The sequence below is a fragment of the Lipophrys pholis genome (genome assembly GCF_963383615.2).
Source record: "Lipophrys pholis genome assembly, chromosome: 16".
NCBI lineage: Eukaryota > Metazoa > Chordata > Actinopteri > Blenniiformes > Blenniidae > Lipophrys > Lipophrys pholis.
Window position 1 is genome coordinate 26,448,851 of NC_137634.1, and position 281,894 is coordinate 26,730,744.

The 281,894-nt window shown below is 43.4% G+C and overlaps 9 protein-coding genes across 18 annotated transcripts; 5 read left to right on the top strand and 4 right to left on the bottom strand.

Moving 5' to 3' along the window:
* Positions 1 to 11,848: 11,848 nt before the first annotated feature.
* sim2 (SIM bHLH transcription factor 2) lies at positions 11,849 to 46,390 on the bottom strand (the record flags this gene model as incomplete). The annotated part of the gene is made up of 10 exons (XM_080483444.1): positions 11,849 to 11,977; positions 30,539 to 30,692; positions 30,764 to 30,911; positions 31,489 to 31,595; positions 31,742 to 31,941; positions 33,192 to 33,277; positions 34,294 to 34,402; positions 34,513 to 34,602; positions 44,263 to 44,345; positions 46,216 to 46,390. 10 exons carry the CDS (start codon positions 46,388 to 46,390, stop codon positions 11,849 to 11,851), a joined length of 1,281 nt encoding a protein of 426 aa, XP_080339570.1.
* Positions 46,391 to 48,143: 1,753 nt separating this feature from the next.
* Positions 48,144 to 71,379, top strand: riox2 (ribosomal oxygenase 2). Of its 2 annotated transcripts, none has more exons than XM_080483752.1 (11): positions 48,144 to 48,236; positions 56,560 to 56,997; positions 58,096 to 58,215; positions 61,428 to 61,556; positions 63,833 to 63,936; positions 64,794 to 64,896; positions 65,079 to 65,238; positions 65,476 to 65,564; positions 68,273 to 68,383; positions 70,339 to 70,518; positions 71,114 to 71,379. In XM_080483752.1, the coding sequence occupies exons 2-10, from the start codon at positions 56,566 to 56,568 to the stop codon at positions 70,489 to 70,491; spliced, it is 1,401 nt and encodes a 466-aa protein (XP_080339878.1). In that variant the 5' UTR covers positions 48,144 to 48,236; positions 56,560 to 56,565; the 3' UTR covers positions 70,492 to 70,518; positions 71,114 to 71,379. The 2 variants fall into 2 exon arrangements, with proteins under 2 accessions (XP_080339878.1, XP_080339877.1); XM_080483751.1 differs by having other exon boundaries at positions 48,175 to 48,280.
* A 5,231-nt stretch (positions 71,380 to 76,610) lies between these two features.
* On the top strand, positions 76,611 to 89,376 carry tiprl (TIP41, TOR signaling pathway regulator-like). The gene is made up of 8 exons (XM_080484073.1): positions 76,611 to 76,631; positions 77,785 to 77,912; positions 79,429 to 79,608; positions 81,884 to 81,983; positions 82,090 to 82,221; positions 84,457 to 84,552; positions 84,668 to 84,730; positions 88,658 to 89,376. The coding sequence occupies exons 2-8, from the start codon at positions 77,788 to 77,790 to the stop codon at positions 88,781 to 88,783; spliced, it is 822 nt and encodes a 273-aa protein (XP_080340199.1). The 5' UTR covers positions 76,611 to 76,631; positions 77,785 to 77,787; the 3' UTR covers positions 88,784 to 89,376.
* A 698-nt stretch (positions 89,377 to 90,074) lies between these two features.
* Positions 90,075 to 101,993, top strand: ska2 (spindle and kinetochore associated complex subunit 2). Its single transcript, XM_080482496.1, has 5 exons — positions 90,075 to 90,131; positions 96,103 to 96,195; positions 96,582 to 96,758; positions 99,086 to 99,160; positions 101,830 to 101,993. The coding sequence occupies exons 1-5, from the start codon at positions 90,099 to 90,101 to the stop codon at positions 101,869 to 101,871; spliced, it is 420 nt and encodes a 139-aa protein (XP_080338622.1). The 5' UTR covers positions 90,075 to 90,098; the 3' UTR covers positions 101,872 to 101,993.
* A 3,581-nt stretch (positions 101,994 to 105,574) lies between these two features.
* clmpa (CXADR like membrane protein a) lies at positions 105,575 to 168,656 on the top strand. Its single transcript, XM_080483791.1, has 7 exons — positions 105,575 to 106,031; positions 138,444 to 138,601; positions 148,381 to 148,579; positions 158,716 to 158,883; positions 165,756 to 165,878; positions 167,734 to 167,875; positions 168,117 to 168,656. The coding sequence occupies exons 1-7, from the start codon at positions 105,998 to 106,000 to the stop codon at positions 168,487 to 168,489; spliced, it is 1,197 nt and encodes a 398-aa protein (XP_080339917.1). The 5' UTR covers positions 105,575 to 105,997; the 3' UTR covers positions 168,490 to 168,656.
* A 14,955-nt stretch (positions 168,657 to 183,611) lies between these two features.
* LOC308121502 (uncharacterized protein) lies at positions 183,612 to 196,594 on the top strand. Its single transcript, XM_080482760.1, has 3 exons — positions 183,612 to 184,073; positions 192,429 to 192,546; positions 194,808 to 196,594. Exons 1-3 carry the CDS (start codon positions 183,831 to 183,833, stop codon positions 196,391 to 196,393), a joined length of 1,947 nt encoding a protein of 648 aa, XP_080338886.1. The 5' UTR covers positions 183,612 to 183,830; the 3' UTR covers positions 196,394 to 196,594.
* A 25,850-nt stretch (positions 196,595 to 222,444) lies between these two features.
* On the bottom strand, positions 222,445 to 229,801 carry LOC308122320 (uncharacterized protein). 2 transcript variants are annotated; one of them, XM_080484078.1, is made up of 4 exons: positions 229,569 to 229,801; positions 228,704 to 228,782; positions 225,019 to 225,260; positions 222,445 to 224,664 (listed from the first exon to the last, which is right to left on the bottom strand). In XM_080484078.1, exons 1-4 carry the CDS (start codon positions 229,592 to 229,594, stop codon positions 224,547 to 224,549), a joined length of 465 nt encoding a protein of 154 aa, XP_080340204.1. In that variant the 5' UTR covers positions 229,595 to 229,801; the 3' UTR covers positions 222,445 to 224,546. The 2 variants fall into 2 exon arrangements, with proteins under 2 accessions (XP_080340204.1, XP_080340203.1); XM_080484077.1 differs by having other exon boundaries at positions 223,530 to 224,664; positions 225,019 to 225,281; positions 229,569 to 229,746.
* Positions 229,802 to 240,724: 10,923 nt separating this feature from the next.
* On the bottom strand, positions 240,725 to 256,866 carry tmem248 (transmembrane protein 248). Of its 6 annotated transcripts, XM_080483716.1 has the most exons (8): positions 256,562 to 256,866; positions 254,146 to 254,304; positions 253,093 to 253,381; positions 250,085 to 250,235; positions 249,223 to 249,406; positions 245,238 to 245,381; positions 242,025 to 242,079; positions 240,725 to 241,486 (listed from the first exon to the last, which is right to left on the bottom strand). In XM_080483716.1, exons 1-7 carry the CDS (start codon positions 256,562 to 256,564, stop codon positions 242,068 to 242,070), a joined length of 942 nt encoding a protein of 313 aa, XP_080339842.1. In that variant the 5' UTR covers positions 256,565 to 256,866; the 3' UTR covers positions 240,725 to 241,486; positions 242,025 to 242,067. The 6 variants fall into 6 exon arrangements, with proteins under 6 accessions (XP_080339842.1, XP_080339841.1, XP_080339838.1 ...); XM_080483715.1 differs by lacking the exons at positions 240,725 to 241,486; positions 242,025 to 242,079 and adding an exon at positions 243,013 to 244,260 and having other exon boundaries at positions 256,562 to 256,864; XM_080483712.1 differs by lacking the exons at positions 240,725 to 241,486; positions 242,025 to 242,079 and adding an exon at positions 243,485 to 244,260 and having other exon boundaries at positions 245,200 to 245,381; positions 256,562 to 256,864.
* Positions 256,867 to 257,454: 588 nt separating this feature from the next.
* rcc1l (RCC1 like) lies at positions 257,455 to 280,170 on the bottom strand. Of its 3 annotated transcripts, none has more exons than XM_080483261.1 (12): positions 280,000 to 280,170; positions 278,934 to 279,216; positions 269,073 to 269,202; positions 268,758 to 268,886; positions 268,454 to 268,520; positions 267,535 to 267,589; positions 266,900 to 266,984; positions 264,826 to 265,007; positions 262,291 to 262,378; positions 258,275 to 258,448; positions 258,076 to 258,161; positions 257,455 to 257,870 (listed from the first exon to the last, which is right to left on the bottom strand). In XM_080483261.1, exons 2-12 carry the CDS (start codon positions 279,213 to 279,215, stop codon positions 257,793 to 257,795), a joined length of 1,356 nt encoding a protein of 451 aa, XP_080339387.1. In that variant the 5' UTR covers position 279,216; positions 280,000 to 280,170; the 3' UTR covers positions 257,455 to 257,792. The 3 variants fall into 3 exon arrangements, with proteins under 3 accessions (XP_080339387.1, XP_080339388.1, XP_080339389.1); XM_080483262.1 differs by having other exon boundaries at positions 278,934 to 279,239; positions 280,000 to 280,150; XM_080483263.1 differs by lacking the exon at positions 258,275 to 258,448 and having other exon boundaries at positions 280,000 to 280,150.
* Between the last annotated feature and the right edge of the window lie 1,724 nt (positions 280,171 to 281,894).

Below are 281,894 nucleotides of genomic sequence, written 5' to 3' on the forward strand. Positions count from 1 at the left end.
CAACGCTCTGAAAAAGATCTCCATTTACACAACATTCTGAAAAAGATCTCTGTTTACAAGAAGTTCTGAAAAAGTTCTCGTTTTACACAACGCTCTGAAAAAGATCTCTGTTCACACAATGTTCTGAAAAAGATCTCCATTTACATGACAACGTTCTGAAAAAGATCTCCGTTTAGACAACGTTATGAAAAAGATCTCCGTTTACATGACAACGTTCTGAAAAAGATCTCCGTTTACACGACAATGTTATGAAAAAGATCTCCGTTTACACAAGGTCCTGAAAAAGATCTCTTTTTACATTACGTTCTGAAAAAGATCTCTGTTTACACGACAACGTTCTGAAAAAGATCTCTGTTTACACAACTTTCTGAAAAAGATCTACGTTTACACAACGTTCTGAAAAAGATCTCTGTTTACACGACAACGTTCTGAAAAAGATATCCGTTTACACAACGTTCTGAAAAAGATCTCCGTTTACACAGCGTTCTGAAAAAGATCTCCGTTTACACAACGTTCTGAAAAAGATCTCTGTTTACACAACGTCCTGAAAAAGATCTCTGTTTACACGACAACGTTCTGAAAAAGATCTCTGTTTACACAACGTTCTGAAAAAGATTTCCATTTACATGACGTTCTGAAAAAGATCTCCGTTTACTCGAAAACGTTCTGAAAAAGATCTGCGTTTACACAACGTTCTGAAAAAGATCTCTGTTTACACAACTTTCTGAAAAAGATATCCGTTTACACAACGTTCTGAAAAAGATCTCCGTTTACACAGCGTTCTGAAAAAGATCTCCGTTTACACAACGTTCTGAAAAAGATCTCCGTTTACACAGCGTTCTGAAAAAGATCTCCGTTTACACAACGTTCTGAAAAAGATCTCTGTTTACACAACTTTCTGAAAAAGATATCCGTTTACACAACGTTCTGAAAAAGATCTCCGTTTACATAACATTCTGAAAAAGATCTCCGTTTACACGACAACGTTCTGAAAAAGATCTCCGTTTCCACGACAACGTTCTGAAAAAGATCTCCGTTTACACAACGTTCTGAAAAAGATCTCTGTTTACACGACAACGTTCTGAAAAAGATCTCCGTTTACACAACGTTCTAAAAAAGATCTCCGTTTACACAACTTTCTGAAAAAGATCTCTGTTTACAAGAAGTTCTGAAAAAGTTCTCGTTTTACACAACGCTCTGAAAAAGATCTCTGTTTACACAATGTTCTGAAAAAGATCTCCATTTACATGACAACGTTCTGAAAAAGATCTCCGTTTAGACAACATTCTGAAAAAGATCTCCGTTTACATGACAACGTTCTGAAAAAGATCTCCGTTTACACGACAATGTTTTGAAAAAGATCTCCGTTTACACAAGGTCCTGAAAAAGATCTCTTTTTACATTACGTTCTGAAAAAGATCTCTGTTTACACGACAACGTTCTGAAAAAGATCTCTGTTTACACAACTTTCTGAAAAAGATCTACGTTTACACAACGTTCTGAAAAAGATCTCTGTTTACACGACAACGTTCTGAAAAAGATATCCGTTTACACAACGTTCTGAAAAAGATCTCCGTTTACACAGCGTTCTGAAAAAGATCTCCGTTTACACAACGTTCTGAAAAAGATCTCCGTTTACACAACGTTCTGAAAAAGATCTCCGTTTACACAGCGTTCTGAAAAAGATCTCCGTTTACACAACGTTCTGAAAAAGATCTCCGTTTACACAACATTCTGAAAAAGATCTCCGTTTACACGACAACGTTCTGAAAAAGATCTCTGTTTCCACGACAACGTTCTGAAAAAGATCTCTGTTTACACGACAATGTTCTGAAAAAGATCTCCATTTACACAAGGTCCTGAAAAAGATCTCTTTTTACACGACAACGTTCTGAAAAAGATCTCTGTTTACACAACGTCCTGAAAAAGATCTCTGTTTACACGACAACGTTCTGAAAAAGATCTCTGTTTACACAACGTTCTGAAAAAGATTTCCATTTACATGACGTTCTGAAAAAGATCTCCGTTTACTCGAAAACGTTCTGAAAAAGATCTGCGTTTACACAACGTTCTGAAAAAGATCTCTGTTTACACAACTTTCTGAAAAAGATATCCGTTTACACAACGTTCTGAAAAAGATCTCCGTTTACACAGCGTTCTGAAAAAGATCTCCGTTTACACAACGTTCTGAAAAAGATCTCTGTTTACACAACTTTCTGAAAAAGATATCCGTTTACACAACGTTCTGAAAAAGATCTCCGTTTACATAACATTCTGAAAAAGATCTCCGTTTACACGACAACGTTCTGAAAAAGATCTCTGTTTCCACGACAACGTTCTGAAAAAGATCTCCGTTTACACAACGTTCTGAAAAAGATCTCTGTTTACACGACAACGTTCTGAAAAAGATCTCCGTTTACACAACGTTCTAAAAAAGATCTCCGTTTACACAACTTTCTGAAAAAGATCTCTGTTTACAAGAAGTTCTGAAAAAGTTCTCGTTTTACACAACGCTCTGAAAAAGATCTCTGTTTACACAATGTTCTGAAAAAGATCTCCATTTACATGACAACGTTCTGAAAAAGATCTCCGTTTAGACAACATTCTGAAAAAGATCTCCGTTTACATGACAACGTTCTGAAAAAGATCTCCGTTTACACGACAATGTTTTGAAAAAGATCTCCGTTTACACAAGGTCCTGAAAAAGATCTCTTTTTACATTACGTTCTGAAAAAGATCTCTGTTTACACGACAACGTTCTGAAAAAGATCTCTGTTTACACAACTTTCTGAAAAAGATCTACGTTTACACAACGTTCTGAAAAAGATCTCTGTTTACACGACAACGTTCTGAAAAAGATATCCGTTTACACAACGTTCTGAAAAAGATCTCCGTTTACACAGCGTTCTGAAAAAGATCTCCGTTTACACAACGTTCTGAAAAAGATCTCCGTTTACACAACGTTCTGAAAAAGAGCTTTGTTTACACAACATTCTGAAAAAGATCTCCGTTTACACGACAACGTTCTGAAAAAGATCTCTGTTTCCACGACAACGTTCTGAAAAAGATCTCTGTTTACACGACAATGTTCTGAAAAAGATCTCCATTTACACAAGGTCCTGAAAAAGATCTCTTTTTACACGACAACTTTCTGAAAAAGATCTACGTTTACACAACGTTCTGAAAAAGATCTCTGTTTACACGACAACGTTCTGAAAAAGATATCCGTTTACACAACGTTCTGAAAAAGATCTCCGTTTACACAGCGTTCTGAAAAAGATCTCCGTTTACACAACGTTCTGAAAAAGATCTCCGTTTACACAACGTTCTGAAAAAGATCTCCGTTTACACAGCGTTCTGAAAAAGATCTCCGTTTACACAACGTTCTGAAAAAGATCTCCGTTTACACAACATTCTGAAAAAGATCTCCGTTTACACGACAACGTTCTGAAAAAGATCTCTGTTTCCACGACAACGTTCTGAAAAAGATCTCTGTTTACACGACAATGTTCTGAAAAAGATCTCCATTTACACAAGGTCCTGAAAAAGATCTCTTTTTACACGACAACGTTCTGAAAAAGATCTCTGTTTACACAACGTCCTGAAAAAGATCTCTGTTTACACGACAACGTTCTGAAAAAGATCTCTGTTTACACAACGTTCTGAAAAAGATTTCCATTTACATGACGTTCTGAAAAAGATCTCCGTTTACTCGAAAACGTTCTGAAAAAGATCTGCGTTTACACAACGTTCTGAAAAAGATCTCTGTTTACACAACTTTCTGAAAAAGATATCCGTTTACACAACGTTCTGAAAAAGATCTCCGTTTACACAGCGTTCTGAAAAAGATCTCCGTTTACACAACGTTCTGAAAAAGATCTCTGTTTACACAACTTTCTGAAAAAGATATCCGTTTACACAACGTTCTGAAAAAGATCTCCGTTTACATAACATTCTGAAAAAGATCTCCGTTTACACGACAACGTTCTGAAAAAGATCTCTGTTTCCACGACAACGTTCTGAAAAAGATCTCCGTTTACACAACTTTCTGAAAAAGATCTCTGTTTACAAGAAGTTCTGAAAAAGTTCTCGTTTTACACAACGCTCTGAAAAAGATCTCTGTTTACACAATGTTCTGAAAAAGATCTCCATTTACATGACAACGTTCTGAAAAAGATCTCCGTTTAGACAACATTCTGAAAAAGATCTCCGTTTACATGACAACGTTCTGAAAAAGATCTCCGTTTACACGACAATGTTATGAAAAAGATCTCCGTTTACACAAGGTCCTGAAAAAGATCTCTTTTTACATTACGTTCTGAAAAAGATCTCTGTTTACACGACAACGTTCTGAAAAAGATCTCTGTTTACACAACTTTCTGAAAAAGATCTACGTTTACACAACGTTCTGAAAAAGATCTCTGTTTACACGACAACGTTCTGAAAAAGATATCCGTTTACACAACGTTCTGAAAAAGATCTCCGTTTACACAGCGTTCTGAAAAAGATCTCCGTTTACACAACGTTCTGAAAAAGATCTCCGTTTACACAACGTTCTGAAAAAGAGCTTTGTTTACACAACATTCTGAAAAAGATCTCCGTTTACACGACAACGTTCTGAAAAAGATCTCTGTTTCCACGACAACGTTCTGAAAAAGATCTCTGTTTACACGACAATGTTCTGAAAAAGATCTCCATTTACACAAGGTCCTGAAAAAGATCTCTTTTTACACGACAACGTTCTGAAAAAGATCTCTGTTTACACAACGTCCTGAAAAAGATCTCTGTTTACACGACAACGTTCTGAAAAAGATCTCTGTTTACACAACGTTCTGAAAAAGATTTCCATTTACATGACGTTCTGAAAAAGATCTCCGTTTACTCGAAAACGTTCTGAAAAAGATCTGCGTTTACACAACGTTCTGAAAAAGATCTCTGTTTACACAACTTTCTGAAAAAGATATCCGTTTACACAACGTTCTGAAAAAGATCTCCGTTTACACAGCGTTCTGAAAAAGATCTCCGTTTACACAACGTTCTGAAAAAGATCTCTGTTTACACAACTTTCTGAAAAAGATATCCGTTTACACAACGTTCTGAAAAAGATCTCCGTTTACATAACATTCTGAAAAAGATCTCCGTTTACACGACAACGTTCTGAAAAAGATCTCTGTTTCCACGACAACGTTCTGAAAAAGATCTCCGTTTACACAACGTTCTGAAAAAGATCTCTGTTTACACGACAACGTTCTGAAAAAGATCTCCGTTTACACAACGTTCTAAAAAAGATCTCCGTTTACACAACTTTCTGAAAAAGATCTCTGTTTACAAGAAGTTCTGAAAAAGTTCTCGTTTTACACAACGCTCTGAAAAAGATCTCTGTTTACACAATGTTCTGAAAAAGATCTCCATTTACATGACAACGTTCTGAAAAAGATCTCCGTTTAGACAACATTCTGAAAAAGATCTCCGTTTACATGACAACGTTCTGAAAAAGATCTCCGTTTACACGACAATGTTTTGAAAAAGATCTCCGTTTACACAAGGTCCTGAAAAAGATCTCTTTTTACATTACGTTCTGAAAAAGATCTCTGTTTACACGACAACGTTCTGAAAAAGATCTCTGTTTACACAACTTTCTGAAAAAGATCTACGTTTACACAACGTTCTGAAAAAGATCTCTGTTTACACGACAACGTTCTGAAAAAGATATCCGTTTACACAACGTTCTGAAAAAGATCTCCGTTTACACAGCGTTCTGAAAAAGATCTCCGTTTACACAACGTTCTGAAAAAGATCTCCGTTTACACAACGTTCTGAAAAAGAGCTTTGTTTACACAACATTCTGAAAAAGATCTCCGTTTACACGACAACGTTCTGAAAAAGATCTCTGTTTCCACGACAACGTTCTGAAAAAGATCTCTGTTTACACGACAATGTTCTGAAAAAGATCTCCATTTACACAAGGTCCTGAAAAAGATCTCTTTTTACACGACAACTTTCTGAAAAAGATCTACGTTTACACAACGTTCTGAAAAAGATCTCTGTTTACACGACAACGTTCTGAAAAAGATATCCGTTTACACAACGTTCTGAAAAAGATCTCCGTTTACACAGCGTTCTGAAAAAGATCTCCGTTTACACAACGTTCTGAAAAAGATCTCCGTTTACACAACGTTCTGAAAAAGATCTCCGTTTACACAGCGTTCTGAAAAAGATCTCCGTTTACACAACGTTCTGAAAAAGATCTCCGTTTACACAACATTCTGAAAAAGATCTCCGTTTACACGACAACGTTCTGAAAAAGATCTCTGTTTCCACGACAACGTTCTGAAAAAGATCTCTGTTTACACGACAATGTTCTGAAAAAGATCTCCATTTACACAAGGTCCTGAAAAAGATCTCTTTTTACACGACAACGTTCTGAAAAAGATCTCTGTTTACACAACGTCCTGAAAAAGATCTCTGTTTACACGACAACGTTCTGAAAAAGATCTCTGTTTACACAACGTTCTGAAAAAGATTTCCATTTACATGACGTTCTGAAAAAGATCTCCGTTTACTCGAAAACGTTCTGAAAAAGATCTGCGTTTACACAACGTTCTGAAAAAGATCTCTGTTTACACAACTTTCTGAAAAAGATATCCGTTTACACAACGTTCTGAAAAAGATCTCCGTTTACACAGCGTTCTGAAAAAGATCTCCGTTTACACAACGTTCTGAAAAAGATCTCTGTTTACACAACTTTCTGAAAAAGATATCCGTTTACACAACGTTCTGAAAAAGATCTCCGTTTACATAACATTCTGAAAAAGATCTCCGTTTACACGACAACGTTCTGAAAAAGATCTCTGTTTCCACGACAACGTTCTGAAAAAGATCTCCGTTTACACAACTTTCTGAAAAAGATCTCTGTTTACAAGAAGTTCTGAAAAAGTTCTCGTTTTACACAACGCTCTGAAAAAGATCTCTGTTTACACAATGTTCTGAAAAAGATCTCCATTTACATGACAACGTTCTGAAAAAGATCTCCGTTTAGACAACATTCTGAAAAAGATCTCCGTTTACATGACAACGTTCTGAAAAAGATCTCCGTTTACACGACAATGTTATGAAAAAGATCTCCGTTTACACAAGGTCCTGAAAAAGATCTCTTTTTACATTACGTTCTGAAAAAGATCTCTGTTTACACGACAACGTTCTGAAAAAGATCTCTGTTTACACAACTTTCTGAAAAAGATCTACGTTTACACAACGTTCTGAAAAAGATCTCTGTTTACACGACAACGTTCTGAAAAAGATATCCGTTTACACAACGTTCTGAAAAAGATCTCCGTTTACACAGCGTTCTGAAAAAGATCTCCGTTTACACAACGTTCTGAAAAAGATCTCCGTTTACACAACGTTCTGAAAAAGAGCTTTGTTTACACAACATTCTGAAAAAGATCTCCGTTTACACGACAACGTTCTGAAAAAGATCTCTGTTTCCACGACAACGTTCTGAAAAAGATCTCTGTTTACACGACAATGTTCTGAAAAAGATCTCCATTTACACAAGGTCCTGAAAAAGATCTCTTTTTACACGACAACGTTCTGAAAAAGATCTCTGTTTACACAACTTTCTGAAAAAGATATCCGTTTACACAACGTTCTGAAAAAGATCTCCGTTTACACAGCGTTCTGAAAAAGATCTCCGTTTACACAACGTTCTGAAAAAGATCTCTGTTTACACAACTTTCTGAAAAAGATATCCGTTTACACAACGTTCTGAAAAAGATCTCCGTTTACATAACATTCTGAAAAAGATCTCCGTTTACACGACAACGTTCTGAAAAAGATCTCTGTTTCCACGACAACGTTCTGAAAAAGATCTCCGTTTACACAACGTTCTGAAAAAGATCTCTGTTTACACAACGTTCTGAAAAAGATCTCCGTTTACACAGCGTTCTGAAAAAGATCTCCGTTTACACAACGTTCTGAAAAAGAGCTTTGTTTACACAACATTCTGAAAAAGATCTCCGTTTACACGACAACGTTCTGAAAAAGATCTCTGTTTCCACGACAACGTTCTGAAAAAGATCTCTGTTTACACAACATTCTGAAAAAGATCTCCGTTTACACGACAACGTTCTGAAAAAGATCTCTGTTTCCACGACAACGTTCTGAAAAAGATCTCTGTTTACACGACAATGTTCTGAAAAAGATCTCCATTTACACAAGGTCCTGAAAAAGATCTCTTTTTACACGACAACGTTCTGAAAAAGATCTCTGTTTACACAACGTCCTGAAAAAGATCTCTGTTTACACGACAACGTTCTGAAAAAGATCTCTGTTTACACAACGTTCTGAAAAAGATTTCCATTTACATGACGTTCTAAAAAAGATCTCCGTTTACTCGAAAACGTTCTGAAAAAGATCTGCGTTTACACAACGTTCTGAAAAAGATATCCGTTTACACAACGTTCTGAAAAAGATCTCCGTTTACATAACATTCTGAAAAAGATCTCCGTTTACACGACAACGTTCTGAAAAAGATCTCTGTTTACACGACAACGTTCTGAAAAAGATCTCTATTTACACAACGCTCTGAAAAAGATCTCTGTTTACATGACGTTCTGAAAAAGATCTCCGTTTACTCGACAACGTTCTGAAAAAGATCTTTGTTTACACAACATTCTGAAAAAGATCTCCGTTTAGACAACGTTTTGAAAAAGATTTCCATTTACATGACGTTCTGAAAAAGATGTCCGTTTACTCGACAACGTTCTGAAAAAGATCTGCGTTTACACAACGTTCTGAAAAAGATCTCTGTTTACACGACAACGTTCTGAAAAAGATCTCCGTTTACACAACGTTCTGAAAATGATCTCTGTTTACACGACAACGTTCTGAAAAAGATCTCAGTTTACACAACGTTCTGAAAAAGATCTCTGTTTACTCGACAACGTTCTGAAAAAGATCTTTGTTTACACAACATTCTGAAAAAGATCTCCGTTTACATGACAACGTTCTGAAAAAGATCTCTGTTTACACAACAACGTTCTGAAAAAGCTCTCCGTTTACACAACGTTCTGAAAAAGATCTCTGTTTCCACGACAACGTTCTGAAAAAGATCTCCGTTTACACAACGTTGTGAAAAAGATCTCTGTTTACACAACAACGTTCTGAAAAAGCTCTCCGTTTACACAACATTCTGAAAAAGATCTCCGTTTACACAACGTCTTGAAAAAGATCTCTGTTTACACAACGTTCTGAAAAAGATCTCCGTTTACACAACATTCTGAAAAAGATCTCCGTTTACATGACCACGTTCTGAAAAAGATCTCCGTTTACACAACGTTCTGAAAAAGATCTCTGTTTCCACGACAACATTCTTAAAAAGATCTCCGTTTACACAACGTTCTGAAAAAGATCTCTGTTTACACGACAATGTTCTGAAAAAGATCTCCATTTACACAACGTTCTGAAAAAGATCTCTGTTTACACGACAACGTTCTGAAAAAGATCTCTGTTTACTCGACAACGTTCTGAAAAAGATCTCTGTTTCCACGACAACGTTCTGAAAAAGATCTCCGTTTACACAAAGTTCTGAAAAAGATCTCTGTTTATACAACGTTCTGAAAAAGATCTTTGTTTACACAACGTTCTGAAAAAGATCTCCGTTTACACAACATTCTGAAAATGATCTCTGTTTACACGACAACGTTCTGAAAAAGATCTCCGTTTACACAACGTTCTGAAAAAGATCTCTGTTTACTCGACAACGTTCTGAAAAAGATCTCCGTTTATACAACGTTCTGAAAAAGATCTTTGTTTACACAACGTTCTGAAAAAGATCTCCATTTACAAGACGTTCTGAAAAAGATCTCCATTTACACAACGTTCTGAAAAAGATCTCTGTTTAAAAGGGAAATGTTCTGAAAAAAAACTCTGTTTAAACAACGCTCTGAAAAAGATCTCCGTTTACACAACGCTCTGAAAAAGATCTCTGTTTACATGACGTTCTGAAAAAGATCTCTGTTTACACGACAACGTTCTGAAAAAGATCTCTATTTACACAACGCTCTGAAAAAGATCTCTGTTTACACAACGTTCTGAAAAAGATCTCTGTTTACATGACGTTCTGAAAAAGATCTCTGTTTACACGACAACGTTCTGAAAAAGATCTCCGTTGACAAAACGCTCTGAAAAAGATCTCTGTTTACATGACGTTCTGAAAAAGATCTCTGTTTACTCGACAACGTTCTGAAAAAGATCTTTGTTTACACAACATTCTGAAAAAGATCTCCGTTTAGACAACGTTCTGAAAAAGATTTCCATTTACATGACGTTCTGAAAAAGATCTCCGTTTACTCGACAACGTTCTGAAAAAGATCTGCGTTTACACAACGTTCTGAAAAAGATCTCTGTTTACACGACAACGTTCTGAAAAAGATCTCCGTTTACATAACGTTCTGAAAATGATCTCTGTTTACACGACAACGTTCTGAAAAAGATCTCCGTTTACACAACGTTCTGAAAAAGATCTCTGTTTACTCGACAACGTTCTGAAAAAGATCTTTGTTTACACAACGTTCTGAAAATGATCTCCGCTTACATGACAACGTTCTGAAAAAGATCTCTGTTTACACAACAACGTTCTGAAAAAGATCTCCGTTTACACAACGTTCTGAAAAAGATCTCTATTTACATAACGTTCTGAAAAAGATCTCCGTTTACACGACAACGTTCTGAAAAAGATATCCGTTTACACAACGTTCTGAAAAAGATCTCCGTTTACACAACGTCTTGAAAAAGATCTCTGTTTACATAACGTTCTGAAAAAGATCTCCGTTTACACGACAACGTTCTGAAAAAGATCTCCGTTTACACAACGTTCTAAAAAATATCTCCGTTTACACAACTTTCTGAAAAAGATCTCTGTTTACATGACAACGTTCTGAAAAAGATCTCCGTTTTCACGACAACGTTCTGAAAAAGATCTCTGTTTACATGACAACGTTCTGATAAAGATCTCCGTTTACACAACGTTCTGAAAAAGATCTCTGTTTACACGACAACGTTCTGAAAAAGATCTCCGTTTACACAACGTTCTAAAAAAGATCTCCGTTTACACAACTTTCTGAAAAAGATCTCTGTTTACATGACAACGTTCTGAAAAAGATCTCCGTTTACACGACAACGTTCTGAAAAAGATCTCCGTTTACACAACTTTCTGAAAAAGATTTCTGTTTACACGACAACGTTCTGAAAAAGATCAAATAAATAATAAATATTTGAATAAAAACAAATTGAAAAAAAAAAACGATTTACTGTCGTTTTTGCATTTCTGCACCCACTGCAATAATCCTGTTTCATCAAGTGGTAAGGTGTGTTCTTTCTTTGCTCGCTCCACAGCTTTGAAAAAAGGGGGTGCTCTTCTATTGGGAACATTACGGTAGTTGTGGAGAAAACTCGACCTCTCCAATACATCAAGAAACTCATATATAACTCAACCAACTACCTGGCAACAAAACACAGACTCACCCAGACAGGAGGGCAGACACAAAAGATGGTTTATGAACTTATCTGACAGAGAAATGACCCTTCATTGAAGAGAGGTAACAGCAAAAGAACATGACAGTTTTAGTCTCAGCCTGCAGTCGAGCTCCTCACAGTGACTAGAAGGCCAGAAGGAACTTGAACTACTCACAGTCCTGGATACAACTAGGTAGTGAATTCTCTGAGTAAAGATGGTAACCACACAACCCTCCCAGCAGACAAAGTTAATGCACAATGGTTCTAAACACAAGTAACGACCAGAATAAGGATCCTTCTCAATGACACAAGCACCTATGAGCCTCAGAATTCAGAAAGAAGGGCCCTCTGGTCCTCTGGCCCTCTGGCCCTCTGGCCCTCTGGCCCTCTGGCCCTCTGGTCCTCTGGCCCTCTGGCCCTCTGGCCCTCTGGCCCTCTGGCCCTCTGGCCCTCTGGTCCTCTGTCAACACGGATAACTGTCACTTACAACATCGCCAACATCCTGGTTTCCTTGGTGGCTTCGGCCTCCCTCTACATCCGACGTTCAGTGGATGTTCCGTGACTCAGTAGATACAGATGATTACTTTGATGTGTCCTTAACAGAATCTAGCTCAGCCCAGATCAGCTCTGACAGCTACCTGAACCCTAAACTATCTAAATACCACACATTCCTGTTTGAAGAAGAGAGTTTACGGACAGAAGGCTGTGCTGTGACCTGTTGGTGTCTCCCGCTGTCCAACCTTTATGGAGGAGGTCGAGCAGAACCCTCGACATGTCGACAGAGACACAACTCCAGGTCGCTGGTACACATGTGAAGCAGATGTAGAGGACCAATGCTCTGCACCTCGGCTGCCACAAAGGAGCGCCGTTTCCTCGTTTTTTATTTTTCCCCCTTTTGCTTCTCCTGTCCCCTCCAGGTGGGCGTGGCCAGCCGTGACTGTGGGAGCAGAGTGCTGATTGGATGATGACCTGATTCCACTCACCTGAGGTGCAGGTGGAGCTCATTAACCTGATGACCACACTACTTCACCAGGCTTCAGCCTCCGCTCCATACTGGACCGTAGTACTCAATCAGTCAGTTTCTGGTCGACACATTTGCAGGGTTGTTGTGGTTGTTTGTGTACAAATTCTGCTTGTTTCTGGATTCAGTGTGAAGATCAGAGCTGCTCAGCTCAAATCAGCTTTCTGACCAGAGCTCCTGACTGAATCTTTCAAACCTTCACAGATTTAGAGCCACACGCTTGATCATCACAAAAGACATCTTCTGATGTGATGGAGAGACTCCGGAGCTCAACACACTGACTGATCAATAGTCCCAATCTGGCAAAGTCAAACGTGACTTCAGTGTAAAACACGACATGTACATGGAAACAAACATGTTTTCCACAAATCAACCTCGAGCCTATATCAGGACTTTTAGGACTCTATTCTCTCTAGGTAACTTCAGGATTAACTCTGGTTTTCTCTTATGGAGGTAACTTCAGGATTAACTCCGGTTTTCTTTTATGGAGGTAACTTCAGGATTAACTCTGGTTTTGTCTTGTGGAGGTAACTTCAGGATTAACTCTGGTTTTCTCTTATGGAGGTAACTTCAGGATTAACTCCGGTTTTCTTTTATGGAGGTAACTTCAGGATTAACTCTGGTTTTGTCTTACGGAGGTAACTTCAGGATTAACTCTGGCTTTGTCTTATAGAGGTAACTTCAGGATTAACTCTGGTTTGGTTTTATGGAGGTAACTTCAGGATTAACTCTGGTTTGGTTTTATGGAGGTAACTTCAGGATTAACTCTGGTTTTGTCTTATAGAGGTAACTTCAGGATTAACTCTGGTTTTCTTTTATTGAGGTAACTTCAGGATTAACTCTGGTTTTGTCTTATAGAGGTAACTTCAGCATTGTGAAGCGAGACCCATGTTTTTGATCGGACTACCGATGAGCTGTGTGGAAGCAATGAGCTTTCACACCTGCGCCTATGAAGCCGATTTACCAAGGAAGTGAACTTTAATGTGTTTGAAGTGCAACAAGCAAATCTAGAGTGAAGACTCCAGTGAAATAACTCAAGAAACTCTTATACGTCCACGTTTAGAACTGCGAAGACGGACGATTTGAGAAGTGAAACCTTCTTCTCTCCACCATTAGCATTGTTCTGTCTTATCTATCTCCAAAGAGGGATGGTCAATCACAGTGAAGGTAATGAAAACACAGTAGAGCCACATTTCTAATGTTTTGAGACTCACCACAGTCAGAATTAAACACCTGCACTCCACCGTTCAGTTAGACGAACCAACCCAATCAAAGAACCGTATGAACTGGTTGAACCTGACGCCACAGCAGAACAAGAACATCCAGCATCAGAACTGTCTGATGGACGTGTGTCTACTTTTCTGTTATTTCCTCCTTTTTTTTTCTTCCTTGAAGTCAGTTTCTGTCTTTTGTGTTGATTTTCTTATTGATAACTCATCACGAATGATTACGGTCTCCGCTGTGGAGGGTTATGAGACTACATGAGGGCCCAGACAGTTACAGACAGCTCTATCATGTTATTGATAAATGCATCGTCATTAGAATCTTTTCTTTATCCTTTGAACATCAGATGGTCGACTCATGCAGCTCCCGTTCTCCTATTCTCTGTAACAGAGGACGCCGTCAGCACACTGAGGAGAACTGGCACAACATTTTACACTACTTATCAAAGTTAAAACACATGTTGGATTTAGAGAACCCAGTCACTAGAACGTACAATCTGCACCTCAAGTTATCGATCTACCAAATGAAACATTTGTTCATTTACAAACACAGTCAATGTTGTGGCTTCATAACGGTTTTAAAAATCATCTCAGTGAACATGATGGTGTTCATTTGTACCACTTTTATGAAACGGGTATGTAGCAGAGAGGTGAGACAGGTGAGACAGGTGAGACAGGTGAGACAGACGGACGAATCACACATGAGCCTGAAAGAGGCAGCGTGTTGGTGATTTGAATTCAGTTAAATAGTGACTGAAGCCTCTGCTGGTGAACACAACCGCCACACTGGCTCCTCGTCAAACACCCAGAGGACGGAGCAACAGCAGAGACCAGCCCCGGGACGGAGAGGCGGCGCCAGAGAGCTGCAGCAGCTCCAGCCAAGGCGGAGACGAGGCAGAGGGCGGAGGAGCAGGCCGGGGCCACGTCATCGAAATTCAGCAGCAAGACCTGCAGTGTGAACGTAACCTTATTCAGCCACTGTTACCCTGAGGGGGAAGACGATGCATGAGAAGTGGTTCTTCTCAAAACTTCCACCTCAGTTACTTTGTGAAATACTAATCCTGCTCTTTTTGTTGTAAAAGTATAAAAGACATTTGATGACATGTCTTAGTTAAACCTTAAATATAGACTTGGAGGACAGATACTGCATCAGAGCCATACCTGTCTGTCCAGATGACTCATGTGCCAGGATGTAAGAAAGCATTTACACGGCAACGTTCCAGCATTTACTGAACCACCTTCTGAAAAAGATCTCCGTTTACACAACGTTCTGAAAAAGATCTCCATTGACACAACGTTCTGAAAAAGATCTATGTTTACACGACAACGTTCTGAAAAAGATCTCCATTTACAAGAAGTTCTGAAAAAGTTCTCCATTTACACAACATTCTGAAAAAGATCTCCATTTACACAACGCTCTGAAAAAGATCTCCATTTACACAACATTCTGAAAAAGATCTCTGTTTACAAGAAGTTCTGAAAAAGTTCTCGTTTTACACAACGCTCTGAAAAAGATCTCTGTTCACACAATGTTCTGAAAAAGATCTCCATTTACATGACAACGTTCTGAAAAAGATCTCCGTTTAGACAACGTTATGAAAAAGATCTCCGTTTACATGACAACGTTCTGAAAAAGATCTCCGTTTACACGACAATGTTATGAAAAAGATCTCCGTTTACACAAGGTCCTGAAAAAGATCTCTTTTTACATTACGTTCTGAAAAAGATCTCTGTTTACACGACAACGTTCTGAAAAAGATCTCTGTTTACACAACTTTCTGAAAAAGATCTACGTTTACACAACGTTCTGAAAAAGATCTCTGTTTACACGACAACGTTCTGAAAAAGATATCCGTTTACACAACGTTCTGAAAAAGATCTCCGTTTACACAGCGTTCTGAAAAAGATCTCCGTTTACACAACGTTCTGAAAAAGATCTCTGTTTACACAACGTCCTGAAAAAGATCTCTGTTTACACAGCGTTCTGAAAAAGATTTCCATTTACATGACGTTCTGAAAAAGATCTCCGTTTACTCGAAAACGTTCTGAAAAAGATCTGCGTTTACACAACGTTCTGAAAAAGATCTCTGTTTACACAACTTTCTGAAAAAGATATCCGTTTACACAACGTTCTGAAAAAGATCTCCGTTTACACAGCGTTCTGAAAAAGATCTCCGTTTACACAACGTTCTGAAAAAGATCTCCGTTTACACAGCGTTCTGAAAAAGATCTCCGTTTACACAACGTTCTGAAAAAGATCTCTGTTTACACAACTTTCTGAAAAAGATATCCGTTTACACAACGTTCTGAAAAAGATCTCCGTTTACATAACATTCTGAAAAAGATCTCCGTTTACACGACAACGTTCTGAAAAAGATCTCTGTTTCCACGACAACGTTCTGAAAAAGATCTCCGTTTACACAACGTTCTGAAAAAGATCTCTGTTTACACGACAACGTTCTGAAAAAGATCTCCGTTTACACAACGTTCTAAAAAAGATCTCCGTTTACACAACTTTCTGAAAAAGATCTCTGTTTACAAGAAGTTCTGAAAAAGTTCTCGTTTTACACAACGCTCTGAAAAAGATCTCTGTTTACACAATGTTCTGAAAAAGATCTCCATTTACATGACAACGTTCTGAAAAAGATCTCCGTTTAGACAACATTCTGAAAAAGATCTCCGTTTACATGACAACGTTCTGAAAAAGATCTCCGTTTACACGACAATGTTTTGAAAAAGATCTCCGTTTACACAAGGTCCTGAAAAAGATCTCTTTTTACATTACGTTCTGAAAAAGATCTCTGTTTACACGACAACGTTCTGAAAAAGATCTCTGTTTACACAACTTTCTGAAAAAGATCTACGTTTACACAACGTTCTGAAAAAGATCTCTGTTTACACGACAACGTTCTGAAAAAGATATCCGTTTACACAACGTTCTGAAAAAGATCTCCGTTTACACAGCGTTCTGAAAAAGATCTCCGTTTACACAACGTTCTGAAAAAGATCTCCGTTTACACAACGTTCTGAAAAAGATCTCCGTTTACACAGCGTTCTGAAAAAGATCTCCGTTTACACAACATTCTGAAAAAGATCTCCGTTTACACGACAACGTTCTGAAAAAGATCTCTGTTTCCACGACAACGTTCTGAAAAAGATCTCTGTTTACACGACAATGTTCTGAAAAAGATCTCCATTTACACAAGGTCCTGAAAAAGATCTCTTTTTACACGACAACGTTCTGAAAAAGATCTCTGTTTACACAACGTCCTGAAAAAGATCTCTGTTTACACGACAACGTTCTGAAAAAGATCTCTGTTTACACAACGTTCTGAAAAAGATTTCCATTTACATGACGTTCTGAAAAAGATCTCCGTTTACTCGAAAACGTTCTGAAAAAGATCTGCGTTTACACAACGTTCTGAAAAAGATCTCTGTTTACACAACTTTCTGAAAAAGATATCCGTTTACACAACGTTCTGAAAAAGATCTCCGTTTACACAGCGTTCTGAAAAAGATCTCCGTTTACACAACGTTCTGAAAAAGATCTCTGTTTACACAACTTTCTGAAAAAGATATCCGTTTACACAACGTTCTGAAAAAGATCTCCGTTTACATAACATTCTGAAAAAGATCTCCGTTTACACGACAACGTTCTGAAAAAGATCTCTGTTTCCACGACAACGTTCTGAAAAAGATCTCCGTTTACACAACGTTCTGAAAAAGATCTCTGTTTACACGACAACGTTCTGAAAAAGATCTCCGTTTACACAACGTTCTAAAAAAGATCTCCGTTTACACAACTTTCTGAAAAAGATCTCTGTTTACAAGAAGTTCTGAAAAAGTTCTCGTTTTACACAACGCTCTGAAAAAGATCTCTGTTTACACAATGTTCTGAAAAAGATCTCCATTTACATGACAACGTTCTGAAAAAGATCTCCGTTTAGACAACATTCTGAAAAAGATCTCCGTTTACATGACAACGTTCTGAAAAAGATCTCCGTTTACACGACAATGTTTTGAAAAAGATCTCCGTTTACACAAGGTCCTGAAAAAGATCTCTTTTTACATTACGTTCTGAAAAAGATCTCTGTTTACACGACAACGTTCTGAAAAAGATCTCTGTTTACACAACTTTCTGAAAAAGATCTACGTTTACACAACGTTCTGAAAAAGATCTCTGTTTACACGACAACGTTCTGAAAAAGATATCCGTTTACACAACGTTCTGAAAAAGATCTCCGTTTACACAGCGTTCTGAAAAAGATCTCCGTTTACACAACGTTCTGAAAAAGATCTCCGTTTACACAACGTTCTGAAAAAGAGCTTTGTTTACACAACATTCTGAAAAAGATCTCCGTTTACACGACAACGTTCTGAAAAAGATCTCTGTTTCCACGACAACGTTTTGAAAAAGATCTCTGTTTACACGACAATGTTCTGAAAAAGATCTCCATTTACACAAGGTCCTGAAAAAGATCTCTTTTTACACGACAACTTTCTGAAAAAGATCTACGTTTACACAACGTTCTGAAAAAGATCTCTGTTTACACGACAACGTTCTGAAAAAGATATCCGTTTACACAACGTTCTGAAAAAGATCTCCGTTTACACAGCGTTCTGAAAAAGATCTCCGTTTACACAACGTTCTGAAAAAGATCTCCGTTTACACAACGTTCTGAAAAAGATCTCCGTTTACACAGCGTTCTGAAAAAGATCTCCGTTTACACAACGTTCTGAAAAAGATCTCCGTTTACACAACATTCTGAAAAAGATCTCCGTTTACACGACAACGTTCTGAAAAAGATCTCTGTTTCCACGACAACGTTCTGAAAAAGATCTCTGTTTACACGACAATGTTCTGAAAAAGATCTCCATTTACACAAGGTCCTGAAAAAGATCTCTTTTTACACGACAACGTTCTGAAAAAGATCTCTGTTTACACAACGTCCTGAAAAAGATCTCTGTTTACACGACAACGTTCTGAAAAAGATCTCTGTTTACACAACGTTCTGAAAAAGATTTCCATTTACATGACGTTCTGAAAAAGATCTCCGTTTACTCGAAAACGTTCTGAAAAAGATCTGCGTTTACACAACGTTCTGAAAAAGATCTCTGTTTACACAACTTTCTGAAAAAGATATCCGTTTACACAACGTTCTGAAAAAGATCTCCGTTTACACAGCGTTCTGAAAAAGATCTCCGTTTACACAACGTTCTGAAAAAGATCTCTGTTTACACAACTTTCTGAAAAAGATATCCGTTTACACAACGTTCTGAAAAAGATCTCTGTTTACACAACTTTCTGAAAAAGATATCCGTTTACACAACGTTCTGAAAAAGATATCCGTTTACACAACGTTCTGAAAAAGATCTCTGTTTACACAACTTTCTGAAAAAGATATCCGTTTACACAACGTTCTGAAAAAGATCTCCGTTTACATAACGTTCTGAAAAAGATCTCTGTTTCCACGACAACGTTCTGAAAAAGATCTCCGTTTACACAACGTTCTGAAAAAGATCTCTGTTTACACGACAACGTTCTGAAAAAGATCTCCGTTTACACAACGTTCTAAAAAAGATCTCCGTTTACACAACTTTCTGAAAAAGATCTCTGTTTACAAGAAGTTCTGAAAAAGTTCTCGTTTTACACAACGCTCTGAAAAAGATCTCTGTTTACACAATGTTCTGAAAAAGATCTCCATTTACATGACAACGTTCTGAAAAAGATCTCCGTTTAGACAACATTCTGAAAAAGATCTCCGTTTACATGACAACGTTCTGAAAAAGATCTCCGTTTACACGACAATGTTTTGAAAAAGATCTCCGTTTACACAAGGTCCTGAAAAAGATCTCTTTTTACATTACGTTCTGAAAAAGATCTCTGTTTACACGACAACGTTCTGAAAAAGATCTCTGTTTACACAACTTTCTGAAAAAGATCTACGTTTACACAACGTTCTGAAAAAGATCTCTGTTTACACGACAACGTTCTGAAAAAGATATCCGTTTACACAACGTTCTGAAAAAGATCTCCGTTTACACAGCGTTCTGAAAAAGATCTCCGTTTACACAACGTTCTGAAAAAGATCTCCGTTTACACAACGTTCTGAAAAAGAGCTTTGTTTACACAACATTCTGAAAAAGATCTCCGTTTACACGACAACGTTCTGAAAAAGATCTCTGTTTCCACGACAACGTTTTGAAAAAGATCTCTGTTTACACGACAATGTTCTGAAAAAGATCTCCATTTACACAAGGTCCTGAAAAAGATCTCTTTTTACACGACAACTTTCTGAAAAAGATCTACGTTTACACAACGTTCTGAAAAAGATCTCTGTTTACACGACAACGTTCTGAAAAAGATATCCGTTTACACAACGTTCTGAAAAAGATCTCCGTTTACACAGCGTTCTGAAAAAGATCTCCGTTTACACAACGTTCTGAAAAAGATCTCCGTTTACACAACGTTCTGAAAAAGATCTCCGTTTACACAGCGTTCTGAAAAAGATCTCCGTTTACACAACGTTCTGAAAAAGATCTCCGTTTACACAACATTCTGAAAAAGATCTCCGTTTACACGACAACGTTCTGAAAAAGATCTCTGTTTCCACGACAACGTTCTGAAAAAGATCTCTGTTTACACGACAATGTTCTGAAAAAGATCTCCATTTACACAAGGTCCTGAAAAAGATCTCTTTTTACACGACAACGTTCTGAAAAAGATCTCTGTTTACACAACGTCCTGAAAAAGATCTCTGTTTACACGACAACGTTCTGAAAAAGATCTCTGTTTACACAACGTTCTGAAAAAGATTTCCATTTACATGACGTTCTGAAAAAGATCTCCGTTTACTCGAAAACGTTCTGAAAAAGATCTGCGTTTACACAACGTTCTGAAAAAGATCTCTGTTTACACAACTTTCTGAAAAAGATATCCGTTTACACAACGTTCTGAAAAAGATCTCCGTTTACACAGCGTTCTGAAAAAGATCTCCGTTTACACAACGTTCTGAAAAAGATCTCTGTTTACACAACTTTCTGAAAAAGATATCCGTTTACACAACGTTCTGAAAAAGATCTCCGTTTACATAACATTCTGAAAAAGATCTCCGTTTACACGACAACGTTCTGAAAAAGATCTCTGTTTCCACGACAACGTTCTGAAAAAGATCTCCGTTTACACAACTTTCTGAAAAAGATCTCTGTTTACAAGAAGTTCTGAAAAAGTTCTCGTTTTACACAACGCTCTGAAAAAGATCTCTGTTTACACAATGTTCTGAAAAAGATCTCCATTTACATGACAACGTTCTGAAAAAGATCTCCGTTTAGACAACATTCTGAAAAAGATCTCCGTTTACATGACAACGTTCTGAAAAAGATCTCCGTTTACACGACAATGTTATGAAAAAGATCTCCGTTTACACAAGGTCCTGAAAAAGATCTCTTTTTACATTACGTTCTGAAAAAGATCTCTGTTTACACGACAACGTTCTGAAAAAGATCTCTGTTTACACAACTTTCTGAAAAAGATCTACGTTTACACAACGTTCTGAAAAAGATCTCTGTTTACACGACAACGTTCTGAAAAAGATATCCGTTTACACAACGTTCTGAAAAAGATCTCCGTTTACACAGCGTTCTGAAAAAGATCTCCGTTTACACAACGTTCTGAAAAAGATCTCCGTTTACACAACGTTCTGAAAAAGAGCTTTGTTTACACAACATTCTGAAAAAGATCTCCGTTTACACGACAACGTTCTGAAAAAGATCTCTGTTTCCACGACAACGTTCTGAAAAAGATCTCTGTTTACACGACAATGTTCTGAAAAAGATCTCCATTTACACAAGGTCCTGAAAAAGATCTCTTTTTACACGACAACGTTCTGAAAAAGATCTCTGTTTACACAACTTTCTGAAAAAGATATCCGTTTACACAACGTTCTGAAAAAGATCTCCGTTTACACAGCGTTCTGAAAAAGATCTCCGTTTACACAACGTTCTGAAAAAGATCTCTGTTTACACAACTTTCTGAAAAAGATATCCGTTTACACAACGTTCTGAAAAAGATCTCCGTTTACATAACATTCTGAAAAAGATCTCCGTTTACACGACAACGTTCTGAAAAAGATCTCTGTTTCCACGACAACGTTCTGAAAAAGATCTCCGTTTACACAACGTTCTGAAAAAGATCTCTGTTTACACAACGTTCTGAAAAAGATCTCCGTTTACACAGCGTTCTGAAAAAGATCTCCGTTTACACAACGTTCTGAAAAAGAGCTTTGTTTACACAACATTCTGAAAAAGATCTCCGTTTACACGACAACGTTCTGAAAAAGATCTCTGTTTCCACGACAACGTTCTGAAAAAGATCTCTGTTTACACGACAATGTTCTGAAAAAGATCTCCATTTACACAAGGTCCTGAAAAAGATCTCTTTTTACACGACAACGTTCTGAAAAAGATCTCTGTTTACACAACGTCCTGAAAAAGATCTCTGTTTACACGACAACGTTCTGAAAAAGATCTCTGTTTACACAACGTTCTGAAAAAGATTTCCATTTACATGACGTTCTAAAAAAGATCTCCGTTTACTCGAAAACGTTCTGAAAAAGATCTGCGTTTACACAACGTTCTGAAAAAGATCTCTGTTTACACAACTTTCTGAAAAAGATATCCGTTTACACAACGTTCTGAAAAAGATCTCCGTTTACACAGCGTTCTGAAAAAGATCTCCGTTTACACAACGTTCTGAAAAAGATCTCTGTTTACACAACTTTCTGAAAAAGATATCCGTTTACACAACGTTCTGAAAAAGATCTCCGTTTACATAACATTCTGAAAAAGATCTCCGTTTACACGACAACGTTCTGAAAAAGATCTCTGTTTACACGACAACGTTCTGAAAAAGATCTCTATTTACACAACGCTCTGAAAAAGATCTCTGTTTACATGACGTTCTGAAAAAGATCTCCGTTTACTCGACAACGTTCTGAAAAAGATCTTTGTTTACACAACATTCTGAAAAAGATCTCCGTTCAGACAACGTTTTGAAAAAGATTTCCATTTACATGACGTTCTGAAAAAGATGTCCGTTTACTCGACAACGTTCTGAAAAAGATCTGCGTTTACACAACGTTCTGAAAAAGATCTCTGTTTACACGACAACGTTCTGAAAAAGATCTCCGTTTACACAACGTTCTGAAAATGATCTCTGTTTACACGACAACGTTCTGAAAAAGATCTCAGTTTACACAACGTTCTGAAAAAGATCTCTGTTTACTCGACAACGTTCTGAAAAAGATCTTTGTTTACACAACATTCTGAAAAAGATCTCCGTTTACATGACAACGTTCTGAAAAAGATCTCTGTTTACACAACAACGTTCTGAAAAAGCTCTCCGTTTACACAACGTTCTGAAAAAGATCTCTGTTTCCACGACAACGTTCTGAAAAAGATCTCCGTTTACACAACGTTGTGAAAAAGATCTCTGTTTACACAACAACGTTCTGAAAAAGCTCTCCGTTTACACAACATTCTGAAAAAGATCTCCGTTTACACAACGTCTTGAAAAAGATCTCTGTTTACACAACGTTCTGAAAAAGATCTCCGTTTACACAACATTCTGAAAAAGATCTCCGTTTACATGACCACGTTCTGAAAAAGATCTCCGTTTACACAACGTTCTGAAAAAGATCTCTGTTTCCACGACAACATTCTTAAAAAGATCTCCGTTTACACAACGTTCTGAAAAAGATCTCTGTTTACACGACAATGTTCTGAAAAAGATCTCCATTTACACAACGTTCTGAAAAAGATCTCTGTTTACACGACAACGTTCTGAAAAAGATCTCTGTTTACTCGACAACGTTCTGAAAAAGATCTCTGTTTCCACGACAACGTTCTGAAAAAGATCTCCGTTTACACAAAGTTCTGAAAAAGATCTCTGTTTATACAACGTTCTGAAAAAGATCTTTGTTTACACAACGTTCTGAAAAAGATCTCCGTTTACACAACATTCTGAAAATGATCTCTGTTTACACGACAACGTTCTGAAAAAGATCTCCGTTTACACAACGTTCTGAAAAAGATCTCTGTTTACTCGACAACGTTCTGAAAAAGATCTCCGTTTATACAACGTTCTGAAAAAGATCTTTGTTTACACAACGTTCTGAAAAAGATCTCCATTTACAAGACGTTCTGAAAAAGATCTCCATTTACACAACGTTCTGAAAAAGATCTCTGTTTACATGAAAATGTTCTGAAAAAGATCTCTGTTTACACAACGCTCTGAAAAAGATCTCCGTTTACACAACGCTCTGAAAAAGATCTCTGTTTACATGACGTTCTGAAAAAGATCTCTGTTTACACGACAACGTTCTGAAAAAGATCTCTATTTACACAACGCTCTGAAAAAGATCTCTGTTTACACAACGTTCTGAAAAAGATCTCTGTTTACATGACGTTCTGAAAAAGATCTCTGTTTACACGACAACGTTCTGAAAAAGATCTCCGTTGACAAAACGCTCTGAAAAAGATCTCTGTTTACATGACGTTCTGAAAAAGATCTCTGTTTACTCGACAACGTTCTGAAAAAGATCTTTGTTTACACAACATTCTGAAAAAGATCTCCGTTTAGACAACGTTCTGAAAAAGATTTCCATTTACATGACGTTCTGAAAAAGATCTCCGTTTACTCGACAACGTTCTGAAAAAGATCTGCGTTTACACAACGTTCTGAAAAAGATCTCTGTTTACACGACAACGTTCTGAAAAAGATCTCCGTTTACATAACGTTCTGAAAATGATCTCTGTTTACACGACAACGTTCTGAAAAAGATCTCCGTTTACACAACGTTCTGAAAAAGATCTCTGTTTACTCGACAACGTTCTGAAAAAGATCTTTGTTTACACAACGTTCTGAAAATGATCTCCGCTTACATGACAACGTTCTGAAAAAGATCTCTGTTTACACAACGTTCTGAAAAAGATCTCTGTTTCCACGACAACGTTCTGAAAAAGATCTCCGTTTACACAACGTTGTGAAAAAGATCTCTGTTTACACAACAACGTTCTGAAAAAGCTCTCCGTTTACACAACGTTCTGAAAAAGATCTCTGTTTACACGACAACGTTCTGAAAAAGATCTCCGTTTACATAACGTTCTGAAAATGATCTCTGTTTACACGACAACGTTCTGAAAAAGATCTCCGTTTACACAACGTTCTGAAAAAGATCTCTGTTTACTCGACAACGTTCTGAAAAAGATCTTTGTTTACACAACGTTCTGAAAATGATCTCCGCTTACATGACAACGTTCTGAAAAAGCTCTCCGTTTACACAACGTTCTGAAAAAGATCTCTGTTTCCACGACAACGTTCTGAAAAAGATCTCCGTTTACACAACGTTGTGAAAAAGATCTCTGTTTACACAACAACGTTCTGAAAAAGCTCTCCGTTTACACAACATTCTGAAAAAGATCTCCGTTTACACAACGTCTTGAAAAAGATCTCTGTTTACACAACGTTCTGAAAAAGATCTCCGTTTACACAACATTCTGAAAAAGATCTCCGTTTACATGACCACGTTCTGAAAAAGATCTCCGTTTACACAACGTTCTGAAAAAGATCTCTGTTTCCACGACAACATTCTTAAAAAGATCTCCGTTTACACAACGTTCTGAAAAAGATCTCTGTTTACACGACAATGTTCTGAAAAAGATCTCCATTTACACAACGTTCTGAAAAAGATCTCTGTTTACACGACAACGTTCTGAAAAAGATCTCTGTTTACTCGACAACGTTCTGAAAAAGATCTCTGTTTCCACGACAACGTTCTGAAAAAGATCTCCGTTTACACAAAGTTCTGAAAAAGATCTCTGTTTATACAACGTTCTGAAAAAGATCTTTGTTTACACAACGTTCTGAAAAAGATCTCCGTTTACACAACATTCTGAAAATGATCTCTGTTTACACGACAACGTTCTGAAAAAGATCTCCGTTTACACAACGTTCTGAAAAAGATCTCTGTTTACTCGACAACGTTCTGAAAAAGATCTCCGTTTATACAACGTTCTGAAAAAGATCTTTGTTTACACAACGTTCTGAAAAAGATCTCCATTTACAAGACGTTCTGAAAAAGATCTCCATTTACACAACGTTCTGAAAAAGATCTCTGTTTACATGAAAATGTTCTGAAAAAGATCTCTGTTTACACAACGCTCTGAAAAAGATCTCCGTTTACACAACGCTCTGAAAAAGATCTCTGTTTACATGACGTTCTGAAAAAGATCTCTGTTTACACGACAACGTTCTGAAAAAGATCTCTATTTACACAACGCTCTGAAAAAGATCTCTGTTTACACAACGTTCTGAAAAAGATCTCTGTTTACATGACGTTCTGAAAAAGATCTCTGTTTACACGACAACGTTCTGAAAAAGATCTCCGTTGACAAAACGCTCTGAAAAAGATCTCTGTTTACATGACGTTCTGAAAAAGATCTCTGTTTACTCGACAACGTTCTGAAAAAGATCTTTGTTTACACAACATTCTGAAAAAGATCTCCGTTTAGACAACGTTCTGAAAAAGATTTCCATTTACATGACGTTCTGAAAAAGATCTCCGTTTACTCGACAACGTTCTGAAAAAGATCTGCGTTTACACAACGTTCTGAAAAAGATCTCTGTTTACACGACAACGTTCTGAAAAAGATCTCCGTTTACATAACGTTCTGAAAATGATCTCTGTTTACACGACAACGTTCTGAAAAAGATCTCCGTTTACACAACGTTCTGAAAAAGATCTCTGTTTACTCGACAACGTTCTGAAAAAGATCTTTGTTTACACAACGTTCTGAAAATGATCTCCGCTTACATGACAACGTTCTGAAAAAGATCTCTGTTTACACAACAACGTTCTGAAAAAGATCTCCGTTTACACAACGTTCTGAAAAAGATCTCTATTTACATAACGTTCTGAAAAAGATCTCCGTTTACACGACAACGTTCTGAAAAAGATATCCGTTTACACAACGTTCTGAAAAAGATCTCCGTTTACACAACGTCTTGAAAAAGATCTCTGTTTACACAACGTTCTGAAAATGATCTCCGCTTACATGACAACGTTCTGAAAAAGATCTCTGTTTACACAACAACGTTCTGAAAAAGATCTCCGTTTACACAACGTTCTGAAAAAGATCTCTATTTACATAACGTTCTGAAAAAGATCTCCGTTTACACGACAACGTTCTGAAAAAGATATCCGTTTACACAACGTTCTGAAAAAGATCTCCGTTTACAAAACGTCTTGAAAAAGATCTCCGTTTACACGACAACGTTCTGAAAAAGATCTCCGTTTACACAACGTTCTAAAAAATATCTCCGTTTACACAACTTTCTGAAAAAGATCTCTGTTTACATGACAACGTTCTGAAAAAGATCTCCGTTTTCACGACAACGTTCTGAAAAAGATCTCTGTTTACATGACAACGTTCTGATAAAGATCTCCGTTTACACAACGTTCTGAAAAAGATCTCTGTTTACACGACAACGTTCTGAAAAAGATCTCCGTTTACACAACGTTCTAAAAAAGATCTCCGTTTACACAACTTTCTGAAAAAGATCTCTGTTTACATGACAACGTTCTGAAAAAGATCTCCGTTTACACGACAACGTTCTGAAAAAGATCTCCGTTTACACAACGTTCTGAAAAAGATCTCTGTTTACACGACAACGTTCTGAAAAAGATCTCCGTTTACACAACGTTCTAAAAAAGATCTCCGTTTACACAACTTTCTGAAAAAGATCTCTGTTTACATGACAACGTTCTGAAAAAGATCTCCGTTTACACAACGTTCTAAAAAAGATCTCCGTTTACACAACTTTCTGAAAAAGATCTCCGTTTACACGACAACTTTCTGAAAAAGATCTCTTTTTACAGCACAACGTTCTGAAAAAGATCTCCATTTACACAACGTTCTGAAAAAGATCTCCGTTTACACAACGTTCTGAAAAGGATCTCCTTTTACACAACTTTCTGAAAAAGATCTCTGTTTACATGACAACGTTCTGAAAAAGATCTCCGTTTACACGACAACTTTCTGAAAAAGATCTCTTTTTACAGCACAACGTTCTGAAAAAGATCTCCATTTACACAACGTTCTGAAAAAGATCTCCGTTTACACAACTTTCTGAAAAAGATCTCTGTTTACACGACAACGTTCTGAAAAAGATCTCCGTTTACACAGCGTTCTGAAAAAGATCTCCGTTTACACAACGTTCTGAAAAAGATCTCCGTTTATACAACAACGTTCTGAAAAAGATCTCCGTTTACACAACGTTCTGAAAAAGATCTCTGTTTACACGACAACGTTCTGAAAAAGATCTCCGTTTACACAACGTTCTAAAAAAGATCTCCGTTTACACAACTTTCTGAAAAAGATCTCTGTTTACATGACAACGTTCTGAAAAAGATCTCCGTTTACACGACAACTTTCTGAAAAAGATCTCTTTTTACAGCACAACGTTCTGAAAAAGATCTCCATTTACACAACGTTCTGAAAAAGATCTCCGTTTACACAACGTTCTGAAAAGGATCTCCTTTTACACAACGTTCTGAAAAGGAGCTCTGGAATTCAAATTTTGTACTGCAGAACTGTAACCGAAATAAACCATTCATTGGTTCATTCATTCAGTCATTCATTCATTCAGTCATTCATTCATTCAGTCATTCCATTGTTGTCAGCCTTGATGCCGAACAAGGTTCTTCCTGTCAGCTGGATATTCTTATAGTTCACGATGCAAATTTTTGGCTTCAATAATGAGCTATTGAGAACCTTCCACAACATGGTAGTATGACCTAAATTACTGTTATGTTTAAAAGCATTTGGCTACTACTCAGGTTATAAATGAAACATACACAAAACACAAATCAGTTCATTGAACTACACGCCCTCAGCACAACGACATCGTCTCTGTAATTTCAACTGTGATAATGACAGATGTCACCAAAATGTGTGCTACAAATTACTTATCAGTCACTGAAGAAATAAAGACGGACTTTACTTCCACCGGATCTACTTAACCCAACAGACGTAATTCAAATGAACATACTGCCACAATTACTCTTCATTTTTCAATCAATACCGATCGAAATACCCTCAAAACTATTTACTGCCTGGCAGAGAACGTTCTCTGGGTTTATAAGGAAAAGCTTCAACCCAAGAGTTGAACAAACCTTTCAACTGATCCAAGAAAAGGAAGAGTTTTCTCTGCCAAACATGGAGGTCTACTAATGTACTCCGTATTATCATGCCAAATGGAAAACTTTCTTCTTCTTTGTTTTTTACTTCCTTTTTTCTTTTTTTCTTTTCCCCTTGTCCTGTTCGGCAGCTTGACCAAACAATATGATGTGATCTAGAACCTTCTGGTGCCAGAACAGTTTTTACTCTTGAACAGGAAGAGACCTGGAGTCTCCTCCTGTTGCTGCTTTATTACAAGTTGGCATGGCTGCTGGACACGACCGGGGGGGAACACTCAAAGAGAGAGAGAAGAGAAGATTGGGGGGGGGGACATAGAATACCCTTGTTGTGCTACATATATTATTTGCAGTTATCACACTGATCCAAATACTTTCCAACTGTTATTAGATTAAACCAGCCTGACCAGCTCTATCTAGACAGTAACATGGTTTTCTAGATTAACCAGCCTGAGCAGCTCTATCTAGACAGTAACATGGTTTTCTAGATTAACCAGCCTGAGCAGCTCTATCTAGACAGTAACATGGTTTTCTAGATTAACCAGCCTGAGCAGCTCTATCTAGACAGTAACATGATTTTCTAGATTAGTTAGGTTAGGTTTGTCCACTGTGTGTGGTTGGAACGGTTGTGGGGGGTCCGTAGCGACACCCCGGGGCCCGAGGTCATCGGGCCCGGACACAGTCAAAACAGAGGCCGGCAGCCTCTCAGACCCGGGGAGGCCCCAGCGAACCACCCCAGAGAGCCACGCCCCCGCCCAGAAAGCACCAGATGGAGAATGCAGAGAGGACCCCCCCAGGCCAGAAGAGCCCACAAGGGAAGGATAAAGGGCACAGGGCACAGGGCACAGGGCCCCAGGCCCCGACCCAAGCCGCCAAGCCGAGACCGGCCGGAGCAGGGCCCCCGGGCCGAGCGGGAGGGCAGAGATGGCCCCAGCCACCGCGCCCCGGACCAGACCAGGAAGAGCGAAGGCTCGGCCGGGCCCGGTCGGAGGACAGTCAACTCTCCACCCCCAGATGATTCGTATCTCAAATGTAAAACTTTGGATTTAATCCAACTGAACCTTCCCCTCCAGACACTGACTGGTGACAAAGATCTCCACTTAAAGAAAATCTAAACTGCTGGATCAAAACACCCACAAGCATCTGGTTTGAAGAATAACGGAAATGAAAACCATTAAATCATTAAACTGCCATGATGGACGAAACATAACGACTTCACAACAGCTCAGATGGAAGGAAGATAAACTCTAAAGGCAGAACAACATATTGGCTCATTTCTGAAGAAGGTCCACTGGATTCTTTCCAAAAGATCGGAGACAATATTATTTGGAATAAAAATATTTCTTTCAATACTTTCATCACAGAACAAACTTCACCAAACATATCAAATCAAAGGAAGATTGTGACGCAGAGCTGACTGACGATATGATTGACCTATATAAATCCAAGCTCAGCAGATCTTCGATGATCACGAGTGAGAGAGAGAGTTTAGTTTTTTTCGGTGTGAGAAGAGTAAAAGTCACCTCAGGGTAGGGAGCTGCTCGGACTTTGTTCTTCATCTTGGTGGCTTTGGTTCTGAGAAGTTTCCTGTGATCCAGAGAAGGAGTGAGACTGACCACCGGCTTCGCGGCCTGAGTCTGGTCCTCCGAGAGCAGCAGCTCCTTACGTTCAGTGTCTCTGTGTGGGAAACTCAGGTTAGTGCCGCCGGACTGGGAGTCGAGGAGCTGCGAGAATCACTGCCGACCCACGTCAGGACGTAGTTCACACTGACGATACAGTGTGGTCTGGAGGAGCGGCTGTTGTGCACCACGGTGGCGTAGCTCTGGACCCACACCCAGCCTCCATGCTTGGACAGCAGGCGGTAGTACTTGGTGGTGACCTGGCCCTTCACCAGAACTACAAGCAGACAAAACACACGAGTGCAACACAAAACAAGTAAAGGGAGCTTCTTTCATCCACATCAGCGTTCCAACGTTCTCCATCAGCTGACGACGCTCAACGTTTCTCTACGGATGATCTGGGGTCCGCTCAGAGGAACCATGGAACATTGTTGTTTGTTCATTATCATGGTTACTGTACAGAGCAGGAGCTTTGGAACACACACACACACACACGCACGCACGCACGCACGCACGCACGCACGCACGCACGCACGCACGCACGCACGCACGCACGCACGCACGCACGCACGCACACACACACACACACACACACAAAGCAGGCTAATAGAGACAACAGTGTTCTTGGAATGCAGGTTAAGGATCAGAAGTTTTATATATTTTTAGAAAAATTTTTGCATTACTTTGTCGAATGTCATTTTCAAAACAGTTTCATGACCATCCTGCCTGTTCCACTGGAGGAACTGTTTGAGGTTAGGGTTACCAATCTGATATTTCAATCTTTTTGTTTAATCTTTTCTGCTTATTTAAGGACTGCCTGTCCTATAGTGTCACTGAAGAGCCAGAGTACTCACGTAAATGGTGAGCGTATCGTAGATGAAAGATGTCACAGGCGTGGACATGGTGGTACAGGGTCTTCTCTATCAAGTCTTGGGGCTCATAGCCTGTCAGCTCTGCCACCCTGTCTCCGCCACAACAGAGGTCACAAGTTCACACCTGACTCCACTCAGACTCTGGAGTGTGTATAATGAACATCACTTGAATATTCTTCACACACTCATGTGTGTTGTTATAAGTAGTATTTCTGTCAATCCAGCCAACTCTTACCTCATGTCTAGAAAGATGAGTTTGAAGTCCAGACTGGCCCGGAACATGAACATGTTGCTGTGCAGTTTGATCTCAGTGACGCCACTGGGGGGCAGCGAGTGACCAACTGCCACTAACCCCACAGTCTGGCAACAGGAGTCATAGAGCTGCATGTCCACCCGGTACTGGCGTACCTTCAGGTAGCCGCTGCAGTGGATGACCTGAGGAAGACAGCATGACACCAAGATCAGCGCTCTGGAAACTGCAACTCTGCAGCCATGTGTTGCTCTACCGGCCTTCTGTAATGGCTTTACATCCCCTCTATAGTCACTCTATATCCCCTCCATAGTGGCTCTACATCCTCTCTAAATGGGCTGTACAGCCCCTCCATAGTGATTCTACATCCCCTCCATAGTGGCTCCACACCCCCTCCATAGTAGCTCTACAGACCCTTCATAGTGGCTCTACAGCCATCCTGTAGTAGCTCTAAATCCTCTCCGTAGTGACTCTACATCCCCTACATATTGGCTCTACAGCCCCTCTAAATTTGGTTCCACAGCCCACCCTTAGTGACTCGATATCCCCTCCATAGTGGCTCTACATCTTATGTCATGGCTCTACTTCTCCTCCATAGTGGCTCTACGGCAACTCTGTAGTGGTTTTACAGCCACTCCAAATCCTCTGTAGTGGCTCTACATTCCCTCCATAGTGGCTTTACAGCCCCTGCATAGTGGTTCTACAGCCACTCTGTAGTGGCTCTACATCCCCTCCTTACTGGCTGTACAGCCATTCTGTAGTGGCTCTACATCCCCTCCTTACTGGCTGTACAGCCATTCTGTAGTGGCTCTACATCCCCTCCTTACTGGCTGTACAGTCATTCTGTAGTGGCTCTACATCCCCTCCATAGTGGCACTACAACACCTCTGTACTGTCTCTACAGCCCCTCCATAGTTGCTCTACAGCCATTCTATAGTGGCTCCACATCCCCTCCATAGTGGCTCTACAGCCACTCTGTAGTGGCTCTGTAGCCTCTCTCTCATGGGAACATGAAACCTTCCCTGAACTGTGGGAACCTGGACTTTGATGTGAGGCTTAATGTTGCTCTCATTTCAGTCTGAGTCAATAATAAATGTTTGTGGAGAATAAATCAGTCAAATGTGATGGACATGTCCCCAAACAGGAAGTCAGAGTGGACGAAGTGGACAAACAGCTGTCAAACATGATGCCATGTCAGCAGTGACCAGTCTGACGTTCTACATTTCATAAAAGCATCATAAACTGCAGCTTTGGCTTCAGCAACACTGAACAATATTAGTCTAGAAGCTTGATCTTCCTCGTTTTAAAAGTTAAGCATGTTTTCCTTAAAGAAATCAGAGCACTGAAAATGAAATCACAGTTAAAAGCTCGGCAATAGAATCTGTCGGGACAGAAATGGAGAAAGAAAAGGATGGGAATGGTATCGTGAACGTACCTTATAGCCGCCACATGTCAGTCCTGCGTTTCGTTTGGCCAGAACACACTTCATCCTCAAGAAGAAGGAGCGCTCTACTTCACACTCTGCCGGGGACATTTCAAACACACACGTGTCTTCATAGTGAGGTGTGAGCTTTAGTGTCCCGGCTCGTCCAGTCCTCACAAACACATTCATTCTCTCTCAATACTGGCTTGTTGTACAATAACAGAAATATACTTTCTGTGAAACAATGAGGCAGACAAATAATTACTGAATGAATTAAAAATTCACATGGAAATTAAAATTCACCCATTTCAAATGTGTACTTTTGTTTTAAAGCCATTATGTGTGTGATCAATAATATTTAATATCTTTTTTCATGAAATTTAAAAAAAAAAAGTTGAAGTTTGTAAAGAAAAACAAACTTTAACATCATAATGTTAAAATGTTTTTGATTTGCAGCTCCTCTTCTTGGGGGTTTTGGTTCTAATCTACAGCGTCGGTTCTTCCCAGAGGGAATCTGTGTTTCTCCTGCAACCGCCACCGAAGCGTACGATGAATCACAAACAAACTTCAGAGAACAAGTGGACTCATGTTTTTATTTTGGCTCTATGCATCGTCCTGGACGACAGGCTGGACCCCCTGCTGGGCCGCTGAGCTGGAGCTGTGAGATTATTTAGTATTTTGCTAAAATGAAGGAATATAATCTGCTTCATTAAAACCCAGAGAGGTAAAGACTTGTGGAGACCATGTGACCGCGGCTTTGTGTTTGTATCCTGTGATGATCGGATGGTGTTGACATTGAGCAGAACGGTTCTTATAGACCAGGGTTCCTCAACCCCGGTCCTGGAGCGCCGGTGTCCTGCAGGTTTCCTCCCAGGTGCAACACGCCTGAACACAATACGGGCCTGGTTACTTGGCTTGTTTTACAAGCCTGACGATGACATCATCATCAGATTGAGGTGTGCTGAAGCTGGGAGGAGCTGAAACCTGCAGGTCACCGGCCCTCCAGGACCGGAACTGGGGAACCCTGGACTAGACCCTTCATTACATTTCCACCAAGACACCATGAAGGAACCAGAGAGTCAGCAGGATGGTTTGGAGGGGAAGGCTTTCCTACCTGCAGAGGAGTGATGGTGTGTGGGCTGGCGCAGTCCCAGCACCGCTGTCATTTCGTCATGGTCTGATGGGTGGATGTACTCATAGATACTGTTTCCTGTTAACTCCACCTGCAGCACACATGTAGTAAACATGAAGAGAGCAGCTTCACTTCCCGCACACAGCGCCGGGGCCTCCTCCCAAACTCTGGGAGGAGGCGGAGGTGGGGGTGTGTTCTCACCTGGGACAGGCCGAGGTGAACTGACGCTGTTTCTGAGATGTACATGATCTTTCCATCAGAAGCCACAACAAACACAAAACCATCCAGAGTCTGAGAGCAGAGCAAAACACAGGAATGATTTCTATTCTGCTTCCTGTCAGCACACACACACACACACTCACACACACACACACACACACACACACACACACACACACACACGCACACACACACACACTCACACACACACACACACACACACACACACACACACACACACACACACACACACGCACACACACACACACACGCACACACACACACACACACACACACACACACACACACACACACACACACACACACACACACACACACACACACACACACGGAGGAGCCCAGCTGGATTCAAACCAGGGAGCTTCTCAGGGTGAGGTGGCAGTGCCAACCACTTCCGCCGGTGACCGGCCTGGGTTGATGTGTGAGAGAAGGACTGAACTAAACCCAGATTAAACAAACCCAGACTACAGACGTACGGATGTTTTCTCTTCTGGTGTATTTATTAAAGCAGTACGATGTCTTCAGGTCTTCACTCGGCTTCTTTTACAGAAACTAAACTCGTTAAATTCACTTTAACATTTCATTTTAATAGACGATTAATCTAATAATCTAAATTATAACTACATTTACCCTTCAAACTATCAACTTCCAAATGTTGACTGATGAAAATGTGACATGACGGTAAACACGTGAGGACGATGGATGTTGTGTGGCCTGCCGCTGTGTGGCCACGTGGCTCTCCGGGTTCTCTCTAGTGGCTCCGTCAGGTTAATCAAAGTACTGCAGGAGGACGTATCAGACTAACAAAACAAATAACAACAAAAGTCCCAGAGGAAACTACATTTCAATTAAATGAGGACAAACTCACGTTTTAGTTTCATCATTTCAAAATAGTTATTTTGATTTCCAACAGGGTTTTCGTTTTTATTTAACATTCTAATGTTTTACATGTTTTAATGTCTGTCCTCTAACAGGAGTGTATACCAGGGATCATACTTTTAAAGGTGTCTATTGTTTTCTTTATCAATATAAGATAAAATATTAGGTTTTTGTCACTGTAAAGGTGAAAAACTGTAAAAATGTTGTTAATTGTAGTTCTTTGATAGTACGATTGTATCACAAATGGTAGTTGTGGTACCACCTGTCTATATAAAAGCGTATCAAGTTTAGAGGGACAGAGTGAGACGTAGTGATGTCCAGTGATGTCCAGAGGTTTGCAGCTGTCTGGTCCCCAGCATACAATCATTTACCTCAGAGTTCACGTCCAGCACCTTCATCTCCAGGGTAAAGATCAGAATACACATCTTATTACATTTATTTTCTCTCATGAAACCACAGAACTCCACAACGTACTGGAGAAGACTCAACACGATGTGAGTTTTTAAGAAGTATTCCCTGGTAGTACAGTGGATTGTCACGACTTCCCCTTCATGTTGAAGTTTGATGCTTTGCTGACTGGAATCTCTCTTCTGCCTAGAAACGCTCGTTATCTTCTTTACCTTGGCCAACAAAAATCACTTTGTTTTTGTGAACGAAGGTATTTACTCCTTTGTCGACACGCTGGAGCTCGGCGGTGAGCCGCCAGTCGGGGCTGACGCTGCAGTTAAGCTTTGGAGCCACACCCTGGCCAAAAACTTGGTTCTCTTGAAAAAACAAATTTAAAATGTGACTGAAAAAACTGAATTTCAAAGTGAATGTTCAAGGTTTCAGCTTGAATTTTGAACATTTAAAACACTGTTTTCAAAATAAAAATAAGAGTCTGAAAAGTTTTTTTCAGTTTTGATTCAGCTCTAGAATTCTTTTGATTAAATCATTTATGTTGATTTTTCACTGATTAATGTGTTTTTTAAACTCGAGGTGTTATTGTTTCAGTTGCAGGTTTAATGTTTTCAGATTACAATCTTATTTTTTTCACATTGAAAACTTTGTCTGACTTTCAGATGGTAGTTTTTCAGGTTCAGACTTTTGGCGCCATCCTGGCGTGGGGGCGTGGCTTCCACCAGAACGGCGTGGATTGTGAGTGGCGGCGTCATAAAGCTCAGGACTTTCCCTGATTGTGTTGCCTTCAGGAAAAGTGGGTACTTTGGAAGATATAACTCAGTACTCTCTAAACACTGTATTCACCTGATGGCTGTAAGTAAAGGTAGGCAGAGGACACAGGTCACTTCCACAGGTTGCTTTGAACAAGTCTCACTAACTATCAACTTATAAAAACTGTAGAATATTCAAGGTTGTTAAGTTTAACACTCATACTTAAAGAAAGATGTTTCTCGTTTTCACATAAGACTGATCACAGCGCAGTATCACAGATTACAATGGCGTCCTTCTTTTTGGGCCAACCTGCAACCATGCAGGTAGGAAATACTACTTTTTGTAGAAAAGGTACAGTGGAAATCATCCGAAGTATCGTAATGCTGAGTAACACTCAGGAAGACGTTTTTAGCCGTCAATGCAGCGAGTGGAGCTTAACATGAACTAGTATTATGCTATTACCTGTTGTTAATGTTGTTGTTGCATTACGATACTAGGATACTTTACAGTACATTAGGATAATTTCCACTGTACCTTTTCTACAAAAAGTAGTATTTCTTACTGCAGGTTGGCCCGATGTGGACACCATTGTAATCCTTGTTGTGACACTGTGCAGTATGCTGCCTCTAACATTATTTCTTTGAGTACGGCTGTTAAACTTAACAATCTAGAATATTTCACTGTTTGTACGTGTTGGTAATTCCTGAGAATTTTCCAAAGCAGCCTGTCAAAGTGAACTGTGTCGAGAACTTCCTACCAGATGGCGGACGAGGAGGTCACCTAGTGTTCAGCCTGCCCGAGTCGGTAAAATCAAGCTCACTGGAGCAGAGTAAGACGACAAGAAAAGTTAGAACGTAGAAGATGAGTCAGCAGAGAAGCAGAAGAACTACGAAGAACACAGAAGATCAAACCGTTAGTACTGAAAATGATTACAATCTCAACATAAAGTCAATTTTATGAAAAATACAATGAAATGTAAACTAAACTAGTATAAATCCTCTATCAGCTCCTTGCTTGGTGGGACCAGACTGGACCTCTTGGTGGGTTCTGGTCCCCGGGCCTCATGTTCTCTGCTGGAAAGGGAAAGTCAAACTTTCGTGAGCTCAGAGGACGTGACGTTAAAATCATCATCCACCCTGTGTGCTAGGCTCCGCCCCTCTGAGGTGGACAGTGCGATCTCTACGCTCCGACTGCTCATGCTCTAGAGCTACTGGGTTCTTGTGTGAGGAGATCCTCCGTCTCCCGTCTGAACAATCACAATTTAAATAAAATAAAGAACCAGAGGCTCAGAACTCCTGAAGTGAAACAGAAACTACTTGAGGAAAGGTGGAGAACGCCGGGCAGCAGAAGTGGAGATAGTTTCAGGATCGTTACGTTACGGAACCTTATGGACCGTTACGTTACATTAAGGAGGTGAGCCCAGAGTGTAGTATGGATGTAATCATGTATCACCCGCCGCCCGGCACAGTCTGTGGACATGTAGTATGGAAATCCTGGAGGGGCTGACGGAGAGGAGCTTCACAGAGCAGCTCCCTGCTGCTGGAGGCGGCCATGATTCACATCTCTAAACTAACCTCCTGACACCACAACGTCTGAATATTCCAATAATCTGGTCCAGACCAGGTATTTTGGTCGTTTCAGTGTCGCTCAGCTTGAAATTTACCAGGAGAACCTGTTTGTTGTCCTCGTCAGCAGGTTGTCCTCATTCAGGTGAGTTAACAGGTAAATATGTGTCTGTGCACAGTGACGTGTCCAGTACAGGGTGGAGCTCTGACCTGGTCCTCACAGCTTCTACTGTACTTCATGGTGACGGGGAAAGTTAGAAAATTAAATTGTTACTTTGGTGATTGTATAACCCCCTATGACGTGTCACAGACATAGACATACGTACATAGACATTTTCAAGGCATTGAACTTGGTGATGAAACACAAGTTAGATACATCAAGAAAGAGGAAAAACAAAACACAATTTGCAAAATTTGCAAAGCTAACCCTCGAGGAGATGGGGATGAAACATATTTGGAGGAATATTAATCCTTCAAAAAAATTCTTTACTCATTACTCAGCAACTCATGGGGTTTACTCAATGATAGAATACTTCTTTATATATCAGACTGACAGATAGAGACTGCAGATTTATCTGACCATAATGCACTTTTCCTACATATTCACTTGAATACTGGGAAAAGGCAAACAATTCGGAGGCTTAATGTAGGAATATTCAACAATAAAGGACTGGTTGAAGATGTAAAAAAGGACATCAGACAAGATTTGGAAGAAAACAACAATGTTGAAGTCGACCCAACAGTTATTTGTTTTGCTCTTAAAGCATCGCGGAAAGCTTCCAGCAAAGACACCGTCACTAAAACAAGCGAGATCAACAGAGTACATGAAGTACGCTGAAAGGTTAAGAGAATTGGAGAAGCACATCAAATTACAAAGGAACAGAGCGTGTAACAGGAAACTGGGGATACCAAAACCGAAATGGACATACTATTAGGTGAAATGGAAAGAAGGTGTTTCGATCTCAAACAGAGCTCTTATAAAATACTACAAAACTACCAGCAAAACGTGTAAGAAAAGCAGTAGCAATGAATACTATACATAAACTTAGAGAACCAATCACAAATAAAATCACAGAAAATATAGAAAAGATGTTCTACAGATTCACACGACCACCAGCAGCTGATGACGATGAGATGGAAGCTTTTTTTAAACAACTGGATTTACCCTCAATCAGTGCTTCTCAAAATGATGTTCGAACTCCTGACATTCCCATAGAAGAGATAAAGGAAGCAATAAATCGGTTAAAAAACAAGAAATGCCCAAGTAGCCATGGCTATCCTGCAGAATGGTAGGATGGTACAGTATTTAAGGCGGAACTGATAACGGCGCTCCAGCTTCCTTCAATTGGACTCTCATCCCCCACATGGACAGAGGCAGTGATTTCAGTTGTCCCAGAAGCAGGCAGAAATGAAGAAGAAGGTGCAAACTATAGGCTGATTTTGATATTGAACATAGATTACAAAATGTACACATCTATTATATCTAAACCACTAAATACCTTTCTGTCAGATCTCATAGACGAGGACTAAACAGGGTTTCTAAAAGAACACTACCAACATTCCATATATTAGAGCGGGAACAGAAAGGGAACCAAAGTGCTGCTCTCGTGAGCAGAGATGCTGAAAAAACTTTCTTTAAAAAGTACTAGAAAGACTAGAATTTAACAAGAAATCAATACAGCTTGTAAAAACAATTTACAAAGAACCTACAGCGAGAAAAAAAATAAATGGACATTTGACGGATAAGATTCAGCTTCAGAGACCCCCCAGGCAGGGCTGCTGTCTATCAACACGACTCTTTGTCTTTATCAGCCCGTTTGGCAAAACAAGGAAGTAAAGGGGGTTACAATAAAAGGGACGGAGCACAAGATTGGACTTTTTGAAAATGATGTAATAGCTTTCCTCACACAACCAAACACAATGCTTCCTACATGGAACTTCTTGATTCATATGGCCGTATAGAGAATATACAGGTCAGACACAAATCCTTACAATTAATTAGATACCAACAAAAGAAAACCAGGAAAATCTCAAATTTAATTAGAATCTTCAAACTATTGAATATTTGGGTGTGACAGTCACACAAGACCTGTCTGAACTTTACAAAGAGAACTATGGAAGACTAAACCAAGACATAGAAAAAGAATAAGAGAGGTGTTCTACTGTGACATTTGAATTTTAATTCAAGAATCTAGATAATCATATTTTCACCCAAAACACCATTGAAACAGAATGAACTCATGTTTATGTCAGTGGATAATAAGATCCTGGAACTATGGCACCAGAAAGGGATTGGTCATTTGGAGGACTGCTATGAGGACGGATCCTTGAAGTCTTTGGAGGACCTCAGGAGGAAGTATGATCTGTCCAGCAGAAACGTTTCCTGTTACCTACAGTTAAGATCCTTTCTTAAATCTGTTTTGGGATCTGAAATGACTTCACCCATGCTTAATGATCCGGAAAGACTGCTTCATGAGGGGGACGCACCTTGTCTTATCTCAAAAAAAAATTCTGTCTTGATGGATGATGCTTCAGAACCAGTTTATATGAATCCAGGGAGAAATGAGAGTCTGACTAGGGAGTGACAATGGGGACATGTCAGGACACGCTATGGTCTGCATAGTGTCAAAAAGGTCTGACTGCCGCTATCAACTCCAGATACAGACCAACTTATTACAACTTTCTCCATCAAACCTATCTCACGCCACAGAAATTGATTAAATATAATCTTAAGATACCCAACTTGTGTTTTAGATGTGGTATAGAAGAGGCTCTTTCCTGCACTGCGCCTTGTTATAAACTAAACTTAATACATTCTGGCAGGATTGTTCTGATATCATGACAAAACCTCTAGGAGTGCACCTCCCATCAGATCCTCAAACCTGCTTATTAGGCGGTAACTCAAATATTGGTAGGAGTATTAAAAGAGACTTGTGTGTAGCCAGGAGGTGCATAGCCATCACATGGAGGTCTGACTCCCAACTTTCTATAGGAAGATGGTTTTCAGAAATGAATAGCTGTGTTCCACTTGAGAAAATTACATCTACACTCAGGAAAGACTATAATACTTTGACAGAGATGTGGCAGCCTTATTTGGCATATATGGACATATTGTCCACTTCTATGATTCTTTGCTGTCAGTGCTTATTGTTTGTATAAACAGTGTGTCGCCTCTCGACTGCTCTTATATGTGGATGCATTTCATTCTTATTACTATTACTATTATTTCTGCCCTCTTTCTCTCAGTTTGAGGGTGGGTGGGATGGGGGGAGGGGTCTGTTCATGTTCTCATATATATTTTGTAGAATTGAAAACTGAAAATAAAATATTCAAAAAAAAAAAAAACTGAATCGAGATGATGACTGAATCAGTTGACCACAGGACGCCACTCCCCGGTCTGGTCAACCTGAGGGCGGATTGTGATCAATGGCCGAAACACCCGATGATGCTGAGGTACAGAACTGACGATGTGTCCTGCGGTTTAAGCTTAAAACTGCCTGTTCCATCAATTCCCCATGGAATCAGGAGTGGTGCAGTACGAGGGACTGTAACATCCAGTCCTTTCCTCAGAACCTATCCCAATCACTACCTGTATATATATGTGTGTATATATATATATATATATATAGGTAGTGACACATATATATGTGTGTGTGTGTGTGTGTGTGTGTGTGTGTGTGTGTGTGTGTGTGTGTGTGTGTGTGTGTGTGTGTGTGTGTGTGTGTGTGTGTGTGTGTGTGTGTGTGTGTGTGTGTGTGCGTGCGTGCGTGAGTGCGTGTGTGTGTGTGTATATATATGTATATGTATATATATATATATATATAGGTAGTGATATTTTCTGAACTGGCTTTGAGGGACCTATATATATATATATAGATAGATAGATAGATAGATAGATAGATAGATAGATAGATAGATAGATAGATAGATAGATAGATAGATAGATAGATAGATAGATAGATAGATAGATAGATAGATAGATAGATAGATAGATAGATAGATAGATAGATAGATATATATATATATATAAATATAGATAGATATATATATATATATATAGGTCCCTCAAAGCCAGCTCAGAAGATGGGACACAAGTGTATCCAGGTTTATTTGGTATAGAATTATCCAGCTGTCCAAAGATAAAGGTGGAATGGCTTTACCAAAATGAAAGGAAAACTTCTATGTTGCCCAACTAAGACCGATCTATTGTTGTGAACTGATTATGGAGCGAAGTGGAAAGAAACTGAAAAAGAAGTACACCAACAACCGATTCAAAACACAATTGGAGCCATGGAGCTATAGAAGACAAAGACAAAGACATAGAACTAATGACATGTCACACGTTAGAACTATGGTTTAAAATTTTAAAAACATATAAATGTTTCAGTGAATCAAAACGAGTAAAATGATGTCACTAGTGATAGCTACTTCAAACCAGCCCAGTGTGATGGGTGGATTTAATCAGTGGGCAGTCTGGGGGTGACAGCTTGGTGCGTCTTGGAAAAGACGGACAGCTGGACATGTCTCCAGAATTTAATAATAAAAGATGATTTGGGGACACATGACTTTTATAGATATCTCCAATTAAGAGATTATTACAAAAAAGAAATCCAGATGGATCCTTCTGGAGACGTGAACGAGGTGATTCAAATCATAACAAAACCGAACAAAGAAAGCAACATCAGAATAATTTAAGCAGATTATCAAGAGCTAAACTTACAAGGGACACATTCATTGATATAAAAGAACATTGTGAGAAGGGGAGGAGCTTAATGTGGAAATGACAGAAGATGATTGGCTGAATATCTGTAAGACACACCAAACAACCACCAGCTCATGGATCTGGATCTGGAGCTCATGGATCAGGTTCTTCATCACACCAAAGTTTAAGAGTAAACAATTAAATCGAGAGAGAATGTGGACAACCTGATGTGGATCATTTATATATCTTCTGGAATTGTCAGAAAATAACTGTTTTGATAATAAGCTGATGAAATGATTTCTGAAAAGCTGCAAGAGAAACTGGGTTTTAAGATTCTAATGTGCTGCAAACAAAACGTGACCTGTGTCCTCTGCTTACCTTTACTTACAGCCACCAGGTGAATACAGTGTTTAGAGAGTACTGAGTTATATCTACCAAAGTACCCACAATCACACAATCAGGGAAAGTCCTGAGCTTTATGACGCGTCACTCACAATCCACGCCGTTCTGGTGGAGGCCACGCCCCCACGCCAGGACGGCGCCAAAAGTCTGAACCTGAAAAACTACCATCTGAAAGTCAGACAAAGTTTTCAATGTGAAAAAAAATAATCTATTACCCGAAAACGGGATTTGAATGTAAGACAAATAAGACCCTAATCTGTAAGCGTTAAACACGCACCTTAAAAAACAACTAAAATTAAAAATAAATAAATAAATTTACAAGTGAAAGAATAACATAATTGATTTAATCAAAATAATTCTAGAGCTGAATCAAAATTAGATTGAAGTTGAAAAAACTTTTCATACACTTATTTTTATTTTGAAAACAGTGTTTTTATTTATTATTTTTTCAAAATTCCAGCTGAAACCTCGAACATTCAGTTTCAAATTCAGTTTTTCAATCACGTTTTCTTTCTTTCAAATGAACCAAGATTTTACTTCAGCTTCACTTTACCATCTGCCAGCACGCGGCTCACTCTGCTCCCGCCCCCTCCTCCACTCTCAGCCAATCACAGGCCAACTCACTCTGATGGTGCGTTCAAGTAACACAAAAGAATGGGAACCAAGAGAACATCATTTAACCTTAACAGTGCAGCAACATGAAGCAACCCAAACGACCAATGGTGGAAGGAGTGGTGGGTCAAATAGCCTTCTACTCTATTGGGTTCCATGCTGGCAGATGTGGCGTTGGCGAAGGTCTGCACTCTACCGAGTGCCTTCTAGTTCAACTCGATATTTCCTTTGTCATCTTTACACTTTGGACCTCATCCTGTGTGACAGATTAGACCCTCCACAGGCCCAGATTTGGACAACGGGCCTAACGGGTTGAACAGGGTTTAGCACATATCATTATCACCCCCTGAACATTGTCTGAAGGTAAAGCACAGAGTGACGCTCCCTGGTGGTACTGACTTGTAGAAGGTGGGAGCCCAGTTCCTTTGCCATGCTGTCCAGAGGGTTGAACATCGCTGCCCGCTGCCACTCATCCCCCGTACCTGCAGAGACAGAGACCACCAAGTCCCCAACACAGGACAGAATCACCTCAGGCCTCTCACCTCAGAGTGGAAATGGTCCAGTGAAACTGAAGGGGGTTATTGAATTAAATACAGTAAACACCAATTCAAGAAATATTCAAGTTGCAAGCGACTATTTTTGTCACCCACTGACTCAATACATAGTATTTTACCTTTAAACTGTTTCCCTCTAGTCTGACCGGATCATGCTGCTTTCTTCTGACAGAGAAGATGAACTAATCTGTGAAATCACCATCTGTGTTCCTGTAACTCCCTCAACCACTGAGGATCAGTGAAGCTTCCCTTTTCCATAATGGTCAAACAATGTCAGACAATTTCAGTTTTGACTCGTTGATGATTCAGGAGAGTGAAAAGTTTGATCTGAGATGAAAACAGGTAGATTTCAGGGCAGGTCGGTGTGAATGTGGGTGTTGCAGTGGTGGACATGGCCCTTCTGTGTGTCTGTGTGATGAAGAGTTTCAGCTTTAATCAGCCTGAAAACGTTTCAAAACATCCCACTGCGAACGCCTGAATCCCGTTCACATCCTGGAATCACACACAGACGCCGCATCTCACAAGGACTTATATCTGTTTAACAAAAAAGAAACAAGCTGCAAAGATGAGCAGCAAAATAATCCCAATATTTAAATTCAAGTGTTATTCAATTATAAGTATTAATATTTTCTGTTTTTGTTTTACTCCTACAGCATTTTCTTGTTTTCTAAATTTGCACCGCGCCAAGAACGAAATGGAGCAGAGTTTGATTTTTATTTTATTTATCAGACTGCGTGCTATCGATCTTAATTTAGGGTTTTGTGGATGGATAGATTTGATAAAAACACCCGTTTTAAATGTGATCTCTTTATGAAAAGCCTACAATCGATTTATTTACTAATGTGGAGTTAAACTCGTTTGAATGTAGATTTTTTTTCCTCCACTTCTGGTTAAATTCCTATTGATGAAATAACAGCAATAATATTCTGCTGGATTTCTTTTTAATCTTTTCTTACATTTTAATTTTTCGGGAATTTCGGACTTTTTTCTTGTTTTCGTTTTTTTAACCTGTAATTCTAAATTGACTGCAGTCCTAAAAGAGAGGCTTTATGTGTGTGCACACTGAGAATGCTCTGAACGATGCGTGCTGGCCGAAAATGTTAATATGTTAATGAAAAACACTTAAATCAAGTATGTGACATTAATTTTGCATGTCCAATGCTTCTACTAATTTATTATTATTAATATCATTATCATTATTATTATTATTATTATTATTATTATTATTAAAAATGTAAGAAGCAAATATTTGAGGTAAATCCAGTGAGAAATGTATTAATTTTCGAGCGGTTTCAAGTTATTTGTGATTATGGTCAGCATAATTCTTCTGAATTGTTATATTTATATGTAAATTTGCTGGATTGGAGTATTATCCCTCAAAAATGTATATTTAAAGAAGAGTATTTAAATGCGATATACATTAAAGAGTATTTAAATGTGGTTCAAAATACAGAATGAAACTGTGTTTATTATAATAAACACAGTTTCATTCTGTATTACATAGGCCTGGCGTGTATTTTTCTTGTGAGAATTTGTGAAAATCGTGTTTCTCAAATATGTGCTATATATTTTTTGTATTGTGAAATCTCTTGCAGATCTGAGTTCTGAAAATAAAACAAAATAAAAAGGAAATGTTACTTCAACGGTAAAATAAAGCTTCTGTAATTCCTGCCGTAATGTTTGGGTTTAACGCAGTGAAGAGCGAGAACCCGGCCTCCCTCCGCCTGACTCCCGGACACGCTGCGCTCTAAGGCCGCGCGCTGAGCTGCGCTCCCGACCCGCCGTCACGCGCTCCTACCGTCGGGAAAGATGGTCCTCATGCGGAGGTAGCTGCTGGTCAGCCGGATGATGGAGGCCTTGTCCAGCTGAGAGGTGATGGCCGCGGGCAGCGGCAGCAGCTTGGCCAGCTCGTAAAACTCTCCGTTCTCCTTCTCCCTGCGCGTCTTGGCCGCGTTCTTACACTTCTCCTTCATGTCCGCAGCTCCCAGATGTCCCCAGATGTCCTCAGGTGTCCCCAGATCTCCTCAGGTGTCCCCAGATCTCCTCAGATCCCCTCAGATCCTCCTGGACACTCCCCAGACAACCTCTTGTGCAAACCTGCTCCACTCCTGGAGAAAATATCCACCATCCGAAAACTCCAAGGAGCCGCGGGGAGGAGAGCAGCTCATCAGGCGTGAGTCTGAAACATCTTCCCCAAAACTGTTTCTGCGCTGCAGCTTCTCTTGCGCCACCGGGACGAAGTGGGAGAAGCTCTGGATTGCGGTTCGTCCACTCTGCGTCCCCTCTGCGTCCCCTCTGCGTCCACTCTGCGCTGTCTTTGCGCTCATATCCTCTTTTGTCCCATCTGTCCTTCACACGCCCTCACACTGTTCGGCCGCCGCAGTCTTTGTTTCTCCTGAGAGGAAACTCAGATTCAGACTGACTGAAGTCAGAAGAATCTCAAGTCCTGTAATCCAGAGCTGTGACCTTCACCCCCCCCCCCCCGTCCAGACCCCCCCCCCCCCCTTCTGTTTCCACCTCAGACTGAATCATTTCATTATATTTTGAGCTGCAGCCTGTGAGGATTCAGTAGACGTGGTTCTCTATTTGACAGTATTTCACACAGAACTTCTTCATCAGTGAAAGTGAATAATCTGCTTTGTTCTCTAAACATTGTGTATTATTATTTTATTTTTTAATTAAACTGTATTTTATCCACCATTTGTGTGTTTACCTCAACAAAGTACATTTCTGCGACGCAAAAACTGAAAATGATGTAGTTTTTGATAATACATATAAAACATTTCTTAGTTGTGTTAATTCTTTAGCCTTATTATTTTTTTTGTCAAAAATACCTCTGCACTGTGTATTTTCTCCCTCGACCAATTAAAAAAAGTGCACTTGTAAATTTAAATCCACAAATCTCAACCAAAGCAGAGAGATCAGAAAATGCAGGATGCTCGTTTAGAAGTCTGATGTGTGGTAAATGTTGGTTTGAATGTCAGCGGTCTGTTTTAGTGAGTCTGACTTTTAGAGGTACTGCAAAAATTAAAAACTTTTAAAATCTCAGCAATAATATATTGTGAAAACGTGATATATAATAATACTACTACTACGACTACTACTACTACTACCACCACCACTACTACTACTACTACTACTACTACTACTACTACTAATAATAATAATAATAATAATTTTACATGTTAAAAACAAGTAAAAAAACATCAGTATCAGTATACCTTTGTATAGCATCCTAAGGTTAAACACTAAAATTCAGATAGGGAACCAACATTATTAATAAATTAAAAGTCCTACCCACCCTTCTAAAAATTAATGTAAACGTAGCTTTACTCACACAAAAGCATAGAAATGTGAAATATTGGTTGAGAAGGAATGTTCTGGGACCGTGTATATTCTGACACGGTACAACAGCAGAGGTCCAAATGTACATTTGTAAATTGTTCTGTGGTGACAGTTATTTTACTGACAGGGACAGCACACACACACACACACACACACACACACACACACACACACACACACACGCACACACACGCGCACGCACACACACGCGCACGCACGCACGCGCGCGCAGTGTTCGGTGTTGTTGTTATTGTTGTTGTTTTTTCTCTTCATAAATCGCACACTGCATACATTACTCATATTACTCATACCAATATAAACCGCCCGGTCCACTACGGCTTCTAGAATGACCAAAGCGGAAATGCAACAACACACAGCGAAAGTCTTTACGTCACTTCCTCCTCCGGTGCTCGAGCACGTTTTGTGTCGATTTCTAGAGGAACGCGTTGAGGCGCAGACTGCAGTGTGAGGAAGGTGATTGACTCTAAGGACTTTAAAATCACAACAAACACACTCAGGTCAGTCCCAACTCCCTCGATCTATCGCTAAATACTAACGACAAGAGCGGAAAACACGTGCCCAGTTTCACCTAGTTTACCTGGCTGCCGATGACTTTGAATCTCACAGATTATCAACATGTCCGATTATTGCGTTTCAAATTAAAAATCACAGAAACATGTCCTGTGGCTGGTGGCTCTGTGTGTATCCACATGTGGTCATTTTACTACGGATCCACAGACGTATAGAAACTGTAGACCGCGCACTCAGTGATACTGGCCATGCCAAGTAGGCACTGACTTCCGGTAGTGGCAGAAAGCCAGCAACGTTACAATGAGAGAAAGACTTCCGGTAGTGGCAGAAAGCCAGCAGCGTTACAATGAGAGAAAGTACAACTAAACTGAGTGTTTACATCTGGCTCTTGACAGCTCAGTTAATTCATCAGATATGAGCCATAAGCTCAGCTTAATGGTGTGAAATGCAATTAGCAGTTGCACCTCTTCTTCTTTGTTGTCATAGTAACTGCTAATTAACTTACTTTACAAATAAACATGTTTGTTGCCTTTATGACAATCAAAGGAGGTGGAATACATATAGGACACAAGGAAAATCTCTCATAAAATGAGATGTTAATTCAAATAAATATTTTTATTTCATGTGTTGAGTTTTTTATATAAAATATCAATTAATTAAACTTGAGTATTAACAATACCCATCCATCTTCTATATGCTATGTATACTGTGTGTGTATATATATATTTATATTTGTAGCAGTAGAGCATGCCACCGTCGGGTTCACCCACAGAGGCGCGGAATCAGGACTGAAGTTCACTATACTTTTAATAAATTAAAACAAAAACAAAACACCCACTCTCAGACACTACTGCCTCTTCAGGCTCGTTCGTGCGTGCGTGCGTGCGTGCGTGCGTGCGTGCGTGCGTGCGTGCGTGCGTGCGTGCGTGCGTGCGTGCGTGCTCACTCCCACCTGTCACACCTGTGTGTCCCGCGGCTCCTCCTTTATGGGCAGACAGGTGAGGCAGCACACCTGGTTCACATCCGGGCTTAATCACCTCCCTGCCACACTATTGTATTGTGTCAGTCTTTGAAATAGCAAAATATTATATTATTTCCAATTAAGGTTAAAACAAGTCAATATGTTATGTACTATCACTGTTAGGTGCAAAGGATAATTTTCATACACTGTATGAAACACACACACACACACACACACATATATATATATATATATGACAATAAAAAACATACATGTGTATAAATATTAGTGTGAAAAGAGACTTCACGATGAAGAAGAAGAATTTTAATGTTTTGCAGTTCTATGATCTCCAAGCATTACAGGACTAATTTCTGTCATCAGCAGCTCAGTGACGCTCTGCCCAACTTCCTCCGTCTCTTCAACATGTGCATGCTCATTAAATTAGATCACTAGTATCAATAGTAGAGTACTTTATGGGGCCCTCAAAGATGCTTTACATAAAGAAACACAAATGAAGCAAAAGTAAAATGAAGAGTTTGTGGAAAAGCAAAACTTTCTGACAACATGCTTCAGTATAAAACCCTGAAATGAACAAATGTTATCATGGATCCATACAGGAAAGTGCGACTGACTAAGTTTCATGTACTTTATGCATGAAATGTGATGGATGAATCTTTGAAAAGCAATTTGTTCGGCCAACTTCACTATCTTGTCCCGCTCCTCGATGTTGTTTTGCCACTACTGGAAGTCGGAGCTGATTGACGGCTCAAACAGCCACATGCTGTCTCCAGTTCTATACACGTCTATTGTCTGGATCCGTACTGCGCTCAAGACAACCCGCACTTTCACAAATGAAGTCAAGTGAGCCCGGAGGGCAGCTGTTGCCTGCTGTCAATTATCAAGTATGCAAGTCTGTTACCTGATTTCAAAATAAAAGCTCCAATCACATCGCCATGAATCCTTGAGAACTCTTCTAAACAATGTTTTATTCAAGCTAAAAAGTACTTTTTCCAATAATGTGTGGATGCAATTCAGCTGTTCTTTTCAATATGATATTAGGTCAATCTTATATTTTTACGATATGATGTTGCATTTCAAAATAAAATCCATGTAAAAATTAGAATATAACCAAACACTCTCCCTGACTTCAAGTTGGAACTCAGAAATGTGAAGTTGCTTTGGGGTCCTTCCATGTTACAGTGATGGAACGTCCCACTGGGAGTGAGGGGATCATCCCAGGATACCACTCACTTAATATTCAGGAATTCTGATGTCATTTCAACATGAAACGCATTTTAAAATTGGAATATGACCAAACATTACATCATTTCACCTGATTTCAAGTTGGAATAGCTTCAAAATCCAGCAGCTGACAGCCGCAATCTGAGCCCAGTTCACTTCATTTTTGGATCCGTGCGGGGCTGACACACACACACACGCACGCACGCACGCACGCACGCACGCACACACACACACACACACGGTTGTTTGACCTCTTTCCAGTGATACTAAGAACAATAAGAGGTTTTTGTTCTGTGTAGAATAGTTTTTTTGTTGTTTTTACCTTTTGTGAGGCGACCTTGAGTGTTTAGAAAAGCGCCTGTATATAAATGATCATAATTATTGGTCGTAGTAGCAGTAGCAGTTGTATAAAGTTTTAATTAGGGAACTTCTTCACTTCTAACAGTGCACGTGACAGGCCACATTGACGTTCTGTTGAACGTTACATTTCACATGTTTGTACTTTGTGGCTTCAAATCTTTTCTGATTTGTGTTCTGTGAGCTGAACTAGGGCGGGGCAACTAATCCATTTAATCAGTTTATCGAATTTGGAGCTAAAATCGATTTTCATTGTGCAAATTTGAGTGTTTCCCCCCGAGTTTATTTTCAGGTTCTGTTCTACCGATCCTTGTGGGTTTCCCTTGTTGCTGTTGCACTTTTTCTTCAACCTGGTTAAAGCTTCAATCTTTTATTAATCATTTTTTTAATTGACGCAAGTCTCCTCTTCACAACAGTCCTAGACTGGGTCCGGTACTCGCCAGCTCGTCCTCCGATAGGGTGGGGGTGGGGTTAACTATTAATGAGGGACAGCCTCCAGCAGGGGGCGCTGCTGTGAAGTTTACTTCAGTCAAACATCAAAACCGGCCGCAAAAAGCTCCAATCATTGTTATAGCAATATTTTACCAGTTCAGCCACTCGAGATGAAACTGGACTGTATGTGGCTTCTGAAGTAAAATTTTATTTAGTAATTATTTTGTATGCCTCTTTGTTGATATTATATTCATGTATATATATATATATATATATATATATATATATATATATATATATATATATATATATTGTCTACATCTTTATATTGGTTCAGTTATGTGCTTTTAAATAAAGGATGTTTCTTCCATTACATATTATTTGGTGTTTGGTTCGTTCAATATCAATTAGTCCTAAGATGTATCACGTCAGTAGTACACAATGTAGTATTTAGTAGTCCACAATAGGCCTGGGCGATAAACCTAAAGTTTACCGGTACCGAAATTTAAAAAAAAATTACAGACGCCATTTTGCCCATTTCGGTATATTTGGTGTTTAAAACCCCTTGTGGCACCACATACGTATGTTTCACATCCCTCGTTTACGATGACGTGGCGGGACGGTGCTTGGGCGCTGAGACTCAATCCCACCAGATCTGGTCAGAGCACACTCTAAGCTTCATTCCAGTATTATAAATAAATCGTGTTGACAGGCCAAGGAAAACCAGATTTATGATGAAAACCAAAGGTGATGTTGTCGGCTGCGCTCGGTGAGCGGTTGGAGCCGTTAAAAAGCATTTTTTTTTATTAATTTGTACAAAATGTATCATTAAACAGATGATCAATGCATTCTAAGGACGTACCTCTATCTCTCCTCTATAGCTCTACGCTCCCCCCTCCCTCGCCGAATCACATGGCGCCCACAACCGGCCAGTCTGAAAAAGAAAATGGCAGGCATATCAGGAAATAATGTTTTATTCACGGTCCGAGTATTTCAGACGATAAACATTATGAAGCAGATAACGACTTTACTCCTGTTTGATCGTCTGATTCGTCGTACTTGTACTTGGGCGGAGTCACAGAGCTGTGGTAAGCCTCGCCGGCAGAGCGACTCCCTGTCCTCGGGGCTCCACGTGAAAAACTCATTTTACACACAAATTGTCACTTTTTTCAGGAGAATTAGGTTAGAAAGGCCTTTTTTCGGGTCACTGTGGAGAAATCCAGTGTTTTCAGGTGCAGTACACACCTGAGCCCCGCTGCTCATTAGCTCATGCGCTGGTCTCTTCACCACTTCATTGTGGCCATTTTCCAGGAAGCTCTTTGTAATATCCATATTTAGAATTTGTTCATAAGAGATTGTATTTTTAATACTTTGTGTTTGCAGGAAAATTAAGTTATTTTGTACTTTTAAATGTGTTCAGTCGTTCTCATTTCAAGTAATTGTTGCTTATCAGCTCTTCAATAAATCTTAACAACTAAAAGTATTTTATTTGTATTTTCTTCATTTATTTTCAGGCAGTGTAGTTTTACGGTCCTTTAAAGTGGCAACAAATAGGTGCAGGGGAGTCATACTATCAATATAATGTAATGTCATGTACTTCTGCCACTCACAATTGATTCTTTTTTTCTCCACAAAATAAGAAATAAAATACAGAAAATCTAACAAACCTTGAAAATATTGGGAAAGATGGTCGGTTACCAAAAAGCAAATCGGTAGAGAAAGGTCTATCCAGGATGTTTTTCTTTAGATAAAGTATAAGTGGTACAAGACTAATTGTTAGGCCCCATATAATATCAAGCAATAAAATATAAGAACAACATTATACAGTCATTCAGTTGGTACTTCCGTTTGTAGGGAACTCACATACCGAACCCACTTGGTCCAAAGTTTAGTAAATACATGAATCTGAAGGCGAAGGGAGAAGGTAATCCTTTCCAGAAGATCCATGTCATCTACTATGTTTATCCAGTCCTGTGTTGTGGGAGTCAGGAAGCAACTAATGCCTTGGAATGGCTTTTTTACCAGCAGTTATCAGAATACGAAATAAATACCCATCAGCTCGTCTAACCTGTAAATGTAAATCTCCCAGAAATAATGTCATAAACTGCAGTGGGAGGTTAGTGTTAGATATCTCTCTTAATACTTGGTGGAGCTCTGTCCAGGAGGTTTTGATCACTGGACACTCCCAATAGATATGCCGGTGGTTGGCTTCACGATTTCCGCACTGTCTCCAGCACGTCGCTTCCCCTTCAGAGAAATTGAGCTTTTCTTTTGGAGTAATAAAGAAACGGATACATGAGAGTTGGTGCATTTCCATTGGGATTGGCAAATGTCAAGCCAATCCTCTTCAGATTAAAAGATTACCCTCCCTCTCCCACCTCTCCTTAACAGATACTTGCAGTAGGTCTTTTTAGACAGTAGGCCTCTGTAAATTTTAGAGATGACGCCCTTACTGGGTTTACTTTGGTAAGCGTCTGTAAAAATGATCAATATTGGTTCAGTAAGGTCTGTTTCCTTTCTGATGTTACTTTCAAAAGGATTACGTGTCTGGAGAAATCTATAAAAATCTGTTCTTTCAAGGTCTTAGTCTTCCCTTAACCTCTCAAAGTTTTTAAATTGTCCCTTTTCTGTGAGAGAGTAAAATGTTGTTATTCCTTTTAAAATCCATGATTTAAAACCCTTAAAATCGTGTGAGGCCTAAACTGATGGTCATAGGCACACCATTGAATTATCTGTAATTTATTTATTTTGTACTCTTCTCTCATCATATTCCAGGTTTTTAACTGTACTTTAATCCATGGCTTCTGTACCTTTTCTATGAATCTTCCCAAATGTTTGTGAGGTAGTACTGCTTGTATCGGGGGTCTATCAGAGTCGAGAGTTCGATATCTTTCCATCCGGCTTGAAAGGATGTGTTGCACAAATTAACTAGGGGTCTGTCTGGGCTGCATAATAATAATCTCTAAGATTAGGAAGTGCCATTCCCCCCTGTTCTTTTGGAAGTTGTAATGTTCTAAATCTGACCCTGGGTTTTTGCCCTGCCAAATAAATCTGGAAATAATCTTGTTCAATTCAGAAAATTGTTTATAGGGAATTTCTACAGGGAGTGCCTGAAATAAGAAAAGATATGAAGGGAGGATATTCATACTTACAGAATCAATTCTGTGGCTAAAACCAAGAAAAGGAACTGAATTCCATCTGTGGATGTCATCTTTCATTTCCTTTAAGACGGGTCAAAATTTACCTCAGCCAGTGTTTGAATTCTTTTAGGTAAGTATATTCCAAGATATTTCGATGAATTTTGATCCCAATTTATATGGAGTTTCTCCCTAAGTTGTTTTGTGGGTTGGTAGTTGAGAGCCAGTATTTGGGTTTTTTGTACATTTAATTTATATCCAGAGTAATTACCAAATTTTTCCAGAAGACCCATTAATTTAGGGAGTGAATTAGGATTACTGATGTAGACCAAGACATCATCGGCATATAGTGCCACCTTGTGGTCTTCTCCGTTAATGCAGATTCCTTTAAAAGTCTGGGTCTGTCTTATCTACTGCTGGGGGTTCTATATAGAGCGCAAATAGCAGGGGCAAAAAATCGGGCATCCCTGTCTGGAGCCACGTTCCAGTACAATAGTGTCTGAGAGGTATCATTTACTTTTATCTGGGCTGATGGCTTACTGTATAATGTTCAGATGCCTCGAATAAAAATGTTGTCTTTGCCAAATCTTTCTAAAACTTTGTAGAGAAAAGGCCAACTTACTGAGTCAAAGGCCTTCTCAGCATCTAAACGTTAACTTTAATACTTCAGAAGCCAGTCATGTCTGTGCCCTCTTTATCTTCGGGAATCCCATAAATCCTCAAGTTGTCTCTCCACGCTCGAGCCTCCTGGTCGATCAGCCTCGCTTCCAAGCTAGCCTGGCGCTGCGTTAGCTGCCTGACTAGCGTTGATGTTGCTTGAAGCACGGTCTCGGTTTCATCAATTGTCCCTTCCACTTCGTCCAGTCTGTCGTTTGCTCTCTTTAAGTCTTGCTTAATGTCGGAGAGTTGTGCCTTGTTGTCTCTTCTGAATTCCCAAATTTCGTTGAAGATACTTTGCAGGCTAACCTCGGAGCTAGCTTCCTCGCGTGGGTGCGAGTCCAGAGAGCTACTTCGGCTTCGGCTCTGCCTCGAGGCTGGGTCATCTTCAGTCAAACCCATACTTAATCCACTTCTAGTACTAACCCCTTTCCTCATACTTTTGTAAAATGTTCACCAGGATTGACAAGAACAATTTTTTTGGGATTCGTTGATAAAACCTTCGGGGAGCTGGAAAATTAGGCTGCATCCTCTTCGCCCTGGAACCCTGTTTTACTCTTCTATTGTAATTTTGATTTTTGTCTTCTATGTGAAGCACTTTGGCTTCAGCCACCGCTGTTTTAAAGTGTCTATAAATTAAAGTGACTTGACCCTCACAGGCTTGGGAGAGCCTGAAGCCGCTGCTGAATAAAATCTTAGAGGAAACATCAGACTGTTTATATGATTTTAACTCTGAGGACAATTACAGCAGTACAGTTGCACTTTTGACAGTATATATGATGTCTGCAGTCATTGAGTGCATTGAGAAGAAAATCTAATCGAAATTTCAATTTATTTTATTTTTTTTTTGAAATTGTAGATTTTTTTTCTAGTCCAAATCGTCCAGCACTAACAGTATTATAAAGAAAACTACAATTTCTCAAATAAAATGTAATGCTGTGCATAAAATGCGCTCTGATGTGAGGCAACGGGTCAAATCGGGAACAAATTTCCTCCACGGGAATTTATTACAGTGCAAAGAAAAAAAATCTCATCTGGGCCGGTGTGTGTGTGTGTGTGTGTGTGTGTGTGTGTGTGTGTGTGTGTGTGTGTGTGTGTGTGTGTGTGTGTGTGTGTGTGTGTGTGTGTGTGTGTGTGTGTGTGTGTGTGTGTGTGTGTGTGTGTGTGTGTGTGTGTGTGTGTGTGTGTGTGTGTGTGGTACAACAAGACCACAGAAATGTTGCGTGAGACCTGATCTTTAAGAAACAAGGGTGAAAAGTTTGACAATCCAAAATTAATTACAAAAATTAAAATACTATGGCAGGATGAAATTTGCCATTTCGAGGTACACAGAAATGTCTGCTTATCCTCTGGCCTTGTTCCAAACAGCGGTGGTACAGGAATCACTCGGCCAAGTGTGTATATCTTCATAAACTATAAATCACTTTCCTTATTTGAATTCAGGATGTCATTAATGTTTGTGTTGTTGTTTGTTTCTCAGGTCAAAATGCCAAAGAAAAGCGTGAAGGGGAGGGGAAGCTCCACTGAAGAGGCGTCGCCTTGTAAACAGAGCAGAGTTGTGAGCAGCGACGCTCCGTCTCCTCTGTGTTTCCAGAGTCCACAAAGCCTGTTTGAGAGCCTCATCCAGCCTGTCGGGACGGAGCAGTTCTTTGTGGAGTACTGGGAGAAGAAACCGCTGCTCCTGCAAAGGTCTGATCCCGCTGTGGCCTCCTACTACCAGTCTCTGTTCCAGCTGGCAGACCTGCGGAGTTTATGTTCTCAAGGTCTGCAGTTCTACAGGGACGTCAACATTGTTCGCTGCGTCAATGGCAAAAAAAAAGTTCTCAATAAAGAAGGCCTCGTCAAGAATGCGGCTCTAACTACGAACTTGAGTCGGAACAAGGCTTCCATCCAGTTTCACCAGCCACAGAGATTCCAGGTGGGTGCTCTATTCTCTGTTTACACCTGACGATCACAAGCTGCCTCTTCGGCTGGCATGTGAGGTGATCTACATCTTCCACTAACCCTAACCCTAGCAAGCCTCGTCTGGGACATGGGAGCGGACGTTCTGTCCTCAGGTGAGGTGGAGGGAGGACATCAACTGCTGAACCAGAGGGCCAGCGTCCTTCAAAGCTCTTTTAAAAAAGAGTAATCTGGATACTTGAGGAATCAGTAACTCCAGGCCCAGATCAAAGCTTTCTGAAGTCAGATTATTGAAAAGGTGGTTTTTACACAACTTCCTGCTTTTCCTCCTCAAAACAAGGAGCTGAATGTTTTCCAGTCTGGATTGAGGTCAGAGCACTGAAACACTCTGATTAAAGTGCTGGAGGACGTCTCCATGAGCAGGGACACGTCCACTGTCTCACTTTGACTCTGACTGGATCTTAGTGCTGCTTTGGACACAGTTGACCACAACATCCTGCTGGACCCACTGGAACAATGGTTGGAACTTCTGGCTCTGCACTCAGTGGCTTTAAATCCTCCTGGCAAGATGGCCGCTATTCTGTGTCAGTAGCTGATTGTGAATGTGAGCAAATCACTTGTGGGGTTCCTCAGGGCTCCATCCTTGGGCCCTTTTATTAAACATCTCCGTGCTCCCACTGGCTCAGATCATGGAACATTTCAACATCTCTTATCATCATTACCAGACGACACTCAGCTCTATATATCAGTGTCAGTGAATGACCACGCCCCCTGATACCGGCGGAGGAAATGTAGAAATGAAATGGAGTGATGAGTCAGCACTTTTTACAACTCAACCCAGAGAAAACTCATCTCATTGTTTTTGTCTGTGAGCTCCAGTAGGCAGGCTCATGCATAGTCCCTCCCCCCGAGTGTATAAACCCCCCATGAGGAGCAGGTAAGGGGGGAAACTCTCCAATTCAAGTGCTGCAGTGTGTAGAGGTCAGCAGGTCACCTCGTGGGGTAGCCCTGACCATTTCTGACTTCATCAGACACTTAAGCTTTTTCAAAATCTGAATCGGGAACAAACATTTGCAGTGAATGAGAGCTTCCATTCTCCCTCGTGTTTTTCCAGGATGAGCTGTGGAGGATCCAGGAGAAGCTGGAGAGTTACTTCGGAGCGTTGGTGGGCTCCAACATCTACATCACACCAGAGAAGTCTCAGGGTCTTCCAGCACACTATGATGATGTGGAGGTACAACCACACTCGGCTTCATTTCCACTTGTTGCACAGCCTCCGTTTGAATACATGAAGGTGAGGACAGTTTGAGACGTTCGCAATGTCCACGAAGCTCTGCAGCTGGACGAACCAGGTCAGGACTCAGGAGAAGCTTAAGAAGAAGTATTGTGAAGAATTGAATCAGACAACTGAATGATCATAAGGCTGAGTGATAACGATGAGGTTTTAAAGTAGCATCTCCACATTTCAATATATTTAATGGCATGATTCTTAAACTATGATAATAAAAGTCCAGGGGCCTCATTTATAAAACATTCCTAGGATTCCTACTAGAAGTGTTTCTGCGCCCAAAAGCTGAAAATGGCGTGAAACAAAAAAATTCAGATTGGTAAAACGGTACGTTCACACATCTACAGGTACTTTCCTTTTCTAGATCCAGTCCACCTGGAAGGTGACCGTTCAGGCTCCGCCCCCAACACGCCCACTTTCTACCATCAATGCTCAAAGCAAAGGGCCTCGTTATATTATTACATCTCAATCAGCCTGTTGATCTCCAGTATTTGATGCTAAATCCTGGAAGAAAAGATGAAGAAAAGGAATTTTACTGAGAGAGAAATAGTGATGGAGGAGGTGGAGGTCAGGAGATGGTGGAGGTCAGGAGATGGTGGAGGTCAGTAGATGGTGGAGGTCAGGAGATGGTGGAGGTCAGGAGATGGTGGAGGTCAGGAGATGATGGAGGTCAGGTGATGATCTTATCTGGTGTCACAGTAGTAGAATCACTAATAAAAGAAAAAACAAGTGATCAGCAGCTCGTCATCACTGATGGAAATAGTGAGAGTCTGAGAGAGATCAGTGACTGTAGAGGTGGAGGAGAAGAGTCTGATCTGAAGGTGCAGGTCAGAGGAGAGTGACATCATGGAGGAGAGTGACATCATGGAGGTCAGAGGAGAGTGGCATCATAGAGGAGAGTGACATCATGGAAGTCGGAGGAGAGTGACATTATGGAGGAGAGTGACATCATGCAGGAGAGTGACATCGTTCATGAGAGTGACATCATGGAGGTCAGAGGAGAGTGACATCATGGGGGAGAGTGACATCATGGAGGAGAGTGCTATCATGGAGGTCAGAGGAGAGTGAAATCATGGAGGAGAGTGACATCATGGATTAGAGTGACATCATAAAGGAGAGTGACATCATGGAGGAGAGTGACATCATGGGGGAGAGTGACATCATGGAGGAGTGTGACATCATGGAGGTCAGAGAAGAGTGACATCATGGATGAGAGTGACATCATTAGGAGAGTGACATCATACAGGAGAGTGACATCATGGATGAGAGTGACATCATGGTGGGGAGTGACATCATAGAGGAGAGTGACATCATAAAGGAGAGTGACATCATGGAGGAGAGTGACATCATAGAGGAGAGTGACATCATAGAGAAGAGTGACATCATAAAGGAGAGTGACATCATGGAGGAGAGTGACATCATAGAGGAGAGTGACATCATAAAGGAGAGTGACATCATAGAGGAGAGTGACATCATGGAGGAGAGTGACATCACAGATGAGAGTGGCTTCATGGGGGAGAGTGACATCACAGAGGAGAGTGACTTCATGGGGGAGAGTGACATCATGGTAGTGACTCCACCGTGTGTCAGAGTGTCGTAGAGGAAGGAGACATTTAGGTGGAGACCAGCAGACTGATAAAGTTCAGTTTGATCTGGTTATTAAATGTATAAATTAAATATTTGAACGGTGAAAAGGTTCAGTGGACTTTAGGTTTTATCCTCAGTCACTAGAGGTGGAGGAGGAGGGTGGAGGAGGTCGTCTGTCTCCAGAGCATCCAGAGTGCATGACCGTTCCTCGAGCGGCTTTTATCAGGATTAACAACCATAATGTAAAAATACACTAAACTGTATGACGTCTGTATAATAATAAAATAAACAATATAAAATCTATAATTTCTTTATTTTACATGTAAACTTTGGTAAATCATCTCAACTGCAGTTTGTTTTACATGAGACTTTCCCAGAGACTCACTTTGTTACCGTGTTCATACAGTTTAGTATATTTGTACCTTAAAGCTGTAAATCCTAATAAAAGCAGCTGGAACAGAACAGACGTCCCCAGAGACTGGAGACAGACAGTCAGTGTCCTCCTGAGGACGGAATCAGTTTTTACACTGGAACATCCAAACTGCAGCTTTACTCACTGTGACTGTCACCGTGCTGTTTATGTGTTTACTCTGGATTTACACTGATTGTTACTCACTTTGTCACAGTTGATAATCAATCAGTTCTATCCTCTGGATCATTGATAATCAATCAGTTCTATCCTCTATCATTGATAATCAATCAGTTCTATCCTCTGGATCATTAGAAGATGAAAGTTTAACATATGAACATGGTTCTGCTGATTCAGCAGTAACGTTCCACTAAAGAAACATCTAGAACTCTGCAGCTTGACTGTTTATGATCACGTGGATCAATAAATCTGATATTTAAAAACATTAAACATATGAGATGAATCTGGTTCAGTTCTCCACCTCACCATCAGCACCACCAGGTTCTCCGTCTCCAGAATGTGCTGCATGAAGCTGGACTCTCTGGTGACGGTGGCAGAGGCGAGAACAGTGAAGACACTGCTGGACATTCTGGACAACACCAGACACCCTCTGCACACCGTCATCAACAACCAGAGGAGCATGTCCAGAGAGACTCTGCTTCTCTTATGTAACTTATCTCTGTTGTGCTCTATGTGCTGCTCCTCTTTTTATTAAGCTGCTGGAACTTAAATGTCCCCGATGGAGTCGTCCCAAGGGACAAATAAAGTCTAAGTCTAAAGTCTAATCCCCCTGTGAGAGAAATTATTTCCCAAACTGACCCGTCGATGTGATGTGGAGATTCACTAATGAAAATATTTTATTTTTTAAAAGCTACAGCTCAGTAACAAGTATAAAATATATCATTTGTGTTTAACTATGAGATGTGACTGGGATGACACACATGTTAGAAAGGATTTCCAAGCCTCTATAAGTCTATTGGGGAACAAAAAGTTATGCTCTCGCATACTAAATGAAGTAGAAGCAGATTATTTAATGGCTTTTTTTTTTTCATAGAAAATAAAAAGCAAAGTTGAGAAAATCTTAAATTGGGTCATTTAACAATGAATTGCCTAAGTTTTATTATGGTAACAAGCAATGTCTCCGATGGTCCTTGTCTTGCAGGTATTCATTTTGCAGTTGGAGGGAGAGAAGCGCTGGCGTCTCTACAACCCGACGGTTCCTCTGGCAGCAGAGTACAGCGTTGAGCCGGAGGAGAATATTGGCAGCCCGACACATGACATTATTCTGAAGGTACAGCACATTGTCATTGGAGCTTAAACCTTCAAACACAACATTAGAGCTGCAAGCAGCCCTGAACGGGTCCTCGGATGTAGGACGTGGGACGTGGCCGAGGTGTTGTGTCAGAGTGTGATGGAAATGTGGGCAAACAACATGACCTGAAAGTGCCAAGAATGAGAATAAACTATATATAAATTTAATATGGGAAAGATTTAAAACTTTTTAAGTTTTTATGTGAATTGTGATCCTGCACTGAATATAGAACCTAGAAATGTCATTGTGCAATGTTGCATAATGAAGTCTGTCTGTCTGTCTGTCTGTCTGTCTGTCTGTCTGTCTGTCTGTCTGTCTGTCTGTCTGTCTGTCTGTCTGTCTGTCTGTCTGTACGTACGTACGTCCGTCCGTCCGTCCGTCCGTCCGTCCGTCTAGTTTACAAATTAACTCAACATTGGTCTTCACATATCAAGTTGAGGACATGACGTCCCACCAGCAGAGCAAAGCCATATGAGTTGGTGTCCAGGTCCCATGTTCACACCCTGACAGGACAACTGTCCACGGGGTGAAGCAATACTGGATAACAGACACCATCTCCTTGAGCCATTGTCGGAAACAGGGTTGCGAGGTAGATTTCCAAGCCAAAAGAATGAGTTTCTTAGCAACTGGCGTTGCCCAATGCAGAGCAGCTTGTAAGTCCTGTGACATGTCAAAGTCTCTGTTGAGCAACCGAAGATCAAAGCAAGTTATTGGATACAATGTCTCTGGAGACAACTTTTGAGAGCCACTTGAAGATCTCAGTCCAAAAGTGTTGTAGTGTAGGACAGAACCAGCAACGATGTGCCAGTGATGCTTCAGCTGGAGAACATCGGTCACAGGTCGAAGGCACAGATGGAAAGATGAGTAATGGAGTCTATGGATTACTTTGTAGGTTCAGGGTCCTGGTGGACTGGTCACTCTGGACTCCCAGACCAGGTTCAGGGTCCTGGTGGACTGGTCCTACTGGACTCCCAGACCAGGTTCAGGGTCCTGGTGGACTGGTCCTACTGGACTCTCAGACCAGGTTCAGGGTCCTGGTGGACTGGTCACTCTGGACTCCCAGACAAGGTTCAGGGTCCTGGTGGACTGGTCCTACTGGACTCTCAGACCAGGTTCATGTTTAGTCTCAGAATACTGTTTTACATTGACATGTTTGATAAATGAGATGTTCCCTGAAGCCCCCGTCCAGCTCAGTAGGTAGAGCATGAGACTCTCCATCTCAAGGTAGAGGGTTCATGTCCCCCGTCCAGCTCAGTAGGTAGAGCATGAGACTCTCCATCTCAAGGTTGAGGGTTCATGTCCCCCGTCCAGCTCAGTTGGTAGAGCATGAGACTCTCCATCTCAAGGTAGAGGGTTCAAGTCCCACGCCGGGCGCCACCTTCTCGTGGGCTCTCCACCTTCCTGTGGGCTCTCCACCTGCAGGAAGGTTTTTAATGGTGCAATGTGATCTGGGTGACGGTGCTCAGACTGACACCCCCACCACCCGGAAACTGATAAGAGGGAGAAGATGGATGGATGGATGGATGGATGGATGGATGTTCTCTGAACCAATGACACTGGTCCCTGTCTCTTTCTCACCTTGTCCGTTGGAAACTGCCTCCATTTTGCCCCTAAAACACACAGATTTGATTGGCTGCCGGTTCCACGTGTGACAGCTTGACACGCATGCCACTGGGCTGTGAGTTTCCTCCTCCAAACTATTACCTGAAAGACCGATTGGAGGATAAGTTTATCCAGGATCACCAATATTTCCAGGCTTAATCCCTTCTCCTGGTATTGTGTAATAACCCTCTGGAACTAACCCAATGGATTATATTGCTTTAAATCAGCCCACCCCTCCTGGATACTCGTTCATGGTCACGCCCAGGCTGGATAAACGAGGCAGAGGCATCGCAGTCATCCATTGAAGCCCCATTCCCCTCTGCCCCGTCTCCACTGTCTCCTCATTTGAACGTTGGCTTTCAGACTTCCGGTTCCCACTCATTGCTGTCGTTATCTACCGCCCTCCCTCAGCCCAGCAGGAACACCGACTCATTACAGAACTCCAAATCCCTCAAAACCACCTGTTCAAACATACTTTTCCTTAAATTCTTATTTTATTTTCATTGTCATTTCCTGTTAAAAAAGCACTATATAAGTTTGATGTATTATTCTCATTAGAAAACGAGCGTGTAACTGCAGCGGTGCAGTTTATTAATGAATGCTTGTGTTCTTTTCGACTTGCCTGCTGAGTGTGTGTGTTTTTGTCTGCGCAGACGGGCGACCTGCTTTACTTTCCCAGAGGAACCATTCATCAGGCAGAGACTCCTGCAGGAGTGTGTCACTCCACCCACCTGACTCTCAGCACCTACCAGAGGATGTACGACACCTTCTTTACCAGCTGCTTCCTCAACATCACTCCTTCTCATGCATACATAGGAGTGGTTGTTGGAGTTTTGTAGTTTAAAAAAAATGCATGGAAACCATATATTGAGTAAAATAAAAGCTGAGGGGAATTCTTTTTGCTTTCAACCATTGTAGAACAGATAATAGCTTGAGTCCTATTTACTCAAACTATATTGTGACACAGTAACTACACACAGTACACACTAGTCTGAAGTACCACAGTGGAGTGTCACTGCTCAAAAAAAGGTTTTGGAACTAAGGTTTGGCAGAAATTGTGACTACTTTGTTCTGTGTGCATGTGTGTGCAGGTTCTTTGTGGCCCTTATTTAAACGTTTAACGTTATTAAAAGCTTTGGAGCAAGATCCTTATTCAGAACACCGTTGAAACCTCAATTATTTCTGTACTCATGGCATCAATTTTAATAAAGTGTGAAGAATTATGTAAATGTTGATTTTAGATTTTACAATAGAATAGAATAAGGTGCACTTTATTGATCCTTTACAGGAAATTGTGTTTCAGCAGCATGCCAGTGCATCAATGTGCTGCAGGGCAGCAGCACTCGGTGAACAGTACGTGTATTAAGAAGTTGTGCAGGAGAGAAGAGCAGGGTGCTCAGTCACGGAGCTGTCGCTGAACATCATGAAGCGTGACTCACGTTGGTTGCTGCTGTGTATTTTCCTGGTTCTCTGTATGCCATAAACGCTAAACTTCAGCCAAACAAAGTGTTTCTACTGAACCTTCAAAGCAGTGTTTAGGATTTTATCTCTCTAAGTCTTTGCTATATTTGAGCAGGTGCTAATTTCCCACTTCTTTCTGTCCTTTCTCTTGAGGTCCTGGGGAGATGTGCTGTCCGACGCTTTACCCAGCATGCTGTTCGACAGGAGCAGGACTGAAGTGGGCCTGAGAGAGGGCGTGCCCAGAAGGCTTTTACTGGTCAGTGCCACAAGTGAGATCTCAGGCCGTCCTCACCGCTCACAACACAGCAATCCTAGCGATTCAACAGTACTTCTAAGTTCCACTGACCAGCGTGTTTCTAACAAACCCCAGGCTACAACATCATCAACATTTATGGCCTGTTGGCAACATTTATACGGGCGGTGTTTTTGGCTGTGCAGGCTGACAGCAGTGATGTGAAGACCAACAGACGGCTGGCTGCCATCCTCCGAACGCTGGCCGAAGATTTAGAAGCAGGACGGCAGGAAGTCACTTCCTCTCACATGAAGAAAGATTTCATCACCAACAGACTCCCACCGCCCTGCCTGCAGCAGCTCCCAGGTGTGTGTGTGTGTGTGTGTGTGTGTGTGTGTGTGTGTGTGTGTGTGTGTGTGTGTGTGTGTGTGTGTGTGTGTGTGTGTGTGTGTGTGTGTGTGTGTGTGTGTGTGTGTGTGTGTGTGTGTGTGTGTGTGTGTGTGTGTGTGTGTGTGTGTGTGTGGATCTCATCGTGTGTGTGTGTGTGTGGATCTCATCGTGTGTGTGTGTGTGTGTGTGGATCTCATCGTGTGTGTGTTCCAGCTGGAGGAGCCCCTGCGCTGGAGGACACAGTGTGTTTGAGGTTTAAAGACCACATGATGGTGACGGTGGAATCCAGCCAGCAGAGCACAGTGAGTCTCATTTAACTGGAGAAACGCTTCTTTCAAATGAATAAATAATGTGATGTTCAGGAAGTGCTGCCGCTGTCTGAAGTGTGGTGAGTTCAAACAGGATCACTGATCTTCATGCAGCTCAGCACCAGGCCTGCCCTGCTACACTAATGAGTCCTGAAGAAACAAAGAAGCAGCCTTGTCGGGACCTCGCACCCCGGCCTGTCAGGGTCAGCCCAATCATGGCCTCCAGCCCAAGTATGGCCCTGTTCCCAGCAGGTGGCGCTATGCCTGATCATTGTATCCATCTTATGGCTGTGATTAGATATGGACTCTCATGCTACGTGTAAAGTTTGAACCCGAGTGAACATCGTTGAGGGAATCTACAGTCTACTTCCTGTTTGACGGCCATACTGTTACGTGGACACAAAGGCAAATTGTGGAACTTCCTGTTGGATTTAACTCAAGAGTGTCGGGGGATTTTTTGGTCCTGATGAGACGAACAAGTTTTGGTTTGATCATCTCTCTACGACATTAGTACGGGCCGTGTTGTTTGGTTTTCCAATGTGTATGAACGAGAGCAGGCAGGCGGCGGGATTCATCGTTTGGAGCTTTGACAGCAAATAAAATCCAAACTGCCTGAGTTGAAAACCACAGAGTTGTACAGACGTGTTGAGCAGGAGCGTCTCCTCTGTTGATGTCCTCTTCCATTAATTCAAAATGAACAGAATTAGGGAGCTGTGTTATTACACCTCTTTTTCTACTCTTCTTACCTGAGCTGTAAAAAGAGTTCCCATCGCCCAGCCTTTTAAACTTTTCATGTTCTTTTGTTGATAAATGTGTTTCTTGCAGGACAGTACACTCGGTTTAGCCTTTCTCAGGTTTGCTCTAACTTTACTTGGCTTTATGGGACACCAAGGCTATTCACATGTAGAGATATTATATTATGTGTCACACTCATTTAATAAACAAAAACAGTGACAGTATCAGTGGAACGTCTGACTGGAACAAAACAGGAATACCTGGAACTCCAAAGGAGGAGGAGACTTCTCTCCTCCTCCATCGTTGGGTGGGTCCCCCGTTGGTCGAGGGTAAAACCTGTCGTAAGAAAGGCCCTATGAGGGGGCGTAGTAGTGAAACCCCTCCCAACCGATGTGTCCAACAGTCTCAGGCCTGTCCCTGGAGTCGCTCCCAACTCAAAGGCGTTAATCCAGAAATTCCATGTCCATCGTATCACTGCTCCCAAAGCCGACTTTCCTGTCACTCTGTGGGGCTCCTCTGGAACTCCCGGAGTCTGTCCTTCGCTCTCTCAGCTGCAGTAGGTGTTGTTCCCGGGTTCCAGCCCAGCAGCTCTTTCAGCCGGGTCACCCCGGGTCCTCCTCGTTCGTCGCAGCATGCACGTCCACCCTGGAGCCCCGTCTCTGCCGCTCTCGCCCCGCGTCTTGCACGCTTGTGTAGGTCCCAGTGGATTCTCATACTGGTGTAGGGGGTCTGGAACCGTATGCCCTTCACCTTCAGGCATTTCTTTATCTCCTTGTGTTCCCGACACGACTGTACGATCTCTGCGTCGTAGTTATGATCAAAGAGCAGCGGGCGGTTGCCAAGTGGGATCTTACCCCGTTTCCAGGCTTCTCTTAACACGGTTCCTTTAGTGGTGAATTCCTGGAAGTTAATGATGAGGGGTCTCGGGGGGCCTCTGGTCTTGGTTTCGGAGCGAGGGAGCGATGAGCCCTCTGTATCTTCAGGTCCATGTCTGGGTAGTGGCAGCTCTCGTTTGAGACGCTCTGAGACGAAGCGTGTCACAGAGCCTCCCTCTTCGCCCTCGCCAACTCCGAAGATGTGGATATTATTTCTTCTTGATCTGGACTCCAAATCTGTCCGTTTGTTTTCTGAGTTTTCTGGCACTTTATATCTGTTGTGAGAGCTTTGGTCGTTTCCACGGCCACGTCCTCCACTCGTCCCACTGGTGTCTCCAGCTCACCCACTCGCTCCTTCAGCCCCTGCAGTTCTATTTAGTTTCCTGCTCACTTCAGTGTGAAAGGAGGAAATGTCTGTTCTCAAGTTGTCGTCGTCCCTCTGCAGCTCAGAGTTTTGGTCTTTTATCTCCCGACGTTATGCTCGTTCCGGGGCGTCCTGTAGCTCCACATGGGTTGCCTTTAGCTTGTGATGCTACTTTCCTGTCTTTGCTGTTTTTATCTTGAGCTTTCGGCATCATGGCTTTTTTCTGTTGAGTCTTTTTGATTCGATTTCTTTCTGTTTATCTAGACGTTCACTTTCTGCTGGAGTAACAAGTCTTTTCACGAAGTTATTGAATCTACGCTGGGGAGCCTCTCTCCACACATCCTTCTACCCCATCAACAAGCAGAAGGTCCCGTCAGAACGGGATTCTTAGGTCTTGATGAGATGAACAAGTTTTGCTTTGATCTCCCTACAGGCCGTAGTGGTCATTGGTCATTTTTTATGATTCTAGGTGGCGCCAGCGAGTACATTTTGGCACTTAGGGAGTTATTTTTTATATTTTCTAATCGATTGCACCAGTCCTGATGAGCGTGCCAAATCAGGTGATTTTGGGAGCATGTTTAGGGGGTCAAATTTGGGTCCAGTGCCGCGTCAGAAGAAACAAAGAAAAAGAAACAAACACTAGAGGGTTCTTGCCTCCAGACAAGCTCTGCTTTGGAGGGCTTCCCGTCCGGGCTCGGTCCCTAATACAAGTGTCTGGTGTGTTTCAGGAGGAGGCCACAGAGCAGTTTGTCTTTGTCTTCCATTCTCTGAAGAACTCCAGGGAGAACCACATGATGGGGGACATCGGTGATGAAGAGGAAGAGTGGCACAGCTCCAAGGTAACAGCTGGTTGATTATTGAATCCCTCATGTGGAATCTGTCCACTAGCACTTTGTTCTTCACGCTACTGACGAGCAAAAACACTTAGATGTCCTCAATTTTATAAAAATCTGACTGAAAGCTGAACTTTACTGCACATTTTTAAGTATGTCAGGGCAGCTGTGGAACCTTCCATTGGGAATATTGCCGGTTCGATTCCCTACATATAAACTTAAGGCCAATTCATACTCCATAAGAACAAGACGAAAGTTCAGCAGTGCGGGGTCCGGCCGAACAAAATGACGTCATTTCCTTCATCCAGCTCCCTCTGGCCGAAGAAATTAACTTCTGCACTGCTCTGTGCTGCTCACGCGTGTTCCAGTTTGCTCATGACTATCAGTCATATTTTAATCATATTTAGCTCGTAACATCTCTACTGTACGAGCGCCGCAGCTCGTTAAAATCCCAGAGTGCAGGCTTACGTGATGCACCTGAACGCATCACGAACTGCTATCAGCTCCTGGAGTTAAAACCAGACCAACATGGCGCTCGGACAAAAACTCTCTTTTATTACTGAAACAGTTCAGAGAAATGTGTTTCTGAAAGCACTGGAGGCCAGAAATAACCTGTGCAGTTGAAAAGTTTGAACACCGCATCACAAACATGTGGCTGCTGTGAGGGGGCGTGGCCTGCTGTGGGGGGCGTGGCCGGAGTTCGGCAGCTTCTTATCAGAGTATGAACAGTCCTGCTGAAAAAGCTTTTTTTCAGTTGCTGGCTGACGTCACTGCCGAATTTTCTTCTTGTTCTTATGGGTTCAAAAAGGGAGGATGCAGGGGCCTCTAACCACAAACTGCTCCCAGTGGATGGACTGAGCTCTGCATGCCTCCTGGTGTGAGTGTGAGTGTGTGTGTGTGTGAATGGGTGAATGGGACTAATGCTGGAAAGCACTTTGGGGAGTGCTCACTCGGTGGAGCTTTCTTATTATTTTCACTTTCTCAGCATGCCAGAGTTTCACGTTGTTACTCACACTCACATCAAAAGGTATGCCTGCCCTCAGCCATATAGCCACATGCTAATGCTTAACCTATAGCCACATGCTAATGCTAACATGTAACCACCAGGTTGCGTGTAGACGAACGTGCCCCTGCCAGATTTAAACTTGACACAACAAACCAAACTGAATAAATAAACCTTATTTCCTGGTTCGTCTCTATTTATATATTCATCAACCAAAATCAGTCTGAACTAAACATGCTGAGTAAATAAATGGATCATTTGGGATTGAGGAGGGATACAGGGTCCCAATCTATCTCTCTATCTCTCTGTCTAGCCTATCCTATCCTCTCCTCTATCCCCCAATCGATCGCTCTGTCTATCCTTTACTCTATCCCTCCAATCTATCTCTCTGTCTATCCTATCCCTTCCTCTCCTCTATCCCTCCCTACCAGCCGCCACCTCTGACTCTGGTTTCTTCCTGTTCGAGGAGTTTTTCTTTCCACAGTCGCAAATAAATCTGCTGCTCATGTGGATTTGTGAGTTTTTTCTCCTTTCTCTGTTAAAAGCTCCTGGAAATGACTGTGTTATGTTTGGTGCTATATAAATAAAGTTGAGTTTTTTTATTACTACAAATATTAGTAATTAATTAGGGTCATTAGTTTATCCAAGTCCTATCACTCGTTATTTATACTTTTTGAACCGAAAGAGTTTTTGTATCTATTAAGTAAATGTATTAAAGACTAAGCTCATGATTTATTGTGATCATCATGATGTTTTGAAATGAAGCCAGTGAGAGAATCAACCACATATGTTGAGAGAAACATGGCTGATTCCTTTATGTGGGACCGAGGTAGTGAAGGTATTGAATCATGGTTTCTGCTCCTCACTGTGTGATTTCAGGTTGAGTTCATCTAATTACACAATACACTCATGCAAGTACAAAGTATGTGTAAACGGTGGTGTTGTTTGCACCATGCAGGGGCTCCGGTTCCCTCTGTCTCACCTCCCGGCCCTGCGACAGCTGCAGCAGGAGGAGCGGCTCCCGGTGCGACAGCTCCACCTAGCGGCAGACCAGGACAAGCTCAGCCTCACTCTGGCTTTGTGGAGTGAAAGTCTGCTGCATGTCCTCTGACTCGCCTCCATGTTCCTGCAATCTGAGGTAAATCTCCTTTCTTCTCTGTCTACACCTGCTCCTCTGGCTTTTTCTCTCATTTGGTTTCCCCCAGTTCAAGAATAGTCCAGGTTCTAAGAGTCATTCTCGATCAAACTGCATCTGATGAAGGGAAGAATGATGGTGGAATGTTGTTCCTGCCTCCCTGGAGCCCGGGTGTGGCCTGATCAAACCACCTTAACATTCAATTCAGTACCGTGGAGCTGATATTTAACCTGTGAAAATAGGAATAGTATTGTAGCACCGACGTGCACAAACAGGAAGGACGGAGTCGAATATCTTGTTCAAGAACTGGACTGTATTTTGACTCGCACACGAAACACTCAGCACAGAGGGAAGTGCTCAGCTGCAGCATTCCTTTAATCACAGTGCAGCACAGACATAAAATGATAACCAACACCGTAACACAGAATTATGACGCGTAACCATGGCAACAGCCCCACAAAGTCACGGGAAGCATTTCAGTCCATTGTGGTCACTGTCGTATTTTGCGGTTTCACAAACATGTACATGGCTAATCAAACTTCATTAATCCCCTTCGGGGGAAAATCTTTTTTTTTCTACATTGACTTATCCTCTCTAGGACGTGGAGGTGCTCCGGGGAGCTGATGGGGGTCAAAGGTCATGCTCAGGCGCCTGCAGTGGTGACCCATCACCTGTGGGATTCGAACATGCGAACGCCCAACTCCAAGCCCATTTCTGGAGCGACGAGGCAGACGTCAAAGAGCCAATTAACTCACTTCCTCTTTCTGTCATTTTCAGTTTTGCTGACTGAACTAAAACCTTCAGTAATAAGTGGAGTGTCGTTCTATGATGTGCAATAAACTCGACTCCATGTCACAAAGCCATAATCTCAATCTGGTTTCTTCAATGTAAAGACTTTGCAGTCCTCCTGCCGGAGCGCTACCGGTGTGTCACATGGACCCGACAACAACAACCTCCCACTGTAAGACGTCCTGACTGGTTGATTCATACAAATAAGTTTCTTAAAAGTGGTTCCAAGTGAAATGTTTTTCTGGACAATGATACCAAGTGGTGCTACTGTAAGAGTTGACTGGAGTCGCTGTTTTGATGACTTGGAAAAAAAACTTGAGACACGACTTGGAAGGTAAAGACTTGAGACACAATCACTGGAATGTTTGAGTTAATTTTACATTGTCAGTTTTAATATAAATATAAAAATATCAAATCTGACCGATATGAGAGCAGGCTGAGAATAGCCTACCCCTTTTCCAATATTCGATTGTTCTACTTTATAAATATCTTTGTTTAAAAAATAGATAGTATTATATATGTAAATATATGCAGTAGGAATAGTATGTATTTAGTGCTGTCAAAAATAATGCGTTAATTTAATTAATTGGTTTGAAACATTTAACTCATTAAAGAAAGTAACGTAATTACCGCTGTTTTGTTTACTTCCGGTTTTTATTTATTTACTTATTTTACTCCATTACAAGAGCAGCAGCATGAGCAGCGTCTCGGCGCAGCACCGTGACTACAGAGCAGCACCATGACTACAGAGCAGCACAACACCAACTGGAATAATATTAAGGCAGAAAGTTTCACTTTAAAAGTTCTCTGAGGCTGATTGAGATAGTGAAAGTCATTAGTTTTACTTTGAAAAGCCGAATTTAACGACCACAGAAGTAATTTGCAGCAAAACAGCAGGTTGCCATGTTGGCTGACCAGGAGCCACCAAACTGCTAAAGCTGGAGGAAATACTGGTAAAATAGTCATTTCTCCTCTTTCTCTCTTTCCCTGGCTCTCGTATACTCTGTGTGTGTGTGTGTGTGTGTGTGTGTGTGTGTGTGTGTGTGTGTGTGTGTGTGTGTGTGTGTGTGTGTGTGTGTGTGTGTTACAGTATATTATTGCCACTTAGTCCATGTAATAAGTTTACAACTTTGTTTCTAGAAATATTAAAATCCTCAAAGTGGTGGACCTGCACTCTAACAAAACACAGACTAATGTTAGATGTTTATTAAGTAATTAATTTATGTTTTTATTATATTGCTAATATTGAGAAGAAACAGTTTCACCCAAAGCTAAAATAACGTTATAAAAATAATCTTTGAATTTAAATATAGTTTGTGTGCTGAGTCGACATTAATTCTGTGGTTTTTCCTGAATAAATATTCATTACAAGCTTCAGTCTTCAGTAGAAAAACAATGTGATTAATCACAATTGGGTACAGAAAATTGTGCAATTAATTCGTAAAAAAATCTTTTAGTACATTTTTAATTCTTCCTCCTGCTGGGGCCGTTGGTGGTGTCACGTTGTAATTCTTCCTCCTGCAGAGCTCAACATGTTTCCTAAACAGAAAACTTTCCCCAATATCATAGTGGAGTTATTTGTGATGCCAAAGGAGGATTATTCATAGTTGAATTGTTCATTTTGTCCTTCTAAACATGTATATTATAGACTCTTTTTTAACGACAGGTAGAAGCAGGGAAGATTTACCTAGCCTGACCCAGAGGAGAAGAGGAACTCCTCCAGATGAGGAGTGAGGATTGTTTTTGATGCTTGAATTATTACATGTATATATTTTATTCATACATGAGTTAATAACTTACTGAATTGGTAGTGTGTCTTTCTTTTTGTTCTATGTTCTCCTCATAGACCTCATAATTGTTCAAATTCACCCGAGACAATTTCTTCTTTAAAGCAACATCACGTTGTTTATCAAATAAAACAGAGAAACGTTAAGTTCTATATTTTACAGTCATAAACAATCATTTACAGTCACATGGTGAAATTTGTCAAAGCGAGGAGAGCAGAGTTACAGAAGATGAAGAACATTTTACATCTCTCCGTCAATCTCTGTCTTTATCTATCCATCTCCATATATTTACACATGAGTAGAGAACATGACTGGAGAACGTGACTAGAGAACATGACTCGGGAACATGACTCGGGAACATGACTCAGGAACATTACGAGAGAACATGACTCGGGAACATGACGAGAGAACATGACTCGGGAACATGACTCAGGAACATGACTAGAGAACATGACTCCATGAGGAGAGCTTCCTGCCTAGATGTGGTTCTGCTCTCTGAGGCCTGCAGGTCGTTCTTCAGGAGCAGGGAGCTGGAGTCTCGCTCGCATCCTCAGTGTCACCTGGTTGTCTCCATCACCATCCCTGGACCTTCCTCCTCTTCCTCCACCCTGGACCTTCCTCCCCCTCTTCCCTGGACCTTCCTCCTCCTCCTCCTCCTCCTCCTCCTCCTCCCCCTCCCTGGATCTTTCTCCTCCTCCTCCCTGGACCTTCCTCCATCCCGTGGACCTTCCTCTTCCTCCTCCACCCTGGACCTTCCTCCTCCTCCCCCTGGACCTTCCTCTTCCTCCCTGGACCTTCCTCCTACTCCTCCCTGGACCTTCCTCCTCCTCCTTGGACCTTCCTCCTTCTACCTGGACATTTCTCTTCCTCCCTGGACCCTCCTCCTCCTCCCTGGACCCTGACCCTCCTCCTCCTCCTCCTCCCTGGACCTCCAGGAGGAAGACTACAGATGCAGCTGGAAAATGTCAGCAAGGTAGAATCCTCCCTGCATATACCTGTCATTAGAAAAGAGTCTGTAATATACATGTTTAGAATGACAAAATGAACAATTGAACTATCAATAAACCTCCTTTGGTATCACAAATATCTCCACTATGATAGAGGGGGAAATGTTTTCTGTTTAGGTAACGTGTGTTGGGCTCTGCAGGAGGAAGAATTAGAACATGACACCATCAACAGCCCCAGCAGGAGGAAGAATTTGAACGTGACACCATCAACCAGCAGTACAGCAGAATGCCTGATGACCAGCAGGAGGAAGAATTAGAAGGTGACACCATCAACCAGCAGTACAGCAGAATACCTGATGACCAGCAGGAGGAAGAATTAGAAGGTGACACCATCAACCAGCAGTACAGCAGAATACCTGATGACCAGCAGGAGCATCAGTATCAACATAACGATGCTCCTGGAAACCCTGAAGCTGGAGTCACGACACCTCCAGGAGAGAAAGGTTCCAGGGTAGGAACATTATTGACCTGTGTATCACTGCAGGAGGTTCTGGGAAATAAAAGAAAAAACTAGAATTTTTAAAAACTATGTAATTTTTCTATGTACATAATGTTTCTAACGTGTTTTTACTGTTGTAAGTTCTGCTGAAGTTTATTAAAGTTTCCTTTATCTTCTGCTTGATATCTTTCTTTGCTGGACAGTGTAAGACAGTGTATTTATGTATTTACGCTCACTCAGTATAATTTTTACATATATTCCTATTACATATTTATTTATTGTTACACATTTATCTATTATTACATATTATATGACATATTATTCTTACATATCAACCTCACATTATATATTTGTTGTTACATATTTACCTTTTATATTGCATTTATTCATTATATTTACCTATTTGTTGTTACATATTTATAGATTGATGACACCAACCACTCAAAATGATTTTGAGGTTGTTTCATTTCACAAATTCAGAAGCCTTGGAAAAGGACAGCCTCTTCTGTGAATTGCCAATTTGGAGTTTTAGTGTTTTCTCATTTTTGTAATGTGATGGAATCTTAGTTTGTCTCCACGGACCAACCGGTTGAGAGAGGACACACTCATGTTCTGCTCTGGTTCTGACTGGCAAATGAAACGCTCTGCTGAATTGACAACCTTCACTGTCCCCTCAGAAGGAATCATGAGCCCTCCCCTATTCCTGAGGGTCAGCGAGTGGGAGCTCTTATCAAAAGATGCAGGTGCAGCATCTGTCACCAGGCTACCACGGCACACACTACAAGACAGCGTCCTTAAAACGCGTCTCACAACAAACCCTGTATATAAGTCAGAGCATTGTCCACAAGGCCACCAAATCATGTGGGCAGATCATTGTGGTCACACACGAGAGCAGGGATGTTGGGGAACGGGGACGGGAGGTCTTCAGATTCTTCTTCTGCTGGAGCCGAGGACAGATCAACAGCAGACAGGGACACAGTGTCGTTCACTGCTGCCACGTTTCCAGACTTGCCAGGAGACACACCACAGTGGACCATGAGGCGGCGGAAAATAGCCTGGAATTGGCCTGTCGATGGATTGTTATTCCAGCCCCCATAGATAAACAACAAAAACCCATTAACATGTACACAAGTACTGTTTATGTTTATTGTAGAGATCCCCATGAGCGCAGCAGAGCTGTCGCTATTCTTCCTGGGGTCCAATAAAAACAATTCAACAATACTTTACATTACAAAGTTACATTACAACATCTAACATTACAACATAGAATTTTATTTATTCAGATATAAATATTTCCATGATTTTCCTCAAAACAGACGATATAGTAATTGGGCGACTGTTTACATCGGAGAATGGTTGTTTATCATTCTTTGGCAATTGGATCATTTTGGCTGTTTTGAACTTTTGTGGCACCGACCTCGTATATGTCTATGGGTTTGACGATCGGTCCAAGATGGCGGCTGTATTTCCTGCGCCGTGGCCATAGACATTATATACTCTTTATTATGTCTTTGGCAGCAGCAGCCTATGCGGCTTCTCTTCTTTAAAGTCCATGGCCCGGACAGATTTGGTGCCTATACCGGACAGAGCTAGACCTACACCGGACAGAACTTGTACTTTCACCCGCCAGATCTAGACCTACACTGGACAGATCTTGTACTTCACCAGACAGATCTAGACCTACACTGGACAGATCTAGACCTACACTGGACAGATCTTGTACTTCACCAGACAGATCTAGACCTACACTGGACAGATCTAGACCTACACCGGACAGATCTTGACCTACACTGGACAGATCTTGACCTACACTGGACCTAAGCACTACTGTAAAACTGTGTTTTCCCACTATGGTGGAGTGTGTGTCATGACTTTGGACGTCGTCTGATTTCGAGTGTCGACACACACGTTTCCTGTGTGTCTCTTCTCTTAAAGATTAAAGCTGTTTGCTTCTAGCATTAAATAATTATTTTCCCTATTTGTGAATATTCCGCTCCTCTTTACGTCACCGAGGAAGTGGAACCATAGTTTGATTGTAGACCAGCCGGACACTTTTCACCGACGCGCAGGAAACGGCGGACCCGCATCATCAGGGTATGTGTGGTTTATCTTTCAGTATTTTAGATTATCTGTGTATCCTTTAATGGTTCTGTGAGTCCGTGATGTTTTTCACCAGGAAGCGCCGCTGACACTCAGAGTGAAGTAGATTCATCATGTTGACACATTAAAGATCATTTTAATATATTCAATGTGCCTCTTCTTATACTTTGTCATCCTTCTGAAATCTCTCGTCCACAAAACATAACCACAGGAAATTATTAATAACAGGAATTTAGTCATAATAGAAGTAATGGCTCTTCTGTTGTAAACTCAAAATACAACAACAAAGTAAGAGCTCTGTTTTCAAGTCTTTTTGGACAAATTAATACAAATAATAAATGATGTTCTGAATAACTGGTTTAGGAGATCTCGCTTGGACACAATGTGTTGTGGACTAATAACCGAGTCTTTACTGTGAAACTCGTAAATGAGCTTGACGTCAACGTCTCAGTAAGACATGAAAACACTTCCAACAATATGCAAATCAAAAAATATTCTACTTTTCAAGCGCGTTTGTTTGTATTAGGTACTCAAATTCAAACTCAAAATGTGTGTTCAGTTTAAGGCTTTCCGACACATTTTATTCTGTACATATGGAACGAAAAGATGTTTCTTTTAATGTTTGCTTATTTAATTTTTATTCTGACTTGTTTGGTATTTTAACATTCTATTTTATTTATATCCTATTCTGTGTGGAGCAATGCTGGAAAAGAATTTCCCTCTGGGATCAAGTATCTTATATTATTTCCACTAACTTCAAGTTGTGAATACTTGTAACATTAATAATTAACATTGTGGATTGATGATTTGAATTTTGGAAAATTATAATATGTCCTATGTGGATCTTTAAACATTAAACTTCAATGTAAAACGTTCCTTTCCATTAATTCAATTGAAACTGTAAAGTATTTCAGAATTTAAAAAAACTAATCTGGAATATTTTGAGCCGTTTTTGTTTTCTTCTTTATGACTTTATCTCAAGTTAGAAAGATTTTATTAAAGTATTTCAGAATATTTAATAGGAAAACCTTAGTCATGGTTAGCATAATAACAGAAGCAGAAAACCTTCTGTGTTGAATTAACTGAAAAAACAAGTGATGATTCGGTGCTGGTGAGCTGTTTGAGATGCTGACGGTCTGTGTTGTAGTTGATGTTGGCCTCCTTGTCCACGATGATGTCCCATGGTTTCAAGAGCAGTAACCAAGACTTCACTTTTGGACCATGGAGAGTGACTGCAGCCAAAAACCACATCATGAAATCCAAAGACATTGAACGGTGAGAGATTTCTGTACGTTTATACCAGTTCATCTTGAAAAACGAGTTGGTTCATTTCTATCAAACTTACAAATAATTCAGCAGGGATCAAATAGTTCTCTTCCCCACTGTGCGTTATTTTAAGCAGCAGTCATTACAGTTTCAGAACCAGTCACTCCACTTGTGCAGTTAACTGCAGAAATATCCACGGTCATAGATAAATGACACTATTTTCTAAGTGTCTGTGTTGACCTTAAAGGCTTCAGTACAATTGATCACACCATACTGAACAAAGCAAGTATGGCATCAGAGGGGCGGCGCACCAGTGGCCTTCCAGTTAGACTATAGAAAACCGTGTGTATGGATAGATGATGTCGCATCATATAAAGTGTAGTGTACCTCAGGGGTCAGTACTTGGACCAAAACTATTTATCTGATGTATTAATGACCTTATTTCTGTATCTACGTTGCTCAAATGTATTCCCTTTCCAGATGATACCTCTTTATTTTATTCTGGGAAAATTAACACGATTGCTGGATGTGGTGAAAGAAAATTGGTTTAATCAATACCGATGGTGTTAAAATCATTAGAGAGGGAATCTTAAGTTTCTGGGTGACGTGATTGATGAGAATTTGAACGGGAAATCACACATCAATTATACCAAAGTAAAAATATCAAACTATTGCTGAATTATACAAAGTACAAGGATTGTTCGATGACAAAGCACTGTACATGTAATATAACTCTCTGTCCATTACTGACATACTGCGTGGAAGCTTGGGGGAATACCAACAAGTCACTTGGTCCTCCAGAATAGAACCATAAGAAGAATGAGTCCTGTACGTCCAATAAACTCTTTATTCGTCCAGTTAAAACCGCCAACATTTCAGTGTTCTGCAGATTATGTATGACGGTCCTCAAGAACTTTTACCCATAAATGTGCAAAATAAATTGGCAAAATAAGAAAGTAACTTTAACTTAAAAGGAACAGAAATCTTTAAAAAAATCTAATAGATTTAGGACCAAAGTACAAGAACGTTGTTTCGGTTAAGGGTCCAGTTATTAAACAAACTAGACAGAAGATTCTAAAACACACTAGATTTTAAAACGTGATTAAAACCGGGTTATTACTGAAATACAAAGAAATGATGAAGGAGAATCACAGTGGGGTTTTTGTTTTATTGAATAAAACTCTTCCATGGAAAATGACTGGTTGAGATAAAGACTATTAATGTCTTCAGACTAAGTTAATCTTTCTGCTTCTTTCATTCAGGAATTTGAAAACCTTTGTTCTGTTTTGTATTAAATTGTTTTCTTATTGTATTTTTGCTTTGAATGAAATAAACTAAACAAAGGGAAACGTTATGATTTGTCCAGAAATGAATGCGAATGTTCCACTATTACTAGTATATCCATCCAGTCTTCCCCACGAAGCTCCACTGGACACTGTCTTTGTTTCTCGGACGATGACTTTCAATGTTTTTCCCCACAAACTGTTTTGAGTTCATCCCGCCCATGTACTGTTTGCACTTCCAGGTTAGCAGAGGAGATAAACATGCCTGCTCTTCCAGAGATGTTATTTGGAGACAACGTGTTGCGCATCCAGCACACAGACGGCTACGGGATTGAGTTCAACGCCATCGACGCCCTCAAGAGGGTCGGTACCAACGAGGACGCTGTCAAAGTGGCCTGTGCTCAGGAGTGGCAGGAGAGCAGGTGAGAGGCCTGCTGCAGGGCTTTTCCACACCTTCCTCTGACGGGGGTGAGCTTTACATTACCTCAATTACTTAGTAGCTTCAAAGTGGAGCGGATGTTTCTGAGCCCCACCGTAGCGGCTCCATGAAGCTTCACTAAAACATGAGTAACGAAACGTTGTGCAGAAAACCAGCTTTCAATCATACACTTTGGCAGATGGGGATTGAACCTACAACCTTGTGATTTAGAAGATGAGCTACACTATCAACTGTTAATATAAATACTACAATACCTATGGTATTGTATGTAGTCAAACTATTTAACATGAAACTACCAATGAACTGTTTTATTGTTTTAATATCGAACAGTGGTGAGATTGAAACAGAAACAGTAATATAATATGATATAATATAATATAATATAATATGATATGATATGTATGAATGTATGAATGAATGAACGAATGAATGAATGAAGTGTCAGGCACACATGTGCCCTGCCCATATGGGCTTATATGACACTATATAGATTAATAGTAAGATAGCAGCCATGGTACATTTTCACTATAACACAAACATTTCATCAGTCTGAGTCTGGATACAAAGCTTTCAGTCTCATATCAGCTTTTTGCACATATCTTGCCAAACTAAAAATGTATTTTCTGAATAACCAACTCAGCATATCACCTTCTGCCAAACAAAAGAGATTATTTCGTTACATTTTCTCAACCAAAGTCATTCTTAAATCATTATACAATGGACAGTAGGACATGAAATGAAATTCTTCTTCCCCCAAACATAACATAGCCTGTTCTTCTGCAATTTATGTAAATATAACTCACATGCTCACACACACAGTAACACCGGGTTCCCGAACATAATACTCAGAAATATATTTGGAACTGAATACTTGAACATGGAGCCCTTTGCGTGGGTGGATTTAATCTCCACTCGTCTCTGTCCTTTGAGCCAGTGATGCTGTGCTGCCTGAGGTCGATGGTAAACATCTACTGGCTTCTCTTCACAATAAGACAAGACAGGATAGTTACACACAAGACAATCGACAGGATGTCAAAATAGATAATTAGATAAATATATATGCATAGATACACATGGGGGGGACTGGGTAGTAATATTATGTACAGTATTCACAGTGAAACAACCATTTAAACAGTTTATTTCTCAGTTCCTGCTGTTGAACAGAATCACAGTAGCAGGTATGAATCACCTGGCTGCTCTACAGTAGAGCAGGTTAATGCTCCTACAGTAGAGCGGTTAATGCTCCTACAGTAGAGCAGGTTAATGCTCCTACAGTAGAGCAGGTTAATGCTCCTACAGTAGAGCAGGTTAATGCTCCTACAGTAGAGCAGGTTAATGCTCCTACAGTAGAGCAGGTTAAGGCTCCTACAGTAGAGCAGGTTAATGCTCCTACGGTGTGGTGGAGGGGATGAGAGGCGTCCGTAATGGATTCCAGCTTTGCCAGGATTCTCCTCTCACCCTCCTCCATGATCTGAACCAGGTCTGCAGAACAGAACCAGGTCTGCAGAACAGAACCAGGTCTCTAGGACAGAACTTCATCCTCCTCAGCAGGTAGAGGTCCTGCAGACTGAAGAACCTCAGCCTCCTCAGCAGGTAGAGGTCCTGCAGACTGAAGAACCTCAGCCTCCTGAGGAGGTAGAGGTCTCTGGCTCTTCCTGTCCAGGGCCTCTGTGTTGGTGGTCCAGGTGACGTTATAGTTGAGGTGAACACTGAGGTATTAGGAAGAGTCCACTGTCTCTATGTCTAAACCCCGGATGTTCACTGGAGTGTGTGTTGGCGCCTTCCTATGGAAGTCTATCACCCTCTCCTGAGATGATCCTGACCACACCCGTCCACCAAGTTGGACATGACCTCCTTATAGTCCAGATCGTTCCCTCGATACACGGCCAACAGTGGCTGTATTATCAGAGAACTTGTGGAGGTGGCAGGAAGTGTAGAGGGAGAAGAAGCAGCGTGGTGCCCTGAGGGAATCCTGTACTGCAAACTATCACGTCAAAGATAAAGCCGTGAAGCCTCACATGAGTCTGAATGGGAATCATCGGTTCTGAATATATTCTCAGTTATGGACCCACATTATTGGTTTAACTCAAGATCCTCACATTGGAGTTCATCTGTTCTAAATCACAAGATACAAGGACTGACTCTTCAGTTGTATTCATCCACCTTCCTCGTACTTTCACAATGATGGAGGGGTCTTTATTTTTCACTTTGGTTGTAGTGTTATGTGGTGGCTCGTCAGTACAGGTTTCTTCTTTCAGGGCTGATTCTGAGCACTCCAAAGAGGTGGTGAGACCTTACGACTGGACGTACACTACAGACTACAGAGGCACGCTCATCGGGGAAGGTGTGGTGATTAAGGTGGGTCTTTCTACCGGGATACAAAACATAGCTTTCTCGTAATGAACCCTATAAAAATGATTGAGCGAGAGACTAATGTGTCCTGTGGTTTGACTTCCTTCTGAAGGTGACGGAGACGACGGAGCGTATTGACATGGAGAAGCTGAAGGCTCGGGAACACATCATGTTCTTTGACGATGTGCTGCTCTTTGAAGACGAGCTTCATGATCATGGAGTCTCTATGATCAGTGTGAAAATTGTAAGTTCTGCCTCTCTGCTTTCACAGTTCGTACGTGAGAGGTATTTCACTGATTTATACATGGATATTAAATTAGTTCAGTTTGTAGCTGGCCTGTGTGAGCGTTTGGAGCTTTTAGACTTTGTTTCAAAAGCATGCATGTCTGAAGAAAGACAGACGGGACAGACTGCTGCCATGATACATGTGTCTGTCAAAAGAAGCTTGAACGTTATGTGTTCTTACCTCTCTGTACCTGGGGACACTTGAATGTGCTTTAAAAAGTCGGTAGAAAGTCGACTTGCTTACGGTGCTGCAGCACCCCCTTTGGGATGGCTGACGAAATGCATATCTACAACTGGATTGAATAATACTGGAATAGATAGAGAGAGAGAGAGAGAGAGAGAGAGATAGATAGATAACTTTGTCATTCTGATCATTTACATCAGAGATGCACTGCAGAAGGAAATTTTGACGCAGGGTCAAAAAAAGACACAAAAAGTACCTGAGTTAAAATGCTTAAAAATTCCTGAGATGGAATAATGTGCCTAAATTGCACTGCAAGAATAAATAAGTGGAAATAAGCTAAAACAGAGAATAAATAAGTAAATGGGGGGGGGGGGGGATCCTCAGGAGGTGTGGAGAGACATGAAGAGGTTGATGGAGGAGGTGTAGAGAGACATGGAGAGGTTGATGGAGGAGGTGCGGAGAGACAGGAAAGTCTATTCCAGGGTAGTGGAGAGGAGGATCTGGCCGTTAGTAGAACCTCGGATCCAAGAGGAAGAATGTGGTTTTCGTCCTGTTCGTGGAACACTGGACCAGCTCTATACTCTCCACCGGGTGCTCGAGGGTTCATGGGAGTTCTGGACCTTAGCTCTGTCCTGGTGCTACTGGATCTTAGCTCCTGGTGCTACTGGATCTTAGCTCCTGGTGCTACTGCACCTTAGCTCCTGGTGCTACTGGATCTTAGCTCCTGGTGCTACTGCACCTTAGCTCCTGGTGCTACTGGATCTTAGCTCCTCGTGCTACTGCACCTTAGCTCCTGGTGCTACTGCACCTTAGCTCCTGGTGCTACTGGATCTTAGCTCCGTCCTGGTGCTACTGCACCTTAGCTCTGTCCTGGTGCTACTGGATCTTAGCTCCTGGTGCTACTGCACCTTAGCTCCGTCCTGGTGCTACTGCACCTTAGCTCCGTCCTGGTGCTACTGGATCTTAGCCTTTGATACGGTTGATCACCACATTTTGTTAAATAGCCTTCAAAACCTGGTAGGACTCTCTGGTACTGTTCTGAACTGGTTCGCCTCCTATCTCTCAAAAAGTCGACAGGCAGATTGGAGCATGCAGCACACAGTTACACATCACTTCCTGTTTCATAGCTTTGCATAAATGGACCTTTTGGTGAGCTCTATGTGCTACATATGCCTACAACATTCCTCGGGCGGAGGTGAAACATGCTTCCCATAGTAGATGTTACAAATGTGTAAAGAGATGGTAGAGGGCGGTATCCAGCCATTTGGCCTGACACAAGCGCAATGAGCATGAAATGTAATATTTGTTGCCACTTCTGATGTGTGTTCAAATTTTCATGAGTTTTTGAGCATGTTTAGCCCGTCAACATGGACCAGCTTCGGCCGTGGAAGAAGAAAATATATTGATAGTGATTCCTACATTCTAATAGGGTCTTCTCACACCTCTGCAGTGACAAACAATGAAACGGCTCTCACTTTCCTCCTCGTCAGTGGAAAAACAAGCGCTTCTTACGAGGAGCCAAATATGAACCAACTAAGCACTGGCACCTGCACCAAACCAGCACCTGGTTCTTCTGGGAGGAGAGGGAGTAACAGTGTGTTCCAGCACTGCTTTTATGCAGATAGAGGAAGTTGGGAGGAATCCAGAAAAGTTGGAACACATGTAGGAATTAGTAACACAAACTTCCAAGGCTCGATCAACCATTGCTCGCATTTGGAGTAAACTTACCTTTTTTTAACCTCTGGTGGCTCGTCACACACGTGTGTGTGTGTGTGTGTGTGTGTGTGTGTGTGTGTGTGTGTGTGTGTGTGTGTGTGTCTGTCTGTCTGTCTGTCTGTCTGTCTGTCTGTCTGTCTGTCTGTCTGTCTGTCTGTCTGTCTGTCTGTCTGTCTGTCTGTCTGTCTGTCTGTCTGTCTGTCTGTCTGTCTGTCTGTCTGTCTGTCTGTCTGTCTGTCTGTGATACTAATATATATTGTTGATTGCCTGTGATGTGTCTTCCTGTTGCTGCAGAGGGTGATGCCCACCAGTTTCTTCCTGTTACTGCGTTTCTTCCTCCGAGTGGACGGCGTGCTGATAAGAATAAATGACACTCGACTGTATCATGAGGCAAGTTACTTCACATAAACTCCCGTGTGAATTATCTGACCGAGCTCATGTTTATCCAGACTAACTCCACTGAAGCCTGGAGAGTGACGGAGGATGATTTTGCTTTTGATTCCAGGCTGGGAAGGATTTCATGCTCCGTGAATTCAGCACGAGGGAAAACAAAATAACTGAGCTGAAGGTGAGTGGGATGCATGTTCAGAGAACAAAGCAGTCTGCAGAGCTGACTCCATTTTTAAATTGTTCTGAAGGTACAATGTCGGCATCAAATCCATGTTCCTTCTGGCATCTGGCTGAACCGTTATGTTTAGTTTCTTTACTCTTTAGGTTGGAAAACAGTTCGGTGTTGATCATCTTGAAGGAAACAAATCTATTTATTTAATAAACAGACTAAAAACCCCGTCATGAATACTTGACAAAGTCAGTGAATCTTTATACCAACAGACACTCAACGCAGATGAAGCCACGATTTCTTTATTAAAATTTAACCAATGCAATAACTGTAATGATAATAATTATATGATAACTAACAAATGAGACTAATAAGAATAAGAATTCAGATGTTGGTGGGATCAAAAGCAGATCAGATTAATATTTGACTTAATGCAGGATTGTGGAAAACCAAATGTTCTGCAGGCAGACGGGTTGAAATGGAATGTCTGGTGATTAATGGTGACCAAGGTTCCTGTGAGCTTCTGTTTCCTACAGGAACATATCAGGGAGACATTCCCTTCAGTCAGGATGGTTGGAAGTAAATTGTTTTTCAAAAATGATGAAACATCAGAATTAGTTGTTGTTTTTTTTTAAGATATTTTTGAATCACCAGTTGAACATCTGATAGACGTGAACGTTGTTTCAAGTCACGCTGCTTTATGTTTCTGACACGGATAAAGAAGCAACAGTCCACAGTTAAGAGCTCAAAGCCTCTTCACCTTGTTTCTGCTATTACACACTACTCACCAAAAAGTTAGGCATGTCTGGTTTGGGGAGAAATGGAGGGGAAATGTAAACATTTCATGCTCCAGTGACAGAACGGAAGTCGGACGTTTACCTAGAAGCATGCGATAGTGATTCCCTCTTCTCAAACTATTCAATGAAACAAGTCGGTGTCTGAAGAGTGTCGATGGGAAGAGAGGAAGGAGCTGCTGGCTGAAGCTGAGCGGGGCAGGAAAGGCTCGTAGCTGGAACTTCAGGGTGGCGTAAGCTCCACCCCCACCAGCTCCCCTCAGCACTGCTCGCTGTGGCTGCTACCTCTCCTCCTCCTCTTCCTCCTCCTCCTCCTCCTCCTCCTCCTCCCATCAGCCAAACCCCGTAACTTTCATCTTAAAACCCATTTTTCTTCGTTGGCTTCAGATTATGCTTCCCTTTTTTTTTGTTGTTCGCACTTCATCTGTTTGGGTTTATATCCGTTAGTGTGCAGAGCTTTGGTTCAGCTGTGGTTGTTTTAAAGTGCGTATCGATGAAGAAGCAGAACTCAGGCCACATCCACATGAGCCAAAACAATCTTTTTCTCCCCTATAGAACATCAATATAACTCTAGGTTCTATAGCTCTATGCTCCTGCTCCTCCTCCGGTGAGCATCAGTAACTTCTGGAGCGCCACCTGGAGCATGGAGTCCAGGATTGTTGTGGTTATTCGGTGACATCACGGACCGTGGTGGGGGTGAGGGGGTGATGACATCATTGGTTTTGATGGTCTTTGCCGTCCACACCTCACAGACGAGCCAGGGTTTTAGAATTTCGTCACTCTGGGACCCGGGTTAAAAAAAACCAGTTTCCGGGCTTCTGAAGCTCCTAAAGCTCCTAAAGCTCCTAAAGCTCCGCCTCCTGCAGCTGATCGGCCTAAAAACATCTCGTTTACGTGAACTGGAGTTCTCGTGTGGAAGCAACCTCAGACTCGGCTGAAGTGTGCATGGGTTGTGCCTTTTCATTTCAGAAAAGTTTTGCGTTCAGACGGCAAACGATCTCCGCACACACAGAAGGAAACATGAAAACCGATGTAGTCTTCCTGCAGGAGCACTCCTGGGTGCTGCGTTCATGTACTAAAACCAAGGATGAATCCACTCAGAACAGTAAACATGCTGTAAACATGCAAGCTCCTTTAAACCGTCTTTCTCCGTGGTTTTGGTCCACTCAGTATCTGATTAGAAGAAAGAAAGTCTCCACACGTGAACCAGATGTTGAATAGTAAACGTACACTTTATTAGAGAAGCACTGTTTAGTTCTAAAAGACTGAAAAGTACAAACAGCCCCTGGATTCATTCATTGACATTGTCAATCTACTGATGCATATGCAGAACCATCCCTCCATCCCGCCATCCCTCCATCCCTCCATCCCTCCATCCATCTTCTCCCTCTTATCAGTTTCCGGGTGGTGGGGGTGTCAGTCTGAGCACCGTCACCCAGCTCACATTGCACCATTAAGAACCTTCCTGCAGGTGGAGAGCCCACAGGAAGGTGGCGCCCGGCGTGGGACATGAACCCTCTACCTTGAGACTGAGAGTCTCATGCTCTACCTACTAAGCTGGACGGGGATGCAGAACCGGCGTTTCAGAAAGGTTCTCTTAACGTTTCCCCCGTAGATGAAGCATTTTCAGCAAGTTCCAGTTTGGAAGTTGTGGCGGTCGAGCACGCCGCCAGCAGGTTCATCCACAGAGTCACAGAGTCACGGAGTCACATGTTCCAGAGACTTTATTGTATTAAAGTAAATCAAAACAAACACAAAAACTCAGACACTACTGCCTCTTCCAGGCTCGTGTGTGTGTGTGTGTGTGTGTGTGTGTGTGTGTGTGTGTGTGTGTGTGTGTGTGTGTGTGTGTGTGTGTGTGTGTGTGTGTGTGTGTGTGTGTGTGTGTGTGTGTGTGTGTGTGTGTGTGTGTGTGTGTGTGTGTGTGTGTGTGTGTGTGTGTGTGTGTGTGTGTGTGTGTGTGTGTGTGTGTGTGTTCATCTCCTCTCTCCCACAGAAGCCAGTTTCAATAAGTTTATTTTTCAGTGACCCCCGGCACCGTCCCTGTAAACCAACACCCAAACGCAACCAAGGTTTTCCATTCCCACTTGAAGGTGGTGGAGTCAACGCAGCCTCAGATCGAGTCAAGGCCAGAAGTTTGTTCAACCTGTTGAAGAAGAAGAAGTTCAGCTCTTTCACAGTTCTGCTGCACTTTGACCCCTGGAGATAATTTCATCATCTTTATCTGATTCAAACCTCTTCTCGGTTGCTCTGTCTTCTCGTGGTTTCTCTGGCCTTCCTCAGTTTCCTCTTCAGCTCCTTCTGAACATCCTCCATGAACATCCTCTTCTTCCTCTTCAGAAGACCTGTATTGTCCTAAATCCTCCATGACTGGATGTTCAAGAAGCAACTAACTCTTTAAACGTTGTCTCCAGCGACGCCTCGGCCGCCCCTGTCATTGGACGCTGACAGACCCTGTGCTGGTCACGTGATGCTCCACCTTTAGCTCCTCGGGGGTGTGAGGGTGTATCGGGTTGTGGTCTCACTCATTCACCAAGGTGACGGGGAGAGGCGTTCCATCCATTCTTCTCTGTTTAGCTCTGGTGGCAGAGAGAACGACTGTTGTCAGTCACCTGGAGCTCCAGATCACCAGTTAATCCGATATCACAGCCTGGATTAAACACAGAATACAACCGACCACCCAACACCAGGCGGCCTGTTGTCAAAGTGTGTTGCCACTCAACTGTGTGAAAAATGCAAACGCAATGATTAATTTTCTGATATCAACACAAACTTTTTCCTGTGTACCTGAATACTGTAAATCTCTGCCTCATTTTTAAATATCCTTATTTTTTATTTGCAATGTGCAGCTGAAAGATCGATTCTAAATCCAAGCTCCTCCTTGTTCAGTTTGTTTCCAGCCATAAAGCAGGCTTTGTGATGTGAGAATGTGTCTCTCTGTGTTGGTCCTGTGATGCACAGCTCACCTTCTACACTTTGGTCTTTATACAAGATTCCAGAAGAAAAGGTGTTCATGCTCTTATTCTTGGAACAAGATTGGTGTCTTGACCCTCTGAGGCAGAGACATGACAGAATAACCTTAACTTTTAATCGTGCCTGAGTCACTGTGTCATTTAACACAGATGTGGTTCTCTCCTTTCAGAATGTTCCACCTGCATTCTACACGGATCCTAATGAGATTGCTCAACATTTAACCCTGAAGCTGATCCAGTGCGAGAAGCTGGAGCTTCCTGTGGCAGAGTCTTCGTCTCCCAGTGAAGTCATTTAGTGAGCAGTGGAACTTTAACTTCACATTGATGTGTTGCATGACAGAGCAAGCAATGTCATTCTGAAACCACAATGTTCATCTCCTAATACGAGTCTCACTACTTTTCCTTTTTAGTTATTTGTGAACAAGTAGTTTCTGGAGGTGACCTCCATAGAGGTGTGCTCTTTGAAGCCTGCGTTGTCCTTCAGACAGTTTAGTGAACTCACAGAGCAGTTTGCACTGTTCACATTGGTCTGGCTTCTGGTATTCGAGGGAAAATTTCAATTTCAAAATCACAAATATTTCTGTTTATTTTATTTTATTTTTTAAGATGACATGTCTGTAAAATTACAGAAACAGTGATGTTTTATAACAAGTCAACATTCTTAAGAATTTCTGTAAATATAGCCATGTCTTTCTTACTTACCAAAGGCATAAAAGGTTGTTTTTCCATTTGCAAGAAACATGTATAAAGTGTTTGTGAATGTCTTAACATATGATCAATAAATTTGTTTTTGTAAATAGAATTGGAAAGTTTAATGAGTGAAATACCTTGTGTTTTTTTATTTGTACAAAATACTGAAATGATTAAAAAAATCCAGCATATTGCCATGAAAAACACGTTATTTAAACTAAAGTTTGATGATTTCACGTAGGAGTTATGGTGCTGGACAGTCAAACACAATGACAACGCGCTCCCAAGCAGAAGAGGGGTGTTCCATATCAAGTGGTGCCCATGTTAACTGGTGACCGTTCGTTGTTACTTCTGGTCACCGGTTGATTCCGCTTCAGGACAGATGTGACTGCCTGTCAGCACCGTAGTCAGGATGTGAAGTTGTGACCTGAGTTCTATCCTCGCCCCGATGTTACCTTCTCAGGAACTGTAATGTGAGCGCGTGCAGCAGCGGCTGAGTGACGGGCAGAGTCTCACATATCCACCAAACAAAGATAAACACTTTGAAACCTTTATATGAACGCTTTCAAACGGCATTCACTGGGACAGCAATGGCGTCTACCTGTATATGTCTATACAGTGTCTACCGGTATAAGTCAAGGAAGGCGGTATAAGTTCAAATGTGTATGTCTATGATGGGGTATATGTGAGTCTACCGGTATATGTCAAGGAAGGCGGTATAAGTTCAAATGTGTATGTCTAGGATGGGAAAATGTGTGAGTCTATCTATATATGTCTAGGATGGGGATGGCGGGCAAAGACGCGCAGTCATAAAGTACGCACTGAAAGCCCGCCCCCCACTTCGCAGCTGTCCAATCAGCTGTGTCTGTTCCTGACATGTGACCAATCACAGGCTGGCTCTAAGGCTGAGCTCGATTCAACATGGAGTCCACGGTGGAGAAGCTGGAGGCGATGGTAAGTAGAATGTTTTCATGTTCCGCTGGTTCTCCCGCTGTGGACACCGTCAGCGGCTCGTTAGTTATCGATGACTTCGACCGTGTGACCCGCAGCAGTGCTGTCCTGTTCCAACTTCTAAAACCGCTTTCCAACTCGCTGCTTCTCTCAGGCCCACCTGCTTGTTGCTTTGCAAGAAACTGTCCATCATCAACACAAAACTCTTCATCACTCTTCATCATCAACACAAAACTCTTCATCACTCTTCATCATCAACACAAACTCTTCATCACTCTTCATCAACAACACAAAACTCTTCATCAACACAAAACTCTTCATCACTCTTCATCAACAACACAAAACTCTTCATCACTCTTCATCACCACAAAACTCTTCATCAACAACACAAAACACTTCATCAACAACACAAAACACTTCATCATCAACACAAAACTTCATCAACAACACAAAACACTTCATCAACACAGAGCTCTTCATCCTCAACACAAAACTCTTCGTCAACACAAAGCTCTTCATCCTCAACACAAAACTTCATCAACAACACAAAACACTTCATCAACACAGAAATACTTCATCAACACAAAACTTCATCATCAACACAAAACACTTCATCAACACAGAAATACTTCATCAACACAAAACTTCATCATCAACACAAAACACTTCATCAACACAGAACTCTTCATCAACACAGAACTCTTCATCAACACAGAACTCTTCATCGACACAGACCTAGGGCTCCAACTAACGATTATTTTGATAATCAATTAATTGGTCGATTATTTTTTCGATGAATCGGATAAAAAAAACCAAAAGAACCAAACACCAGATATGTTATAGTTTTTCAAAAGCACATAACTGAACCAATACAAGATGTATACAATACATACATGTATACAAGATAATTATTGAATAAGATTTAATGTACTTCAGGGACCATATAGTCAGTTTCATCCTGAGTGAACCAGACTGGTAAAATATTGTTATAATAATCTTTAAATTGACACTTAAGTTTTTCTGTGTTGTGGTCACAGTGTACTTGATTAAATTGTCTATGGTTTTGTAAGATCAAACCTTTAGTACTGAAAATGATTACTATCTCAACATAAAGTCAATTTCAATGAAACATTCTGGTGAAAATACAATGAAATGTCTGTTTACTGATAAATGTTGTGTTTACTTTGGTTTGTGAACTCGGGCGGTGAGTTGATGGTCCTAGTTGGATCAGGTTTCTTGTTGATGTCCTGGAATACTTCAAGCTGTTGACAGGCGCTCTGACTTCATTGCACTACTGTATATCAGACAACTAGCAGTGCAATAGTATTGTCAAAGCATCTGAAAACTGCAAGGTGCAGCTCCACAAAGCACCTTAATCCCAGTAGACTGAGTCAGCTCAGTGGATTATTAAATCAGTCACATCCAGCTGAGATGTACTGATGTTTAGTAACTAGAATCTGGATGCAATCAAGGTTGATCACTACAATGAGTTTTTCTGGAGGCAGAAGACAACAGAGCTGGACGGAACAGACAAAATGCGCCTGTTGCAGAGGTTTCACTTTCAAAGTAAAAGCCTCCATCACCCCTCAGCATGTGTCATGTATTGTCTATGGTTCTAAGGCTCGGCTGTTGACGGCAACTTCTTTTATTGTGAAAACACAGTTCAGCATTAAAGGAAAGCTTCTACCTTTGGGAGATGCAGTTTTTCGCTGAGTCAGTGTTTCCTCTATGTTCATTGAGAAGTGACGGGCTGTCAAATATACGACCACCGCAAGTCTCCACCTTCACAGCAGAGTCCTGCACTCACTGGGTCTGGTTCTCGTGAGCACGTCCTCCGGCGGGGGGCTGAGGACGCACAGGCAGGACAGTGGCTGCGAAAGCAAATTTTACCAGCAGCTCCACTTCAGTTCAGTTTGAGGCAGCGAGCCTCCAGGGTCTGTGTACCTGTCAGACATTCGATTTTCCTTTTGTTGTCGGAAAACAGGAAACCGGAAACCATCCCATTTTAATTTGTCGATCTGATATTGGCAGACAAAGAACAGGAAACGTTTGGAAATTGAAAATCGAAAATGGGAAATCAGGTCGTTTCCCGTTTCCTGTAATGCCTTTCTTAAACAAAAATCAGGAAATAAAATACGACCGTAATTCTTTATTTCAAGTTTGATTTGCCAGAAAACCCGGAAGTCGGCCCTCTTCTTCGCTTGATGGGAGAGTAAACGGCGCATCGCGTTGCTGCCCCCTTCAGGCTGCCTGTGAACATTGATCTCACCCACAGTTGATTCAGATGTTTGTCCGGCTGCTGCCGTCTGAATTAAAAAAATAAGATTAAAAAATACACAGGGTGCAAATAGATTGAGAGGCGAGGATTTATTCAGCGTACCCTCTACTCCTTTTCACACACGTTCGCTTTTCTACTGCAATGAATGTTTATTCCCTTTATTTATGTTTGAAATGAAACAAATGACCAAATAAAATCTTACTTTTGTTATGTTATTTGAAATGACATGAAATAAATTCATTAGTTTGGTTAAATATGCTGTTTTTTATTCATTTAATTCATGAACAAACTTTGCCTTAATATTGAGCTGCAAAACAGAAAAAAAGGTTTAAATAAAAATAGAATTCCAACCTTTTCTCAACTCACTTTATTGGAAGAGCAAATTCTCTCATGGAGAGTGAATATTTAGTTCAAATCCCATGTTGCACTTATTACCTTTGCTCTGTGGTTCCCTGCTGAGCCTCATGAGGAGCTGCAGAGCCTCCAGAGCTGCAGAGCTCCAGAGCCTCCAGAAAGGACGGAGGGTCGCCACTCGCTGGCAGGAAGGACTCAACCTGGCTGATGATAACGCTGCTGACCTGGCAACAAGGTCTGAGACAGAGAACCTGGCAACCCCATCCTGCAGACTGAGGAACTCTTCATCCTGCTAATGTGTCAGGCAGACCTTTATTTTATACTTCACTCTGATATTTATCTTCAAAGTTGTCAGGAGTATTTTTTAGTAAAAACCTCAGGAGACAGAACACACAGGAAGTTTAAGACATTTTATGACATTATTCTTGAAAGAAGAGACAAAGTCAAAGTACAACCTTGGAAAGAAACAACAGAAGTCATGCATACGTGACAATTACATTTTGTTGGAGCTCATTTTAATATAATTCTAATTTTAGTTCAACAAACTTAACGGCTCACATTAAGAAAAACATACAAATCCTTCCCTAAATCCTTCAATATGACGCTTCTGAAAGTAAAGAAAAAGGATTTGCATTTCACAAATAACCTCTGAGTGCATGTAAACAACAACAAAACATTTAAATGAATCATTCAATTTTTAACAATACCATTCCTGCAAAGCAACATGGAAATTTTATCAGAATATTAATTATCAGAGCTCGTCAGTTTCACAAAGTTCCGCTCAGAAAAAGAAGAGTAACAAAGAAAAGCTGCCGATGATGACGGCGTCTGTAGAAAATGTGTTTTGTGGTGTTGAATCTCTTGTAAAGCTGCTCCTGTCCTTTCACTGGCACGTCCTCCTTTAGAAGACAATCCTGTCCTTTCACTGGCACGTCCTCCTTTAGAAGACAATCCTGTCCTTTCACTGGCACGTCCTCCTTTAGAAGACAATCCTGTCCTCCACAACACATAAATCAGTAAGATGATGACAAGGACACACGACTGCATACAGATACTTAATAGTAATACTATCATGAAGAACAACACTAATAATACATTTTCTATTATAGTACGAACCATTAACCAAAATACAAAATGGTATAATTTGTTTAATAGAATGTGTAAATATTATAGTGTAACTACAAATGAACTCTACTGAATCTCAGTACATTTGTAGCCTCACGTTTAAAATTATTTAGTTTTTAATTTGTATTTTTCTCTCCTGAAAAACGTTTAATTTACTGTGATGACTGAGCTCTGAGGACAATCTGTGCTGCTTCTGACAGTAGGGGGCGCTGTGAGAATCATGTACTGTATATCATAAACCAAGGTGGTACAATGCTGCTCACCTCAGCAGGTGAAGCAGCTTCAGCTTGGAGGTGATGCTCCGTCATGTAGGTGGAGAAGCCTCGCTCTGCTGGAGCTCCATGTAGGTGGAGAAGCCTCGCTCTGCTGGAGCTACATGTAGGTGGAGAAGGCTCGCTCTGCTGGAGCTACATGTAGGTGGAGAAGGCTCACTCTGCTGGAGCTCCATGTAGGTGGAGAAGCCTCACTCTGCTGGAGCTCCATGTAGGTGGAGAAGCCTCACTCTGCTGGAGCTCCAGCCAGACGAGTACTTACGGTGAAGCAGCAGCAGAAGAAGAAGAGACTCGACTTCCAGGTTTTCCAGCAAATCAAACTTGAAATAAAGAATTACGGTCGTATTTTATTTCCTGAATTTTGTTTAACAAACAGGAAACAGGAAATGGCCCAATTTCTGTTTTTCGATTTTCAATTTCAAAACGAGAAACGGGAGACTAATAAAGTTTTTTTTTGTTTCCCACTATCAAATCGGAAAACGAAAATCGGATGGTTTCCGGTTTCCTGTTTTCAGATATCTAAAGGAAAATCAAAAGGTCGAAAGGTACACGGACCCTCCAGCCGTCATTTGGACGGTCATTTTTTGAAAAAGACGACAAAAAAATAGTGCAAAGTTTCTTCAAAGCCTCTAAAATATGTGTGCAATGGAACCGGACGAGGGAACCCGAGAACATGACAAATGGTCATGCACCGAATGAGCAGACAGCCTCTAGCAGGGGGCGCTGCTGTGACTCCTCTAAGTTTCACTCTTTTACACCAGGGAGTCAAACATCAGGCCCGTGGGCCAGAACCGGCCACAGCAGGCTCCAATCCGGACAAACCACCAAGCAAGGAGGTTATATAGGATCTATAGGAGGCTTTCCTTTACAGTTCACTGTATTTTGCAGCAGAATGTTTCATTAAAATGTACTTTATGTTGCGATTGTAGTCTTTTTCACACAAAAATATAGAGAATTTCATTACATATACTGTGACCACCACGGCCAGCTCAGCTGGTAGAGCAGGAGACTCTCAATCTCAAGGTAGAGGGTTCATGTCCCACGCCGGGCACCACCTTCCTGTGGGCTCTCCACCTTCCTGTGGGCTCTCCACCTTCCTGTGGGCTCTCCACCTTCAGGAAGGTTCTTAATGGTGCAGTGTGATCTGGGTGACGGTGCTCAGACTGACACCCCCACCACCCGGAAACGGATAAGAGGGAGAAGATGGAGGGATGGATGGATACTGTGACCACAACAAGTGTAAATTTAAAGGTTATTATAGTAATATTTTTCCAGCGCCCTCAGGATCAAACTGTATGTCAAATTTCATTTCATTTTTATTTTGTATACCTCTTTGTATACATTATATACATGTGTATATATATTGTATACAATTTTATATTGGTTAGGTTACGTGCTTTTAAATAACAATGTTTCTTCCATAATAAATTATTTGGTGTTTGTTTTGTTCAATATTGTCATAATGTAGTATTTAGTCGTCCACAATGCATTAGAATGCATCGTTTAAGGTCTATTTGTCTTTCAAAATGTTCAGGTGTTTGCGTGAGGGGGAGGGGGAGGGGGGGTGAGCCTATTTTTTTGCACCATGTATTTATTTTAATTCTATATTCACTTGGGAGAGCCTGCCCCCGCTGCTGGAAAAACTCCTGGAGGAAACACTGGAGTCATTTTCAGTCCAACTTCTGAAAACGGTGAAATCAACACCACTGAGTATTTTAACACACCGACAGACTCAATTCCACCGTTTTCACTGGAATTCTGAACTCTGAACTTCCTGCTGCACTGCCACCAACAGGGGATACGGGTGGAGGTATTTAGTTTCAGTTTATCTCGCCATTGAGGATTAGACTGCAACAGAAAAACTAATTCCACAGGGTGGGGTCGGCTGTGGGAGTGTTTCTAGTTATTAGTTCTTATATAGTTATTACTTTGAGTTTCTTCACAGTTTCTGAAGTCGGAAGCAGACCTGGAATACATTGAGAAGCGTCTGAAGTTGGATTTCATCAACAGCACCACGGAAAGTCGATCCAGCTCTGAGGTGAACTCACAACGTTTGCAGCCTCCAACTCAATATAAAGCCAATTTAAATTTATTTTCAAGTCATATTCTAATTGATGAGCCTTCAGTATCAACAGAGGTGATTGAGTAGTAAATTGTTTTACAAAATGACAATGTATTAGTCAAAACATTGAAAAAAGAAATACCCATAGGACAGTAACTAAGGGAAAACTACACTATAAACTAACCCTAGTTACTGAACCTTAAGAGATTAACTTTATTACTAAAGTAACAAATAACAGGAGTTAATGAAATACCAGAAATATAAATGGTGAGCATTTATATTTCTCTTATTTTTGCGAGAGCAGTAAATAAGATTTGAGTGTGGAGAAGCGGTTCTGCCGGCTGATGGGCCTGTGTCTGCAGGTGAACCCCGCGCTGATGTTGGAGAAGCTGAAGGCCATCAAGGCCAAACATTCATCGCTGAGCTCTGAGGTCAAAGAGATTTTGGCGGCTCAAAAACACTCCATGGACTTCATCACAAACAACATTAATAGTGCCATGGCGCTGATCCACCACTGTCAAAGGACAACGGATGTGGAGGTACCGGTTCCAACATTATATCCACAGTTGGCATCTCTTGACATGAACTCAGACACGTGAGGAAGCAGTGTTCTCCTGTCAATTCCACTTGGTTGCTATTTTTAGCTTAAGGTGAATTTACACATCAGCACGATGAGTTACCAAAATAATTTTCCATCATTCCCGCCACATTCCTGATACTCTTAATGTGACGTAATGCATCTGAAGATGGTTCTTAAACGGGCGTACTGGTGCGGGGCCTTCCTGATATTCCAGGGGCTTGCTTTTGGCTGCCAAACAATCTTCCAAGAACAACAAGACTCGCCTCAATAGGTGAAGTTAGTAACTGAGCGTGTGGATTAGTAGTGATGTGTGTTGATGTGTTCTACAGAGTGTCAGCATTCGCTCCCTGCAGCATCCTCCTCTCTGATCAACTCCATGGAGTTTCTCTGAATGCTGAGCGCTCTGGAGTGTGTCCACTGTTCAGTAGCTGCTGGGAGAAGAACTGGGGGAGTGGAGTCATGGGGGGTGGAGTCATTGGGGGGGTGGAGTCATTGGGGGGGAGTATAGTGTTTTCACGATACCAACATTTTGGTATCGATACCGATACCACCATGTAGTTCGATACTTTCCCAAATAAAAAGAGAACACAAAAGATGTCATTAGATCCAGCCTGTCTTAAGTAGGATCAATGTCTTTAAATGGTACTATGCAGTAATCTTTATAACATTAAATGGCTAAAATAAAATATTTTCATGTTATAATCTTTTTTATATTATTTATTATATTTATGATACTAATATTTATAATAGCTTACTTTTTTTTCCCAGAGCTATGTTTCCATGGTATATAAGTTATTAGCTTTAACCTCCTTCTGCAGGTCTGGGTGTTTGTCCTTCAGGAGGTTAGCAGGTTAGTAGTGTAGCAGGTTAGTAGTGTAGCAGGTTAGTAGTATAGCAGGTTAGTAGTGTAGCAGGTTAGTGGTGTAGCAGGTTAGTAGTGTAGCAGGTTAGTAGTATAGCAGGTTAGTAGTGTAGCAGGTTAGTGGTGTAGCAGGTTTGTAGTGTAGCAGGTTTGTAGTATAGCAGGTTAGTAGTGTAGCAGGTTAGTGGTGTAGCAGGTTAGTAGTGTAGCAGGTTAGTAGTATAGCAGGTTAGTAGTGTAGCAGGTTAGTGGTGTAGCAGGTTTGTAGTGTAGCAGGTTTGTAGTGTAGCAGGTTAGTAATGTAGCAGGTTAGTGGTGTAGCAGGTTTGTAGTGTAGCAGGTTAGTAGTGTAGCAGGTTAGTAATGTAGCAGGTTAGTAGTGTAGCAGGTTAGTAGTGTAGCAGGTTAGTGGTGTAGCAGGTTAGTGGTGTAGCAGGTTAGTAGTGTAACAGGTTAGTAGTGTAGCAGGTTAGTGGTGTAGCAGGTTTGTAGTGTAGCAGGTTAGTAATGTAGCAGGTTAGTAGGTTAGCAGGTTAGTAGGTTAGCAGGTTAGTAGTGTTTCCACTCTGGACCAGACGTGTTCTCTAACACTGTTTACACAGTGGAGCTTCAGTGTTGATGGAGACATCGTGCTCTTTTGTTTTGAAGCCAAAGTACTTCATATAGTACTTCTAGTACCTGTTTTTTCTACAAGTTACGGCCTTGTGGCTGTATCAGTATTCTCTCTCTCTCTCTCTCTCTCTCTCTCTCTCTCTCTCTCTCTCTCTCTCTCTCTCTCTCTTTTATTCCTCTCTTTCAAGAGACTCTTGCTCTTTGCTGCTCCGTTAGTGATGAACTCTATTTCTTTTTACGGAGTTTCCACGGGTCATTTGATTCAGTTACGCATGCTCACTCTCACATGGATGCAAACACCATGACATTTACGTTATATATCAGATTGCTTTATTTTGCACTAAACAGGGTATTGGTTTTATCCATAAAAGAAATTACCAATTCAATTAATAATTTTCGTTTTATAAAATGATCTAGAATTTGAAGGTTGTCTCACCAGATAAAGGAATCCTCAATGGGAATTCCTTGGATTGGAGCAGTGATGACAGTTGGCTGTCAGACGGTCCTTTGTCTCAGAAATGTCCCAGGAGGTTTGGATCAGATGCACACAGCAGCACATGACAGAGTCTGAAGGTACAGAGAGTGAACCAGCTGAATGGGAGGTATACACAGATCATTCTCAAGGCCTGAGAAACTGAGAACAAAACCTATGAATCAGTTGTTAATCAAGTTCTAGAAGTATGACCCCCTCAGAGTACAAAAAAGTCCTATGACACATACTGTCCTTCACACTGAAGATGCCACTCAAGACGCCATGGCCTTCCAGCAGGACTGGTGGTTATATCTCTTTACTGTCTCCCTGTTGTCTTCAGATTGACCCCCTGACCGTCTCAGAGCAGGAGTTTGCAGCAGTACTGAGTTCAGTGTCCAGTCAAACCAAAGCAGAGGTAAGGTATCGTACAACTCCGTCCCTGTCTCCTTCCTCCAACCATGTGAGCTCCTATAAAATCAACATACTCGATGCAAAACACACAGATTCTTAGTTTGAATAGCCGGAGACAGTCAGGGAGTTTTATAGCTACTTGATGAAAGACTCAGAACTTCAAACTGGCATATGAAAATGGACTATATTGTCAGAATTCGAGATTTCTGTAATGCTGATTGCAGAACAACTAGGGGTGGGTACCAAATTCAGTACCTTTAAATGTACAACTCAATTTTTCTTTTGAATTCATTCATTTCAGGCATGTGACATTTCATACATTTTGGGGCAATCGCATACATAACCAATATCCCTATATCCAGAAATATATACACCATTTGATGATGATGAATAATTAAATCATAGCTTAAGAAAATATAGTTATACAAAATATATAATCTATGGTTAAGTATACCCTCACATATTTATCAACACACACACGGGCACATACCTCATATATCTGATTAACGTGCCTGAAAAGGGGCAGGAAGAAGTAAACTTATCAAGTCCTACCCCTTCTCCAATATTTAATAGTTACATTTTATAAATATCTTTCTGTATTAAGAATATTTAGTATTATATATGTGAATATAACAGTAAGAATGTTATCTATTATAGAAGACTTCTATATATACACTCGGGATGGGGCTCATCCAATCCAGTATCGCTATTGGGTTCTGATTCCAACGTTATATATTAGCGCTGTCAACAAGAACTCGTTAGTTTAATTAATTAATTTGAAACATTGAACTCGTTAAAAAACGTAATTAACGCAGTTTTGTTTACTGATGTTTTTTTTTTTAATTTATTCTTTTTCCTCCCTCACCGGAGCAGCACCGTGACTACAGAGCAGCACAGTAACGAGTGGAATAATATTAAGGCAGAAATTTCACTTTAAAAGTTTCCTGACGGCTGATTGAGATAGTAAAAGTCATCAGTTTTACTTTGAAAAGCTGAATTTAACGACCACAGAAGTAATTTGCAGCAAAACAGCAGGTTGCCATGTTGGCTGACCAGGAGCCACCAAACTGCTAAAACTGGAGGAAAGATTGGTAAAATACTAATTTCTCCTCTTTCTCTCTTTCCCTGGCTCTCCTCTATTGTGTGTGTGTGTGTGTGTGTGTGTGTGTGTGTGTGTGTGTGTGTGTGTGTGTGTGTGTGTGTGTGTGTGTGTGTGTGTGTGTGTGTGTGTGTGTGTGTGTGTGTGTGTGTGTGTGTGTGTGTGTGTGTGTGTGTGTGTGTGTGTGTGTGTGTGTGTGTGTGTGTGTGTGTGTGTGTGTGTGTGTGTGTGTGTGTGTGTGTGTGCGTGCGTGCGTGCGTGCGCGCGTGCGCTACAGTATATTATTGCCACTTAGTTCGTGTAACCTGCACTCCAACAAAACCCAGACTAATGTTAGATGTTTATTAAGTAATTAATTTGTTTCATTATAAAAATAGTCTTTGAATTTAGATATAGTTTGTTTGCTGAGTCGACATTAATTCTGTGGTTTTCCCTGAATAAATATTTATTATAAGTTTCAGTCTTCAGTAGAAAAACAATGTGATTAATCTCAATTAAGTACAGAAAATTGTGCAATTAATTCGTACAATTTTTTAATGGATTGACAGCACTAATATATATATAACATTTATTGCCACATAAGCACACTAAAAAGTATCACAAATTGGTAGTGTTGAGTACTGGTACTGATTCCCAGGTACTGAGTATCGGTACTGTACCGGCTCAAATGTGAAAGGTTCCCTTCCCTAAGAACAACTTATTAACATTTCAACCTCCTCGGTTAAAAGAGAAAAATGTTATCCTGGCCAGGTTTTTTGTCTCCAACACCTGGATTGTTAAATGAGTTCTGAAGCTTTTAACTGAATATAAGAAGATATTTGTTGACACAGTTTTGAGTTCATCCTGCAGCTTGTCAGGTGGTCAGGTGGGACTGCCACCGTAGAAGAACCACTTCTATTACCAGGGACACATGGTCACACTGACACGCCTCTACAACCGCCATTCACTGGTATTCTTGTGCCGTTCCTTTTTCCATACTCATCTCCTCACAACATTCTGGTACAGGTCAATCTGTATGTCACCTGTTCTTGCAAAGGAGTGGAGATTTGATGGTTTAGTTAACTAGTCTTGTTCTTCTGTGATAACCAGTCACCACAAGTTTGTACCTGGTAAGTTTGTCCAGTGGGTCCAGGACAGGTTGTCATGTTTTTTCAAAGCCTGTCATCGTTGTCATGTTCAGCTGTTCTTCACACTCAACATAGGTGTGTGAGTAGAGATGCCGTATACCAGAGAAGTCTTGTACTACGTAGTGGTATTAATATCACGATCATTCAGTCCTCTCACTGTTTACTTTACCTGTCAAAATACACGGAATTCCAGTTACTTCTAACTTTTACCAATTCATTTTAATCATCAGAACTGGTCTTTTATTTTGCTAAGTTACTGCCCATGTATTGATATCTTAGAACATTATTAAATAGCCTTTTCAGGTTATGAGGATTTTCTTCCACAAAGGTTTTGGGGCCATATGTTATTTGGTCAGTGGTGTCTTGTCTGTTGATGTGTAAAAAAGTGTGACCATAATCAGGAAAGTCTGTTTTCTAGCGTCCCAAACGTGATTGTTCCTCCCTCAGACACCGGAGCTGCCGGAGCGGAGATCCCAGGATGTGACATGAAGACAGAAGGAATGTGGATTTCTCCTCAGGGTCTGAAATGAGAAGTTACCAAGTTTCACACATTGCCGAGTACACAGCTTGAATCTAAATATTCAAAGTGTTCAAAACAATAAAGTTTCATGAAATAATAAAATGTTCCTTCTCTCTTTGAACTTTAGTTGGGGGAGGGGGGGGGGGGGTGGTATGGACACACAAACCAAACTATACCAGTTAGATGGTGACATACGACCTCTGGACTCTTTCTAGTGAGACATGGAGTCAGACTGGAATTCTGTCCCCGATGCTGTTTAATCTCTATATGGACAATCTCTCTCAGATTAGGACGCTGGAAGATGAGAGACCGTCTCCTAAACCGTCTTCTGTATGCAGATGATCCTGTCATCATGCCACCATGCTCGGCTGGGCTACAACAACTGCTCAGAGTCTGGTGAGCAATACGACATGAAGCTTAATGCTGAAGAGTGTGAGGACAAACGAGGACGTTAGACTGTCTTCCTGTCTGGAAGTGGACAAAGTCAAATAGCTCGGTCATGTGATCAGGAATGATCTGTGTAATGCGGAGGACTTTCAAAGATAATATTGTCAAAGAAATGCGCCAGCTGAGATGCTGGCACGTAAATTCAACATATACAGTATACTGACAAGGTAAGATATATGTAATGCCTCTACACTGCCCCCTTGTGGTGTGCAGCTGCAGGTTGATGCACTGCCTTTATTCAGTCAGCTGTTAGTGATCAGTAACATTCACTCTTAATGCTGCCATTAGAAATGTGGTGTTTACATTTCTGACCAGACTGGAGCTGTCTGACAATGACATCATAAAGGTTTTAATCAGATCAAAGGAAAGCAGGGTCAGCTCCACAGCTGGGCTTTGGAGGCAGTGCTTATGTGTGCTATAAGGTTCTACTTTATTGTTGTCTGTTGTTTTTAGTGCTCATTGTTTTTAAATAGACCGAGGAATCTGGAACACAGATGGACGATGGTACAGACGTGATGCTCGTGTGAAGCAGGACAGCCTGGTTACGCACCTTTTATTTACTCTATCAACTCAGCATGTTACTTATTACTCAGGTATTGTCTGAACATGAAGTTTGGGCCAGTTTCATTTCATCTTCTCGGCTTCACAATAGCTTATTTTCCACATGGAGGTCACTCCTGGATTCTCACACTTTTTACACTCTGTATTTGGAAACGCACAACTCCAATAAGAGGTTCTGCCCTGACATGCATGAAAACCACCGCAGGCCTTCAAAGTCCCCAGACCAGCAGCCAGACCGTCTTAAATGATTTTAATTTAGAAAAAGGTTCCGCAAAGGCTCCAGATAGTTTTTATAACTGTTCTAAATCCTCTGATTTTAATGATTTTAATGACATTTTGGATTTCAAGAAGGAACTGAAGGACACTGAGCTCTTTAACATTGAACTCAGCGACGTCAGAAAGGCCTTTTACACATTAAACATGAACAAAACTCCCCCTGGCTGTCCTCCTCCCACCTTCTCCTCTCCTGCCCTGGCTGTCCTCCTCCCACCTCCTCCTCTCCTGCCCTGGCTGTCCTCCTCCCACCTTCTCCTCTCCTGCCCTGGCTGTCCTCCTCCCACCTCCTCCTCTCCTGCCCTGACTGTCCTCCTCCCACCTCCTCCTCTCCTCCCTACCTGTCCTCCTCTTCATCTCCCCCTCTCCTCCTGCTGACTGTCCTCCTCCCTCCTCCTCTCCACCTGCTGACTTTCTTCCTACTCTCACCCTCTCGTCTCCTCACTGTCCTCCTCCTCTCCTCCCTACCTTCCCTGACTGTCCTCCTCCCACCTCCTCCTTTCTTCCTGCTGACTGTCATCCTCCCACCTCCTCCACTCCTCTTGCTGGCTGTCCTCTTCCCACATCATCGTCTCCTACTCTCCTTTCCTGACTGTCCTCCTCCCACCTCCCCCTCTCTCCCCCCGACTGTCCTCCTCCAACCTCCTCTCCTCACTACCTCCCCTGACTGTCCTTCTCCCACCTCCCTCTCCTCCTGCTGACTGTCATCCTAAAACCTCCTTCTCTCCTGCCCTGACTGTCCTACTCCCACCTCCTCCTCTTCTCCCTATGTTCCCTGAACTGGCTGCCCTCCTTATAGAAGCTCCTGCAGGGAAGGGAGGTGTGTGTGTGTGTGTGTGTGTGTGTGTGTGTGTGTGTGTGTGTGTGTGTGTGTGTGTGTGTGTGTGTGTGTGTGTGTGTGTGTGTGTGTGTGTGTGTGTGTGTGTGTGTGTGTGTGTGTGTGTGTGTGTGTGTGTGTGTGTGTGTTTACTTTTGATTTATCCACTGTTCTTGGGTCAGCCAGGTTTTTGGTTAAGTTAATAGGTGAGGGACAGTAAGTTCTGGTTTATTGTCCTTATAGTTTTGTTTGGCACCACCCCCAGTCCCAGCCTCCTCCACTATTGTATTGGATTAGTTTGGAATATTTTATAAATCTTTGTTCTTTTGTCACTCCACTTTGACTCCTTTCACTTTTTTGATTGTCATGTTTTGTCTCTTCACTATCCACGGTAGTGGACGTACCAGGTGGAGAGGAGCACAGTGAAAAAACTCAAAGCTATAATGGACAATCGCAGACAGCCTGTCCACAGGCTGTCCACAGGCTGTCCACAGGCTGTCCATAGGCTGTCCACAGGCTGTCCACAGGCTGTCCACAGGCTGTCCACAGCCTGCAGGAGCAACAGAAGCAGCACAACAGAGAGAATCAGGAAGTCTTTCCCTCCCACTGCAATAAGACAGTTCAACACATGAACTCACTCACACACATCATTTTCACATGTATCACCTCTGCTACCAAGGAACTTGTCAGGAGTGAGAAATCATATTCATAATTTTTTATCATATTTCAAATACACAGTTTCATTTTTATTTAAATTTTAACTGGAATCTTAACCTACTTTGCACTTTTTTAACTTATATTTCATGTCATGCAATAGTGGCGTATGTGGGGAAGTCTGGCTGATGTTTTTATGTTTTTTGATGACAGTGGAATTTCCCTTCGATGATTAATAAACATGTTATGTTATGTTATGTTATGGGACTGCAGAAGTTCAGCTTTGGGTTGGTTGCATTATGATTACTGCATCAGTAACATTTATCATCGAGCAGTACTGTTCATGCTTACAGTGCATGATTTTGTTTTGAAAACAACATACAGTATTTATCTCTGAATTTGTGTAAATGTAATAAATACATATTAAAATGATTAGATTAGGTTTTAGTGCTTAGTGTGTATGTGTATGGTTACATGTAAGTAACGACAGTTGCAGACTGTATATTCAGACCTGCCAGATTTTAAATGAAAAGCCTACAACTGGTACGAGAACAAGAGATAAACAACAGGTATTGTTTTCTTGAATATTTATATATAAATATTGAATATTATTCCATGTCATCTGCACTGTCATCATGTGTCACTGTCATCGACTCTTCACCGTGGCAGTTCTGCTTCGTGCGGAGACAAAATATTGGATCAAAGAAGGTGTTCTATACACCCTGAGACATGCTCTGGACATGACACTGTTATTGGGTAAACTTCCAGTGTCATTCAGTATCTGTTGTCTTCGTTCTGTGAATCATGCGGACTGTCTGGGCGGTTTGCAGATAGTTGGTATGTTTACCCTCATCACCTGCAGGGGTCGCTCTTCTACCAGCTGCAGTGCGCAGAGCGCACACACCTTGCCGCGCCTCAGTCTTACTTGCATGCAGAGAATCACAGGACAGGACCGGACAGGACCGGACAGGACGGGACGGGACGGGACGGGACGGGACAGGAGAGGACAGGACCGGGCGACACAAGACCGGACCGGATGGGACGGGACGGGGTCGAACAGGACCAGACCGGACGGGACAGGACAGGACAGGACAGGACAGGACAGGACAGGACAGGACAGGACAGGACAGGAGACGTGTGGAACAGTGTGGAGCTGAGCAGGAGCTGAAGGAGAGCTGCTGATCATCTCTGTGTATTGGAGGATACTGCGGACTGTGTAAGCTGTGGAGCGTCCTGGAGACATCTTCCTCCTCCTCCTCCTCCTCCTCCTCCTCCTCCTGTTCCGCGGGGACTCTGGAACCAGCCCCTTTGCTCCTCTGTGTTTTCCTCTGCTGAATGTCGGAATGTCGACTGCTGTTCTCACCGTGCTGCTGTCAGGTAGGCTCACTGTAGTGTGCGTGTGCGTGTGATTGTGTGCGCGTGTGTGTGTGAGATCTATCAGAGGGAAATAATGAGAAGGTCATTTGACATGGACAATATTTCACAACGAGTAAAAACTGAAAAAGTAAGGGAGTGTGTTTGTGTTTGTCTGTGAAGCTTCATAAAGAGCTTCAGCTTTAAGGGACAATTCCTGTGTTTCAGTATCAACATGCATCTCAGCAGTGATTCTCTGTTGAATGATTATTTCCTATGATGACATGTCATCATAGCAAAAAGGTTTCTTAAGCACGAAAGTCAATATTTTGTGAAGATCATGTGATCATCATGTGATATTAATTCAAGACATATGGCGCTGCTTGGCTTTTATGCTGAAATCCCTTGACAATGTATAACTTCCTACTTTCACTGTGAGCAAAAGTTGCACCTTTGCTCCTTTAATGTCGACAACATCTGGATTTGTTTCCCGCCAGTAAGAGGAAAAGAAAGTGGGAGTTGTGAAGGGAAGCTTTCCATGGTTGTGCTGGTTTTCTGGGCTTATTTCAAGGATTCCCATCAGGGTAGAGACCGAGGCCCTGTTTACACGACAATCAATATGTGTGTATCCGCAAAACTTTCTTCACTTTGGGGGGTCCGTTTACACGACACCAGTGTTCTGATCCACTGAATCCATGAAGTTTTTATCTCGGCTCCCGAAGTGGAAAGATTCTTTCATGGTCTCTGTTCCCTCCTGCAGAGATTGATGGAGGCTATGGAGCCTGTTACTGCTCATCTCTCCCCCTCCCTCCCCTTCCTTCTGCTCATCCACTTGTACACAAACATGGCCGACCCGTAGTGGTATTACTAGTGGTCTTATTCTAGTTTTATCCTCCAGATCAGTAGTTTAATAGTTGAGACTCTCCCTGATATCATCCGGTGTGTCATCAGTCCATACGGATGTCGGGTTCTCTCCATTTTCTTCACAATTATAGTGTTTTGTTCTCTGCACACGTCTGTGTGGTTTCATTACTAAATAAAGAACAGCGCCCTCCAGTGGCCCGGCAGACTAACTACATCGTTGTCTGTGTGTCTGCTGCTGCAGTGGAAACACAACACTCTTTAAGGGGTGAGGTGTCGTCATGTAAAACATTGTGGTGTAAACAGGGCCTCAGTCACATTCCTCTAATTATTCATGAAGGTTTAATTACACAGTGAGGTGACCACTGATATGATGGAGCTGCTGCTGGGAAGAACTCCACATGGTCTGCAGTATTTTAACACTTTTATTAGGTGGTATGTGTCAACGTGATGCAAACACTGAAGGACCAGGCGCTCCAGCAGGACATCGTGCTTGCAGAGGGTCACAGCTTTCCCACAGCATCATGGATCTTGTCTTAAAGGAAACAGGTTGCAGGACTGTGGTGGGACCATGGTAGAAACATGTGTTCTCCATTAGTGGTTAGAGCTGAACGTTTGACGTAATATCACCTTTCAGAACCGAGAAGAGATGACCCTGGCTCCCCGCTGCACCGCCCATGTTAACGCCACCTGCTCAGTTCTTCTGCTGTTTAACATACTCTGCACAGCACACCATGACACGGTCTGCAGTGTGGGAGGGCTCGGACTCGGTCTGGGACTTAATCACCATTTAGTCAAAGTTGCTGAGATTCTTCTTCCTGCGACTAACACACTGACATAAAGTTCATGTTGTTCACTCACACCAACCTGCAGCCTCTCTGTGGTGCTTCATTGTTTATCTTTCACAAGATTACATGTAAAGCTATAGTGCTCATTTTGAATTTTGGGACACATCAGAGAAATATTAAAATCTATACTCATTTTGTTCTGTTAGGAGGCGAATGTGACAAATAAAAGAAAGGCTCAATAGTTTTTACAATAAAAAATGAGTCACAGCCCAACATTAGACCTGCATGCCAATATCAGTTGATAAATATTTCAACTTCACCTTTCAGTCTGATGATTTCAAATTATGAAACGTCTCCAAGAAAACTTTAGAGTTTCGTTTCATGTGGGTGGTTTCATTTAACTTTACGGTCCATAATGCTGGTTCCCCTGTGTGGAGGGACGGAGCAAAACCAGCAGAAATATCTGGAAAATAAACAAAACACCTGAAAAAAAAAGCACACAATAGCATCAAATGGTGAGAACATCCAAAACAATTACAATGGTGGACAACAGTTCAACATTGTCAAGAAAACAAGATATCTGGAATTCACACATTATACTTATCCACTGATTACTACCACGTGTCGGGGCATGTGAGGATGGACTCGAGCGCCACCACAAACGAGGATTCTTGAAAACTCTGGCCACCGTGGAGATCTGGATAAACTCTGTGTCTCCAGTTGCATCTAATGGAGGGGAGGCGGAGATTTACGTCACAATTCGAAACAACATATTTTTATTCCAGGACTCTGATTGGCTATCATAGCTTCATGTGTTTCATTACACTGCCCCCTACAGGTTTAGCTGCTCATACCAAGTCTGAACCAGGGGCTTCATTAAAAATGTTGGTACCACCAAAAGCTGAAAATGGTGTGCAGCAAAACAATTCAGATTGGTAAAACGGTGCGTTCACACATCTACAGGTACTTTCCTTTTCTAGATCCAGTCCACCTGGAAGGTTGACCGTTCAGGCTCCGCCCCCAACACGCCCACTTTCTACCATCAATGCTCAATGCAAAGGGCCTCGTTATATTATTACATCTCAATCAGCCTGTTGATCTCCAGTATTTGATGCTAAATCCTGAAAGAAAAGATGAAGAAAAGGAATTTTACTGAGAGAGAAATAGTGATGGAGGAGGTGGAGGTCAGGTGATGATGGAGGTCAGGTGATGATCTTATCTGGTGTCACAGTAGTGGAATCACTACTAAAAGAAAAAACAAGTGATCAGCAGCTCGTCGTCACTGATGGAAATAGTGAGAGTCTGAGAGATCAGTGACTGTAGAGGTGGAGGAGAAGAGTCTGATCTGAAGGTGGAGGACAGAGGAGAGTGACATCATGGGGGAGAGTGACATCATGAAGGAGAGTGACATCATGGAGGAGAGTGACATCATGGGGGAGAGTGACATCATGGAGGTCAGAGGAGAGTGACATCATGGAGGAGAGTGACATCATGGAGGAGAGTGACATCATGGTGGAGAGTGACATCATGGTGGAGAGTGACATCATAGAGGAGAGTGACTTCATGGAGGAGAGTGACATCATGGAGGAGAGTGACATCATGGTGGAGAGTGACATCATAGAGGAGAGTGACTTCATGGGGAGAGTGACATCATGGAGGAGAGTGACATCATGGGGGAGAGTGACATCATGGTGGAGAGTGACATCATGGGGAGAGTGACATCATGGGGAGAGTGACATCATGGGGGAGAATGACATCATGGAGGTCAGAAGAGAGTGACATCATGGAGGAGAGTGACATCATGGGGGAGAGTGACATCATGGAGGTCAGAGGAGAGTGACATCATAGAGGAGAGTGACATCATAGAGGAGAGTGAGTTCATGGAGGAGAGTGACATCATGGTGGAGAGTGACATCATGGAGGAGAGTGACATCATAGAGGAGAGTGACATCATGGTAGTGACTCCACCGTGTGTCAGAGTGTCGTAGAGGAAGGAGACATTTAGGTGGAGACCAGCAGACTGATAAAGTTCAGTTTTATCTGGTTATTAAATGTATAAATTAAATATTTGAACGGTGAAAAGGTTCAGTGGACTTTAGGTTTTATCCTCAGTCACTAGAGGTGGAGGAGGAGGGTGGAGGAGGTCGTCTGTCTCCAGAGGTGGAGGAGGAGGGTGGAGGAGGTCGTCTGTCTCCAGACCGCATGACCGTACAGAGCACCCATAGTGCAGCTTTACTCACTGACTGTCACCGTGCTATTTCTGTGTTTCCTCTGAAATTAGACTGATTGTTACTCACTTTGTCACCATTAATAATCAATCAGTTCTATCCTCTATCATTAATAATCAATCAGTTCTATCCTCTGGATCATTGATAATCAATCAGTTCTATCCTCTATCATTGATAATCAATCAGTTCTATCCTCTATCATTGATAATCAATCAGTTCTATCCTCTATCATTGATAATCAATCAGTTCTATCCTCAGGATCATTGGAAGATGAAAGTTTAACATATGAACATGGTTCTGCTGATTCAGCAGTAACGTTCCACTAAAGGAACATCTAGAACTCTGCAGCTTGACTGTTTATGATCACGTGGATCAATAAATCTGATATTTGAAGAGATTACACGTATGAGATGAATCTGGTTCAGTTCTCCACCTCACCATCAGCACCACCAGGTTCTCCGTCTCCAGAATGTGTTGCTCAAGGTTCTAAGTTGTCGTACCGGTACCAACATTCTCCAGGCAAGTTTATTTTTCTAGATCACAAACTTCGAGTGGGAAGTGGCGTACGCATCTTTCAGGACCTTTTCAGCTTCAGCAGCCTTTATAACAGAGGCCCCTGGTGTATATGCTGGTCCGTATAAATAAAGATTTTTTTTGAATGTAGAAGAGGAAACATCCAGCTTTGTAAAAACCCGGGTACATGTGAACGTGGCCTGAGAGACGAGTCTGCCCACCAACTGAGGCACAAGCGTTCATGTGGTCAAACGCAGCAACTAAAGGATGAAAACACCTAAAAAGACTAAAACAGCAATGATATGACAGCAATTCTTAATTGTAGTTCTTAATTTGCACAAGTCGAGCACAAACCATTGTTCTGATCCACACAATTCATTTTGAAGGTTAAACTTGTTTTGATGGATTAATTTTATTTGGTGGAAAATAGTAAATCTGTTGTCTTTGTCTGGTTTAGTTTGGCCTTTGGTGTCGTGGCTGATTGATTACAAAATGTTGTGATATTTGATATTTTGTGATATTTGATATTTCTGGGTCAACCCTTCTTTAGAAAATGAAGCTTTGACAGAAATAAACAAGCCTTTAACTGGCAGCACGTCATCCACACTCATGAGTGGATCCGTGGTCTGGCTCAGCCTTCACACGGGGTCATGATATCACAATTAGTGTCCATGGAGGAGGGAGGTTTCATTACTTGCATTATGGGAATGAGTTCAACAGGCCGTGGCAGAAAGATGCTCTACCTCATGGCACTGCCTCCTCCTCGCTGCACTAATCAGACCCGGCTCAGCATCTCAGCAGCCACAGCTTCAGTGTGCATTGGATTTGATTGTGAGCTGTTGTGATCATTCAGGTCTGAAGTTATGCGGTTTGCCTGAAGGTCACTTTGAAGTTCACACTTTAATATTTCAGAGTCATGATGTGTTGGAAGCTGCAGTCGTCAAATGACTTTGGAATGAAAAGCAACACAGTTTTGTATCCATTCATGGTCGACAGTGGAAATAATTCCAGGATGGTCAGACTGAATGAAGGACTATTTCAGGATTTGTGAGCCGCATGCATGATTAGGAAACAAGGCTCTTTCCCTGTCTTACTCTTTATACATTCAGTTGAATATAAATCCGTCACTCGGCTGTTTTTCAGTGTTCAGTCTATTTATAGGATTCTCCTTGTGACCTTTATGATATTCTTTATTTCCCTGCTGCCATGCAGTCCGGCGCACGATCACATCTGAGACACTTCCTGTCACCTGACAGACTGTCAGGTGACTCCAGCAAGCTCAGATCACACAAACTATTAGTCGTCATGTTTTATATATAGAACATGTTACCAGAGGCAGGGAGGAGAATCTGTCAGATGTGCAGAGGATGAAAATCTCCATTGCCAGTGGTCACAGAGTGACACGTTGCAGCACTCTGACAGTCTCTGTCACGCTCTGCCCTCATAGCCTCCACTTCTCTCGGCAGTCATCTCAGAGGTGACAGTCAGGAGGAGACAGGTTGATGGCTCTGGATCTGTTATTGTTTCAGTGCTCTGTGGGACTACAGTTTGTGACTGCACTCCAACCCCCACGCTGAGTTTGTGATCTTCACGCCAGCTGGTCTTTGTATCATCTCAGGTTCACCTCAGGCCTGTCCGACCCGCCTGCCGGCATCTCGTCTCCAGTGCTCGTTTGACTGAATACGCTCAGCGAGTTGGTGTGCCGAGGAATTTCACATGACACATTGGGAATGATGAAGCAAGGCATCAAAAAACACATTTTTCTCTCCAACAGCATGAAGCGTCACACGGTGGCCACTCTGAGATTCTGACGCACGACGTGCACAGTGACCGGCCTGACGGCGACGCCCCCTCTGACACTTCTGACAGTTCCAGGCACAGTCAGGACTTTTCAGACAGGGACAAACGCCTCCGACCGTCTCTCTGTCTCCCACCACCAGGAGCGTTACAGCCCTGAGCCCAGAGCAAACCACAGACGCTCCAGAGCTCGCTCCTCATCGTCCATCCCTGGACTGACATTAACACAAGTGCTAATCCAACGTCGCCTCCTTGTTTCCTGCAGTCAGGCAGAGTGAGTCGTCATCGGCAGCAGAAACTCCGTCCCTGAACAGTCACAGCCAGACACCCAGCTTTAACCTGGTGAGCCTAACTTCTGAGTGGACTCAAAACACCACTGTCCAACTTAACAAGTACACTTGGATCAAATTTTGTGCTCAACCTTCTCAGACACATTGCTAGTTTGAAACACTAGTTAGGACTCATTATGACTTACACAAAGTCACATACAGGCTTTTCCATGCATCCCTCATCATAGGTGACCCCCCCCCCCCCCTCCAGCTCGCATAACTGAGTCACAAAGTCATTCACAAAGTCAACCATATGCGGGTGCCACCAATGTCTGAGCTGGGCCAAAACTGCTTTCTGGCCAACATGTGCCGGTGAGTGGGCTTCTTCAACTAATACCTTCAACAGAACCTGTGAAGGAATGGGACGTCTACCCTTACCTCTCCACAGCCCGTCCCCCCCTTTTATTGCCCCAGAAGAGATCCAGCTGGATTTCTCTTCAGGTGAAGCCTTACCTTGGTCATGGAGCAACATGTTCAGATCAATCTTTGGTCCCATGGGCTGTTTTGGTTCACTTCCCATTCGTTGTAGGGTCGGTTTTGTTCTTAGTCGAGTCATTTTTTCTGTGAGTAATAACTTTTGTCTGCATCGTTGCAGCCTGCGCTAAATGCAGACAGAAGCCCAGTCCGACTTGCAACACTTCCTTCTGCTTTCGTGCTTTTGTCTTAGTCAACAGTCGTCCTTTCTCAATGTCTCGGTCCAAATCTTTTATTCGTTTGAAAAAGCAATCAATTGTTTTAATGCGGCAACAACATCCATCCGAAGTTTATCATTTGGAAATGTTCCTTTTTTCTGCAGTCTGCCAATTCAATTTTTTGCCTCTGTCAAACTCTTCTCTTTCTCTCTGTCCGGGCCAATTACTGCACTCCTGTAAAATGGCCATATTCTCTGCAATTGCACTCCAACCGGTTGAACATCCTCATTACCATCACCATATATATCCAAATGATTCTCCTCAATTTCTCGTTCAAATTCACCTTCCATCTTCAGCGGTCTATCGCTGACCCACTTTTATCACTTAACACAATCCTTCAATAAACTTCCAAAAATCCTTTCTCAACACGCCACAATTATTTCAACACAACAGTTTTAACAAAATTATTTCAGCACAACAGTTTTAACGCAACAGTTTTAATAAATATACTAAGCCCGGGTCTCCCTGAGACCTCTATTTGGGCTAGTCTTCTGACCACTGGGCCGCCAATAGGCTCCTTAGTCGCAACCAGGAAATTATTTGCGAAACTATTTATCTCACATTGATATTTCTTCCTTACCGCACACAAAACACTTAATTAAGGACTTCCACAAACTCATTCCACCCTTAATTTAAATTCACATCCAAATCTGACATTTTTGTCTTATAGAAACAGGTAATGTCTCACAATTCGTCTTTCAGCCGGCTGGGGTGGAATTCAGTTGTGCAGAACGTCCCTCTGACTCAGTCCTTCAACTGACATCCTTTTCCTGTTGTGAACAATTCTTATTCCTCTTTTTATGCTTCACCCTAATGACTCACAACTGCGTTGCCAGGTCCCCCATCAACCACATCATAAAGTACGCAGATGATACTACAGTGGTGAGCCTAATCCAGAACCATGATGACTGGGCCTACAGAGAGGAGGTGCTGCATCTGGCTGACTGGTGCAGGAGGATCAATCTTCTCCTGAATGTGGACAAAACAAAAGAACTCATTGTTGACTTGAGGAGGAGCCCACCCTGCCACTCTCCACTGATTATTAAGTGGAGGTGGTGGAAAGCACCAAGTTCCTGGTGGGGCACATAACCATCAATCTATCTTGGTCCTTGAACACCTTGTCTCTGACAAAGCGAGCGCAGCAGCGTTTGTACTCATCTACCTGCCAGCATCCTCACCACTTTCTATCGAAGCACCATAGCGAGTGTACCGACCACTGACCTCTCTCTGTGGTGTGGAGCTGTTCAGCTGCAGACTGGAAGGGCCTCCAGAGAGTGGTGAGGACAGCAAACGCAGGTCCCAAATGCTGTCTGTCGCCAGCTCAAAACATTGTCAGAGACTGAACACACCCAGATCATGGACAGATCTCTCTGCTGGCTTCTGGGAGGAGGTACCACAGTCTCAAGTGCAGAACAACCAGGTTCTGCTACAGCATTAAGGCAGACTTGTTCATGGTGGACGCTGGACTCCGCCAGGGCTGTGCCTTGTCACTCCTTTTGTTCATGATCTTCATGGACAGGATGTCGAGGTGCAGCTGGGGTCAGGAGGGCATCCTGTGGGGGGGCCGGAGGGTGACGTCTCTGATCTTTGCGGATGACATCGTCCTTCTGGCGGTGTCACCTGAGGGCCTCCAGAGTTCACTGGAATGGTTTGGGGCGGTGGAGTGTGAAGCGGTTTCAGATGCGGATCAGCACCTCCAAATCTGTGTCCATGGTCCTCTCACGGAAAAGGATGGCAGGTCCTCTCCAGGTGTGGGGGGTGGGGGGGGGCTTCCCCAGGTGGAGGAGTTTAAGTATCTCAGGGTTTTATTCAAGAGTGATGGGAGGAGGGATGGTGAGGTCGGCCACAAGTTCAGACAGGCGGCTGCAGTAAAGCAGTCACTGTACCGGACCGTTGTGGTAAAGAGGAGCTGAGGTCTCTGTTTACTGGTCTCTCTACATCCCCACCCTCTCCTATGAACTTTGGATCTTGACCCAAAGAAGGAGGTCGCAGGTACAAGTGGCCAAGATGAGTTTTCTCTGCAAGGTGGTGGGCGTCACTCTTTGTGACAGAGTGAGAAGCTCAGCCATTCGGGAGAGACTCAAAGTCCAGCCGCTACTCTTCCGCATTGAGAGGAGCTAGTTGAGGTGGTTCATCTGATCAGGACGCCCCCTGGTGGGCTCCCTGTAGAGGTCCACCAAGCACGTCCAATTGGGAGGAGGCCCCGAGGTCAGCCCAGGACTCGCTGGAGAGATTAGATCTCTGGTTTGGTCTGGGAGCGTCTCGGGTTCACCTCAGAAGAGCTGAAGGAAGTTGCAGGGGACAGGAATGCCTGGGCTTCTCTGCTCTCTATACTGCCAACGCCACCGCAAACAGACTCAGCCAGAAAGAGGATGGATGGATCATTTTCCTCACTGGGAGCATTTTTAATAATATTGTTTAATACATTCCATATACCTTTAATATTATTTTCTATTAATTTATTATATTCTTTTTTACATGCCCTCATAATATCATAATATTTCTGAAATTCTTTTCTGCCTCCTTAGTTCTATATTTTATAAATTCTCTGTATAACGTGTTTTTCTTTTTACATCCATTTTTTTTTTTACCCCTTTGTCATCCATTGATTATCTTTATATTTTCCTTTCTCTCTACATTTTATAATAGGACTGTGTTTGTATTATTCAAGTTATATAATAACTTGAATAGTCTATCATAAGCATTGTCAACATGTTTTTCTTTAGAAATTGCTTCCCAGTTATATGATTGTAATTCATTTTTTAGTTTATTCAAGGATTCCTCAGTTCTGACTGTCTGTAGTGATGTTCATTGTCTATCTTAGTATTTCTGTGGTTTTTGTCATAAATTGTAAAACCTGGAAGGTGGTCACTGATATCATTTATTAATAGTCCACTCACTATGATATTATCTATGATGTTTGTAAATATATGATGAATTAATGTTGCCCTGTGTGGTAACCCTGCTGGTCTGGTGATTTTTGGAAATAAATTATAACAGCATATAAGTGTATTTAGGAATTCTTCTGTCTATTGGCGTCTGTTTGGATTAAGCAAATCAATATTGAAATCACCAGAAATTAATATAACTTATGTATTTGTTTTTCAGAGATAGTCCTCCATCCATTCTTTAAAGAACCTGGTGCTCTGTAAATGCAACTTACAACAGCATTTTTCTTTTTTTTCATATATATTTAAATGGTAATTGTAACCCTTATTACATTGTGTATGCTTGTTTTGATCTCCCGCACTTCTTTTGATAATGATTTTAACAGCCTTTAAGGTTCACTTGTTGCTGCTGAAGTAGTGGAGTGAACATCTCCTGCTGTTGGAGTAACTCGTTTACCTGAGTGAGCTGGACAGATTATTCCTCTGTTTTTGTCTGCAGAATTACACAGATGACAGAAAACACACAAAACGAACGCAGTCGTAACAAGAGTCCTTCAGCACTGACAGGACTCTTTCTCTCATCTCCCCCTCTTTGACTAACCCGGGTCTGCGCTTCCCCTGCGCTCGTCTTATCAGATCAAGATAAGCTCACACACACACACACAGCTACAGTTAGCGAATAACTGCTATCTGGTGCTGCAAGACCACATCCGTCTCGATCACCAGGGTTCTAACTGCATGTCCAGACATCCACTTAGAACTCCGGCGCTCAGAACCGGGCCAACGGAACCGTCCGTTCGTTTACAGTAGGTGAGACCACTTCGCTCCGAGACCGCCCTCGCGCATGCGTGTGCGACGGACGTCTTGTTTATCTGGCCGCTAAGCAACCGCTGCATCCCCCAGAAAGAGCGAGTCAAACGCCTCTAGTGGTCGCGTGGGTCATCGCATTCCCTCTTGACATCCACCTGGTGGACGCATCAAGTCATTGCGCTCTCCCTTTGTGCGCCGCCGCACGCCCTTAGTGGTCTTCACGGTCACCACACTGACCCACCAATGTCTGCCTCCATCTGGTGGACATTCGTGGTCATCACACCCACTCACCCTCATCACTCATCACTCATCACTCATCACTCATCACTCAACACTCATCACTCATCACTCAACACACACACACACACACACACACACACACACACACACACACACACACACACACACACACACACACACACACACACACTGAATTGAACGATTCTTGGTGATTATTGTGTATTTATTGTTGACATTCACTGGTTTGTAACAGTCTGTGCTCGGATCTCACACCTTCCCTTTTATTTAAGATTGTTATATTTTTACACAGAAATAATAACTAACTTAAATAAAACTTTTACAAACGAGACTGATATTTTGGTATTAGCTATTTCCAGTTTATCTGGTGGTGCCCCAATTTATTATTAATAAATAAATAAATTTATTCCAATTAATAATTTTTCATTAATAAATAATTTTTGATAATTTATTAACTTTTAAGTAATTACTTAATTACTTCAGGAGTTGTTAATGAGTAAATTACCATTTACATCTATTAATAATTTCTATTTTTCATAAATAACTTGCAGTGATTTATTACTTTCAGTAATCTATTACTTACAGTAATTTAATGCTAATAACCAACCATAAATCCCAACAATTCAAAGGAACTTGTATAGTCTAGTCTGCAGCGGCTGTTCGTACATGTGTCACATCACGGTGATTGATTGCATGAATAACTGTATTTGTGTGACTCTTTCAGCTGGGGGAACCTTACAAACTGATTTTTCCTCATGATGTATTTCCAGAAAGGCTTTAAATGATCTCAGTGTGAGATTGTGATCAAATTAAGGTCAATTATAATGAAAAGAAAAAGTCTTCTTTTCTTGATAACATGATGTGGGGCCGGCCTGGGGCAGAAAAGCTGAAGTGAACTGGAAAAGAATGATGAGTGTCATTCTTACAACGTGATGGTTTATTTTAATACACATTCAAGGTTGTGATTTTAAAAATATTGCTTTGAAGTGTTTTGTTTACTCTTCAGTGAAGCATATTTAATTAAAATGATGGGAGGAATGATTGTATTCCCAAATGATAAGAATAATTCAGACGGAGGGGTCCTTTGTGAGTGAATGTGTTATTTTATATGAATGTCTACCGTGAAGATGTACTGTGGCTTCACATGTTCACACAACACGTTTTGTGCAGTTGGCAAGATTAACTTGTGATAAATTACATATTTTAGGATATTTCAGGTTCATTAAAAAGATATTGTATAGAAAAAATACACGTTCAAGATATATTCAGGTTTTCAGGTTGCGTATAAGAAAACATACAACTGAAACGTCGTATTTTTGGGGCTTTTCTTATGCTTGTAATTTTAACAAATTCATTTCACTAGTAGTTTCTGAGTGTTGTTTGTTGACTTCTTAGCTGTACATTTCTTATATTGTGAATGTATACATGTGAATGACTGCATTAAAGCCTTAAAGACAAATTATACATTTATTTACGTCAGCCTTAATTCAGGATGGTCTTCAAACTGCGAGGATCAATAAAGAAACATCACATGTATATTGATATACTGTGCACCAGGAGTCTCTGTGGAATGTTGTTCTTTCTTAACACCCTCAGGAAATGTAGTCTTTGTGGGGTCTTTTTCAGCAGCCTAGTGGCGTTCAGGTCCAGGTCAGGTCCCCCTTGATGTGGACTCCCAGGAAATGGAAGTCAGCACTGGGATAGCACCGAGCTGCCGCAAGTGTACCATCGTCTTGGTATATTGATCAGCATGCAAAAACATATATTGTGATTAATATTCCTGCTTCCCCTTCAGACTATAGAGGTTTCTTCTGGACAGTCTGGCTTCTTTCAACAATACAAATGTAAAAAAGAACCTGTGATTCTAGGATTGTCTGGGATTCTTCTCAAATCAAAAAGCTGTTGGAAATCCAGAGTTAACTGTCATGGAGTCCTAAATTTGACATGCATTGTGGGACATGTCCTCCATCAGTACTCAGTGGCGTTTCTAGATGTAAATACTTGGTTGGGCAAGACTGTATTTCAGTTCTAGTGACGTCAATGAATGCAAAGTAAAGTAGGTGCACAACGTTTTAGCCACATTATAACAACCATACAGGTACTGCGCCCGTGAAAAGGTTGTGCACTGGAAATAGACGATAAAAACAAATAAAAAATCAATTGAGAAAAAAAAAAAAAAGGCAAATCTCAGGATCAAACCAGGGTTTGCTGGTCTGAAGATGAATGTTCCACCACTCAACCACCAGCAGAGTTTCTGAACCAAGAGATACTTAGAGACTCTTGATCACGTGTCACAGTTTACCACCAGTGTCCTCCACTTTCTCCACTAAAGACTTTCAAACTCCTCCAGTAAATAATCCACCTCATTCAGTTTGATTCTTAACTGTGTGTTTGCTGCTCACAAGATGGTATTTGTTCGAATTGCTCCGGTTCTGTGAAGCAGAGCCTCAATCAGCAACAGCCAATCAGCTCTGAGCTTCTAAATGACATTGTTAGTGGGCGGGGCTTCAAGACCCATGAAGAATGAACAGAGCCACAGCCTGAGCAGGAACACTTTACTGCAAGCAATACACACTGCATGGTGAGGGAGGGGCGAGCTACACTAATGCAATACACACTGCATGGTGAGGGAGGGGCGAGCTACACTAATGCAATACACACTGCATGGTGAGGGAGGGGCGAGCTACACTAATGCAATACACACTGCATGGTGAGAGAGGGGCGAGCTACACTAATGCAATACACACTGCATGGTGAGGGAGGGGCGAGCTACACTAATGCAATACACACTGCATGGTGAGAGAGGGGAGAGCTACACTAATGCAATACACACTGCGTGGTGAGAGAGGGGCGAGCACCAGGCACCAGGTGGCGCTCAGCCCCACCTGTCCCTAATGAACAGTTGCCCCGCCAATACTTCATGCGGTGACGCAGTGAATACTGTTGATTTGAGACAATCATGTGGATTTCAAGCCATAGGTCTCATAAAAGGTCTGCACTGGTGGCAAAATGAAACCGTCCTCCAGTTCTGAAGATGCACTGCCTTTTAAGCTCTTTGTGAATACCTTTGACACAACAGGACCTTGGGTGACCAAGATTTTTAATCTGTCGCTCTCTTCAGGCAGGTTTCCTAATTTGTTCAAACACGCTATTGTGGAACCGAAACTTTAAAAAAACAATCTGGACCAATCAGACCTCAGGAACTTTAGGCCCATTTCGAAACTTCCCTTTTTGTGCAAACTGCTGGACAAAGTGGTTTCATTGCAACTCTCATCATTTTTGGAGTCACGTAACATCTCTGATGTGTTTCAATCAGGGTTTGGTAAACACCGCTCTACAGAGAGTTTGGTAAACACCGCTCTACAGAGGGTTTGGTAAACACCGCTCTACAGAGGGTTTGGTAAACACCGCTCTACAAAGGGTTTGGTAAACACTGCTCTACAGAGGGTTTGGTAAACACCGCTCTACAGAGAGTTTGGTAAACACCGCTCTACAGAGGGTTTGGTAAACACCGCTCTACAGAGGGTTTGGTAAACACCGCTCTACAGAGGGTTTGGTAAACACCGCTCTACAGAGGGTTTGGTAAACACTGCTCTACAGAGGGTTTGGTAAACACCGCTCTACAGAGGGTTTGGTAAACACCGCTCTACAGAGACTGCTCTGTTGAAAGTGTCCAGTGACATCATGATGTCTGCAGACTCGGGGAGATGCTCGGTGCTGGTCCTATTGGACCTCTCCTCAGCCTTCGACACAGTCGACCACCTGATCCTGATAAACAGGTTACGTGACCGGATTGAAATGTCGGGTCCAGTGCGGTGTGCCCCAAGGCTCTGTTTTGGGACCTCTCCTGTTCTTGTTGTCTGTTCTTCCTCTCGGTCAGATAATCCAGTGACGTGTCCTACCACCAGGTGATCTTCAGTTGTACTGTTCATTTAAGACTTCTGAGGTCCACAAACTGAGCTCCTTAATCAGCTGTCTCACACAAGTGAAGCAGTGGTTCAGTGAAAATAGTCTCCAACTGAACTCTGCCAAAACTGAGACACTTATTATGGCCCCAGATAGTGGTACCCCCTCTATCAAACAGTACCTGGGTGAACTGAGCCTTTCAGCCAAAACAAAGCTGAAGAACTTAGGGCTGATCTTTGATGAGTCCACGTCACTGGAGCGTCACTGTAGACAGCTGGTAAAGAACTGCTTCTTTCAGTTGTGTAACATCACCAAGCTCAGGTCCATGATGTCCAGAGAAGAGCTCCAAATGATCATCCATGCATTTGTGTCCTCACGCCTGGACGACTGCAACAGCCTCTTCACATGACTCAACAAAGAAGAGCTGCTCGTTACAGTTAGTCCAGAACTCAGCCTCCAGACTTTAGACCAGCACCACCAGGAGGAACCATCTTCCCCTGTGTTAAGATCTCTTCACTGGCTCTCTGTTCAGCTCTCTGTTCAGCTCTCTGTTCAGCTCCATGTTCAGCTCTCTGTTCAGCTCTCTGTTCAGCTCTCTGTTCAGCTCCATGTTCAGCTCCATGTTCAGCTCTCTGTTCAGCTCCATGTTCAGCTCCATGTTCAGCTCTCTGTTCAGCTCCATGTTCAGCTCCATGTTCAGCTCTCTGTTCAGCTCCTACAGCTCGACTAGGAGCTTGAGAACGTCTGGGCAGAACCTGTTAAAGGTTCCACGTACCTGTTTTAAAACTCGGGGAGACGATCAGTCAAAGCTGCTGCGCCCCGACTTTGGAATGAACTCCCACTGGACCTGCGCTCTCTGGACTCAGCGGACGTCTTTAAAAAGCCTAAAAACACATTTCTTTGCTAAAACATTCTAGTCCAATCGACTCATTGACTGTCAGCATTTGTTGTGTTTTTAAGATGTTTCTTTTATCTGTTTTATCTGTTTCTACTGTGAAGCACTTTGTGACTCCGTGTCTGTGAAAAGCACTATAGAAATAAAATTTACTTACTTACGTAGTTAAAATGTCATGATGGGCTGGATTCAGTTCAACACACACGCTCTGTGATTTTTGTTTAGTTTGCATATATATAGAACGGTGTTTCGGTATACATTTCAGGTGAATGGCTTTAATATTTGTCAGAGGTATCACAGGTAATACGTTTTTTAAAAACATTTTCTTCCATCCATCCATCCATTTTCTTCCGCTTATCCGGGGGCGGGTCGCGGGGGCTCTTCCGGTGGGACCCCAAGGCGTTCCCAGGCCAGCCGAGACACATAGTCTCTCCAGCGTGTCCTAGGTCTGCCCCGAGGCATCCTACTGGAGGGACATGCCTGTCGATCTCACGCTCCATCCTCCCCCCACTCGTGAACAAGACCCCGAGATACTTGAACTCCTCCACTTGGGACAAGGGCTCTCCACCGACCTGAAGGGGGCAAGCTACCTTCTTCCGGTCGAGAACCATGGCCTCGGATTTAGAGGTGCTGAGGCTCATCCCAGTTGCGGTCCCACACGGCTGCGAACCGCGCCAGTGCACGCTGAAGGTCCAGGTTTGATGAAGCCACAAGGACCACATCGTCTGCAAAAAGCAGAGACGAGATCCTGTGGTCCCCAAACCGGACCCCCTCCGGTCCCTGGCTATGCGAACCAAACTCCTGCTCCGGGTGTCCAGGGATCGAACAGCCCTTAGCAAAGGGTCCTGGACTCCATACTCCCGGAGCACCCCCCCACAGGACGTCCAGAGGGACACGGTCGAACACCTTCTCCAGGTCCACAAAAAACATGTGGACTGATTAGGGTAACTCCCATGAACCCTCGGGCACCCGGTGGAGAGTATAGAGCTGGTCCAGTGTTCCGCGACCTGGACGAAAACTGCATCGTTCCTCTTGGATCCGAGGTTCGACTAACGGCCAGATCCTCCTCTCCAGTACCCTGGAATAGACTTTCCCGGGGAGGCTGAGGAGTGTGATCCCTCTGTAGTTGGAGCACACCCTCTGATCCCCCTTCTTAAAAAGAGGGACCACCACCAGTCCAGAGGCACTGGCCAACGACCGCCACGCAATGTTGCAGAGACGTGTCAGCCAGGACAGTCCCTGCACATCCAGAGACTTAAGGATCTCAGGGCGAATCTCATCCACTCCCGGTGCCTTGCCACCGAGGAGCTTAGCAACTACCTCGGTGACTTCAGCCTGGGTAGTGGACGAGTCTACCTGAGAACCCAGCCTCTGCTTCCTCAGCGGAAGACGTGATGGTGGGATTGAGGAGGTCCTCAAAGTATTCCTTCCACCGCCCGACGGCACCTCCAGTTGAGGTCAACAGCTCCCCACCTCCACTGTAAACGCTGTTGGTAAAAAACTGCTTCCCCCTCCTGAGGCGCCGGACGGCCAACACAAAACACAAGAGAAACTCCGCCTCAAAACAAGTGGATGAAAAATCTAAAGTAAAAGAAGATCAGTGAAGAAGTTCATCCCGACACGTTTCTGCCGGATTAAAGTGAAACTGAGTGGTCACAGTGTGTTTCTATTGTCCCATTAATTAATCTGCTCTAATATCACCAAGTCAGCATTAATAAGTCAGGAAGGTTCTGTTTTTGGCTGCAGCAGCAGTGTTGCTTTTAGCTGCTGGATGAGTTTTAATTCTTCATAATCTCAGAGAATAACTGCTCCTTCAGTAATCTGTAAACTGCTCTGCTGGGTTTCTCCCTGTATGTGATTGGTCAGATGCTGCAAACTCCGCCCTTTTCATGTAAACATGCACACGTAGGTCTGGGTTGAACTTGTGAGTTGATAACCTGCTTCGTAGTAACGGTGATCAGGATCAGTCAACCCAGGAAACACAGAGATCCTGGATATGTTGATCAGGGTTCGTAGTACAGGCTTCTGTTCAGTCTACATCAGAGGTAGGCACAGAGGTACTACGGAACGGAGTGTTTAAATATGGACAAAACCTGTCAGACAACTGCAGCTCATCCAGAGCTCATCCCCCCACCACACTAAGGTTGGAGCTCATCTCCCCTGCTCCACCCTCTCCACTGGCTGACTGTGTATCAAAGGACTTCAGAATGGTCCTTCTGCTCTAGAAAGCTTTGAAGGGTCTCGGCCTAAATCATCTCAGATTGACTTGTAGAAGATCAAAGCTCCAGACCTCTGAGGTCATCAGGAAGAGGTTGACTCACTGTTCCTACAGTCAGAAGAAACAAGGAGAAGCAGCTTTTAGTTCCTACCTCCTCACCTGTGGAACAAACTTCCTGAACACCTGAAGACTGCTGACACACTCACTTCTTTTAAATCAGGACTTAAAACATTCCTAGATGCACAGGATGTAGAATAAACAATAGACTCTACTTTCTTATTAAACTTATCTTAATAAAGCTCTTACCTTTTTATTATACTTTTCTTCATTTTTTGCTGTTCTAAAGCTTTTATGTATTTCTTTATTCTGTATTTCTTTAATTTCTTTGCAAAGCACTGTGAATTGCCTTGAGTTTGAATGGTGCTCCATAAATAAATTTGCCTTGCCTTGCCTTGCCATAGACCACTGAAAGCATAGCATTCCCATCAAAGCCAAACTATTAGGGGGATTAGTTAAAACTTAAATGCTGGCAGCTGCAGAACTTCAGTTTTGAGAATCAACTGGATTCTGAAGGACATGAGTCAACAGCTGAAGGTTCAGACCACACTACTGTTTTAGGATGGCCATGATATGTTTTGTAAAAAGTCCATTATATGTGACTATATGTGACCAGGATGTTTAAAGGTTTTTTACAATGGCTGTTGGTATTTCTCTGAGCTCCATTCAATCATTCCATAGCGATTCAGATGAAAATACACACAAAACAAACAATGCAATGTGTTTGTGTGCGATATCATTCATGGTATTTACAGTTGATTATCTCAAGAACTTGCTACAAACCGAAAGGGCAATCTGTCTGTGTGACATGAGATGAGGAACAGAGATAAAAACAGAGTTGCCTTTAAGAAATGACAGTTGGGGATGGTGACTGTGCTCAGGGCGGAAGCTTCTCCCGTTTGCCTTCCATACAGTGAATGCTCATGTAGAAGGTGTTTCCCAGGGTCTACCAGTCCTCACAGTCACAGACGGTTTCTTTCAAACTTCCATGAACGCTCTAATGCAGAGACAAGTATCAGTTTGTTTTTCCTTCCTTTTACAGTTACATGAACAGTGTTCAGTGTCTGTGTTCAGTGTTCAGTGTCAGTGTTCATTGTTCAGTGTCAGTGGTCGGTATCAGTGTCGAGTGTCTGTGTTCAGTGTCCATTGTCAGTGTCTGTGTCAGTGTTCAGTGTTCAAAGTAGGAGTCTGTGTCCAGTGTCTGTGTTCAGTGTCTGTGTTCAGTGTTCAGTGTCAGTGTTCATTGTTCAGTGTCAGTGGTCGGTATCAGTGTCGAGTGTCTGTGTTCAGTGTCCATTGTCAGTGTCTGTGTCAGTGTTCAGTGTTCAAAGTAGGAGTCTGTGTCCAGTGTCTGTGTTCAGTGTCTGTGTTGAGTGTCAGCGTTCAGTGTTAGTGTTCAGTGTCAGTGCCAGTGGTCGGTATCAGTGTTCTGTGTCCATTGTCCATTGTCAGTGTCTGTGTCAGTGATCAGTGTTCAATGTAGGAGTCTGTGTCCAGTGTCTGTGTTGAGTGTCTGTGTTGTGTGTCAGCATTCAGTGTTAGTGTTCAGTGTCAGTGTCAGTGCCAGTGGTCGGTATCAGTGTTCAGTGTCTGTGTCCATTGTAAGTGTCTGTGTCAGTGTTCAGTGTAGGAGTCTGTGTCCAGTGTCTGTGTCCAGTGTCTGTGTTGTCTGTGTTGAGTGTCAACGTTCAGTGTTAGTGTTCAGTGTCAGTGCCAGTATTCAGTGTCAGTGCCAGTGCCAGTGCCAGTGCCAGTGCCAGTGCCAGTGCCAGTGTTCAGGGTCTGTGTTCAGTGTCAGTGTTCAGTTTCAAATCAGTGAGACTGATAAAAGACTGCTGGCTTGTTTCTCTGAAGGCTTGTTGTAGGACTCTAATCTGATTGGATCTCTGGCGTTGTGCTCACAGCATCATGTAGCTGAGCTCGCAAAAAGTCAGATTGCTGTCAGTGTCACACATCGTCATGTGTCAGTGGACTGCACTGCGGGAGCTCCGTCTCAGGGACACAAACACACCAGCAGGTCTGGCTGAATCATTGTGGCTGAACTTTCTTGTTCACATCTTTTTCCTGGCCCTTCCCTTTGCTGTGCCTCGTCCTCCCACACTGCATTGCAGCATGAAGTGTGAATGTGCTTCAGTTTCAGCGCCGGGCTTGGCCAGCTACGGGCTGGGAGTGTATTTGAGCATGAGTGAGAGAGAGAGGGGGGTGGGGGGAGAAAGAGGGAGGGAGAGAGAGAGAGGAGAGAGAGAGAAACAGGGAGAGAGAGGGGGGAGAGGGGGAAGGGGGGGAGGGAGGGTGTGGAGAGAGGGAGGAGAGAGAGACAGGGAGAGAGAGCGGGAGAGAGAGAGGGAGGAGAGAGAGAGACAGGGAGAGAGAGAGGGACGGGGGAGGGAGAGAGAGACAGGTAGAGAGGGGGGAGAGAGGGGTGAGAGAGAGAGGGAGAGGGGGGAGAGAGAGACAGGGAGAGAGAGGTGGGAGAGGGGGAAGAGAGGGGGGGGGAGGGTGTGGAGAGAGGGAGGAGAGAGAGACAGGGAGAGACAGGGAGAGAGAGCGGGAGAGAGAGAGGGAGGAGAGAGAGAGAGGGAGGGGGGAGGGAGAGAGAGACAGGTAGAGAGGGGGGAGAGAGGGGGGAGAGAGAGAGGGAGGGGGGGAGAGAGACAGGGAGAGAGAGGTGGGAGAGACGGGGGAGGGGGGAGAGAGAGACAGGAAGAAAGGGTGTGGAGAGAGGGAGAGAGACAGGGAGAGAGAGGGGGAGAGAGGGGGAGAGAGAGGGAGGGAGAGAGAGGGAGAGAGAGAGAGAGAGAGAGAGAGAGAGAGAGAGGGAGAGGGGGGAGGGAGAGAGAGACAGGTAGAGAGGGGGGGGAGCCAGAGGGGGAGGGAGAGAGAGGGAGAGAGAGACAGGGAGAGAGAGGGGGGAGAGAGAGAGAGACAGGGGGAGGGAGAGAGAGACAGGAAGAAAGGGTGTGGAAAGACGGAGAGAGACAGGGGGAGAGAGGGGAGAGAGGGGGAGAGAGAGAGGGAGAGGGAGTGAGAGAGAGGGAGAGTGAGAGAGAGGGAGAGGGAGTGAGAGAGAGGGAGAGTGAGAGAGAGGGAGAGGGGGGGAGGGAGAGAGAGACAAGTAGAGAGGGGGGGGGGGGAGCCAGAGGGGGAGGGAGAGAGAGACAGGTAGAGAGGGGGGGGAGAGCCAGAGGGGGAGGGAGAGAGAGGGTGAGAGAGACAGGGAGAGAGCGGGGGGGAGAGAGAGAGACAGGTAGAGAGGGGGGAGAGAGGGGGTGAGAGAGGTGGGAAGGAGGAGAGAGAGAGGGAGAAAGAGGAGGGAGAGAGAGACATGGAGAGAGAGGGGTGAGAGAGGGGGGAGAGAGAGAGGGAGAGGGGGGAGGGAGAGAGAGGGGGACAGAGAGAGGGGGGAGGGAGAGAGAGAGGGAGAGAGAGAGACTATCTACTATCTAACGTCAGTGTTTCCTCCAAAATAAAGTGTTCAATGAATGAAAGCCTTTCCACTGGTTCCTGCTTGAGGAGAGAAACGATGAGCTGTGATGATGAGTTCATCAAAAACTCTGAGGAGAGTCACGGTGATGAAGAAGGGTCAGCGGGTCAAGCAATAAATGCCGAGTCATGGAAATGAGCCACTCACGGGCCTATAACTTAGCAACGGGCCAGAGAGGAGGAGCGGAGCAAGAAGGATGGGGGTGAGTGCAGGAAGGGAGCCGATAGGAGGTCAAACACAAGTGAGGAGGAGGAGAACAACTGGAAAATGGCCTCTGCTGTGAAGCTGGTGTTGAAAAAACGAGCTTTACACTGCCTGAGAACAGCAGACTGAAGCTCCACCCCTCGATTGTAGGTCATTTAAAATGTATTCACTGACCGCGGGCCACTCGGTGGCGGTCCAAATCAAAGTGTTCAATCGGGTCAATATGGACTGACGCGTTTTTAACAGGTGGAAATGTTTTTGTGGTGATTGAATGTTTGAATCTGTAAATAAAAGTGTATTTTAAGACATAAAAATAAAAAAGAGTGAGGCTGGCGGCACCCAGCTTGTAGTACAAACTTTTCCGTCCGACGGGAAGAAAAACAAAATAAAACAAAGACACAAAAGGGAAATGAAGATCACCCACAACGCTGGAAGAAGACACAATAGTAGGGCTTTTCCACCAAAAAGAACCAGGTTCTAGTTCAGGGCCGGTTCTTAAATGAGCACCACCAAAGAACCGGTTCTTTTTCCACCGTTAACGGAGCCAGTAGAGCCTCGTCACTGCGTCACTCCAAAACGTGATACGTCACTGATTTCACCAATTTGGCGCTGACAGCCTCATCCAGGAACCAGGAGACGGACTGTACCAGTGGTTTAGTCCGGGTCGCTCCATCTAGTCTGACATGAACCTCTGATGCACCAAAGAGCCAGAAAACATTGAGTCTCTTCTTGTCTCTATTGACTCTATCTCTATTCACTTTATTTCTGGACGTGTCTGAATCAAAAGCTTCAACATGGAGGAATGGAGGTGTAGAATGATAGAACGCTGCTCTACAGCCGTTTCCATGGCAACCTAGGTAAACACTCATGAAGCCATTAAAAGACTCATTTTCTGTCTAAAAACTCCAACTTTGATTTACAGTAGCATGTAGTTTGTTTTTTAGTTACTGATGAACAAAAGTATTAATTATAAAGAAGTTCTGTGGTTATAAAATAATATTGGAGCGTCTCTGAGTGGAGCAGAGCGCCCCCTGCAGCCTCAGACTGCCTTGCTCAGCGGCTGCAGCTCCTCAGCCGGCGGTCAGAACGCTAAACAAAGACCTGGACGTGACGTTAGTTAGAATAATGTCACCATGAAAAGTGTGGAAAATATGCAACAATGGAAAACTGCTTCTAAATTATATCTGACGTAGCAGACTGACAGGTGGAGCTCTGCAACATCTCGACTCCGCAAACGCGAATTAAATAATCCCGTTTCCTCGTATTATTAACTTCAGGGAACGACTTATTATATCGTTCCTACGCATATTTATTTATTTTGTTATCTCTATAATCACTCTGGGGCTCCGTGTTCGCTGTAGTTTTCAGAAAGCCGGTTCAGTCTTGCTTCACTACCAAAGCCCCGGCCTACCAGGGGCTAAACTGCTGCTACGCTGGCCCCACTTCGTTGCTGGACCAAAGAGGAGCTAGACTGGGGCCCGAGGCATCATCAGCTGGGGGCGGAGTTATCTCTGGAGGTATCTCTGGAGTTATCTCTGGAGTTATCTCTGGAGGTATCTCTGGAGGTATCTCTGGAGTTATCTCTGGAGGTATCTCTGGAGGTATCTCTGGAGTTATCTCTGGAGGTATCTCTGGAGTTATCTCTGGAGGTATCTCTGGAGGTATCTCTGGAGGTATCTCTGGAGTTATCTCTGGAGGTATCTCTGGAGTTATCTCTGGAGGTATCTCTGGAGGTATCTCTGGAGGTATCTCTGGAGGTATCTCTGGAGGTATCTCTACCTACAGGGCGGAAGCGAGGTTGAACCGGCTTTCTGAAAACTCCAGTGAACACGGAGCCCCAGAGTGGTTATAGAGAAAAATATTTTAAAAATACGCTTGGGAACGATATAATAAGTTGTTCCCTGAAGTTAATAATACGAGGGAACGGGATTATTTAATCCGCGTTCGCGGAGCCGTGGTTGTCAAGAGTGCTGCAGAGCTCCACCTGTCCGACTTCAGCTTGGGTAGTGGACGAGTCTACCTCTGAGAACGATAGTCCTCCTCCATGGCCTCCCCGAACTCCTCCCAGGCCTGAGTTTTTGCCTCCACCACGGCTCGGGCTGCGGCCCGCCTGGCCCGCCTGGCCCGCCTGGCCCGCCTGGCCCGCCTGGCCCGCCTGGCCCGCCTGGCCCGCCTGGCCCGCCAGTACCTGTCAGCTGCCTCAGGAGTCCTGTGAGCTAACAGCGCCCCAAAGGACTCCTTCTTCAGCTTGACGGCATCCCTTACTTCCGGTGTCCACCACCGGGTTCGGGGGTTGCCACCACGACAGGCACCAGAGACCCTGCGACCACAGCTCTGAGTAGCAGCTTCGACAATGGAGGTGGAGAACATAGTCCACTCGGACTCAATGTCTTCAGTTGACAGCTCTGCCCCTCTCTTCACCCGAGTGTCCAAGACACGTTGCCGGAGATCGGATGACAAACTGTGACTAGCACAGAAGTCCAATAACAGAACACCGCTCGGGTTCAAATGAACCGCTCTTCCCAATCACCCCCTTCCAAGTCTCACTGTCGTTGCCCACGTGGGCGTTGAAGTCCCCCAGTAGAACAATGGAGTCCCCAGTTGGAGCACCATCCAGCACCCCTCCCAGGGACTCCAAGAAGGTCGGATACTCTGTACTGCTGTTCGGTCCGTAGGCCGAGACAACAGTCAGAGACGTGTCCCCTACCCAAAGGCGTAGGGACGCGACCCTTTCTCTTAAATATAGTCTCTGTGTGTTTTAACTCTGTGGTTTTCCCTAAATATATATATATATATATATATATATATACATATATATAAATTTCAGGAGCAACAGTCAAGAAAAGAAAGTTTAACATGCTGAACAGTTTAATAGGTGACATATCATTGCCGTCCTCACTGTCACTGCTTTCTTAGCGTTCATGTGTTTTGGTTACTTGTTTTTCTGTCAGCACTGTTGGCTTTTGCATCCCTGTTCACGTTATTAGATTTGTTTTAGAATTGTCTTGGTTCCCATCAAAGCTGCTCCTCCACTGTTTCTGTGTTTTCTTACCTGTGCTTCGTTTTAGTCCGTCTCTGTTGCTCCTTTTCTGAAGAGCGCTGAGGTTCGTCTGCTGTTTCTTTCAATTCTGATTTATCTTCACACACTGTGTTCATTTCCTTGTTACCCGTCTCCATTGATCCCTCTGCAAGTACTCGGATTACTATCACCTCGGTCAATAATAGTGTTGCACAAGCTGCACAGTTCTCGACAGCAGAATATTGCTCCGCCTCCAGACCCGCCCCCTGATGAGGACACAGACTAGGACCAGAAGTTCAGTCTGGACCTGAGTCAGTCGGCTCTGCCACGGTGCTCAGCTCTGTGGCGGCAATGGACGCAGGCAGAGCAGCCAGCTCCACTCTGGTCCCGGCCCAGCCCCGCTCCCTGCCTCGGTTCCCATTCTCATCCCTGCTCCGGTCCCTGACCCGCCCCAGTTCTCAGATTTAGTCTGAGAAAGTCATGGTGAAATCCCTAAAGACAAAATCTAAAAATCAACAAAAGTCTATCAAACATGTTTTAGAGAAAGGAGGAAGGTAGTGATTATTTATAAGTTCCTGTACATTTTATTTCAGAAGGTATAATTGATGTATGTTACAGTATGACGTGATGAATTGGTCCGAATGCAGAGAGAGGCAGAAGAGGGAAGAGGTCGGACCATCTCATGGCCGCATCACAACGATGCTCTAAGATGAGAGTCTCTTCCTGTTTGTCATGTCAAGCTGCTTGTGAACACACTGCCTACTGCAATGTCAAATGACTCCCAGAGCAGCAGCGTGGTCATCTCACATTAACATTATTTATGCTGACAGGAAGCTGTGCTCAAGACTTGAGTTCTCCTCAGGTGGACCAGGATCAAATCAATTTGATTTGACTGCATGGAGAAATATATGGCTATATTCACATTTTGTTGTAGGTTTTGAAGGTTTCGACTGATTCAAGTGCAATTACATTGAGGAGTGAAGAATGAAGATCTGTCTGATGTCAAGGAGGATCATTTCCACATACATTAGAACTGGAAGAACATTCTGGTGGTTTGTGTCTGACACTGATAGCAATATTTAGAACTCCTGGAAAGAAAACCATTTCTTAATAAAAATCAAATCATAACCCTTTGAACTTTATATGTGAGTCTGTCTTTTAATACCCAGCAGTTCATATTAAGTGCTTTTGTCTATTAGATTAATATAATACAATCTATAGCTCTGTCTTTGGTCTCAAGCAGCTCATGTGAGAAATATCGGGTAAATATCTGGTACATGTCTGGTTAATATCTGGTAAACATCTGGTAAATAGCTGGTACATATCTGGTAAACATCTGATAAACATCTGATAAACATCTAGGTAAACATCTAGTAAATATCTGGTACATATCTGGTAAATATCTGGTAAATATCTGGTACATATCTGGTACATATCTGGTACATATCTGGTAAACATCTGGTAAACATCTGGTAAACATCTGGTAAATATCTGGTACATATCTGGTAAATATCTGGTACATATCTGGTACATATCTGGTAAATATCTGGTACATATCTGGTAAATATCTGGTACATATCTGGTACATATCTGGTAAATATCTGGTACATATCTGGTAAATATCTGGTAAATATCTGGTACATATCTGGTAAATATCTGGTACATGTCTGGTAAATATCTGGTAAACATCTGATAAATATCTGGTACATATCTGGTACATATCTGGTAAATATCTGGTAAATATCTGGTAAACATCTAGGTAAACATCTAGTAAATATCTGGTAAACATCTGATAAATATCTGGTACATATCTAGTAAATATCTGGTAAATATCTGGTACATAGCTGGTACATATCTGGTAAACATCTGGTAAACATCTGGTACATATCTGGTAAATATCTGGTAAATATCTGGTAAATATCTGGTAAACATCTGGTAAATATCTGGTAAACATCGAGGTAAACATCTGATAAACATCTGGTAAACATCTGGTAAATATCTGGTAAACATCTGGTAAACAGCCCTGTGAAGTCTGAAAGCTGTGTTCAGACCGTCCTTTGTCCTTCCCAGGCTGACTGTCCTCCCATGGTGAATCCCCTCAGAGATTTCTTTACCTTTGAGTGGACAGATAAAAATATTTTGCAGTCACATCAGAGACATCAGAGCTGCAGGCACTGCTATTTTCTCTGTCTCTCATTATCTGGAGGGCGCAGACATGGCAGATATGATTTCTTCTACCTATTGAGGCAAAAAGAGGATTAGTCAATGTTATCCTGAAATCCTCGGCTGGCCATCTTGTAAAGAAAATGAGCAGTGCTGCAGTTGTCTGCATTATTCCGTCTTCTGCTTTTAAATGTATATCCTGACCCAAAGTCACCGTCTTATTTCCATGCATGACTGTATATAGATGAAGCATGTTTAAAAGCATTACATATCCTGATCAAAAGTCTTATGTTCCATTAAACTGAAGATCCATCATTTTGTCCACTTTGACCGTGACGCTTGACCAAGGACAAGTTCACGTTTGGTTGCGTGACAAGTCAGTGACAAGGCTGTGACTCAGTCTGCAGCACCGATGGGGGGAAAGCAGTGGTGATGGTCACAGTGATGATGGTCATGTCAGAGCAGACATGTCACAGCTGTGCTCATTAACAGCTCCTCTATTCTGAACAGCTGCTCTCTGCTGCCAGAACACAGACTTTAGAACCGACAGGATCAGTTCGGTGGTGGAAGTGGACAAAAACAGCACATTTCTTTGCTATTTTAAACTAAATCCAAGCTGACTCAGTTTTAGTAGAATACTTTATGAACTGTGGCAGTAGTAATTGTGTGTTTTACTTGTCATTTAAATTGCTCCCGTATGAAAATATATTTTTCTTTCTTGGTCCCTAATAAATTCTTTGTAAGGTTCAATTTGTTTGTTTTCAAATGCCCATGCTGTTACTTGTACTGTAGGAAGATCAACAGAACTAAACAAATAATGAAAAAAAACCATGGTTTGATGTTATTAAGCTGTCTTAAAGTTTTATCAAGACTAAACTGATGTTGTTTGCATTGATGTAGGGGGGATTCAGTCATGCAGGTTCAGGTCAAATCATTAATAAGGTCCCCAATATATCATGGTGTATGCAAACATTTAATAGAAAACACTTCGTATCAACATATCTAAATGACATCGTCAGTCTGAGGTAACTGCAGAAGTTCCCTACGTCCACGTAGCGTTTAACAGAATTAAACAATACAAAGGGAAATTCTAACTTTAACATTCAGCATGAAAGTGTTTTTGAAGTGTGAATTGCAAAAGAGTTAAAATATTTTCCTTCATACATAAAGAAGAGTTTGACTTGAATGAGTTTATATGTCGTCTGTTTTATGTAGAATGATTAAAGAAAAATATGAATTAATTGCACAATTCTATACTTAATTGTGATTAATCACATTGTTTTTCTCCTGAAGACTGAAACTTGTATTGAATATTTATTCAGGGAAAACCACAGAATTAATGTCGACTTAACACACAGAGACTATATTTAAATTCAAAGACTATTTTTATAACGTCCTGTTAGCTTTTGGTGAAACTGTTTTATCTCCATGATCAGCAAAACAATAAAAACATAAATAAAATATTTAATAAACATCTAACATCAGTCTGGGTTTTGTTAGAGTGCAGGTCAACACTTTGAGGATTTGGAGGAGCAGGAACATAGTACCTTCCTGGCCTGTTTACACCCAGCCTTAACAGAACACAGTACCTTCCTGGCCTGTTTACACCCAGCCTTAACAGAACACAGTACCTTCCTGGCCTGTTTACACCCAGCCTTAACAGAACACAGTACCTTCCTGACCTGTTTACACCCAGCCTTAACAGAACACAGTACCTTCCTGGCCTGTTTACACCCAGCCTTAACAGAACACAGTACCTTCCTGGCCTGTTTACACCCAGCCTTAACAGAACACAGTACCTTCCTGGCCTGTTTACACCCAGCCTTAACAGAACACAGTACCTTCCTGACCTGTTTACACCCAGCCTTAACAGAACACAGTACCTTCCTGGCCTGTTTACACCCAGCCTTAACAGAACACAGTACCTTCCTGGCCTGTTTACACCCAGCCTTAACAGAACACAGTACCTTCCTGACCTGTTTACACCCAGCCTTAACAGAACATAGTACCTTCCTGACCTGTTTACACCCAGCCTTAACAGAACACAGTACCTTCCTGACCTGTTTACACCCAGCCTTAACAGGCGCTTCGGCTGATTTGACCATGAGGTCAATATGTGAAAAACCTGTAGTCAAAATAAAACACTCTTTTATTTGTTTCTTGCTGCGGTTGTCATCATGCAGTACAACAAAGACGTCTACTTGAATCAGACTGAACGCCACAGAGGATGTTGTTGGTTTGCAACACCTGAATCCAGTGAAGTGAAGTCCTGCCTGAAGCAGATTCCTACATTATCAAGTGTGACACCTAGAAATCAAATGTCAGCAAAGTGCAGCGAGCGAGCAGCGCTGCAGCCGTCGCCACACACACACACACACACACACACACACACACACACACACACACACACACACACACACACACACACACACACACACACACACACACACACACACACACACACACACACACACACACACACACACACACACACACACACACACACACAGTTTCCCCTCAGAATGGCCACAAAACCTGCAGAGAGCTTCCAGTTTCAAAGTGTTTCACATACATTGATTGAAAAGTAGTTTTTTTCAGTGAAACCAACTGGTATACATCCCATCCATCCATTTTCTCCAGCTTATCCGTTTCCATGTCACGGGGGTGTCAGTCTGAGCACCATCACCCAGATCACATTGCACCGAGAATAAGGACCCACAGGAAGGTGGCGCCCGGCGTGGGACATGAACCCTCTACCTTGAGATAGAGAGTCTCATGCTCTACCTACTGAGCTGGACGGGGGACATGAACCCTCTACCTTGAGATAGAGAGTCTCATGCTCTACCTACTGAGCTAGCCGGGGCGGTATATATCCCTTAGAATCCAAATTCAGTACAGAAAGTGTGTTGATATTACATTTTTTATGTATCTTTCCCTTTTAAAACTCTCTTCAATACAATAAATTACAGTAAAAGTGATAATCTTTGGATAATCTGGAATAATCTTTGCAGTTCTTCTTTGGAAGCTTTCCAGGAGCTGCATCAATGAAAACAATGCAATACACGTTTCATCCACTTTGCTCCACGGGGGTGATGTGTTAGCTTTGCAGTCAGAATGTGGTGTAGACTTTTCACCTGCTTTCCAGTGGCATCCCATAATCCTCACCTGGTCCGTGTACCTTCCGGCCATTCGATTTTCGTTTTGATGTCGGAGAACGAAAAACCGGAAACCATCCGATTTGATATTGGGAAACGAAAAAACAGGAGAGAAGCTGTCTCCCGTTTTTCATTTTAAAATACGAAAATCGAATGGCCGTAAGGTACGCGGACCCTTGGTGGTCTCACTGGTTTAGTTGGCTGCTGACTCAGCAGTTGGTTGGACCTTTATGAACATTTTGGGCCGATGTTCACACTAAGGGTTCGCTCCACATGCTGCACCCGGTGTTCTTCATTTCAGTAACTGAAAATGTTTTGGCCAATCAAGTCAGTCACTTTCACAACCAGATATTTTTCTTAATTGAGAGCTCTATCGTGGAGAAATATGCACTCTGGTTTAGACCGTCATGTCAGGTAACCTCCATTCTGAATGGAGCTGATTGTCCTCCAACACCTGGTGGAGACCGAGGACAGTCTTCCTGCTCTCTTCATGGTGAATGGACTCATTTATATAGCGTCTTTTCACTGAAAGCAGCTTCACATGGTTCATTACATTCCCACATTCACACGCACATTCACACACACACACATTCACACACACATTCACACCCCACGCAAGGTGCTGTCCCTCCAATGAGGGCAGTTTGGGGTTCAGTGTCTTGCCCAAGGACACTTTTGCATGTAGGCAGGCAGAGATGGGGATTAAACCTGCAACTTTCCGATTGGGAGACAACCGCTCTACCAACCGAGCTATACACACACACACACACACACACACACACACACACACACACACACACACACACACACACACACACACACACACACACACACACACACACACACACACACACACACACACACACACACACACACACACACCACTGCGAGAGCCCATTCTCCACTAATCCAACCGCGAATGGGGAGGGAGAACCGCACCTCAACCCCCCCCGGGAGCTCCATGCCTGAGCGAGCGCGCCCTGATGTAGTTATACCTAATAGCTTTGTATTTAGTTACTTTATCATCCTCTTATCATTCCTTTATTGTTCTCCCATCATTTTTATCTCGTTCAGGCAGGATTGGTGTTAAACTGTCTGACAACAATAGTGAGAGGAATGGTTCGGTCACGGTGCAGTGCGTTGAGTGATGCATTTGAGTACGACAAGAAAATCCGAACTCTGAGTTTCACATTAGAACTATTTAGAGCTGGAAGAGCTGCTGCAATGATTTCAGTTAATGGATCCAAGAGGGTTAGGGTACATTGACAGGCAAACTGCCACATGTGGCTTGCGAGCCGTGGGTTGGTCACCCCTCTTCTGGTCCACCAGCAGCTCTGGTCCATCCACAGCAGCTCTTGTCCACCAGCAGCTCTGGTCCATCCACAGCAGCTCTTGTCGAGCAGCAGCTCTGGTCCATCCACTAGCTGCTCTGGTCCACCAGTAGCTCTGGTCAATCCACTAGCTGCTCTGGTCCACCAGTAGCTCTGGTCAATCCAACCGCAGCTCTGGTCCACCAGCAACTCTGGTCCACCAGTAGCTATGGTCCATTCAGCAGCTCTGGTCTATCCACCAGCAGCTCTGGTCCATTCAGCAGCTCTGGTCCATCCAGCAGCTCTGGTCTATCCACCAGCAGCTCTGGTCCATTCAGCAGCTCTGGTCCATCCAGCAGCTCTGGTCTATCCACCAGCAGCTCTGGTCCATTCAGCAGCTCTGGTCCATCCAGCAGCTCTGGTCCATTCAGCAGCTCTTGTCCACTAGCAGCTCTGGTCCATCCACAGCAGCTCTTGTCCACCAGCAGCTCTAGTGCATCCACAGCAGCTCCTGTCCACCGGCAGCTCTGGTCCACCAGCACCTCTGGTCCAACAGCAGCTCTGGTCCACCGGCAGCTCTGGTCCAACAGCAGCTCTGGTCCACCAGCACCTCTGGTCCAACAGCAGCTCTGGTCCACCAGCAGCACTCAGAAACCCTGTCCTCCATACAGATGGACAAAGATGCACTTTAAGTCTTAAAACAATAAGAACTAGTCAATCGTCTCTTTCTGCACAAAGCAGCACAACATGTCCTCAAAATGTGTTCCAGTGAAAGAAAACTACTTTCACATGGCAACTTTCATTATTGTGATTTGGGTCTTTTAATTGGAAGCCCTGAATGTTATTTTTCTGTTTCCACAGTTCTTCTCTTTGTGCTGAAGATATGCGCTCAGACAGAAATGAAGAGAGTTGTTGGAGAAAATGCCACGCTGCCCTGCCACCATCAGTTCTGGGTGGGTGATGACCCCACTCTGGATATTGAATGGTTGTTTCTCAAACCCACCAACAGACAGCGAGTGGTGAGTGTTTCTCTACGAAAACCAGTCAATGTTCATTTATGATCCATAACAGCCTCCCTCATGGTAAACGGCTCCACTTTGGGAATTGATCGAATACTAAAATAAACAACATGAATCCCAGATGTCTTTGATAGATCACCCTCTCTCACACACACACACACACACACACACACACACACACACACACACACACACACACACACACACACACACACACACACACACACACACACACACACACACACACACACACACACACACACACACACACACACACAGAGTGTAAGGAGTTTTAGTTCTGTAAACATACTGTTCTTTATTAAACCCACTTTAAGAGTTAGCGCTGGTTAGGGTTTCTGCTCCCTCGCTGAGGCAGAGAGCTGCTGATGTTGCACACAGGTAAGCTTTTACCTACATTTGATTATATGCAGTTAAAGTGTTGATTTAATTTTGTTCAGAATGAAAGTGTCGTGTTATTTACTATGCAAGACATGTTCATGTGTTTATGGGTCAATCAGCCAGCAGGTAGTTTGATGCTTTAAGCTTGTACTTTGATGTAAAGTTAAAATAAAACTGACCAATCTTCTGGATGGTTGATTTAATCTTTATTAATCTGTGTTAATGGCACCCTGTCCCACATTGATTTGTGAAAATAACCACAGGAGTAGCTCTGGCCATACTTGTGTAGCTCATCTTGTGGAGGTAGTGTCAGGAGAATGATCTACTATAACTCTCAAGGAGAAAAGATATTCAGGAATTTCTACTGTGGCTACTCTTACATTCCAAAAATGTTAATTAAGAGTTGCCCTTTGAGAAAGAGATTTCCCAATCCTCCTTCCACATGCACAGCTGCACCTCCTCCTGATTATAAGGAGGTGGGCCTGACTAGGAGGAGCGATCCACACAGTAACCATTACCAATTAAACTACAAAAACAAGAATACTTCAAATAATATTTCTTATCGTTTCGTAAATGTATATCAATTTCACAAAGAAAACCTATAGTCACAATTGGCTCCAACACAGACTAAGAGTGATTTAAAAAGTTTAAGACAATTTTATTACATTATTCTTGCAGGAAGAGACAAAGTCCCAGTCCAACCTCTGCATGATTGTCCAGGAGTTTGTCTCACGATGAAGCCAGACTGCGCCTTTTAAAGGCCGAGTGTTTTGAGAAAGATCCATGTGTTTCCTGCACTGTAAACTCTAACTAAAGGTTACAGAAAGTAGCACAGAGGTTCCAAAAGTACTGACACAGGCCATCAGGGAACTCAGACTGTGAACTTGCACGTCATTTTTTATGAGTCAACAACATTCCCTAAATGTGGACTGCATCACTGGAGGCAGTGCCAGTCTAAATTAATAAGGAGCTCTAGGTGAACCTCAACAGCGGCGCCCCAATAAGAAAATGTGTAAAAATTACACTGATTTTTCCAGTCTTAAAGGATTTTAACAGTTTTGATGCTTTTTGACTAAAAGTCTCTCCAACAAAAACTAAAAAGGCTGTTGTCTCTGTGCGAGTAGACTAACCAGCTTCTTCTAGCTTTCTCACCGTCTTTCCAGTTCTGAAAAAGTATGAACAGCAATACGAAGTGTCTCAGCCGGCAACGGCACGTCCGCGTTAGCAACAGTTGCTAAGGGGGTCGTCAAAGGTCCATCCAAACTACGGATCTGGAATCTGGATCTGGATCCGAGCTGTCAAACAGATACTGATGGAACAGCTTGAGCTTTAAAATATGAATATAATCTCACACGTTGAACCATCAAAATATGAAATCAAATCACATATCAACAGAGATACTCAATTTGCTTTGTGAACGGCCAGATATTACATAAAACAGCTAATTCAACATGAGACACTGCATTATTTAGCAAACACAGCTGTTCTGTATCCACGTTCACATGCAGGGATACAGAGATCTTTTTGGGGTGAACAATACTACAATGCTTGAATACTTCTGTTCTGATTGCGCCCTTTCTCTTCCTCCTTTTGCCTTTCTCTGTACTGTGCACCCAACGGGTTATGTATCTTCATTGCGATGCTAATTAACGCCATCAATCGGGCGAAGCTGAGACTGTATGAACAACTGCTGGCTTTATGGTGAAGTGACCCCCGGCAGAGGGGAAAGACCGGCACTGACTTTACAGGTCTTCGCTTCACAAGTTTGTCTAATGTTTCAAAATTTTATTAACAACTTTTAGGGAAAACGAACAGGACAGGAATATGTCTACAGTTTGTTTTTGACAAGTGGATTTGGACATAGCGAACAGTATCATGGACTCAGTAAGGCAGGGGTGTCCAGGCTCGGTCCTGGAGGGCCGGTGTCCTGCAGGGTCTAGCTCTCTCCCAGTTGCAGAGCACCTGATTGCAATGAAGGACTCGTTATTGGGCTTTTTCACTACCTTGGTGATGACATCATCATTAGATTCAGGTATGCTGAAGCAAACATTCAGGACACCAGCCCTCCAGGACCAGTGTTGGACACCCTGCAGTAAGGCTTTGATTACTGTGACTGATTGCAGAGATAGCAGTGAGGTAAGGTAATATTAGGCTATGAAATGATCATTCTATGTTTGAAGATACACATATAGTTAAAACCTCAGTCAGAGAAAACTGCTTGGAGGAGTTGGAATGGAATGGATCTTCAGCCCAACATCTCCCCTTTGTTCCAAAGAGTGGGATGCTGGTCGCAGTCTTTGGAACAAACCTGGGCCATATAGTCCATATGATCGTGGAGTCCATGTGAACGTCCGAATGTCCTGGAAAACATCATGTCCACAACAGTCCAACAGTTCATACAGTTCATGTGCGAGGCTAATGTCTGGGCAGACAGAGAGACCAGTCTGGGCAGACTTTTAACTTCTTTTCTAACTATCTACAACCAAAATACTCAGTTTGTACAGTTTGCCAAACATGAATGAAAATGAAGTACCAGAGTTGAAGAAAGGAAAGGGGGACAGGTAGTTAGAAAATAGTTGTTAGGCTCCTCCCACACCTCCCGGAGGATAGGGATTAGCTCGCGACATGTTCGTGGACCAGTTTACAAAAGCGGAGGTAACGGATGCAGGGAATCGAGTCTGATCTATAAAATTTGGATGTGGTTGGACTTGGCGTGTGCAACGACATCGGCGATGGTTCACCAGTGAGCAAGCGCCCAAGAGCCACCAACCGTCTGGGGGGTCTTGGTGCTCCTGCTCCAGCTAGGAGTGAGAGAGTGAAGTGTGGTGTGTGGAGGTGTACGTATGTGTTCCCTTCCAAAACCCAACATTCACTACGGAGACTTCAAACTGTACACATTATTTCAATAATGGCTAAGTTCTGAAGAAATCACAACTCTTGGCTCTGTGGGTTCACAGAGGTTAAAATAGTACTGCAGAGACTACGTCAGATGTATCTGTGAAGGTTTATAACCGTGGTGGTGCTAGTCTTGAGAAATTGCTCAACCCAGGTTAGTGGATCTAAGTAAGGTGGTTCTACCTGTACTGAAGCTGCTAACGGAGGAGCTCATCTGCCTACGATCTCCTACCACACACAGGGGTTATTTATCCTAAACAATATTCGACAGAGTCTAAGGCATGCTAAGTGGTGTTAATAGAGCTGGATATGAGTTTACAGTGACTAGATTTCCTTGAACGGTTCAACTCAAGCTTTGTAACTGCTTAGGTTGTCTAAGGAGGCAGAGTTAGATTTCTGATGGTGGCAGGGTCAGTACATGCACCTGATAGGATCTGAGCATGCTGTCACTAAACCCTACTGATAAAAATCTCCTCTGCTCCTGGGGTGGAGGTTCTCCCCCCTTGCTAGGGGAGGAGTTAAACTTACTCTGAGGGAGTAAATGGATTGAGTGGCTCTGCTGTGCAGGCCGTGACAACACTGCCCTCTTCTGATTGGTCCAGGAAGTGCAGTGAAGGGTTGTTTCTCTACCAGTCATTGTTTTGATGGGAGTGAAACCTGTGGGGTGGTGCACGGTGGACCGAATGGTCACCAGCACCCGTTGGAGGTTCACCTCTTCATCTGTACCACTGCTGTTGTCATACCTGAGTATGTTGGTGGTGCTGTGGTTGACTTGGTCAACCTGAGAAGATGACTGGGAGTGGTTTGGTAAATGGAGGTTGGCCTCCATTACCAAAATGTCGTACAGAGCAGCCATGACACTGGGTGTGACATGTGCTTCTGTCTGAGTCGACGGAAGGTGGGAGGCTCCAGTGGCTGAACGCTTGGTTCAGAAGGAGGACAGCAGCCGTGGTGGCCGTGTCAGGGTGGAGCTGGACGTCGTCGACATAAATGATAAGCGGGCCCTGACAGACATTTTCATCATGATGACTGGATGGAACGGTCTGAGTCGTGGTGAAGGCTTTCTCATAGTGGGAGATCTGTATCTCCACACCGTCAGGCGGTCTGATAGCGTAAGCCACAGCTTTGTCTGTGTCATGTGACTGCGCTGGGGCAGCACTGAGACTATGAGTGGGAAAGTCTGTCTGGAGGAGGAACTCTGTGTCCTGGTCTAGGTGGGCCAGACAGGATGCTGAGCAGAGTTTCTCTTTTGTGAGACAGAAAGATGTTTCCGCAGGAGTTTCCCACTCCAAGGGCTTGTCTTCACTAAGGGGTTCTCTGGGGGTTCAGCACCCACTGCACAGTCCCTGGTAGACTGTGAGGAGTGGCTGCAGACCACATGGAGGCTCCTAAGTCCTGATACGTTAGTCGGGGCTCTGAGGTTTTGAATGGCGTGAACTCACCCTGCTCGGGGTTCAATCCCATCAGCGCCACCTATGAGCCCGATGTGGTCAACTCTGGTGCGGCACCCCTGAACTTTGCTGAGAGCAAGTTTGGTTCCAGCTCCCAGGAGTTAATAAAGGACGTGTCGTATTTCGGCTAAACGTTCCTCAAAGGTGCAGTGACGCATGAGGAAGTCGTCCACATAGATGAGATTGCCGTGAGTGGCAGTGTTGCTCATCGTTGTATGGAGAAGGATGGTAGACACCGATGGTGGGTCTAAGTAGCCGAACTGGCACCGGTTCCAGGCGAACTGGCGGTTGCCAAAGGAAGAAACTAGCTGGTACTGGTTAGCGGGGTCCACCTTCGTGGTCCTGAACCGCTTTACCACGTATGCAGCTAGAAAAGATATGTGCCTATGTACAAAAGATGGCTGTGCCTTTGGGTCCGTGGGGACGCGCACCAGGTGGAGGTCTGTGACCCCCCTTTCATGCGAGTCCCGCGCAAAGATCGTTTGATAATCATGGAAGACCTCAATGAATGCTTCTCCTCGTTTCTGCTGTGTTAAAGCGTTAGCTTTAGCAGAATGTGGCTCAGTCTTGGACTAGAAACCTGAATAAGATTCTTCTGGTCCAGACGTGGTCTGTTTACCTGAAGTGTCTATATTCTCTGGTTGAGTCATCGGAGAGTACACACCCATGTCACCTTTCGCGAGCGCTGGTGAGGGTTTTGGTTGTGAACATGAGGAAAGCGGTGTCATGCATGTCGTCACTGATGAGGGACGACGGCAGGTTGTCAATTACAGGCACCATCAGTTCAAGGTTGTGAAATGAACTGTCAGTTAACATCTCTCATGGTGGAAATGTGGTCACTTTAATCTGACCGTGTGTCAGATTCTGGACCCGCGGGTTGGCTGAACGATTGTTCGGCTCAAGAAGAGATGTGTCACAGATCGTCGGGTCTAGATCTGGACTATGAGGCGAGGAGGCGCGGGAACCAGGGACCTTGGTTAAGGTCTGAAGTGACTCTGCTGAAAGTGAGCGGTGGCTCAGAACTTTGAGTAGGTCGGCGTTGGTGACAGATTTCTCTGATCAGGGCGCCAAAGGTGCCTCAGGTACCGAGGTTCCATTCATGTGTGGAACTGGATCGGTGCGGGTCGGACTTTGGAAGAGACCCAAGTATTGGCAGGGAACCGCTGGACTGGATGGCAGCAACTCTGCTGTTGGAAGCTGGGTGGCCTGGTTCTGGGCCAAAGGGAGTCGGGCTGGTGACTTGGGACCAAAGGCACCGTTGGTGGCAGTCAATCAGCACAGCCAGTTGGTTCAGGAGGTCCTGACCAATAACCAGTTCCTCTGTGTTCAGAGCAGTGACGTAGATGGGATGCATGACTGACATGTCCTGGAAAGCGACGTCGACCAAGACACGTTTAGTGATGGGTGACTCGTCCTGAGTGAAGCTTCTGATGTTCATGCTCCACTCTTCCACCTGAAGTGGCTTTCCTAGGGCGCGCATGGCTCTCGCAACCTGTGTGAAGGTGGCTGAACACATGGCTGAACACATTGATGATGGGCAGGTGCAGCAGCCAGGTGGAGAGAGATCCGGAAGCCTTCCTCAGAACTGAGTCTATTGAGTAGTTCCAGTGAATGGAGTCACAGAGCTGTAGCTTGATACAGTAAGGGTAGGTCCAGAACTGAAGCAGAGGATAAGCAGGTTAATGCACGCCAGAGCAAATCAGAGCAGGATTAACTAACTTTTGGTAGCTTACGGTCTGGCGCCAGGTCTTGGACCACGTTGACGCATACCTGGATTTTTACAAAACGGACATTTCCCCCCCCCGACCTTTAAAAAAAAAAGAAAAATCATTACACAGACCCACATATCCACCTGGTTCAGCGCTACTATGAGCAGCCAAACCTGTAGGGTGCAGTGTAGTGAGAAGCATGAAGCCATGATAGCCAATCAGAATCCTGGAAAAAAAACACCATGTCACGAATTGTGACAGAAAGCTCCGCCTCCACCTTTAGATGCAACCGGAGACACAGATTTTATCCAGATCTCCACGGTGGCCAGAGTTTTCAGGAATCATCATTTGTGGTGAATCGTAGCTGGTTTATGTGTAAATGTGAGGCCCAAACGCAGAGAAATATCACAGTATTTTCAAATATTCAGGTACGTGTAAACGTAGCCTTGGTCTGAAGCCAGCTTTATGGAGTGAATTGTTTTTTGTAGACCATGCCCTGCCTCAGGTAATCAACTGATTAACTGCACCGCTCCACACCTCACTCACCAGCCAGCACTCGCCAACCTAGAAAAAAAGCAAAGGAGGGAGGGGGACGGGAAACAGTCCCCAGATCCATTAAAACACTGACTGGATTTAAATAGTGAAGTTTGGACTTTTGCAGTGGAAATCACTTCCAACTCTTTTTGTAAATTGACACATTTCCTGGATTGATGGCATAATTCTCAAGATTTTTATGCCTGTGTTACAACCCAGTGTATGGCTCGAGGTAAGGGAAGCAACATAAGGTGAATAAGGCACACACTCATTTATTTATACACAAAAATAATGAAACAATACTACCCAGGCTTTTGTCAAAAAGCAGCACAGAACAGAAAAACACGCTCTACTCAATCAATCTATGAGTGTGTGACCAAGCCAAACCCCAGAATTCAGGCTTCAAGAAGGGGAGGCTCGGCGGTAAATGACCTTTAAAGGATAACAATTTAGGGAAGGGCTGCGGGTGACGGCAATAAACCATAAAACTACTAAAAGAAATCTGCCTGTCTACTCTGACTTACCTGGCAAACAAAACATCACTCAAACCGCCACCCATATACTAGAGATTTACTCAATCAATCTATGAGTCTGTGACCCAGCCAAACCCTAGAACCCAAAGATTGTCACATACCACTCAGAAACCACCACGGCACGAGGCGGACTGCTCAGATTAAATCTCAGCCGCCTTTTGCTCTTGACTCTGGCAGCTTTTAAAGGGTTGAGACGAGGGTTGTCAAGTGGTGATTGGCAGGAAGCGATGATGACAGCGAGAGCGCCGGCCAACCAGCAAGCAGGGGAACACTGAGCAGCAGTAGAGGAGGGGGGGCTGGAGGCGGGGTCTGCTGGGGATTCCCTCCAGTAGAGCAGACAATTAACTGATTGACAAGTGCAGGTGGAATAACTCCCATACCGACACAGAACAGCACATTACACCCAGGAAATAACTGGAATAAGGTCCGGAGACCGAAACAGCCGGCAAAAAGTTTGGTTGTACAAGAGGTTGTCACTTTCTTTTTATTTGAAATAACAGAGATGAGTTGGCCCCCTACGTATACCGTGGAGGCCTCTCAGAAGATACTTCTGCTAACCTCTGGTGAATTCCTAAGATCAAAAATAATGTAATATAGGATGGTAAATATTGTTTGTAGCACTGTGCCACTGAAAGGGCTTAACTGACCCTTCTTATTTTAGGATGGCAAGATTGTGCGGCGGGTAAGGATAAATTGAGAGAGGTGGGGGCGTGATCCAATATAACTATGCTATGGTTATCAGTAGCAACAAATTTGGATAATTATCTAATGTCCAGGAGAAAAAATCAATGCGCGAATGGGAGTGGTGAACATGGGGAAAAAATGAGAATGACTTAGTCCCTAAGGATGTGTGCCTTCATGGGTCAATAAGGCCAAGATGTTATGTAAAAGTTAATAAAGTCTCAGCTGACTTGGTCAGCTGAATAGCTTTGTTAATGAGCAGCCTAGCACTGGGTCTTGGACAAAGTTAAAATCACCTCCGATAATGATGTAGTGGTTACACAGGTGTGGAAAATATGTTAACAGATTGGTTATAAAGAGGCTGTTTTTCCAGTTAGGACCATAGATGGAGACGAGCAAAGTAAGGTTACCTGGATTATTACAGAAATGATTATGTATCTTCCATTCAGGTCCAAAGATAATTTTTGGGAAATGAAAGGATCAGCCTTTTGGTTAATATTAGCAGTGCCCGTGGCTTTACTCTTAAATGAAGAGTGAAACACCTCACCAACTCAAATGGGCCATAATCTGCTCTAGCTTTGTGGCATACCCCCTTCACATTCCAGGATATCAGTCGAGATGCACTGTTGGTGGAAGTCTTACCTCTGCATCAGCAGAGGGCTGAGAGGGGTAGAAACCTGGAGGGATCTGGGGTAAGGGGGACGTACAGGGTAACTGGGATTGGAGATAAATAGTAAGAATTCACTACACACCAAGCAACCACAAAATAACTTAGGACAGGTAGTGTTGTGCTATCCCACTCAACAAAATATATTTATAAGCATTAAAGAAACATAAGATATTAACAATGAAACTAATGTGTCTTTCTTTGCAAAACAGCCAACATTTCCTATGTTTACACGTACAGAATCATTTCATTGTAGTGTTGGACATGTGACAGAGGAAACACACAGGATGCCAATAGGATTGGAACTGCTACCCTGGGGAATTGACTAATGCATGAATATACACTGGTGTGGACAGTTTGTTTGATCTACTACAGAGAAGTTAGAGTAAGTAAAATGGGTTTTCAGTCAGTCTGAGTTGTATCGAGCATCTATCTGTTTTCCTGTACAGGGAATGACAGGGAGAGATAAGAGTGATAAGAGTGACTTTACTACTACTACTTTACTGTTCTACTCAACTGACTTCCCCTGCATGCTAAAATCACAAAATTTAAAATGTATAAAGTCATAGATAAATGCACCTAATAAAACCGTCACACATCAGAACAAGTGTATTTGAAGTAGAAAGTGGAAAACCTGTTCAAGGTTACTGCATTTGTACCAGTGGGTAGATTATTTTACTGGTGATGTTGCATTTTGACCTCAAAGTCTTCACTTTTTTTTAATTTATTTTTTTTTATATCCAATTTAAAGGCACCTAATTAGATTTGTGAATCAATCTGTCATTTTGATTCCACATACACAACATTGGTTGTCACAGGTGTAAAAACAAGTGGATTTACTCATATCCAGCACAATGGATGTATTGTACATCACATCTGCTGTTTGTTTCACTTCCTTGATTCTCTCCAGGTGATCACCTTCTTTGCTGGACGAGTCTTCGACCCTAACGAGAAGGAGCGTGGCCGTGTAGCTTTTGCTGGAGAGTACCTAAAAGGCGACGCCTCTCTGTTGATCAGCGACTTGTTGCTGACTGACTCAGGAGAGTACAGCTGCAAAGTGAAGACTGGAGCCCGGTATCACTGGAGCACCATCAGCCTCATCGTGCTGGGTGAGTAGCCCTAAAGAAGGGAGCTGGAAAAAGGGATCTAAAATGATTACCATGAGGGACACACACCTTCCCTCAGCTCATGCCAGTGATGACAGAAGGGGCAACGCTGTGTGCCTTTCCTGTAACTCACCTACCAAATACGCCCTCTGCTGGGACACTCCAGTTACTACTGCTACATGAGACGAATGACAAACATATTGTGCTTCAAAAAAATCACTGCGCATTTTCAAATAGAACGCATTACTCGGAAATATCTCAGATACTAAAGCATCAAATGAACTGCTGATTATTATAACAATCACAGCAGGTGGCTTGCACTCACCTCACAAATGTCTATCTGATGGAGTTGAGGGTCGGTTCAGACAGAATGAACCTCAGGAACAGAGCGTCAGCATCACCTGCCCTCAAGCAGCAGCTCAAACTGAGGAAGCTGCCTTCAGTGACCAGCAGGTAATAAAACACTTCATCAGTCAGTGTGACAGTCTTTACACAACACAGCTGGATTTGTTGATGGGTTGGCTAAACTCTCAATACGCATCATGTCACTGTTCTTTTAGATTATTGACATCCTGATAGCTGAAGGATCAACCAGGCTGGGGTCAGAGGTCATCATGACCGGAGGGAGAACGTTTTCACACGCTGCCACAGGCTGACCCACCATACATCCTTATTTATGTGTAGAGTTATGCTTGTATGTAAAAAAAGTACACTGACATGATTCATGGGTGTTTTTCTTCTTTTAAAGTAGTCATGGGTAAATGTTGAAGGTTTGTCATGGACATTTACTCCTTCCTGCTGAAGAAACTACAGTTATTCTCCATTCTGGTCATTTGTTTTGCTTCATGCAGCCACACATTGTCACTGGAGGAATGAAGGAGGCAGATCAGTTTTGTAGCTGAACTCTTCACTGTGGCTACAGCTGACCTCTGACCTCTGACCCTGAGCTTCACTGTGGTTACAGCTGACCTCTGACCTCTAACCCTGAGCTTCACTGTGGTTACAGCTGACCTCTGACCTCTGACCCTGAGCTTCACTGTGGTTACAGCTGCAGTGTCTTGCTGAAATAACTTCCTTCTCATTCATGTACACAGAATGAACTTTTGTTCCACGGCTCAGCAACAGTTTGGGATATAAAATGAGAAAAAGGTGCAGTGATGTGAAATGAAAATATAGAACATAATATATACATTGGCTATATGTACAAGATAACCAGCCAAAATATACACAACTTTACCAGCAGTGATGTACAGTAACTCTGCAGAGAATGACAGTAGTCCTGAGAGGGTCTTCATTTCTTCATCTATTGCTTTGATTCTATCTTCATATTTCTTGACCAAGTCACCGTTCTTCATGTAATGGTGCTTATTTTTCCAAAGAAAGTTGAAGATGATTTTGTTTCCTCAGTAGTCTTGGTGGGTATTGCTAAGCAGCCTGCAGGATAGATAAGCTGAGATATAACTTCAATGTTCATCAGCAGTGTTGTTCCAAACAGTGTCGTGTCTTTTTGGAGCCAGGTATTCAACATTTTTTTTGCTGTTAAACAGTTTGATGAACATTATTTCTTTCACTCGTGTCTAAACATTTAGAGATCCATAATCTGAGGTATTACTTTTCTTTCTTAATTGGGATACTATGAAGAGAAAGGGGAGAACAGTCATGGACAGTGGCGGCTGGTGGTAAAAACATTTGGGAGGGGGCACACAGGAAGGTGGGTATTATAACATAACAATAAACTACTTAAACATACATTCTGCTCTCCTCTCCTTCAGGCCAGCACATCTTTCAATCACTTTCTGATTGAAATCTGTCATTTCCCAAACAAGAGTCTTTTCCACGGAGAGCATGGCCAGAGCATGAAGCCTCTCCTGGGTCATGGTGTTTCTGAGAAAAGCTTTTACTCTCTTCAAGGTTGAGAAGCACCTCTCAGCTTCTGCTGTGGTCATGGTGTGGTGGGGAGGATCTTTCAAAGAGTTCGAGTTTGTTAGACCTCTTCAACATTGTTCTCCATGAAGAGCTGGAAAAGGTCCACAGCACCACAACAGACTCTGGACTCTTCTTTGCTGTAGATGAGACCAAGTTCTGTCTTCAGCTTGCTTCCATTCAGCATTGGGTCGGCCTTCACAGAGCTCTGAGGAACAGCTTCAGGAAGTGACCTGTGGTGTTCCTCAAACCTGTCCCCCTGCAACAAGATGGTCTGTGAAGGAGAAGCGCTCCCTGGTGTCCCAGAATGGTGTTGCAGACCTACACAGAGAATAAACACAAAAACACATAGAGAACAAAATGTATATGTAATTCATTTAGGCAGTTTTGGTGACACTGTTACCCTCTGTTGCTGCATGATTTTGGAAAAAAAACCATCTTGCAGTTATTTTGACTACTGCAATTGTGATCTGATTTGATATAATTTTAAATAATTGTCATTGTCATTATAAAAGAAACCCAAAAAAATAGTGCTGATTGGGTGATAGACTGTAACATCTCTGCAAAATGACAAGGATATATTTAAAATGGTATTTCAAAGTACATTTCTCCTCTAACAAATATTACAACCTCCAATGAAACATGGACTATGACAGATTTCTCCGGGTGGAACCCCGGGTGGAACCCCGGGTGGAACCCCGGGTGGAACCCCGGGTGGAACCCCGGGTGGAACTCCGTCCACGGTCACCTGGCTGCTGGATCTTAAGTCTGGTTGGGCCGGTCCAAGCCGGTCCAAGCTCCTTTATCTGCTCCTTTTCCTCCAGCGAACACCGTGTAAAGGGTTTTTTATATATTACTGACTGAATTGTCTTTTTCTGCCGCCATCGTCTCGTGTCTGGTCGCCGTCCCATTCTTCAGTTTGCGTCCGTATGATTGAGTCGAGTGTGACACGCTGCCAGGGGCGTGACTTTGATTGACGAGAGTCATGATGAATTAATCCAATTGGATGAAGATTGACACTAAGCGTTGATTGGCCAGATTGACGAGAGCTGCGTCCCGAGGAGAATCTTTAAGTAGCCAATTAGAGACCAGCATTAAGTCACATGGAAGCCAAATGTTTAAGAACATACATACACACTCATTTGGCCGGCGCCCCGCCATTGAAACGTATTGAAACGTATGTCTTTAAGTCCACACAAATAAACAACCGCAAATAAACTCTGTATGAAACGGGAATGCTGAAAAATCAAAAGTCAGACACATCTTAGGAGTGAACAGATGTGACAACTACTTTTTACTACGTGTTTACTGGGTCTGTACATTTTTTCTGAAATTTTGATGAGGGCGGCACCCTAGCGCCCCCTATTGACAAGCTGCCACTGGTCATGGATGATTGTGTATCGATCTTCTTTTAAGAAACCCTGACTGAGTATATAACTAAGAAAATTGGTTGTACCTACTTTTAACCTTGTTGCCAATACAGAAGTAAGTATTTTATACTCTGTATTGTGGAAAGTGATAGGTTTTTGTTTGCTCAATAATTATTTGTCTTTTCCTTATTTGGGTATTAATTTAATTCTGCCTCATTTTCTTGTCAATAATTCCTTTCCATTAAAACATTATTGCCTCAAATAGCAACATTTTCATTTCTTTTCAGAAATGTTTGTAGATGTTTGCAGTGATTCCATCTGAGCCTGGAGATCAGTCAGAGGCTGTTTTTGATGATGCGTTGAATTCTTCAATTTTCAAATCCTCCTCACAAATATATCTGAAATTTTCATAATTTACAGGAATCAGATTCTTTATCTCAATAAAAAGTAATTCAGCATTTTTCTTAGAATAAGAAGATACATAAAGGTATCTAAAGAAATTCAAGGTCTTCTTGGCTATACCTTTTGGTTCTAAGCATTCTTCCCTGTTCATCATGAGATTGTGAATTGTATTTTCTTTCTTACCTATTTTTCTAACTTAGAGGAATATGATGGGGTTTTTCTCCCTCTTCCATCCACTTGGCTCTGGACCTTAGAAATGCTCTCTGAGCTTTATTCAGATAAAACTCATCTACCTGGATGTACCTTCCAGTGTACTTGTGCTTCATAGAACTGAACATGATCCATGAAGCCATGTCGTAACTTTAGCCACTGACATCATTTTGCCTTTTAAATATGGCGGCGACCATGTACAAGTATGCCGGCGCCCGTACACCACCATATTTTGATACCGCACTGGCGGGGTTTCAATTTTGAGAGTGGTATGGCGCTGACCGTGTGCATTTGTGGCAGCGACCAAATACAAGCATGTGTGCGCCCGTAACGCCGCCATCTTGATAATACATTGGCAATGTTTCAATTCTGGAGAAGTATGGTCGCACTGTAGATCATGTACTATTGCCTCCCACCATCAGTGGCGCTGTGGTGGTGATTTGGAACAAAATGGCGCTGATCACAGACTCCGCACTGGAATACACATTTCTCTGCTTTAGCGAACAACTTGTTTTCCAGTAGACGCTGCAGCACTAGACAGACGTGTTGGACTGGTTCCTCAGAATTCTGGGAAAAAATCGAAATGTCTCTACACCTCCATTCTTCCATGTTGAAGCATTTGATTCAGACACGTCCAGAAATAAAGTGAAAGGAGCAGAAATTCACAATGTAAAGCCCAAATGTTGAAGAATAAGCCCCAAAATCATACATGTGTTATTCTTTTCCCCTCTATGTCCACTCTGGGGCTCCGGACTAAAGCAAGACAGACGGGAAAAAACACCAATAGAGAGACGAAGAGACGTAATGTTTTCTTTCTCTTTGGTGCATCAGAGGTTCAGGTCAGAGTAGATGGAGCGACCCGGACTAAACCACTGGTACGGTCCGTCTCCTGGTTCCTGGATGAGGCTGTCAGCGCTACATTGGTGAAATCAGTGACGTATCACGTTTTGGAGTGACGCAGTGACGAGGCTCTACTGGCTCTGTTAACGGTGGAAAAAGAACCGGTTCTTTGGTGGTGCTCATTTAAGAACCGGCCCTGAACTAGAACCTGGTTCTTTTTGGTGGAAAAGCCCTATCAGTGACTGGATGTATCCATCATAGTCTTCTATTTCTGGGTTGTTGATGACTTAACTGAAAATACATCAATGGGAAGTCTTGGCACTCGTCCAAACAGAACCAGAAACAGCAAGTAGCCAGTCAATTGGTGAACTGTACAGTTGTACGCAAATGTGAGCAATTTCAAAGTGTCAGGCCACTTTTGCTTCAATCTCGGTGGCAGTGGCAGAAAACATCCAGTGTTTCCTGCAAACCTGCCAAAACTCCTGCCTGTAATCTCACCTTTCTGACCTTCCGTGATGCAAAATCATCAATTAGATCAACATGTGAAATGTTTGCTTTATGCTGATGATTGCAAAGCCAGTAAGACTTTCCTGTGACATGGTGGACCTCAGGTAAGTTTTAATAAGCTTCAGCTTTGAAAAACGTCTATCTGCCTCAGCTACAGTAACTCGCTCCGGGTCAGACCCATTCTGAGAGCAGATTTCTGAAAGTTGTTTTTCATTGATGAATGTCAGCCACTCAAGCTGACTCCTGGACTGTGATGGTAAGTCAGGCAAGTTCTTAGACTACTGCAAAAGCTCTCTGCCAATAAACAACCAAATCTGTTTCATTGCATACATAATCCTCATAGAGATGACAAGCAAGCATAATGCATACCTTTATCTTTTCTCCTTTTCTCTTCTTGCTCTCTCCCTTTTCTGAACTGGGAGCCTGATGGCTTCTTCAAGCTTCATTTCCCATCCTTCATGCAGCATGCAGCATCCTTCATGCAGCATGCTGCATGCAGCACACATCTGAAATGATGGCGCAGTCACTGAAGGTGACAGCTGACTGCAAACTGTGTTGCCAAGTTGGACTTGTTTGCCCCCAATTAAGCTTCTTTTGAACATGTTGGAACAGAAAAATAGAATTGGACCGGCTGACTTGTTGAATGTCTGGGTCAAATGACAGTTCTTCCCTGCACCCGCACAAGGGGGCCAAAATGTTCTATCTGACATGGTGGGGGTGGGCGGGGTTAATTATATCTATCTTATTCATTCATTCATTCATTCATTCGTTCAAAAGGCTTATATGCATATATGATATAATTGCACCACACTTTGATTTAAATTTTAATATTTAAATTGACGTCGACTATTAGATAGAAACAATATTCATTCAGTAGCTACTTCAAGTAGTAACTTAAACCAATAACAAGATGTTGTTTCAACTCATCCCCTCTGTTAATATCCCAGTAAGTAGAGTAACACAGTGGTTGCACTTTTTTATGAGCGTGGAGTCATTTAAGATATATGTGTTCATCAACACTCAATAAAATACTAAAATTACTACATATTGCTGCTTCGCCAATATTATCAAGAAAACTGCAATTTCACAAAAAAATGTAATGCTGTGCATAAAATGTGCTCTGGTGTGAGCGCACGAGTCAATGTGGGAAGGAAATTCTTCCACAGTGAATTAATAAAGTGCGAAAAATAAAACAAACTAAAAATCTCATCTGGACCGGAAGATTCTCTCACAACGCAAGTTATCTCAAATATTTTTTCCTTGATGTCGATCGGGTTTTAAAATAATAGATAATCCATTTCTGGTAGCGCTTAAGGTGGAAACAGGTAAAACCACTATGAAACCTGTCAGCAAGCAGGATATGTTCAGCCGTCTTTCTGGAACGGATAACTCACTTTCCCTCAGTTCAGGCTTGTAAAAACTCAGAGTATCTCAGAGTACCCACTTTCTGGAATACCTCCCAGACCTGACAATCACATTCATCAGTGAAGAATCCATCATCCCATTGCCCACTGTCCCACCCATCACAGGCCCCATTCCACAGCCTAAAGGCCTTCACATGCTCTCCGCCGTGCACCTTTGCGCAGTGAAGTCAAAATGATCATCCGCCCCTTTGCGCAGGGTCCGCTGCGGCCCCACTGTACGCACCGACTGCTCATGCTCCAGAGCTACTGGGTTCTTGTGTGAGGAGATCCTCCGTCTCCCGTCTGAACAATCACAAGTTAAATAAAATAAAGATTCAGAGGCTCAGAACTCCTGAAGTGAAACAGAAACTACTTGAGGAAAGGTGGAGAACGCCGGGCAGCAGAAGTGGAGATAGTTTCAGGATCGTTCCGTTCCGTTATGGAACGTTATGGAAGTGAGCCCAGAAGTGGAGCATGAATACAATCATGTGTGCGCCCACGACCTGCACACGGTCTGCAGACGGGCCTTGCAGAGAGCATGTGAAGGCCTTAAGAGAGACTCTATGCTCTCCCCTATGGAGAGCCCAATTTGTTACCAATACCATCATCTCTCACCAGGTTCGCATGACCCCCCGAACAAACCCTCAACTCACAGTTGCTATATAAATGACCCTGTGTCAGATTTCTAACTTCACTTCCTGTTTCATGGCGAACCAGCAGATCTTCATTGAAGCCCCGCCGTTTGAAATGATGGTTACATTTTGATATGTATTCATCGGGAAGGCCTGTTGTATATACTGGCCATATTTGAGGACTTACCCTCGAGGAGGATTGTGTTTCACATGTTTCATGCATAACGGGAAATGGTGGACTTCCTGTTGGGTGTAGAGTATGGCTGTCAGTGACGTTTCTGTGCTTCATGTTGCATGTCTATCAAATCTCTTGGACAAAGGTGAACACAATATAAAACGGTTCTACACGAAGGTTTGAGCACGTTTAGGCCATTTTCCAGGCATGTGACAATTCAAGAGCACATACATATATCCATACAGTATATAAACCCTTATTGATATACTGCTAATATAAATAAATACATTTGTATTTTATAAAAATATATTAACAGAAAATAGCTATATATATTTGATTGTACCAACACATACATACATACATACATACATACATACTATATCCAATATCTAATTGACATGCCTGATAAGGGGTAGGAAGAAAAAGTTATCTAATCCTACCCTTTCTTCAATATTCGATATTCATCTTATATAATTATCTTCCTGTAAGTTAGTGTTAGTTTCTCTGCTCTATTATTTTCTGTCACATTGTTTTAAGCTTGAAAAAACCTACACGATTCACAATATCTTCACAATCGGGCACCATTGATTCACAAAGACCGAACTCATTTTTAAAAGAAACTCCCCTCTATCAAACCCAGATTGTCTTTTGTGATTTTCCAACCAGTGTAGCAGCATGCAGCCCACTGCTAATATCACATCATCTATAATGCATGGAGCACTGTAAGGAGAGCAAACACCTACTATCCAAAACACCAGCGCTGTAAACAAACCTCTGCACATTTTACTTCCCCTCTTTATTAATTATTCATCGGTTTCACTTCCAATCGAGCGAAGCCACTTTATTTGGCCGAGGCGATTGGACGTTAGGAATTCATCTCAGAGCATATAGCGGGACTTTACCATCTCTGCTTCAGTACAGCAGAACACCACATGTCAAGACATGCTTCACACACACTTAGCCTAACTCACTTCCTGTCGAGGAAAGCGGAAAGACACTTCTTCAGCTCAGGGTCTGAGCTGTTTGTGAGAAAAGACTTGGACAAGTTGATGTGGTATTTCATGTTGGTGAGACTGCAGTCATTTGAGGGTCTGTCAAGAAAGCTCCATTCATCTCAGATATGGATGAAATGGATTTCACTTATACTACTACTGTTGAGAAGCCCCCAAATCTCTCTCTCTCTCTCTCTCTCTCTCTCTCTCTCTCTCTCTCTCTCTCTCTCTCTCTCTCTCTCTCTCTCTCTCTCTCTCTCTCTCTCTCTCACACACACACACCAATGGAAATGACTGCCATGCGAGGAGCTCAGTCCATCCACTGGAAGCAGTTTGGGGTTCAGTATCTTGCTCATGGGGAATCAAACCTGCAGACTTTGCATTAATATGCGTTTCGGGTGATGAGACCACATGAACAGGCACCAAAGCACCTCACTCAAACCCCTTCCCGAGGTGGTCAGAGAGCATCGGACCACAGAGGCTTTGTGCTGTGAACAGCATGTGTTGCTGATACGTCCCAGGACGGCGGCATTGCAGGAAAATACTTCATCATCAGTGCACGCTATGTTTTCATTTAAGAGAATGGGCCAGTCTGAATTAGTCAGTCTTTTTAATTTTCCAAAGAAACTATGTATTAGAACATGGATGTCCTACCTGGAGGTTTGGAGAGACACAGGCCCCGTTTACACGACAACGAATTTGAGTGTATCCGCAAAACTTCCTTCACTTTTGGGGGGTCCGTTTACATGGCACCAGTTTGCGGATGCACTGTATCTGCAAAGTTTTTAATCCGGCTCTCAAGGTGGAAAGATTCTTTCGCGGCACAAATCCCTCCTGGAGAGACTGATGGAGGCGACAGAGCCTGTTACTGCGCATCTCTCCCCCCTCCCTCCTGCTCATCCAGTTGTAAACAAACATGGCGGCCCGTAGTGGTACGACCCGTAGTGGTACGACCCGTAGTGGTACGACCCGTAGTGGTACGACCCGTAGTGGTACGACCCGTAGTGGTACGACCCGTAGTGGTACGACCCGTAGTGGTACGACCCGTAGTGGTACGACCCGTAGTGGTACGACCCGTAGTGGTACGACCCGTAGTGGTACGACCCGTAGTGGTACGACCCGTAGTGGTACGACCCGTAGTGGTACGACCCGCGGTCCATATTCTAGTTTTAGCCTCCAGATCAGTAGTTTAATAGTTGAGACTCTCCCTGATATCATCCGGTGTATCATCAGTCCATACGGATGTCAGGTTCTCTCCATTTTCTTCATGTTTATAGTGTTTTGTTCTCTGCACACGTCTGTGTAGTTTCATTACAAAATCAAGCAACAGCGCCCTCCAGTGGCCCGGCAGACTAACTACATTGTTGTCTCTGTGTCCGCTGCTGCAGTGGAAACGCACTCCTTTTATTTAGTGGATTAGGTGTTGTCACGTGAAACGTTGTTGTGTAAACAGGGCCTCAGTGTCTGATAGTGACCTGGACAGAAGATCCGTCCAGCACAGGCTGGAAGACTCATAACTGTGCCCCAGGCCATTAGTGGAAGTGACGTACAGGCAGCAGTAGTACAATCTTCCAAGTGGTCAGCCTGAAACGCATGATATGGACAAATGTAAACACTGCTCGTCACATGTGATAGATCATGTGATCAGTTGTACATGTAATTATGCATCTCTTTTTTTCCCGCAGTGAAGCCGTCCAAACCACGGTGCTGGATGGAGGGCAAACTTTTGGAAGGCGGAGATGTTAAAATGAGCTGCAAGTCTGCCGATGGATCTGATCCGATTCATTACAAATGGGAGAGAGTACTGGACAAGGGCAAGTACTTTGGAAAGCTGCCTCAGCTGGCCCTGATCGGTAAGCCTGATCAGATAGTGACGCATTTCCCTCTATGTCAGTGAGACCAAGATAATCCTTTGTGACAAAGCCTAAGGATGAAATATAATAATCTACATTACAAACATAATATCATGGCAATTCAAACAATTCTTTATATATCCTTGGGCCAGACCAGATTTCTGAAGGTTGAAAAACTTAACACAAATTATTTCAAATGTCTGTGGGTGATATTTTGGTGCAATGTCCTGCTTTGAGGGACTGCGTTTGTCAGCTCACGGCTGTGAGGTGTATCACAAACTTTGGATTGTTTGCTGGTTTCAGCTCATTGTGATGACATTTTTCAGTACTTTATAATATCAAGGGAGCTTCATTGAAGTCTGCTTTTATTTAGTCGGGAGAAACACATTGAGATTAATAATCTCTTTTACAAGTGTGTCCTGGAGAGCTGTGGGGGGGTTGGGAGGGTCTTGCTCTGGGACCCCCAGTGCAGGTTTTTTGGACTCTGGGGGAAACCAGAGTACCCGGAGGAAACCCACACACACATGGGAAGAACATGCAAACTCCACACAGGGACCTCCTCGACCTCAGCCCCCACCACGGGGGAGCCCCACCACAGGGACCGCCCCGAACTAGCTGGTCAGGAGCCCACGCCACGATCAGTGCTGAGCTGCACCGCCATGGCCAGAACGCTCCCCAGGACGACGCCCCCCACAGGCAGACCAGAGACAGCTCCTGGTGCGGAGCGCCCCCGTGAGGAGACACTGGGTTAAAATACTAAGAGCTTATAAAATGAATCGATGAATAAAATAAAATAAATTGACCTAAAACATTGGTCACATAAAAATTAAAATGTAAGTAAAATAGTCAACTAATTTAAAGCAAAATTAAAAAGGTTGGTCTTGAGCCTGCCTTTAAAAACACCAAGGGTCTCTGTGGCCCTGAGGCCCTCCGGCAGCCTGTTCCTCTAATGTGGGCCATGGTGACAGAACAAGGTCTCACCATAGGTCCTGGTCCTGACACTAGGAACCCTGAACAGGCCGGAGCCAGAGGACCTCAGGGACCCTGACCCAGCAGGTCCTGGTCCTGACACTAGGAACCCTTAACAGGCCGGAGCCAGAGGACCTCAGGGACCACGAGGGCTCATATCGTAAAAGCAGGTCAGAAAGATAAGAAGACCCAAGACCATTAAGACATTTAAAAACTAGTAATAAAACCTTAAAATCAATCCTGAAACCCAACGCAGTGGAGCCAATGTAGTGACTTTAAAAAAGGTGTAATGTGCTCTTCGTCACTGGTGCTGCTGAATTCTGGAGGTGCTGAAGGCTGCCGATAGTTTTCTGGGGAAGACCAGACAGCAGGGCTTTACAATAATCTTTTTTTTTTTCCAAATTTTCTTTATTGAGATTTGCACAGAACAGAACAACAGGATTGTTCGACAGTTAGAATAATGAGCAGTTCTGTCGCAAAGCTGTATTTTTTTTCACTAACCCACCCTCCCACCCTCCCACCCTCCCACCCTATACTATTCCCACACTCCCCAACTCATCACACATGCATTTCTTTCATTCATACCAACACACATCTTAGACAGTTAGACAAACGAGAAAAAAATAAAAAAATAAAAAATAAAAGATGTTTCTTAAGAAAAAGTAATGATAAAGTACAATGAATAAGAAGTAAACGGGGGGGGGGGGGGGGGGGGGGGGGGTCTCATTTACTTTCTGCAACGATTGTCAGAGAGTTGATGTGTGTTAAAAAGTACTGCTATGTCTTGTGGAAGTTGTCTCACGAGCCTTTTAAGGAGAACCTGATCCTCTCCACAGTAACACATCGGAGCATCTCCTGAATCCACATATCATGAGTACGTGGAGTGGAATGAGACCACTTCAGGAGAATCAGTCTTCGAGCAAGTAGAGTAGTAAAAGCAATGACAATCCAGGCTGGTTTAAGCACTCTGATTGAGATTGTGATTCCAAAGAAGGCAGTAATGGGTTCAAGTGCTATGGTTTGACCTACAAACTTGCTGAGTGTTTCAAAGATAGCAGTCCAAAATCCATACAGTTGGCAAGTGAAGAACATGTGGCCAAAGTCAGCAGGTGATTGTCTGCACCTACTGCAGGCGTCCGTCCTGTCAGGGTCGATTTTGGCCAGATTAGCATTAGTAAATTTTTACACTGTAAGAGATTATGTCTTGCCCAAATAGAAGATGTGTGAACACTATTTAATATCTCCTGCCAGATTTCATCAGATAAGGGGATCCTGAGGTCTTGACCCCAGGCGGACCTCAGAGAGCTCAGACGGTTTGGAGACAGACTGTAGATATAGCTGCATATGGTTCCTATAAGACCTTTCCCTCTAATATTGAGAGTCAAAAACTGTTTGAACAATGATTCCGGTGGTCTATTGGGAAATTGGGGGATGTAAGTTTTCACACAATGTCTAATCTGAAAGAAACAGAATAGGTGTAACGGGTGTGTTTGCGACCCAATTGCAGCACAGTCGGACACACAGATACCATTGGTGAGGGCTTTATTCAAGTAGAAGGTGATACCAGCAATTGCAACAGAAGAACCAGCAGGCGAAGATCCAGACAGGGGAGCCACCAGTGCGGCAAAACAAGAGTCTCGATTTCAAAAGGGAATTACCAGGAACTCGGGGTCAAGGACAGAAGGCTGAGGTTACAGGCAGGGTTCAGGCAAGGCCGGCTGGTCAAAAGCAGGCAGAGGAGGCAACAGGCTTTCAATCCGGGAAATATAGCTGGACGGTCTTGCGTGCGAGCAGGAGAACAATCTGGCAGTGGGTGAGTGGAGAGCAGGAGTCTTTATACTGACCCAGAGAAAGCCCAGGTTTTTAACACAGTGCCAGGTTTTCCAGTCCTGCAGTGACGGTAAAAGCCTCTCTCTTAGTTTTGTCCTTGTTGAGCTGGAGGAGGTTGTCTGCTATCCACCACTTTCAATGTGAAATAAAATAAAAAGCGCATCGAATGGCCCTGTGTCCTCAGGACACACATCAATGTACAGCTGCATATCATCAGCATAGCTGTTAAAGCTGATGCCATGTTTCCTAAAGACGTCCCCAAGCGGCAACATATAAAGATTAAAAAGTGTTGGACCTAAAATTGAACCTTGGGGAACTCCACACTTGATTCTATGGGTTCTTGAGGAGCAAGTATCCATACTTACATCGATTTTTTGAGAGATAGGAGTTAAGAACAGTGTTGGAGAGTCCTAACAGGTTTTGAAGGCTATTTAACAAAATGTGGTGATGAACCGTATCAAATGCTAAGATCCAGTAGCACCCGGACAGAGCTAAGATCCAGTAGCGCCAGGACAGAGCTAAGATCCAGTAGCAGCGGGATGGAGCTAAGCTCCAGTAGCACCAGGAGCTAAGATCCAGTAGCACCCCGAGCTAAGGTCCAGTAGCACCCGGACAGAGCTAAGCTCCAGTAACACCAGGAGCTAATTCCAGTAGCGCCAGGACAGAGCTAAGATCCAGTAGAAGCGGGATGGAGCTAAGCTCCTGTAGCACCAGGAGCTAAGATCCAGTAGCACCAGGAGCTAAGATCCAGTAGCACCAGGAGCTAAGATCCAGTAGCATCAGGAGCTAAGATCCAGTAGCAACAGGATGGAGCTAAGGTCCAGTAGCACCAGGAGCTAAGATCCAGTAGCACCAGGACCGACCTAAGATCCAGCAGCACCAGTAGCTACGATCCAGTAGCAACAGGATGGAGCTAAGGTCCAGTAGCACCAGGAGCTAAGATCCAGTAGCACCAGGACCGAGCTAAGATCCAGTAGCACCAGGAGCTAAAGTCCAGTAGCACCAGGAGCTAAGATCCAGTAGCACCAGGACCGACCTAAGATCCAGCAGCACCAGTAGCTACGATCCAGTAGCACCAGGACCAACCTAAGATCCAGTAGCACCAGGAGCTACGATCCAGTAGCAGCGGGATGGAGCTAAGATCCAGTAGCACCAGGAGCTACGATCCAGTAACAGCGGGATGGAGCTAAGATCCAGTAGCAACAGGAGCTATGGTCCAGTAGCAGCGGGAAAGAGATAGAGTTTCTGAGTCTCCATATTACATCTGACGTCATTAACAATGTTTAATAGGGCTGTCTCAGTATTGTGGTTCGTACTAAAATTATCCAGAGAGTTAGGGTCTAAATTGCTCTTCTTCAGAATTGGCTTCACCACCGCCATTTTAAAGTCAGCATGGAAAACACCCGTCTGTAGACAGTAATTCATGATGTTAAGAAGCTCAAACTCAAAGAACCCATAGAATGTTTTATAAAAAAGGTGAGGGAATCGGGTCTAAAAGACAAGTTGTGGGGTAACTTGGGAGAAAACTCCACTAAGTGTCCGCCGTAGATTTACTAGATTCCCCACGGCCTATCAGCGCCTGTTGATGTAACATGGCTGCAGCGCCGCCATCTTGGGGAGGTCTCCCGCTTGTGCGAAACATATGATCAATATGGCTAAGAAATCCACCAAAGAATGTGTTGCTCCCTAATCTGATTTTCCTGAAATGACACAGATCAAGCCCTTCTTGAAAATAAGTATTTTAAGAATTTGTCAATTGTATGTGTTTATGTTAACATTGGTTCATATTGAGAAAACCCCCGGCTAATTATAGTTAGCATTAGGCTAAATTATTGGTTATAATTCTTTAACTCTGTGAATCCTTCATGTCTTGTAACCAACTTAAAGTGGCAATTTCATTGCTGGAGAGTGACCAAAGTTATATAACCTGAAATTAATTAATCTGGTGAGTGTCAAAGGAAGCCTCAAAGGAAGCCCCCCACCCCCACCCCCTTTTGAGAGAGTCAAGAAGCTTGTTTTGCTGCTGATTGGACGCTCGTCATTCGCCTCATGTAACGTTCAGCTCTGAGTTGCGAGTACCTTCCCAAGATGGCGGACGGCGAGGCATGCTACAGGCAGTGCAGAAAGGCATCTAGGTTGTATATCTATGGTGTCAAAGTCAACAAGGACAAAACTCTCCAGTGTGTCCTCAGGTAAATGCAATGGTACAGAAGCCTTAAATGTAACCTGTTGAGATTAAAGACCAGTTCTTATTGCATCATTTTTACTTCTTAAGTGTCTGCAAAGTCCTCACATAAGAGGTTATGTTAAAAATCCCGGAGGACTTATCAAAATCAGTTTTAATTAAATGGTCAGTGGTGGAAAAGAGAACTCTGGGGTTGTTTTTATCATCAGAAATAAGTTTTGAAAAGAGGGAAGTTTTTTATGGTTTGACAATATTAATATAGATTTGTCCAGAGAGTATTTGATAGTGAATAGTTGATTTAGTTTTCCTCCCTCTCCTTTCTGCACTCCTGCATTGCCTCTTCAGTCTTTTAGTTTCCTTGTTTCTCCGCGGAGGCAGAAGTTTGTTTTTAGGGTTTTAGTTTTAGTGGAGCGACTGAATCGAGACTTGTTTTCAATTTACTGTTAAAATGATTTACAATAAAATCACAGGATGCTAATAATCTAGTTTTCTAATGAAAAACTAGATTATTTGTAAAAAAAAAATAGTGTGTGTATGCGCGTACATGCGTACACGTGTGTGCGTGTGTTTACTGCATGGTTGAGCAGTGGTTAGCACGCTTGCCACAGAGCGAGGGGGTTCTAATGCTGACCAGGCCTTTATGTGTGGCGTTTGCATGTTCTTCGTGTGTGTGTGTGTGTGTGTGCGTGTGCGTGTGTGTGCGTGTGTGTGTGTGTGTGTTTCATCTGGGTACTCCGGTTTCCTCCCACAGTCCAAAAAGATGCCTGTGAGGTCAATGGGGGACTCTAAATGTCCCTGAGGTGTGAATGTGAGTGTGTGTGGTTGTCTGTCTCTGGGAGTTTGTCCTGTGACGGGACAATCCTGTGATTGGACTGGAGACCTGTCCAGGTGCATCCTGCCATTGCCCATAGTAAGTTGGGATGGACTTCAGCACCCTGCGACCCGAATAGAAGATGGATATTATTGCAGTAGCTTGGTCAGAAGGGGTTTGTTAAAAAGGAAGGGTGCAGCTCAAATGAATTGAGGAGTGTAACTGGAGGAGTTCTGTGTGATGTGTGACAAATCAATGAATTATTATCTTTAGTTTAACTCACATCAAGGTCAACAAGTTCAGATTTTAAAACTGACGGTGTCTTCTCAGGCTGAAATTACTGAAAACTGTGTTACTGATTGTGTCCCTGGTGAACTCAGTAGGTAGAGCATGAGACTCTCAATCTCAAGGTAGAGGGTTCATGTCCCCCGCTGGGTGCCACCTTCCTGTGGGCTCTCCACCTTCCTGTGGGCTCTCCACCTTCCTGTGGGCTCTCCACCTTCCTGTGGGCTCTCCACCTGCAGGAAGGTTCTTAATGGGTCAATGTGATCTGGGTGACGGTGCTCAGACCGACACCACCAGTCTGAGGAAACAGATAAGAGGGAGAAGATGGATGAATGTGTTACTGATTGTTTGAAGAGCTGTTCATAAAGATTACTTTGGACTAAAATTAGACCAAGGATAATGTAAAGAGGTCAAAAATGTCCTGATTCAATTCAGGAGCTGGTTACTGTGAATCTGCTGCCACTCAGAAACATCTCCTTTACCACCATGTTGTCCACACATGTGGACATTTTTAATAAGACAGTTTGGGGGTTGGGGGTTTGTGTTCAGGTGCATGGTCTGTCAAGTTTTGTATTTGTGGCGTTCCTGCACAGTTTTAGCTTTTCTTTCCAGGTTTTTGTCATTAACAGTTTATCATGTTGTGTAATTGTCAGTCCTCCTTTCCTTACATGTTTCCTCTGTGTGGAGGTTAGGTTTGCTTCACTTCTTCTGTTCACTCAACTTCTATATATGACTTATGGTCTCTGGTTTCTTTTCTAAAAAGTCTAAAAATCTTTTCTCCTCAAACTTCAGATTTGAAAAACCCAGAAATTGTGACGCTGAGGAACCTGACAAAGGAAAACACCGGAATCTACAAGTGCACAGCGAGCAACGACGTGGGGCAAGAGAGCTGCACAGTGGAGGTCAAGATGCACCGTGAGTGTGTGTGTGTGTGTGTGTGTGTGTGTGTGTGTGTGTGTGTGTGTGTGTGTGTGTGTGTGTGTGTGTGTGTGTGTGTGTGTGTGTGTGTGTGTGTGTGTGTGTGTGTGTGTGTGTGTGTGTGTGTGTGTGTGTGTGTGTGTGTGTGTGTGTGGGAGTGTGACGTTCTTGCACCACTTTCAGTTTAATGGTGAGCCGAGGGAAAGAGAAGGGAGTTTAAATTGTTTAGTGGTTCTGCTGCTCGGGTGTTTCTGTCGCAGGTTCCTGTGTGTACAGAACAATGTCATTGCTGCGTTACAGTCATTAGTGGACTAAAGTGAGAATCGGCAATCAGAATCTTCACAGCGTGAAGTTTATAATGACAATTGTCAAAAGCTGATTTGGGAGCTGTTTGTTGTGACCTGAGCTGACCAACAGTGCTTCAGTTCTGAGGAGCGTCAGGTTCATCTTCAATGACCTTTGGAGTCAGGAATGAGGGAAATGCAGAGCAGCATGACGAAGGGGAGTCCAGACAGTGTGTTTATATCAACAGGCAGATCTCATGGATAGAATGTGAGTGAGAAACATGAGAAACCCTGAACAACATCCTTCTTAACACTGTCAACAGTGGCCGGGAGAGCAAGTTGGACCGTTAGCATCCCCAAACTCTGATTCAATAGACGTCCACTCTCTGAAGCTGCTGTTCCACTGCAGGACGTTGCGGAGTGCGGCAGAGGGGGAGGATACGGTACGGCAAACCTTGAGGAAAGGGGGAGAACGCCGGGCAGCAGAGGTGGAGATAGTTTCAGGATCGTTACGTTACAGAACCTTATGGATGGTTACGTTACATTAAGGAACGTTAAGGAGGTGAGCCCAGAGTGTAGTATGGATGTAATCATGTATCACCCGCCGCCCGGCACAGTCTGCGGACATGTAGTATGGAAATCCTGGAGGGGCTGACGGAGAGGAGCTTCACAGAGCAGCTCCCTGCTGCTGGAGGCGGCCATGATTCACATCTCTAAACTAACCTCCTGACACCACAACGTCTGAATATTCCAATAATCTGGTCCAGTCCAGGTATTTTGGTCGTTTCAGTGTCGCTCAGCTTGAGATTTACCAGGAGAACCTGTTTGTTGTCCTCGTCAGCAGGTTGTCCTCATTCAGGTGAGTTAACAGGTAAATATGTGTCTGTGCACAGTGACGTGTCCAGTACAGGGGGTCACTCTTACCTGGTCCTCACAGCTTCTACTGTATTGTAGATCATGAAGCTGACCAAATTCCATTTTAATTTTATGAAAAGTTAAATCTGGTCAACAATCTGATTTATTTTTCTGCAATTATAACGAGGCTCTGCCTTTATTGGCACTGTGACATGCAAAAATGACAATGAATTGTTCCCTTCACACAGTAGCTGCTGAACAGAAAGTTTTATTAAGTAAATTAAGTTGTTTTGGGTTGGAGGGTTGGGTTGGAGGAGATGCAATGTTGTACCCCTACTAAACTGAGTAATGCTATGTTACCCACAGAACAAACAAACAAATAAAAAGATGCAATTCAGAATGTGAACCTGTGGATTTCCACCATTTGAGCTCATGTAATGACAGTGATGAGAATTGACAAACGTGAAAAGTGATGAGGATCAGTGTCAAACAAGAGCTCCCTGGGTTATGTGGGAGTTGTGGAGCCGTGATGTACAGCTGCAAAATGTGTTACTTTCCACCTTTCAAAAGAAATTTATTCTATTCTGAACTTCACTGTTTTTTATGATAAGTGTGTGTGTGTGTGTGTGTGTGTGTGTGTGTGTGTGTGTGTGTGTGTGTGTGTGTGTGTGTGTGTGTGTGTGTGTGTGTGTGTGTCATCATTCTGACTGTAGACATCAGGAGGCTGGGTGTGGTCGCAGGAGCAGTGGTTGGTGTGTCGTTCGGTGTCCTCCTCATCATCCTCATCATCTGGTTAGTGTGCCGCAAAAAGGAGATGAAGAAATATGAAGAAGAGGAGACTCCAAATGAAATCAGGTACACAATGGAGATTATTTTAAACACAAAGCCGAATCCTGCAGAACGAACACAGAAACGTCCAGTCAGTCTGTGACTGAAGTCCCTGAGTGTCAGAGGCTCAGGAAATTCTCTTGTCTTCAGTTCCCATTTCAAGAATATATTACTTTTGATTTCACTTCATGTACAGTAACTGAACTTCACATGGGGATTTGATTAAGAGAACTTTGAAATCATGACAGGATTTTGCACTTTCTTTCAGAGAGGACGCAGAGGCTCCGAAAGCCAAGCTTGTGAAGCCCAACTCCCTGTCGTCGTCCCGCTCTGGCAGCTCTCGCTCAGGCACCTCTTCCACCCAGACCATGATGCACAACATGGCCCGAGGCCAGCGTGTCTGTGTTCCTGCCGTATCAGCACTCAAGGCAAACCACAAGGCCTCCGCCGTTCCTCAGCTTCCGCCTGGCTACGATCAGACAGTTCCCAAGACTCCTGAGTCCCGTTCAACCCCCAGCTCCACATCGACCTCGACCTCCAAGCCCAGCCCGCCTCCAAAACTGAGCCCTGGGAACCTGTCTCGCATGGGGGCCACTCCTGTAATGATCCCGGCGCAAACCAAGGCCTTTCAGACTGTGTAGGACAGGAAATGACCTCAGGACATGGTGACCCTCCAAACACCTAAAGTTACATTCTGGAAATATCCGTTTGTATCATTTAGATATCCTCCCACCGCCCACAATGTAATGCACACGATCACCAATTAACTCCTTGGAAATGACTTGTTTATTACTTATTTCTAATTAACTATATAGGAACTATTTCTGCACTCTGTTAGTGGAAGAGAATTTATGATCAAATTTAAAGTGTTTGAAAGAGTGATAGAAAAGTGTTGAAACCACAGCACGTGCCTGACAGAAGAAGGAGTTACAAAATGACATGGACATGCATGGAAACTTTATGGTTTTTGCAGACAAGAAGTCTCACAGTCACAACTGAGGTAATTACCACATTTCATCAATCAAGAAGACAAATGTAAGATAAGAAAAAACTTTATTCATCAGGGGTCTCAAACTCAATGTACCCAGGGGCCGCTGGAGGCAGAGTCTGGGTGAGGCTGGGCCGCATCAGGGGTTCCACATAAAATGTCATTATTAACAGTTTTAATGATTTCTTCTGAACATGAAGTGTCCTGAAAATTGAATGAAGATCATGAACATTCTTCTGAAAAAGGTTTCTAACCCAGTGGAGCGCTGACTCCCAATAAATACACATATTTTTTTCTTTTAATACCAGTACACGTTAGATATGGAATTATAACTGATAAGTACATTAGAACACACTAGTATATCATTATTGTTAAATCATATAGTATTACAGAATATCATTTAGGATAATGAGAGTTTCACATAGGATCCACGTTTAATAAAAACTATTATTAATAAATTTGCCTGTCCTCAAGCACCATGGCAGAAACAGACCCCACACAAAACCCTCTTCGCTCCTGGTTGCCCGACCAAAACTAATAAACTAAATTAAACTGAACTAAATAAATTAATGAACTACATGAACAAAGCAACAAAAACACAACACAGCACAATCATTACCAACACTACAAACCTAATATAACCCCCAATAATTACATCTAAAACGCAACGGACAGAAACTCCCATGATGCACTGCAACGAGCCACTCCAGGAGCTTTTCCACCAGAAAGAACCAGGTTCTAGTTCTGGTCCAGGGCCAGACTTAGCACCAGTTCTTAGTCTTTCCACTGCCAAAGCCCCGGCCTACCAGGGGCTAAACTGCTGCTACGCTGGACCCACTTCGTTGCTGGACCAGAGAGGAGTCAGACTGGGACCCGACACGTCATCAGATGGGGGCGGAGTTATAACTGGAGGTATCTCTGGAGGTATCGCTCCCTACAAGGCGGAAGTAGACTGTACCGGCTTTCTGAAAACTCCAGCGAACACGGAGCCCCAGAGTTGTTATAGAGAAAAAAATGAAATATCTGAGTGGGAACGATATAATAAGTCGTTCCCTGAAGTTAATAATACGAGGGAACGGGATTATTTAATTCGCGTTCGCGGAGCCGCGGCTCTCGAGATGTTGCAGAGCTCCACCTGTCAGTCCGCTACGTCAGATATAATTGAGTATTGAGCTGAGTATCATTCTACACCTCCATTCTTCTCAGATTTTGAAGCTTTTGATTCAGACACGTCCAGAAATAAAGTGAAAGGAGCAGAAATTCACTATGTAAAGCCCAAATGTTGAAAAATAAGCCCCAAACTCATACACACATTATTTTTTCCCCTCTATGTCCACTCTGGGGCTCCAGAGTAAAACAAGACGGACGTGAACAAACACCAATAGAGACAAGAAGAGACGTAATGTTTTCTGGCTCTTTGGTGCATCAGAGGTTCTGGTCAGACTAGATGGAGCGACCCGGACTAAACCACTGGTACGGTCCGTCTCCTGGTTCCTGGATGAGGCTGTCAGCGCCAAATAGGTGAAATCAGTGACGTATCACGTTTTGGAGTGACGCAGTGACGAGGCTCTACTGGCTCTGTTAACGGTGGAAAAAGAACCGGTTCTTTGGTGGTGCTCATTTAAGAACTGGCCCTGAACTAGAACCTGGTTCTTTTTGGTGGAAAAGCCCTATCCGTGAACACGGAGTGGATCACTGCAGTGCATCATGGGAGTTTCTGCCCGTTGCGTTTTAGATGTAATTATTGGGGGTTTTATTAGGTTTGTAGTGTTGGTAATGATTGTGTTGTGTTTTTGTTGCTTTGTTCATGTTAGTTAATTCATCCAGTTTAGTTTGGTTTATTAGTTATGGGTGGGCAACCGGGAGTGAAGAGGGTTTTGTGTCGGGTTTGATGCTGCCATGGGTCACCTTCTTGGACATGTCAAATGGTTAAGTTGTACATCATGCACCCCGGAGTCACTTCACTCACTGAATGTAGTCCTGCCTCTGCTCAACTGCGGTAACTTGCGTAAGATAACCAATGTATCCTGCCTAAGTCTATAGAACTAGTGATATCCCATGCTCTACTGAGTACAGTGGGTACTCCTACGCAGTGCATTGAAGGTCCACATCAATCACTGACTGCAATAAAGTTATACTATCACAGCAGGAGTGGGCCAGAAAATATTGTCCTGCGGCTGCCAGTTTGAGACCCCTGTCCTACATGGAGGAATTCCGTAGTAACAGATAGTAAACAGTGTTAGTTTTGACAACTACCTTAAACAACAACTTGTTATTGATGAACCTTCTTTCCAAGACCAATTTGTTACGAAAGTGTCATTTTAAAAATTACTGCCATCAAAAATTAAAATTAAATTTCTCTTCATTATCCAGCGTGATCATTTTTTGTCACTTGACTCATCAATAAGGACGTGATGAAAAAGATCCCTCTGGCCGGCCGGCCAATCTGGATTACAACAGTCCTCTATGCTATGCCTTGGTTGTTTTCCTGTTTCACCAACTAATTATCTTCTCTGAAATTAAAACTGTTAAGCTCCGTTTCCACGGCACAAAAAGTGCCGGAATGGAACGGTATGGTCCGGTACGGTATGGTTCGTGTTTCCACTGCAGGAATTGTGGATTTTACAGAAATAACCTCTCCAAAGGTGGAGGCTCTCCCGTCGCCCCTCTGTTGAGGAGCCGTCTGCTGATTGGTCAGTGATTCACTACAATATCAATATTTTAATATGTCGCTGTAAGAATCCAGGTTGTTAACATATTCAGCTTTGCACTGGTTGTTTTTTTTTTGTGGATGTTTGTTTTTTGCTTCTCAACTTTCATGTTGGTCCCTAAAGAGCAGAGGCGAGGCAGGACGGAGACCGGGACTCTGGAGCGGACGCTACGGTCGTAACCGAACCAGGGTCGGAGGTCGGGAGCAGCCTTCAGTCGTCCAGCTGAGAGCAGCTCCAGTGCAGTACCGAGTCCGCTCGTCGCATCGCTGGCTGGTGCTCCATTGCGCAGCCCGCCACTTATTGCACACACTGGCCGGCACTGGAGCTCCGGTTCACCAATGCCGGAATTCCAGAACCTGCCGGTGTGTGCGGACATGGAGCCACGGTGTGTCGGCCAGCGGCTCAAGACGCAACATGAAGCAACACAACGATCAGACTCGGACCCGCGTCCACACACGGAGCCCCAAGCCCTTTCTAGGAAGACAGGGAAGTGAAACTCTGAGTCAGTCACCATGGCAACAGACTCTCTGAACTGAACCTGCTCGCTGGCAGGTCTTGTAGAGGAACCCTGAGGATCTACTGTCTCCTCCAACCGGAAGCGAGACTAGAAATGGTCATTAGTTCCAAACCTGATCGACATCGAGGGAGAAATCATTTGAGATAACTTACGTCCCGAGAGTCTTCTGGCGCAGATTAGACGTTTTTACATTTTTGGACTATTAATCCCCCGTGGGGATCGTTCCTTTCAGAATTGATCCTGTGTCTCACATCAGAGCACATTTTATCCACAGCATTACATTGTTTTTGTGAAATGGTAGTTTCCTTTATAATATCTGTAAAGCTAGTGTGTAGAGTGGTTAGACAGTCACCCTTGCACTGCGGGGGCGGGGGGGGGGGGGGGGGTATTTAAATAAAGGTGTGTGTGTGTGTGTGTGTGTGTGTGTGTGTGTGTGTGTGTGTGTGTGTGTGTGTGTGTGTGTAGTATTTTATTAATTAATTTATTGAGTGTTGATGTCCACATCCGCACATTTTAAACGACTCCACTATAATAAAAATGTCTGAACACTGAGTTAATTTACTCAGCAGAATATTAACAAGGCGACTTCACACAACGTTTTGTTACTGGTTTAAATGACTACTTAGCTACAGAATTTATTTTTTAATTTACTTTGATAGCCTATATCAATTTAAATACTAAAATCAAAATGAGGTACAATCAGAGCATATATACATACAAGCCTTTTCATTCTGAAAGATGTTTTTATATTTCATTTCTAGTGGCCTTCCTCCTGTTGGATTGCTCCTAAATGAAATTCAGATTTTACCTACTTATTACTTCTACCTGTCTGCTGCCATCTTAAGCTGAATGTTAAGTCAATAGAGTAGATCTTTCAAACTTATGTGTTGATTCGAGCAGCAACTTTATCCCATGCTGTCTCTCTCCTCCGCTGCTGCAGCGCTGGGACTTCTACGGCAAAATAACTCGATTTTCGGTCTGTTGCCATAGTGACACGTGGTTAGTTATAGTTTGGTTTATTAGTTATGGGTGGGCAACCAGGAGTGAAGAGGGTTTTGTGTGGGGTGTCGTCCTGCCATGATTGCCACAGGGGGTTGACAATTTAAAAATTCAAATAAGCAGTTTAGTTTGCGGACAACCTTTGTTAATTGATTGAGCTCCAGTATGAACACCTGCCTCCAATGGACCATGATGTAAGTTAAACTTTCTGTGCCTAAAAGAGAGACAGTATTACAGACTATGAACTTTCTACAGAAATTAACACAATAGTCACATTCATGCTGTGAGTTACTGGTCCACTCTAATCACAGCCGCGAGTTTCAGACCCCTGCTCTACAAAAACTAAGCAGCCGGTGAAAAAACAACACAGAGCGGCTAACTGAGGCCGAATCCTGCATCTCTGATGGCGAGGACCACACCGCTTCTCTCCAGTCTCAGCGAGCTAGACTCGGAAAAAAAAAGTGAAGACACTCCTGGACCGAGTCGTCGTCGGCGCAGAGGGGAATCAGCCTGTCAAGTTTCTGGAGTCCTGGCTTCCAGACACGCTGGGATTGGAGACGAGCGAGATTAAAATCAGGTGGACACATAGAACCTCGGGCTGCTGAAGAAAAACTACAATAGGCCCGTCATTATCAAGCTGCTCAACTTCAGTGACAAGTAGGGGATCCTCGCTGCTGTCCGAGAACAAGGTGAGATCTCCTATCAGGGCGAAAAGATTCACATCCACCAGGACCTTTCAGCCCAGGTGAGGGAAGCCCGACGTCATTTCAACAGAGTCTGCGAGCGATTCTTCCAGGTGTGGGTCCCTTTCCAGATGCGCTACCCGTCCACGTTATGGGGGGGGGGGGGTTGTAGGGAATGGATCCCAGCAGTGGGCTGCACGAGGACGCTCCTGCAGCTGCTGTGTTTTTCTCTCACAGGCAGGAGGAGACTTCTCTGCCTCACCTGCCCGAAGACCTTTAACACTCTTGTAAGGGTGTTCTTGTTTTTAGTTCTGCTTGTTCTGTTTAAGGGGCTCTGTTATGTTCAAAGTTTTGAGCCACCTTTTGGGGAGGGACCCTCACAGACAGCCTTATTTAATGTGTGACTGTCATTGTTACAGTGAATGTCTAGCTCCAGTCCTTTATCAATCTCCAGATCAGACGCTGCCCTTTACCTCCTCTAAGCTTCATTAGTGGTTGTATGAATGACTCCAGTTTTATGAAAAGATTAGTTCTGAATGAGTGACTTTAAGATTGTTTCACTGAATGTGAAGGGTATTAACCATGTCATCAAACGCCAGAAGATCTTGTCCTTCCTTCAAAAAGAGAGATGCCAACAAGCCTTCCTCCAGGAAACCCAGCTCACAGATTCAGCCGGGTATTTTATTCTTCTTACAATTCCAAAAGCAGAGGGGTGGCAATTCTCCTGCATCGCTCCCTCCCATTCCCTCTTGATCAAACGGTATCAGATAACCAGACAGAAGTACATAACGTCCTTCTTTATCTTTATGGAGAGCATGTAGTCTTTGGTAGTGTACGACCCCAACAACATGTGAAGCCTCTTTTATTCCACAACTTCTTTCAGATCTGGCAGCACTTCCTTCTCCATGCCTGCTTCTGGGAGGTGACTTTAACTGTTCACCCAACCCAAGTGTTGCTACGTCCCCCCCTCCACCCATCTCCAAGAAACGTGCAAAAATAGTTGAATTTCCTAAAGATTCAGATTTATATGATGTATGAGGGGTACTACATCCCCCAGATAAAAATGACACATTCTTCTCAATTCCTCACCAGGTCTTTTCAAGAATCCACTATTTTTTATCTTGAAGAACTTTTCTGAACCGAATACTGAACTGCAAAATCGGTACCAAACTTCTCTCTGATCACTCCCCTATTAGTGTAACTATCTCTCCTCCTTATAGAGATCCAGCCTGCGGGCACTGGAGGCTTAACCCCACCTTCCTAAGTAGTAATTCTTTGATAGAGAATATTAAATCTGAGTGGCAGCAGTTCACCTCGATCAACTAAACCCCAGATATCAGCCCTTCCACACTATGGGAAGCTGGCAACGCGTATATACAGTATGTAGGACTATTATATCTTATACATCAGCACAGAGGAAGGAATCCTTTAAATGACAGTTGGATTTAGAGAAAACAATAGATGATCTGGAAGCCCATTTTAAAAAAAACATCATAGGAGCTCATGGCAAAGCAACTGGATGCAGCTCGGTCAGCCTTAAATCAGCTCCTCACCAGGAAGGTGGAGACTCAGATCTGGTTTGTTCAACAGACTATTTAAATCAGGTAATAAACCAGGCCGGTTACTGGCCCGCCTTGCTCGTGGTAAAACTGAGCCCAATGTTCTTCCTTCGCTCATTGATAAGAACGCTGTGAGGCGTCTTAAACTGTCAGATATCAATGAAGTAATGAAGCTGTTTTCTGAAGACCTCTATAGCTCTGAATGAACATCTTCTCCCAACAATAGAACAACATGTCTTAATAAGATCAAATACCATCTCTATCAGATGAACAGAAAACAGATTTATGCAAGCCAATTAATAAGGAGGAGGTTTTACAAGCCATACGCAGTCTTCAGTAAAGCCCAGGACCAGACGGTTTGAGTCCTGAACTTTATAAAACATTTAGCCAGGATTTAGTTGGCCCCCTTACAGATATGTATTTGGATTTCTTTACTAGGTGTTGTCTCCCCCCTTCATTAAGTACTGCTAATATTTTGATTATCCTGAAGAAGGATAAGCCTTCTGGCCTGTGTGCTTCCTACAGACCTTCAGCCTCTGGCAAAACTTCTCGCTACGCACCTGGAGAAATGACTCCCCATGCTTATAAACTCTGATCAGGCTGTTCATGGATGATTTCATCTAGCAACGTACCAAGGCTATGGAATATTATAAAATGTACCTCACAATACAAATAGAGGGCGCTGGCCGTCTCTTTAGATGCAGAAAAGGCCTTTGATAGGGTTGAGTGAGACTATTTGGTTGATGTTTAGAGGAGATTCGGCTTGGGGGGGGAATTCCTTAACTGGATCCAAACTATATATCATTCACCTCCAGCAGTTGTTATAACTAATGAACCCTTCCCTATATCAAGAGGTGTCCGCCAGCGGTGCCCGCTCAGCCCGCTTCTTCTTGCCTTAGCATTGGAACCATGAGCTGAAACTATTCGACTGCATCCTGATGTAGAAGGAATAACGATGGGAGGGAGGGGGCACAAAATTGCCTTATATGCGGATGATATTCTCATGTTTTTATCCTCCCCTCGACGATCAATTTCAGGAACTGTGGATATTTTTAATGAATTTAGTAACATGTCTGGCTACAAAATAAATTTTTGTAAATTTGAAGCGATGCCACTGGGAGCCTAAATATCATCGATGTCCAGGAGAATGTTCCTTTCAGATGGTCATGCTCTGGCTTGGGAATAAAGGTGTCTTCAGTCCAAGGAGATCTCCAGAAATGTAATTTAGTCACAACCTGTACCTCAATCAAAAGAGACTTGGAGCTGGCAGAATCTGCCCCGTGTCAGGTCTCTGTGTCTGTCTCTGTGTCTGTCTCCGTGTCTGTCTCTGTGTGTCTCACCTCGTGTTTCCAATCAACCAATGATCTTCTTCTCTGTGTGCTCCATCGTTGTGTTCCACCTGTGTCTACCCTTTCCCTGTGCATTTAAACTCCTCTCCCTCTGTTGTCCTTGTTGGATCGTCTCGTCAACATGTCTCGCCTCTTGTCATCATGTCGCTCCTCTCGTCATGTCCCTGGCTTTTCCTTGTGTTCCTCGTGTTCCCTGGACTTTGTTTCAATAAACCTGGTTTTTACGGAACTCCCTGAGTCTGCGTCGGGGTCTACCCTGCATAACCCTGACACCTCGTCCCTGTTTGGCCGAATCAGCCTCATGAAGATGAGAGTCCTCCCTCGGCTCTTATACCAGCTGCAAATGCTCCCTTTATATTTATCAATGAAAACTAATAAAGACGTAGAGAGGGCTTTTTCCAAATTTATCTGGCAAGGCAAAGAAACAAAGCAGAGGCTGAAGATATTGCAGATACCTCCAGACATCTTTCTATGTCTCACATGCTATTTTATAACTGGGCCCTTCATGCACGCCACCTCTGGCTTTGGTCCCAATCATACATGAAGAAAGACGCCCGTGTTGATTGTTGGGCTTGTCACCCTCATTCCCCATGGAGCTTCGTCACACGTGAGACTCCAAAGATCAATCCAGAAGTAAAACACAATCTTATTATTTGCAACAGCATAAGGATAAGGCGTGAGATAGCTAAATACTTTGGAAGGAGAAATGTGAAGTCCCTTCTTTCTTCTATAACCCAAAATCCTGACTTTCCTGCAGGTGTGGGCTCACACACGTTCCTCTCATGGAGGGACAAGGGAATTCATTTGATTGGCCATTTACTGAACGACGATGACTTACTGTCTTTCCAACAACTGCAGGATACATTCAATATTCCCAAAGATCATTTTTGGGAAATCTAGAGATGAGGAATTTTGTGTTTTCACAGATCACTTCTTCCTCTGCAGACGTCTCCTACAGCGAAGCTGAGAGATTTCTTCTGAAGTCTAAAAAGAGAAAACAATTCATAGCATCACTTTATGCACTTCTTAGCTCTTCTGTTACATACCATCTCCCAGACATCGCTCCTCAATGGGAAAAAGACTTAATCAATATATTGAGGATGATTGGCAAGCATCCATACACCTGATCACATCCGTAACTACTAATTGGTTAAGAGAAACTCAGTACATGATACTTCACAGGTTGCATATAACTCCTGTCATCTTAAATAAGATTGACCACTCCATTTCACCTCTATGCACTGAATGCAACTTGAAAAGGGGGACGTATTTCAACTTCTTCTGGGAATGCAAATTCATTTCAAGATTTTGGTCACGAAGTTCAAAAGAACTCAGTAGGATATTTAAAAAGAAAATTAATAAAGACCCTGGGGTTTTCCTAATAGGTCTTCCGTCTATCTCTCCACATCACACTATAAGCTGTTGGAAAAACTCCTTTTAGTTGCTCGGAAGTGTATACTGCAATACTGGGTCAAAACGCTCCCTCCTGGTCTCATTGCCTGGTACAGGGAGATCTTGTTTTTGTTTGTATTTTCTGTGTGCATAAAAACAATAAAATGTGTTTAAAAAATGTATCTATGTTACATAAGACAAAGATGTTTAGGTAGCTCATATTTGACGAAATAATTTACTGTTATGTTCCACCAGCCGCTACTGGATTCAAGTGCATGCCAGCTCGCTCCCTCAAGCCGTTCCCTCCACACCTCCTCTGCTGCCCCGACCACATGCCCCCACCACCCGACTTAGGCTAACTGACTGCCACCTCAGGAGCAGCAGAGAAAGCCTGCCGTCTGTGCCCCTGCCTCATGGATCACCTTAAATTTAAAGGAGACATATCATGCTTTTAAATCCTTCCTTTTTACATATAAATCATACAGTTGTGGTCTATATAAAGCGGAACTGCAATGCTTGGGTCTGAATTCCTCATTATTAGAGCTCCACAGGCCCCTTTTCAACCCCTTTTCTGATGTGCTTCTGAGAGCAACTCGTTTTGGGGCGGTCTCTTCATACCCCGCCTCCTCTCCAGGTTGCAGAGGTCACACTCGGTTCAACTCCACCCTGTTCGGCCATCTTTGTAGTTTGATAGAACAGATACAATTATCTAGCGGCGCAGAAACTTTATATTCACACATTATTTACAAAATGTCAACAAGGGAAGATTTGTCCATCCAGCCATACATGTTGGAGCCAGAGTCGGACCCGGCGGAGTGAGATGAAAATGACCATGATGCACCTACAGAACAACGTCTTCATATGGATGTAACGCAATGGTGTGTTACTATATTTACACTAACTTCTCCATCCATGCCCACTACTACAATACTGCCTGTATTACAACGACTATTTAACACAGAAGTTACATTATAATCTAAAACGAGCACACAGCGCTAACATATGAAGACGGTGCAACTGCTAATGCTAACAAAACAATGACAGGGACGTCTTATCATCACACTTTTTAGCGTTATATACAGCTTACCGAAGTGCTCTGTTCGTCGTCTCCATAGATAGAAGGAACTGACCGCTCAATCAGACCAAGTCTTTCGGCAAATCCTTCTTTATACTGGCGGAGGTTGTTGAAGCAGTCGTCCTTAAAGTGCTTCGCGCACACAAAAATGACCTTACCCACAGATGTGGGTACATTTCTGTGAAAAATAAAACTCAACCAGGCACTTGGAAAAGGTTCTGATGCTGGGAGACGGTGTAACGAAGCTTGTGGGTTACTACATCCAACAACCGAACATTTCGACTTATCCTCTCGTAACTTCGGCACCCTTAGGTTGGACTACAAAATTGCAGCGAGAAACAAAAATGGCGGATTGCTCGAAGTGTCGATGTCCTAATTTGGCAGTTCCGCCGGGAATACTGTGACGTCATTGTTCAAAAAACGTAATAGAGAATAGAAAAATCGAAACGGATCGCAAAATATGACCAAAACAGAATATAAAGATATCAACGGAGCACCTGAAGAGACTACTTTGAACTTTTCTGTACTTCTAAACACTCTAAATATACAACAACATGCATTTAAGGGCTAAAAAAGTGGATTTAGCATGATATGTCCCCTTTAAAGGGCTGTAAGGCGCTGGCATTTGTCATGTGGTAGAGCCGCTGGAGCGGAGCGTGGTCCAAGCAGAGGGTGAATGAGCATTCCAGGAGGTAGTACCAGGAATCAACCGCCCATCTGATGGCATGGGTCTTTTTCCACTGTGCTGTATCTGTACTCCCTCTCTGATAGTTTGAGACTCGTGTACGCACAGGACGGGACAATGTCCCCTCCCTGCTGGGACAAAACAGCCCTCAATTTGACAAATCAATCTGCAGCACAAAAGGGGAGAGAAACTTTAGGGGTGTGGAGAAGCAGCTTCCCTTGGAGGGCCTGTTTCACCCTCTCAAATCCTTCAAGCTCCGTCCACTGGATTGGATCGGAAGCACCTTTTCACGTGAGGTCAGTCACTGTGTTTTAGCTTCAGTTGCACTAGTCCACCACCAGTCCATTGGTATCCCAGATACTGCACCTCTCTCCATCCAACTGCATGCTTCTTCTGGCTGCAGTGAGCCCAGCACCACGGCCACCCGCTGCACGTTCTTTGCCCACATGCCACTAGTAATGACAACATCATCCAGGTAGGCGGCAGCATGAGGACACAGCACCCGGTCCATAAGATGCTGATCAGTGGCGGGTACACCAAACAACCTGGAAGGAAGAGTTACAAATTGTTGTTGGACTTTTCTGTCATCCCATCAGAATCAAAAGTTTTGTAAAGTTTTTGTTTGTTCCTCAAAACCAAAGGATGTGGCTGCCATGTCACGGTGCTCTATCCATCCATGGGAGAAGTTTGAGGTTCAGTGTTTGGCTCACAGACACTTTGACATATGAACTATGAAGAATGCGACCAGAGAAACCTGTCATGACCTCCACCTCAGGCTCTGATTAATGGCAGCATTTTTCCCTTCCCCCTTCCTCCTTTCCTTTTTCCTAGGTGGGTGTGTGCTGCCTGCTGTGTGAGGGATGGAGGACTGCAGTCATCACCTGAAGGTAATGGACATACGGGGAAAGACAATTGGATAATTAACAGACCACACAAGCAATCTCACACAGAGACGGGACTTCTGCAGAGGGGAGGGGGATGCACAAGTAAAAAGTGCACACACACACACACACACACACACACACACACACACACACACACACACACACACACACACACACACACACACACACACACACACACACACGCTGATTGTTCTCCAACACATGGTGGAGACAGGGGACAGTCTTCCTGCTCTCTTGGGTCTTTTCCACCAGAAAGAACCAGGTTCTAGTTCGGAGCCAGGGCCACATTTAGCACCAGTTCTTTGTCTTTCCACCACCGAAGCCCTGGACTGTCAGGGGCTGAACGGGTACTAAGCCGCCCCGCATCATTGCTGGGCCAGAGCGGGACCTGACACGTCATCAGCTGGGGGCGGAGTTTTGCTGGAGTTATCTCTACCTACGAGGCAGAAGAGACGCTGAACCGGCTGTCTGAAATTTTTTTGCTCTTTCTTTCTGAGTGGTTATGGAGGAGAGAAAATAATGACACGTGGGAACGAGATCATTTAATGTGCAATGGCGGAGCCGTGGCTCTGATCGAACTGCAACGAGCTGCACAAACTACTCGGGAGCACAATGTATCATGAACGACAAACATTTATTTTCTTTGGTTCACTGACTCCAAATCACACACAGTCATATAACAAAAGACACAGTGCCATCTACTGGTGACACTGAGTAGTGCAGTTTCAACTCAAATACGTTACATCTCTTTTTTTCCCACAATTTCTGTGTAAAAAAAATAACCAAGATGATATGAACACAAATAATAGATTGCATCACACTATGTTTAAACAAAAGGCACTGTAAACAAGAAAACACAGTCCTGAAGAGACTACATTTCTTAAAACTTATCCACTGTAAACTTGTGACTGAAATGAAAAGATCAAATCTTATTGATTTTTTTTCCCTGCTGTTTCTTTTGTCTTAAAACAAACATTGAAGTTTGACTAAATCAGCCACAGAAATCAGTCACTTAGTCCATAAAACGCCTCGGCACTGGAACAGGCCTTTCACAGCGCGTTCTCCTCAACTCTGGTGTGACGTCATCAGGTGTCTCTGGAAACCTGTACATTTCTCTACTTGCTGTTTTTACAGTGTATGACCTTGGCTGACTGTTTCTGTACCACAGTCGCTGGTTCCCACTTGATACCTTGTCTAACCCGTACATTTTCACCCTGTTGGAGGTCAGACAGTCTCCTGGTTCCTTTGTCAAAATATTGTTTCTGTCTTTGTTGTCAGTCTACAAGATGGTTCCTGGCATTTTCATAGAGAGCTGGCTGCACCAATGTCTGTGTCACAGGTAGTTTTAAATTGAGCAGGACGTGAGTGTGTGACAACAGGCTAGTTGCATAGGCAATCTTCACTTTGCCCACCAGGTGTCGTAGTAACCCTAGAATCTACCAAGCTATGGCCAGTGTTCTAAATTTGTAAAATAAACTAAATTACGGGTTAGCCATAACTATCAAGAATTCAATAATAAATGTGATTCATTGGGTTTGGACTGTCTGTGTGGCTTAGTTAGGTGGCATTTTCATGTGAAATAAATCAGTTATTAATTCACTCATGGATTGTTCATGTACCATAATTAGTATAAGGTGTAAAGCTGTGAATGGAGAGCAGCAGGTAAACGATGTGTTCTGCTGTCCAGGTGTTGTGCCAAACAGTGATTCCCTCCGTCCGCTCTGTTCCAGCTGCTCTTCTGAGGATTTACAGCCATAACATACAGATGTGCTAACCTGTATGAACACGGTCATAACAAGGTGAGTCTCTAGGAAAGTCTCACGTTTCCTTTATTCAATAAAATTACGATTTAACAAGGAAGGATTTGCAGCTCACAGCTTCATCTTACATGTCATTTACGTGTCAATAATTCATGTTTACAGTGAAATGTGTTTGAGTTGTCTGCTTTCCTGGTTTGTACTTGTAAACCAAACTGCAATCAAGATGATTCACCAATGGGTTACATGTCATATAAAGAAATTATAGATTTGAGATCGTTTATATTATTAATATACATACGTATTTTTACGTTATGGCTGTAAATAGCTACAGATAAAAGCCGCTCCCGGGGACGGGAATCTGTTTGGCACAGCACCGGTTCAGGTCGGTCTTCACCTCACAGCGTGTCTAAAACTGTGTTCTGTGATGGGAGGGTCCAGTTTCAGTAGAGGCTTCATATTCTCCTTTTTTAGTTTTGCACTGAGATAAGTCATGTGTCCGGAGTGAGGGTTGGTCGTGCTGAGTGAAAGGCAGAACCAACAAATGGCTGCGCTCCTCGGCGCGCTCCCCTCTCGCAGCAGCTGCGAGGGGAGCGGAGCCAAGTGCCACAGCAGCGACTCAGCAGCAGCAGCAGCAGCAGCAGCAGCAGGAGGAGGAGGACCAGGAGGAGCAGGAGCAGGAGCAGCAGCAGGAGGAGGAGGAGGAGGAGGAGCAGCAGCAGCAGAAGCAGGAGGAGGAGGACCAGGAGGAGCAGGAGCAGGAGCAGCAGCAGGAGGAGGAGGAGGAGGAGGAGCAGCAGCAGCAGAAGCAGGAGGAGGAGGACCAGGAGGAGCAGGAGCAGGAGCAGCAGCAGGAGGAGGAGGAGGAGGAGGAGCAGCAGCAGCAGAAGCAGGAGGAGGAGGACCAGGAGGAGCAGGAGCAGGAGCAGCAGCAGGAGGAGGAGGAGGAGTAGCAGCAGGAGCAGCAGAAGCAGGAGGAGGAGGAGGAGGAGGAGCAGGAGCAGCAGCAGGAGGAGGAGGAGCAGCAGCAGCAGGAGCAGCAGAAGCAGGAGGAGGAGGACCAGGAGGAGCAGGAGCAGGAGCAGCAGGAGGAGGAGCAGGAGGCGGAGGAGCAGGAGCAGCAGCAGGAGCAGGAGCAGGAGAAGGAGGAGGAGGAGCAGGAGCAGGAGCAGGACCAGGAGGAGGAGGACCGGGAGGAGCAGGAGCAGGAGGAGCAGCAGCAGGAGCCTGCAGCCCATGCTCCGCTGTCGCGTGCATCCAGAGGATAGAAACTTTCAGCTTCGTCCTTGGTTTGTCGGGAGAGCGGGAGGCTGAGGTCGGGACTCGGGACTCGGGACTCGTGACTCGGGATAACTTGGAGAAATGTTTCCTGCGCTCTCTCTGCCGATGGAAGGGGAGCGCAGCCGGAACAAGGAGCGTCTGGAGGCCAGCCTGTCCGGCCTGTGTGAGCTGGAGCTGCTGAGACAGAGGCAGGAGAGCCGGGTGCTGAGCGCTCTGAGCCCCGGGGAATCGGTGCGTCCGCCCTGGGAGCCTCGAAGCTCCACGCGTCGCCCCACGACTTCTGGGATCAAGGACGCCAAAGAGGATGATGACATCATTAAAACTGTAAGTTCTGCTTTGTGTTTCTCACTCCAAGCGTTTTTTCTTTCTGATTCTCCTGCTCATTGGGTTTCGTAAAGTGACGTTTGTGAAACTGCAGAGGAAGAGTCCCGGGGTGTTTCGGGTTTTGGAAGAGGTGAGTGTGCACTGATGTGAGCCTAGAGGAACCAGGGCAGGAGACCTGGATCATTTCCTGTACACAATACATCTGCTAGGATTTAGTCGTTATAGCCTCTGCATTTTATATTCTGTTCACATTTTCCTCTATCTGATTGCAAAGTACTGCGTGTACTATTTACATCAGTGTGACCTGTCTATTTGTAAATCAGGGTGTTAAGTTTATTGTAAGGCAGATAATAAGATTAATAATAATCATAATCATAATAATGATGATGATGGTGATGATTGTTGTTGTTGTTACATCATCATAATCATTGTTATTATTAATAATACTAATAATGTTGTTGTTGTTGTTGTTGTCATTATCACCCTCAACCCCTTGGTAAACATGTTGACATGTAGAGTCCAGTCAGGTAAAAGTGTGGGACGACAGGATAAACACGGAGTTGCACTTTTCTTTGCGTGACTTCATCCATCCTCTGTTGGGCCGGTTCTAGATGTTGGGCTTTCGGTTTTGATACCGATGATTAAAACAATTCTGTGGAAATTGTTTTAAAATTGTACTAAGCTGCAGTTTTTTCACAATAACAATGTGTTTTTTTCACTTTCATCAACGTCTGACATTCCCTCCTGCTCTCCTCTGTTCTGGGAGGAGAGCCGCTCCGACCTTCCTGAGGCGTGTTTGGCAGTCGGATCTGAATTTACTGAAATGATAAAATGTCGTTCTCTCATCATTACATCTGTTGTCTTACTGTAATGTTTATTTCCCACATGAACCTTATGTAAATGCTCAGTGATCCCAGCTCACAGAAATCCTAGACCAGCTTCCAAAAGATGTCAAAACATTCCCAGAGGTTGAACCTTCACAGGAGAAGTCACAGACACAACTCAGGCTCACAGTCCTGCCCGAGTCCTAAATGGAGCTGTTCTCAGTTCAGATACTGTAAATAACCACATCAACTTTTAATATAAAACTGCTAATAGGCAAGAAAAAAAAAGAAACAGCTTGTAAGTATATATCAAAATGTAAGATTGAAAGTGATTTATTCAGAATTTTCAGGCATTCACTGGTCAGGACAGGTTGAGCAGACAACACATTTTATGGATCTGGTGAATAATTTCTTGTTAATATTGATAATAAGAAATATGGGATTAAAAAACCTAACAATTTGAGGACCGCACCAAATATGTATGTGCCCCATCATCTAGTTAGCGCTTGTTGAAAAATCCCTTACAATCATTCTTGTCTCAGACATCCGACAAAACCGCCACGTTATATATGTAGTAAGTCTGTAAACACAAACCTAACAAACCAGCACATCGTGCTTCAATCCTTCTTCTGGACCACGTTCACCACTTCAGGATCAAAGTTTTACTGGATCCCATCATCCGCCTCGTAGTGGACAGGAAGGTTCACCTGGACAGGCGAGCACTCCATCACAGGACGTAGTTACAGTCTCACGCACGCACATATTCATACACTTACAGCCGCCTCCACAGAAACTAGTTCCAAGTTAGAGGAAATCCTAATGCCGATGTATTTGATCTCAACACTGTTTTCTTTGGTGTGTGTGTGTGTGTGTGTGTGTGTGTGTGTGTGTGTGTGTGTGTGTGTGTGTGTGTGTGTGTGTGTGTGTGTGTGTGTGTGTGTGTGTGTGTGTGTGTGTGTGTGTGTGTGTGTGTGTGTGTGTGTGTGTGTGTGTGTGTGTGTGTGTGTGTGTGTGTGTTTATTGGAGCTGCTGACAGCCATGTGACAGGTTAAAGCAGCTGAAGTAGCAGAAGAATCTTCCCTGTGACCTCCGGTGTGTTTGCAGACTAATGAGAGTAAAAGAGGAGATGCCAGTGGTCATGTGTGGTGAGTCAGTGTGAAATCTCCAAAAACAACCTCAGGAGTGACAGTGAGGAGCAAGTCCAACTGCAAAATGAAAAATCCACACATAATGAAGGCAGTGAATTCCTAAATATAAAAGCTCTTCAAATAAGTTGTTGCAAAAAAGCAACTTTAAGAAAAAGTAAATAAAATTTGCATCTGCCATCCTCAGAAGGTGAAATCGTGCCGCGTTTGGGCTGAGAACTGTGCTGTGTTTGTTTAGGGAGATTCAGTCTGCGGTGGCAGACGTGAACGTGAAGCAAAATCCAAACATTCTCCAGTGTAATGGACGTGTTCTGCTCACATGTCACACTGTCTGCACTGTGTTAGATTGTTGTGAGCTGAGGTGGGGGAGGAGCGACGTGGCTTCACTGAGCTCACCATTCATTCACTCCTGTGAGGTCTCAAGACACCAACATGGTTGGTCGCAGCTGCTCCGGCAGCAAGTAGAAAGACTCCTGATCACAACTGTCCAACACAAGGAGGAGCCGAGACACGCGATGCGTCACTATTCACTTCAGCACCATTAAGTAGCAGTGGTTTGTTTACCGACAGGATCTCATGTTCACACAAATACACTGTGAAAGAAACCTGAAGGAAAGACCTGTAAAATAAACTGATCAATAAATATGATCATATGTAAACATTTATAAACATTAACAAACCTGGAACCATTCAGCACTGAACACTTTTCTGTTTGTGTGAATTTAATAAGAACTACAATGGAGGAAGCTGAACCCGACCTGCAGCTTTTCAGCCAAAGTTCTCCGTTCACAGGGTGAATGAGAAGAGATGTGACGGAGTTAATAATGACAGGGTGAATGAGAACAGATGTGACGGAGTTAATAATGACAGGGTGAATGAGAAGAGATGTGACGGAGTTAATAATGACAGGGTGAATGAGAAGAGATGTGACGGAGTTAATAATGACAGGGTGAATGAGAAGAGATGTGACGGAGTTAATAATGACAGGGTGAATGAGAAGAGATGTGACGGAGTTAATAATGACATGGTGAATGAGAAGAGATGTGACGGAGTTAATAATGACAGGGTGAATGAGAAGAGATGTGACGGAGTTAATAATGAACGTGTAACGCTTACTTTATTTATGTTATAAGGTTAGAGCTTAGTTTTGCATTGGAACCAGATTCGTTATGGGAGCTCGGGGTGAATGAAAAGCAGGAGACACAGAAATAAGGTTTTTAGGTGGATTATATTGAAAAAAAAAATAGTTAAACAAATTAAACATATAAATATGAATTAAAGTTTAAAGTGTACACGACAATAACAACAATAACAAAGACAGCAATGACAGCAATAACTACAAGAAGAAAAGGGGAACCAAAAACAACCTGTAAGACCTTTAGTCAGCTCGTTTGGTTTTGGTTATTTTCTTTTCCAGAGTTTTTAGTTGAATTGTTTCTGTCAAAAAAAATGGCAGAATCTTGTTTTCCAAAAAACTAATTTCAGAGTTCATTGGATCCTTTTACCTAAAAAACAAAGTTCATTGATCAAAAAAAATGGAAGGGAATCGCAATCCAACAAAAAGGGTATCCGGGGGATGCAACAAAAAGGAATAAAGAGGGTCCAACCGAGGGTCCTACCGGATCAGCTTGCCACCTCCCACAGAGGAATACTGGAGCATTGACTTGCCGACAGGAAGTGACGGCTGTCGGCCATTTTTATACCAGCGCCACTTGTGGCGGAGGGCTGTGGTACATCGGCAGTCTTTAGAAGACACGGGTTACAAAAGGGTGAATTAGAAGTCAAGTGACAGAATAAATAATGACAGGGTGAATGAGAAGAGATGTGACGGAGTTAGTTTTTAGAGACTTCCCCTGTTGTCTTCATCTCAACATCTGGTAGAAACACCAGAACAAACCAGAAGTCACTTTCAGCCAATCCCTGAACTCGGGGCGATTTAAATGGTGCCCCAAGTCTCAAACATCAAATGACTGTGATTGGTTTAATTTCATGTCACCCCAATTCCTCGGGATGGCGCCCTCTACTGGCCAGCTGCCACTGCAGGACCGTCCCAAAACACATGATAATAATGTGCATTTACGTTTCCACACTTTCTCCAGCAGGCTGGGGAGTCACCTCCATAGTTGAATTTCTGAGACGTTGGAATAAAATACCTTATCAGAGGTTTCCAACTGAACTCTCCTCAATTGTGTGAGCTTGTCCATTCTTCCTCAGATATAATTATCTCTGCTTCTTCTACCACTTTGTTTTAATATATAGTGTTGAGTGTGTTTTAAGATTTAATAGCCCTTTATACGCAACTGAAATTTATTTCCCTTGTGTTTGAGTCATTCTTTTTAAACATCCATAGCAATAATGTGATATATTTTTCAATTTTTCATTAATATAATGTTTCATCTACAGATATTGAAAGTCATCTTGAGTTTCTAATAGGAATTTCTCTTTTAGCATGTCAAAGCTGAGCAGTGTCCCTTCTTCCTAACAATGCATGAGGTGGCTAGGCCTTCAGCTGCCCACATTTTAAATCTATTGTCTGATTTGTTTGGAATAAAATTTTTCTCATATGCACACCATTTAATGATTGCAGTATTTCTTCTAATTTATATTCTGTTATAATGGTTTTTCATACTCGAAAAGTCAATTTCAATAATGTTTGTAAAGCTTAGTAAGTTACTGTCGCCTCTAATCGCTTGTATGAGGACAGAGGGGATTCTCTCGCAGCATATCATGTGTGTGTGTGTGTGTGTGTGTGTGTGTGTGTGTGTGTGTGTGTGTGTGTGTGTGTGTGTGTGTGTGTGTGTGTGTGTGTGTGTGTGTGTGTGTGTGTGTGTGTGTGTGTGTGCTGCTCTTGTTTCTTGCTTTCTACCATCATTTATTTAACTGTCATGTACGTCTGTATTTGTTGTTGCTTCTTTGTTAATTCATGTTCCTGCTTCACGTTACTGTCTAGATAGAGCTGCTCAGGCTGGTTTAATCTAGAAAATCATGTTACTGTCTAGATAGAGCTGCTCAGGCTGGTTTAATCTAGAAAATCATGTTACTGTCTAGATAGAGCTGCTCAGGCTGGTTTAATCTAGAAAATCATGTTACTGTCTAGATAGAGCTGCTCAGGCTGGTTAATCTAGAAAATCATGTTACTGTCTAGATAGAGCTGCTCAGGCTGGTTTAATCTAGAAAATCATGTTACTGTCTAGATAGAGCTGCTCAGGCTGGTTTAATCTAGAAAATCATGTTAATGTCTAGATAGAGCTGCTCAGGCTGGTTTAATCTAGAAAATCATGTTACTGTCTAGATAGAGCTGGTTAATCTAGAAAATCATGTTACTGTCTAGATAGAGCTGCTCAGGCTGGTTAATCTAGAAAATCATGTTACTGTCTAGATAGAGCTGCTCAGGCTGGTTTAATCTAGAAAATCATGTTACTGTCTAGATAGAGCTGCTCAGGCTGGTTTAATCTAGAAAATCATGTTACTGTCTAGATAGAGCTGGTCAGGCTGGTTTAATCTAATAACAGTTGGAAAGTATTTGGATCAGTGTGATAACTGTAAATAGTATATGTAGCATTATCTGTTGCAACCCCCCTCAATCTCTTCTCTTCTCTTCTCTCTCTCTTTGAGCGTCCCCCCCCCCCCCCCCCCCCCCCCCCCCCCCCCCGGTCGTGTCCAGCAGCCATACCAACTCCTAATAAAGCAGCAGCAGGAGGAGACTCCAGGTCTCTTCCTGTTCAAGAGTAAAAACTGTTCTGGCACCAGAAGGTTCTAGATCACATCATATTGTTTGGTCAAGCAGCCGAACAGGACAGGGGGGGTCCGATTATTTACCTTATAGTATGTTTACATTATTTGCACATGTTGGCAAAATTGCACAAATTCTATCAATGAAAATATGTTCAGAAAGGTTCTTTGTCATAAATTGTCTTTGTTTTTTTTCCTGTTCGGGTTGTGTTTTACTTTAGGAAATGATTTGCTTGCATTGTTCAGAAAATTGCAATTTAATCTCAAAAATCAATGTAAAAAAGAATTGTGATAAAATCATAATCAGGATTTTATTACAAAACAAATCGTGATATAATATTTTTGCCCAATCGCCCACCCCTAATCTATAGAAATACTAAATGTACTAAAGTTGATATACTTTCAGTGGCGGCTTGTGGTACATTTCTTAGGTTCTCTATTATTCTTAATTTGTTCATTCTTGATTTAAATCCAGTGTGTTTATAAAACAAATCTTGCCTTCGTTAGATTGAGAGAGCCCCCCAGTGATGAAAATTACAGGTACGTCGCAAAAAATTTGAATATCATGAAAATGTTCCATTGTTTTGTGACTCATTTCAGGAAGTCAAACCCAGATATGATCTCGGCTCATGACACAGAGAGTGAAATAGTTCAAGTCTTTATTTCTTGAAATGTTGATGATGATGGCTGACAGGAGAGTGAAAACCCAAAATGTTGTGTCTCAGAAAATTAGAATATTACATAAGATGAAGAAAAGAAGGATATTTTAAAGAAAGATGTAAGGCTTCTGAAAAGTGTTCATCTCTCTGCTCTCAATACTTGGCTGCTCCTTTACCATGAAGTACTGTGTCTTAGCGGCGTGGCCTGGAGGCCATCAACCTGTGGTACTGCTCAGGTGGAATGAAGCCCAGGGAGCTTTGATAGCAGCCTTCAGGACATCTGGTGTCTCTCACCGTCCTCTGGACCATAGCCAGAGATTGTCTCTGGGGTTCAGCTCAGGCCAGTCCAGCTCAGTACCACCAGGGTCACTGAAGCAGCTTCTGGTACCTTTGGTACCTTTGGCAGTGGGCAGGTACCAAGTCCTGCTGGAACATGAACTCAGCGTCTCCATTAAGCTCGTCAGCAGAAGGAAGCATGAAGAGCTCTAAAGTGTCCTGCTGGACGCTGCCTTGACTGTGGACTTCAGAAGACCCAGTGGAGGGACAGCAGCAGAGGACATGGCAGCACAACTCATCACAGACTGAGGACACTTCACTCTGGACTTCAAGGTGGATTCCTCAGTCCACTCCTTGTCAAGCTCCCCCAAATCCTTCACTGCATGTTGCTGGACAGTCCTCTCCAGGCTGCGCTCCTCCCTTTTGCTGCTGCACCTTTTCCTTCCACTCCACCTTCTCTGGACATGATGGATCCAGCACTCTGTGAACAAACAGCTTCTTTAGCAAGGACCTTAGTGGACGGTGTCAATGACTGTCTTCTGGACATCTGTCCAGTCAGCAGTCTCCCCCATGATTGTGTCCCCTCCTGACCCAGACTGAGACATTTAAAGGCTCAGGGAACCTTTGCAGGGGTTTGGACTTCATCAGCTGATGAGGGTGAGACACCAGGACACCAGGACTTTACAAAACTGAATATACAAGATTCTCATTTTCTGAGAAACTGAATTTTGGGTTTTCACTCTCTGTAAGTCATCATCATCAACATTTCAAGATATAAAGGCTTGAAATATTTCACTCTGTCATGAGCCTAGATCATATCTGGGTTTGAGTTCTTGAAATGAGTGACAACAAATAGTGAACATTTTCACGATATTCAAATTTTGTGAGATGTACCTGTATAGTACTTTTGAACAACCACTGAACAGAGACACTTTTTAAGACTCTTTTATTAACATACCAGTAAACAAATGTAAGCAGAAGTTTCATTAACCTCTTCTAGAAAGTTCCAGTGTTTTTTTGCTGGTTTACTGGAAATGCCAGTTAGTCTGAGTTTAGTGAAACTAAATCAACCTCAGGTCCATTCTCTCCAACACATACAGCATCTTTCTACTCTTTTTGGTATTGTGGTATGTGGATAAAAGACTTGCAACATAAACTATGTTTTTTTTAAGCTCTTAGCTATTCGGTCATTAATAAATATGATCAAATCTAAATGTTGATAAACATTAACAAACCTGTTCGGTTTGTGTACATTTAAAAATAACTATAATGGAAAGTGTTCCACCTGACCTGAAGCTTGTCAGCCAAATTCCTAAAAGAGAAATCAAGAAATCCTCTCTTTTATATTAGATTATCTATAGAAAATGAAGCACCCTGGTTCCCTTATTGGCCAGCCGTCACTGCAGTGCGTACCAATGACATTTACGTATCACGTATGACATATTTACCTGCTACTCCACTGTCCCACAGTGTGTCCACAATGCAGGCTGTCCACAATACAAAGCCTCTGAGGTCAGATGTTCCCTGACCACCTGAGGATGTGGTTTGAGTGAAACCGCTTCAATGCCTGTTTGCACTTGACTTCAAGGCTCGCCACGTGTGATCTGATCGCCCTAACACTTGTTAATACCCGTTGTAAATGGGCCATGAGTTTTCTGTTCAGAGTGCAGTCTTTTGACTCTGCTCTGTTGCTTTCTCTCTCTGTCTTTGTGGATTCAGAGCGCCGTGCAGAGTACTTCCTGTTGTATCAGCGTTTCTCTGGAGCAGCAGGTGGCAGAGCTGAAGGTGAACACCCAGGTCACATCTGGAGATCCCATCGATGTAGAAGACAGTTCAGGTAAAATCATCAACTCTGCTTCAACCACAATTTCAATTCCACAGTGAACACTGTGTACAATGATAACAGATAACTTATTAAACTGCTGTCAGACTCAAAGTTGTGACTTAGTCTGTGTTTTGCTATCCTGAGAAATCAACACACACACACACACACACACACACACACACACACACACACACACACACACACACACACACACACACACACACACACACACACACACACACCAAAGAAAACAGTGTTTCGCTTTATGATTATCAATCCTATCTCTACAAAGTGCCCAAGATGAACAGCAACACATTTAAAAAATTTTAAATAACTTACAAAATCTATATGAATTATTGTAAGTTGAATTGATTGGATGAGTGATAAAACCAGAAAAAAAGCAATTAAATTAAATGCAATGCAATTCAATTCAACTTTATTTATATAGCATCACATACAACACAGTCATTTCTAGGTGCTTTTAACAGAGAAGAACCAAACAAATCCACATGAGGAAGCATAGGCAACGGTGGAAAGGACAAACTCCCTCTGACAGGACTCAGGATAGGATAGGATGGACAGACAGATTGGGGGAAGAGTCGTTACACACCATCACCAATATTGCTCCGTGGTGTTGCGCGCTAATGTGAACTGCTGCGCGCCATTGCGCATCAGCACTTCCTTTCACCAATCTGTCAGGAATATGGCGAATGAAGAGAATTTGGTACATAGAGTAGTAGGTCTTGCTATGAGAGATGTGGGCAGCCGCCCAGGGCTCAACATGTGAAGGAGCGCACCAGAGGACTGGACATATATACTGTATAAATATATATGACTCCACTCACACCCCAGTTATTCTACCATCAGCTACTGAACAGTTCACACACTCCAGATTGTGCCACAGTCAGAGAAATGCTATAGAGTTGATCATAGAGGAGGATGCCTCAGCGGAGCGAATGCTGTCACGCTCTATTACACGTCACCGCTAATCAACACGCTCAGTTGCTAACTTGACGTATCGAGGCAAGTCTCGTTATTCTTGGAAGATTTTTTGTCAGCCAAAGACATGCTCCATGAATATCAGGAATGTACCCGGAATGATGGGAAAATGATATCGTAACTTATCGTGCCGATGTGTAAACGCACCTTAATGTTCGTTATACCGCGGAGCTATCCTGCTCGGAGTTGTTGCTTTAATCTGCAGGGGATCAATAGAATCAAGTGTGGAGCGAAGTGAGGCTGCTGCTGAATTCCAACATAATCAACCAGAGTGGGGCTAATGCTAATGCTAATGCTAATGCTAATGCTAATGTGGTGACAGCTGGTTTCCACCGGATCCACGGACTAATTTGAGGTCAATATTGTTGGGAGTACTTCCCTGAATTTCGCTACAGCATTGTCTGATATCCCCTATATTAAAAGATTTTTACAGGAGCGATAAAGCCAGGTACTGTAAATTCAATATCAGGAAGTGATCTGACAACAGAGGGTTGAATAATAATAAGGTAAAATAATGAGTGGGTTCATTTACTTCAAAATGTCCAGGCTACAAGCTGAAACAGTACCTATTGTGTAAAAATGTCAACACTTTTGTGAAGTTTCTACTAATTTACCTAATGGAGAATAAAAGAAAAATACTGATATGACAATTAAGCTTTTCATTTCATTGTATCTGTAGCTTGCTATACATGTTTAAAGAATATTTACTCAGCTTATAGCTCATACTAGATGATCTATTACAAATATTCCGATTTTTTGGGGGGGTTTGGTCAGTGTTGTAGCTATTACTCCATAACTGTGGAGTTGAACATGTTATTGTAAAAAAATATCAAACATATTAAAACATTACAGCAAATAGATCAGTATTTGGTCTCAAGAAAAATTGCTGTTCAGAAGACGTTCTCTCACAAAGTGAAGATATAAGTTACAACATAAAATATGGTATAATTAAATCAATAAATAAAGATCTGTGGGAGCCATATGAGGAAATGTGTTTCCCCACAAGAAATTCTGAATTTCTCCTCCATTTCAACCATGTTAAAAACAAAAACAATCATTAACGACCTTGAGCGTTTTCAAAAGTAAATGACATTACACATTAGTTTGATCAGTTTGTGTTTACTCTTGTGTACATGCAGTATGAAGTTGCACATTTGTATACACACAAAACCTTCATAGATCAGACCAGTTAGGTTTTAGAAGTATTCATCATGATCAATATAATTGTATTGATGTTCCATTAAGTGATAAATTGTTTCTGCTCTGTTTCTCAGGAAAGCATCTCATACCAAGTGGATCTATTGAAACCAAGAACCAGCCTGTGAACTCACGTTCTCCATCAGTCCATAAGGAGTCAAGAGAACCAGAGACTGATGGAAAATGGCTGTCAGACCCAATAAGACCTGATGGAAAGACAGGGGATGGCAGGCAGCAAGATTATCAACCAGCCCAGAAAGTTGAGACTTATATACTTGGATTGATCCAACGCAGAGCTTTATCCACACGGCCTGTAAAGCCCCGTACGAGCCTGCCCAGTGTGTTCAGGCAGAGCAGTTTATGCTGCCAGGATGAGCAACATCTAAATAAGGTGTCTGTGTCAGAGAGCTCTCCTCCTTCTCAGGCCCAAGAAAATGCTCCACAGGCTTCCCTGAACCATGAACCAGAGCATTACACAATGAAAGGCCCGGCAGAAGATGCATTAAATCTGTACCATCACCGTCTCGAGCAGAATGTCCAGTACCAGCTGGGACTGTATAACAGACCTCAGCAGCCTTCCAAAATTTATGCTACTTCATTTGACTATTCATCCTGTAGAGTACTCCAATCCCACCAAGACTCCGACCCCAGTGACCCTGACTCAAGCCAGTATTTTCACAACAACTCTTCTTCTCCCCCGGCTCTCATGATGCCCCACCAGCCAGCTTCTCAAGATGAGCAGCTTGTCAATGCAGAGTATATTCCAGCTCAGCCCTGCCGGGCTTCTACCCGGGCATACACACATCGCCACTCTAACCCTAAGGGTCCTGGAATGACCAAACCCAACCGGAGCACATACTCTCCAGAAAGAGGCCATCATCAGGACCTGCAGCCAACGGCGCCCCAGAACCAACCCTCCCGATTGAGGGGAGGCCCAAAGAAATGTCGATCAAATGAGGACAGAAATGGCACGAGCAGGAAGGCGGGAAAGAAAGCATGCAGGTCTCAGTCAGAATATAGTCTGCCAAGGGCTCCAGAAAGAAAGTACAACACAGTAGAGAGGGATGGTGGAGGAAGTGGAAGTGGTGGAAGGGGAAGTCGCAGTAGTCAGTCGAAGAGTAAGAAACAGCAACAAGGCTGTGGTAGCTACCGACGTTGGCAGTCCAGTCTGGAGCTCAGCCAGGACGAGGCTGATCCGCCACCCACACAAGATGCCTCGCAAATCTCTGCAGCTTCAAACCAAAACTGTCCAAGACGCACACGCAAGTCACGCACTACAAATGCCTCATATGTCCACCTGCAGGACAACCACCACCAGCACCACCAGTCCAATCAGCAGCAGCACGGAGAGTATCCGAGGGACCCAGTGCACCTGTGTCAGGCCAGTGAGGACTACCCCCACCCCAGCCAGGCTGACTCGGAGTCCAGCCTGAGTGAGGCTGACTCCCCAGACTCCAGCACATTGTCGAGTGACTCAGACGAAAGTGGTGGTCTTGTTTGGCCCCAACAATTGTCCTCCCAACCTTCCAACCTTTTGCCTCCAGTCTTACCTGGAGCACCTTCACATCCTAAGGCTTTTGTCAAGATTAAGGCCTCACATGCCCTCAAGAAAAAGATTTTACGTTTCCGCAGTGGTTCACTGAAACTTATGACAACCGTATGAAGTGGAAGGTACTACCAAACTGAAGTACTAAACGGCTGAAATGTACTCGATGTAGAAAGAGGGCAAACTCCAGTGAAGAAAACAACAAGGCTCCATTTTGATTATTATGTTAGTCCTTCGGTTCCACAAATAAACTGTGAAAGTTAATGCAGAACAGCAACCAGGCCGTAGGGACTTCACCTCTTGTTGACTGGGATTGGCTAGAGTCCTCATGATCCTTAGCTGGATAAAGATGAATGGATGGATGGATGGATGGATGGATGGATGGATGGATAAAAATATATATATATATCATTTTGCTACAAATACGGTTTCAAGTGTACTTATTTTCTTCTCGGCAGTTATTGTCTGTGTGGTTTTATTATTGATATTGTTATTTTGATTCACTGCCAGATTCTGATTAATCAGCAGGCGACAATCACACCGAAAGAATCCTGTGTTGGAACTGCCTTACTTTTTTGGCATGGATTATTTTACAATATAATATAATATATTACAGACATTTCAATGGGAGGTAACTGAGTGCATTGACTGTAACATGGACATGACGTGAAGCAGCTGCGAGGTGGAAGATGCTCAATGAGAAACCCATAAAGAAATAGTCTACTCATGTTATAAATTCATAAAAGCAAGAAGATTTCATATCTTACAGTAGTTTCCCATGATCATAATGATATGCTCAACAATGTATTAACTTCACAATGCGTATTGGCTATTTCTATGTATTAATTTAATCATTATTATCAGTGTTGTTAAAAACCTGATGCATGTTGGAGCTTCTGATGGTTAATTACTGTATATCTGTATATTTGAACATGTCACACATGGGGACATCCGTCAGTACAGAGGAGTGGAGAGTAATCGTAGCCTGTTTTAAGCCAAACCAAAGGTTTGATCAGACACAAATGATGATAAAAAGATGCCACAGTTCACTAGTGCAAATACTATGACCTTCGCCAGAGTGGAGCTTTCCCAGCAAACACTCTTTCTAAAGTAATTAGTTATAGTTACTAGTTACTTCTCCCAAAAAGTAGCTGAGGTAGTAACTGAATTACTCCACTATAAAAGTAACATGTTACCAGGGAAAGTGACAATTGCATTACTAGTTTATAAAAACTTAAATATGTCAAAGAACTTGAATTGTTTTCTGAGCAGGTTCCACAAGCACCTTCACACAAGGGATCATATTTATTGCACCTCAACAGACTACAAGTGGCCGACGTACTCGGCTTGAAGTATTTTCTTCATCGTTAGAATCATTCTGTTCAGGTTCTACGTCAGACGTTTTTGTGGACCTGGAGCCAAAATATCTGCCTTCAGCACCGTATCCTTTATTAGCGGAGCTCACGGTAGAAACAACCGGAGCCTGCTGTCATCATTGACTGAACCAACCATGGTAGTTTTGGCCACTAGTTTTGGAGACACATGTCCCATTGAGAGATGGTGGACAAACACTTTGTTCCGGGACATTATGTACACCCCATGTGTACGTTCTTGCTTTTTACCTCAACGAGGTTAAAGTGGTGCCGATACTTCCACCTTGGAAACACCAACTTTACCTCTGAATTCTCCAAACTCGCCATTGCTGTGGGGCAAACTCTGATAGTTTTTGTGGGGCTGCCGTGCAGCGCATTGTGTGTACATGTGTACACATGCGTACATGTGTTTTTGTGTGTACCACACCAACCCAACTGAACACTTCCTCTGATTGACTTACAATGAAATCTTACTCTACCCTAGCCAACATACAAGGCCCCTAGAAAAGTGATTCTCTCTGAAATTCTCTCTGATTCTCACTGAAAACAAATCCATCATAGAGGTCACATACTGGATATTTTATAATAAACTTGTAAAGACAGATCTCCGTTATAAAACAGTTCTAACAACCTTGTTGGAATCTCAGGTCACATGTTTCTGAGGACAAAGAGTTCGGCTTACGTCCCCAGGATGAAGCCTGCAGCATATGTTGAGACCAAAATCAATCAATCAATCAATCAATCAATCAATCAATCAACTTTATTTGAAAAGCACTTTTTTATACAATTAATGTAACAAACAAAAGACCATAAATCAAATAAACATGCGTTCCAGAAAAGGTCGGGCCCTTCGTGTGGTCAACCAATCCAGCAACTTCCCACCTGAGTGTGAAAACCCATCTCAGATTTAAACTCACGATCCCCCAGTGACGTCGTGGGAAAATTGCACCAGCCATTCTTTCTCTTTCGCACGACACGCAAACACGTATGGCCGTGCACGTCCAGGAACCCAGAACCGTGTGCGTGCCTGCTTGGACTCTCATTTTGCGCCTTTAACAACACAAACCGACTGAACACTGGTTCTCATTGACCACGTGGCATGCTGCTGAGCAACTGAGGCCGCCATTCCAAACTTCCGCAAGGGCGGCCATCTTGGACGGTGATGCACACACACACACACACACACACACACACACACACACACACACACACACACACACACACACACACACACACACACACACACACACACACACACACACACCTGCTGGCTTCTGTTCATAGTTTGTGCTTTATTAGACTCAATCTTTGTGTTAGATGACGTTTGCTAATTCAACGTGTTGGTTTGTGAATTAATCATTTGTGACTACATACGTTTGTTAATAAATTTATGGTTGCTAAATTGATCGACTCCTGGTGGTTATTGTATTTATTGTGACTTTTTGCTGGCTTTAACAGTCCGTGATTGCATCTCACACCTTTCTCTTTTACTTAAGTTTGAGTCGTATTTTGTAAAGAATATTAACAAACTTAGGTGAATCCTGTCAATTGAAACTGGTAGTTTTGTCAATACTCTGATGATGCCCCAAAATTATTAATAAATGACAAATTTATTACTGAAGAAATTTCATTCAGTGATTTACTAGCCTTAAGTAATCTATTACTCTTTTTATTAATGAATAAATGACCATTTCAATAATTTATAAACTACTTCCAGTGATTCATTTCTTTTAGTAATCTATTACTTACAGTAATTTTACTGTTTACAACCAAATGTAAAAACAAAAACCTGCAGTTACTGACCTGCTAATACGTCCCAGAAAGCTTGATGATAACATAAAGACAATTCAATTGGAGGCCTCCAACCCTCTGGCTGCCTGCAACTTGTAGCTTTCAACAAATTATATACATATATTTAGACTGAAATGCTGATGCAGTCTGTGGGAATCTAAAACAAGTAGACAAACAAACGATAACCTCGGATATCAGATAATTTTGAAGTTATGCAAAACATGCACAAGAAACTTTCTGTTGGAGGTTACAGTTCTAGATCTTTGTCTGTCTTTTTTTCAAAGTGTCATTACATACCTTCAGCCTTTGCTTTAACTTTATTTTTATTTAGATGTTCTCCACAAACCTCTAAAACAACAACAGTTTTCATTTGTGTGGTATTTTCACATGACACAGATGTCATGTAGTGTCAGTGCAGTGAAGGCAGCACTTCCTGTCTCAGTGAAAGGTCATGCTATCTGCATGTGATTAGCATCATGTAAGCTGGTCACTCTTAAACTTAGCATACATGCTGTATGTATGCTGTATTTTAGTTGCAGAGTGAAACAAACTGATAGTCGATTTCATTATGGCCAAAAATCCCTATAGAAACCTACAAAGTCCAATGTGTTTGATGGTAAATAGTAAATGGGTTTGACTTATATAACATGTTTCCCCAAGGCGCTCTATCATGTTAATCACATTCACACACCAATGCAAGCTTTGCAAGGCACTCAGTCCATAAGGAGGGAGCAATTTGGTGTTCAGTGTCTTGCTCAAGGACACCTTGAAGTGTGGACAGACAGGAAATAAACCTTCCAATTGACGATCTGCTCTTCCAACCAAGTCAGTGTGTTGCTACACCAAAATAGTTGTTCTATTACTGCTCAGACCACACACACACACACACACACACACACACACACACACACACACACACACACACACACACACACACACACACACACACACACACACACACACACACACACACACACACACACACACACACACACATGCCAAAGAAAACAGTGTTGAGATAAAAATACATTGGCATTAGGATTTCCTCGAACTTGGAAGGTTCTGTGTGTTTCTGGATGTGGGATCCATTTAAAAACCTGCAGACTTCAGAGGAACCTTCTGGTCTGTTATCAGCTCAAAGCTCAGAAGCTGCGTCATGTTTTTGATGGGACTGCATCAGTTTACAACATGGAGGAGAAAAGATTCTTCATCTGTAAATGGAGATTTCGGTCAGGACATCTCCCACACTGTCGCAGCACACTGGATCCAGAACTCTGCTGGTGCAGTCCAGACCTTTCATCACAACCCAGTCTCACTCCAAGTTGTGCAGTACCTGCATTGGTCCACAGTGCAGAAGTAAGTAAGTAAGTACATTTTATTTGTATGGCACTTTTAACAGACAGAGTCACAAAGTGCTTCACAGTCGACTGGACTAGAATGTTTTAGCAAAGAAATGTGTTTTTAGGCTTTTTAAAGACGTCCGCTGAGTCCAGAGAGCGCAGGTCCAGTGGGAGTTCATTCCAAAGTCGGGGCGCAGCAGCTTTGACTGATCGTCTCCCCGAGTTTTAAAACAGGTACGTGGAACCTTTAACAGGTTCTGCCCAGACGTTCTCAAGCTCCTAGTCGAGCTGTAGGAGCTGAACATGGAGCTGAACAGAGAGCTGAACATGGAGCTGAACAGAGAGCTGAACATGGAGCTGAACATGGAGCTGAACAGAGAGCTGAACATGGAGCTGAACATGGAGCTGAACATGGAGCTGAACATGGAGCTGAACATGAAGCTGAACAGAGAGCTGAACAGAGAGCTGAACATGGAGCTGAACATGGAGCTGAACATGAAGCTGAACATGGAGCTGAACAGAGAGCTGAACATGAAGCTGAACAGAGAGCTGAACATGGAGCTGAACAGAGAGCTGAACATGGAGCTGAACAGAGAGCTGAACATGGAGCTGAACATGGAGCTGAACATGAAGCTGAACATGGAGCTGAACAGAGAGCTGAACATGGAGCTGAACATGGAGCTGAACATGGAGCTGAACATGAAGCTGAACAGAGAGCTGAACAGAGAGCTGAACATGGAGCTGAACAGAGAGCTGAACATGGAGCTGAACATGGAGCTGAACATGGAGCTGAACAGAGAGCTGAACATGGAGCTGAACAGAGAGCTGAACATGGAGCTGAACAGAGAGCTGAACAAAGAGCTGAACAGAGAGCTGAACATGGAGCTGAACATGGAGCTGAACAGAGAGCTGAACAGAGAGCCAGTGAAGAGATCTTAACACAGGAGGAAGATGGTTCCTCCTGGTGGTGCTGGTCTAAAGTCTGGAGGCTGAGTTCTGGACTAACTGTAACGAGCAGCTCTTCTTTGTTGAGTCATGTGAAGAGGCTGTTGCAGTCGTCCAGGCGTGAGGACACAAATGCATGGATGATCATTTGGAGCTCTTCTCTGGACATCATGGACCTGAGCTTGGTTACACAACTGAAAGAAGCAGTTCTGCAGACATCATGATGTCACTGGACACTTTCAACAGAGCAGTCTCTGTAGAGCGGTGTTTACCAAACCCTCTGTAGAGTAGTGTTTACCAAACTCTCTGTAGAGCGGTGTTTACCAAACTCTCTGTAGAGCGGTGTTTACCAAACCCTCTGTAGAGCTGTGTTTACCAAACCCTTTGTAGAGCGGTGTTTACCAAACCCTCTGTAGAGCGGTGTTTACCAAACCCTCTGTAGAGCGGTGTTTACCAAACCCTCTGTAGAGCAGTGTTTACCAAACCCTCTGTAGAGCGGTGTTTACCAAACTCTCTGTAGAGCGGTGTTTACCAAACCCTGATTGAAACACATCAGAGATGTTACGTGACTCCAAAAATGATGAGAGTTGCAATGAAACCACTTTTTCCAGCAGTTTGCACAGAAAGGGAAGTTTAGAAATGGGCCTAAAGTTCCTGAGGTCTGATTGGTCCAGATTGTTTTTTTAAAGTTTCGATTCCACAATAGCGAGTTTGAACAAATTAGGAAACCTGCCTGAAGAGAGCGACAGATTAAAAATCTTGGTCACCCATGGTCCTGTTGTGTCTAAGGTATTCACAAAGAGCTTAAAAGGCAGTGCATCTTCAGAACTGGAGGACGGTTTCATTTTGCCACCAGTGCAGAGACGTCTTCAAGACACACAGGATTAAAAGAGGACCACAGCTGGGGGGAGGTTCAGTTGGAGATGGACTAATTAAAGAAAGTGGTGGGGTTTGATGCTTTATGTCCCGGAACTTACTGATAAAAAATTTCAAAGTCATTGCTGTCTTCCTTACAGAGCACAGGAATAGCCATAGTAGCAGGGGACACAATGGAGTTTATAGTGTCAAACAACACTTTAGGATTTCTTTTGTTGGATGCAATCAGTTGTGAGAAATACTTAGTTCTTGCTTCCTTGATTGTTTTTTTAGGGAAGACACTAGATCCCTGAGAGGTCCTCTATGGACTTCACGCTTGGTAGATTTCCAAAGGCACTCAATTTTGCACAGGATCTTTTCAGATTCCTGATATTGTCATCAATCCAGGGGCAGGACAGATTTCGAGAGACATTATTGCGTTTTAGCGGTGCCACCTGGTGGAGAATAGAACCACATTGTGAATTAAAACAGTGCATCAGGTCATTAACATCAACACAGTGGTTCAATGCACGAGGATCAAACACAGCAGGACATGTCTCAGATGCAGACTCTGTAATGATCCTCCTTTCTGTCCTTGTAGGAGCAGGCCTGGGCTCTGGAGGGACAGTGAGAGCAGAAACACACAGCTATGATCACTAAGGTCTACATCCTCTACTCTAACAGTTTCAACATGTAGGCCAACTGAAACACCAGGTCCAGGGTGTGACCCTTGCTGTGGGCGGGGCCTGATACATGTTGTTTAAAGTTCAAAGAGTCCGTCATGGATAAGAGTTCTACTGCTGGGCTGGACAAGTCATCATTGATGTGCAGGTTAAAATCTCCCAGAATTAAAACTTTATAAGTTTTATTGTGGACGTCAAGAAGTCATTAAAATCCTCTAAGAAAGCCCCAGGAGGACCAGGAGGACCAGCAGGACCAGGAGGACCAGGAGGACCAGCAGGACCAGGAGGACCAGGAGGACCAGCAGGACCAGGAGGACCAGCAGGACCAGCAGGACCAGCAGGACCAGCAGGACCAGCAGGACCAGGAGGACCAGCAGGACCAGCAGGACCAGCAGGACCAGCAGGACCAGCAGGACCAGCAGGACCAGCAGGACCAGGAGGACGGTAGATCAGACAGCAATATAAAATGTGGAAGGAGCCCACTTTGATCATTTGAAGTTCAAAAGAGGAGAAGCTGTCAATGTTCCTCATTCTGCATGTGTAACTGTCCCGGTACACAGCAGCAAGACCACCCGAGAGCTGCACATCCTGCAGGGCGCAGCTCCTTCAGGTGGATCAACCCTCCATCTCAGTAAGAAACATAAAGTCCACTTTGTCTCGGTTGAACAACTCGCTTAGCGAGAAAGATTTATTCGCTATGGAACGAGCGTTCAGGAGTCCAATCCGACTCGAGGATGATAACATCGTTGCGTTTGTGCCAGCTGAGCGCAGTGGGATTGGCCTCAACCATCTTCCACGGTCACGTGACTCCCAGCTGGACCGGCATGTCAGCTTGTTCGTCGATGTAAACATGGAGCTCCTGGATAATCCCGATGGTCTGGCGGCTCGGCTACAGGACTGTAGCTCTGGGCTGTCAGAGGACAGTGGAAGGGACATGTTTCCAAAGACGTCCCGCTGGAGAGGGACCGGACGCAGCCACCTGTAGCTCCTGTTTGGACCAGAGAAGCCTCCAGCAGTCCACACGGTGCTCTTGGTCTTCATCTGGACATCGGTCCTGCAGCCTCTTGTCCTCGTCCTCTTTTTAGGATTTCCTGGGAGACGTGCCAGCAGCAGGTATTCTGGGGAGGTGGACGGCACACAGACGGTGGTGGACATGCGTGTTTGTAGCTCCCCCAGTCCTTAATCAGACGCTCCACTGAGTCCTTTATGTTGAACAGAGAGTCACGGTCGTAGGTTCGGACAGCGTGGGCACCATCACCGAGCATTAAGGCTGGATGACCTCAGAACTCATGCCAAAAAGTACAAATAGCCTTCAGCATAGCAGCAGTGGAGCAGCGGCGCGCACACACAGGCACCATCTTGTGTGAAAATGTCTCGTCACTGCTCCACCCACAACATAGTGATTTCACAAAAACGTAAAGTCCAGCATGGCTGTTCTCGTTCCTGTGACCAGGATGGATTTCTGTAGGGAGTTTCGTGACATGAGGATTCAATCTCAGCTAAATGAATCTATTACGCAACGAGGGAAGAGCAGATCTCAGGATCCTATGAAGGCAGCAACTCTTACCAGTCTCATGAATTTTAACCTCTTTAATATGTCACAATCTATGTGAGCCTGGTAATTTTCCAGGCTGCCATTAGTTCATCGTAACATTCTTCATTCTCTCTCCATCTCTCCATCTGTTAGTGGTTAGAGGAAACATGCTCCCTTCAGGGCCAGGCACCTCCTGTATTTCCTGCTTTGCCTCAGCGCGAGAGGGAGTGAGGCCACGGAGGAGGAGGAGGAGAACAGAGGGAACAGAGAGGCTCAGAGGCGGCAGAGGAAACCCACACTGAGAAAAAGAAACAGACAGTGAGAGTGGGAGGGAGAAGGAGGCCTCATGCACTCACATCTGGCTTTCATTAGGCAGACAGAGAGGCTGAGACACAGCACTGCTTGGATTATAAAGTAATTTGGTTTGTTTGATTTTCTCATCTTGACTTATCTCAACTTACAGTTTTTTTCACAATTAACAAATCTGGAAACAACATTCTCAGACAACCGTCATGGAAAGTGAATAGATACTATCCTCTTAATTTCTGAGCATTGTATAACAGTTTCTATTTATTCCCCCTTCTGTTCTTTTCATTCTTACTCTGTACAAACAAAGAGAAATAGTAGAAATCAATCAGAATAGAATAGAATAGAAATAGAAATAGAATAGAATAGAATAGAATACTGTATTAATCCCAGAGGGAATGTCTTGCAGCATATCCAGTGGTAACTGGTGAAAAGTATTCTAGGTGGAGCTGTGCTTTATGAACTTTATAAAGCCTGTTAAGTCAGTTTCAATAACAATCCCAAACCAACATAAACTGCTGTATGAAGTAGTAATTATGTAATATCAACATTTAGAGGCATCCTTATACAACATATAAGTAGCATATTGTACAAACACAAGTTTTGAACCAATTTGGATACAAATAAGTTTTTAGATTGACATGTTTTTACACACAAAGCTGTTGACTGTTACAGCAGTGCCCCCTTGTGGCAGAAACATCACAGTTCAGCACATGAAATGGCACATTAATTGTAAATAGGTAATGCAAGAGGCACACTACCAGAATGGAATGTAAAGAGGACTACAAACATTTAAAAAAAAATCAAAGCCGGGTGCTCGCACACCCACGCACGTCAGAATGTGTTTCATGTCGAGGTTTTGTGCATGTCACCCTACTTTCTTTTACCAGCAGTTAGCAGTTAGCAATTACCAGCTATGACCAATCGATGTAACAGTCTTATGGCTGTGATCAGATGTAGACTCTCAACTTGTAAAGTTTCAGCCAGAATGGAGCATGTACGCCTTACTTCCTGTTACCAGCTGGTGGCGCTATGTCCAATCTGTTCTCTTGTCAGTGAACAGATGTGGGGTGTGTCCTAGTAGTCCCTCCAGTTGGGATTTATGGTTGGTTATTAGCATATAATTACTGTAAGTAATAGATTACTAAAAGTAATAAATCACTGGAAGTAATTTATGAAAAATTGAAATTATTCATGGAAGTAAACGGTCATTTACTCAATAACAACTCCTAAAGTAATTGAGTAATAAATTTGTTATTTATGTATTAATAACAAATCGGGGCACCACCAGATAAACTGGAAATAGCTAATACCAAAATATCAGTCTCGTTTGTAAAAAGGTTTATTTAAGTAAATTTTTCTGTGGAAAATATAACAATCTTAAATAAAAGGGAAGGTGTGAGATCCGAGCACAGACTGTTACAAACCAGTGAATTGTCAACAATAAATACACAATAATCACCAAGAAGCGTACAATTCAGCTAACAGGCGTTTATTAACTAAATGTTTTAATTCATAAATAATTCATAAATCATCTCATAAATCAACACATTCAAATAGCAAACGACATCTAACATGGAGATCTAATCTATTAAACAGCAAACACTATGTACAAAGAGTGTGTGTGTGTGTGTGTGTGTGTGTGTGTGTGTGTGTGTGTGTGTGTGTGTGTGTGTGTGTGTGTGTGTGTGTGTGTGTGTGTGTGTGTGTGTGTGTGTGTGTGTGTGTGTGTGTGTGTGTTCTGGAGTGGTGAGAGGGTGTAATGACCTCGAACGTCCACCAGGCTCTCGCCGTCCGTGGTGCTGTTGGTTCTTTGAGGCTGAGGTAACTGGTTGTTACCGGGTCTGAATTCAGCATCCTGAATTCAGAGGCCCGGCTTCAGCTGCAGGGGTGGACAGCAAGGCGGACCTACGGAGTGCTCTCTATACCATCCTGAGGTAGGAGAGACATGTCTCTCCCTTGATGGTCAGATTGAGAAGCAGAGAGAGTTGGTTGGAAAAGTTTCACCAAGGCTTGAATTTCGGACCCCTGTGGTGTTTGGGTCGGGTTCGATCATCCTTATTGGCTGTCGACCTGGGGGGTCGTAAAACTGGCTCGCTCCCCCGCTGTTTAATGGCCTGTTCATTGTCCCTGGTGATTCTCCTCAGTCAGAGAAACTTTGGGGAGCGGTTCACTGGAATCTTCAGCCCAACACTCCTATCTCCTAACAGTCCCTCCTATCTCCTAATAATCCCTCCTATCTCCTAACAGTCCCTTCTATCACCTTTCCTATCCACTTCTTCTTAAACCCAGAAGTGTTTACGTGGCGGCCTTGATAAGTAGTGTTAGATTTCTCACTAAGCTAAGGAAAGAAGGCTCAATGCTTCCTTTAGAACCTCCTTTAGCCTAGGAACCACTGATGCTTCCTTTAGAACATCCTTTAGCCTAGGAACCACTGATGCTTCCTTTAGAACATCCTTTAGCCTAGGAAACACTGATGCTTCCTTTAGATCCTCCTTTAGCCGAGGAACCACTGATGCTTCCTTTAGAACATCCTTTAGCCTAGGAAACACTGATGCTTCCTTTAGAACCTCCTTTAGCCTAGGAACCACTGATGGTTCCTTTACCAAAGGAGACCAGCTCATGTTCCCCCACAATTCCTTGCGGCGACAACATTTAAAGGAACCCGCTCATCGGAGCGTTCAGGGAAACTCAGGATGACTGAAAAAGGAGCAGATCATGTAAGTTACCAAAGCAATAATCTGCCTAGAACAACTTGAAATCATCTAGAACCCAGATGAACTTTTTGTAGTTCATTTTCAGAAACATGTAGTTCTTTCCCCACCATGGCAGACGTCACTAACTAGAGCCGCCGTCGCATTATTATGACGTCACTAAGTGAAAGTCTGACTGCCTCACCACCGTGATCTCCTTTACTAACTCCTCTAGGAAGCCTCCTAACACCTTTCACTAACTCCTCTAGGAAGCCTCCTAACACCTTTCCTAACTCCTTTAGGAAGCCTCCTAACACCTTTCACTAACTCCTTTAGGAAGCCTCCTAACACCTTTCACTAACTCCTTTAGGAAGCCTCCTAACACCTTTCACTAACTCCTTTAGGAAGCCTCCTAACACCTTTCCTTAACTCCTCTAGGAAGCCTCCTAACACCTTTCCTAACTCCTTTAGGAAGCCTCCTAACACCTTTCACTAACTCCTTTAGGAAGCCTCCTAACACCTTTCCTTAACTCCTCTAGGAAGCCTCCTAACACCTTTCCTAACTCCTTTAGGAAGCCTCCTAACACCTTTCACGAACTCCTTTAGGAAGCCTCCTAACACCTTTCCTTAACTCCTTTAGGAAGCCTCCTAACGCCTTTCCTAACTCCTTTAGGAAGCCTCCTAACACCTTTCAATAACTCCTTTAGGAAGCCTCCTAACACCTTTCACTAACTCCTTTAGGAAGCCTCCTAACACCTTTCCTTAACTCCTTTAGGAAGCCTCCTAACACCTTTCCTTAACTCCTTTAGGAAGCCTCCTAACACCTTTCACTAACTCCTCTAGGAAGCCTCCTAACACCTTTCACTAACTCCTCTAGGAAGCCTCCTAACACCTTTCCTTAACTCCTCTAGGAAGCCTCCTAACACCTTTCACTAACTCCTTTAGGAAGCCTCCTAACTCCTTTCACTAACTCCTTTAGGAAGTCTCCTAATGCCTAATAAACTGGATGATGTCACAGGGTTAAGAAAGAGTGGATAGGAGGGACTATTTGGAAGCACCCTGTGTATGGCCATTTTCCAATTCTTAGAACACCAGTGTGTACTCGCCTACGTCACAAATAACTACTTGCAGCGTCCTCGGAAGTGCGGAAATGCAAATTTACGAGGACGCATCGGTGTTAATGGAGAATTGGAACACGAGTACTTGATGATGCGGTCATGGCTGGATGATCACGCATTGCCTCACCAAAGTTAATTAATTGCACTTTAAGTGGCTGTTGGACACGGTCTACCAGCATAATATTGTCTTGCTTTAAGTCTGTGTGAATCATTCCGTCGTCCTTCAGGAAACTCAGAGCTACAGTGATCTGAAACAGAAAATAAAATGCTTTCTTCTATATTTTTACTATCAATCTGAAGATACACATGAATCTATAACCCCAAAACACGGTGTTAATCCTTTACTGTGGATTTCCTCTTTTTTTTTTAATGGCAGTTATGTTATAATGAAAGTTGCAGCTGGGAATTTTTAGTAAATCAAAACATGAAATCAAGAGATATAAAACAAGATAAAAAAAATTTAAACAGCCAAAAGAACATAAGAAGGTGAAACCTGTTGGAGAACTGGACGGATCTCTTTCAGTTGAAGAGGCGGCTGAGCAGTGACGTAGTCCTCCAGACTGATATCCAGCTTTTGAACTCAAGGCACAACAATCCATCAAACATGAAGGAATCGTTGCAGCTCACAATGTTGAATTTTTTGGAGCCCAAAGCCTTCAAGGAGTTCAGCACCTCCACCTAGAATCACACAATATCACATGAAATCAACTGCTGTATAAACATGAATGTGGTGATGAGTGTTTTAATGTGTCTCCTCTGCTTTTACCTTTTCGTTCTCCACATTGTCTTTGATGATTTTCAACACCACCGTTTCATTGAAGGGCTTTTTCAAACCCTGGAGCACGATTCCAAAGGAACCAGAGCCCAGGATCTGCTCCACTTCATACTCTGAAGGGGAAGACTTGATTGTCTGTGGGAAGTTTTTGAAGTCCTCCAGTCGTACATCTACCTGAGACGTCACAAAAGAATGAGACATGTAATGTCAGGCTTTATCTGATCATCTATGGCTTTAAACATCAGACCAAAGACAATCATCATCATCTTTATTGCAGACATAGGAGTCCATAAAAAAAACATTCACAAATACATAAAACAAATACATACAAATACATAAAACTGAGAATAAAACAGTATAAAAATAACAAAACAATCACAGGCAAGTAAAATATCACCCTATTTATAAAAGACACCCATACCAATGCCTCCACAAGGGTGACTGGTATTTTACAGTACTATGACTGGGATTAGTCAGAAGCATTATAATGGTGTTCTGAGAGTACTCTAGCCTGCGTATAAATGTATACATCAGATTCCTCATGAGAGCCTGAAATGTAGAAACTCCTGCTTGACAGAACATCTCACTTGCTCTTTCCCAGTGAGGTTTTCTCAGCAGGCTTGAGCATACAGCATTGTCTATATAGATCATCATCATCATCATCATCATCATCATCATCATCATCATCATCATCATCATCATCATCACACATTTTATCAGTGATGAGATGTCTCAGATATTTTCTTTTGCTACTGACAGGTAAAAATGAGGGAAGTTGAGATCCTTCTCCTCGTTAGTTCTACATATCAGAACTGTTTTCTTTTTGGCATTATATTCAATATCACATTTTAAGCCATACTCAGAACAGATATTTAAACGCTGATGAAACCCTGCACTGCTGGTAGAGAGAACGACCAGATCAGCAGCAGACATGAGATGATTAATTATCTTGTTACGCAGCACACATCCAGTTTTACATCTATTCAGTTGTTGAGGAAACTCATCCATGTACAGGTTAAAGAGAACAGGGGAGATCCAAACTGATTATCATTGGTACCAATATATTTAGTGATTTGATCTCAAAGAACCCTTTCCAGTACCTTTGATACGACACTGGCAGGCGCAGTCGGCCTGTAGTATCTAGGCTTTCAATCTTTCCAGCTTTGTCCTTAATGACAGGAACTCAAAGAGTGTGGGAGCAGACCATGAGTCAGAAACCCAGTGAAGCACAGAGCAACAAGTCCTGCAACCCTTTGGCCAGCAAGCTTCAGACGCTCTGCAGTGATGCGACCTGAACCACTGCTTTGTTATCAGAAAGCTGTACTATTGCTTGATGGACCTCATTTGCTGTGAATCCCACCACATCACTGCAAGGATCCCCCTTACAGAGGGTTCCCCTTTAACACTGTTGTATAGTTCCTGGGAGTGTTTTCTCCATAACTCTGCTGTATGATCTGAACCAGGAACCACCTCTACTGTTCATGCAGCTGCTGGTCCTTATTGAACGCTCTCACTTACTTCCAGAAATCTGTGGCCTTGTTTTAGTGAGGAGTTTTCCAGCCATTGAGTCTGCTCTCATTACCTTCTCATGTCTGCACACAAAACCTACAGCATAGTTCAACCTAGCATTGGCAAGCTTCCTGTGCTCCAGGACAGACCACTGCCTGGGCCGGCCTGCCTCAATCCAAGCTTTGAAGGCTTCCTGAGCTGCTGGGTGATGTTTATTCCATCCTGGTTTGATGTTACCTGTATTCTTATGGACAGTCAAGTGTGCTCTACTGGCCTCACAAAGAGATCCTATAATCCCATTATAAAAGGAGCAAAGGGATTTACCATGAGAAACATCATTATAGTTTAAATTAGAGCACATTAGAGCATCTATAGGTAGAAATAAGCCACCCAGGAGCTCCTCAGTTCTTATAGTATAACAGCAGCTCCTAATTGGTGAGCTGAGCCCTGCTGTCCACACTGGCCTCATGAAGCAGCTCAGGAAGATTATCAACATTAAGAGTCATAGCATATGGTACATGATCAGCTAGAGACGTGACATACAGCCGACTCACTGACTGTAACATAGCATGGACATCTGCAGTGCTGGTGCAGTGGACAAGCCAAGCCTCACTTATGTAGGAGTAACTAGATGGAGGTAACAGCAGCTGACTAGACAGCAACAACCTGTTGTCTTCACAGAAATCATCATGCAAACTGAAAACGTTCATCTGAGATGTCAGCATTCATGTCACCAACAATAAATACATTTGTACAATTATTTTCCTGAATAAATGATTCAATAAAAGCAAGGCAATCTAAATAAATATCTTCATTTTGCTGACTCTCAAAGGGTGTATGTACATTAAGAAGAATAAAGTCTTCCTTTCCCATATTCAATTGCACTGCAATACAGCAGTCTGCTTCTGTCCTTCAGTCCAGCTTTTTCTGCCTCAGAATGGCCACTCCACCTGCTATTCGTCCTCTTATTAAACTCATAGTCAGATCAGTCGTTGATTCTCCAGCTCCAAGGAAATCATCATGTAAAGTGTTCAGTTTCCCCAGGTCCTGTTTGCTTAAAAATGTTTCCTGGAGACACAATATGTCCCACTGTTGGAGTAAGTTGTCCACTACTATGCGTCAGGCTCTATCTCCAGCGCTGTCACCCAGACGCAGACCATGACGGTGTTAGGAAACAACAAGCATACCAAAGTCAGGAGATCAGCACGGCTGTGGTTCCCACGGACACAGGTCCCGGTGGAGAAGCTGTACTACCCTGGGCTCCTGTCTTGTGCCTCATAAGATCTCCATATAACAGAGCCTTCAGGCCGGAGCTCTGCGTCATACATCTCCATCACATCATTGCATTCAGCTCACACTTTAAATGAGCTGTCCCTGTTTCTGGCAGTGTTAATACGCTGAAAAGTTGCATCACAGCCAAGTCCATGCTTTAGATGAGCTGATAATGTCTCTGCATCCAGATCAGGAGTGAATTTAGTGGCAAAAACACTCACCACTTTCGTCCAAATCACTTTGATATTTCCATGCACGCCCTTGCCTACAACAGGCTTGAGCCTCACTGTAGGCGTCTTTTCCATGCACTGTCTGTCCCGGGTGCTCTGTTCCCTGCCGTGATTTCTCAGACGCCGGCCTTGCTTGACAACTTTGCTCCACTTCAGCAAGCTTTGCAGTGCCGCAGCAGGGCTCACTCCTGCGGGCCTCACTCCTGCGGGCCTCACTCCTGCGGGCCTCACTCGTGCGTTCACGGTTGAAGCTCCCACACCGGTGTCGGAGCAAATGTTCGAGCCCACCTTCTGCTGGGAGGAGAGGCTCCAAGGAGTGTGGGCTCACTGCCGTGTGCGATGATGCTGGGCGTGACCCTGTGTTGCACTCCGTCATGCCCTGGTTTCAGATGGTGCTCCAGAGCCGCGACTCTGCGCTCAGTGGTCGAGGTGATTTCATGCAGCCCCTCGCTGACACCAGCTTGTAGTTTCACTGCATGTCTGAGGACAGACATTTCCCTTTGTAGCCGCTCCATGTTACTCAGCAGGTTTGACACATCTATGTTGTTAAAGGTGACAGGCGGAAGCTCATCCAGATAGTGGGAGACAAAACGAGGGACGTTTTCTACGCGCTCATTCAAAACCTTTAAGCAACTTTTAATGTTGTTGATGTTTTTCTGATCACCTTTAAAAGTCCCACATCTTTGTTTGGTGTCAGGACAGAGTTCAAACAGCGTCTTTCTTGAGGCTTCAATCCATTTTGATTTGAACATGTTAGAAGCTATGAGAACAAGATGGTCCTGGCTCATTGTTCTCTCTTCAACCACGAGAAAGTTTAAAAGCTCATCCTCAACTAGAAGCTGGCCGTCAACAGTCTCATAAACCACAGGTTTTAATCATAGCCGATTAGTTAGTGGAGGAGCCGTCACCTCGAGGCTCCCGCTCAGCCATGTTTAACAATATTTCTATATGAAGTAAGGAAATGGTTTACATGAAAAACTGAAAGTTTGCACTAAAGTTTGACTTTATATTAGTAATGACTGCTTCTGCTGTAATTGAGACTACTACCTATTTTCATCTCACAATCTCAGTGGCTTCTTCATTTACCTCCATAGAATGGCCCCCAGTATCTGTGAAGAGAGAGAAAGTGGCTGATCAGTGTCCGTCAATGTGTGAGAAGAAATCTTTCTGTAAACTCATGATGTCAACAATCACATACCTTCAGGATCAGGTTTAGACGATACACTTGCTTTGGCATTTTCCAGCTGTTCATTGGCATCAGTGAATTGTTTTCCAAGTGACTGGATTTTTGGTTTCTGGTTGCTAGGAGTGTCCATAAACTTTGCTGCAACTCCCAACAATTTTGTTGCTCGTTCTTGTCGGCTTAGTGTAGGCGCAACCATACCACACTGTAAAACACACCCAAAGACAATTATTAAACCTACCCAATTTTACTTTTTAAGAGTACCATTTCATGAAGGATTTTCCAGTTCCGGAAGCAGTGGTATTGACATCACGTTTTCCATTCTTCCTGCCTTTTGGGTCTTCCCGAGTGTTGTCACTATAATATGTTGCTATTGTGTTAAATAGGATATCGTCAAACATTTCACTGAATATCAGAAAAGCACATGCATATTTGAACAAGTTGAATGTGTGTTGTTTGTGTAGGTGTCAATAATAATGGAAGTGTGAACCCTGCTTGGTGATGCCATAGTGATAATTGTGTGAATGCTCTTCAGCACAGCCAACGGAGGTGGTGAAGCAGAGCTGTTGCTTCTCTCTGCAGTGTCAGTCCAGCGTCTGGTGTCATGAGACGACCTTGATAGTCCTGGTCAGAGACAAGTTCCCAGTGGGACGGGTGTAAGGAGACATCAGGGAAGGACAGAGTCTCCGTTATAACATCCACCGCCGGGGAGAACTAGAAAAACAATCCAGCCTTCAGCGTCTGGACGTCTGGGGGAATCTGAATGTAGATAAGATTTGTTCTTGGTCAGGACGACTTCAGCTTTCTCTCGTCCTTGAGTGTCTCTGGTCTCCATGCTGCTCCAAATCAGTGGCCATTTTTTAGCGTTCCAGCAGAGCTCTGCAATTCTCCAAGTTGGTTTTCATTTGTCGTAAAAGTTCAAGAGTCACATCCTGCGTAGTCTTCAGTTGGTTTATCACATGAGTCTGACGAAGCCCTGCACAGTCCCTCAGTGACGATTGGCCGCCTTCCCAATGCAGCTGCCAGCGTCTTCTCCACTTTGTGATAGATCAGGAAACCAGCAGCTCCAATCAGCAGCAGACATGTTATCATGAATCCAATTATGTAGACGTCTTCCACGTCCTCCATGGAAAGAATGGACAGACACATGATCCTCCAGCTGTCCCAGGAGTCCAACGTGTATCCGGCAGCAAACGTCCCACAGGGACATGTGGGCTCTCCGTTGCCCGATCGTCTTGTCGTGAAAATTTGGTCGATTGCGTTGAGAGACCAGGTGATCAATTCCATGGTTTTCGGTTTGGATAGGAGTGTAAAGAGAGACTCTGACACGAGACAGTACAAGACAGGAGCATTATGGAGGAAAATAAAGGAGATCAGCGTCTGTTGCCATGGAGTTGCTGAGATCAAAAGAGCGAGAGAGGCAGACACAAAACGTTTCCTCTGGTAACGAGAAATTGTTGCTGCCTTCGCCACTGAAAGTTGGAGTTAGGGTTATGTAAGTGTGTATGTGTGTATGTATGTGTGTATTTTACCAACTTTTCGTGAAAACTATTTAACCTTCAGGGATGATTTGTCAAGTTCCAAGGACCAATCGATTACATTTTGGGATGTTAGCGGCTAAACTGTTTCTGAATAATTCCCCCATAACTGCGAAGACCACAATGACATTAATTAAGGTACTCTTACAAAGTAAACTTGGGTAGGTTTATTAATTGTCTTTGGTTGTGTTTAACAGTATCCTAAATAATGGAAGTGTCAAATGGCAATCTCGGGTGAATGTGAACTCTGCTCGGTGATGTCACAATGATATTTGTGTGAATGCTCTTCCAGCATTCAGTTGGATCTCGGGGTCGAACCTGCTCAAGAAGGAAATCTTAGTATGAAACAATCAACATTACATAGAAATCGACATTTTTTACAGTAATTCCAAACAGAAAATCTAAAAATTATGACGCATTACCATTTATGAGTCGTGTAAGTTCACAAAATGTTGTACTTTTTAATCATTCAACTTGCAGTATTGGTGTAAATGAATAATAAACTTACCAGAAGGATCTAATTAACTAATCCCTCACGTTGGGAGCACGGACACAACCAGTAAATTAAAACATGTGAAACATTCAGGACATAGGTTGTCATGTCTTTTGTTCACAATTTGCAACAACTGTTTCTGAACAAATCACAAAACAAATGCAAAAACTGTCCCAGACAAAGTGGCTGGGAGAGGCACCTCATGGAGGAGGTCAAAGGAGATCAGCTGAACCTGGGTTCAGCAGGAATCTAGAAACACAGGTGTGAGCACATTGACTTGGATTGTGGTTCATCTGTGTTCCCCCGCAGTAATTCGCTCAGTGATGTTGCATCTATATGAGCTAATGGCTAACATACTAGCGATGCTAACTCAGTTCCACAAACAAACGTGGCGTTGGCGAAGGTCTGGACTCTACTGAGAGCCCGGTCTAGTTACAACTGTTCTTTCTGTTCGTTTGTGTTGCACAACCGATCACATAGACGCGTGACGTCCAGGCCTGCATGAGTTCAATAATCAGCTTGTTATTCTGCAACACAGAAACACGGAACCCCACCGAAGGTTAATGCACATGTGCTTTGCTGAGGTCCACAGAATAATACGCTTCCTGAGGACCCTGCAAGATCCCAGCAGAGTGCCTGTGTACTTTATCTGCCCAACCAACCCACAGTGCCTGTACCTAAAGTGTAAACCAAGGTCTGTATACTAAACATTACAAATGAGTAAACAATTAAAGTATAATAGTAAAAATAATAAAGATAAATAAATAGAATAGAATAGTCTAAAGCAGGGGTCCACAATATGACCAGCATGCCAAACCAAGGGCCGGAGCAGCTGCAGGTTTTTTAGACTATGTCATTAAAAGTTGTTTTAATTGCAAATTTTTCAGCTGATGTTACCATTATTACTATTATTATTGTTGTTATTGTTATTATTATTATGAGTAATAGTAGTCAAGGTGGTTGTAGTAATATTTTAAGCCTGGGATTTTCAAAACTTGTGTTGAGGGTCACATAAAAATGTACTCTTGAAAACAGTGTAAAACCAAAAAGTAAGTGTAAAAGCAGCTATGTAATTATTTACACACTGAGAGAGACAGAGACCGAAATACAGGGGGAGATTTACAGTTTGTTACTTTTTAAATTCCATAATTGTTGCTTCGATGCTGCTTTTGTTTCTGTTCTCATTTCATTAATTTATTGCTTTTAATTGTGGCCTGTTGTATTTGAAATATAAAAACAGCCATATAAATGAACTTATTAGTACTATTGTTTTTGTAATTTGCGTTAGAACACACCAGTTCGATACCAAATTAACAAAATGAATGAATTCACTGACCAATCAGTGAAAAAAGTGATGGGATGAAATCCCTCTGATGTCAGTCGGTATATATTGTGGACATACACAGGCATGTCCGTTTCCTCATGCTGGCCCACCTGACCCGCCCCCATCTCTGCTCTCAGCTAATCACAGGGCACCTCGCTCTAATGGTGCGTTCAAGTACTATAAAATAATAGAACCAATAAATATCATCATTGAATCATTGCGACAATAACCCAACTGTAGAGATGTTACACCCCCTGCCACCACAACCAAAACAAAATAGCTGGACTTCGATGGAGAACTCTTCAACTTGGGGTTGTCAAGTTTATGTTGTCATTTTTATGTTGAGACGGTGGGGGCTGTTATCGGCAGCTGTTGAAAGTAACCAAAAACATTACTTGTAATCAAACAAGGTAACTGTGGCAACACTGGTCAACAGTTATACACATTGCTTGCTTTGACCTTTATGTCCCATAACAGGTTCTGCATTCTTGTTCTGCTGATCCTCAGATCAGCTCTCAAGGTACTCGGAACAGCAAAAGATTAAGTTAAGTTAAGTTCAATTAAATTCAGTAAATAATAATACATTTGTGAGCGCCTTTCATACACCAAGGTCACTTCACATCACATGTTAATATTGCAGTTAAAAGCAAGTAAAAACATATTAGTCAGACCAAAACAAAAACAAAAACATTGACTGAAATAGATGTAAGAAGAATTGGCTTGTCTAAAAAGAGACGTTTTTAGGTGAGTTTTAAAAGAGTGATTGTTTCTTATGTTGAGTTGGAGGGAGTTCCATAGGTGGGGGTCTGAGCGGCTGAAGGCTCATGACCCCATGGTGACCATGCGGGCCGGAGGGACAGTGAAGCTGAGAGAGGGTGTGTGGGTGTGGAGGTCAGTGAGGTATCAGGAGAGACCTTATGGAGGGCCTTGAATGTCAGGACTCATCCATCCATCCATCCATCCATTTTCTTCCGCTTATCCGGGGCCGGGTCGCGGGGGCAGCAGTCTAAGCAAGGAAGCCCAGACTTCCCTCGCCCCAGACACGTCCTCCAGCTCTTCCGGTGGGACCCCGAGGCGTTCCCAGGCCAGCCGAAAGACATAGTCTCTCCAGCGTGTCCTAGGTCTGCCCCGAGGCCTCCTACCGGAGGGACATGCCCGGAACACCTCCCGAGGGAGGCGTCCATGGGGCATCCGAAACAGATGCCCGAGCCACCTCAGCTGGCTCCTCTCGATGCGGAGGAGCAGCGGCTCTACTCCGAGCTCCTCCCTGGTGACTGAGCTCCTCACCCTATTTCTAAGGGTGCGCCCAGCCACCCTACGGAGGAAACTCATTTCAGCCGCTTGTATCCGGGATCTCGTTCTTTCGGTCATGACCCAAAGCTCATGACCATAGGTGAGGGTAGGAACGAAGATCGACTGGTAAATCGAGAGCCTCGCCTTTTGGCTTAGCTCCTTCTTCACCACGACGGACCGATACAGCGACCGCATAACTGCAGACGCTGCACCGATCCGCCTGTCGATCTCACGCTCCATCTTCCCCCCACTCGTGAACAAGACCCCGAGATACTTGAACTCCTCCACTTGGGACAAGGGCTCTCCACCGACCTGAAGGGGGCAAGCCACCTTTTTCCGGTCGAGAACCATGGCCTCGGATTTAGAGGTGCTGATCCTCATCCCAGTTGCGTCACACTCGGCTGCGAACCGCGCCAGTGCACGCTGAAGGTCCAGGTTTGATGAAGCCACCAGGACCACATCGTCTGCAAAAAGCAGAGACGAGATCCTGTGGTCCCCAAACCAGACCCCCTCCGGTCCCTGGCTGTGCCTAGAAATTCTGTCCATAAAAGTTATGAACAGAACCGGTGACAAAGGACAGCCCTGCCGGAGGCCAACGTGCACTGGGAACAGGTCCGACTTACTGCCGGCAATGCGAACCAAACTCCTGCTCCGGGCGTACAGGGACCGGACAGCCCTTAGCAAAGGGTCCCGGACTCCATACTCCCGGAGCACCCCCCACAGGACGTCCCGAGGGACACAGTCGAACGCCTTCTCCAGGTCCACAAAACACATGTGGACTGATTGGGCGAACTCCCATGAACCCTCGAGTAGCCGGTGGAGGGTATAGAGCTGGTCCAGTGTTCCACGACCTGGACGAAAACCGCATTGTTCCTCTTGGATCCGAGGTTCGACTAACGGCCGGATCCTCCTCTCCAGTACCCTGGAATAAACTTTCCCAGGGAGGCTGAGGAGTGTGATCCCCCTGTAGTTGGAACACACCCTCCGATCCCCCTTCTTAAAAAGAGGGACCACCACCCCGGTCTGCCACTCCAGAGGCACTGTCCCCGACCGCCACGCAATGTTGCAGAGACGTGTCAGCCACGACAGTCCCTGCACATCCAGAGACTTAAGGAACTCAGGGCGAATCTCATCCACTCCCGGTGCCTTGCCACCGAGGAGCTTAGCAACTACCTCGGTGACTTCAGCCCGGGTAATGGACGAGTCTACCTCTGAGAACCCAGCCTCTGCTTCCTCAGCGGAAGACGTGATGGTGGGATTGAGGAGGTCCTCGAAGTATTCCTTCCACCGCCCGACGACATCTCCAGTTGAGGTCAACAGCTCCCCACCTCCACTGTAAACGGTGTTGGTGAAAAACTGCTTCCCCCTCCTGAGGCGCCGGACGGTTTGCCAGAATTTCCTCGGGGCCGACCGATAGTCCTCCTCCATGGCCTCCCCGAACTCCTCCCAGGCCCGAGTTTTTGCCTCCACCACGGCCCGGGCTGCGGCCCGCCTGGCCTGCCGGTACCCGTCAGCTGCCTCAGGGGTCCTATGAGCTAACAGCGCCCGATAGGACTCCTTCTTCAGCTTGACGACATCCCTTACTTCCGGTGTCCACCACCGGGTTCGGGGGTTGCCGCCACGACAGGCACCAGAGACCCTGCGACCACAGCTCCAAGTAGCAGCTTCAACAATGGAGGTGGAGAACATAGTCCACTCGGACTCAATGTCTCCAACCTCCCCCGGAATCCGTGAGAAGCTCTCCCGGAGGCGGGAGTTGAAGACTGCGCGGACAGAGGGCTCGGCCAGGCGTTCCCAACAGACCCTCGTGACACGTTTGGGCCTGCCGAGTCTGTCCGGCCTTCTCCCCGTCCAGCGCATCCAACTCACCACCAGGTGGTGATCAGTTGACAGCTCTGCCCCTCTCTTTACCCGAGTGTCCAAGACACGTGGCCGGAGGTCAGATGACACGACCACAAAGTCTATCATTGACCTCCAGCCTAGGGTGTCCTGGTGCCAAGTGCACTTATGGACACCCCTGTGCTCAAACATGGTGTTCGTTATGGCCAAACTGTGACTAGCACAGAAGTCCAATAACAGAACACCGCTCGGGTTCAGATGAGGGAGGCCGTTCCTCCCAATCACCCCTTTCCAGGTCACACTGTCGTTGCCCACGTGGGCATTGAAGTCCCCCAATAGAACAATGGAGTCCCCAGTTGGAGCACTATCCAGCACCCCTCCCAGGGACTCCAAGAAGGTCGGGTACTCTGTACTGCTGTTCGGTCCGTAGGCCGAGACAACAGTCAGAGACCTGTCCCCTACCCGAAGGCGTAGGGACGCAACCCTCTCGCTCACCGGGGTGAACTCCAACACATGGCGGCTGAGCTGTGGGGCAATAAGCAAGCCCACGCCAGCCCGCCGCCTCTCACCGCGGGAAACTCCAGAGAAGTGGAGTGTCCAGCCCCTGTCAAGGAGCTGGGTTCCAGAGTCCAAGCTGTGGGTGGAGGTGAGCCCGACTATATCTAGCCGGTATCTCTCTACCTCCCGCACAAGCTCAGGCTCCTTCCCCCCCAGCGAGGTGACGTTCCATGTCCCAAAAGCTAGGTTCCGTGTCCGGGGATCAGGTCGTCGAGGCCCCTGCCGTCGACTGCCACCCAATCCACATTGCACCCAACCCCTACGGTTGCCTCTGTGGGTGGTGAGCTCACAGGAGGAAGAGGAGGGACCCGCGTCATCCCTTCGGGCTGGGCCCGGCCGGGCCCCGCGGGCAAAGGCCCGGCCACCAGGCGCTCGCATGCGAGCCCCAACCCCAGGCCTGGCTCCAGGGTGAGGCCCCGGCTGCGCCTCGCCGGGCGACGTCACTTTCCTCTTTCGTTGTATTTTCATAGGGGGCTTGTTGAACTGCTTTTGGTCTGACTCGTCACCTAGGACCAGTTTGCCTTGGGAGACCCTACTGGGGGGCAAGCCCCCCGACAACATAGCTCCTAGGATCATTCGGGTACTCAAACTCCCCCACCGCGATAAGGTGGCAGTTCAAGGGGGACTCTGTCAGGACTCAGATGGTGAAATTGATGCACTGGATAGGAAGCCAGTGGAGTTTATGAAGAGTTAAGTTAAGTTAAGTTAAGTTGAGCTGAGAGACACACTGTATCTCACACTCTCCATGTACAGCAAGTTGGTGATTTCTACCAGGTCATTCTCAGGTTTCCAAAGCCTCATCTGGTAGGTCTGGTAGAATATCACAGTTGTATACTTCTGAAAACCACTTCCAAATATCTGACCAGAACTTAATCAGCTCGGGGCAAGTTGCCCTCCACTGACTTACATTTGGGGCAAAGCAGAGAGATCGAAGGATAAAAGGAGTGAAGTTTTGCATAAGTTTTGCACAAGAGTAAAGTGTAGCCTAATATATAATAAATGATATCAGTCGTGCGGGGAAGAGGATGTAGTGTTTAATTTCACCATCTCTCGGCTTCTTCTTCACACCGTTGAAGGCTCGGCACTGCTCAGACACTTCAGGTAGAATTTCTGGATATACGCTAATCATCCGCTGATCATCCGCTGATCATCCACCTCATCCACCTCATTCACCTCATCCACCTCATTCACCTCATCCACCTCACCATCCTACATCTCACATCCCATAATGCAAAACTCTGCAATATCTAAGTGTCTCTTCACTGCAAATGATCCTCCTGGTTAATAATTGTGTCTGTAACCACCGAGCAGTTTAACCTTCGGTCACTTTCACTCCTAGATTCTGTTAGAGGCTGATTCTTTTTATCATTTCTATATCTAGTTAAGTTAAGTTTAGTTAAGAGTTTATATTATTTTCTGAACTAAATTTTTGTAGGAGTTTTATTTACTCTTTTTGTCATTTCTATATGTAGCTAAGTTAAGGTTGGTTAAGAGTTTATATTATTTTATATTTTTTGTACTATATTTTACAAGGAGTCTAATTCTTTGTGCCACTTCTATATTTAGTTAAGTTAAGGTTAGTTACCTTTTTCTGTAACTCATCTCTGTTGTCCTCTGTGTGCTGCTTCTCTTCTATTAAGCTGCTGGAACTCAAATTTCCCTGACGGAGTCGTCCCAAGGGATTAATAAAGCAAAGTCTAAAGTCTAAAGTCTAAAGTCTGATCTGGACTCCATTGAAAAACAGGGGAGCCAGCAGGGGGCGCCATTTCAGGACTTTCTCCTGGCTTCTAGCAATCCTGGAGCATGGTCATGCAGGTGAAGATTGAGCACACAGTCCACTTTGAGGCCACTGTGGATGTTGTTTGCCCCAAAAAGTTGTCAAAAACTCCATCACAGACGATGTTCCCTTTCTCTAGCTTTTCTGATACACGAATGATTTTGATGTTTCAGCATCTTGAAGAACGTTCGCGGTCGGTCAGCTTACATTTCGCAGTTCTGTTGATTCCCTGCAGCTCCTCACACGGCTTCTTGAGATCGGTGATACGGGACTCGTGGTTGGTTGCACGTCCCTCCAGGTCACCAATGTGTGATGTGGTCGGTCACTGAGGTTTGGACCACATGTATTTCTGTATCCAGAGAGTTAGATCTCATCTTCAGGTCTTCCTCCAGTTTGCCGATAGCGGCTGCACTGTCAGCCAGTGTGTCCTGTGAGCTTGTGATGTCTCGAGCACCACAGCTGGAGTAGCAAGCTCACTGGGTTTCACCGTTAACAGCCCCGTCTTCTTCACCTCTTCCAGAGCGGCTCATGGCTGGAGATTGAAGGAGGACTGATTATGAGCCTTCGGATTCCGCCTCCGATAAACAATCAATGGCTTTGTTGTGAAATTATTTTCTGTTCTGCCAAGTTGCATGTCCCGGGTTCTGATTCAGGAGTGTTCAGTGTGAAGTCTGCATGTTCCTTCACCCTCTCAGTGGGGAGGCTGAAACCACGTGGACTGAATGAAACAAGGAATGTATCTCACTTAGGTTCTTTCAATAAATTCAATCAGTGTAAGCTGAGTCATTCATCTCACTATTCCCTCATTCACCCAAATTATTCTTCAAATTCTTTTATTCAGGAATCCATCAAAACCACACATATCAGACACAATGGGGAAGTCAGGGCAGAAAGGGCAGAATTCAACACATTTGAAAGGTTTATTAAAAATAAAAATCTAAACTTTGGTGATGGAATATACACACCGGAGCACACAGTTGAAAGGAAAAATGTTATTACACAGATCCCAGAAAAGCAGCTCTGCAGACTCCAGACTCCTTTTGTGCTGTTTTCAAATCTGTACAAGCCTTTTATACACATTTCATAACTTCTCTGGACCTTTTCCATATCTCTCCTCTTGCAGGTTCAAAACCAATACTCCAGGGTCAAATCTTCAATATCTCCAAGATAAATGATGTCTTTCCAATATTAGGTTTGTTTTAAACACTACCTTTCAGGACATACACATAAAAGGAAAAAAGAGTGACTGAGAATAGTACATTTATTTTCCTTATTGAAAGGAACGGTTGGGTGTGGTTCTACTGAGGATTATCATCTGGTCCCACCTTCCTCAGCTGCGTGTCAGTGATCCACCTTCTGTTGGAGTATAAATCACATTTTGGTAAAGATTTAGCATTGTAGGGATTTAAGCTTGAGATTAAGAAATGGTCTCGACAATGTTTGCTTCTCATGCTTGTGTCACTGTCTGTGAAAAGGAATCTAATGTTGGTGCGTTTAAACCGAGTTGAGAGGCTGTTCTTGCTGGTTGGGGCTGGTGGGAGTTCAGTTTAGTATTTACAGGGTGTCTGGACCTATAGCTGTGCCCCAAAGCTGAACGTCAACACTCCCTATAGGACAAGTGCCGTAACAATGGCTTTGATATCATTCACTAGCAGTAATACAGTATGTCCAGACCTCAGATCACACCTTCTGAGGTTGACTGAAGCCAAAGTTTGATTCAGTAAAGCTTTTATTTGGAGAGACTTCCTCTTTAGTCAAGATTCAACTTAATTGTGCAACCACTGAGTTGGTGAGTTATCCTGGGTTAACACATCACGAAGGTGCAGGTGAGACGTGGTGATTCAGCTCCTCAGGCAGGGCGGGGCAGCCTCAGGGGGAGTGGGGGAGGCAGGCGGGGTCAGTCGGAAAAGGGAAAGCTGACTCTGAGAAGGTCCAATTGATGACTTTCGCACAGCAGATCTGCAGCAATAAGATGGAGAGACATGCAGTCGTTTAGATAAGCAGTGGAGCAACCGTTGGTCAAATACTCCCGAGGAGCCCAAAGAAAAACACATGTAAACAAACTAAACACAGCATGTGGCAGGATCTGGTCTAGGTGGACTCCTACCTGGAGGACAATCTCCACAGTGACATCATCGTTATGACAGCATTTCAACTGTAGTGGACAGCATGTGTTGACATTTAAGTAAGTAAGTAAAGTGTATTTCTATAGCGCTTTTCACAGACATGGAGTCACAAAGTGCTTCACAGTAAATTAGGAGAATTTTGTGCACAGCTGAAACGGGTCTGAAGCTGTGAGGCTGAGGGTCTTACCCTTCGTCCATGTCCTCCTGCTGCTCTCTGTCCACAGAGGCCTCTGTGTGGAAGGAGTTGCTGTCTTCCTCCTCCTCTTCCACACTGTGGCCCATGGGGCAGCGTGAAGGCCAGCCCAGCTCGCCGCTCTGCTGCTCGCTGAGCTCTGTGGGCTCCACCACGATGGAGGGAAGACGCTCCCTCTTATAGAGAAAGTCTTCAGGAATGTCTGATTCTTCGCTCAGGTTGGCTTCAGGAAAGATCTGCACCAGGAGGCAGGCAGACTACTTCAGATAGTTGCTGTGATGTGATTGATTAACCAATACTTATTAAGGTTACTAAACAGTAGCGCCATCAGCCACAGCACCAAATCCATCCATGCTAACAGTGCGGCCTTGCTTACTTTATAGGGACAAAGCCGAGTTCAAGACAAAATCACACTGTAAACCAGGACTTAGTGAAATGGCGTTCTCAGACGAGGATTAAAATAGTCTCAGACTTGTCCTTGTCTTGAGTTAAATAATTACCTTTCTTGAAGGGAGACTAGAGCTAATCCAGGTCTAAGTCAAGATTTAAATTATACCTGAGCAGGGGCAGGTTTAACGTTAGATTAAAGGCCGTTGGCCTCACAGGGCCTGGAGAAAATGGATTACCTTGACTACATCAATGACGCTGAATAATAAAAATGAAAATAACGACGACGATGACGACGACGATGATAATAATACCAACAAGAGCAATCAGAGATTTCTGATGTCCAGCAAAGGTTGACCTAAACTCAGAAAAAAAGTTTCTGGATCACCTCCAAAATGTAATGGAATCTTCCATGGCCGAATATTTATCTGTGGTTAAAATTTCAACAATATCTATGCGGTAGTTTTAACTTAATCTTGCTAACAGTCATACAGACAGACTGACACCGATGATTTAATTGTGTCTTAGGTGGCAAGTGGCATTGTCGTGTTGGTACATCAGTGTTTCCTGCTGGTGACCCAGGAACCGTGAGATACTGTGACCAGCCCAGACGGTTAAGGTCAGGGTCAGGGTTACGGGTCAGGGTCAGGGTCAGGGTCAGGGTTACGGGTCAGGGTCAAGGTCAGGGTTACGGTCAGGGTCAGGGTCAGGGTCAGGGTCAGGGTCAAGGTCAGGGTTACGGTCAGGGTCAGGGTCAGGGTCAGGGTCAGGGTCAGGGTCAGGGTCAAGGTCAGGGTTACGGTCAGGGTCAGGGTCAGGGTCAGGGTCAGGGTCAGGGTCAGGGTCAGGGTCAGGGTTAGGGAAAACAAATTGTCCCTGACCCCCGAATCTACGGGAGTCAGGAGGTGCGCTGTCCCTCCCCCAGTACCCCGAAAACCCACGCTGGAAGTTTTCCTCAGGGATTCGACCACGACGCCTCCCAATCGTCAAAAGACATTTTTTGTTGTTGTTTTGATTTGTATGTATGTGTACAATACATTTTGTTTGGGAGTTATAAAGAATATCAATAAAAAAAAAAAAATTGAAAAAAAATTATCAACCTGTTTTTAGGTTCAAAAAAATAAAATAAAACAAGAATTATATGTATATAATATGTGTGCAATCAACTAAAAAAGGTTTACCTAACTTTAGGTTAAAAATAATAAACAAACAAAAAAAAATAATATACCCTTTCGGTTTTAAAAATAAAAATCAATAGACATGCCTCTGTGCAACGTTTCGACCTGCTGAGGTCTTCCTCAGGCACAAATGGCATTCAAAATGTCAACAAATGAAAGTAAAGAAAGCTGGCTGGGGTTTTCTGTGGTGTGTCTTCCTCTCTAGTCAGAGCTGAGGGTCAGGGTCAGGGTCAGGGTCAGGGTCAGGGTCAGGGTCAGGGTCAGGGTCAGGGTTAGGGTTACGGGTTACGGGTTAGGGTCAGGGTCAGGGTCAGGGTCAGGGTCAGGGTCAGGGTCAGGGTCAGGGTCAGGGTTAGGGTTACGGGTTACGGGTTAGGGTCAGGGTCAGGGTCAGGGTCAGGGTCAGGGTTACGGGTCAGGGTTACGGGTTAGGGTTAGGGTCAGGGTCAGGGTCAGGGTCAGGGTCAGGGTCAGGGTTAGGGTCAGGGTCAGGGTCAGGGTCAGGGTTACGGGTTAGGGTTAGGGTCAGGCTCAGGGTCAGGGTCAGGGTCAGGGTCAGGGTCAGGCTCAGGGTTACGGGTTAGGGTCAGGGTCAGGGTCAGGGTCAGGGTCAGGGTCAGGGTTAGTGTTAGGGTCAGGGTCAGGGTTACGGGTCAGGGTCAGGGTCAGGGTTACGGGTTAGGGTTAGGGTCAGGGTCAGGGTCAGGGTCAGGGTCAGGGTCAGGGTCAGGGTCAGGGTTACGGGTTAGGGTCAGGGTCAGGGTCATGGTCAGGGTCAGGGTTAGGGTTACGGGTTAGGGTCAGGGTCAGGGTTAGGGTTACGGGTTACGGGTTACGGGTTAGGGTCAGGGTCAGGGTCATGGTCAGGGTCAGGGTCAGGGTCATGGTCAGGGTCAGGGTTAGGGTTACGGGTTAGGGTCAGGGTCAGGGTTAGGGTTACGGGTTAGGGTCAGGGTCAGGGTTACGGGTTAGGGTCAGGGTCAGGGTCAGGGTCAGGGTCAGGGTCATGGTCAGGGTCAGGGTTAGGGTTACGGGTTAGGGTCAGGGTCAGGGTCAGGGTTAGGGTTACGGGTTAGGGTCAGGGTCAGGGTCAGGGTCATGGTCAGGGTCAGGGTCAGGGTCAGGGTTAGGGTTACGGGTCAGGGTCAGGGTCAGGGTCAGGGTCATGGTCAGGGTTAGTCATAAAAGTAAATGAGTGAACAAAGTAATTGGATGAAACTCTATTTTCTTCTGAGACTTTTTATTTAGATTTAATCCTGGTTATCCTACCAAGAGGAGACTGTGGAAAGTCAACATTGTTCAGCTTAAATGAAAACCCCCTCTACTTTCAATGGCACTCTGGAGGAGTCCTTTTGAAAGCCTGTATGCGGTGTAATTAAAACAAATAAAATTAAAGTGCTCAGCCACTTCAGTGAGGCTGTAGATGTTTCACACCTCTGATCTTGATGTGTTTCAGACCAAAGTTTCAGCATCACTCTCCCATCTCATGGTCTCAACAGCAGACGTTTTAGGAGCCAACCTGACTCAATGAGTTAATGCAGATATGCAGTTTTTAATGTAAATGTATGTTCTAATAAAGTCATATTGCCACTGTAATTCCACACTTTCAATCCCAGGCTACGAGGGACTGATCCACACACAAAGACACACAACGAGATCAAAAACTTAAAGATTATAAAGTCACTCAAACAAAACTGAAACAAAACTGAGGCACAAATGTGGAAATATGCAGAATAAGCACAGCAGCACTGCAGACGATGTGTCCATGAGTCCTCTCAGGGAAAAAACGGGTTTGTGTTTAGATTAATACGACATGATGAACAGTTTAATTTCAGGGTTTAAATGCCAAAGGGATATCAGTTCCTATTTTTATCCCAAGTTAGGATTAAAAGATGCAAGAGGAACATTTGTCCTCAGAGATTCTTAATCCTTCCTCTAAAAATTCAAAGATCTTATATCACGTAACATGTTTAAGCTCCAGAAGCTTTCACCCAAAGATAGATCAATGAGTTCAAACTTGTTTCTCTGTTCATATTATATTCAAAAACTATTTTAGAATGCGCATATTCAACAAAGTATAGAGAGTACATAGGGTATATTCAAACTAAACGTACCTGATAGGCTCTGCTGCCTCGCCTCTGAGCAGTACTCTCCTCCATCTGGGACTCGACTGGACTCAGAACTCTATTCATACTGCACACACACACACACACACACACACACACACACACACACACACACACACACACACACACACACACACACACACACACACACACACACACACACACACACACACACACACACACACACACACACACACACACACACACAGACTTTGCTGTGAGTATATAACAGGCAGCAGGAGAAACTGAAAAGGTATTTGTTTTAAAGTTCACAGCCCAAAATGAAGCACCAGTGTTTTACAGACGGTTTCTTTCTTCTTGAACTTAGAAGAGTTTTGATCTTGACTAATAGTTCCTCATATGAAGTCATATTTGTGAAGCTATATCTGAGATTGAAGGGTCTGACACAGCACAGAAACATGTTTTCACAGAATTGAGGGAGTGCTGCAGTATTTCTCACAGAAACATTTTCTACAACAGAAAAGTACCTAACTGGAGTGATAAGGGAGGAAGAGTGGTAATCTGGAGGTTAAGCGCTTAATGACACAATATGCTTGGTGTGTGTGTGTGTGTGTGTGTGTGTGTGTGTGTGTGTGTGTGTGTGTGTGTGTGTGTGTGTGTGTGTGTGTGTGTGTGTGTGTGTGTGTGTGTGTGTGTGTGTGTGTGTGTGTGTGTGTGTGTGTATTTTCCCTTTCACATATTAGCTTTTTCTGATGTAATGAAAAACATTTTTCAAAAGTCACATTGTTTATGTACATTTATGTACATACCAGTCAGTAAGAACAGGATACAATACAGCTACTCATTGTAATTGATGGTTACTCTAGTTTAAAGCTCCTGGCAGATGTCTCACCTGTGTGACGCAGGAATGCAGCTCATCTCCACCGAAGACTGAGAAGATATTCCAACAAAACCCACAACAGAATGGAGTATTTCTCGTGAAAGGCAGTCACTGTTCAATCACTTTCTGTCCTTCTGTCACAGCTTTAGCATCTTTTCCTCCATCATAGCAGCCCATCCTCCCCCTGTCTCTCCACCCCTCCCTTCATTTTCCCCAATGTCCTGTTTGGTGACGCACACAACACTGGACATTGACACAGACGTGCAAACCTGCTTCCTAAGCTGACCGGCTTAGTGTCATCCTCAATTAGAAACTAAACCTTTATGTAACATGTGAGTGTGCAGCAGCGTGGGGGACACATCCAGATTAACAGGTGAGCCGACCGGCTCCACACAGCGCTGACATCGCTCAGATTATTTTACAGGGTGATTCATTCTGCAGGCTTTGCACAATCTTAATAATTCAGGTTATTTTTTTTGCAGAGCCTCTGGTAGTCATATAATGAAAATATCAGGAAGAGCTGTCAACTAAGGAATCAAAGAGGTTTGTGGTTATATTCAATGTGGTGTTATTCTTGCAGAACAGCTTTGTTTTCTCGGAGTGACAAAGGGGTTATTGTATTATTACTGCAAGGAACACAGAACATTCAATTTTGTTTTTTAATTATTTCTATATTTATGTCATGTTTTCCTTTCCAAGTCTTCTTTCAAGAGTGTCCTGGTGTTCATTTATATTGAGCCGTGTAACAAATCCTCTGAAAGTTTATTTTTGTGGCAGAATAGCTATAATTTTGTGATTTATACTTTGGGAGGAGCCAGAACATTATGAGCAGTATCAATGACTTTTACTATATTCTGTCTCTATACAGCACATCACCCATTCTTTGCATTCTCATTAATCAAGATTAAATAATTATTGATTCATAACTAATTGTGTTTCATTTTGCAAGATCAAACAGACTCAAGTAAGAAGGGAAAATATCTGCACCAAACGTGTTTATCAACGGTTCATGTCAACAAAAAAACATTTATTCACATTAATGTTCCTGTTACTGTTTTTCCATCCAGCTGCTCAGACAAAAGAACTGGTTGACATTGATGAAAAGGACTTCGCTGATTCCTTCTTACTTGCATAAAAGTATTTATTATAAAATTGGTGGCATCACACTCACAGACGAAGCTTCAAGCCTGCGGGAGACAGCGGGTCGATATGCTTCTCCCCGGACAGAAGCATGCAGCTTCCTATATCACCGGGGCGAACCCCGAGAGAACGACATGTCAGAACGTATGGTTTCATATAGCGGTCTCACACTGACGAGATGTCCAACAAGAAGAAAAAGATGTCTCTTCAGATCTCACACTGACGAGATGTCCAACAAGAAGAAAATATACTTCATATCCCCCCTTCAGGGCTCTGAAGAGTCACGACAGATAAAACAACAGACAAAACAACAGACAAAACAACAGACAAAACAACAGATAAAACAACAGATAAAACAAAAGATAAAACAACAGACAAAACAAAAGATAAAACAACAGACAAAACAACAGACAAAACAACAGACAGAACAACAGACAAAACAACAGACAAAACAACAGACAAAACAACAGATAAAACAACAGATAGAACAACAGACAAAACAACAGACAAAACAACAGATAAAACAACAGATAAAACAAAAGATAAAACAACAGATAAAACAAAAGATAAAACAACAGACAAAACAAAAGATAAAACAACAGACAAAACAACAGACAAAACAACAGACAAAACAACAGACAAAACAACAGACAAAACAACAGATAAAACAACAGATAAAACAACAGATAGAACAACAGACAAAACAACAGACAAAACAACAGACAAAACAACAGACAGAACAACAGACAAAACAACAGACAAAACAACAGACAAAACAACAGATAAAACAAAAGATAAAACAACAGACAAAACAAAAGATAAAACAACAGACAAAACAAAAGATAAAACAACAGACAAAACAACAGACAAAACAAAAGATAAAACAACAGATAAAACAAAAGATAAAACAACAGACAAAACAACAGATAAAACAACAGACAAAACAACAGACAAAACAACAGACAAAACAACAGACAGAACAACAGACAAAACAACAGACAAAACAACAGACAAAACAACAGATAAAACAAAAGACAAAACAACAGATAAAACAACAGACAAAACAACAGATAAAACAACAGATAAAACAACAGACAAAACAACAGACAAAACAACAGATAAAACAACAGATAAAACAACAGACAAAACAACAGATAAAACAAAAGATAAAACAACAGACAAAACAACAGACAAAACAACAGATAAAACAACAGACAAAACAACAGACAAAACAACAGATAGAACAACAGACAAAACAACAGATAAAACAACAGATAAAACAACAGACAAAACAACAGACAAAACAACAGATAAAACAACAGATAGAACAACAGACAAAACAACAGATAAAACAACAGATAAAACAACAGACAAAACAACAGATAGAACAACAGACAAAACAACAGACAAAACAACAGATAAAACAACAGACAAAACAACAGATAGAACAACAGACAAAACAACAGACAAAACAACAGATAAAACAACAGACAAAACAACAGACAAAACAACAGATAAAACAACAGACAAAACAACAGATAAAACAACAGATAAAACAACAGACAAAACAACAGACAAAACAACAGATAAAACAACAGATAGAACAACAGACAAAACAACAGATAAAACAACAGACAAAACAACAGATAAAACAACAGATAGAACAACAGACAAAACAACAGACAAAACAACAGATAAAACAACAGACAAAACAACAGACAAAACAACAGATAGAACAACAGACAAAACAACAGATAAAACAACAGACAAAACAACAGACAAAACAACAGATAAAACAACAGACAAAACAACAGACAAAACAACAGATAAAACAACAGACAAAACAACAGATATAACAACAGATAGAACAACAGACAAAACAACAGACAAAACAACAAACAAAACAACAGATAAAACAACAGATAAAACAACAGATAGAACAACAGACAAAACAACAGACAAAACAACAGATAGAACAACAGACAAAACAACAGACAAAACAACAGACAAAACAACAGATAAAACAACAGACAAAACAACAGACAAAACAACAGATAAAACAACAGACAAAACAACAGATAGAACAACAGACAAAACAACAGACAAAACAACAGATAGAACAACAGACAAAACAACAGATAGAACAACAGACAAAACAACAGACAAAACAACAGATAGAACAACAGACAAAACAACAGATAAAACAACAGATAAAACAACAGATAAAACAACAGACAAAACAACAGATAAAACAACAGATAGAACAACAGACAAAACAACAGATAAAACAACAGATAAAACAACAGATACAACGACAGACAAAACAACAGACAAAACAACAGATAAAACAACAGATAAAACAACAGATAAAACAAAAGATAAAACAACAGATAAAACAACAGATAAAACAACAGATAGAACAACAGACAAAACAACAGATAAAACAACAGATAAAACAACAGATACAACGACAGACAAAACAACAGACAAAACAACAGATAAAACAACAGATAGAACAACAGATAAAACAACAGATAAAACAAAAGATAAAACAACAGATAAAACAACAGATAAAACAACAGATAAAACAACAGACAAAACAACAGATAAAACAACAGATAAAACAACAGATACAACGACAGACAAAACAACAGACAAAACAACAGATAAAACAACAGATAAAACAACAGATAAAACAAAAGATAAAACAACAGATAAAACAACAGATAAAACAACAGATAGAACAACAGATAAAACAACAGACAAAACAACAGACAAAACAACAGATAAAACAACAGATAGAACAACAGATAAAACGACAGATACAACGACAGACAAAACAACAGATAAAACAAAAGACAAAACAACAGACAATCGATGACATAACAACAATAGAATCTGTCATTGTTCTGCACTGCACAACTGCTGCAATACATCAAAAGTATTGTATGGAGTATGGGAGCCAAAAACCACAAATCTATTCAACAATGTATATCAATCAGTTTACAGGAGACGCACCCCCGCAGCCCCTCTGCCCAGGTGACCACCTAACGCACCTAATGCACCTAACGCACCTAACGCACCAAACGCACCCCTGCCCAAGTACATGCGGAACATAAGTGATACATAGGAATATGTATACATGAAGCAAACCCCAGAAAATAAAATCAAACCGTATCCACAGTTCAGCTCGTCGACCTATCGGACCTCCCTGCCTCGCCCCTGACATCCCCGTCGAAGAACAGAAGAAAAGTATGGCGGTATTATTGTTGAAAAAGGTTTGACCACTTGTAAAAGTGAATTTGTACTGTGAGTCGTGTACCTGAAGAATTGTTTTGTGTACCTGTAGAATTGTTTTGTGTACCTGTAGAATTGTTTTGTGTACCTGAAGAATTGTTTTGTGTACCTGTAGAATTGTTTTGTGTGAACTACTAATCACACATCGCGGCTCTCCACTGACATATCAGGTGAAAAAGACCTGTGCGTTTGGTCACTGGAGAAAAAGGCGGTGCTTATCTGAGATTGACATATTTCCCACCTCCTGTTGCTTACAGCCTCCTCCACCTCCTCCACCTCCTGCTGCTTATAGCCTCCTCCACCTCCTGCTGCTTGCAGCCTCCTCCACCTCCTGCCCTTCTACCTGCGGCTCAGAAGCCTCATCAGCGCCCGGGGTCGGGGACTCCGTCCGCGACCCACTGGGAGCATTGTGGGCCGGCCGTGTCGCCCCCGGCCTCTGGCCCGTGGCATGGCGTGCCCCATGGCGCCGTCCGCAGGCTGTTCTCTGTGAGGACACCCCAGATGTTTGTGTCCAACAACCCCGCACAGGAAGCACCTCATGCTCCCCGCACTGGCGTACAGCGTGTAGAACCCGTCACCATATTTCACTTTAAATGACACCTCCAGGGTTCCGGGTACCTCAGGTACATGAAGGCCTGTCTGTGGAGGGACTGGACCTGCTGCACTTTATCATTTCTACAGTTCAGATGAACTTCCCTGAGGCCGCCGGAGAACTTCCTGAAACTGGCTAGTTGGTTCTCCAGCAGCTGGTTGGGGATAAACAATGGAACCCTGGACACAGTGACCCGGGTGGAGGGTACGAACAGTGGTGACACTGGTACATACTGATCCTCTAACACTAGTCCCTGTTCCACCAGTGAATGGAGAACCAGAGGAAGAGAACCACCGAAGTTTAAAGTGCAGAAACACAATTTACACACTCAAACTTTACCAAGCGCTCCACACACACTCACACACCCCCAGCATGGAGAGAGAGAGAGAGAGAAAGAGAGAGAGAGAGAGAGAGAGAGAGAGAGAGAGAGAGAGAGAGAGAGAGAGAGAGAGAGAGAGAGAGAGAGAGAGAGAGAGAGAGAGACTCCACCATAGCGCCACCTGCTGAAAACAGGAAGTGGGGTCTACATAACCTGTACATGCTCTGGGGCCTCATTTATAAAGGTGCTGAAGCACAAAACAGGTCCTGAAAGATGCGTACGCCACTTCCTACGCAGAGTTTGTGATCTAAAAAATAAACTTTGCGGGGGAGCGTGCGTACTGGTACGTCAACTGTGGATCTTGCGCTTTCATTTTGGAGACGGGGAACCTGGCGGAAGAGAAGGTGAAGTGGAGAATTGAAGCCAGATTCATCTCACACATTTAATGTCTTCAAATATCAGACTTATTGATCAACATAACTTCGAGCTCGCGAATTCATTTGCCATGTACTTTAATATATTTTAATGAGAAGTATGATTTTTGGGGAAAAATATTCCTAACTATAGTGAAGGTGTTACATTACTGTTCTAGGGTTAAAAAATACACATTTGAGAAATGGCGCTATAATATTATTAAATCGGGATATCTGGGTTTTTAGAACCACGAGTGTGAGTGGTGTGGCTTTCAATGTCATTCAGGATTAGTTATCATTAAGTTAATAACTGCCGCTCTCTAAGACTGTGAACATGAAGCGTCGTTCCTCCACACCTCTGCTGACTGGTAGTGACGATCGTTGCTCTCAACAAGTCGGCAATATTAAAATATCTCATCTGTCATATACACTCCTCTTATTCTTCACATAGGTCTCTTTGCACACACTGGTGGTTTAGTTGACTGGGTTTATTGAAACGTCGTTGATCCACAGCACCGCGGCCTTCTGACGAGGTTCAGACGCTCCTCTCAGTAACAGGAGATCCAGCAGGAGATGAACGCTGCAGTTCAGATTGAGAAGGATTTCACTGTGTCACAGATAAAGAAAGCTCACGGCTTTGGGCGGCTGCGGAGCTGCGGCCACAACTTCCACATTCTTTGGCTGTTTTCCAATTCTTAGAACACCAGTGTGTACTCGCCTACGTCACAAAAAAGTACTTGCAGCGTCCTCGGAAGTGCGGAAATGCAAATTTACGAGGACGCATCGGCGTTAATGGAGAATTAGAACACGAGTACTTGATGACGCAGTGGCTGTCATGGCTGGATGATGGACCCTGAAGCTGAGGAGGAGGAGGAGGAGGAGGAGGAGGCAGAACCGAGCGAGGAGCAGGAGGAGGAAGAAGAACCTGTTTCCTCTCTGGATCAGCAGGAAGTGATTTGCACCTGATATTTTATATGAAGATCTAAACTTTAGAACATTATTGTAAAACAGTACTTTTTCTGTCACATACGTACATGTTGTGTATATCACAGTGTATTGTATCGTGTATAGTACAATGTACAGTACTGTGTTTAGTACCATGTACAGTACTGTATAAAGTACAATGTATAGTACAGTGTTACTATTACTTCTACCTCCAATAAACCTTTATTTTACTCTTCCTCTCCTTGGAGTTCAGTAACAATAAAAGCAGCTGATCAGAAATGTTCTACTAATACAAACAATTATTTTACTGTTTTACTGAAGATCCCTGATGTTTATTAAATAATTAACCAGCTTTTCACATTCCTTCTGCTCTGTCATTAATATGTACTGTATATTTGTCTAATATACATCCTATAGTTTAAGAACTCCAATCAATAGCTCTAATCATTTCTATTTAGAATAAATACATAAATGGCTTATATTGTGTGAGAGTAAATACATAAATACACACATGGCTTATACTGTCGAGTAAAGAAAGATATCAAGCAGAAGATAAAGGAAACTTTATTTAATAAACTTCAGCAGAACCTACAACAGTAAAAACACAAGTTAGAAACATTATGTACATAGAGAAATTACATAGTTTTTAAAAATTCTAAAGTTCTTTCTTTTATTTCCCAGAACCTCCTGCAGTGATACACAGGTCAATAATGTTCCTACCCTGGAACCTTTCTCTCCTGGAGGTGTCGTGACTCCAGCTTCAGGGTTTCCAGGAGCATCGTTATGTTGATACTGACGCTCCTGCTGGCCATCAGGCATTCTGCTGTACTGCTGGTTGATGGTGTCACCTTCTAATTCTTCCTCCTGCTGGGGCCTTTGATGGTGTCACCTTCTAATTCTTCCTCCTGCTGGGGCCGTTGATGGTGTCACGTTGTAATTCTTCCTCCTGCAGAGCCCAACACATGTTACCTAAACAGAAAACTTTCCCCCTCTATCATAGTGGAGTTATTTGTGATACCAAAGGAGGTTTATTTATAGTTGAATTGTTCATTTTGTCATTCTAAACATGTATATTACAGACTCGTTTTTAACGACAGGTATATGCAGGGAAGATTCTACCTTGCTGACATGTTTCAGCTGCAGACTACAGATGCTGCTGAAACATGTCAGCAAGGTAGAATCTTCCCTGCATCTACCTGTCGTTAAAAAAGAGTCTATAATATATGAGGTTTATTGATGTGTACATTGGCAACTGGGGGTCTGTGCAGGATGCTCTTGTCCTGCACAGATCCTCCATGTACCAGAAAGTACTGGTACCAGCTAGTACTGTATCCACCAGGTACTTTCTGCTGGGTGATGGAGGAAGTACTGTACCCTTTCCTGCAGTACACAGTTATTATATCACTGTACTGGCAACCTGCTTTATCTCAATAATCACAATCATGAACACTAAGGAAACAATAAATTCTGATTCATGATTACATCAAAATATATCAAATGTTTTCATGTGAATTTTAACTGACAGGCAGGATGAAACCCAACAGACTCCAGGTCAAACCTGCTGGTGCTCCGTCTTTCTGAGAGCCTGGAGAGACGTCCTGTTGTTACTGCCTGTCTGTGTGGCAGCGGGAGACATCATGGAGGTGGGGGAGGAAGGTCCAGGAAGGAAGAGGAGGACGAGGAGCAAGGCCCAGGAAGGGAGGAGGAGGAAGGTGCAGGGATGATGATGGAGATGACCAGGTGACAGTGAGGACGTCCAGAGGGACTTGGCAGGAAGTGATGTGTGAGCGAGACTCACTGTCCAGCTCCCTGCTCCTGAAGAACGACCTGCAGGCCTCAGAGAGCAGAACCACATCTAGACAGGAAGCTCTCCTCATGGAGTCATGTTCTCTAGTCATGTTCTCTAGTCATGTCTTCTAGTCACGTCCTCTAGTCATGTTCTCTAGTCATGTTCTCTACTCATGTGTAAATATATGCAGATAGATGGATAAAGACAGCGAGATCAACAGACTGTAAATGATTGTTTATGACTGTAAAACATAGAACTGAACGTTTCTCTGTTTTATTTGATAAACAATGTAATGTTGCTTTAAAGAAGAAATTGTCTCGGGTGAATTTCAACAATTATGAGGTCTATGAGGAGAACATAGAACAAAAAAAATGACACACTACCAGTTCAGTAAGTTATTAACTCATGTATGAATAAAATATATACATGTAATAATTCAAGCATCAAAAACAATCCTCACTCCTCATCTGGAGGAGTTCCTCTTCTCCACTGGACCAGGCTTCAGGTTCCTCAGGAGTCCTGGATTACAATAGTGCATGGTGTTAGTTTGAATCCACAGCATCCTCCAGTAGAACCAGTAGAACCTCCAATAGAACCAGTAGAAGCTCCAGTAGAACCTCTAGTATAATGGGTAGAACACTTTCGTGCAACTGAGACAAAACACTATGGCCAGTAGAACCTTCACCTCTCAGTCAAGTTAAATAGTTTTAAACAGGATCTTTCCCCTCAGCAGCAAATTTAAATGTACATGAACACTGTTAGATTTACACTAGAACATTTAGATCTCATGTTTAACCACAGTAGAGAACCACAGCCAGCCTCGTCTCAGTCTGGAGCCACAATCTCAGAAAACCTCAGAACAAATGTTCTGGTCAGCATGATCTTGAAATATCAACCTCATATCAACATGTTAAACTACTATATTCTGGCCTAAACACTCTTAAAACTACACTCTGTTAAACTATGAAGCTCATATTTCAGATTTATTTATGCACTGTTGTGTGTTTCCTCCTCCGGCTTCTCCTGCCAAATGCATTATGGGTAAATTGGCTTCCCAAGTCTGCACAGGTCCGTTTCGATGCATCCTTGATAAAGTGGGCGGAGCTAGGACACATCTGGGTATTCCATGTGTACTCTGTGAGAAACGGCCTAAGAATTGGATCAGTACATGGTCTCCCACTGATGACGTTTCACAGGTACACGAGAGCAAGTAGTATGAAGTATGGACGAAGTATGGACAGTATGGGTACTGGAGAACAGCCACTGGGTACTGGAGAACAGCCACTGGGTACTGGAGAACGGCCACTGGGTACTGGAGAACGGCCACTGGGTACTGGAGAACAGCCACTGGGTACTGGAGAACGGCCACTGGGTACTGGAGAACAGCCACTGGGTACTGGAGAACAGCCACTGGGTACTGGAGAACGGCCACTGGGTACTGGAGAATGGCCACTGGGTACTGGAGAACAGCCACTGGGTACTGGAGAACGGCCTTAGTACCACTATTACTGCCTAATGAGGTTACATCTCTGCCTCGTTCACAACCCGCCTACATTTTACCGTACTCTCTGTAGTGGGACGGCGCAACAGTTGGGTCTGGGTGCACTTTGCCTTGCCTTCCGCCTTACCGTACCGCCCCACCCCAGTGGTGTACTGCAGTGGGACCGAGGCTCATGGAGCCGCTGCAGAGGGACCACAGAGCCGCGGGCTGCCGACTCCTGGACTAGAAGAAGTCAAGAGGAGGAGGAGGCAGGGAAACAATGCAGTCGGCCAAGAAAGTTCTCATTGAGGAAACAAGAAATATCCGTCTCTCAGGAAAAAAAAAATGTCAGCCGTGGTTAAATTTGTAAAATATATCGTACAAATGTAAACTACTTCACAGAGCAACCAGTAAAAGTTATGCAACCCACTGTATCTGCAAAGTCTTATCCCGGTTCCCAAGCTGATTCTTTCACGGTCGCGATTCGCTCCTGCAGACTGATGGAGCCTCTCACTGCGCATCTCGACCCCCCCCCCATTGTAAATAGTAGTAAACAAACATGGCGGACCGCAGTGGTGTGACTCCCAGTACGTAGAATAGTTTTAACATCCATATCGGTAGTTTAATAGTTGAGAATCTCCCCTGACAGCATCCGATTCGTATTCAGTCCATACGAATGTCAGGTTCTCTCCATTTTGTTCATGTTTATAGCGTATTGTTCTCTACACATCTGTGGTTTCATTATAAAATCCTCAGCGTCTTCCCGTGGCCCGGCAACTACATTGTTGTCGGCGTGTCCACTGCTGCATTGGAAACACAACCCTGTTCTGAGGGAAAAGGTGTGGTCACATGAAACGTCGTGTAAACAGGGCCTGAGAGAGGCAGCGGGTGAGAGAGAAAGGGAGGGGGGCAAAGAGAGCAGGAGGAGAGAGAGAGGTAGAGAAAGGAGGGGGGTAGAAAGGTGGAGAGAGGCGAGGCGAGGGGGGGGGGGGGGGGGGGGGGGGCATTAAAACAGTATTTAAAATGCATCCCAAGCTAGTTTTGGAAATGTCCAAGTATGAAACTTTTCTGAAACGCAAACAGAAAAACAACTTGAAATGATGTAAACAGAACCTAATTCCATTTTGCCCTCTAATCAATCGCTCTGTGATCGGACTCGGCTGCGGCGCAGGGACAGAAGACGACTCGACGTTGAACTTGAGAGACAGTTTATTTAAACGATTTCATTTACAGCAGTTCCACTGGAGAGGGGGAAGGGTTGGAATGACGTCCTAGCCACACTTAAACCTAGAGTCCTATCTAACTATGTACAAGGAGGAGGATGCAGCTCGACAGTGCAGAAGGCACAGAGTTGGCTTTAATACTCGCCTGTAAGCGCTGCTAACGTGACCAAGAGGATGTGGACCTAAAGCAAACGGCGTGTGGTGGAACTGGGGAGGTTGTGGCTCCACTGCTTGTGGTCCTACACTTCTTGGTGATATGGCGGAGTAGCTTGAAAACTACAACAGCGAAGTAGCTGCTCTCTAAAAAACCTTCTTTCACTAAATGTACACTTAAGCGAAACGTTAGAAAATGACTGCTGTGTGGAGATGTGCCTGTGTTAAACTGGTGTGTTTTACAATATTTGATTGGTACAGCGGTTCAGAAAGGTCATCGCAGCACAAGAAGCTTTGAAACTAATGCAACAGTTACAGTACAAATGCAAAACTAATGCAAAAGATGCATCACAAATGAATACTGCATACAACGCAATGAAAAGCAGCAACACAAACGCTGGAGTTGCAAAACAAAGACATTGCAGCGTGATTTGATTAACTATAAAATAGATGTATAAGCTGCAACTCCGACGAGGAATCGGCAACAGATGCTAAAGCTGCAGCATGAATGCACTGGTGATGTGGCTTTTGCATTCCAGAGGTCCTTCCTGGCCACCGTAGATATGTGAAGAGGTGAAGCTGGATGAGCAACATTAAGGCATTTTGCAATTAAAGAGGTGCAACTCAAACCAAGTCAGAAGGAAACAGCAGGTAAATGCAGGTTACCAATAATCATAACAACCTTTTGGCAAAAATTGCTTCAAGTCCCTTTGATGCACCCCCCCCCCCCCCCCCCCCCCTTCAAACAGTCCAATCAGAAAGCAGCCAGATCTTCCACAGATGAACGCATAAATCCAGATGTTGGAGCTCAGGAGATGAAGCCGAGAGGAGCTGGATTATGATACACATGGTCAGAATCAGGAAGACTTTCCCCAGCGGGGCTCAACATGGAGGGAGGAGAGCAAAAACCTCCACAAGCTTCCGTCCACACCCGATCCAAAGATGGACGTGGTGTTCCACACGATAAACCCTCTCATACCAGCCCAACACAAACCTTTCGAGCAGAGCCTCTCCGACTGAAAAACAAGCCTCCGCCAGTTTAACGTCGTGTGGAATTCTAGCATCTCAGATTTAGATTCTACTGCTCATAAAGAAAAAAAGTACATTCAACAGGTACATGGAAGATGGAACCAGCCTGGAGCCCAGGTCAGTCAAACGGATCACAAAGGCTCCTGAACGGAAAAGAAATCACAAAGATGAAAAGCGGACGTAGACGGCTTTTAATATTCTGATTTCACTCAATTTTCTCCTCAACCCTTCGTCGGACAAACGACCATATTTGGCAACTCCAACATTTCCTCTGGATTCCTCAGCAGGGCGAGTTTGGAAGATGTTGGCGGGTTAAACGCTGCAGGAAGCTTCTGTGTCGAAGTTCTAGAATCTGTCACGAGTTATTGAACTGGTCAGTTCTTCGACGGGTCCGAGTTGCAGACGATGAGCTCTAGAATGTGTTTGATGTTCTAGAATGTCTCCGATGTGTTTTTGAATGTCAAGAGTTCTAGAATCTGTGAGGATTAGACATTGTCTTGAAATATCCTCCGACACCACCGGGGACAGCGATGTTCTGTTAGTAGGACTCAGAAGAGTTCTAACTGTAATAAGTGAGTGTGGGAAAGGAGAATCAGGGGATGTTCTTTAAAACCAGACCGGGGGAGACGAGAAAAGAAGGATTGCTATATTGTGGAGAGACAACGTGAAGTTCTCAAGATAATCTGTCCAAACATGTCTCACAGTCCACGGCCGCTTTTCAGGATGCAAACGTGTCCCGAAGTCACTCGTGCACATTCCCAATGGTGAGATTTTTGCACATTTTGTTGAACTACATTAAAAAAAAAAGAAGCATAATTCATAAATATATTACATAAATATAATTATTCATGTATAATTATATTTGACATGGAGGCCAACAAACTCATTCATTCAGAGATCATGAGATCTTCCACACCAAACAAAATCATCACAAAATGTGCAAGAAATCTGACGGTGCACCAACTACGCCAACACGTGAAGATGTGCAGCTGATATGGATCCACTCAGAACTCAAAAGCATCCTACGATAAATAACTGCATACATGTACATTAAGGGGACAAAGGTCTCAGGAGGCTTTCAAAGCGCAGCCTCATCCAACAGGACAGCAGAGGAAGGAACCGGCGGCCAGAGAGAAGAGAACCCCGAAGCTTAGAGAGCAGGTAAGGCAAGATGACCACCTGCTCCACCCAGACGGAGGCAGGCGAGCAGGGGGGAGGGAGGGAACCAACCAGGCAGACTGGATGGCGTCCTCCTTCACGGCTCACAACCCTGATCTAATGAGTCGCTGATCGCCGTTATTGACCAAAGTCCACGAGGACAGACTGGTTCTGGACTAAAGCTCCCGTTCCTCCCAGACGCAGGGAATCCGTTGGCGGGCTCATTTCTTTGCTCCAAAACTTTTATCTTCCTGGGAAATGTGTAACCGGTTAAAAGCCTGCTGGTTTCAGAGGCGCATGCATTTGTTGGATGAGCAGAAAAGTGCAGCACTGCGAGTTGAAACAAACCCGCCGAACCACGAAGAAAAAGTTTGGTCTTTTCTCCTTTTTAACGATTAAATTTTATTGTTTCTATATTTCCACTTGTAAGTGAACCCTGGTAACAGAGTGGTTCTGAGAGGGGTCTATAATGAGAATGGTTAAACTAAGCACTAAATGTTGGCGAGTTTTACTCCCAACGACGCGTCTTGAACGTGAAATGAGTTTTTTACCGTTACAGAACGTGGAAGTGTCCAACAGTGGAGGAGTCCTGGTCAAAAAGTCTTAAAGCAAAGATAAAGTCCCAAAAACCAATTCCTGCTGTGCTGCTGAGGAACATTAACAGAAATCATCAACTTCATTCTGACAGCCTCAACCAGCCAGCCGAGGGTTTCATCTCCACCCAACCCTCATCATCCTCATCATCACATGAGAGGATCAACACTTCCAGCTGATTTACTCCACTAAGATCAGACGCTGCGGGCGGAGCCTTCTGCTTGGTTTATGTACTGCATGTTCTTACATGGCACGGAGGGGGACTCAGGCAAACAAAACAAAAACAAAACAGAATTCTAAAGAAAATAAACAAGGTTTTGCACAGAAATCAGAGTTCCTACAAATATTTACACCACAGATACAGGCACTTGTATATCTTTGGTTGGAGAAACCCAACATTGCAAGAGTAATGCATTCACAGAGCTTTTGTGTCCCTTATTGTATTTCCAGGGTTCACTAGGCAACTGGTATGTTTGTTTATTTATTTATTTTTTTTCATTTGAGTTTGTCCATGTTAGGGATAAGTTCTGGTGAAGCTCCCCGACGTCTTTTTAACCCTCTGACAATGCCACCTGCAACACAAAAACACGGATGGGTTATTATGAAATCACAGGAATCATCAGAGCGGCACAAGAAGAGAGAAGCGCTTGATTTTCAGCAGAATTCACCGAGCAGAGAAGGAAACGTGGAGTAATGGGGAGCTGCTATTCCTGCTGCCACCACTAGAGGGCTCCAGAAAAAGAAATGTTGGAATCTGAAAAGTATGACTGAATAAATAAAAAAAAAAAAGAAAATAAATTGTTCATGTATGAATTCAGAAAAATATCCTATATGTTTCAAATGATGACAGAAAGACAGAAGACCAGAAACAAGGACACGTTGAGACTTGTGTGTCAGCTGTGTTGTGATGATGAAACGTCTCGTTTTAAAGGGTTAACTGCAGAAATGATGAAAAAGCCCTGAATGGAAGCGTGAAAAAGACATGAACCATTCAGCTCCATATTGAACTGTGTTACACGTAAAAAACAATAAAACAGTTCATTGAATACTCGTCAAAATATTGGGCAGATTAATGGTTTAACAAAATAATCGTTAGTCGCAGCCCCAGTTGGCCCCGTAACAACAATCCAACAACAGATGTCGGTGTTAATGTTTATAGCGGATTGTTCTCTGCTGCATGTGTGTGTGTGGTTTCATTACGACAGCAAACAACAGCGCCTCCTCGTGGCGTGACATACTAACTACATCATCGTTACTGTCTCAGCCATTGCAGTGTAAAAGCGAATCTTTTCCAAAAAAACAACAAGGCGCTGTCACTTGGAATGTCGTCGTGGAAACATTTAAAGTGAAACACACTGTTAAAGGGAATACGACGACTCATAGCTTCTGCTGGCTGTTTCTCCCATTTCCTGTGAAGTGTATTGTGAAAGGAAAGGAAAGAGAAGCAGAGCGTTGTGATTGGCTGCAGTCTGAGACCGATCACTGGTCCATCCATGCTGGTCTGAATCTACCTGTGGAGCTCAGAAAGCCCTGCCGGGCTCTGCTCTACCTTCTCAGGACAGAAGTCGGGGCTGCTCTGTCGCACTTTGCCCGGCCGGCCCTTTATGACTGCATAGCAGAACATCGTGATGACCATGACGAACAGGAAGTAGCTCGTGTGCATCAGGTGCAGGTTGATGAGGGAGCGGTCGTCCTGCAGGGAGGGGGGTGGGGGATGAACACACACACACACACACACACACACACACACACACACACACACACACACACACACACACACACACGTGCTCTGTTGTACAAAACTTTTTCTGTTTGGTGCTCAGTCACTGAGAAAACAGCTTTTTGAAAACGGCTCCCAAAGTCGAAGTTTTACAAAGCAATTGGTCTGGTGTCACCGTATAAACAGGCAAAATGCTGCTGCTGGTCCTGCTCACCAGGTTAGTAGTAACCAGAGGCCTGTACTAGGAACCCTGGTGAACATATCCAGGTTATCAACTCACTAGTTCAATCCAGACCTGCGTGTTCACATGGAAGGGGCGGAGCTTGCAGCGTCTGACCAATCACACACAGAGAAATCCTGCAGAGCAGTTTACAGATTACTGAAGGATCAATTAATCTCTGAGATTATGAAGAATTCAAACACATCCAGCAGCTAGAAGCAACACTGCTGCTGTTTATCGTGGAGATAAACAACCTGGAACAAGTCCAGAACCAGAACCTCCTTCAGAGCCTCAGAGACCAGGATTTATTTTATTATGTCAAAAGATTGTTCTAGATTAATTTCTCCTCTCCTCTCTGCTGCTGCTCAGAGCTGAACCCACCAATCACCATCATTTAGGAATGGGCGGGGCGTTTTCTAAGAGATCTGATTGGTCAGGAGGCGGAGCTCTGACCTCTTATCCATAACATAACCCGCTCCGGAGCAGGTTAGACTTTCAGCGTCAGTTACCATGGTGATTTATCCTGGTGAGAAGTGAGTGAGCGTCGTAGTACAGAAAACCTGAGTTAATCCTGAAGTTATCTAGATAAGAGAAAGTCCAGCCCTTCCTCAGTAGTTGTGCACATGCTCAGTAGAGACAATCAGAACAATGTTTCCTCCATGGTGTCATGACTCCCAGTCCACATTCTCCTCGGACTTGGTAGTTTTATTTTGACAGTCACCGTAATGACAATCCAACTTGGTGGTTTTATTTTGACAGTCACCGTAATGACAATCCAACTTGGTGGTTTTATTTTGACAGTCACCGTAATGACAATCCAACTTGGTAGTTTTATTTTGACAGTCACCGTAATGACAATCTAACTTGGTGGTTTTATTTTGACAGTCACCGTAATGACAATCCAACTTGGTAGTTTTATTTTGACAGTCACCGTAATGACAATCCAACTTGGTAGTTTTATTTTGACAGTCACCGTAATGACAATCTAACTTGGTGGTTTTATTTTGACAGTCACCGTAATGACAATCCAACTTGGTAGTTTTATTTTGACAGTCACCGTAATGACAATCCAACTTGGTGGTTTTATTTTGACAGTCACCGTAATGACAATCCAACTTGGTAGTTTTATTTTGACAGTCACCGTAATGACAATCCAACTTGGTGGTTTTATTTTGACAGTCACCGTAATGACAATCTAACTTGGTGTTCTGTCCACTAGAATGTTCTCCCAGTGTTCCTGTTTAGAGCTCACTGTTCTCTGCTTCATGTGTGTGTGGTTTCATTACAAAAACAAACAGCACCTACTAGTGGCCCAACATGAAAACTACATGGTTTACAGTGTTTCTGCCATTGCCGTGGAAACACACATTATTTTCAGAAAGTTGCCTTGAAAAGGTGAAACTTTTCTGAAATAAAACCACCAAGACAATGTGTTTATACCTCAAACGTTGTCGTGTGAATCGGGCCTGATTCTGGATGTTACTGCCACAAGATGTCAAACTGTGGTATTACTTCCATGTTCTATCCTGCACCTTTGAAATGGTCTTATTTGTTTTCACTTGCCTCCATCTCTGCCGGTCCTCTCCCTGGGACATTTCCCTGTGGATATCCCCTGCAGCAGAATGTGTTTTTAGATTCACATGGACCCTGAGGGCCTCGTCCTCCTCTTTATTCACTGCTCTGTGCCACCGTGGCTTTTCTGTGGCTTCATTTACCTCCGTTTCTGCAGCTAAGCAGTCTGTGCTGCCCTTCCTTTACCAATATTGACAGGTCATTACAGGAGTAGGAGTCTTAACTCCACTGCCCACACTCGCTTTGTTTTCTTCCTTTTACTTAAATGGCCGCCCCCCCCTCACTGCAGTCTCATAAGCAAACTCATACTTTACAGCCAGCGAGAGCATTTTACTACCTGAGGGTTAAACTATTAAAGCGATAATAGAATTAATGCATTTACAGACTTGTGTTGCAAAAGAAAAGGAAGAAAATTTAAGTATTTTCTTTACATGTACACTCAGATACCGTGTTGATTATATATGCAGTAGTTTGTCTTCCTGGTTGATGAGCTGGATACCTGCAGGTGGTAATAATCTTGGCTGACTGAGGCCCCATTTAAATGACCTTTCTCAAGAAAACCCATAGTTCTTGCATTTTTTCCAGAAAAGTTTTGCATTTAACTGGGAACCTTTAGAAAACAACGTCCCATTCCACGGCAGTGGCGTGTTCCACCCAGGGAGCCATTTTCACTGGCTCCGACCATCGATGAGTTATAAACAAACTCCCTAAACGTAACAAAAGTTTTGCGTTTTCACTTGAAGTCATTGCCGTATAAATGGGCCCCGAGTCTAAAGGCTCCTACAGACTGTGAGACTAACAATCACAGGGTCACGGCTCGCTGCACTGTCCAACAAAAACCAATAACCTTTGGTTTGCTGTGTGAAGACTGCATGATGGAAACACGGAACTGCAGCCCAGGACAATGTGACTCGACACGATTGCACAATATTATATGATTATTGTTGGGCAATCCTACATGATTGAGCAGCAATATCCCCTCCTAAAGATAAACATGAATCTTGTCGTCATAGTATTTATGTGTTTGGAGAGGAATCCACAAAAAGCAAAGAGGAGGAGAATATGGACGCTGTCGTGGCTCGGAAAGTACGTTATCGGATCAGGGCCACTGAAGAAAAAAAATTCGGAGGTTAAGAAACAAAGAATTAAAAAAAAAAATCAACCTCATGCACTTCAGAAAGAAAGTCTGGATATTTTTTTTTCCCAAAGGAGGAATAAAAAATATATATATATTTTTCTTTTACAAAGTGGAAACGTCCGTCCACGTGCCAGCGCATGCCACTGCTTCTACTAAATGCATCACAGGCGGTTTAATGAAGTGGTGAAAAGATGCTTCAGAAGAGGATTTGGCTCATTACCAGGGTGCAGTATAACCAGTATTATATAATCAGTATTAGACTTTGCAGCGTTGTTCAGTCACAGACAAAGGCACGGTTATTATTAATGAAGGAAATCCTGTGTAGAATCACTTGTTCATCAGCAGGAAGCAACCCGATATAGTCAGAATGAAGTGATTGGACATGAGGGATGGACAGACGTCTTCCGTTTGTATAAACAAAACAAAAACACTTTTTTTCCTTCATGAGAAAAAAAAATCTCCACTTTGATTTTTGACTTTTTCTGAAGCGGATGTGTGTTTTTTTTGTTTTTATTTGTTTTTTTAACCTCCACATTTGTTTTTCTTCTTTCGTGGCACTAATATTCTTTCGTAGGAAAGAGAGGCCAACGTAGGATGACAATTTCTGAAGTATGTACTTGTTAGCACTTTACCGATATAGTGCTTCATTTTCCAACAAAACACGCATGTAAACATAACAAACGGGTCACCATCACCACATGTTTCTCACACCACCTGAATTTTATCCTTGAACCAGTCTCAGTGTGACGTAGGACCACCAACTTCACGCAAACACCAAAGATATTGCCACGATGCTCCAACGACTGCCATCTTTCATTGGCGACGGCGGAAAGCGGCACAGTGTGTCGGTCTTAAGAGAAGAGAATGTGGAGGTGTGGACTCACATCGGGGACGATGACGGTGAGCTTTGGGTTGAGTGCGTGGTACACTTTGCCGATGGCTCCTTTGTAACAAAAGAAGGGGTTGTAGTCCTGATTGTACTTGGTGTCTGAATCTCGCACTGTGGTGAACACCTTGTACCAGGACGTGGCGTTGGTGTACGTCTCCGGCACACAGTGTGGCGGCTGCCTGCTGGACAAACACACACTTTCAGAGGACGTCTGTCCAGGATCTGCTCACATTTCATTGGTTTGAACAGAGAACTTCCAGACTTGCTTCTGTCGCCGTTTATCTGTAACATGTTACAACATTTCCTCCAAACATGTACGATCATTTTAATTCACTTTTCACAAGCAATGACAGAATACCTCTGAAGGTGGAGTGTTTCATTCATTTATCTCACAGCTAAAATCTCACTGACTCGTCAACTCAGTTTTTATAAAGTTTGAAGTAATTTTGTCATTATGGTGACCTGAGGTTAAAACATTTGAAAAACATAGAAAAAATATATATTACTCTGATATTTTTACATAGAAATTAATTCTTTACTATCATTATTATATTAAAAGAAACAACAAATGGAAAAGAAAGAGGCTAAATAAGTTTAATTACCGACTCGGGGGGTGTGTGTGTGTGTGTGTGTGTGTGTGTGTGTGTGTGTGTGTGTGTGTACACATGTGCAATCATTTTTTATTGTAAATCTGTCATTTCCATATTTAATTGAGTATTAACAATATTAACAACACAACTTGCTCTAGTTTTCTTGCAGTTCAGTACAAAATGAACCCATCTCCTGCTGATTCCTGCTGTAGTTCTACATGAATCCTGGAGAATCGCTGTGTGCGCGCTGCAGAATCTCCAACTCACACTGTGACGGGGAAGATGTTGCTGGCCGCCGTGATGGTCATGCACGTGCTGAACACCACCTGCTCACAGTGTCCGTGCAGCACGCAGTCGTCGGAGTTCCAGGACACGGGCAGGGTGAAAGTGATGTTTATTTCTTCATGGGCTTCCCGGCCTACACACAGAAAGCACATCAGGAGATCCACTTTCACTTCTGGGTCACAATTTTTACAGGCCACAATCTAATTTATCAAAGTCACAATTTAAATATAACGGTTCTCCTCAGTCTTTACATGGAATCTGCGTTATAACCGTTAGCCTTCAGCCGAACGCTTAGGGCCCGTTTACACAATATGGGTCTGTTTATATGACCACGGTGCTCAGAGCCACTGAAACCACAACTCCAAGGTGGAACTTTTGAAAACGGACCGACCAGTTGCCGTGTAAACGGTGAGAACGCCACTCTGAAAAAGCTCGGGCTCCGTCTCTGTGTAGACGGCAGAAATGCTGCGACTGCTCAGGCCCACCATGGCCAAAGTAAACAGTTAACTTCTGCACGTGCTCAGTAGATGGACAATAACAACACTGGATCCAGCCTGTCTTAAGTAGGACCAATATCTTTAAATGGTATATTACTATGCAGTAATCTTTGTAACATTAAATGGCTAAAATTAAATTCTCTCTCTCTCTCTCTCTCTCTCTCTCTCTCTCTCTCACTCTCACACACACCCGGTATTCTTTTCAAAGTACAAGGTCGGTTGGGAGAAGATTGTTCTGAAAATATGCTGTTTTGACTTTTATTTTAAAGTTGTGTAGGTCGAGTATGAAGCGCGGAGTGCAAAAAAAAGAAGAAGAAAAGAAAGCGGAGTGCTGTTTTCCGCACTTTCGATTGTCCAAAACAAGTCAGAAAGCGGAGCAGCCCGCCGACGCTTCCCCCACAGAGAGACTGACGACTCTCCTCGGTGCAAATCACAACACAGTGACGTTCCGCGGCGACAGAAAAAAAAATTAAATAAATAAGATACCGGTACCTAGGCCTGTCGCGATAATCAATAAATCAATTAATTGCACGATAATTAAAAATGAGCTGGATCAGTTTTCCAGGCTGGAGAATGTTTCATTTACCAAAGTCGTCACTGTGAGCGGCGTTCACTCTGGTGTTAGTGAGCGTCTCTCACTCTGGTGTTAGTGAGCGGCGCTCACTCTGGTGTTAGTGAGCGGCGCTCACTCTGGTGTTAGTGAGCGGCGCTCACTCTGGTGTTAGTGAGCGGCGCTCACAGTTTAATGTTGTTTTAGAGAGTTGCCAGATTTCTGATCCTTCCAGTGAAAACCCAGTAAGGCTCACTGTAAACAGGTCTTATCATGTAGGGGGAAAACAGCCTATCTGGCAACATCAGCCACCAGAGTGGCTCCGCCGCCTACGTCATTAAAATGTGAAGCATCACGACAAAAACAAGTAGAAGACAGCAGCTCTACCTCAGACTCTGTCTCCACCATTAATACTTCATCTTCGTGTGGTTACAGTACTTTCTGGACGACAAGCTGGTACTTTTTTTTTTTTTACATGCTTTGAACCCTGCGGAGGACGACTCAGCTTTTAAGGGTTAACAAGCTTCATGGTGCTGATACTGGGTGATGCGTTCAGGTGCATCACGTAACTCCAAAGCTCGAAGCAACATATTGAAATTTGTTTTATTATGAACTAGTTCATTTTTAACCCTAACTATGAACTGAACTGGTTCATATTAAAATTTGTGAACTGAACTTTGAACTGGTTCATGTAGAAACTGAACTTTCCCAACTCTGCCTGTCAATCACTCTTGTGTGGGGGGGGGGGGGGGGGGGGGGGCACCTGGTACACCTGAGAGCAGCATGAGACCCCCCCGTGAGGAGGAGAAGGAGACATGAGGTGGTTTTGATTCTTTATTTTGGATATTTACAATCTCTTTTTTCATAATACAATTCCTATTTTAAATATTCTTAAGAAATAAAAGTTTATTTATCTTTAAAAGGGTATACTTGCATTATCATACCATTGTTAATATATTAGTAGAAAAATGGCATCAAAACGGCAATATTATCGTTTATCGCAATAATTTCTGGGACAATTTATCATCCAGCAACATTTGTTATCGTGACAGGCCTACCGGTACCAGCCGGGCCCAGTATAGTATCGTTTTAAAGGCGTCAGTACCGCGATACCAATAGAGTACCGTTTCAGAAACGGGGTCAAATATTTTTGTCAGCTTCAAGCTTCCACTGAGGTGCAGCAGGCCAACGGCTCCAGTGGTAGTCATTGTTAACCCAGGCCTAGACCGATCGGATACAGGTATCATCGTTGTGTCTGAAGTGTGAAAACCAGCGCTGTGAGGAAATGGAGAGGTGTATTGTAAACAAACCAGCGCAGGTCGTCAGTACTTTCTTCGGGAAAGTACAAACAAGCCGGCATGTATGCTCCATCAGAGCACAACTGGACTCAACATTTGGACAATAACGTCCTCAGAAAGAGAGCTTCTGCAGCTAGTGGCGCTAAGTAACCATCGTTTACCCCGAGACGCTGGGATCCTGCCCAGGCGGAAAAGATAATCGAGACAACCTCCTCACAACATCTGCTTCCTCTTAACTGAAGGTTTCAAGGACATTAAAGGAATAGTTCAAGCCTGAATACATGAGTCAAAAAGTCTTGGTTAATATCGTTGTTTAGCTGATGGACAGATTAGTTCACACCAACATGACACACGCAACGCAGCCAAATGTTAAAGGTCAGAGAGAATCTGAAGTTCATCACAGTTTTGAAGTGAATTAATCAGAAAGACATTAGTCCAACATGCAGTTTCTTCTCTAGAGCACTTTCTGTTTGGTGTGTTGTATTGCATTATACCTGGTGAGGGGGGGTTCTAACATGGGGGAAATCAGGTTTCTGACAATTCTAAACCTTGACAGAGGTGGATTACGAACGTGCCTGAAGACTGGCTCCAGACACATCTAATCCTCCTCCTCAGCGAGCCGAGTCGGATACTGAGAGAACCTACCGGACAGGCCGACCTGCTGCCCCAGCACCGTGGCGTACAGGTGCGTGATATTGCGGGAGTAGCCTCCAAAAGGTCTCTGAGGGTCCAGTGTGAGTGTGATGGGGACCGAGATGTTGATGGGACCGGAGTCCTCCAAAAGGAGGGGGGCCTGGGTGCTGGAGCGGGCCTGGCCGCTGGTCACCACCATGCTCTCCGGCGTGGTCGACTCATTCAGGCCGTGCTTTATTGTCTCGTTCTCCGACACGCAGAAGTCCAGCTCATTGAAGCGCAGCAGGAACGTGTTCCAGTCCTGAAACACAGTTAGGACAGTTTAGAACCTAAAAACATTTAAAACTCCTCGTTCCTCAACACATTTCAACATGTAGTCGTTTCCCATCACTCACATCTTAACTCAATAGTGTTGTAGTCAAGACCATCTAACCCGAGACCTGAGTCGAGACCAAAACCAGACAAGAACCAAAACCAAAACCAGACCAAGACTAGAACCAGACCAGATTTATCAGACCCACTGATCTAGAGATCAGGCACATCATTCACACTCATCCAGAACACAGGCACACTACAGGGGCGTGTACTGGGCCCCCGTCTCTTCACCTCTGACTGCTCGCCATCTAAACCAAACCTGTCATTTGGTGATGACGCCACTTCCACAGGATTCATACCAACCTTCAGTGAAGCAGAGACCAAATTACAGACAATGGAAGCAGCCGGGGCTCTGACTGGAGAAGTTCAAACATCTACTACAGGTAAATACTTTTCCATTTGGTTTTGGAGAAAAACAAGCAAAATGGTTTTTGCGCATGCAAACATTTTAACTGGTAACTAATACCAGGTTATTTATTCTTTATTTCTACTGTAACTGATGTGTATAATAATAATAATAACTTTATTTGTATTATTATTTGTATGTGGCCCCTAAACCTCCACAAACAGAATAAAAACAGCTTCTACCACTCAGCAGCCACCCAAGTCTCCTAAAGAAAGCTCAAGACACTTAACAGATGATCCTGAATATTTGAGAGACGGTAATGAGATTCTCATCATGACCCTCACCTCAGTCAACTCTGGAGACCTGATCTCTTTAATCTTGAAGAAATATCCGATGGTGAGGAAGGCGATGGCAATGGCACTGACACTGATCATGAAGATGACCAGCGGTGGACGGTTGTTGATGTAGCTCCTCAGGTTCTCTATAGGATTCAACAAGAACACCTGCAGACAGACGGAACACAACACGTGGAATACAAGAGTCACCGACAGGGAAACCAAAGTAATTGGACTTCAGAGGGAGCGAAGAAAGTAATCAGTGCCTTTAGTATGATTCTTTTAATCAAATCACTGGACTCATTCACTACTGCTAATCATAGTTTTTTCTTACTTTACATATTTTCATAATCACATTCTCTTTAAAAACTGTGATTATTAAATGTGCTACATATATCAAGGCATTTAATTAGGACAGTACAGCTACATTTATTCAAAGACCACAGTAATAATAGAACAAAGTAAAATCGGTAATTGTGAAGGAACCAGTGAGAAAAAAGCTTCTAACTGGCGGCCCAAAAACAAATCAGAGAATTAAATACAATTGCAGCCATTTTATCAGTTGTTCGAAGTTCGAACTTTAGTGGTTTCTTCATTTTAATAATTCTGAAAATTCGCAACCTGTTAATTTTATGGAGTGTGAGAAGAGTCTCCATCAAGCAGAATGACTGAATATATTTTTTGGTCAGTTTTACATATTTTGCTGAAGTTCCCTCTGCAGATTTAGGCCTCATTTACACAACAACGTTTCAAGTTAAAACACATTGTTTATATTTTTTGTTTTAGAAAAGTCTCATGTTTACATGTCAACGTTCTGAAAACAATGTCTGTTTCCATGGTGATGACTGAAATAATGAAAATTATGTAGTTAGGATGTTGTGCCACTCTTGGTTGTTTTTGTACTGAAGCCACACACACACACACACAGGCACACAGACACACAGACACACAGAAGAAAACAATGAGCTCTAAACATTAACAACAGGAAGGAGAACATGGACTTTGTAGTGGACAGACCATGAAGTTGGATTGTTTATACGGTGACTGTCAAAATAAAACTACAAAGTCCAGCAGAATATGGTCTGGGAGTCATGACATGACGGAGGAAACATTGTCCTGATTGTCTCTACTGAGCATGTGCACAGCTACTAGTTACTATGACCGTGGTGTTGATAAGTTACTCTTTGAGGTGTGATTTGAGTACCTGTTCTCCATCGTGGCCTGATCATTACCACATGATTGACAGATTGGAGTTGATCATGTAAAATTCATGCTCTTAAACTCAACACACCTAATATACTACATTATACCAAATAATCCACATTTCTAATGTTCAGAAAAGGTATAAATTCCACCTAATCTGAGTATTGAATTCAGAATACACGAGCAGTCATGTTGTTGATTCTCTGTACACTGTGCTCTGTCCTGTTCTGAAACACATCAACTGGTTCAACCGGATGCTTTCACAGCAGGAAACAGTGCTACAGAATATTTACAAGCTCACTCCCTTTGGGTTAATCCACCAGAAGAACTTCTCCTGCAACTTCTGAACCAGCACAGCTCTGTAAATGACACTACATCTGCTCAGAAAACAAGGGGGAGGTCAGAAACTAGTCTAGAGCATAATGAGGCATAACTACATGGTTCTGGTATGAAGCAGCAGAAGTGACAAGCAGCTAATTAGCATTACATACTACCGTTTCTACAACCTGAGGGACATTCCAAACAAAGGAGAGGAGGAGGAGTCATTTACACCTCTGATTTTACATACTGGAAAATAGAGAATAGCTGGAGCCACGTGACTTTCAGGTTTATAAAGCTTGAATCAAAGGTCTCTCTCTCTCTCTCTCTCTCTACAAATCTCAACAAATGTTAACAGTTATTCCGTAATTGATCTCTTTCATCGTTTTACATAACGTGCCCCTTGTTTAATAACCATAATAATGGAAAATGATGGCTTCTCATTTTTCCACAGGCTGCTGTTTGAATCTTTTGTTTTTATGATTTAATTCAATTAATGTATCTTTGGGAGTAGAATAACGGTATTAAAGGTTAGTAAAAAAAAAAGAGATTTTATGTTATCAACAGGTTTTAGTGACAAAAAGAAAAAAAGGAAGTTTCAATGATAAAAAAAAAAACATAAAAAGATGTTTTGTGACGAAAAATTAGTTTTAACGTTAAAATGAAACGTTTACCAATATGTGTTTCATTGATTAAAAAAGAGTTTTGGTGAGAGAAAGAAGCTTTCTGAGTGAGTTGACAGCAGGTGTGTGACATTAAGCTGTCATCCTCATTAGCATGACGAGCTAGCTGCTAGCACAAACTGTTTACTGGCGTGACAACAGCGGGATACATTTATTATTCAGGAATTAAACCGAGTAGATGTGTGATGAAAGAGACGGAGCAGTGCTTTGGGAGTTCTCACCATTTTTCCTCTGTGTGCTGAGACGGATGTTCGCTGGAGGATCGACGGGCCACAGGCTGAGCTAGCAGGTTAGCATCGGAGCGGAGCTAGTCCCCCCGGAATAAAGCGTTAAAAAGTCGGTGTTCGGTGGAGACAGCCAGGCTTTCATGGTTCGACACGCCGCGTGTGCTCCTGCCCATCCTTCTCCCTGCTCATCTATCCACAGTTTAATGAAATGAGCCCGGAATAAGGTCAGTTGTTAGTGTCGGTCCTCCTCCCTGCCGACATCCCCTCCGCGTACCCGCACTGCGTAACGCCGCCTTCCCGAGATTCCCGTACGAGGCGCGCAACGAAATCACGCGTATGTGCAAAGCTGACGTGAGAGTGGACGTAATTTACGTAGAGTGGAGCGCATTCGGCGTGTTTACAACTGTTAAAGGCCCGTGGTGCGTTCGGGGAAAGTTGAAAGATAACGACTTATATTTGGTTCCTATTTCTTTCGTTTCTTTAACTTCATTTATAATTATTTCCACGAAAAGAGAAACCAGTAGCAACATCAACGGTTTTAAAATAGTGCAATTAACAAACAACATATACCCATACTACGGAAATATAATATTTTTTATAATTTTTTTAATTATTCCATTTTTTCCAAGGATGCAATTTTACTCATACTTTTATCCAGTCAATTACTACCTAAATTACTCACAATCTAAGGGTTGAATATGATAAATTGAGACAGGCAGCAGCTCTAATAGAGCTTTTATGTACTGAAACTTAAATTTAAAAAGCTTAAATTGTTATTTCATCACTAATTACAGCAAAAAGCAGTGACGCCACAAAATGTGTTATTCAGAGCAGAAAGGGTTGAAGTTTGATGGGTTCAACATCACAAATGACAAATGATCCACATCCACGTTCAGAACGATATAAATATTGTTTTTATTATCAGTCAGTGACAGAAGAAGTGAATAAATGTGGTAGAAAGGATCGGCTCAGTCACTTTCTATCCTTCCGTGAATCACATGAGTGAAACTGTCACCACAAAGTGAGTCCCAGATCTTTGAAAGAGACACAAACTGAAAGTGATGGGCAGGCTTGAGGTGAGACGTCTTCTGGGTGAGACGTCTTCTGGGTGGGACGTCCACAAGCAGCCAGAGGACAGTGGAGGATCCGTCACCTGCCGAGAGCAGCTGCTCACTCACCCCCTCAACCCACAACCCCTCCCCCAAGGAGGAGCAGGACAGGAGTATCACAGGAGAGACTTTGCCAGCGCCACCATGTGGTCGACTCCGCATGCCACGTCCACCACCTGACCCGGCACAGTGACCTGAAATCAGCAGTGCATTGTTTATGTGTGTTAGTTAGTTAGTGTTCCTATGTTTATGTACTTTTTAATTTGCTCCTTATAAAAGTAGTGGGTTACAATAAGTAAGTTGTACTTCTGTATGAGTACTATAGAGGAACACTGATGTAAAATACAAGTTTTCTTTCTCCGATAGAGAGAAGCAGCTGAAGAGTAATCGATTACTTACTCTCCAGGGAAAGTACTGGTCATCTTTCTTCCCGATGCCCAAACAGCCTCTCACATTCTTCCCCCAAACAAAGAGTTCGCCTCTGTCTGCAAGATGAAACATGTAAATGTGATTCTGACAGGGAAAGTTAAAGTGAGAGAGAGAGAGAGAGAGAGAGAGAGAGCGAGAGACAAAACAAGAGCTAGAGAGAGCCTCTGACCGGTGATTGCGGCAAACTGGTTCAGTCCACAGCTGATCTTCGTCACCGTCACTGACGGACTAAACTCGGAGCGTCCGAACAGAGACGGGGGGATCATCTCCGGGATGGATGACTCCGACAGATTCGGACCTTTTCCCAGAATGCCATAGCCCCAAACGAACACCTCCCCTTTATCTGGAAGCATTCAGATGTACACACTGGACTTTACACTTGAAAAGTGAAATAATCCAGGATTAAATCTACAGAGCAAGTAATCTGTAAGAGTAGGGACGAAGATCATCTGGTTCTTTTGTTAGAAATGATTAAAAATGTGTGATTTTACTCATAGTTGCACTACTTCACGAGAGATCTGTTTGCATAATTGGAAATGAAAGTTACATATGTTACTGCGGCTCTATGAATCCTGGATGACCGCCAGAGGCGGTGCTTTAAGCATTGGATGACGTATAACAACAAGCTCCTTGTCGAATGACAGTGTACACCAGCAGGCAGTGTACCTCCTTGTGAGCTATGGGCATGCTAAATAACTTCCACCACCCAGTGGGAAAGGCGTTGTGTAGCAGGGCCAGACCCCGCCGCGGCCCGACATAGCAGACAAACAGGTGATTGGACTTTCGCATACCCGCTGTGGTCGATGTGTACAGATAGGACACAGGGGATCAGCAGAGGCCTGCGTACCAGACTGAGCCTACTGGAGTGGTTGAGTACTGCGCGCAGCAGAAAACACCTTGGGGACAAAAGATGCCTCGGTCCACAAGGTCACTCCAGAGTCATCTGCTGCCTTAGGTACCCTGCTGCTGCACCTTAAGGCAGGACTCATGGACAGATAGGGCTTGCAGTTCACCAACACGTCTACCCGAGGCCATAGCCAAAAGAAATGATGTCTTAAGGGAGAGGCATTTCAGGTCCACCTGGTCCAATGGCTCAAATGGAGAAGCCCGATGGCCCTCCAGAACCATGGACAGGTCCCATCTTGGAGCCGCTGGAGCGTTAGATTTTTGTCACGGCCAATTGAAGCACCATTAATGCCAGCATGAGAGCATGAAATGGCAGCAACATACACCTTTAGTGTAGATGGAGCTCGTCCTTGGTTAAGAAGCTCCTGTAGGAACTGCAGTATGGAGGCGACAGGGCAACGTACCGTGTCCAACCCACGTTCCAGGCACCAGTGGCCGAACAGTTTCTACCCGTTTGCGTACAATCTCCAAGTTGATGGGGCACGAGCATTTGAGATGGTAACTGCTACGTCCTCACTGTAGACTGAGGAAGTAGCCCCTGGCCCCGCAGCAGCCACACCCACAGCTGGAGGCGAATGGGATCGTGGTGGAGAATCCTCCCTCCAAACTGAGATAAAAGATCCTTCCTGTCTGGTAGACGTCTGGGCGCACTGCAGCAGAGTCTGCCCAGCAGTGGAAACCATGTCCGGGCCGGCCAAAACGTGGCCACCAGGATCAATGTGTGCGCTTCTTGAGAGACCCTCAGCAGCGTTGGGAATATCAGTGGGAACGGTGGGAAGGCAATGCGTGGACTCCGTGGAAGCAAAAAGGTCGACTTCTGCTCTGCCAAAAGTCTACCTGGTCTACCACTGTCGGGTGAAGCCTCCACTCGCCCGACAACGGTGACTGGCGGGACAGAAAGTCTGCAGCCACATTCTGGCCTCCTGGTATGTGCATGGCTCTCAGACTGGCCAGACGTGGTGCTGCCCACATCAGGATCTGAGCGGCCAACCTGAATAGGCTCACAGACCTGATTCCCCCCTGGTGATTGATGTGATAAACCACACTGGTGTTGTCGGATCTCACCAAAACATGTCTTCCCCGAAGGTGTGTGAGGAATTGTTGCAGCACCAACTGCACAGCCATCAATTCTCGCATATTGATGTGTTGTGTCTGTTGACAGGGTGAACATGTTCCCTGCACCATCTGCCCTCGCCACGCTGCTCCCCAGCCTCGGAGAGACGCATCGACATGGACGACCTCCCAACAAGAAGGAAAGGCACCCAGGGGAACCCCTTGCTTGAGGTATGCTCTCTGTCTCCACTGAGACAGGGACCGCAGGCACAGAGGAGACAGACACAGCCTCCTGCGTCGTGATCGTGACACCCGGGATCCAGATGCAACCCGCTGAGCCACATCTGAAATGGGCGAAGGGACAGCGGTCCCAGCGGGACCGCTGTCGACGCTGCCACTAACTTGCCAAGAAAGCAAAGGTATAGCACATACGAAAGTGCCTGCCCACGCTGGAACTATGGGAGCATCTCCAAATTATCCTGGACCCGCTGAGGTGAAGGGCACGAGGTCATGGTCCGCGAATCCTATACCATCTCACGAAAGGTGGTCACCTGCGCAGGGACCAGATTGCTATTCTCTAGGCTGACGTGCAAGCCTAGAGAGGCCACGTGATCTGGTACAGTCTGCATGTCCTGAATGACATCTTCCAGCCAGTCGTCTAGATATGGCAGGATCTGCAACCCCCGAGCCTGCAGTGGAGACAGAGCTGCAGCCTTGCATCTGGAGAATACCCTGGGGGACAGGGAAAGCCCGAAAGGGAGCACCCTGAACTCCCCTTGGAATGCAAACCGAAGGAAAAGCCAATGTTGAGGCGCAATTGGGACATGAAAATATGCGTCTGTCAATTGACATGAACCAGTCGCCTTCAGATATTGCCTAGAGGACCTTGTTGACACACAACATCCTGAACGGAATTACTTTTAAAAACCTGTTCAGGCCTCTCACTTCCAGAACGGGGCGCAGAATACCCGTTTTCTTTGGTACTAGGAAGTACCTTGAATAAACCCCCCCCCCCCCCCCCCCCCAGCCCCGCAGGGGGTCCACAGGCACGATGGCACGTTTGGACAGCAAAGTGTGAGTCTCCTGTGACAGTGCCTGTTCTCTGACCGGGTCCTGGATCACAGTCATCCTGACCCGACCATGTACAGGAGGATTGACCCTCACGGACCGGGGCAGAATCATGCAGTTGGTACAGGTGTTCTCTGTGAGAGCCTCCTGAAGGTGATCCACACCGAGGCAGGAAGGACACAGGTCATGGCCGTCCTCCGCCTGGAGTGGGGCCAAACAGTCTCTGCACACCAGAGATTTTAACGGTAACAAAATGTATTAAACAGTACTGGTCGTCCTATTACGGCCCCGCGCTACGGAGTCAGGTCGAGCAGAGACGCCACTAGTGACTCCCACTCATTTTTTTTTACGAAGCTGAACGCTGTGTCACGAACCGGGTCGAGCAGAGACGCCACTAGCAGTTCGCAACCGGCTCTGTAACAATCCAATACAAGTAGACTGCCGTCACTGTTATGAAAACAAGCGCGCAGCCGTAGAGAAACTCTTCGGACTGAAGATGCAGTAAAACAAAAACATGCGATAACTACCACCAACACCGCGTGTAATCACTCAGCAAGCCGGATCACGGCTTCAAATAAAGTACGAGCCCGGAGACTACAACTGAAATCTACCGAGCGTAACGCATCGGCGAAAAAACACAATGAATGGACTCACCAGGTGTAGAATGCCGACCACTCGGCTCTGATGAAAAGTCTGTAGAAACGCTGCTTGTGCAGCCCTTGGAGGGCGAGATGACTCGCCGGGCGACAGGCAACAAGCAGCAAACAACTTGACCATAGTGGAAATCAGCAATATCGTGCCGACAAACCACACATACAAACCTGCGAGCGAGAAGGTGAACAGGGACTGAGCTTCCGGTGTCATGTGACTCTATAGACTGACGGGAGCCACCGAGAGTCACAAGTACCTTTGTTGTTAGAATATTCTCGACCTGCGTACGCACAAGGATGATCATCCAGTGCTTAAAGCACCGCTTCTGGCAGTCTGTGTTTAGGTCCGTATGTACTGGAATATCCAATTAAAATACCTTAAATGTTTTCAGTGAGTGCTCCATGAGGAGATTCACTGTCCTTAAAATGTACAACTGGCACAAGAACTAGTCTGTTTTCAATTAAAAGAAAGAAAAAACAAAGTGTGTGTGTGTGTGTGTGTGTGTACCGTTGAGAACAGCCACCTGCGTCCCTCCACACGCCGCCTGCAGCAGCTTCCCGCAGCCCATCAGAGGGAGACGTCGAGGAGAGTTGATCTGATAAAAAGAGAAATCTTCATGTTTCAGCTCATAAGATTTAGATTAACTTTGTTTTTACATCAAATCTGACACACAAAATAGGTTGATGAAAAAATGTAACCATAAATGTGAGACAAAATTCAAATAAAGCTAAAAGGTTGAAACCAGGAGTTTTTGTGTTTTAATAATGTAAGTGGCCACTTAAGGCCCCTGCATACTCTCTTTTTGAACCCATAGGAACAAGAAGAAAATTCGGCAGTGACGTCAGCCAGCTGCCGAAAAAAAAAGCTTTTTCGGCAGGACTGTTCATACTCCATAAAGGCCTCTTCATCCTCCATAAGAACAAGACGAAAGTTGGGCAGTTCAGGTCCTGTCGAACAAAATGACGTCATTTCCTTCTTCCAGCTCCTTCTGGCCGAAGACATTTGTTTCGGCTGTACCAACCACCCTGGCCGAACTATGTGGGAGCCGCACTGCCAAAACTTCTGCACTGCCGTGTGCTGCGCATGCGTGTTCTAGTTCGCTCATGACTATCGATAATATTTTAATCATATTTAGCTCGTAACATCTCTACTGTAGGAGCGCCGCAGCTCGTTAAAATGTCGGAGTGTAGGCTGACGTGATGCACCTGAACGCATCACGAACTGCTATCAGCTCCTGTAGATAAAACTGCTCGGACAAAAACTTTCTTATTACTGAAAAAGTTCAGAGAAATGGATTTCTGAAAGCACTGGAGGCCAGAAATAAACTGTGCTGTTGAAAAGTTTAAACGCCGCTTCACAGACTTGTGCCTGCTGTGAGGGGGCGTGGCCTGCGAGTTCGGCAGCTTCTTATCGGAGTATGAACTGTCCTGCCGAAAAAGCTTTTTTTTTCTGCTGCTGGCTGACGTCACTGACGAATTTTCTTCTTGTTCTTATGGGTTCAAAAGGGAGGATGCAGGGGCCTTTAGAAGCTGCCGAACTCGCAGGCCACGCCCCCTCACAGCAGCCACCCGTCTGTGATGCGGTGTTTAAACTTTTCAACTGAGAAGGCAACAGGAGGAGACTCCAGGTCTCTCCCTGTTGCAAGACCAAAATCTGTTTTGACTCCGAAGGCTCTCAATCACATCATATTGTTGGCCCAAGCTGCCGAACAGGACAAGGGCGAAAAAAGAAATCTTAAAAAAAAAAAAAAAAAAAAAAAAAAAAAAATTTCAACTGAACAGTTTATTTCTCGCCTCCAGTACTTTCAGAAATACATTTCTCTGAACTGATTCAGTAATAAAAGAGAGAGTTGTTGGTCTGGTATTAACTACAGGAGATGACAGCTATTCTTGATGCGTTCAGGTGCATCATGTAAAAGCCTGGACATTTTGAAGAGCTGCGGCGCTCGTACAGTAGAGATGTTACGAGCTAAATATGATTAAAATATGACTGATAGTCATGAGCGAACTGGAACACGCATGCGCAGCACAGCAGAGCAGAAGTTTCGGCAGAGCAGCTCCAACATAGTTCAGCAGGGCGGTTGGAACAGCCGAAACAAATGTCTTCGGCCAGAAGGAGCTGGAAGAAGGAAATGACGTCATTTTGTTTGGCAGGACCTGCACTGCCCAACTTTCGTCTTGTTCTTATGGAGTATGAAGAGGCCTTAACAGAATTGTTTTTGTTTTGTTCTCATTCATGTTCTGGGGTTCACCCCGCCGACAATTCATGTTTCCGGGTTGTAACTTGCCTACAAATTGTGACATCACATGCGGGTTTTGACAGTTGACGGGCCTTGACAGCAGCGCGCAAGGAGCGCTGCTATAATAACATAATCGGTATGTAATCCCAAAAGATGTCACAGAAACGCGTTAAATTAAACTGTGACATACATGTGTTGCCCTGTGTTTTTGCTTAAGGCAAACTCTGTTGGAGTGTTGGGATCACTGAGGAAATGAGGACCGGTGTTTTGAGCCCTTGGTAGGCGAAGCGAGGTGTGTACAATGACAGCGCGTCTTTTTGTTTGTTATTATGAGTCGGGCGCTGTGTATTATTGTTAGAATGAATTGTAATGAATTACATTGAAATGTAATGAAATAAGTGAACTGATGTATTTTTTGTTCATAATATCCTGCAGTTTCACGGTGCTGGTGCTGGTGCACGGTGCTGGTGCACGGTACACGGTACACAGTGCTGGTGCACGGTACACGGTGCTGGTGCACGGTGCACGGTGCACGGTGCTGGTGCACGGTACACGGTACACGGTGCTGGTGCACGGTACACGGTGCACGGTGCTGGTGCACGGTACACGGTGCCTGTTCTGAAGAACAATGAAAGAAAAGAAAAATAAACGTTTGCACCCGTCGAGCTCCACGCTTTCTTCTTGATGCCAAGGGCAGCAACAAATAATATTAATACAAGTACATGTCAAATAAATTAAAATAAACGCAAATTGTTAAGAACAAACAATTCTTCTACCACTCCTACACACACACACACACACACCTGTGTGTCCTCGGTGACGGAGGCCAGTTGCCGGTACTCAGAGTTGCCCCAGCCGTACAGTTGCCCCTCGCTGCTCACAGCCAGGCTGCAGTCTCCGTAGCTGCTGACCTGCTGCACCTCCACCCCGGCCAGCTCCCCCCCCACCTCCACCGGGATGCTGCTGGCCTTGTGGTGTCCCAGACCTGCGGTGGGGGGGTAATAATGCAATGGTTCACAGGAAGCCAACTTGAGGTACTTCACAATAAGACAAATGAAAATAAGAATCTAAAAACGGCTAAAACCTCTAACAATTGTTAGATTTTATTATGTTTCCTTTTAATTATTAAGGTTTTCCATTATGTTCTGTTGTTACGGCATCTTCACTTCTGCTTTTTCAACCGTTTGTTTCTACTCCAGATATCATGAGGCTGGTGTCAAATTACACCTTCTAAGATTCTAGTTTATGGATGATTTAAAGAGCTGGATAGGTCTTATTTAGATTTTAAATTAAATTCTTACTAATCTGTTGGTGTGAAGGTCTGCTGTGAGATTGAACATTTCTAAATGAGATTATTATTGCCTTCTTCTTTGTGGCGTTCTGTGAACAGCAGAGAAGGAATCTCATTGTGCAGGGAAACACCTTCCTGATGTACAAATGACAAGAAAGTTGAAAGAAACAAAAAACAACCCAGTGCGTTTCAGTTCAGTTTTTCCTTCGTGTGCCACTGCACCACCATCTGTGATGAGGCCGGGATGTCCCGATCCGATCGGTAGATATCAGATCAGGGCCGATATTGGTGATTTGTGACTGATCGGGGATCAGCAAATCCAGCCGATCACCCCGCAGATCAAAAAAAAATAAAAAATAAATTTTCCCGTCAGCTGCCGTAAAGCAGCCCCGTGTGCCGCCTGCCGTAAACTGAGGTGAGCAGCCTGAAGCCACTGAGAGGATCAACCAGCAGTCTGGAGGGAGTTTAAGGTGGATAACTAAACCAGTCCTGAGAGGTGGAGCACCAGAGCTTCACCACAGTCCTGAGAGGTGGAGCACCAGAGCTTCACCACAGTCCCGAGAGGTGGAGCACCAGAGCTTCACCACAGTCCCGAGAGGTGGAGCACCAGAGCTTCACCACAGTCCCGAGAGGTGGAGCACCAGAGCTTCACCACAGTCCCGAGAGGTGGAGCACCAGAGCTTCACCACAGTCCCGAGAGGTGGAGCACCAGAGCTTCGTTTAACACAACTAATCTGATAAAACATCTACAAAGTAAACATGCGGCGGAGTACGCTCAGTTTACAACAACAACTATAGGAAAAGCTGCAGCGAAGCAGCAAACTCTCCACTTCAAAATAAAGGATTTTAAAATAAAGGATCAGTCCCCACAGGGGAGCGATATGGTGAAGAAAAGAACCCAGAAGGTTCTTCTAGTTTGAAGGGAGACTGGGATATTCTGAATACGTTTTTGAGAGTACTATGTTCAGAGTACCTTTGTCAAACAGGTTTTACCACTTTGAAGTAGAATTGGGTTCTTCTGATTGGTTTTACTGAATACTGTTTATGTTGTAGTTCTTTATACTTTATATGTTAAACTGATTCACTGGGTTTCATTTTTTATTTTTTTTTTTTGCCACAAAATGCAGGTGAAGTAGTTTAAGTTAAGATAAATAAGAGAAACCAGACTGCAGAGTGTAACTGGGTTTTTGTTCTTCTGACTGAATAAAGTTTAAATAAGTTCTTAAGTCGTTCTGAGAAGAATCTTGATTCAATAAATGAGTTTTACAATAAGTTCTAGGTTAACAAAGCTTCTGCCAATAGTACTTTTAGCTTCAGACATCTTAGTCGCTCCAAAAATACACTGTTGAGTATCTTTGCAATAGTAATGTGAGTATCGGATCGGGAAAGTATCGGTACCGGCCGATACTCAATTCTGAAAAATCGGATCGGTATCGGGGGCAAAAAGTGAGATCGGGACATCCCTAGTTATTATAGCAGCGTGAGACGGATTGACTATATGGAAGAAGAAAGTAAGTATTTTAGAGTTTGTGTGTGTGTGTGTGTGTGTGTGTGTGTGTGTGTCCGTGTGTGTGTGTTGGACTGACCAGTCTGTCCGTCTGCTCCCCACCCGCAGGCGAAGACTTTTCCGGTGTCAGTGAGGAAGAGGCTGTGGTCCTGCCCACACGCCACCTACAGGAACAAACCAGGAACAACAGAGATTTAAGTGTTGGACTCTTCCTGGTTCCAAACATCCGCTCACATTTCTACTCACATACTTCATTTATCGCTTTACTTCCTGGCTCGCCGTTCTATGTTCCTTCTTTCCTGTTTTCATCCTTCACTTCCTGGACGTTAACACACTCTTCGTCTTCCTCTTAAAAACAACCTCACTTTCTTTCTTCCAACAACTTTTTCCTCGATATAAAACACCTTCACCTTCCTCCTTTCTTTTGCTCCGAGACAGAAAATATTTCTTTCTTTCCTTCCAAACTTTTTCCAACAAATATGAAAAACTAATTTGTTCTCCAAACTTCTTTTTTTAGTCCAGGATAAAATGTTGTCCTCCTTCTCTCTGCGATTATAAAACACAGAAAACTGTTCAGACATGAATGGTATCTTCCTCCCTTCCTTTTCATTTGTCGCTCTGTCATCATCAATAAAATAAGAGTGAAAAACCCAAAGGAAAGAGTTTCAGTCTGACGGTGAAAACCAGGGAAAAGATCTTCTACCACTTGTTCACCTGTTTAATCCCACTGCTCCCGAATCCATCCAGATTATGGATGATGTGACTGCCACTGAGGAGGAGGAGGAGGAGGAGGAGGAGGAGGAGGAACAGAGTGGGATGAAGAGGAGGAGAAAAAGGAGGAGGAAGAAGGGGAAGAGACGAGAAATAGGTTACATTCCATATGGATGTATTGAAATCTGTTGGGGCTTAAATTGATAAATTCACTCTTTACATTTACAAACACACACAGGAAGTGGAAAATCTATTTTTAGCTTTTCTTTAAAATTTACAAGTGAAGAGTAAATTCAAAAAATACTGACACATTTTACACAATTAAAATGTGATTAGGTTAATTCTTTTATATAATTAAACACGTTTACCTGTAGAATTATTTAAAAAGTTCAGATTTATAAAAAAAAAAGTTATTTGTTTTGCTAAAATATCACAATAAATTTGACGTTTTTTAAAACTGAATAAACTCTTGTGAAATGATTAATCGGTTTGGATGGAAGAGAAATGAAGGGAAAACGCTGAGCGGTCCAGTTTTCTTTGTGTAAACATCATCATTTAAATCTGTTCAGAAATCCTCCAAAATAAGAGGAGGAAAAAAAAGAATAGAATAGCTTCGATTACAATTACATACAATGAAATATAAACTCTTTTCCCCGTGTGAGTGAAACCCACTTCTGTAGTCGAGTTATTTACATGAGAAGCAACCTGTCAGCGCCCCCTGGTGGACAAACGACATCATAACGCCATTCTCTTCACTGTGGCTTCTGTTTACATCTGAGCTTCTGAGGCACGCTTCACATGTTTCCGTCTGCAGGATTTAAACCTCTCAGGACAAAACTGGAATCAACCCAACCAGGAAGTGAGAAGAGAGCATCTTCCTCCCGACTGTGAACGTGTAGAAGAAACGGAAGGAAAAACAAACCTGTAAACTTCATCTGCAACTATCGGACGACCGCACTGACCATATGCATTGTTCCCCATACTGAAGACTGAGGAGGAGGAGGAGGAGGAAGGACAGGAGGGAGAAACAGAGAAGGAAAAAGGAGATCAGAGTGCAGACGATGACAAATTTGTTCTAAATTAACTTTTCAAACATTTAAAATCTGAAATTGTTATTGTCAGTTTAAGTCAGACGTTCTTCCTCCTGCAGTCTGTGGAGGAGGATGTGGAGGAGGATGTGGACGAGGATGTGGACGAGGATGTGGACGAGGCGGAGGAGCTCTCACCTCCTTCTCGGTCGGTGAGGATCAGGGAGTGAGCGCGGCCACAGGAGACCTGCAGAACCCGGGTCAGCTGAGGCTCCTTCAGCGGCAGAGCCACCAGCGACGGCTCCAGCACGTAGGCATAGCTCTGATCTGATCACACAGCACAGCCGTCAGTACAGGCCAGTCCCTCTGTGTGTGTGTGTGTGTGTGTGTGTGTGTGTGTGTGTGTGTGTGTGTGTGTGTGTGTGTGTGTGTGTGTGTGTGTGTGTGTGTGTGTGTGTGTGTGTGTGTGTGTGTGTGTATGTGTGTATGTGTGTGTGAGTGTGTGTCTCTCACGCCGGCTGTGCTGCGTCCGCTGGAAGCCCAGCTGGGAGTCCCGGTTCAGGCCCATGCCCCACAGCTTGGACACGTCTTTGGTGGAGGAGGCGATGAGCGTGAAGCCGTAACCGCAGGCGGCCGAGGAGATCTGCAACACGCCACAGCTCCATCAGGAGGAAGAAACAGAGCCACAGCTCCATCAGGAGGAAGAAACAGAGCCACAGCTCCATCAGGAGGAAGAAACAGAGCCACAGCTCCGTCAGGAGGAAGAAACAGAGCCACAGCTCCATCAGGAGGAAGAAACAGAGCCACAGCTCCGTCAGGAGGAAGAAACAGAGCCACAGCTCCATCAGGAGGAAGAAACAGAGCCACAGCTCCATCAGGAGGAAGAAACAGAGCCACAGCTCCATCAGGAGGAAGAAACAGAGCCACAGCGTCCAGAATGAGATTCAAGTCATGATTTATAGCAACTTGAAGAAAGACGTTGTGTGATAATACCTCAGGATTTAACAATAAAGCGTTTGATTTATACAACAAAAACAATGAAAAAGAAGGAAACATTATTTCATTACAAAACATCCATGATTTTAAAGAATATTTTGCACTCAGATTAATAACTGCGTTAATTGAGATTTTTATGTTAGGCCTTGTTTACTTGACTGAAAAGGCAACTTTCTGAAAACTGCGTCTCCTGGAAGACGGCAGAAATGCTGCGCCTGGTCACGGTAGCCATGGTAACCAGTAGTTGTGCACATGCTCAGTAGCTGGAAAATCTGAAATGTTTCCTCCATGGTGTCATGACTTCCAGTCCATATTCTCCTGAACTTGGTAGTTTTATTTTGACAGTCACCTTTTTTTTTTTTTTTTTTTTTTTTTTTTTTTTTTTTTTTTTTTTTTTTTTTTTTTTTTTTCTTTTTTCTTTCGCCCTTGTCCTGTTCGGCAGCTTGGGCCAACAATATGATGTGATTGAGAGCCTTCTGAGTCAGAACAGTTTTTGGTCTTGCAACAGGGAGAGACCTGGAGTCTCCTCCTGTTGCCTTCTCCGTCAGAAGCTGGCATGGCTGCCGTACACGACCGGGGGGGAACGCACAAAGAGAGAGAGAAGAGAAGAGAGAGAAGAAAGTCGAGGGGGGAGGGGGGAGGGGGGTGGGGGGAAGGGGATAACATACAATGTCCTTGTTGTGCTACATATATTATTTGCAATAATCACACTCATCCAAATACTTTCCAACTGTTATTAGATTGAACCAGCCTGAGCAGCTCTATCTAGACAGTAAGATGATTTCCTAGATTTAACCAGCCTGAGCAGCTCTATCTAGACAGTAACGTGAAGCAGGAACATGAAATAACAAAGAGGCAACAACAAAAGAGGAACATGATTTTTAAAGTTTGAGCAAATGATGACAGACAACAAGCAACTTCAGAAGCACCTTTCGTGAGGAGTGAAAGTGTGTGTGTGTGTGTGTGCGTGTATGTGAGTGTGTGTGGCTTGTCCACTGGGTGTGGCCGGAACTGTTGTGGGGGGACCCGTGGTGACACCCCGGGGTCCGAGGCCACCGCGCCCGGACACCGCCACCCCGGCAGACAGAAGCCCCCCAGGCCCGGGGAGACCCCAGCGAACCACCCCAGAGAGCCCCGCCCCCGCCCAAAAAGCACCCGACGGAGAATGCAGAGAGGAATCCCCCCCAGGCAAGAGGGGCCCACAAGAGAAGGACAAAGGGCACAGGGCCCCAGGCCCCGACCCAAGCCGCCAAGCCGAGAAAAGGCCGGAGCAGGGCCCCCGGGCCGAGCGGGCCGAGAGCCCCCCCAACCCCGGCGGCGAGTCCCACCGCACCCCCGGGAACAGGCCCACCCACCGCCCCCCCCAACCCGGTAAGGCAGAGACGGCCCCAGCCGCCGCGCCCCGGACCAGCCCCGCCCCCAGACCCAGGAAAGCGAAGCCCGGCGCAGGCCCCGGTCGGAGAACAGTCAACTCTACACCCCCAGGAGCCTCATAATCCACCCGCCCCATAACCCCTCCCCCCGGGTCTTGATTGGGAAACCCAACCCATGACCCACCCCGCACACCCGCACACCCCCACACACACACACACACACACACACACACACACACACACACACACACACACACACACACACACACACACACACACACACACACACACACACACACACACACACACACACACACACACACACACACACACACACACACACACACACACACACACACACACACACACACACACGGAACGGGGGGGGAGTGATGACTCTCGCACCCTCAGGCCGCCGGCCGGGCCCCCTCCCGGCCACCGCGGTATCCCAACCTCCACCAATCCAACAGCAAGTGGAGAAGGAGCACCGCACCCCAGCCCCCCCACAAGCGCCGCGCCCGAGGGAGCGCGCCCCCCGTACTCCAGCCGCACTCACCCCGGGCCGGGGCGGGACCCCAGCGGGAGGTGCTGGGGGGAGCCACGTCTCCCGCCCTTCCCCTGCCCTATATGTGTGTTGGATGTATGTAAGGGTGTGTTTTTGTGTTTTGAAAAGGTGGATGCGATGTGTGTGTCTATGGTGCGGTTTAAAATTGGGGGGTAGCGGGGCCCGGGCGTTCTACCGCTGACAAGCGGCAGAACCCCGAAAGCGGCTTACCCCCTCAAGACCCTGCATGACTAAGTGTGGTTAAAATTGTGGGTGGTGCAAAGTCGGGGGAGGACCCAGACCGCAATTAAGTAGCCTGGACCCCCCACCTAGGCACCGCCCCACTCTTCCCTATTGTGGGGTAATATAAGGTGAGGTAAGGCAGGGAGGGTTCTGAGGGAGGGGGTCCCCCCGTCGCTAGGACCTTGGCCCAGCTGGACCCCCCGCGCTGCCCCACCCCACCCCCCGAGCGGCCGGCCTAGGACCAGGGGGGCCACACCCCCCCAAACAAGGCGCCGCAAGGGGACCCGGGCAGGGAGCCCCCACCCCACCCAACGGCCAGACAGCAGAGTCCGAGACCCGCAGGGCCCAGTGCGAGCCCAGCCGGAGGCCAGTGGCCAGGGCACCCCCCCTCATTCGCCCACTCCACACAGCCCCACACCCCAACCCACACACCCCAACCCACACACCCCAACTCACACACCCCAACTCACACGCACACGCACACCCCTATCAGGCCCTGGAGGTCACTCTCAGTTAACCGTCCATCCAGAACCCGGAGCCCCCCCCGTACCCCGCTCCCCCCAATCCGGGAATGAGGCAGACCCGGAGCGCGGCAGCAGGGGCCAACCCGCCCCACCGGGGGAGGGGGCCAGAGGGAGGACCCACCCCCAGCGCCGCAGCGGGCACCCCCACCGGGAAGGGGGAGGCCCCGCACCCCCAGGGCCCGGACAACCCGCCCCCAACCTCCCCCCAGTCGACAGCCCAGCCGGGGCCCGACGCCCAGCCCCCCCATCCCGCCCCAGCGGGCCCGACCCCGGCCCAGAGCAGAGCCCCCCCCACATCCCCGCCCAGGACTCCCCAGGCCAGGCCGTAACCCTCCAGCATAGATGCCAGGACACCCCCGAGCCCACAGAGCCACCAACCACCAAAGCCACGACGCCCCAGCCACGGACGGTCCCCAGAGCCCCGGGGTGGAGCCACTACCCCCCCCCCCACAGGGCTACATGGTGTATTTAATTATTGGGGACCATGTGGACTCAAATTCTGTCAAATGATTTTTCCTACAAGCAGACATTCTCTCCAATGTGATGTGGTCTAGAAGTAAGTTTTTAAATAACTTTATATTCAAATTACTTTTGGATTTCCAGTTCATGAGGATCGCCTTTTTTGCGACGCTTAGGGAAACCAGGAGCATGCAGGACTCATTTTTTTCTCTTTTAATTTCTGTGAGATCTCCTAACAAGCAAAGTGAAGGTGAGACTGGAATAGGGTGGCCCAGGCATAACGATAAGTCTTCACAAATCTTTTGCCAGAACGTTTGGACTGGCGTACACAGCCAAAGTGCGTGTAGATAAGTATCTGGGAGATCACCTGTGCAGTTTGAACATATGTTAGTGGGAGTGAGCCCCATCTTGAACATCCTTTGTCCTGTGTAATGAACTCTGTGAAGGATCTTGTATTGTATGAGCTGTATATTGGGGTTTTTGCTCATTTTGAATGTATTTGTACAGATTTCTGACCAAAACGTTGGGTCTCTGTTGATGTTGAGATCTTCTTCCCATTTGAATGTGGGAAGGGATATTGAGATATTTGAACCTGACAGGATTGAGATAATTTTAGAAAGAGGTTTAGGTGCTGAGATCTTCAGGAGGTTTGTCACTGTCTGAGGTAAGTTCAAGTTAATCTGTTCTAGTTTGAACTTAGTTTGTATTATTGACTTAAGCTGAAGATATTCCAGATAGTTGTTTTGACTGATACCATATGTTTCTATTAGTTCATTAAATGGAATAAAAGAGTTATTGGAGATAAGTTGTTCTAAGTGTCTTATTCCTTTATTTTGCCATCTTGGGAAGTTTATTGGTTTTTTTCTTTGCAGGATGTCGGGATTGTTCCAGATGGGTGTGAGTTTGCAGGGAATGAGTGTAGATCCATTTATTTTAAGAAATTCCCACCAAGCTGTCAGCGACGTGTTTATATTGATGCTTTTGAAGCAGCTGTGCTTTTTGATGTCAGGACTGAAGAAGGGAAGATCTCTGACTTGGAGATCTTCACAGAATGTTTTTTCAACGTCTAGCCAGCCTTCATCTAGGGGTTTCTGATTGATCCATTTTACAACATAAAGTAGTTTATTGGCCAGATAATAATTATAAAAATTTGGGAGTTCTAAACCACCTTGGTCCTTGGTGTTCTGGAGTGTTTTTAAACTTATACGTGATGGTTTATTTTTCCATAAGAATTTTGAGACATGAGAATCAAGAGTGTTAAACCAGGTTTTTGGTGGTTTTGCTGGGATCATTGAGAAGATGTAGTTAATTTTAGGCAAGATCATCATTTTGATTGTTGCTACTCTCCCCATAAGTGAAATTGGGAGTGTCCTCCATCGAGTGAGGTCCTCCTCTATTGCTTTAATAAGGGGGGTGTAGTTTAAGTGTACCAAGTCTGAGAGTTTGGCTGAGACGTTAATGCCGAGATATTTGATGTTCCCTGGTTTTAGTAGGGTGTTAGGTGTCTGCTGAAATGTAGAGTTGATAGGCAAGACTACTGATTTGTTCCAATTTATAGAATATTCTGAGATTGAGGAGAATCTGTCTATCAACCCTATTGTTTCTGGAAGAGAGGTCTGTGCGTTTTGCAGGAAAATTAGCACATCATCCGCATAGAGACATATTTTATGTGTTATATTTGCTGTTCGTATTCCTTTTATGTTATTATTCTGTCTGATGGCTGCTGCTAGTGGTTCGATGAAAATTGCAAAGAGAGATGGTGAGAGTGGACACCCCTGTCGGGTGCCTCTCTCAAGATTGAACCTTGAGGACATTTGGTCATTGGTTTTAACACAGGCACTGGGTGAGGTATACAGTATTTTTATCCAGGAAAGGTAATATTCTCTAAATCCAAATTTCCGTAGTGTAGCAAGTAGAAATTTCCAATTTACCCTATCAAAGGCTTTTTCTGCATCTAAGGAGGTGATAATGGCTTTTTGTTTATTGTGGTGGCAGTGGTCTATAAGATTAATTAATCTACGTGTATTATTAGTGGAGTGTCGTCCTTTAATAAACCCAGTTTGATCTGGGTGTATGATGTGGGGTGTGATTTTTTCCAGTCTGCTTGCTAATGTTTTACTAATTATTTTAAGATCTACATTGATTAGTGATATCGGCCGATAGCTAGATGGTAGTGTGGGATCTTTATCCGGTTTTAGAAGAAGACTGATATTTGCACAGTTCATATGTTGGGGGAGAGTTGAAGATTCTTTAATTTCCTCAATTATTCTGAAAAAAATAGGTGAGAGTAAAGACCATAATTCTTTGTAAAATTCAGTGGGGTATCCATCAGGTCCTGGAGCTTTACCATCAGGCATGTGCTGGAGAGCTTCCTGCAGTTCTTCTACTGAGATGGAAGCTTCTAGACCTTGGATCTGTTCTTCTTTTAATTTTGGGAGGTTGACTGTGCTCAGAAAGCTCTCTATTTCAGATTGTGAAGGATCAATTTGTGAAGAGTAAAGTTTTTTGTAGAATTCTCTGAAAGTATTGTTTATTTCTTGTGGGTTAAAAGTGATTTTACCATTTTGAGTTTGGACTGAGGGGATTGTACATTTTTCTTTATTTCGTTTTAACTGATTGGCTAAAAGTTTGCTGGATTTATTACCATGTTCAAAGTTCTCCCAGCGTAGTCTCTGCAGTTGAAATTGTGTTTTATGTTCAATTATTTTGTTCAACTCTATTTTAAATTTTCTTAGTTCCATTAATAGGCTGTCGTCTTTGCAGGCAGCATGAGCTGTTTCCATGGTTTTGATTTTATCTTCCAGTTCTTTCTCCTTTTTTTTTTCTCTTTTGGTCTTGTATGAGGAGTAAGAAATGATTTTACCTCTCATGACAACTTTAGCTGTCTCCCAGAGGACGCAGGGAGAGACACCAGGCAGGTCATTTGTTTCTAAAAAGATTGTCCATTGTTTTTTAAAGAATGTGAGGAAATCTGGATCCTTAAGCAGTGACGTGTTAAATCTCCACTGTCTAATAGGAGGGGTGATTGTTCTATTAGTAACTGTCATAGTGACAGGTGCATGGTCACTGATAGTAATGGGGTGAATCTGTGTGTCCAAGATGTCTTTAATCACTGATTTACTCACCAGAAAGTAATCTAAGCGCGAATAAGATTGGTGCACTGCTGAGTAGAAGGTGTACTCTTTAAGAGTGGGATGAGAGGTGCGCCAGGCGTCGCAAAGACCATAGTCACTCATGTACTGCTGGACTATGTCTGTAGATTCCCAGTGTCGGGTGTTTGCTGCTTTACTAGCTCTGTCTACTTGTTGATTGAAGGCAATGTTGAGGTCTCCTCCCACTATCAGTGTTTTATCAGAGTGTGTTGAGAGGGTGGTGAAGAAATTATGATAGAAGGAGGGGTCATCAACATTTGGGCCGTAGATGTTTGCGATACACATCTCTATGTTCTGCAGAGAGATGTGAATAATTATAAATCTTCCCTCTGGATCTGTGATTGTGTCTTTACACGAGAATTGTATTTTATTGTTGATTAATATAGCTACGCCTCTCTGCTTGGAGTTAAAACAAGCTGAGTATGTGTGAGGGAATTGTGGTGATATCAATTTGTGATGTCCTGTTGTAGGTGTGTGCGTCTCTTGTAACAAGACAATGTCTGCCTGTAGTTTGTTTAAGTGTTCAAAAACTTTTTGTCTTTTTATTTGCGTGCCCATTCCTCGTACATTCCAGGTGACAAACCTGAGCGTGTTTCTAGCTACACTCATCTTCTAGGTGGGTTCTCTAATGCTGTATGTGTGGGTGTGTGTGTGTATGTGTGTCCGCGTGCGTGTATGGGTGTGTTTGTGTGTGTGTGTGTGCATGCATGAGTGTGTGCGTGTATATGTGTCCGCATGTGTGTTTGACTAGGTGCATGCGTTTGTGTGCGTGTGTGCATGCGTGCATCTTTGTATGTGTCTGTCTGCATGTGTGTGTGTGTGTGAGTGTGTGTGGATGCATATATCTGTGCGTGTGTACTTAGGATCCCTAAGTCTGACTGGCTATTCAAACGTAGTAGTGTGTGTCTGTCAGTATATGAGTGTGTGATATGGTGACAGTTGGATTGTGATGTTGAGGTTTTAATGTGGTGAAAACAGTGGAAGTGTATTGTTATCAAAACAAGGGAGGGGGGGTGGAAATAGAAAAGAAAAGTGAGAAACCAAAAACAGAAAAAGAACCAATTCAAACCCATAGGTGACATTTAGCGGTGACGTAACGAGTGCTTTTTTTTTTTTTTTTTTTTTTAATTATATCCGTGCTTTTTTTTTTTTTTTTTTTTTTTTTTTTTAATATCCCAGTGCTGACAGTGCAAGTCCATAATAATTATTACTACCGCAATATAGCAAACATCGTGTACATTAATGATGTAATACTAATTAGCTTCGCTTTAATATACGTTGTTCATGATGTTTACTGATGTTACAGTTAAACTCTTACCTGGACCTGAGTAAACCTGTGATGTGTGTGTGTTAGAGTGGTCATACTCAGCTTGTGAGGACCATCAGTAGAGCCAGGGAGTGACAGCGGGGTCTCGGAACAGCTGGCCGTTGACATAGAGCCTGTCCACGGTGATGACGGCCCGGGATCCCTCAGCGATTAACTTCCTTCTTACCGGAAAAAGCAGGCGGCGGCGGTCCAGGATCTCCTTCGGGAACTGGTCGTTGACACTGAAGTCCGTCCCTCGTAGCTCCCTGCCGCGACTCTTCACCTGCTCTTTCTGTTTGAAATGGTCAAACTTGGCGACGATGGGCCGCGGGCGCTGGTTGTCCTGTCGTCTTCCTCCCAGGCGGTGGACGCGGGCGAAGGTGATCTTGCTCACGGTGTCGGCTGGAAGCTTCAGACTTACCTGCATGAAGTCCCGCAGCGACGCCTCGGTGTCTTCTTCCGCCCGCTCCGGCAGACCCGCGAAGACGAGGTTGTCCCGCATGCTCCGACTCTGAAGATCGAGAATGGACTCCTTCATCTTCTTGTTGTCCTGCGTCAGCCCGGTCAGTCCTTTATTGAGTGACTTCACCTCGTCCCGAAGTCCCTGGTTCTCAGTGGTCAGTTCCACCACCTGCCGCTGGCTGAATTCCAGCGAGTCCCGGAGAGCCTGAAACTCGCGGTGGAGCACCTCGACCAGGGCGAGCCGGGCATCGAAGCTGGACAGCTTGGTGTTAATGCTGTCCAGGATGTCCTCGAATTGTTTGGACGGCGGGGAACTCATGGGTGAAGAGCTCTCCGGCCGGCTTCTTTTAGATGCCGCGGCTTGAGGTGTTTTAGGCATGACGAGACGGTCGTAGCACTCGTCCAAGTAAGCTTGAAGTTCTTCGATCGTTTCTTCTTCCAGCGTTGTTTGTGATCTTAATTTCCCTTTTGTTATTTTGTTTTGTTTTGTTTTTTCCTTCCGTCAGACGGAAAAGTTTGTACTACAGGCAGGGTGCCGCCATGTTGGATTGCACTCGATGACGTCACACTCGAATTACTCACTGCGCATGTCAGAAACAAGCCGATTATTTTGACAGTCACCTTAATAACAATCCAACTTGGTGGTTTTATTTTGACAGTCACCTTAATAACAATCCAAATTGGTGGTTTTATTTTGACAGTCACTGTAATAACAATCCAAATTGGTGGTTTTATTTTGACAGTCACCTTAATAACAATCCAAATTGGTGGTTTTATTTTGACAGTCACCTTAATAACAATCCAACTTGGTAGTTTTATTTTGACAGTCACCATAATAACAATCCAACTTGGTGGTTTTATTTTGACAGTCACTGTAATAACGATCCAACTTGGTGGTTTTATTTTGACAGTCACTGTAATAACGATCCAACTTGGTGCTTTTATTTTGACAGTCACCATAATAACAATCCAACTTCTTGTTCTGTCCACTAGAATGTTCATGTTCTCCCAGTGTTCATGTTTAGAGCTCATTGTTCTCTGCTGCATGTGTGTGTGTGTTTTCAATACAAAAACAAACAACAGCACCAACTAGTGGCCCGACATGCTGACTACATCATTTTCAGTGTTTCTGCTGTTGCCGTGTAAACACAAAACATTTCTGAAACGAGAAAGAAAAACTAATGTGTTTTCACTAACGGGGACATGTTAAGACTATTTTGACCTACCGACCTTCCCCATCATAGAAAAGAACAATAAAATAAAATAAGAGTAGAATCACTTTAAGATCAGATGAAGAGGACGGACATGACCTGACCTGCTCTGCTTCCGTCTCCAGCCTGTAAGGAGTCAGCTGGGACTTGCGGGGCTTCTTCCTGCCGCTGTCTGGTACCACGAAGCTGGGGATGCCCAGCGCCCCGGTGAGGCTGAAGCCCCACACGAACACCCTGTGGGTGGGCTTTCTGTGCTGGCCCACATACTGGAAGACGGGGCTGCTCTTCTCCTGCGTTCCAGACGTCCTGCTGAGGGTCGAATAACCGCAGACTGCCAATCCTATGTTTGTATGTCGGCTGCAGAGACGAACACATCGGAGAGCCATCCTGCAGAGAGACAAACCACGAGACTGAAACAGACCAACATCAGAACAGTCAAATAGGGGTGTGACAGTGTTTATTTAAAAAAACAAAGACAACCAAACATCATAACTACTGAATTTATTGGATTATTGAAACTGTTCCCTCAGACATTATCATTTGATTCAGACTCAAATGATGTTCACAACTATTTCTAATTGCCTTTACAGAAGCAACAAATAATGTAATTAAAAATATAATGCTGTGAATGAATATGTAAGAAAGATCCTATATATCTAGTGAATGCATGGTTGTGAGTTAAACACAAACATCTGATAAGAGTATGAATAAACCAAAGATAATCGCTACAACACCGAACTGCATTCACTTTACGCGTAGCATTAACATTTCTTAATTTTAATAAAATACACGTGCATTATAGGGAAACCTCAAAGATAACAACAAACAACCACATCTTGGCAGTAAATTCGGCATGAAACTGAGTAACAAAAGCCTTTATTCCATTTAGTTTATTAACATATTTCAGCTTTTGTGAAGGAAGCTCACGCGTCTCGGAAATCGCACACAAGTGAAGCATCACGGCCAGTTCCCACTGAAATTTACACTTAATCAAGAAAATGTGGGTTTTAGATTAAAGCCGTTTTGAAGTATTAAGAATTCTGGCTGTACAAAATATTTCAACACTACATACAGATTAAGTAAGATGAGCTGTGACTCAATAAGCTTTAAATGTTGTGAAACATCACCGGAGTTTCACGATGTGTTGTAAAGCAGCGAGGAATGACTCACCTTCACCTCGAGGTTTAATCAATCAGCTTCACAAAAAGAAAAACATCAATTTACAAGAAATCTGTGTAGTTATAATAATGTATTTCAATGTCATTATCGCGCGTTTATTTATTTTAGCTTCACTAAAAGTAAAACGAGGTTCTTCCGGGACAAATAGACGAAATAAGGAGTGATGTCTTTGAGCAGCGCCACCTGCTGAGCTGGAGTATGTAACGCTCATCATCGTCTCATCATCATTATTATTATTATTATTATTATTATTATTATTATTATTATTGGTGGCAGTAGTACAGTAGTTGTAATATTCATTTGATCATTTGAAAATACTTTAGTTCAATTAATACTGAAGAAACATTTATAATTACATCCTGAACACAGGAACCCCCCTCGCAGGCTGTGAGAGCCATTTTATTTAATTACCTATTTTTTATTCTGTTTTATTGATATTTCAACTTTCTGTTCTATTTATTCTGCCTGACCTTTTCTGTGTGGCTTAACACTGTAAATTAATTTCCCCCTGGGACTGATCAAGTCTTTCTATTCTAGAATGTTTGAAGGTATTTGAATTATTCCATTCTCAAATGAAAAAAAAGTGCTATGTTTGTTTATAATGAGCTAAAATTAAGCTTAGCTTAGTTTCCTATTCCAAAGATAAATCAAACAAACTCTTTTGAAAAAATAAACGGTTTTAGTTTTTTAAATCAACTGGATATATGAACTTTTGATAGCCAAACACAGTACCAGTGATGGTGTTTTATTTTCTTTGCACCCATTTCTCTTTAAGAGTTTCCGTAGTGTAGTGGTTATCACGTTCGCCTAACACGCGAAAGGTCCCCGGTTCGAGACCGGGCGGAAACAACCTTTTTTTTCCATTTGAGTTGGAAAGTGAACTTGTTCCAATCGCTCTTAGCATTTTTGCCACACGGTGGCGCTACGGAATCACTTTACAGTCTGTTAATCGTCTGTGACTGAATCCGTCCGTGGAAAAAACAGATGCGATCAAACAGGCATATATCTGGTTCCTACGTCAAAGCAGCCGCCATATTAGAGCGGGCAGCTGCTGCACGGGCATGGAGACGTGAATGAGGGATTTATTACTGTGACATGTTGACAGCATAACAAGGTTTCCGTAGTGTAGTGGTTATCACGTTCGCCTCACACGCGAAAGGTCCCCGGTTCGAAACCGGGCGGAAACACATCTTATAGTAATCTATAGTGTAAAGGGAGTGTCCGAACTTCATAACTCAGTAAAGTCCAGTCCAGAGTACAGATGTTTCTTATTCCTGAGAACATTTACGTTTAGTCACGTGTCCCGTGTGAACGTGACACGTTCCACCAGGAACTGAGGAAATGGAAGCGACTGGAAAACATCTGGCTTCAAACCCATTTTATTATGACAAATGTACAAGATCAGATCCATAAGAAATAACGGTAAAGTTAACAAAAACATAAGGAGCAGACAAAACACCAACAACCAGTCTACGAGGGTCTACACACGGCGTCGTTCCTCCCACTTCAACGTCATGAGGTAAATAGGAAACTCTGGTAACACTTCAGTAATTGGCACCGATTCTCATCTTCCTCCTCTCCCCTCCTCCTCCTCCTCTCTGCTACTGGTTGAACATCAACCCCTCCTCCTCGGTGTGTGGACACTACAATCTGCTTTACATCTCAGCTGAATACTGACGCCTGGAAGGAGCTGGTTTGGTGAGCGAGCGGTTCGTCCTGCGCATGCGCAATGTGACGAGGAGATTAGAACAAAGTGCTGTGGCCACGTCACTTCGCCCCTGCAAAAAAGAAAACCTTAGAAACTCATGCAATCCCAAAGAATTGCCCCATAGAATTTTCTCCCCATGATTTTTTTCTTTTAAAATGCCTCTAAATATATTACAGCA

Bases quoted from the DNA above. Each gene is read 5' to 3' on its own strand.
- riox2 (XM_080483752.1), top strand. From the start codon at position 56,566: ATGCCAAAGAAAAGCGTGAAGGGGAGGGGAAGCTCCACTGAAGAGGCG. The intron at 56,998-58,095 runs GTGGGTGCTCTA...GTGTTTTTCCAG, and splicing joins ACCAGCCACAGAGATTCCAG to GATGAGCTGTGGAGGATCCA. The intron at 65,239-65,475 runs GTGTGTGTGTGT...TGTGTGTTCCAG, and splicing joins CTGCCTGCAGCAGCTCCCAG to CTGGAGGAGCCCCTGCGCTG.
- tiprl (XM_080484073.1), top strand. From the start codon at position 77,788: ATGTTGGCCTCCTTGTCCACGATGATGTCCCATGGTTTCAAGAGCAGT. The intron at 84,553-84,667 runs GCAAGTTACTTC...TTTTGATTCCAG, and splicing joins ACACTCGACTGTATCATGAG to GCTGGGAAGGATTTCATGCT. The intron at 84,731-88,657 runs GTGAGTGGGATG...CTCTCCTTTCAG, and splicing joins ACAAAATAACTGAGCTGAAG to AATGTTCCACCTGCATTCTA.
- ska2 (XM_080482496.1), top strand. From the start codon at position 90,099: ATGGAGTCCACGGTGGAGAAGCTGGAGGCGATG. The intron at 96,196-96,581 runs GTGAACTCACAA...CTGTGTCTGCAG, and splicing joins AAAGTCGATCCAGCTCTGAG to GTGAACCCCGCGCTGATGTT. The intron at 99,161-101,829 runs GTAAGGTATCGT...TTCCTCCCTCAG, and splicing joins CCAGTCAAACCAAAGCAGAG to ACACCGGAGCTGCCGGAGCG.
- clmpa (XM_080483791.1), top strand. From the start codon at position 105,998: ATGTCGACTGCTGTTCTCACCGTGCTGCTGTCAG. The intron at 106,032-138,443 runs GTAGGCTCACTG...CTGTTTCCACAG, and splicing joins TCTCACCGTGCTGCTGTCAG to TTCTTCTCTTTGTGCTGAAG. The intron at 158,884-165,755 runs GTAAGCCTGATC...CTCAAACTTCAG, and splicing joins GCCTCAGCTGGCCCTGATCG to ATTTGAAAAACCCAGAAATT.
- LOC308121502 (XM_080482760.1), top strand. From the start codon at position 183,831: ATGTTTCCTGCGCTCTCTCTGCCGATGGAAGGGGAGCGCAGCCGGAAC. The intron at 184,074-192,428 runs GTAAGTTCTGCT...TTGTGGATTCAG, and splicing joins ATGATGACATCATTAAAACT to AGCGCCGTGCAGAGTACTTC. The intron at 192,547-194,807 runs GTAAAATCATCA...TCTGTTTCTCAG, and splicing joins CGATGTAGAAGACAGTTCAG to GAAAGCATCTCATACCAAGT.
- LOC308122320 (XM_080484077.1), bottom strand. From the start codon at position 229,594: ATGAGCTGCATTCCTGCGTCACACAG. The intron at 228,783-229,568 runs GTGAGACATCTG...GTGTGTGTGCAG, and splicing joins TGCATTCCTGCGTCACACAG to TATGAATAGAGTTCTGAGTC. The intron at 224,665-225,018 runs GTAAGACCCTCA...TTATTGCTGCAG, and splicing joins CAGGAGGACATGGACGAAGG to ATCTGCTGTGCGAAAGTCAT.
- tmem248 (XM_080483711.1), bottom strand. The intron at 250,236-253,092 runs GTAGGTTCTCTC...TTCTGTGTGTAG, and splicing joins GCAGCAGGTCGGCCTGTCCG to GCCGGGAAGCCCATGAAGAA. The intron at 249,410-250,084 runs GTGAGTTGGAGA...GTGTTTGTCCAG, and splicing joins AACATCTTCCCCGTCACAGT to CAGGCAGCCGCCACACTGTG.
- rcc1l (XM_080483261.1), bottom strand. From the start codon at position 279,215: ATGGCTCTCCGATGTGTTCGTCTCTGCAGCCGACATACAAACATAGGA. The intron at 269,203-278,933 runs GTCAGGTCATGT...GGCGTGTTGCAG, and splicing joins TGGAGACGGAAGCAGAGCAG to ATCTCCTCGGCCGCCTGCGG. The intron at 266,985-267,534 runs GTGAACAAGTGG...TTGTTCCTGTAG, and splicing joins GGAGCAGTGGGATTAAACAG to GTGGCGTGTGGGCAGGACCA.